Source organism: Xiphophorus maculatus, chromosome 9 (genome assembly GCF_002775205.1).
Source record: "Xiphophorus maculatus strain JP 163 A chromosome 9, X_maculatus-5.0-male, whole genome shotgun sequence".
Classification (NCBI taxonomy): domain Eukaryota; kingdom Metazoa; phylum Chordata; class Actinopteri; order Cyprinodontiformes; family Poeciliidae; genus Xiphophorus; species Xiphophorus maculatus.
In genome coordinates this window covers 497,171-785,528 of record NC_036451.1, presented here as the reverse complement: position 1 = coordinate 785,528, position 288,358 = coordinate 497,171, and the positions used below count along the sequence as shown (strand labels likewise).

At 40.7% G+C, this 288,358-nt stretch overlaps 6 protein-coding genes and 2 long non-coding RNA genes across 21 annotated transcripts in view; 4 read left to right on the top strand and 4 right to left on the bottom strand.

Annotated features, from left to right (window-relative positions):
- Positions 1 to 103,512, bottom strand: part of LOC106700241 (epidermal growth factor receptor substrate 15-like 1) — a 146,219-nt gene extending 42,707 nt beyond the window's left edge. For 6 of the 7 annotated variants that reach the window (XM_023339361.1, XM_023339360.1, XM_023339359.1 and 3 more), the window contains exons 1-22: positions 103,456 to 103,512; positions 98,988 to 99,029; positions 98,455 to 98,544; positions 95,881 to 95,928; positions 88,530 to 88,625; positions 87,439 to 87,507; positions 83,537 to 83,662; positions 73,422 to 73,481; positions 72,547 to 72,789; positions 53,553 to 53,710; positions 50,104 to 50,260; positions 44,757 to 44,819; positions 43,196 to 43,281; positions 29,487 to 29,559; positions 29,166 to 29,327; positions 23,159 to 23,356; positions 22,175 to 22,354; positions 15,169 to 15,274; positions 14,907 to 14,957; positions 5,578 to 5,714; positions 5,391 to 5,454; positions 2,665 to 2,810 (exon numbers count right to left, since the gene is read on the bottom strand). In XM_023339361.1, coding sequence (XP_023195129.1) covers positions 2,665 to 2,810; positions 5,391 to 5,454; positions 5,578 to 5,714; positions 14,907 to 14,957; positions 15,169 to 15,274; positions 22,175 to 22,354; positions 23,159 to 23,356; positions 29,166 to 29,327; positions 29,487 to 29,559; positions 43,196 to 43,281; positions 44,757 to 44,819; positions 50,104 to 50,260; positions 53,553 to 53,710; positions 72,547 to 72,789; positions 73,422 to 73,481; positions 83,537 to 83,662; positions 87,439 to 87,507; positions 88,530 to 88,625; positions 95,881 to 95,928; positions 98,455 to 98,544; positions 98,988 to 99,029; positions 103,456 to 103,482 — 2,382 coding nt within the window. In that variant the 5' untranslated portion in view covers positions 103,483 to 103,512. Of the gene's footprint in view, positions 1 to 2,664; positions 2,811 to 5,390; positions 5,455 to 5,577; positions 5,715 to 14,906; positions 14,958 to 15,168; positions 15,275 to 22,174; positions 22,355 to 23,158; positions 23,357 to 29,165; positions 29,328 to 29,486; positions 29,560 to 43,195; positions 43,282 to 44,756; positions 44,820 to 50,103; positions 50,261 to 53,552; positions 53,711 to 72,546; positions 72,790 to 73,421; positions 73,726 to 73,804; positions 77,561 to 83,536; positions 83,663 to 87,438; positions 87,508 to 88,529; positions 88,626 to 95,880; positions 95,929 to 98,454; positions 98,545 to 98,987; positions 99,030 to 103,455 lie in introns of those variants that run through there. The other variant, XM_023339365.1, reaches the window with a different exon arrangement.
- Positions 103,513 to 108,315: 4,803 nt separating this feature from the next.
- On the top strand, positions 108,316 to 131,715 carry kdm4a (lysine demethylase 4A). 2 transcript variants are annotated; one of them, XM_005815190.2, is made up of 22 exons: positions 109,142 to 109,874; positions 111,156 to 111,318; positions 111,947 to 112,122; positions 112,222 to 112,336; positions 112,447 to 112,640; positions 113,205 to 113,254; positions 117,327 to 117,430; positions 117,929 to 118,066; positions 119,801 to 120,033; positions 120,692 to 120,843; positions 121,783 to 122,135; positions 122,498 to 122,594; positions 122,682 to 122,866; positions 123,643 to 123,847; positions 123,953 to 124,029; positions 125,045 to 125,100; positions 126,878 to 126,986; positions 127,260 to 127,448; positions 127,579 to 127,749; positions 127,987 to 128,106; positions 128,732 to 128,824; positions 128,928 to 131,715. In XM_005815190.2, exons 2-22 carry the CDS (start codon positions 111,181 to 111,183, stop codon positions 129,066 to 129,068), a joined length of 3,096 nt encoding a protein of 1,031 aa, XP_005815247.1. In that variant the 5' UTR covers positions 109,142 to 109,874; positions 111,156 to 111,180; the 3' UTR covers positions 129,069 to 131,715. The 2 variants fall into 2 exon arrangements, with proteins under 2 accessions (XP_023195201.1, XP_005815247.1); XM_023339433.1 differs by lacking the exons at positions 117,327 to 117,430; positions 117,929 to 118,066; positions 119,801 to 120,033; ... (11 more) ...; positions 128,732 to 128,824; positions 128,928 to 131,715 and adding an exon at positions 114,062 to 116,031 and having other exon boundaries at positions 108,316 to 109,874.
- A 14,269-nt stretch (positions 131,716 to 145,984) lies between these two features.
- rad54l (RAD54 like) lies at positions 145,985 to 164,413 on the top strand. The gene is made up of 18 exons (XM_023339141.1): positions 145,985 to 146,156; positions 146,241 to 146,324; positions 147,195 to 147,302; positions 147,372 to 147,432; positions 147,521 to 147,656; positions 147,818 to 147,887; positions 148,549 to 148,837; positions 149,204 to 149,328; positions 149,411 to 149,561; positions 149,633 to 149,759; positions 149,832 to 149,906; positions 151,973 to 152,103; positions 152,373 to 152,483; positions 153,891 to 154,014; positions 154,096 to 154,174; positions 154,253 to 154,432; positions 154,609 to 154,772; positions 163,931 to 164,413. Exons 1-18 carry the CDS (start codon positions 146,154 to 146,156, stop codon positions 164,130 to 164,132), a joined length of 2,220 nt encoding a protein of 739 aa, XP_023194909.1. The 5' UTR covers positions 145,985 to 146,153; the 3' UTR covers positions 164,133 to 164,413.
- Positions 164,414 to 167,250: 2,837 nt separating this feature from the next.
- On the top strand, positions 167,251 to 181,197 carry lrrc41 (leucine rich repeat containing 41). 4 transcript variants are annotated; one of them, XM_023339626.1, is made up of 11 exons: positions 167,516 to 167,609; positions 167,978 to 168,064; positions 173,565 to 173,592; positions 174,397 to 174,455; positions 174,540 to 175,323; positions 176,631 to 176,867; positions 177,086 to 177,250; positions 178,276 to 178,374; positions 178,535 to 178,660; positions 179,827 to 179,899; positions 180,573 to 181,197. In XM_023339626.1, exons 2-11 carry the CDS (start codon positions 168,035 to 168,037, stop codon positions 180,790 to 180,792), a joined length of 1,821 nt encoding a protein of 606 aa, XP_023195394.1. In that variant the 5' UTR covers positions 167,516 to 167,609; positions 167,978 to 168,034; the 3' UTR covers positions 180,793 to 181,197. The 4 variants fall into 4 exon arrangements, with proteins under 4 accessions (XP_023195391.1, XP_023195390.1, XP_023195394.1 ...); XM_023339624.1 differs by having other exon boundaries at positions 173,565 to 173,649; XM_023339623.1 differs by lacking the exon at positions 173,565 to 173,592 and having other exon boundaries at positions 167,251 to 167,609; positions 180,645 to 181,197.
- LOC102226457 (rho GTPase-activating protein 39-like) lies at positions 181,159 to 274,099 on the bottom strand. 4 transcript variants are annotated; one of them, XM_023339618.1, is made up of 11 exons: positions 273,975 to 274,099; positions 248,174 to 248,590; positions 211,238 to 212,510; positions 209,747 to 209,911; positions 209,039 to 209,224; positions 205,201 to 205,414; positions 196,609 to 196,682; positions 196,190 to 196,389; positions 193,126 to 193,217; positions 192,159 to 192,328; positions 181,159 to 185,779 (listed from the first exon to the last, which is right to left on the bottom strand). In XM_023339618.1, exons 1-11 carry the CDS (start codon positions 273,983 to 273,985, stop codon positions 185,585 to 185,587), a joined length of 2,997 nt encoding a protein of 998 aa, XP_023195386.1. In that variant the 5' UTR covers positions 273,986 to 274,099; the 3' UTR covers positions 181,159 to 185,584. The 4 variants fall into 4 exon arrangements, with proteins under 4 accessions (XP_023195386.1, XP_023195388.1, XP_023195387.1 ...); XM_023339620.1 differs by lacking the exon at positions 273,975 to 274,099 and adding an exon at positions 234,803 to 234,866 and having other exon boundaries at positions 248,174 to 248,256; XM_023339619.1 differs by lacking the exons at positions 248,174 to 248,590; positions 273,975 to 274,099 and adding an exon at positions 269,615 to 269,651.
- Positions 215,590 to 217,784, bottom strand: LOC111609709. Its single transcript, XR_002753277.1, has 2 exons — positions 216,541 to 217,784; positions 215,590 to 216,310 (listed from the first exon to the last, which is right to left on the bottom strand). It is a non-coding gene; the product is annotated as an uncharacterized LOC111609709 (long non-coding RNA).
- Positions 223,472 to 224,810, bottom strand: LOC111609710. Its single transcript, XR_002753278.1, has 2 exons — positions 224,423 to 224,810; positions 223,472 to 224,192 (listed from the first exon to the last, which is right to left on the bottom strand). It is a non-coding gene; the product is annotated as an uncharacterized LOC111609710 (long non-coding RNA).
- A 14,036-nt stretch (positions 274,100 to 288,135) lies between the features above and the next one.
- The window catches only part of LOC111609724 (O-acetyl-ADP-ribose deacetylase 1-like), an 852-nt gene continuing 629 nt past the window's right edge, over positions 288,136 to 288,358 (top strand). Inside the window, exon 1 of the mRNA XM_023339770.1 lies at positions 288,136 to 288,336. Coding sequence (XP_023195538.1) covers positions 288,144 to 288,336 — 193 coding nt within the window. The 5' untranslated portion in view covers positions 288,136 to 288,143. The remainder of the gene's footprint in view (positions 288,337 to 288,358) is intronic.

The following is a 288,358-nucleotide window of genomic DNA, read 5'->3' as shown; positions in this document are numbered from 1 at the left end:
ATGGGCAGGCCCCAATTAATGCTACTTTGAACATATAATTAGAGTATATTTTTCTTCTATCTTTTTTTCTCTCTCTCTTTTCAGAGGAAGCATCCAGGCGTTCTTCTGAAAGGCACGTTTAGTCCATCTGATACTCGGGAAGATGACCTGGCAGGCAGTTCTACCCCAGCAGCTACTCAACCCCCCTTGAAGCAAGCAAGGATCACACCAGCGTTCAATGTGTCACAGGAACGTGTAAACAAGCTGGTATTCGATTTTGACTTAACTCTTGACACTACGTTGTAGTGTCCACAGTTGTTTTGCTTGTCTAACATAGTGATTGTGTGATTTTGGAAAACTATCGTTTTTCCCGTTTTGATTTTGAATGATATGTTGCATATGTTGATATGTTGCATTTTTGTCAACATTCCATTGACTGTTAAATGTTCAATGACTAACTTGACTACCCATCGTCCATCTTATTTCTTGATGCACTGTATTGTGCCGTGTTTAATTTTACAAGCAAGGGTGTGCAAAGAAAAAATCAAGAAAAATAAAATGTGATGTAAAAGTCTTACTTTGCTTATTTATTACTAAACTAGAGCACTTCATTGTCATTGCACATGTATGAAGTAATGAAATGCAGTTTGGCATCTAATCAAGTGCAACATGTGCAGATTGTACAGCATGCAGTATTTAGAGATAAAATGCAGTTATTCACAGCTAGGGTAAGGAAAGATGGTTGATAGATATGTGCAGCAGAATAAATAAATTACCCCTAGGGAAATGCATGTATGTGCAGAGCCACTGTAGATAGGGCTATACAGGTGCGAATTGAAGAGGAACACTGTACAAATGTTGGGATGGTACAGTAAGGTATGGATAGAGGGGAAAGAAAGACTGGTCTTTGGGAAGAGTTCAATAAGGTGACCACTGTAGGAAAGAAGTGGTTTCTGAACCTGCTTGTGTTAGTCTGTAAACTGCGTAAATGGTAGAGCCTGGGGAGGAGCAGAAAAGAGTATGGCCCGATGAGAGGAGTCTGAGAAAATCTTACATGCCTGGTGCTGGCATCTCTTCTTGTGGACCTCCTGTGATTGCCTGTCAGCAATTCCCTCTCAGCTTAGTGCTCTTTTAAGGTTCCCACTCAGTTCTCAAAAATTAAATGTTGAACATGGGTCAATACTCATTAAAACCTCAAAGTAATCAAAAAGTAATCAAAAGTAATTAGTTACATTACTTTTTAAAAGTAATCGAAAAAGTTACACTACAATTACATTTTAAACAAGGTAACTTGTAACTGTAACGGAATACATTTTTAAAGTAACTTACCCAACACTGTCTGATAGTTGTACTCCAACACTGCCAATTTAGCCTCAATATGTGAAAGACGCTGTGATCTGGCCTTGTTAATTGAAGACTGATAAGAAATAATGCTGCCCCTTAATACCACTTTAAATGACTCCCAAAAAACTGAGTCAGATACTTCTCCATTGACATTAAACAAGAAAATCTGAAGTCTTGGCTGATATACTCTTGAAATATAGTCTTGAAATGATTTGTTTGTATTGAGGGGTGATACATTTCCAATTAAACAAAGGAGCATCAAGGTTAAAGTGGATCTGTGTTAAAAGAGGGACGTGATCTGAAATTAAGATGCTGTCATACATAATACGTGAAATTAAGTTAGAATCAATTAAAAAGTGACCAATTCTGGTCATGTGTGGGTGAAAAAAATTGTATTTACAATCAAAAGGATGCTGAAACTCCAGATAAACAAAATTTAGTGATTTCATGAAATCATATATAACTGCCACTGATTTCAGAGGAGAAGCAACCTTATTGGAGGACCTATCCAATATGGGATCGAGATAACAATTGAAGTCGCCTCCTGTAATTATATCTTGATTATTGCATTGTGCAACAATGTCAAAAATCTTCCAAAAAAAAAAAAAATCAAAGCAGTCGCAATTTGAATTTAAAAGAGCCACTGGGATGGAATTGATTTCACCAGTGACTCAGACTCCCCTTTGAGTCTGCAGACATGAAGTCAAAAATAACCGGAATGGACTTGCACATAAGAATTGCAACCCCTCTAGCCTCGTTGCTAGCAGCTAAGCTTGCCTGAGCTGTCAATTTCTGAGTTTTGTCTTTCATTGGCATGGTGTAATCAACCAAAACTGCAATATATTGCAATAACAGGTGTCTACTGGTCTTCCAGTCAAAAAATGAAGAACTTTGGTGCAGTAATTAAATGTTAAACAGGGGCAGTGACAGAGCTCTACAAAACAGGTCTACTCCATTACTGCTCAAGAGCGTCCCCTCACCCCAGCGAGTTTTTGTGTGCGTGTGGTTTTGGGAACTGACAGACAGACAAGACACCCCCAGGAATCCTGAGCATCGCACTAAGAATCTGGAAGAGTTAAAGTAATATAATAAGCTTAAAATATTGTTAAAGTACATTAGAAAATTTTTGAAAAACCTTCAATTAATTTGTAATTAATTGTGAGTCAACTATGGACAATTAAATATTTCTATTGATTTCTATTATGTAGGGCTGTGTAATAGCCCTACATAAATTTTATTTGTGACTTCAGGTTAAACCATCTCAAGTTCTTTTTTAATTAACAATATTAACAGCTTGGTCCTACTTGTTCATGGTTAACTAAAAATGGCGTAGTACCATACCTTCTGATAATCTGGAAGCCAGTTGGCCCTTCCTTCAAAGGGGTCTCTGGCTTTTGACATGTGGCTGAAGTCTGCAAAGTCAGTGCAGCTGTTTGTGGCACTGTTGAACGTACTACTCCCAAAGGGGTCCAGTGTTGAGAACAGATCTGAAAATAACATGGTAACAGTGTTCCAGTGAAAGAAACTAAAAAAACAGGTTTCTAAAGATTCAGCAAACACAGATATCTGAAAACTTTTGCTTCAAATTTTGTGAGAACAGTTTGGAGATGGTGCCTTCCTGTTCCAACATGACAGTGCACAAAGCAAGACCTATACATGAATAGGTCAGAATGAATGAGTCAGTTTTATATGACCTTGACTTGACAGAACATCTTTGATTATAAATAAAGCGCAGGTTGTCAACCATGACCACTTATTGTACATCAGTGACAGACTTGACGAAGACTGTGTCGGAAGAATGGTTAAAACTTCTCAAAAAACCCACACTTTTAAATCTTGCAGAAAGTAGTAATTCGGTATATAGTAGAAATGAAATTTGGCCTATGTAGTCTATCGGCTAACTGAAAACATGCTTGTTGATGACATAATCGGCTGGCATCAAAACAGAGCAAGCAGGAAGCAGCATGGCTGAGAGGCAAGGGAAGAGCCTGTTAAAAAGGCAGGGGCAAAAACGTCAATTATCTAGACCTTGTTGGGGTTTAAACTAGGGTTGTCAAAGTGTATGAATGTCAGGACTCTGGGTTTTTGGTTTCGGTTTTGCATCTTATTTATCATTATGTTTTAGTTCACTTTAGGTTAGCCCTTAATGGTCATTTCAGTTTTATTATTTGAGGTTTGTGTGATTAGAATTGTCTTGTTGCTTTCAGTCCTTCATAGTGTTTCTAGTTACATTTATTCCATGGTTACCTTAGGTTATCTTATTATTGTATGTTAAAGTCCGTGTCGAGCTTTAAGTGATTGTAGCTCATTTTCATTTAATCCTCCTAGATACTCCTAGTAGCTATGCTAACTAGACTGAGCATTCACAACAGACTGCACTAGCTGCAGCATAGGGAGGAGCAGCCACATGAGATTGTGACTGTCAACGCTTAAACTCTCCTGTCTCTGATTAGTTGTTTCTAGATAGCAGTGGGAGAAGGCAGAGGAAATAGATTTTTCACAGATTATCTCTCATGTCATACTGTCACAACATATTGACAGTTTTAACAAATATGTAAAAAAATAAATATATCTCTAAAAGTTACATACTGCATTTTTAATTTCACTTAGGAGAGGACGGGTCAGAAGGGACGAGGGTTACAGCTGCTGCTGACTGACTCACCTGTTAAGTGTGGTAAAAGGTACAGGGACAAGTTCAATATATGAATATGTTGGTAATTTCTTTTCTAAATTAATTTAATGTTTGTGAAATAGAGACACGCAGTAGTCTGTAGCTAAGCTAACTATGCTAAATGGTTGATAATCTCACACAGTCTGCCCAATTCTCAGAGAAAAACTGGGTTACAAATTGACACTTTTACCTTTTTCTCTCTGTCTCTATTTTTTGAAAACCTAACTTTATTATTTTTCTTAGCAGCATAGTAACTGTCACAGTCGTTCTTGTCTTCTGACTGCTGCTGAACACTGTCACCGTCAAGCGTTAAGCAGGAATAAACCATTTCATGCAGATCCAGGGGTTTCAAGGCAAATGTGGGCTTTTTGGTCTGGGAGGGGTAACATTTCATTTTTACTGTTAAAAATAATTTTAGAAAACACAATATAATTAATTTTGTAATTGACAGGGCCCTATTTTTTTTCTATGAACAAAATAAATAAATAAATAAATAAATAAATAAATAAATAAATAAATAAATAAATAAATAAATAAATAAATAAATAAATAAATAAAAATTATGGAAGGACCCCTGTTGGTCAGGTGTCCTTGGAATTGTCATAACATTTCCCCCCTATACAGCGCCCCTTGGTTTCCCCTCATGTCTTTGTCTCTCTAATGTATCAGGTTTTCTTTACTCTTAATGTGTCTTCTGTATTAGAAGTATTTTCAGCTCCCCGTTTCCTCCCTTTTGTTTTCCCCAGCAGATCTTCTTAGCTTCCTTGTGCCATCTTCTCCCCACCCCTCAGCTAGTTCCTGTGCCAACTTCTTTCATCTCATCTAGTTAGGTCCATTGTTCCATTTATTACCTCCCAGTATTTAAGCTCCTCCATCTCAGTCACAACTTGCTAGTCCGTCTCGTTACCCTGCTCACCATGTTGCTAGTCACTACCTTTGTTAACCTCGTGTCTCCCGTTTCCTTGTGTTTTGGATTTCCTTGTTCCCCTGGATTTTGGATTTTTGTTAGTTCATTTTCTTCATTAAAAATATCCACATTAACTACGTCTACTGCCTGCTACGATTGGGTCTACTCCTACACACATCAGGATAATGAATAATATAAAAAAACACATTAACATTACGTAATGTAATACGTAATATTACATTAATCTGCATTAAGTGAAAAGATGAACAAGGAGTGTCAGACTTGGCGTGCTTGGTGGCAAATTTTGCTTTAACAAACACCGCAATGAATGTTTGGATAAAACCAAGACACTATGTAGCCTACTTACGGCAACACTCAGATCAGTCATTATCCAAAATCTAGAGCAATGCTCTAATTTGACAGAGAAAGAAGAAACTAGTGTACACAATATTTACAGGTGCAAAGATAACATTTAATGATTAATTGTACCTGATCCTCTAGGTTTCTGGTGGTTTGTAGAAAATGGGTCACCTCCTGCAAAGTGACTCGTTTGCTGCAGACAAAAGAAAAAACAACTGTCAATATAAGCACAGTACGATTCAGAATAAAGTCATTAAGGAAGTATTTTTAACACAAGTCATGGTATTCTGTACAGTAGTCTTAACATTCCAAATACCTTGGAGGGTAAAGTAGCACTTTTACAAAAAGGATCTGTTGTGGAAAAATGATCCATCTTTGTAGTCTTCTTAAAAAAATCTTCAGATGAAGCCTTGAATGGATCCGTTTCTTTAAAAGGATCTCCTTCAAAGGGATCTGAAGGCAAAATATTGGAACATATAATTATGTATTATTCAGGCGTGACCAAAAAAGGTAAAGAACATCCCAATGCTCATGAGATGTCTATGCGCCCAAAGCATAGGCTTGCAACAAAACTATTTAGTGTTATTTCCATTGTCGCCATAGCAGATGTAGTGGTTATAAAACTATTTTAGACAACCAAAAGGGAAAACAAGATCTAGTGATCTGCGATCGATTATTTTGGTCTTTCAAGTTCAGTGCTACAGACAGATACAGTAAAGGGTAGCCTAAGTTTAATAAAGTTTAAAAACAATGTATTTTTCTTTAATGTCACTTTTCCGGGTATGTTTGGTTATAATTCTTGAAAAGTTCAACCTTTTAGATTTTAAGTTATGAGGGTTTAATCATTCGAGTTTCAATTGGTTTTGTCTGATCGGATGTAGGGGAACGCGACGCTTCTGCTCCTCCATTACAACACTGGAGACGAAAGCAGTGACATCGTGTCCGTGTTTTTATTATTCCCCTACAGGTAGAGTTCGTACTACCTATTACAAGCCTTAAAAGTTATTGATTATGCTTGTTTAATGAACAGGGAGCGTTGTGGTGACTGTGATAACTAGCCTAAGAGCTACTATACTCACCTTAGCTTCCTGGTTAGCTGTGTCCTGTGTGTGCTAAGTTTGTTTTACTGTGTTAGCATAACCAGAATGGGTGTAATGTTTACTCAGTATGTGACAGTGTAATGTCTGAAACTGTTTTGAAATATTACCATTACAACACTGGAGACGAAAGCAGTGACATCGTGTCCGTGTTTTTATTATTCCCCTACAGATAGAGTCCTTACTCATAAGGGGCGTAACATTTTGGAGGCACCGCGCTGGGATTGAGTGAGACAAAGATTGACTTCTGCCAGGACCAGACGTCTCCAGCTCTCATTCAGCTCCCCTTAACTTACTTACCCAGGCCGACAACATCTACTGGACAACTGTTTGGCAGTGTGAGTTTCTGCAACCGATGGCAACAGTAATCTGAGGTTAACCTAAAGTGCCAGGAGTGCTGCAACCAAGGTTTAGCAAACAAATTACTGCTACAACAGAACACTGATCAGCTACCACAACGAAGATGGAGTCAACCGAGGTAGAGGCATTACAGTTGGAGATAATCGGACTTTTGTGCACACTGCCTGCAGAAAGCCTAACAGAACTGTGTGATTTTCTCACCATTGCTGGGCCAAAATTTGAACATGTGACAGGAAAGAATAGAACATCGCTCATCTTAATGATTAGTAATCATCTACAGAGTGATGAGTTCCAAAAGTTAGAGGATTTGGGAATGTCAGCATTTCTCTGCTTTAGAGATAAGATAACTGAGCTCCAAGTTGAGGCTACAGATATCCATGTAAAGGAACTTAAAGCAGCACGACACGAACAGCAGAATGAATATGATGAGATACTAGGCACTACATCAACAAAAACCAGACCTTCTCAGTCTCATGTACCATCCCAAATAAAACATACTCACGAGGAGGATGTACATAAAGTTCAGACTGCCATGTCCAGCCTTGGAATTCCAGCTTCAGCTCTACGTCAGACCCCTGCTGTATGGCACAAAGAATTTAAAATATCTGGACAAATTGGAGACCCAGGACAAAAGGATCGCCTCACATTTTCCAGTCTCACACGACAGATTGAGCATGGCCTTCTCAAAGGCTTTCCAGAGACGGAGATTGTTGATGCTGTCATAAGGGCCATTGTCCCGGGGATGCAATTGCGGAGCTACCTAGGGGGAAAAAATGACCTTACTCTCCCCACTCTGAGAAGAATACTGCGCTGCCATTATCAGGAAAAAAGTGCAACAGAATTATATAAACAGCTGTCATCAGAAGCACAAAGCGTTAAAGAGACCCCTCAGAGTTTTCTCATCCGCACTCTAGACCTACGACAGAAGATTCTGTTTGCATCACAAGAGTCAGAGTCAGGCTTACGTTATGATCCAGTGCTAGTGCAGAACATGTTTCTCCATACAGTTATGACTGGTTTGTTGAATGATAACATAAAACGTGACCTTCAGCCATCTCTAGAACAAGCTGGTGTTTCTGATGAACTGTTATTTGAAAAGTTAAATATTGCATGTGCCTATGAAAGTGAGAGGCAGGACAAGAAAAAAATGCATGCACCACAGCGATCTGTGACTGTCCACTCTGCTCAGTCTGACTACACCACCACTGAGAAGAAGGACAAAATAAGCCAGTCGAGTCACAGTAAGAGTCAAACAGATATTCTCTCAGAACTGCAGGAGATGAAAGCAAACATGACCCTGCTTAAAGATCTGAAAGCTGAAGTGTCTTCTATTAAAGAGTCTATGCAGCAGCCCTCTTATCTGCAGAGGCAGCACCCAAGCCCGGTATCAGAACCAGATTGCATACCAGCACAATCAGCACCAGCTTACCACAACTCATCACAGACACACAAGCCTGCAATACATCATGGTTACCATCAAGCTACTCCAGTGCAATACAGCTACTTGCAACCCCATCCAACATATCACAATTATTTACCACCACCCTCAGGACAACATGATCATCTTCCACCCAATCAGAGATATGGAAATCAACGCCCCCTCTCCACAACTTCACCACGGCCTAGGAGGAGGTGCTACGCCTGCCAGCAGGAAAATTTGGAGGACTGCATTCATTGCTTCAGGTGTGGCAGCAGTGAACACTTCTCAGCTGGCTGCAGGATGAGGAGATCAGGCCAATTCAGAGGGAGTGCTTTAAACGAGCAAGGGTTACCCCAGCGGGGCAGGGAGTGACCACGTCATCAGCAGTGCCCCAACTCTGTGCACACTGTGGTGCAAGCGGGTTAAAGGTGAGACTGAGACAATGTTCATCTTGTAAAAGTGTGTTATACTGTTCCGAGAGATGTCAACATGAACATTGGACTGTACATAAAAATCAATGCTCGACAGCTTCCTGTAGTACTGTCCAAGCCACACCACGAAAGAAAACCCAAGTTAAATTTGCTCCACTAGTTGGACAAAAATATTTGGTTGACTGCTATATCCAAGGTCAGCAAACTAGGGCATTGTGGGACTCTGGCTCACAAGTGACTGTAGTCAGTGAACAATGGAAAGCAGAACATCTGCCACATGTGACTTTGAGAGGCATTGCTGAGATCATTGAAAACAGTGATACTTTGAATCTCATTGCAGCCAATGGCCAAAACATGCCGTACTTGGGATGGATAGAAGTCACATTCAAGCTAGCTGCAGATGGAGTCCCAACAACAGAGGTTGTTGTCCCTTCACTAGTAATTAAAGGCAACAGTCTTGCTCGCCCTATTATAGGTTCAAATGTCATTGGCCTGATAGTGGATACAGAGCTGCAGCAAAGCAAAGACACCAATAAACAGCAGTTAATCAAAGCTGTCCACGCAGCTTTTTCTGACTTTGAAATGGATGATGCTGAAGTGTTTGTGGCTAGAGTTGCTGCTGAACAGCAATTTTTGGAATATAATGTCAAGACCACCAGAGGACAAGTACATGTCCCAAAACACACATCAGTAAAAGTAGAGTGCCGTGTTAATGCAACCCTCTTACAGGAGACAACTCTGATCTTCGAACCCAGTGTCAACCCACAGTGGTCGGAAGGCCTAGAGTTCACTGACACCCTCTTAAAACTGGAGAAAGGTACAAAATCAGTTGTGATCGTGGATGTGCAAAACCCAACAGACCATGACATAATACTCTCTGGAAGGACTGTTATTGGGACAGCACAGCCAGTCCAAGCAGTTTACCCGACGACAATCTTTGAACAGCCCTGCTCCACGTCCCCATCAACAGTTGCTAATGTAGAGGTGAGGAAACAACAAACCACTGATTGTGACTGGGACCCCCCAGTTAATTTGGATCATCTCAGTCCCCCTGAAAGAGATCTGGTTAAACAGATGTTGAGAGAGGAGTCAGGCTCCTTTTCCTGTTCCGATGATGATATTGGATGCATCGAGAACCTGCAACTGTCCATCTCACTGAAAGACACAGAACCTGTGGCCAAAGCTTACCTCTCAGTTCCAAAACTATTATACCAAGAAATGAAGACCTATCTACATGATGTGATCACACAAGGTTGGGTGCGCAAATCGAATTCCCCCTATTCTTCTCCAGTGGTGTGTGTCCGAAAAAAAGATGGAAGCTTACGCCTTTGTATCGACTACCGTGAGTTGAACCATAAGACTGTACCAGACCGCCAGCCCATTCCCAGAGTACAGGACATTATGGATGGCCTGGGGGGCAACTCATGGTTTTCGCTGTTAGATCAAGGTAAAGCTTACCATCAGGGGTTTATGGCGGAACACAGTCAGCCCCTCACTGCTTTTGTGACCCCTTGGGGTTTATATGAATGGATTCGTATACCATTTGGTTTAATGAACGCACCAGCTGCCTTCCAGCGGTGCATGGAAGAATGTCTCGAGGGACTCAGGGATGAAATTTGCATTCCATACCTTGATGACATCCTTGTTTTCAGTAAGTCATTCGAAAGCCATGTTGAACATGTCAGAACTGTGCTTAGAGGATTGAGAATGTATGGCATCAAGTTGAAGCCAGCCAAATGTGAAATGTTTCGGCATGAGGTTCGCTATCTTGGGCGGGTCATTTCATCAGAGGGCAGTAAAATCGACTCTGCTGATACCATTGCTGTCAGGGCCCTGAAAGACAAACGGCCAGCCACTGTGGGAAAACTGAGAGCCATTATGGGCCTTCTGAGCTATTATCGTCAGTATATTCGAGACTTTTCTCAAATAGCTGCCCCTCTTTATGATCTCATGAGAGCTCCTGCAGATTCAAATCAAAGTGACACACATGTTACAAGACAGAGACAGAATAAAAGAAAAACGGGGACTCCCTCCAACTTTCCCATTGTGTGGTCAGAAAACCACCAGCACTTGCTTGAGGAACTGTTGGATCACCTGGTGGAGCCACCAATCCTTGCCTTTCCTGATTTTAGTAAACCCTTTGTACTACACACAGATGCTTCCAATCTGGGTCTGGGGGCAGTTTTGTATCAGGAACAGGAAGGAAAAATGCATGTAATAGCATATGCCTCGCGAACACTCACCAAATCTGAAAAAAACTACCATTTCCACTCTGGAAAATTGGAATTTCTTGCCTTAAAATGGGCTGTCTGTGAAAAATTTAGAGACTATTTGATTGGCTCATCATGCACTGTATATACAGATAATAATCCGCTCACTTATGTCTTGTCTACAGCGAAGTTGAATGCAACCAGGTGTTGGTGGGTGGCTGAATTAGCGGATTTTCACCTTACCATTCGATACCGACCAGGGAAAGAAAACATCGATGCAGACTGTCTGTCAAGGCTGCCAGTGGATATTAACACCATGATGGAACACTGTACTGAGGAAATGTCATCCCGTTCAGTTCAAGCAGTTGTACAGTCAGTTGAGGACCCAAGTTCCCATGCGGTGTGGTCCATGGCACTCTCTGCTCAATGTAAAGAAATCAGCACTTCACACCAGTCGCTTCTTTCATTGGAAGAGATTTGTCGAGCTCAGAGGGAAGATAAAAATATTGGCCCTGTGATTGAATATTGTCAGTTAAATAAAAAACCTGACAGAAAACAGCTAAAATCACTCAGCAAAGAGAGTAAAAGACTACTACACGAATGGGAAAAACTGATTTTGGATGATGACAGCATCCTGCGTCGAAAGACAGCCAAACGGATACAACTTGTTTTGCCTGAAAAGTACAAAGCAACCGTTATGAAGGAACTACATGATGGCATGGGACATCAAGGGGTTGATCGAACCACTTCATTGGTGAGAGAACGTTTCTTCTGGCCATACATGCAACATGACATTCAGCACTATGTGGCTCAGAGATGCACATGTATAAAACAGAAGAAACCAAGCCGAGAGGTCAGGGCGCCTCTTACTAATATTGTCACAACCCAGCCTTTTGAGTTGGTTTCTCTCGATTTCTTGCATGTTGACAAGTCAGCTGGCGGATATGAGTACATATTGGTCATAATTGATCATTTCTCAAGATTCGCCCAGGCTTACGCCACAACACCTAAGTCAGCAAAAACTGTGGCTGATAAACTTTTTAATGATTATGCATTGAAATTTGGATTCCCCCTACGTATTCATCACGATCAAGGTGGTGAATTCGAAAACCAGCTTATGTCACAACTAAAAAGAACCTCTGGAGTTTTGGGCTCGCGGACAACACCGTACCATCCTGAAGGCAACGGTCAAGTCGAACGTTTCAACCGTACACTCATACAAATGCTGAGGACCCTTACAGAGAAAGAGAAGTCCAACTGGAAAGAGTCACTGAACAGATTGATTTTTGCATACAATTGCACAAAATGTGAAGTCACTGGTTTTTCCCCCTTCTTTCTTCTGTTTGGAAGGACTCCAAGACTGCCGATTGATGTACTCTTCCGCTTGACACCAGAAACAGGTACACCTGATCACAGAGAGTACATGCGAAAATGGCGAGAAGGGATGCAACAAGCTTATGAGATAACACGGAACAATGCAAGAAAATCAGCTGAAAGAGGCAAAAGAAACCATGATTGCAAAATAAAGAGCTCAGAGCTGGAACCTGGAGACTGTGTCCTGGTTAGGAATTTGACCCCGAGAGGCGGGACTGGTAAACTCCGCAGTCATTGGGAGGACATCATCCACAAGGTTGTGCGGCGAGTAAATAAGGATGCTCCTGTATATGAGGTGGTACCTGAACAAGGAAAGGGGAGAGATAGTAGGATACTACACCGCAACCTCTTACTTCCCTGTGACCACCTACCTCTGGAAGTTCCCCTAAAAGTTGCCAGATCACGGAAAAAAGGTTCGACACAAACAAGTGACAGTGAACATAATAGTCAACAAAAGGACATCAGTGGTGAGGATTCAGAGGATGAATGGTTTTACTACCCATGCCCTGAGCCACACAACCGAACAGGTCCCACTGCTGAGGAGCACACTGATGTGTCGGCAGACCCTGAGCCCACATCAGCAAGGGGAGGGACAAGGCCAGAAGAGGACCGAGAGACAGTGTTAAATCTGGAGGAAGATCAAGCGATGCCTGACCTGCTCATGGAAGATGGAGCGCCTGAACAACTGGAAAATTGTGGAGACAACCCTCTACCACCATCCATGTCACCTCCTTCATGTGAGAACCACGGTGGAGATGAGCGAGTACAAGATAGGCCTAGGAGAGAACGACGACCACCACGGCGATTTACCTATGATGAACTGGGTTGTCCATCTTGTTACAGTTTGGGACTTCCACCAAGGTCCACATATTGGCTTGACCCAGTGCACTATTGTGGACCCTTTCAAGCAAGGTCTATGTGGCCGGAGCCAGTTCAGGTGTCCACCTACGATCCTGTATTTGTGTATTGCTGATCCACCTTTTTCTTTTGGACTTAGTATTGGCATTTAAAGACTTTGATTAGGTCATGTGCCTGTGTATGGACCAAGTAATCTCTTTATGGTTTTATGGATTATATTTGTCATCTTACTCCTTTCCTTATTGGATGTCGAGGACGACATTTCTGTTGAAGGGGAGTGTGTAGTGGTTATAAAACTATTTTAGACAACCAAAAGGGAAAACAAGATCTAGTGATCTGCGATCGATTATTTTGGTCTTTCAAGTTCAGTGCTACAGACAGATACAGTAAAGGGTAGCCTAAGTTTAATAAAGTTTAAAAACAATGTATTTTTCTTTAATGTCACTTTTCCGGGTATGTTTGGTTATAATTCTTGAAAAGTTCAACCTTTTAGATTTTAAGTTATGAGGGTTTAATCATTCGAGTTTCGATTGGTTTTGTCTGATCGGATGTAGGGGAACGCGACGCTTCTGCTCCTCCATTACAACACTGGAGACGAAAGCAGTGACATCGTGTCCGTGTTTTTATTATTCCCCTACAGGTAGAGTTCGTACTACCTATTACAAGCCTTAAAAGTTATTGATTATGCTTGTTTAATGAACAGGGAGCGTTGTGGTGACTGTGATAACTAGCCTAAGAGCTACTATACTCACCTTAGCTTCCTGGTTAGCTGCGTCCTGTGTGTGCTAAGTTTGTTTTACTGTGTTAGCATAACCAGAATGGGTGTAATGTTTACTCAGTATGTGACAGTGTAATGTCTGAAACTGTTTTGAAATATTACCATTACAACACTGGAGACGAAAGCAGTGACATCGTGTCCGTGTTTTTATTATTCCCCTACAGATAGAGTCCTTACTCATAAGGGGCGTAACACAGACAGGATATCCACTGTTGGTGAAATGTCATTGTTAACACCGTTTCTCCTAAGGTCAGCCACACACAGTTGATGTATTTAGGCACACTGTAGCAACAACAATATGAACTGTAACAAGAATGCATTGTTAACTATTCAACAAGAACATTTTCAATATCCGTTGTGCAGTCCTGCAGTCTGTTGTGCAGTGTGGATTGGACAAAACCACACTGAAATACCTTAGTGTTCTAATCCCCAAAGACGTAACCGAAACAGCTAAGTGCAATTATGAAAATCTTCTGACTAAAATGGGAATAGACATACAGCAATGGACTGTCATCACTTTTGTGAGCTTAATACAAACAACTGATTCTGTGAAAATAAACTTATTACCGAGCTTTATGTTCTTGTTATAAGCTTTCTCTTTTTTTGTTTACAAAAAAATAATAAAGGGAGGGATCAATGATTTCCAGATTGTTAGAGTGGTGTGAAGTTTAGCTAGGAAATCATCAATTATGTTAGGATTCATCTATGTCTATTCATAAAATCTGATGAATCCAATCCACTGGGTAGATTAAAGGGATCTCTTTGAGGACATTAAAGTTTGGATGACATTAAACTTTCTCCTTTTAAATTCTGACAAGACTGAAGTTGTTTTTGGACCCGAACGTCTGAAAAAAAACCTGCTTAATCAATCACTTCATCTGTATGGCATCAGATTGGCCTACAGACTGCAGGTCTGCAGGCCAATAATAAATAAATAAAAACTGCAGCTTTACTGATGGTTCCTAGAATTTTTGACATAATTTAAAGGCAAAAAACTTTGGATGTAGATCAAAGTCAAGTGTAATCCATGCCAAAGTTTTTTTCCGACTGACAATAGTGACTGCACTGAAGTTATCTGACTTGATTAGTTTCTAAAATAAAAGTCGTTAAAAAGTACCTGTAGATGTAGATGATGCCTTTCCAAATGGGTCACTTTCAAATGGGTCACCTAAAATAGAAAAAACATGTACAGTAAGAGAAAACATAAGGTGAGAAGGGAAGAATAAAATCTATTAGCAACAAAAAAAGGGACAAAATTCTGTATGGAAATAAGAAAACCCAAGAAATGGGACAGTAAAAGAAATTAGTGCAGGGAAGCTGCCTTCTCTATAAGACAAGATAATAAGAGGGAGAGGGGAAACAGTAAAGGATGCAACAACCTTTGAATGGGTCTGTTTTAAATGGGTCTTCAGAGTTGAAAAGGTCCGACTGAAGGTCTTGAGGCCGATTGTAGAACACTGATGGCTTAACTTTGAATATATCTTCCTGTGATATGAGAAAAGATTTTTCAGATTGTGTAAATGACCAGAGGCATAAACACCAAAGACTATCAGTAGAGTTCTTCAACTTTACTAAACATGTGGTATGGCTGGCTTACAACGTGGTTACACCATCTACTCTTGATTAAACTCATTTTATGCTTTTCATTTACATCTGAATGACAGATTTTTCAAGGAACAATGGATATGTATTTTGGCATGCTATATTCCAATAAACAAGATAATTAACTTCTATTAGTATGATTTAAAGATATGTCCATTTATTTTGACCTTGTATCACAGCTTTTTCATGTTCTTTGTGTATGAAATGTTGAAAAATGTACTGAAATAATAACAAAGGCTAATAAAAATAAATTAAATTAAAATGAATAAAAATGAACAATTAAATTTCATATAGTTTCATAATAAAAATTAACAATTCTATTAAAATTAATAATGACTTAAGCCAGCTTTCTTTCTCCCTCATTGGATTCAGTGAGTCTATAAATTGTTTGTATAATCCTTATAACTTGATCCAGCTTGTGTTATTACCGTAATATCTACATATCTGAAATTAAAATAATCAAACAGTCTTTCAATAGTCCAGGGAACCAAAAACAGAATAAACTCAGTACAAAACAATAAAAAAAAAAGAAAGTTAAAAAAAAAAAAAGGTCCGGCGGGCGGACCCCTCAGAAGAGGTCCGGAGGGCGACAATGGAGCAGTCTGGGCCTTCACACATACGACTGGGGGCCGCAGGGACTCGGTAGAGGGCTTGAGGGGAGGCGGAGGCGGGGACTCAGAGGGAGCGCTGGTGAGCGACGAGAAGTCTCTGGGGGGTGACAAGGAGTCGGCAGAGGGCGACGAGGGGACACTGGGAGTTGATGAAGTACCACAGGGAAAGGGCGACGGGGAACCACAGGGAGGTTTGGAGCACCCACTTACAGGTGAGGGCCTTGCCCCCAGCCATGCTGCCTGTCGACCAAGTGCCAGCCTGGCTGCCTGGAATCCCATGACCATGGGGACTATGGCTGGAGGCGAGGAGACAGCGGCGGCTGGATGCAGGATGGCAGCGTGAGGTTAAGAATCAGCAGCGATGGCAAAAGGCAAAGAGGCTGCAGCAGCTGCAGCTGAAGGTAGTGCTGGTCTTGGAGACGGCGGAGAGAACGCTGCAGCGGTGACGAGGGGAGCCGCAGCAGCGGCGAGACGCGTAAAGTCCGCTGCGGTGGCAAGTCTGCTGCAGTGACTGGAGGTGTGGCAGGCGCAGGAGACGTGACCGGAGCTCCGGCTAGAGGTGGTGCTGGTCCCAGAGATGATGGAGAGGCTGGAGCTGGGGTGGCGGAGCGGAAGCATGGGAAATCCGGTTTTGGAGGCAGAGGTTCTCCAGCCATGACAGCTAAAGCTGTCTGGCGTTCCCACTCTGCCTCCTACTACACCAACCCCAGTGACGGGAGATGGGCGGACCAGTCCTCCAACACATACAGGAGCCTGATGGCTATGCTGAGGCGTCTGATGGCAAAGTATGGTTCAGCCACCATCTCCACATAGTCTTTTATGGTGTATAGTAGTTTATTCCAGCGTACAGGGTCCATGATGTTCTGATACTTTAGCGTAAATCACTGTTACTTGTAGTCAGGTCCTTCTGTCATGATGTGTGGTAGAGAGGTGGTGAGGCAGACGCAGAGGACCCAGATTGGAGTGAATAAACGATGATTTAATGTGAAAATGCAAATCCAAAGTGTAGAATCCAGGCAGCACAGATGAGCAGACATAAACAGCTCAGAGCTGGTAGCAACTGGCAAATTGACAAGCCAAGCTGCGACAAGACGGTTAGACAGACAGATATGACAAGGACCCAACAAAGAACATGGAACACAGGTGACATTAAATACAGAGACAATAATCAGGGAAGGAGAAACAGTTGCAAACAATCAAGGGGTAGAGAGGACAACACGGAGACTCAGTTAACTGAAAACGACACACAAAAACCTAACTTAACACAGGGAAAAAACCAAATCCTTATACTATTTACTCGTTTGCACAGTTTGGAAAGCAGTTAAACATTTTTCGAACAAAGTTTTTGATTTATAAATATCTAAACTAATTTGACTTTTGGTAGATAAAGTGCTTCGCTCAATTTGGGGAAAAGAGATAAACCAGCCTTCACAGAACATTCATCCATCCATCCATTTTCTGTACACCAGTCAGGAGGTGCTGGTGCCTATCTCCAGCTAACATTCCAGGCAAGATGCAGGGTACACCCTGGACAAGTCACCAGTCTGTAGCAGGGCAACACAGAGACAGATAAAGGACAGACAAGCATATACACACTCACACCTAGGGGCCTTCACAGAACAATGGTGAGAATTTTTGAATGAACATAATAGGACCTTTTTATTGTTTGTGTTTTACAAGCATCTTTGTAAAACACCTTTAGCTTGACAAACAAATGTCAGGGTTTGGGAGCTCAGTCCTGCGGAGCTTCTATCGCTGTGTGGTGAAGAGCATTCTCTGCACCCGCATCACTGTTTGGCACTTCATCTGCACTGCTGTTGAGTGGATGAGTCTGCAGAGGATGGTTAAAGCTGTGGGGAGCAGCCTTCTCACTACCTCGGACCTCTACACAGGGGTAAGCACTCGGCATCATGAAGGGTTCCACCCATCCTGCACACAGACTGTTTCAGTATCTCTTCTGACCGACAGCTGAGAAGCATCCAGAGCAAAACCTCTAAGAAACAGCTTCTACCCTGCAGCCATCAAACTGATGCACTTAACTCAGTTTTATCTCACTTTTTAACTTTATTCATTTACAGGTGCTGGTCATAAAATGTGAATATCATGAAAAAGTTTATTTAAATCAGTAATTTCATTCAAAAAGTGAAATTTGTATAGGGAAGCCTAGGCGCAAATTCAAACTGGAAGACTCTTTCTAGCCCCACCTACATCATCCAACCGGTGCATCCCGCTCATCACTGTCGACCAATCAACGCTGGTCCAAGATACGTCATGTCCAATCACTGTCCAAGTCCCAGCTGATAAGCACCTCTATCCATGGCGTCTTCCGCTTTCCAGTAGAGTTCAACCCACCACCGCTCCTTCACCTCCTCTCGCCCTGCCCTTCGGCCGCATTCTTCACCAACCTCCTCCACCAGTGCCGGGTCCCGGGGGGATGATGTTCCTATCAGCAGCTGGAATGCTCATCTGAGCCTATCGCAAATTTTGCAATAATCGATGTCCTCAGCCGGGGCCCGAGCGCCAAAGACTTAATTCATGCATGTTAATAAACTTTTCTAATCGTCTTCCTTTTCTCTGTCTGGGTCTCTCCAGATTGAATTATATTCATTCATTACATTTTCCTCACCTACACGCTGTGCAGCTATGAGGGTGGTGACTAAGGCCTGCTAGGTCAATCACCAGTAACCTTACTCCCTTTCAGATTACATATACCAGTCTATGGTCAATAAAGTCGTCTCTGCCATTCATGTCTTCAGTGAACATTCTAGTAGTCACAGGTAATCATACTCTTTTAGATTACCTACACTAGTGAACCCTTCTCTGCCATTCACTACTTGAGTGGACAATCGATATTTAGATCAGACCCCAGGGATTCTTTCGGGTGCCACATGTTGCACGCCCCACCTCACCTGTTCGGACACCACAATGTCATTGTCGTAGATATCCTCTTGCCTCTCATGAGAGGAGAGTTAATACCTAATCCAGCTGCAGCCCACTACCGAGTTCATGAAGAAACTTTTAGTTGGATTTAGATGAGGAGATTCACCTAGGATTAACGACCTTCATCCGAGTGACACAACTCGCTTCATTCAACAGGCTAATTTACTAGCAGTAGGAGTGAAATTAGCTCCCACGGATCACACTCATTCACGGTCGCTCTCCTTTTTTTTCACCAAATGTTCTTCGAATTTGCCCAGGTTAAAATTTAGTGACTTGGTTTACGAGTCACAGAGGTGTTGTATTAACTACATTATTTATTGGCTAAGGCAACCTATAAAAACCAGAATCGAGCATTATAGTTATTTTACGACCATATTTGAGGAGACACATTAATTAAATGTCCACCACATCTTTTAGATTATACTTTATGTTAGATATTTTATTAGTAGGCAACGTTACGTGAGGGTCAGTACAGCTTAATTCAGTAGCAGAAATAATAAAATAAGAAAAATCAATCATCTTATCTAACCTATCTTTCCCCAACGCTGACACAAAGAACTAAAAGAAAATTTTGAGAGTCGGCGTATGGAATTTCGAATCCCAGATATGGTAAAGAATGTGTCCCAGCAGGAGGAGGAAACTGATCAATGAAGGCAGGCGTCCCTGCAGGTCTGATGAGCTTCCGCCTCAGTGTAGATGTTGAGGTTACACAGGCCTTGGGTGCTGGCAGGAAGAGTGGCGAGTTAGAACTGCAGTTCCTCTTTTTTGCCTTTGTCCTTTGTCTTTGGGGTCTTAATCCAGATGATGAGAGAAGTGCAATTTGGTGCCACAGGTTGCAGAGCTGAGAGGTTGAATCCCTTTCGCAGTCTTCAGTCCACCTGTGGCCCCGGCTCTTCTTCAGCTGCAGAGTTCTTTGTCCATCTTGATCTTGGCTCAAAGCTGCCTAGAGGAAACAACAAAAGGTTCCCCTCTTGCATCAGTTTTTGTAGGAGTTTCCACCCTGTGAATGTGTTTGCATTGGCTAGCACGATTGCCATGCTTCTTCATTGGCCGTCCATTGATGGTTTTAGATCCATTTTTGCTTTGGAGACATTATGTCATGTCTGTGTTCTTGTCTGGGCATGCTCACAGGTCACACTCCATCCCTCAGCCTGCACATTCAGGCCTTTTCTCAGCAGTCTAAGTTCCTCGTCCATCTGTTTCCTGTTCAGTGTGGTTCCTCTTTTGTGCTGGGCCATGAATCTCATGCTCCAGTCAGTCACCTTTGCTCTACTTTCAGTTCTCCTTTATTCCTACTGTCTTTCGCCTACTATTTACCTCCAACTGAGTGCAGTTACACATTTTAAATCATCTCAAGCTCATTGTCAAAATCACATAGCCAGTTTTAGCATTAAAACAATATTAATACAAGTATCTTGCATTGGGTCTTACTCAATTACTCCAATTACTCAGTCTTTAGACTTCATTCCTTAAAACTTTCTGCAGCTTAGTGTAATGGATTCTGCTTTTTCCTCTATCTCTTTTAGCCTCTTTAATTTGCTAACAGCTTCAGCTTACATAACCATGTTTATGTGTGACTGCCGCCAGTAATACATATGCAGACTGAAACTGATTAAACTACCCTTTAGGGAGGGTACAGATTATAAAGAAGAATAAAGCTAAACACACGCTACAATCTTTGCCTCACTTGGCATCAACCCTAAGTGTGGCCCAGTGCTGGATGGTGAATGTAACTTTATATCTGTTCCATTTGTATGACATGTATGGCTTGTAATATTTGATCATTTTTCGGCATTAAGGCCTGTTTTTATATAGAACCAAATCACGTTATTTCTCAAAGTAATTTACACTGAGGGGTTCTGGTCGGGTCAGAAACTGGTTAACGGACCTGGGAGGTGTAAAATAGAAATGGAATAAAAGCAAAGCTTGCATGACACAAAACATAAAAACACAACCTCATTGATCTTATTGAAGTATGATTCTACTGTTGGGTCTAGATGTTACTGTACATCATAAACTTTAAAGGTTGGTTAGTTGTGATTAGTAATCATCCATCTGATTAGTCTAATCGTGATTAGTTGTGATTAGTAATCACATTACTTGTGATTACTAATGACTATAACTCATTAGTTGCAAGTTATAATCATCAACATTAAAAGAAATAAACAATTGAAATATATCAGTCTGTGTGTAATGAATAAAAAAACAAGTTTCACTTCTTGACAAGAATTGCTAACATAAATCAACTTTTTCATGATATTCTACTTTTATGACCAGCACCTGGTCATAAAAGGTACATAGATTATATATTTGTACTATATGTGCAAACATACTGTATATATTATACTTTATATCTGTTCTCTGTTATTTATTTATCCATTATCTGACACACTTATCTCTGGCGGGTTTGTGTGGGGTGCTGGGTGCCAACAGGCAGGAGGCAGAGTATACCCTAGTAGTCCATCAGAAGGAAACACAGAGAACGAAAAGACAAACAATCATGCACGCACACTCACACCATTCACACCTAATTTAGAGAGATCAATCAACCTGGCAGTCATGTTTTGGACTGTGGGAGGAAGCCAGAGCCAGAGTACACGGAGAGAACCCATGTAAACATATGGAGAACTTGCAAACCCCATGCAGAAAAACCTTGGGCTGGGATTCAAACCCAGGACCTTCTTGCTGCAAAGCAACTATGCTACCAACTGCATCACTGTGCAGACCTATTTAGTTATATTTATTTATTAAGCTTCTTATAGTGGGACCTGAGTCCAAATTTAATACCACTAACAAGTAAAAGTGAGCTGTTATGACAATAGAAAAATCCTTCAATCCTTGAAAACAACAGTGCATTTTTAAATGCCACTGATAGACAAGCTATGGAACACAGCTTTACCAGTGTATTGATGTCATCCATTTCACAACATTACATTAAGAAAGATCCTAAGTTCAAGGAAGTCTTTCAAATACATTTTAACAATTTTCAATAGCCATATTTCTGTCAGTGTACAGAAATATGGATGAATTAGAAAAGTATAACTACGAGAAAAAAAGAAAAAAGATATTTTATCCAACATTTAAAAACACCTTATGAGATAAAGACCTGATGAAAATGAATGAGAGAATAAGGAATCCTAGTCAGAAATTATTACATCTTAAATTTTTGTAATACATAATTTTATCAAAATAGGAACATGTGATCTACAATGGGATGTATAAATTTCCTAACCTGTCTACCCTTCCCTGCAGCTGAAAAGCCTCCACTCTCTTTGTCATTGAAGCCTTCGCTCATGTCGGCCAGGTTTGTCATACTGCCTCCATTGGTACCATTTAAGGTGCTGCTGTACTGCTCAATTCCTTTAGACATCTCCTGCTGACAGTCCTGAATCTGGGATAACTTGCCGCGAGCCTGCAGAATACAAAAACACATGTTCATACAAAACCTTCTCTTTCTTTCACACCCATGTTTTCTGAATGGCTTTCTTTGTGTAGCCAAGAAAAGGAAATGTTTTCAGGTGTTCAACCGTCCATAAATTACTAAATGTGAAAATTTAAGTAGCTCAAAAAAATACAAAAGAATAAGTGTAGCATCTCTTTTCAATGATCTTCTTACTTTTTTTTTATAACCAATACAATAAAACTTATCTATGCAATAAAATTATTTTCATCACCCAGGTATGCATTATGTTCACAGTTATTTTTTTTCCATTTTTGGGACCTTTAGTTACTGAAAATTGTAATAGAGCTATGGCTGGTGTTACAATTCAAGCTGTGTTGGAAGCCTCTGAAGGTCTCTCTGATCGGACAATCAGCCATTGTTTGCCTGGTCAGACAAACAATGGCCATTGTTTGTCTGATCGGCCATTGTTTTTTTCTTTCAAAAAAAACAATGGCAGGCAGGGGGTCTAAAATACCCCCTACCTGCGGGGGGTATTTTAGACATTTCAGCCTCATAAAACTGATACATTAATATCTTATTAATACGTGTTTAGCATTTTTTAGCCATTGTAGTGGCGGGTGCGTTGCTCCAATTTAGCCACTTCATACTTTCACCCGCATTTGGCCAGTGGCAGGTACTAATTTCCACCCCTGATTGGTAGTGGTGCCCATTGTGTGTGAGAAAAATATGACAGGAAACAGAGGACACCACAGAGCCCATGTTAGTAGTAATAAAAATAATTAATCAAAATAGAAAATGAAGAATGACCCCTACTTGGTTGATTTCATCCTGAGTCGACTTCAGAGAAATGATGATGGTTTCCAGTTGAATCTTGCCAGCAGCCAGGCTCTGTTCCAGCTGTCTCTCCTCCTGGTGTAGATGGTCCAAATCAGCCTTTGCTCGGCTAAGTTCTTCCTCCTGGTTTTGCAAATCTGACTCCTGGGAATGGATCTGCCTCTGAAGAGTTGAGATCTATAGCAAAAAGAAGAATTTATAAGAAATGACATAAGTGCTTGCAGAGTGTATGTTTTATACTGGAAGTATTTTTTTTCCATATGTAGTGTACAATGAAAGTATTATTATTATTATTATTATTATTATTATTATTATTATTATTATTATTATTATTAATGATAAAATAATGACAATAATACATTTCCAAAAATATCAATAATTTAGTTACTGTTACCAACAAATACATTGTTGCCATAAATTAGTAGCAGTCAACTAAACTACTAAAATATTGTGTACATGTTTATTAAAATTGTCACCATGTTGTGACGATATATGAGACAGATAATCTGTGAAAAAAAATCAAACTCCTCTGCCTCCTCCCAATGCTACTATCGCCGTCTGACGAAATGCACCGCAGCCGGTCGAAGACAGCCAATCAATGTCAAGAAGACTGTCTTAGTTCAGTCAATTAAGATCAGATACACACTGATTAATGTGCAAATGACAGAGTGACAACTGACCATTTCAGAATAACCGTTTATCTGATGTCATTGGTGACCATACTAACTAGCACGGACTTATAAATATTTCTCTACTGAAATTGACCATAAAGCTGTTTACTATAGCTTCACAGCTTTAGTTTCAGACTAACTAGTTTCAAAAGATAGCTCAAGAGTTTCAAAAGTTCTGATACTATTTCAGAAATACTATAAAAAATTTACATTTTCTAAATTATTTCTGGAAATATTAAGCAGTGTAATAATTTTGTGCTCCACACTTGAGCTGTTTGCTTGACAGTTTGATATGATTGCTTTACTTGCTGCATTTTTATTACAAATGTGCGCAAATCTTTGTCTGTATTCTGCTGATGTCGAGAAAACACAATTTCGCAACTGTAGTATTTCCATTAAATAACAAATGAAATCAGAATTACACATGAACAAACTTGTTCATGCCATAAGTCATTAACAATAGTGGCAGTGACAGACATAAAGAGCTACATGACACATATTCATAATTCAGCCATAGAACTCATCTTCTATTAGTTTTTCGAAATTGCTGTGTTTTCACTGGGCAAATTTATTAGCATAATTTCAATTTACTTAATTTTACGGTTAATGGAAATGAACTACTGTTGGTTATCAATGTAAATTGATGCTGCCATTTTTTGTTAATTTGACTAAACATGGTAAAAACTGAGATTCCTCAATTCTTATTGTGAACATTCATTAAAGGGTCAGTATTTTGTAAAATCTACTTTACATCATGTTATGATATTATTTCCTCATTATAAACATACATGGAGTGTTGGCTTGATTCTTTTCATGCATGTTTAATCTCCCGTGACAACCATTCAGCTGTCCAAAATGCCAAGGTTAACCTAGCAGTGCATTTGAGATGCAGCTCCTCCTCAAGGCTGCAGTTTCCAAGCTTCAGAGCTTTTGCATTACAGAGCACCCTACCACTTAGGACTACAACAGGAACGCAGTCCATCACACCAAAAAGTGCAACGAATTGATCAGAAAGTAGTAAATTACCCTCAGGACTGGCAACGCAGCATTAAACTCAGGCTTACATCACTTCGTAGAACAATCTTTAAACCAATATTACAAAAAAATACAGGAAATGTCAGTCTTTTATACATGCTCAGACATTTGTCACCCTCAAATGTGGTGACACGTTTGCTAAACATAAAAAGCTTAATTGTTAGTTTCAGGGGGTGACTTTCTGCTCTCCTCAGTGTTGAATGTTCACAATAAGCATTGAGGAATGCCTTAAAATGACCAACTGAGCAACTGGTCTAGTGTAGATACTATGTCTATTATTGTTCACATCCTCAGATCTAATAAATCCATCACTACGGTGAATCTTGATCACATGACCTATCGGCCATAAGGCTCAGGGCAACTGGGGGTCCACAACCATAACGACTGCCTTTTGCAGAAGAGTTCAGGAGGGTTTGTTTGCCATTTTTGTCTTGTCTGTAAGCCAGGAAGGTGTTCTTTGATTAACCTTGCCCAGAAATAATCAGCAAGAATCTGAGAGTGCCACAAACGTCTTCGACTGAGGTTTTCTATCTCTAGGTAGACCACCTGGGGTAGGGGTCCCTCAGGTTCCACAGTCAGACCACAGATCTGCAGGCGTTCCTTTTCTGGCGATGAGGGCCACAAGGAAAGCATTTGCATCCAGGTTATTTATGAGATCCAAATTTATTTATGGGAATCATTTTCATAGTCAGACACTTGAAAATGATTCCCTAGCGTTTCTCATGCCATCTATCTTCACAATCATGGGCCTGAAACAGTATACACCAGTGGAGGAAAAAGCTGGTTTATATAACCTAAGCTGAGCGGCAGGAAGATCGGCTATTTAGGAATCGAGGGTTGAGGACAGGTGCACTGGTATTTGCCTATCGCTTCTCTTCCATGCAGTATCCAATAAGATCTCCACAGCTGTGCAAAGACCCATTCAGGGCCTGGATGATGAAGATGGATGCCATACTTCTGGATGAGAAGACGGGTGAAGAGGCAAGGAGGGTCCAGGCTATATGATGCAGTGTCGATCCATCAAGACCTTCTAGACGTCATAATCAACCTTCTACTCTGATAAGGACAACTGAGGTGTCCATTTCAGGTGCCAAGGTGAGTAAGCTTTGGGATGAAACCAATTTAGTCTCAGAAAGCACATGACACTCCTCTCAAAATGACTCCTGTTGAGCTCGCCTAAGGACGGAAGGTTCAGCAACTTTATATTCCTCAGTGCTAGGTGGAGAAGTTGAGAGCGCTTTTCCACAAAGTTCTTTAACAGTAACATCCTGCCATGTCTTGTACTGCATTCCATCCTGACAGGTAAGTGTTAAGGTGATAGCTGTTCCACAGGATGTGAACAGTCTTTCAAAGCTCAGATTCCTCTTTAAAGGGTTCAGAGTTTGGTTTTTCTGGCCATGTGTTGGGACTGCGGAGCAGAAAGGGGGGTCCATTAGACCATCAGTTTGGCACTTTGAGTTCTGCCACAGTCTTCCTCCATGTCAGGTCATCCGCTGGATTCAGAGTCTACATTGTGCAAGGTACAGTTTTATGTCAAAACTCAGCTATCCTGGCTCCTACAAAGATTTTATAGCAGCAGGGCTGCGAGTTCAACCAGTTGAAGACAGTTCAACCACAGATCTGTCCTTTTGATAGCTGAGGTGAGTTCTTTCTTCAGGATACTGGCCAGTTGTGCTGCCACCATAGATCCACAGAGCTCTAGGCGAGGGATAGAGAGGGTCAGTTTTGGAGCTACATGGGAGCGAGCTAGGATGAAGGTGAGATGAACCTGACCGCCACAATCTTCAGTCCTTGTACAAGCTATGGACGCTTTCCCTAATGCACCTGCGAAGACTGGCACTTCATGGATGTCCCCTTCTAAGTTGGCATTAGTAGGAGCATAAGCACGTGGGAAGGTAAGCTAAGGTAGAAACTGAAGTTCTGCCTCCCAATCAGTCCAAGCTTGAAGGAGCGTGGATCGGAGGTTTGAGTCAGCTCAACCATGCCTCTTATTGCACAAGTGCCTAAGGAGGCATTTGGCCCGAGTAGTAAAAGGTAACAGATAATGTAAAGGGTCATACTGTGATGCAAAAATTCTATATATATTTTGGAGAGTTGGCATCTCATAGGACACAGATCTGTGTTTGTAGCTTAAGAAATTTGTATTCCAATCCCAACTGAGCCCAAGTGTTGTCTCGGAGGAGTTGGATTTGTCTTCTGCCAGCCGTAGAGCCAGACTTTGTGATCTAGCTTCAGGAGGCAAATGGCTTACAATCCTTGGGTTGTAAGTCATTTGGCATAACTTGAACCTGCTAATTTCAGCAATTCTGTCAGTCAGTCTACAAGGATTTTGGCTTCTCTAGGCAAGCTAACACTGTGTAGGCAGTTGTCCACATAGAAACAGTTCTCAATGGTTCTGTCACAATGCTGTAGAGTAAATGTTGCGCAGCAGGGGCTTGAGGTTGTCCCAAAGGGCAGGACTTGCCACTCAAAGATTTTAGGAGGTTCATCCACCTTTAAATCCCACCGAAGGAACTTCAATAGGGGGCAATTTTCAGGGAGAAGTACTTGATGGAACATCCCTTTGATATCTTCACTGACAGCCATAGGATATTCATGAAACCTGACCAGGACTTCCAGTAAGGGGGCTCCAAGAGTAGGGCCAGGCAGCAGAAACTGATTCATGGACTGTCCAAGGTGAGAGGTGAAGTGAGAGCAGTTGAAAACTAGACAATTCTTCCCATTATGACTGACGAGATGATGGGGAATGTACCAGATCTCCTTTGATGACGTGCTTGGTGTCACTTCCTTTGCAGCTCCCGATTGAATCAACTTCTACATTTCTGCTCTGCAAGGATCTGCCTGATAGGAATCCGTTAATGGGTGACTCGCTGTGCTTTGTAGCATGGTCATGACAGATTCCTTTGATGCATTCAATGGCGATATATGTGCATGGCAGAGAATAGATGTGGCATACCTTATAACCCTATCCACCATTATGCGAACTGTTTTAGTTATGAGCAGAGGCACAGCTTGCAGATCCTGCTTTGACCAGGTCACATTCTTTTCAGGTGTGCAAAAAGAAACACATCTGTAACTATTTAAGCTACATGCTTAAATAAGTCATCCGATTGGGAGGATGTGTACAAGCATAGGGCAAGCTGCGTTGGCTAGCCCATGAAAAGATTGATCCCTGAAGGGTCCACCGAAGCTGGGTGTGGACAGCTGCTGAGCTCCCAGTTGGGCTGGTTCTATGGGGCATTATTGGCTGTGCCAATAATGAGCAACTTCACGTTCAAAAAGGTGCAGTCTGCGACTCATTAAATTTGCAAGCAACTTTAGAAAAAACAAGCCCAAAACTGCTTATAATAATCGGACATGGCGACAGCAACTCATAATAGTTCCTGTTTTTCCAGCAACAAAATGCGCTGTCCTCCCTCCATTGTTTACATTTCTGTCACGGAGCTACGTTGTAACGCGTTACTGACATCACTGGTTCTGAGGGTCCTTTCACATTATGTAGGACTGTTACAGTCTGTTTGAAGGTATGGGCATCTTCCCTTTTGCAGGTTCATTCCTTGCTCCCTCTTCCCTTCTCCCTCCCAGGTTGGCTGTTGAACCCTTGGCTCCATGACTCATGACGAAGCCAATCAGATAAGCAATACAGGTGGTGCCAGGCTGTTTGACCTGATGTCGACGGAAGTTAGCTCTTTGTTCTGGAGGAGCTTGCTTGCCTCCTGTTTAGAGCAGGCAACATGGGGCCACAGTTCAGTCTGATTTCTCCCTCAAGTCCTAATGTTTGTAACAGACCAAATAGTGACTGCACCAGGAGAGAGAACCTTTGGAAGGCTACTATATCACCTTGCCTTATTTCTGGACTGTCTAGGACAGGAGTGTCCAAAGTCAGTCCTCGAGGGCCGGCATGTTTTTAGTGAAATAGAGGCCCAATTTCAAAGTGTTAAATTACAAAGTTTAAATTTTTATATATAGCAATTTTATAACAACTTGATTGTGCTATACAATGGCACTATGTGACACATACATTTGTATTTAAAAGCCCCTTTAAATGCAAATTTAAAGGGGAATTAAATCAGTACGCAAAGATGCATATATGTGATTCAAATTCAAATTTCTCATGTTGCTTCCTTTGGAAAAATAATTGCCCATCCTTGTTAATGTCCTCCAGGCAAGTGTTACTGTATATTTTTGATATGTAGCAAATGAAAACATTATTACTTTGCAGCACATGTTCATATCTTAACTATAAAATCACATTTACAAATTTGTTCTTCTTTCCTCACCAATTGAGATTCTTCCTTGCACTTCTGGCGTACTTCATTCAACATATCGTCCAATTTATGCTTTTGCTGTTCCATCTCCTCCAAACGGTCCTGAGCATCTTGCTTCTGCGCCTCCAGTTCCTGCAGATTGGTTGTCTCTCTGTCCATGTCATTCTGCATCTCCTGATAGATCGTTAGTTAAAACAAAAAAATTATAAAACCAGTCACAGCCCCTGCAACCTTTACATGTAAATGTATCCATGAACTCCTAGCTTTTCATATTATAGTAGCCTAATAATTTTTAAAAATTTGAAATGTAGAACACTGTGAAAATGTCCTCACCTGCACCTCAGCACTCTTTTGTCTGATAGCTTCTTCCATCTCCCTAATATCCTGATCCAGAGTGTACTTCTCCCTGAGACACAAACACAATAAAATCATTTGCCACATGTAAATGAATCAGCATAGTAATGACACAAAAATTAACAAATCAAACATCAATTATGACATGCATAAAGAACTAGACGCAATTTGTAGCACATTTGGATGGCATAGGTTGCATACTTTACTAATAAGCTGGTGTGTCAAAAGAATTTCAACTAATTTCAGTTCAATTCAAAAATACCTAATTTGTCCCAAAGGGAAATTAAGTCCTTAACCCTCACCCCCTAAATCACCAAAAACGCCTGAAAGGGTATACCCAAATTAAACCAGCTGCTGTTCTTGAACAATTTATACTACATGCAAAGCTTGGTCTCTTTACACTGGAAGTACCAGAGAAAGGTAATTTAACATTTCTACCTTTGGACCCCAGAGATGGGTCGATTGACCTGAAGGATTTTATCTATCAGGTGCTTTTGTTCTGTAAATAAGGCCATTACCTTATCAGTACCCTGTTAATGGCCTCAACGCATCTCACAGTTGCACAATTGTTCCTTAGACTTAGACTTAGACTTAGACTGACTTTGTTGTCATTTTCAATGCACAGGGTGTATACAGAACGAAATTTCGTTGCATACGGCTCAGGACAATGTTTGAGGTTCCAATGTTGTGAGTAAAATAAAATACAGTATAAAATATGAATATAAATCTAAACATAAAATATAAAGTGCAGGACTGAAAGTAAAATAGAAGTTATTTAGCTCTGTACATGTGCAAGGTATAAAGTGGAGACCAGTTTTTGAGTGCAGTCCAGTTAAGAGTTCAGCAGTCTGATGGCAAGTGGGAAAAAGCTGTTTCGGAACCAGGTGGACCTGCACCGGATGCTGCGGAACCTCTTTCCAGAGGGCAGCAGGGAGAACAGTCCATGGTGGGGGTGTGAGGGGTCACTGATGATGTTTCGGCCTCAGGACACTCATCCTGCATCGATGGTTGACCTGACACTTCGCCCTTTTGCCTGAGCTGTGTGTGGAAGGTTGTTGCCGAAGCAGTTTCTCCTTGTGTGCCTTCTTCTCACTCACATGAGAGTTACCCAACTCTTTTGCAAGCTCAACCAGGAAGTCCACCCGTCTCTCCTGCACCCCAATGCATGCCTGATAAAGCACATGTGCATTCAGTGCTGCCATGTCAATCATGTTTGCCAGGTTTGCTGACCAGCTGTCACATAGTGATGGAACCTTGGTCACCCCCCGCAAGATAATGACTGAAATAAATGCCATTAGTTCTTGTGAACTAAATAGGTGAAGCAGTCACCTATTTATCCTCCACAGCACAAAAGGCTGCATGCAAATTTGCATGTGCAAAGTCTCCCAGATCTCTTTTGCTTACATTTTTTGCATGATTTTCTTGAGGTGGATCAACACAATTAATTTGGTTAGTTTATTTCTAAACTGTCATTTTAAACCCACTTAGCTTTATTTAAAAGAAAAACATTACTAATTTCTTTTAGAAAAACCTTTGCATATTTCTTGAAACAGATTGTATGTTTTGCAAACTCTATGTACATTTGGCAAAATGACCTGGATAATGCAGCACAACATCATGGATCAGCTGCAAAAGGTCACATCTCTCCAAAAACACTTCATGTATGCTTCAAAACTAAACTGAAGAGCATTACCTACAGGAGATCTGATCTCCTGTAGGTATCATAGATACCCACCCCCAACATGGACTATTCACACTCCTACCTTCTGGCCTGACGGTCAATGGCCACATTTACAATTGAAGAAGGGATGCTAATTTGAGCCATCAGAGTTGTCAGTTTGGACTCAGGGTCTTTTGACCCTGTTTCGGTACGTCAGGGGAGAGGTCGAAAACCCTGGTACTCCCAGTGATGACAAGCAAAATTTTCTATTTTTGCAGTCAAAAATACTTTAACTGTAAGCAGCTTGTAGCTATCACATTTGTAACACAAAAGAAATTGAAAAATTTTGCTTCCCTCAGATTTTTCATTTTTATTTCTTGTAAATGAACATTGAGTGTTGAATGTATGAACTGGAAAATACAATAAATCTGTAGAATAAAGTATTCTGCTCATGAATTTCAAGACTGATCAAAATAGCACAAAAAAGAAATGTCATTTTGGACATGTTTATTTTTGAGGATGTACAGGTGTTGTCCAAGTGTGTCACTTGGAGTCTCCATTTAGAGTCTCCAAATGACACACTTGGACAACACCTGATATACAAATTTCCGATGACTGTAACTCCTCAGTGCTTCAACATACAGTCATCAATGAGGGCTTTAATGAAAGATAATGACCAGAGGAGTCCTCTGGTAGACATAACATTACTGATAGTGGAAATTACTAATGATTACATAAATAAAATACCATATCTGGGGGGGAGGAGGGGTTAGCGTACAATCAGACCTCCTTGCCCGTGCAATACGCTGTCTGTCCGAATATAGAAATCACAAGAAGTAATGAAGGTGAGAAGGACCAAACAGAGGAAGAGGACAGAGTTGGCCGTAGTGTGACAGAATGGACATTAGAAATAATTACACCCCCTCCCTTTTTCTTACTTTATTTAAAGACTGTTGACTATATTCATAAGCTGCACTTCTTCTTGAACTGAGAGATGCATTAAACTGCAGTTACAGCAGTTCGCCACCAGTTGGCATATAGAGCACGGTGAGCACTCCTGACTCAGCGAGCCAACGGCAACTTAGCGCAGTAACGGCTGGTCAGCGGAGGCGCTCACTGTTGCTCTTGTTTGTTAACAGGTCAACTAGCACTGCTATTTATATGAATTGTCTCTTAAAGGGGAAGTGAGCTAGAGTAAAGTAACGAGATATTTGTGTGTAAGTTTTGAATGAGTATTTGTTTGACCTACAGTATATTGTAAATATTTATTGACTCAGCGAGCCAACGGCAATTTAGAGCAGTAACGGCTGGTCAGCGGAGGCGCTCACTGTCGCTCTTGTTTAACAGCGTTCATCGAATAAAAGAACCTGTGAAAACCACACTGAGTAATCATTAAGTGTGCAACAAAAATTGGTGGCCCGTACGGGGATCAGCCGTGCTTCAGTAAAGAGAGAGAGAGACTGTGGCACACCAGCAATGGAGTTGGAGCAACTGCAGGACCAGCTAAGTGAGGCCCTGATGCAGTTGAAAGTGGACCAGCTACAAGAGATGTGTTTATATGGAAAAGTCTCAGCAAAAAATCAGACCAGAAAGCACAAGCTGATCAGACTAATAGATGCAGCTGTAAATACAACTATAGAGAGTGAGGAAGAGGATGTGGCTTGTGAATTCCTCAGCAGATTAATATCAAAAGCTAAAGAAGTGAGCAAATATGAGATGTCAGAGATGGTTGACGATGCTGTGAATCAGGATAATGCTGCTCTTATAGGTTTGCAAGAAAAATATGCAGCATTACAGCTAAGTTTTCAGGCTGCAACAAAGAAATTACAGGGAGAAATGGCAAAATTGGAAAACAAAGTGAAAAAACAGGAAACATCACCACTTCCAACACAACCTGCCAACCCCTTTGCAGCACATCCACCAGAAGTTACAGTAAGAAGACAGTTTAAAATTAATGGCCAAATTGGAGAAAGAGGTCAGAGAGACAAACTGTCCTATTCAAACCTGATCCATCAGATTGAAATGGGCCTAAAAAGAAATCACAGTGAAGTGGAGATCATAGAGGCTGTAGTCAGAGCTATTAGCCCAGGTTTACCCCTCCATGATATGCTAGAGATCAAAACAGACTTTACTATTGCACAGTTGCGTACAATATTAAAGGGACATTACAAGGAAGACAGCTCCACTGACCTGTACCATCGTCTAATTAACATTACACAGGATAGTAATGAGTTTCCACAAAATTTATTGTTTAAAGTAATAGAGTTAAAAGAAAGATTGCTCGCTGCATCTAGAGAACCTGGTTCAGAAGAGGATTATGGTCCAGAACTGATTTAAAAGAAGTTTCTGAGAGCAATAGGAACAGGACTTATTAATGATAATGTTAAATACCAGCTCAAGAACTTCCTGGATGATCTGACAGTTACAGATGATGTACTTAGAGTAAAGACTAATCAGGCAGCCAGCATTGAATGGGAAAGGCAACAGAAATTCAGAAGGAATAATAAAGATCTGAAAGTTAGGGAGATTAGAGGAGAAACACAGGCAGTTCCCAAAACAACAGTTGGACCAATTTGGGAGCAAGAACAGCCATCTTCCACCAGGAAAAAAAATAAAACTGGAAAAGTGCAATTACCTGCCTCTCACACAGAAACCGAGCTCCTAGACGCCATCAGACAACTTAAAAGTTAGATGCAAGACATCAGGAGACTGGTTAATGACTCTCATTTACCTGTTTCCAAATCAAGACCAAGTTGGATATGTGGCTGTAAACATTGCCAGGACAACAATAGAGGAGAGTTTTGTGACCACTGCTTCAAATGAGGATAAGGTGGGTATCTATCACGTGGGTGTAGATTTGTTAAAAACACATCAGAAAGGCCCGGAGAGGCAGATATGTCTGTGAGCAGTGTGACATCTGTGCCAGCAACAGGAGATGTTAAAAAGGAAAATGACCAAACAGGAAATGGACACCAGCCTACCACAGACATCACACACCATTCAGAACCTAAATGGAGTGAGACACGCAGCACCTGAGTTGAATGAGAGTGTTAGTATCAACCTCCTCTCTCCATCACAAAGAGACAAACTGCTCAACTTGATTGGAAAGAAGTGTACCATTATCTGCCAGCTGGATGGAGTGGAAACCAGAGCTCTATGGGATACTGGATCACAGGTCTGCCTCATGAGTGAAAAATGGAGAAAGCAGAATCTCCCCATGTTACTATCAGAAGTCTCACTGAAATTATTGGACCTGGAATAGTGGATGGAAGAGCAGGCTGGGTTGAGGTCAAATTTAAATGACCATCTGCGAGTCAAAGACAGCTAGAGCCCTGGGTGCCAGTTCTAGTTGCTGAAGAGGATGCGGTGGGAGAAGAACCTATCATTGGTTACAATGTGATTGAGTACCTATTAAAAATGGGTCTAGATCCTCCCCCCATCATTACAGAAGTTGTTAGTACAGCATTTTCTATTGAAAGTAAGAAGGCAGAGGTATTTCTAAAAGTCATGAGAAATACAAATGAGGAACAGGGCATAAGTACTGTTAAAGCATCGAGAGAAAACTTCATCATCCCAGCTGGCCAGATGAAGATGGTGAAGTGAAGTACACGAGCTGGTCCACTTGCAGGTCAGCAAGGAGTCCTATATGAACCTCTGTCACAGTCACAGCTACCAGAAGGACTAAGGGTTAAAGAAGGAATAGTGTGCCTACAACAGGGTTCCTGGTCCTGCTTCAGAATCTCAGTGAACAATGATACTGCTCATGACATTGTCTTACCCTCCAAAAGTAAAGTAGGTCAAATCCAAGCAGTAAAAGCAACATATGTGGCACCAACAGAATCAACAAAAATAAATGAAATAGAGACACCAAATTTCAATTGTAAAAAGGGAACTTTAACAGGATCAGAGAGCAAAGGGGAAAAAAAGAAAACCAAAGCAGGGCTGAAAGTGAAGATTGTTGGGATCCACCAGTTCCCATCAGCCACCTTTCCCCAACACAACAGCAGTTTGGGAAAGGTGGACATTAGGGAGGAAGTGGAGGAGATTGATTCTTTTCACAGATTAACTGTCTCATAACAAACTGGCAAGACATGGTGTCAACTTTAATAAATATGGAGAAAACACATTTCTTATTAAAGTGCTATACTGCAGCTTGAATAAAATGCAAATACATAGCATTTTTTAGAAGTCTGGATTGTTTCATGTATACTTTGCATGTTGCCTAATACTGTTTCTGGTGGGGAGAGACATTTCAGTATCTAAAACTAATAGAAAAAAAATTAAGCAACCTACATGCATACGGTATATGGACTGTTGGATGTAAAATTCATGACCAGTAAATATTGTACTGGTATCAGTATTGGACCAAAGAAAGCAAAGCTTTAAAATTGTGACACGTTTGATGGGTCAGATAGACTCAAAAAATTGTAACAGCAGCTGCACAGGAGGGGCCCAATTTAATTTTTTTTTTCATGGTGTCCAAGATTCCTGGCGGTACCCCTGGGATGGGGAGTGGTGTTTTATAACTTTATTTACCCAGCCTGGCTTGTAGACTTCTCCAGCTTTCTTGTTTCTGTTAACATTCACAACACCTGCATTTCTTTCTGAGCCCAACCATAATCCATGGAGATCCTAGTGATTTTGATATCTTCTCCAGGTGGAAAGACTCCAGAGGAAGTCACTCATTATGTCAATATGACTTTGATGTTCTATTTTCCGCAATACCGGTAACTTATCAGGCTGTTAAGTGAGCTGAAAGTCGTTGTGTTCCATGGAAACTGTTGAATAAATAATGAATGGTTATTTATAAAAACCATTAATTAATAATAATTAATTACCTTCATGTTTTTCGAAGCAAGAAGATGTTTTCTCCTTGCAAACCCCCAGTTCTATATGCACACAGTTAACAGAAGCATATAACTTTTGAGAAAGTATTGGACAGAGAATTAACAAATCCTGATTGTGACGTCCTTAGTTTTGAAACAAAATTTCATTCCAAAGCATAAAATTCTTTAAATGTTCGCTTAATAAAATTTGCCAATTTCCACGGGTCTGCAATCATCCACAGCAACTCCAAAGGCTATCAACTGAGGGATTGACACTAACCTATCAATTGACTGATGATTTAGTAAGTTAAGATAAAAATGCTCCATTTAATGATCTTAATACAATTTAACATAAGTTATAAAGGAGAATTCCAGCATTTCCAGCTCCAAGTGAACCTGACAAAATAAGGCCTGTAATCGTTAACACCATAGTCACACATGGCAGTTCAAAAAAACCAAAAACATATAAATTGTATTTCTTAAGATGTACAACAGTGGCAATTGGCTTGTGTCACATGAGTGATATCGCAACAGTGTATATCAAAAAGGAAGCTGATGATTTACTAGTACTAGTACAATAAATCATTGATGATTTACTAATCATCAATGATTAGTAAATCGATTAGTAAATTGAGTCAGAACAGAAGGAGGATAGAGTTTAGGCAGTCTCTGGTCTATGAAACATCTGCTACAAATACGATTTGAAGATATATCACAATTTTCAAACAAATTTTCTTCAGCAACATATTCTAAACTGGACAAATACTTCTCTGAATGATACCTGTTTGACTATGAAGGTACGTGTTTTGGTTTTTTCTAGCTGTTAGTTGATATGCTAGGATAGCAATAGTAATTTGTTAGCTGGCTAACATTACGTAGCCTATCTGTTTGGAAATAGAACATATTTAGGCTCTAATCTTAATCAGATTCTTATAGTATAGACTGGGGTTGCCACCTGTCACGTACAATACAGAATGGTTTTTAATTTGACAATTGTTGTTTTCCTGTGCTGCTGGAGCATCCCGCAGTTTTGGTTGCCTAGAGGCAAACATCACACACTGGCTACTCCTGAGAAGTCAAAGTCAGGTTGTGGTGCGCATCCTGTATTTCGATTTCTGAAAGGTGGCAACTCCAGTAAAGAATATAAATAATTTTTACAACCACCCTTCTGCTGGTAGCTACAAAATTCTGAGTAAGATAAAAGTCACTAATGTTAATGAAATATTTCCCCAAACACAGTTGAGGGAGAGAGCTCAGTGAGGTGAGTGACCCACCTCACCTCAATTTTTCACCCACGTGAAAAATTGCAGCTAAGCCTGAGTGGTTAGTACTTCATTAGTGCAGGTTCGTGGCATTAAAATTTTCTTTTGTGCTGCTTTGTTTTCTGAGATATAAAAAATTATTTTTTAGATCATCCAGAGGTCACCATTCTCCCATGTTGCTCCAAAACAAACCAGAGAGGGATACTTTTTTAGTGCTCTGCTAGTGCAGGTTTGTGCCATCAAAATTTTTGTTTCACCCTGTGACTGAACCTACAATGGACAGAGGAATAAGACCATCCCAGATATGGTAGGTTGTTAGGTAGGCTACTGTTGAGAAAGATGGACACAACAAAACAAAAAGAGAAATTATGAATCACATCAGAACATGTAAAATATTTGACAGATAGCGCTTAAATCAATATTTAAAATGCTTTTCTTAACAACAGTGTTGAAAGATGTCAGTGATTTTACATTAATATAGAAAGTGAAACTTTTAACATTATAGCACTAACAGGCAGCAGTGTATATTTTACCTAACTGTGGCTAAAGCTCCTGCTAGCTGGCTTACTCTCTGATCGGAGGCTGTTTCTTTTATACACAGTTAGAGAATGGTGAATTGACAATGACTGATAACGATATCACGGCTAACTAACACATAAATACTGTTATTAATCTAACCTTTCTTTGTATCCTTAAAGCAACTTCAAGGCTTGTTCAATATTCCGGGGGACATAGCGAGGAGCCCCGGCGCGCCGTGGATTACCATCACAACAGGGAGGAAGCGACGGCGGCGTAGAGAGAGAAGGCAGAAGCGGGGCTGCAGGGCCAGCTAGGCTACGGAGGCAACCACACAAACCACCGCTCCCCAGCCTGTTTCTCTCGAACGCTAGATCCCTTGAAAACAAGATGGATGAACTGAGACTACAGGCTGCATCTCACAGCGCAGTGAAGGACAGCTGTATTCTTCTGATCACGGAGACCTGGCTGCATCCAGACGTAGCGGACTCTGCCATTGAGCTAGCAGGCTACACAGTACAGCGCCGCGACAGAACGAAGGACTCTGGTAAGAGCAGAGGAGGAGGCTCTGTGTGTACCTGAACAACACCTGGTTACTAACACAGCGACTGTCATCAGCCATTGCTCCCCAGACCTGGAGTATGTGACTGTTAGATGCAGACCAATATACCTCCACAGAGAGTTCACCGTAGTCATGGTAACCGCTGTTTACATCCCACCGGATGCTAATGCTAAAACAGCTATTGGACTTTTGCATGGCAGCATTAGCCATCTGCAGAGCATCTATCCAGATGCTGTGCACATCATAGCGGGGGACTTCAACCATGCAGACTTGAAGACAGCGCTCCCCAAATTCCACCAGCATGTAAAGTGTGCTACAAGAGAGGCTAACACTCTGGACAAAGTCTACTCCAACATCAAGCTAGGCTACAGGGCTAGTCCACTTCCTCACCTGGGTCAGTCACATTTAATTCCTGCTTATGCCCCCCTCAGGAAAACTGCTCCAACCATCACCAAAACCATCAAATCCTGGCCCCAGGATGCGACACAGCAGCTGCAGGACTGTTTCGACAGGACAAACTGGGATGTTTTTGAACGCCAGGACCTGGAGGTTTTTACGGACAGTGTACTGTGCTATATCAAGAACTGTATTGACACTGTAGCTGTGGATAAACGCATCCGGGTCTTCCCAAACCAGAAACCCTGGATGACTCAGGAGGTCCAGCGACTGCTAAAGACCAGGAATGCCACCTTCAGGTCTGGGGACAGGACCGTCTACAGTACAGCCCGAGCTAACTTGAAGAGTGGCATCAGAATGGCTAAGTCTGACTACAGGAGGAGGATAGAGGGCTACCTTGACAGCAACAACAGCAGGCAGGTGTGGCAGGGAATCCAGCATCTCACCAACTACAGGACCAACCTCGCAGCTGCGGAAGGCGACGCCACGCTGGCAGAGGAGCTGGACCTCTTCTTTGCCCGCTTTGAGGTGAAGCCAACAGAGGCAGCCACACTACACCAAGCGACCCACAACACCACACCCCTCGTTGTAGAGGAGCACGAGGTGAGGCGCACACTGCGGGCTGTCAACCAAGGAAGGCTGCTGGACCTGATGGCGTCTCTGGACGTGTCCTGAAAGACTGCGCCGATCAGCTGGCTGGAGTCTTCACCAGGATCTTCAACCAGTCCCTAGCCCTGTCTACAGTCCCATCCTGCCTGAAATCTTCCACCATAGTCCCCATACCCAAGAAACCTCACATCTCCTGCCTCAACAACTACCGGCCAGTGGCACTAACCCCTGTGGTGACGAAGTGTTTTGAAAAACTGGTCCGGGGTCACATCACAGCACTTCTCCCTCCTGGCTTTGACCACCACCAGTTCGCCTACAGAGCCAACAGATCCACAGAGGACGCTGTGATCACGTAGCTGATTTCCGTTTCCTGGGGGTTGTTGTTGCGCAACACCCCCCCCCCTTTCTGTCTCTACTCTCTCACTCTCGTACTTCCTCTTCTGAGAGGGGAGATGTGCTACCAGCTCTCCTTCTAACGGGTTAATTGAGTTTCCTAAATCTGCTGGGATTTACCCTGTCCAGAACTGAAGTAAACTCTGTTTAAGCTGGTTTCGAGAAATGATTCACCTGATTTTTGACGGCCTACATCCAGGTGTCCCACCCTTCTTCCCCCTGTGAATTAGCCAGACTGAGCAGCCTACAGCCAACTAGTTTCACAGAGCACACCTGTTAACGGTCGCTCGTTCTCTATTTTACAACTTGCATTTGTTATTGAACCAGGTAGGTTTTAGTGACTGGGCGAGTCCCAAGGATGATGTTTTACATTTGGGCTACCAGCAACCTAAAAACATTTTCCACTTTTTTCTCTCCAGAATCAAACATCATAGCTATTTTACAACCATCAAAGAACTTTAAGGTGACTCATTAACTGAATGTCCACAACATCTTTTAGATTTTCTTTATGCTAAATATTTTATTAGTAAGGCATTTTTGCAAGGGTCAGTACAGCTTAATTCAGTAGCAGAAATAATCAAATAAGTAAAATCAGTCATCTAGTCTATCTTTCCCTACTGCTGACACTGAGAACTAAAAAAGGGAACCTTTGAGAGAGACGGACGGAGTTTGGCATTTCGAACCCCAGACCTGGCCTGATGATGAAGAAGGTGCTGCAGCAGGAGGAAGATGTTGATCGATGAAGGCAGGAATCTCTGTAGGTCTGATGAGCTTCTTCTCCGCATGGATGGTGAGGTCACAGAGGACTTGGTGCTGGCAGGAAAAAAGGCACCAGTTCTTCTTCTTTGCCTTTGTCTTTGTCTTCATCTTTGTCTTTGGGGTCTGAACCCAGCCGATGAGAGAAGTGCGATTCGAAGCCACAGGTTGTGGGGCTGACGGGTTGGTCCCCATGAGCAGGACAGTCTTCGGCTCTGTGGCCCCGGCTCTTCTTCAGCTGCAGAGTTCTTTGTCCATCTTGATCTTGGCTCAAAGCTGCCCGGAGGATCCAACCAAAGGTTCCTCTTTTGCACCCACCTTTTATAGGGTTTATCCACCTTTTGGTGCGTTTGCATTGGCTAGTACTGTTGCTGTGCTTGTTTAATTGGCTGACTGCTTAGACAGATGATCTCATATCCATCACTGTCTTACAGACATTTCCTGATGTCTGTGCTAATGTCTCAGGGTTGCTCAACCTCCTGTGTCCCTTGCCTGCACAACCTTTTCTCTGAAACGTTTACGTTGTTCAATCTGTTTCCAAATAAGGCGCTGATTATCTCTGCTCTCCTGTTAGTTCCCCTTTCTCCCTTAACCTTTCACCTTTCACCTACCATCTACCTCCAACATATCAGTGATGTTTAATTGCAGTTACACCTTTTTACACCATTTCAAGTTCAATGTCAAAATCACATTTATATTACATTTATTTTCTTTAGCTTCTCTGATTTAGCATTCATTTATGATTTTATAACCATAACTTATTAGTTACTCTTATTATGATCTTAATGTGAGTTATTACAGATGTTTTTCTGAAAAGAAACCAAGAATAATCCATGATTCTAATTATTTGATACAAAGTTACAGTTACTTGTTTTTCTTGTAAGTGTTCTCACAAATGTAACTGTAAGTATTATTACAAGTAAACCAATATTAACCAAAACTTACTTCCTCTTTTTCCAGGAAACCTGCTTTTCCTGTTTAATGACTCTCTCTGACTGACTGATTTCTTATGATTAGATAGAAAAAAGTAGAATTAAAGCAAAGTTTGCATGAGACAAAAACAACACACACAACCAGATTTATTTTTATTGACACCTAAGTCTACTGTTGGGCCTAGATGTCACTTGAGTGATTCATTTTAAAGATAACTTTATTTATTATTACTGTTAAACTTAAATCTCCAGCATGGGGAAGTGGGATGAGCTCGGATTTTCTTGACAGGGTCCACATTGAGCAGGGCCTCACATGGAACATGAACACCTTCGAGCTGATAAAAAAGGCCCAGCAAAGACTGAACTTCCTGAGGGTTCTCAGGAGGAACAACATCAAGGAGAAGCTGCTGGTGTCCTTCTACAAGTGCTCCATAGAGAGCATACTGACCTACTGTATCTGCGTCTGGTATAACAGCAGCACTACGGCTCAAAGGAAAGCTCTCCAAAGGGTTGTGAATACAGCCCAAAAAATCATTGGCTGCCCTCTCCCCTCACTGGAGGACCTGCACAGCGACTGCTGTCTAAGAAAAGCACAACACATCACAAAGGACACTTCTCACCCCGGACCTTCTCTGTTCACACTGCTGCCTTCAGGCAGAAGATACAGAGCAACCAGAACAAGAACCAACCGTCTCAGAGACAGTTTCTACCCGATAGCAATAACAAAACTAAATGCAATCAAAAACAACCATTAATCATCATAAATGATGTATGTGAGAATGTGGCTGTTCTTATTTATTGGGGTTTTTTGGGGGGGGGGGTTTGCCAGTTGTTTGTTGATTCTTGCGTTGTGTGTGAATTGTGAGACAGTTATTTTTTGTTTTTGGGCATGTGCACCGACTGATGGCACCTTTTGAATTTCGTTGTTCTTGTGACAATGACAATAAAGATTTATCTTATCTTATCTACAAAGAGTATCCGTGAATTTTTCAGTCAGGTTTCCCTACACAAAATCACACCATAGGTACAGATACACTGAATGGGTTAGAACAGACGTTGTCTGACGTAATTGTGAAAAGGGCCTATGATTTGCTAATTGAATTAGGAAATGCACATTTGAACCATGAACTAAAAAACATAAGCTCCACACTGATTAGAAAAGGAATGGAAAAAAAAGAATCAAAACTCTGACTTTTGGTATAATTTTGATTTGCAGTTATTATTTATTTTTTATTTCCTTTATTTGACCAGGTAAACCCCTTTGAGATCTAGATCTCATTTTCAAGAGGGACCTGAACAAAAGTCTGCAATACACAGCAACCTGGTTACAAAATAAAACTAATTAATACATATGCCTTAGTGTAAAACAATAGAAAACAATTTAAAAGCAGTGAAACTGTTTAATAGAATCTCGTTGCCTGTTTTTAAGAACAGCTCAAAATAAATCCAATGAAATCAGTTCTGACAACTTGAGTTCAGACTGGAGCTGATTTCAGGCTGAAGGAGCATCACACTGACTGCTTGCTTCCCCTTTTCAGTTCGAACACGTGGAACTTGCAAAAGAAAAATGTTATTTGAGCGTAAAGAATGGGAATTAACAGATCTATGCAAGAGAGAGCTTAAGTATGCTGGAGCCAAGCAGAGTAGAGATTTATAAATCAGGATCATCAGGTGATTATTTCTCCATACGCTTAAAGGAGGCCATTCAGCTTTTGCATACAACTCACAATGATGTATAAAACATCTGCTTATTATTGTGCCAACAGTACCACTTACCTGTGCAACTGGGCTATCTCCTGACTAATATCATCAAGCTCCTTGATGCCACTGAACTCCCCTGAACCCACTGAACTAGAGCTGTCCTGTCAACACAGAAAAATAAAAGAAAGGGGTAAGAACCTTTGGAAAGTGAACTTTGATCATAAAAGAAAACCAAAGGATTAAGAGGCAGTAAACGATATAGGGACTGAGGGACAGAAACAGAGATAAAGAATGAATATTAATGCAGCAGGAAACAAGCAGTACATATCTTTTTAGTAATAAATAGTCACGTAGGGGAGGAACCACATTTGTCCCACCAATGAATTTCACCGCATTTGCAAAAAATATTAGATTTTGAAATCTTCATATCGAGTCCTTTTTTTAGAAGGTGCAACACAGTGTCCTGGCATTTCAAGCAATGTGAGCAATTTCCTAAAACATAGCCAGCCATCCTCAGTATTGTTTTTTCTTGCCCCAGCCCAAGATGCATCTCTTTGTGCATCTCTGGGGAACTTGGTCAATTACTAATGGGTTACCAATTGACCGACCACTGATCATAATCGTCTGATTTCTGTGAAAAAGTATATGATCAGTAATTGCAAATTACTGTCTTTTGTTGCCGATCACAAAAACAGATCACCTCATACTTTGCAGCCTGCTTTTCCTTGACACTGCGCAAGCGGGTGGCAGCAAATTCTTAGCAATGCTGTGTGGAACTTTAACACTCTGAGAGTGATGGAAAGTTTGCATATTGCAACGGAAAAATACCTCAGGGTGAAGAACATCAAAATGGGGGGGCTGGTTGACCTTTGATTAATTTCAATCAATTCGATCAATTTCCCTATGGGATTAATAAAGTTCAACCTAACCTAACCATTACCTCTAGAAACATTTCTTTATATCTTTTAAATGATGGCAGCACAAACAAAACCTTTTGCTGCACAAACAGAGCACAAACGTTTTGACACCAATTGTGTCTGTTTTGAAGAAGTTGGGGGGGTCAACTTCACTCAGGTAAAAAAATGCAGCTAAATAGCCTATGTTAATGTGATTATAATTTGACAGGTAAAAATAGAACATGACTGATTTTTTTAAATTAATTTTTTATGCTGTCGGTCAAAATGACGGAGAACAAAAAAGTCTAGCGTGACCTCTGATATACGTATATATATATATGTATGTGTGTGTGTGTGTGTGTATGTCATATACACACACACAGCCCAAATTTAGATAGAGCTATCTATGAAAGAAGTAACTGCAAGGGGACCTTTAAGGATGACAGACTTGGATCTCATTATCAAAAAAAGGAAAAATGGTCAAAGTATCAGTGGAAACATGCTTATTTTAAGGAAAATGCTATAATTCCAATTATATTAATTACTGCAAAGGGTATACTTTTTTTCTCTTTTTTTAACCATTTTTATAACAAAATGTATATGTACATTTTTTAAAGTAATTCTTGCTTGAATTTTGAATCAAAATTTTGAATCTAAATAATAAGTTTGTGCTTAAGTGTATACATAGTTATGAAACAAAGAAGCAAAAAATACAGGAGAGCCAAACAGACTAAACTCACCCTTCTCATTTCTGACAGAGCAACCATCTCTGATCCTACTGGAGTCATATATCCGGACATTGTCTGGAGCCAAAAAAGAGAGGGAGAGAGAAAAAAAAAGATATTGTTACCGACATACTAAACAAAAACAAGGAGTTTCATACATAAAAATGTTATTGCCCCAAAGACATTGTTTCTAGAAGACATCTTTATTAGAAATTAATCTCTCATGTCCATGAGAATCTTGGGTTAAATTTAGATTGTTATTGTGATCATAGACAATGGCAAATGGATTTAGAATGGCATATTGAGGACCACACTTTGGCATCAGTCTTAAAAAAATACCAACATGCATATACTGATATGCAATGTGCACAGAGACACTCAACTAAAAATACTGCAAAGGCTCCACATTATGCCAACACTGAGGGGGGTAGGTTAGAGTTGGGTTCTTCGACCTGTAATAAATGTAATTTGGAGCTTGTAGTGTGCACGCATATGTTTTGAAAATGTGTAAAGTTTTGTTGTGATGTACAGGGTGAGGTAACCTCTGATTGGTTGTGGTGTAGAATTATAACCCTTTCACTACATTTTGGCAGCTAAAGTGGACAGTACTTGTAACACACCAAAAACCAAACCATGATAGGAATAAGAACACATGGTGCAAGGAAGGCCATCTGGCCATTCTGGATATTACAACATACCCCAACAATTGACTGACTGGTATAAGAAGCTTTTGAGAATTCTCCTACTGTAAAATTGAACTTACACCCTATAGCATATAAAGATATGGAAACCACTCATAAACAGACTTAATAGGCCCATAGGCCTAGATAAACGAGCCAAACAGCACAGTATACTCAATTAATTATTCTAAGTAGATTAAAAAGTTTCTAAGGAAACCCAGCATGACTTGCAGCATTCACCCCTGTTAGTCAATGCAGCTGGCGTGGATTGCTGTATCCCCTTGGTATGATACCAAGCATGCATGTAGTGATTATAGTTATTAATGCTATAACTAACAAATGTGTATGCATTTGTTGTGAGAATCTCAAATATATCTTATTAAAACAAGACTGTAAGAGCCAAATATGTGTATTTTGGGGTTTATGGTCACTAGATGGGGTTGTGGCCTCAAGTATATGAGCCAAGGGGCAACAGGTAATAGACAGGTGTTGAGCCCGTAAGGGCATACAAGTTTTTGACCACTGTGGCAGAGTCAATGCTGTTGCCGTGTATCATGGAATAACTGGATTTGTTCACAAATGGTTTCATCTGAATAGGATAAATTCTGAATTTGCACTCCAAAGAAGATCTTTGGGATTGACTTTACATAGTACAAGTACTAGTCTGGGGCAGCAAAGGACCAGATGGACACACGATCAGTCAGATCACTGACTCCTCGATCACTGACTCGAGCAGTCAGTCATAGAGGAGGACCGGATCGTGGCAGCTAGGGAGGCAAGCTAGAGTACCATGGCTCTTTGCAGGTCATTGTAAATTGGATCATGGAATATCAATAGGCGTCCAACGAGTATGTGTAGTGCTACACCATTGAAGGCCATTTTTGTGTGTGTGTGCATGAATTAAAACCAATGCATTGGTAATTGCACTCCTCACACCCCGGTCACAATTTGTTCCAACGGCTGCCATCTGGCTACATATACAGGAGTATTAAAGCAAAGACAAACAGACTAAAGAACAGTTTATACCCAGTAGCCATAAGGACATTAAGAGTACCATTTATCACCCAATTTTATTGGCTGATGTTAATATTATTATTATTATTTAGTGAATATTTTGATAACTTGACAGCTAAAATCAAAGGTAGTCATTGTATGCGAGCAGATTTTTGCTCTTCAGCAGGGAGCTGGGAGGGTCATGCTGCAACGTGCCTATTGCTGTGTTGCAGGTGATTTAGTACTGACGTAACGCAATGCGGATGGGGGTCATGAAATAAATGCAGCCCGTTTACATTTCGTAGCTTCAAAATGCTTAAAGTCTGTGCCTTGCACAGTTGTTTCAACCGTTCTAATAAAGAGAAAGTTAAACATTATTTTCATGTTCCGAAGGTAGTTGGTCATAAGAGAGTTCATTTTGTAAAAAATTACTGAAAAAAGAAGAGAAAAGTGGATCAGCAATCTATGGCCAAAAACATTCAGAAACCAACAATGCCAGAGTTTGCAGTGAGCACTTTCTAACAGGTAAGGATCGCATTGTTTAAATTGTATTTTCAAATATTTTATTGGACAGGATTTACTTGGAAAGACAAGCATTCATATGTAAGGTAAAATATATTATTTTTACTCCCAAGCTTTATTGTCCCCAGAAAAGGTTTGAGTGCTAATGTTTTTAGCAGCTAGCTTAGTGCTGACATTGGCATTTTACATCTTACTTTACGATTTTTTAAGTTGTCTAAGCGCAGCAGGTGATGTAGATTCCCAAGACTGGGTCTCTACCGTTAACCTGGGCTGTGACTATTTCTCCACTCTCTCTGGCCACGAACCATGTTTTCAATGAGGTTTCTGGAGATTGCTGCAAATGGTTGACTAACATTATAGAAATGCAGTATGCCTCAACATTAACAAAAAACTCTAGCATGAATTTGGGTTTACAGAAGCTAAATAAATTATTTACAAGTAGAGTCAAGCACTTAGTAATAACATGGGTTAACTTGTAGTTTGATTTAGCGATATGTTGACATAGACTAACTACTTAAAGTAGCACAACTCACTAGTGACCTGGCAGAAACAAGTCGATAGTAATGTAATGCTTCTTTTGATCCTAAATGGTTGACCCAACCTTAAACACAATAATTGTATGCATGCAGGCTTTTCAAAGCTGTCATCTGGCTCGTCATACAATATGAGGTCTGCAGCACCAGATAGATAGTTATGTTGATCGGGTAAATCCTCAAGATTATATAACAAATATTTTTTACCAAGACATTATGGCTCACATCCTAAATATACGCGTATTCTTTCGAGATACCTTGTCTGTGCCAGCTCATTAAGGGCAGGGTTACCCATACTCACTATCATCCATTTCGCCGTGTTTTGAAACAGAGAAAATCCACTTCCTGACCTCCATCTGAATTTTGCACGTCATCCGCGTCACGTGTCTGAAATGCAGCAATTGATAAGTAGGCTATGCTCATGTCCCCTTAAAACGAGGAGCAGTGTGTATTGTATGTAATCATATGGTTCCACCCCATTAAATCTGTAACAAGAAGTGAAATAGACAGTGAGGTTTGCAAATGGCAAGATTGTTTAGTAGCTCCTGTCAGATGGACCTCTTCAGGTGAGAGATGATGATATGTGATCTGAGTTTTTATTTTAAAAAGTAGGCACACAGGGTGTGTGGCTTAAGTACACCAGATGTGCACCATGAGATGAGTATCTTGACACACGAGGCTGAAGTCTTACATGTTTCAATCCAGGAGGAAGAGAAGCAGTTTGTTTGCCCCCACAATTTGGGGTCAGCAAGGACACTGGAAATTAAGTCAATGTATATTTCTAAACTTGTTCAAGTGTGCTTATTTGTTCAAAAATTCTTAACTAAATGTATGCATTTTTTTCATTTATTTGAGGATGCTGTGGTTTTAAAGTGGCAATAAAAGTAATAGTGAAAAAACGCAATTACATATGCAACGCAATATTTTCCGTATTTGACCAGTAAATTTTTTTTTTTTAAATCGATGGAAAAATCTGAGGCTTGTCTGTCATTTTGACAAATTACAATTCACACCCCTGACTATTGGTGGAGACATGCGGGACACTTTAAATTTTACACAGAGAGTACATTGCGAAGGTAACTAAATCAATCAATAAGAAAACATCCTTTCTGAATATCATCTCTGACATGGACACTGAACTAAATCCATCTTGCTGACTCGAAGCTGACAGCACGCTGAAGAGTTATGGGCAGGCAAATTTTGGCTGAAATGGCACGTTTAGCAAACCTACAGTAGATACAAAACAGAAAAAAGTAAGGAGAATGCTGTTGTGTTATTATTATTTTAATGGGTGAGAAGACCTTGTTAAAAACAATAAAGTAATTACTTAATTAGATTGTTGTGAGTGCAGTGCGCTGCACAAGTAAATGCACACATGGCTCCACCCTGCTCTGCTCAAGCTGTGGAGACAAAATCCTTTCTATCAGTCAGATTTGAACTTGACTTATGCTGAGTTTAAACAAAAAACAAAAGGGTGCTGGAAGATGTTTAACAAAAACTGGGAGAAGTTGCGCTGCTTACTCAAATGGTGCTCTAAAAATGAAAGCAGTATAATCTTAATTAAAATAATATGGCTATATGTTTATTTCAAGCTCAACTCTCTAATTAAAATTAATCAGTTGGGTTGCATCGGGCTCAGGCATAATGTCTATGGACTCGGTCCGGATCAGGCTGGATTTTTTTTAGGTAAAATCTAAATTATAGCCCAGATTTCTGCTTTAGCTTCGGGAGGAAGTTGTAAGGCTGCATGTTCACACCCCAAGAGGTGAAGCGCTCATAACTTTAGTGGAGTTGATTCATTTCATTGTTCTGCCAGTGGTTTTCATTACTGCAGAGAAATGATATGTTATCTGCTTGATCAATATGTGATGAGATCTGGATTGTCTGTTCAACTTGTTGAATATTAACTGCATAAAAATTAAATGCAACAGACAAATAAAAAATTGACGGATAAAAACAGAATATGATGGAATAGTTTTATTTTTAACGCAGTCAAATTGACAGACAACAAAAAAGTCTAGGGCGACCTCTGTTATATGTATGCAGTACGAATGTTTTCCATTTGACACTGTTAAATCCTCAAAATGTCCATCAATCCATTGTTCACCCTTGTCCCTAGTGGGGTCAGGAGGTGCTGGTGCCTATTTCCAGCTAACACTCCAGGCGAGAGGTGGGGTCACCCTGGACAGGTCACCAGTCTGTCGCAGGGCAACACAGAGACAGGCGGGACACACAACCATGCACACACACTCACACCTAGGGAGAATTTAGAGAGACCAATTAACCTGACAGTCATGTTTTTTTTTTTTGTGGGAGGAAGCCGGAGTACCCGAAGAGAACCCACGCATGCACACTTCATGCAGAAAGACCCCGGGCCGGGAATTGAACCCGGGACCTTCTTCCTGCAAGGCGACAGTGCTACCAACTGCTCCACTGTGCAGCCCTCCTCAAAATATACCAAATGTATGTATCCTATTACTGACCTTTATTGGTTTTAACACAAATCTTTTCATACTCTTGTTGAAGTTGACATTTACAATATTTGGTACTAAAAATTGCACATTTTAAGGTAGATTTTTGAAGATAAATTTCGTTAAAATAGAATCAGATGAAAAGTTTGTGTTATTTACTTACAGGTATGGGAGTTCCTCTCTCTGACGGAGGTATCATGTCAACAGTGAGGACTTGGGGTGGGTCAATACCCTTCCCTACTTTCTGATGGATGAGGTGCATCGCAAGGGCAAACTGCTCCCTGTTCAGTTTGCCTATCTGTCTTGTATCTGCCAAAGACCTGCAGAGCAGAAGAATACCGAGCTAACAAAATTACATTTATTTTACTGCTGAATTGCTGTGCATACCAACAGAAAATAACAAGGATCACCCAAGAGATTCTAGTTACTTCAGGTGCAATTTGTGTCATTGTGAAAGTTTGTGTCAGAATATAAAACTATGTAAAAAAGTGTAATAATGTTTTTAAATGTCATCCCAATACTGTTACAAAAACGCTAAAAACAAGAGAGTACTTTAATTTACTTTCTATCTCTACTCCCTGTAGGCTTTTGAACATGTCATGTGTGGTTATCAAAGGTTAATAGATACAATTTCAGTCTTATACACAGGGAGAAGCAGGAGGACATCAATGGGTGGGGCTTCAGTGATGTCCTGAACTATCACACCAATGTGGGTAGCAGTACTCCCTGATGACAAATTTAAAAAATCTGTTGCAGATCAAATGTTTCATCCAATTTAGTTTTGGAATAGTCAAGGGCTGAGGAGTCAAATTCCAAAGTATTCCTGTTTTCCTCTTTAGAGATTAACAAAGGTCATTCAGGGTGATGTGGTGATGCAGAGGTTAAGCAAAACCCACATAAAGAGGCCTTAGTCCTCAACGTGGCTGTCGCAGGTTAGATTCCCATCCAGGTGACCTTTTCCACATGCCTTCCCTCTCTCTCATTACCTACTTTGCTGTTCTAGCACTTTGAAATAAAGGCCACTAGAGCAAAAAAAAAAAATAAAATAAAATAAAATAAATGTAACCCCCTGGGTTATATGTTATTGTTGTTTTGAAAAATAAATTTAATGTATGCAACTTAATATCTTAAAATAAAATATAATAATTTCCAAGTCTTTTGGTAGGAGTTTGAAATGAGCACGAGTTCATTAAAAAAAAAATAAACAGCTGAAGTAAAAAGTCTATTAAAATATTGTGTTCTGTCACTTTAAGAACGAACAATATTGTATATTTTTTATGTAAAGTACAGCTCAACACAAGGTGTGAAGGACTAGAGTGCTGAGTACAGTGAACCCTCGCTATTTCGCGGTTCACCTTTCGCGATCTCGCTGCTTTGCGGATTTGCATCATGCCTTGTGTTCTGCATTCTGATTGGCTAAACAGTCTCTCCGCTTCTTTTCTACCTGTGTGCCAACAACGTTGCGGTTTAATATGTACACATACGTAAAACAGCTTGCCAAATTTAACATAATCGATGGTGGCATGTCGGTTTATAAGAATCTTTTTGCCCAGAAGAAAAAAGAGCGACAACAACTACCGATAACTATGTTCTTCTCTCGAAAAAACACACCTGCACCGCGGGCTTTAGAAAAAAATAAAAACACACTACAGAGTGGAGTCAGGCTGCAGCGGCTCAGTCAGAAGAGCAGTGAAATACACGTGAGTCACTATTGGTCCTACTGTACTTTGTTTTTGTTTTTATTTTCAAAATCATTTTTAATTTTCAATGTGTTATGGAGTATTTTATTGTATAATAATTGTAAAAAAAATAATGGTTTCTACTTGGCGGGTTTCGCCTATTGCAAAACCCGCCAAGGTTTCGTGACATTTTGGAATGTAACCCCCGCGAAAAACAAGGGTTCACTGTACTGTATATGTTTTTTGGGTTTTTCTGTCTAAGGTCAGTTGCTATTGGGTGATTACACTTTTCCTGAATTCTGATTGACTGGGGGGCGGGGCTAACGGGAGTACCGGGAGAGAAGAGGAGAGACCACGAGGAGACTCCGTGGAGTTTGCTGGAACTTTGGTGAGCCGTTATGGTGGAAAACCGGATAAACTGTGCAACAACTTAGCTGTGCACTAGCGCCAAGGGACAGCTGACGGACCGAGGAAGAAGCGGGCGGTGAGCTGGATATTGGAGGTCGGCATAGGAGACTGTGGAGAGGGAGAGACCAGCTGCGCCTGGACTGGGCTGCTGTTTGGATTTGGCTGCGGTTTCCTCCACCTTTACCGAGAAAGGCGTGAATTAACTGACTGTTATCTGGAGAGATGAGTCATCAGGACCTTATATAAACATGTCACTGTGGATTAAGGACCAGTGGTGAGTGGCATCAGTATCAGGCCTGCAACGGGGGTTTATTGACTATATTGTCGGCTTTCAATGGTTTTATTTTTTGGTGGGCCCACTAATTGAAAACTGTTTCTTATTTTCTGTGTACGTGTATTGCGTTAAGACTAAAGGACTCTTTTGTGTTCGGGACTGTTCAAAATAGTTTAATTTAGAATTCCATAAGCATTTAAAAGAAAGGAAAAGTCCCTATTTATAAACCAGGTGGCTGACATTTGTCCCTAGTGGGGTCAGGAGGTGCTGGTGCCTATAAAAACTTGAAACTATAGTTAATACAATTAGCAGTACTAACTGTTAACTATAGTCACTGATTACAAGACTACTGTATTAACTACTGTAGTCTTGTAGTCAACACCTGTAATCAGCAAGTCTTTCCAATTAATGTTACTCCGACTGAGCATTTTTAGCTTAATTTGAAATGTTGCATAATAAGCAGAGTGATATTCTTTAATTTCTCTTTGTAGTAAAGGATTTTTGAATTGAGTGCTGCAGTAACCCCTTTTCCTGGCGTACTTTTCCTACCGCATTTTCTGAATCCTATTAATTTTCCATAAATTTGCATGGATTCAGCACTCTTTTGTAGGATATGCTCTTTGTGGAGGGTGCCAGTGGCTGTCTTCTGGATATCTGTCAAGTCTGCTGTCTTCCTTATGATTGTGTAGCCTGCTAAGACCACTTAGAGGCTCAAGGACCCTTTGCATGTGTTTTCAATTAATCTTAATAGAATAATCCTAATACTACCTAATGGGTGTTATAGCATGGGTTTGAATATTTAATTTTTTAATAATATTCACATTTCGTAAGACACCAAATTTAGGACTTTCTGTATCTGTAAACTATATCAAAACTACAACAAATTCAGGCTTAATATTTTTCATTCAAAATAATCTATAGAATAATTTCTGAAATGAGTGACAAAAAAATAATGAACTTTTTCATAATATTCTTCTTTTGGAGGTGGGGGGGGGCTGTATGGTAGTTGTAGTTGTTACTACAACTTTGACCAAATTGTTAGGAAAAAAACTGAGAATCTAAAAACATATGACTTAAAGTCCCAACTAGCAATCAAAATTTTATCTACTTACACGTGGACAGGTTTTCAGGTTTTAAGATAACGTTTAAAAAACAAAGTTATTTGACACAGTGGAATTTCTTGGTAGAGAGGACTGGACTGCCAGTGTCTATTACATTTTCAAACACACAATAGTGGCAACCTATCCTTACCATATATGTGCAAGGATGTTCTGAGAAAGTCCAGATTGAATGAAGATATCCTTTACTTCCTGTCCACTGACAAAGCCATCCAGATCTGCGTCCGTCTTCAGAAAGATGTCATCATAGCGACCACGTTCTGACAATGGCACCACCCAATTCAGTGAATGCTAAAACATGAAAACATGCATGTAACTTCATATTTTGTGATCTTTTGAACTTCTAATTGTCAGTCAGTCTAATACTCTGTTTTGTTTTGTTTCTACATACACAGTTGTGTAACTAAAGTTCACAACTGTGTCACAACTATTTAGAAAAATCTAGTATTTCAAATAGTATTTCAAAATAAAATAACCTGAAGGGGCATTATTATAACTGTTCCCTTCAATTGTTATAAAAATGCTATATATATATGTAAAATATCACTTAAAAGAAATTTGACACCTTAAAATTTAAAAACTCGTGCTTCTTTTGAAACCCCCACGTACAGGAAGTCATCACAACACTGCTCCTCTGTTAACCCTTTAACAACAATTTTACCAGCATTTCACTAAAAGTAGCTCTTATAATCATCTTGTTGTAATGATCCAGCTCCAAGGAGGAGATGTGTCTTGAAGGTGGAGCCTGGTCCACCCAGGTGTTTTGAACAGTTGAATAGCTGCCACATGAGATTAAAAGATATCTTAAACATGCATGAAAGAATCAAGGTAACACACCAGGTACAGCCCTGCTCAAAATTATTGGCACCCCTTCATGTTTTGCATAACTGAGTGTTCAGAAATAAATGGAAATGTTCAAAATGTTTATCAGCAGGATCTATCAGTCAGAAGTCCAAAGCAATTCAAAGTAATTAATTTAATTTGCAACATAGATATTTTAATTCCAAAGGACAAAACAGAAAACCAGCATGTGGACTAATATTGATACCCCTCCTTAATATTTGGTTGCACACTCTTTGGCAGCAATGACAGCCTCCAGATGTTTCTTATATCCATCTATAAGCTTCTTCCAATTCTCAGGTGACATTTTCTCCCACACTTCCTTTGCCGTATGCTCAAGCTCTTGTACATTCTCAGGGTTCCTTTCTCCAATGGCAGATTTCAGCTCCACCCAAAGATTTCCAATTGGATTGAGATCAGGACTCATTGCTGGCCATTTTAAAACAGTCCATTTTTTCCCTTTCAAGCACCATGCCTGCATACTTTTGGAGGTGTCCTTTGGGTCGTTATCTTGCTGGAGGACCCAGGATCTTCACCTCCAACCAAGTCTCCTTACACTGGGCAAGACATTTCGCTCTAGAATTGCTTGATAATCTTCTGATTTCATGATGCCTGTGATATTATCAAGGCCTCCAGTACCAGATGCCGCAAAGCAGCCCCACAGCATTATGGATCCTCCACCATGCTTGACTGTTGGTATGGTGTTCTTTACCTTAAAGACTTCATTGCACCATCTGTAAACATACTATTTGTGTGATTTACCAAAAAGCTCCACTGTTGTTTCATTTGTCCATAAAACATTGTCCCAGAAGGCTTGAGGTTTGTCCAGGTTCTCTTTTGCAAAGTCCAGTCGTTCTTTTTTACATCTTTTCTTCAGCAATGCGGTCTTTCTTGGCCTCCACCCATAAAGTGGATGTTTAGTGTGCGGTACTTGTTGAAACAATTCCACCAGGCTGCTCCAGGTTGGTCTCTAGGGGCCTCATGCATAAAGCAGCATTCACACAAAAAATGTGCAGCGTCATATTTTACACACAAGTCAGCATGTATGAAAATTAACTCTGTATCAAAGTTTGTGTAAATCTAGAGATCATATTGATCTGCTGGGAAATGTTGATGATGGTTTATTAGTGTTTAGATTAATTCAGACTGATCATCCTGGAGCTCTGAGCAGAACTTAAAGAACAAGCCATGTGGTACCGGTCCAGCTGCAATCATCTTTCAGTCGAGCCAGGCCCAGACAGGCCCGTCTTATGGACAGAAAGCATCTCTATTCTGTAAATGTACATCTTATGCACATGATTCCACTATTTAGAATAAACGTCCATTTAGAATAAATGTCAACTCAAAGACTCTCTGACACGCTGTCTGTCTTTAAATCCCGGCAGAACACTCTGCTGGTCAAACAGGCATTTGCACGATCTCTTTATTTTTTTAATTTGGATTTTTTTTTCTTTAAAAAGTATTATTTTTATTTTTGTGAGGTGACCTTATGTATCCTGAAAGCACCTTTTAAATAAAATATATAATTATCATTATTATAAATACTTATACTGCTACAAACAAGGACGTCTCCATGGTTATTGCTTCACCTGGTGACAGACTTCTAGGTATTTATATTAATTATGTATTTATGGGTGGTAACAGGGCGGACCAGCAGCTGAGCTCTATTTCATGCAAATTGGGATTTAGAAAGGAAAGGTGCGCTGCCACGTGCGTGTGCACGGCTTTATGCATCCGAAGTTTTTTGTGCGGCGCACTTTTCTAAATTTTTCCATATGCCAAGTTTTAGTGTGAAAACTGCGCAATGTTTTATGTATGAGGCATATGAGGCAAAGTCAGTCTTTAGATGTTTGACGTGGTGTTTTTTTCCACAATTCGCACCAACCGTCAAAGACTTCTGTCATCGATTTTCTCTTCCCCCCACGTCCAGAGTTGTTCTCGACAGTCTGGAAAACTTGTTAATAAATTTACAGGGACACCAAGGCTTTAGAGATGGCTTTATACTCTTTGGAGGTTTTGTGCTTGCAAATAACAGCATTTGTGGTGTCATAATAAGCATAACATAATAAGCCCTTGAATTTGTCTGACATTACTTTTAGTCAGGCCTTCCAGGTCCATCATTTCCCGGATGATCCGTTCTGCTGTCTCTTTGTAAATGTCAAGTTAATATATTACCTATGAATTACATCGAGCTTCGCGTTGCTCTCCAGAAAACTGCAAACATTGAGACTAATATGAACAGCGTAATAAACGTGAAAACAGCCACAAACAAACATGTTGTAAAGTTGCACAACTAAAAGCCATTATAATTATTAATATTAAGATAAGTGTCACAAATCTGTGCAGCCATCTGAGTGGTGGAGCTGCAGGAGGAGCTCTGTGCTGACAGCAAACATAGGGCCATAACAGAACCCTACGTTCTGTTAGGGTTCTGTCCTAACAGAACCCTAACCCTATAGGTTGAAAGGTTCATGTCAACCTTTCAACATGAAGAAAGGTTTATGGGGGGTGGGTGACTCTAAATCCTATTTTGAGTTTTCCAGACAATAGTGGAACACACGCAAATTACTGAAGCTTTTCTTTTTTGTACTGTTGTAACCATTAAAAAATCTCCCCTTCAGTTCAACCTTATAAGGGGAGACACATTGTTGATGTTAACATTATAAAATAACTTACAACTAAGTATTGGCAAAGATCAATGTAATTTTCACAGGAGGCAAAGCGTTGTTGTTAGCAGCTGCTGAAAGTAACTTAAAAAGTAACTTTTTATGAAACTTAGTTACTTTCCAAATAAAGTAATCAGTAATCTAACCAAGTTACTTTTTCAAGAAGTAATCAGTAATCCGATTAAAGTTACTTTTTCAAAGTAACTGTGCCACCACTGGCTATGTCATATGGGTGGAGGCAGTTCATCACTGCAGTTCATCACTGCAATGACCATTGACATGCAATGTTTACCATGTCAATGGTAAACATTGACACAGTAAACATTAATATTCTTCTGAACACTATGGAAAAGTTAAAAATGAAGTTATTTCTCAGTGGTCCAATTCCATCACCTCAATGGGGAGACGAAAAACAGTCCAGGCTGGACATGATAAACAAACGGCTGATTAAAAGCTGCTCTGCCAGCTCAGTGACCTTCATTGATAAACTCTGGATCTACTGGCAGCGCTTTCACCTTTTTGGAAGAGGCGGACGCAATCTTAATAAACATGGGATAAAGCTACTCACTGCAAATCTTTTTCATTTTATCAACAAGGACAGCAACGTGATCATCGCTTCAGAAGAACAGGCTCAAGGATTTCTGACTAGGATGGAACCCTCTGCATATCAGGAGCAAACTATTCCAAAACAAGCTGATACAACATCGACTGCAGACAGAAAGACTGGTTCCCTTCCTCCTTCCCCCCTCCCTCTCTGCTCCCCCACTCATTCACAAGATACACATGAAGAAATGTCTTCTGGACCGGAGTTTCTTAAATTTACAGATGGAATGAATCAACAGGTTTTACTTGGGATGTCTCTCCTTAGCGCTCACGTAGCAGACCTCACTTCATTTAAGCCACCTGACTCTAACTTCCCAGAGGATCCATCACTCTGCATTTCTGAGGTCTGAGGCCGGGGTCCAGATTTTATCTTTACACCCGTCTTACTCCAGAATGTGTCTGGCCCCCCAGCACTGCAGAACAGGACATTACCTGTCCGTATCACTACAAGAAAATTTACAACAAACAGAAACATAAAATACAGCTGTTTAAATTCAAACATCAGACTGATCCCTTGCCTAAAGGAACCTCAGACTGAAGAACTCTTGGCCTCCAAGTCACTTAAACTAGCTCTTTTAAATACAAGATCTCTCTGTGCTAAAGCTCTATTAATTAATGATTTCATCACTGAGCATAATATCGATGTTATGTTTCTGACAGAAACATGGCTGAATGACAATAATGAACTGATCGTACTAATTGAATCTGCGCCTCCTAACTACAATTTCTTCAGTGAGAATAGAAAACACAAAAAAGGAGGAGAAGTGGCTTCAATATTTAAGAATACCATAAATTGTAGTAAAATCTCTTTGGGTCACTTCACCTCTATGAGTATCTTGGAACTGAGGTTAAAGGCCACAAACGAACTTTGACAGTAACTCTATACAAAACTCCAACTTTTGTTGAAAATTTCTTTACTGACTTGAATGAGCTTCTATCTCTTATATGTATTGATTATGATTGTTTAATAATTGTCGGCGATTTCAACATTCATGTTCACAACCCCCAAGACAGAGGGGCAAAAAAGTTTGCTAATATTTTAGAGACTTTTGGTCTAACACAACATGTCAAACAAGCAACACACACTCAAGGACACACACTGGACCTGGTTATCAGTAAGGGTGTGACGATTTCCAATGTCTCTGTAACTGATGTTGCCCTGTCGGATCACTTCGCTGTTATCTTTGAAAGTTCTTTATCTTTTAACCCACTTGGACAAACAGCAACCATCACAAAACGTTCTCTCACTGAAAACACAGCAGAAACTTTTAATCAAATCTACTCTTCTTCCTCACCCTTAAGCTGTAATGATGTAGATAAGTTGGTAAATGATTTTTAGTCTAAAGTTTCAGATATTATTGATTCCATTGCCCCAATTAAAATGAAGGTTGTGTCTGGTAGGAAGAAATCTGCATGGAGAAATGCACAAACAGTTAGATCTGTAAGACAACTCTGCCGTAGGGCAGAACAAAAATGGTGTAAAACTCAACTCCACGTTCATTATGACATCTATAAAGAAAGACTACTTAACTATCATTTAACACTAAAACATGCAAGAGAGGCTCTCTTTGCAGATGTCATAGACAAAAACATTAACAATGCTCGAGCTTTATTTGCAACAGTTGACAGAATCACAAACCCTCCTGTGACGTTACCACCTGGACTTCAATCTAATACCGCCTGCAACCAGTTTTCCAGCTTCTTTTCAGAGAAAATTCAAAAAATCAGAGGTAGGCCTGTCACGATAGCAAATTTTGCTGAGCGATTAATTGTCTCAAAAAATTATTGCGATAAACGATAATATTGTCTAAAGACCTTTTTACACTGATTTAATGGAAATGACGTAATAATGCATGTGATTTCCTGCCAAAGATAGATGCACTTTATTTTCAAAAGAATATTTAACACTGGAGCTGATAAACAAAATAAACAAAACAACCAAAAACAAAATGGATTCTCAGTCTCCATTAACAAAAAATGTACTTGATAAAAACTAAACAACATAAAGCCAAAGTGGAAATAAATACTGCATTCAACCAAAAGAGTGCAGATTATGAAGTCTGTATATTATGTTGCCCTTCAGTAATAATCAGATTTAAATAGAGAAGATGGGCACATTGACTACCTGATGCAATAGTTCACACTACATGATTTTTGCTCCTATTTTTCCCCTTATGACAATCTTAGAAAGTTGGTCTTTCTAAGATTGTGTGGTGTGTTACGGTAGATCGTCGTTGCCACTCCGATCTAAATCAGGGATTTTCCCCGACTGGGATCTTTAACGCAGCCTGTTGAATGTGACAGGTAGCCAATCAGAAAGCGAGGATTGTCCTCAGTGTTTTCTGAGGGGAAATTACAGAGGGGAATCCCAAACAGCTAACAGGGCGCAACCCGAAGTCCAGCCGACGTGGAAACAACATTAATGTTTATTCAACATGCAAAGAATATAGAAATGACAAGGGAAGGAGTTGGAGCGAAATTGCTACCGCAGTTGATAAACCCGGTAACTTTTCAGCTGTTCTTCGTTAACATGACTAAATAGGTTATAATGATTTTCATTCAGTCAGGACTGACACTAGCCACATGCATTGCAGGTAGATTGTAGTAAAGCATTGATTAATGCTGGTTTTAAAATTAGTTCACTGGACTTGTAGCCATTATTTTGTGCCCATTGTTGGACACCACACGGCAGGAACGAACCTGATCGAACAGTTATACCTAGGATTTCTGTCGGCTAATGTGTGATCTGTCAGGTTTTGAACATGGGCCGACAATCAGCTGACAGCTCTAAGATCCTGTGGTGTGCGCTGGGCTTTACACTAAGGAAATTAGGAAGGGAGGGTCAGTGGAGAGCACCGGAGTTGAGCTTTTTTTCATTCAGTGTCATTAACAGAAAGAGAAAAAGGCCGGAAGAGACGATAAAGCTGATATTTGAAATGACGTCGATAATTTTAATTTATCGTACGATTAATCGATTTATCGTTTATCGCGACAGGCCTAATCAGAGGATTAATCTGTACATCCACTATAAAGCCAGTACCAATGCTGTGCCCAAACAAAACAAATACAGGAAAAATTACCCAATTCCAACTACTTAATTATAAAACCCTACAGGAAATTATAAGTCAACTAAGCTGTCTGGATGTTTCCTGCTGTCTGGATGTTTTACCCACACATTTCTTTAAGAAAGTCCTGCCTGTTATATCTGCTGATCTGGTCCAAATAGTAAACTCATCGCTCTCATCAGGCGTTTTCCCCCAGGCTTTGAAAATAGCAGTAATCAAACCACTTATAAAAAAGAACAATCTGGACAAATCACTAATGGAGAATTACAGGCCGATCTCCAATCTCCCATTCATCAACAAAGTTATTGAAAAAGCTGTTTAAACAATTAAATAGCTTCCTAACAATAACCAACCGCTTTGACTCCTTCCAGTCTGGTTTTCATGCTCAACACAGCACAGAGACCGCCCTCGTAAAAGTGTTCAATGATATCCATATAAATGCGGACTGTGGGAGAACCACAGTGCTGGTTCTGTTGGACCTCAGTGCAGCGTTTGACACTGTTGACCATGACATATTACTGAATCGACTGGAGAGTTGGGTCGGACTCTCTGGTCCAGTGCTTAACTGGTTTGAATCCTACATAAAGAACAGGGATTTCTTTGTTTCAATTGAAAACTTCTCATCAAAGAGGTCAAAGGTCACATGTGGGGTACCCCAAGGTTCAATCCTATGACCCCTTTTATTCAATATTTATATGCTCCCACTAGCTCAGGTTATAACAGGACATAATATTAGCTACCATAACTATGCAGATGACACACAGCTCTACATTACGACGTCACCAGGTGACTCAGAGCCCATCCAATCACTGAACAGATGCTTAGAACAGATAAATGTGTGGATGTGCCAAATTTTTCTCCAGATGAACAGAAACAAAACTGAAGTTATTATTTTTGGACCTAAAGAGGAATGATCTAGAGTCAATGCACAGTTTCAGTTATTACAACTAAAAACCAGCGATCAGGCCCGAAACCTGGGAGTAGTGATGGACTCTGACCTGAACCTCCAGAGCCACATAAAGTCAGTTACAAAGTTGGCCTTCTATCACCTGAAGAACATTTCCAGGATTAAAGGACTAATGTCTCAGCCAGATCTAGAGAAACTCATCCATGTGTTCATCTTCAGTCGTATTGATTATTGCAACAGCGTCTTCACAGGTCTGTCCAACAAATCAATCAAACAGCTGCAGCTGATCCAGAACGCTGCTGCTTGCGTTCTCACTAAAACCAGGAAGATAGAGCACATAACACCAGTTTTAAAGTCCCTCCACTGGCTCCCTGTAGCTCAAAGAATAGACTTTAAAATACTGTTGTTAGTTTATAAATCACTGAACAGCTTAGCACCACAATACATTAAAGATCTGCTGTTGTTGTATCAACCTTCCAGACCTCTCAGGTCTTCCGGTTCTGGTTCTGCTCTGCATCCCCAGAACCAGAACCAAACGAGGAGAAGAAACATTCAGCATCTATGCACCACAAATTTGGAACAAACTTCCAGAAAACTGTAAAACAGCTGAAACACTGACTTCTTTTAAATCTCGACTAAAAACCCACTTGTTTAGAATTGTATTTGAAATGTAATCAATTACAAATTTAATGATGGAACTTGACTTAACGCTGTGTTTTGATTGTTGATTCTATCTTGCATTGTGTTTGTAATGATGTAAAGCAGTTTGAAATGCCTTGCTGCTAAAATGTGCTATACAAATAAAATTTGACTTGATTTTGATTACGTTTTTCTATGTTTTACTCAATGTTCATCTTTTAAAATGTTCTTTATCATTTGCTGTTTTTTATCAAACAAAAGGTATTTGCAGTAAAACATTGTTTAACTTGATGAATTTTCTTCAGTAAGTATTCAATAATATGTACTTAAACTTCATTGGTGCCAATAATGGTAAGCAAGACTGTCTGTTTTTAATTAGGGAATAACATTAGAACATAAATAGATTTTTACATTATTAGGGTATAATGTGATAAAAGCAGCATATTTGAATTCTATCATTATCAGTCTTTATAAAACTAAGACTTACGATGCAGCCAGCTTTAACAAAGAACATCTAGACAGAGTATCATATGGATATTAATGTGGTTATGCCTGCTGCAAAGTGGTGCAGTTTCCTGGAATACTCTTTACCATTACCGTCCAGGATGACACAGTTTGTTTTCGTGTCACCTGGTATCTGTTGTGTTCAATATCTGAACAGTCTATAAGCTATGATTCTGGGCTACAGCCAGGGGTGGAAATAAAAGATTTTTTTCCACCAGCCCCAGTGGAAAAAAACTTTTACCAGCCACTCAGACATTTCACCAGCCACTGTTTTTTTTTCCCTTTCAATTACAAACCCCACCACTACAAGCAAATTACATAAAATATATGATTTATTCTCGATTGATTTGATATATTTTTTGGTAAATTATGACAGCCTCGGGCCACTCCATATACAGTATGTGCATCAGTCTGTAGTCCCGTCAGCCACTCCTACCCTGGACAGAAGTTCAAACTGAATGCAGTGTTTTCTTTTACTGTTCAAATTGTCAACCTGCCATAGTGGCGGGTGATTTCTCCAATTTACACGCTACTTTATACTTTTACCCGCATTTGGCCAGTGGCGGGTGCTAATTTCCACCCCTGGTTACAGCATACCTAAACTACCCGAACCAACTTCACCATCATGTCCAAAAGGACCATATAAAAAACATGGACAACAGTTGTTGCAGAAAAGTGTTCGCCCCCTTCTTGATTTCTGATTTTTTTGCACATTTGTCACACTTAAGTCTTCCAGAACATCAAATCAATTTAAATATTAGTCACAGACAACACAAGTAAACACAAAATGCAGTTTTTCAATCCACAAGGCCCTATGTAAAAAAGTGATTGCATATGGAGCTAAAACAGTCTCATAATTCACAAATGCACAACACAAGATTCACAACTGCATGAGATTCATAAATGCACAGAACAGGATCCACAGATGTATTTTTGATGCAAACACAAATATATCTTGATTTACAAGCTGCGTCTGGCCTGTTGGTAGCGCTGCATTTATCTGTGAATTTTGAGATTCCCCTGACGTCTCAATCCACAAGTGTAACCCTAACCCTTTTTTTAACTAGTAAACTATTATCAACTAATGAGATAGCTTCCTTGTTTCAGTCAATAATATGAATGGACTCCTCCTTGGGGTAATTTGTGTTATAATTGCAGGTGTAGAGCATTTACTACACTCTTCTCAGAATTTTCTCAAAACTTCTGTGCCAATGGCTTTCTCCAGTGTAACAATGTCTTCCTGATAGTCGATGCTGTCAGTCTGGCTGTGGCCAGGTAACGCTCTGGTTCTTTGTAGAAATAGAAAGATATATGTCAGGCTTAAGACTTATTTTAAATGTTGTACTAATGTTAAAAATTTTTACTTATGTTTAGTATGACTAAAAAAAAACATTTCAGATTGACACACCCCTGAACTACCAATATATTGTATATTTCCAGGGGGTAGGGGGGACATGCTCCTCCATGGGCTGCCACCTTATCGTGGTGGAGGGGTTTGAGTGCTCCAATGATCCTAGGAGCTATGCTGTCTGGGGCTTCATGCCCCTGGTAGGGTCACCCAAGGCAGACAGGTCCTAGGTGAGGGACCAGACAAAGAGCAGCCTGAAGACCCCAATGATGAAGGAAAACCTTGGACTTGGTGTTCCCTCGCCCGGACGCGGGTCACCGGGGCCCCACTCTGGAGCCAGGCCTGGAGGGGGGGCACGATGGCGAGCGTCTGGTGGCCGGGCTTTAACCCATGGAGCCCGGCCGGGCTCAGCCCGAAGAGGAAACATGGGCCCCCCCTCCCATGGGCCCACCACCCGTGGGAGGGGCCAAAGGGGTCGGGTGCAGTGTGGGATGGTGGCAGCAGAGGGAGGGGACCCTGGCGGTCCGATCCTCGGTTGCAGAAACTGGCTCTTGGGACGTGGAATGTCACCTCTCTGGTGGGGAAGGAGCCGGAGCTAGTGCGTGAGGTCGAGAGGTTCCGGCTAGAAATAATCGGTCTCACCTCGACGCACGGCTCTGGTTCTGGAACCAGTCTCCTTGAGAGGGGCTGGACATACTTCCACTCTGGAGTTGCCCAAGGTGAGAGGCGTCGGGCAGGAGTGGGCATACTTGTTGCTCCCCATCTCGGCGCCTGTACGTTGGGGTTTACCCCGGTGAACGAGAGGGTAGCATCCCTCCGCCTACGGGTGGGGGGACGGGTTCTGACTGTCGTTTGTGCTTACGGGCCGAACGACAGTTCAGATTACCCACCCTTTTTGGAGTCCTTAGAGGGGGTACTGGAGAGTGCTCCTCCTGGGGACTCCCTTGTTCTGCTGGGGGACTTCAACACTCACGTGGGCAATGACAGTGAGACCTGGAGGGGCGTGGTTGGGAGGAACGGCCCGCCCGACCTGAACTCGAGCGGTGTTCTGTTGCTGGACTTCTGTGCTCGCCATGGATTGTCCATAACGAACACCATGTTCAAGCATAAGGGTGTCCATATGTGCACTTGGCACCAGGACACCCTAGGCCGCAGTTCGATGATCGACTTTGTCATCGTTTCATCGGATCTGCGGCCGTATGTCTTGGACACTCGGGTGAAAAGAGGTGCGGAGCTGTCCACTGACCACTACCTGGTGGTGAGTTGGCTCCGGTGGTGGGGGCGAAAGCCGGTCAGACCTGGCAGGCCCAAACGTGTTGTGAGGGTCTGCTGGGAACGTCTGGCGGAATCCCCTGTGAGACGGAGCTTTAACTCCCATCTCCGGCAAAACTTCGAACACGTCCCGGGGGAGGTGGGGGACATGGAGTCTGAGTGGACCGTGTTCCGTGCCTCCATTGTCGAGGCGGCCGATCGGAGCTGTGGCCGCAAGGTTGTCGGTGCCTGTCGCGGCGGCAACCCTCGAACCCGCTGGTGGACACCTTCGGTGAGGGATGCCGTCAGGCTGAAGAAGGAGTCCTATCGGGCCTTTTTGGCCTGTGGGACTCCGGAAGCAGCTGATGGGTACCAGCGGGCGAAGCGGCATGCGGCTCGGGCGGTTGCTGAGGCAAAAACTCGGGCGTGGGAGGAGTTTGGAGAGGCCATGGAGAAAGACTTCCGTACGGCTTCGAGGCGATTCTGGTCCACCATCCGGTGTCTCAGGGGGGGGAAGCGGTGCAGCACCAACACTGTTTATAGTGGGGATGGTGTGCTGCTGACCTCTACTCGGGACGTTGTGGGCCGGTGGGCAGAGTACTTCGAAGACCTCCTCAATCCCACCAACATGCCTTCCACTGAGGAAGCGGAGCCTGGGGACTCTGGGTTGGGCTCTCCAATCTCTGGGGACGAGGTCGCCGAGGTGATTAAAAAGCTCCTCGGTGGCAAGGCCCCGGGGGTGGATGAGATCCGCCCGGAGTTCCTTAAGGCTCTGGATGTTGTAGGGTTGTGTTGGTTGACGCGACTCTGCAATATCGCATGGACATCGGGGGCAGTTCCCCTGGATTGGCAGACTGGGGTGGTGGTCCCCCTGTTCAAAAAGGGGGACCGGAGGGTGTGCTCCAATTATAGAGGGGTCACACTCTTAAGCCTCCCTGGCAAGGTCTATTCAGGGGTCCTGGAGAGGAGGGTCCGTCGGATAGTCGAACCTCGGATTCAGGAAGAGCAGTGTGGTTTTCGTCCTGGTCATGGAACACTGGACCAGCTCTACACCCTCGGCAGGGTCGTGGAGGGTGCATGGGAGTTCGCCCAACCAGTCTACATGTGTTTTGTGGACTTGGAGAAGGCGTTCGACCGTGTCCCTCGGGGAGCCCTGTGGGGGGTTCTCCGGGAGTATGGGGTACCGGGCCCTTTGATACGGGCTGTCAGGTCCCTGTATGACCGGTGTCAGAGTCTGGTCCGCATTGCCGGCAGTAAGTCGGGCTCGTTTCCGGTGAGAGTTGGACTCCGCCAGGGCTGCCCTTTGTCACCGATTCTGTTCATCACTTTCATGGACAGAATTTCTAGGCGCAGCCAAGGTGTTGAGGGGATCCGATTTGGTGGCCTTAGGATCTCATCTCTGCTTTTCGCAGACGATGTGGTCCTTTTGGCTTCATCAGATCGTGATCTGCAGCTCTCGCTGGAGCGGTTCGCAGCCGAGTGTGAAGCGGCCGGGATGGGGATCAGTGTCTCCAAATCCGAGGCCATGGTCTTGAGCCGGAAAAGGGTAGAGTGCCTTCTCCGGGTCAGGGGGGGTGTCCTGCCCCAAGTGGAGGAGTTTAAGTATCTCGGGATCTTGTTCACGAATGGGGGAAGAAGGGAGCGGGAGATCGACAGGCGGATTGGCGCAGCGTCTGCTGTCAAGCGGGCGCTGTACCGGTCCGTCGTGGTGAAGAGAGAGCTGAGCCAAAAAGCGAAGCTCTCGATTTACCGGTCGATCTACGTTCCCACCCTCATCTATGGTCATGAGCTTTGGGTCATGACCGAAAGAACGAGATCGCGGATACAAGCGACCGAAATGGGTTTTCTCCGTAGGGTGGCTGGGCTCTCCCTTAGAGATAGGGTGAGAAGCTCAGTCATCCGGGAGGGACTCAGAGTAGAGCCGCTGCTCCCTCACATCGAGAGGAGCCAGTTGAGGTGGCTTGGGCATCTGGTCAGGATGCCTCCTGGACGCCTCCCTGGTGAGGTGTTCCGGGCACGTCCCACCGGGAGGAGGCCCCGGGGAAGACCCAGGACACGCTGGAGAGACTATGTCTCTCGGCTGGCCTGGGAACGCCTCGGGATTCCCCCGGAAGAGCTAGAAGAAGTGGCCGGGGAGAGGGAAGTCTGGGCCTCCCTTCTGAAGCTGCTACCCCCGCGACCCGACCTCGGATAAGCGGAAGAAGATGGATGGATGGATGGATGGATGGAGGGGGGACATGTTTTGGCAGATAATACGTTCAGCCTTGCAGGATAATAATCACTTTCTGAAAATGTGAGTTACATTATTTATTACATTGCTATAGTGATCGATCATTTAAGGACCAGGGCTTTATAACAATTCACAATATATATTATCTTGGGGACAAGAACAGTTTCCGAGCCAATAATTGCACAAAAGATTGAGCTGCTACCTCGGTTTGGGGAAACAAATCCTGGCTGTTAAACAGTTACTTTAATCACAAGAAATTCAACTATATGGAAAGATACTAACTTGACACTATTAGCATGCAGAAGCGCTAGCATAACTCACTCAGAACGCTAGCTTGTATTGATAGTTGAAAAATTAAACCAACTAACATTAATAATCATAACATGTGGACAAGTGGCTAAATATGTTAAAACACATACTTCGTTTACTGCTCCTCTGTCACTGCTAGGAACCAGGCTGAGTTCTAAATTTACTTCGACATGGCTACAGTGCTGTTGGAATGTGTTAATGTGATTGGCTTGTACATAAGTTACCCCAATGTGGGGTTCATTCATATGATTGGATGAAACAAGGAAGCTATCTGATTGGTTGCTGATCATTTACTGGTTAAAAAAATGGCATTTGTGGATTGAGACATTAGGGGAGTCTCAAAATTCACATATAACATGCCCTTAATAAAATTGGTGCAAAAATCTCAGTCTGGTTTTCAATTGTGTCACAGCACTTAAAAGTTTTAAATGAACTTTTAACTGTTGATGAGGGTAAATCAGCAGTTCTTTTGCTTTTAGATCTGTCTGCTGCTTTTGACACTGTGGATCACAGCATTCTTTTGACACATCTGGAGTCATTTGTCGGTATTCGAGGTACAGCATCAACTTGGTTCCAGCGTTTCTTTCAAACAGGAATTTTTCTGCATTCATCCTCCTCTGTTGTATGGGGTTTCCCAGGGGTCAATATTAGTGCCTTTTCTTGCGCCGGTTCCTTTTGTCTTGTATCTGCTGCCTTTGGGTTGTATTTTTAAAAAGCACCAGGTATCATTTCATTGTTTTGCAGATGACATTCAAATCTATCTACCTGTAACTACAAATGACAGCCAGTCTGCTGTACATATGCTACAGTATTGTCTTCAGGACGTACAGGCATGGTAAGAGCAAATTTTCTGAACCTAAATAAGGAAAAAAACTGAGATTTTGGTGTGTAGTCAATGCAATCCCCTGCTTGGACATGACAGTGTTGTTGGTACCCTGTCTTCCTTTTGTTGTCCATTCATGAAAAATCTGGGTGTGATTGTTGATCCTATGTTTAAATTTGTGATGAGGACCCTTGCTAAGATAAAATCTTCCTCTGCCTGTCTTTGAGGGGGCTATCCATGTATTCATTACATCATGCTTAGATTATTGTAACTCTTTGTACTTAGGGTTGGACCAGAGTTCCCTGCAGCGACTGCAGAGCGTACAAAATGCTGCAGCCTGTCTGCTGACTAAAACAAGGAGGCGTAAATCTATTATTATTATATATTATACTAATATTATTAAATATATCCCTGTTGCTTTTAGAATAAAATTTAAGGTTTTACTGATTATTTTTAAGTGCTTAAACTCTATGGGCCTTTCTTACTTAAGTGAGCTCTTGCAGCCCTACACCCCATCCAGAGCCCTGAAGACTGAATTACAACAATTCTGCAAAGATGAGTATCCCAAAATTCTTCCATAATGCTCATTGCAAGTTGGTGCAAAATGCTTGACTGCAGTTTTTGCTGCTGAAGATGGCAACACCAGTTATATAGTTTAGGAGGAATCACTTTTCACACAGAGCTATATACTGTATTTCTCCTTAATAATACCACTTCCCTCCCTCCACAATTAAAAAAGATCAGCGAGAAAACAGCTTTCAAAGTTTCAGAAGAATTGTTCCCATGAAGAACAACCTGAAGGTGTTACCAAAAGTTGTTACATTACTTTACAATAACCTCACCCACCAGCATCGACTGTCAATTAGCATTGGGACTTATGGCTCTTTGAAGTGAAATGATCCAGGAGATTTGGTTTCCTTCTAACACCTGTTCAAAATATACATTTGTGAAAGTTTACATTTTTCTAAGAACAAGCTACTTTATCCCCAAAATATTATTTATGCGGGAAATTCACAAAACAGTAGAATAATCTATTTTAAGCTAAATTAATGTATACTCAACAGGTCTAAAATACACCCCAAGTATGTTCTTATTTTCTGAGGGATTCCTCCAGAAAACTTGCTAAGCCCAGTGGGAGGGGTGCTAGAGCAGTCCACCTGTGGTTCCCTCTATTTTTATGTAAACCTTTTTTATAGCTGACAGAAAATTTAACTAGGTAATGATGTCTTATTGGAAGACATTAACAATACTTAAACAATTAAATTAAAAGTGATGTGTTGACAATGTTAATGAGCTAAGAGTTTACCTCAAACTTTCAACCTATTGGACAAAAGCAATGACAAAAGTGAGTGAATAACCAATAAAGCCCAGTATGTTGATCCGAGTTGCAAAGCACTAAAACCACTTTTGTTGTGTGTTGTTTTGTATCTTTGATCAGGCAATTACTCTAAGTTTTTAGATCAAATCTCAGATTTTTTTTTATTATTTAGTGTAAGAGCGGAAATACTTTTTATGGAGTTGTTTTTTACTGAGGAAATCTGGCGCCATTATAGGTCAATTTAACTTAACCTCCCAACTTTCCCTTGCATGCAAAAACGAAGTTGGACTAAAGAATGTCTGGGAAATAAACTGTTTAGATAGATAAGAATAACAATTGGCTTATTTGGCACTTCTGAAACGAAGTAGATGTGAAGTCAAAAAGGTCTGAATACTCCCAGAAAAAACCCAATACACATTCAATACAAAGGCAGCCAAGAGTCCTACGTAAAACACACGCAAGACACGAGTAATATTATTGGTCAAAACTTGCCAACTCACAGCAGTGAGAATGAGAATGTATAAAAACAGGCTGACTCCAAGAATAGAGGGAGATTTTGGGGGATTTTTTGGAACCAAGATGTTTACTGACAAAGTTGTAAGATGATCTGTGGAAGAGTGTAATAAATCTCCACCCGCCGTGGCCTGCAGCAAAAGGACTCGTCTCTGAGTATTATTTCTTATCTATAAAATATAATTAAGAGTTTAAGACCTTTCTTAAACCTATATTAGTAGTAAATAATGACATGATAATTATAGTGGGGTACTTTAGAGTTCATGTTGACACAGTCTAAATGAAGCCTTTAATATCTATCTTAGACTCAGTTGACATGATGCCATGGCAAGATCACTCTGCCCCCATGAGGAAGTAGAGCAGAGCTCTTACAACCACCATTAAAAAACCCCAATAAAAATGTAAACAGTGACATGTATAAAATTTTGATGAATTATGCTCAACTTTGCATAAACATTACCTCATATGTTGCAGAAATCTAAGAATCTAATGTTTCCGGTGTCTAATGTGCATTTCTTCAAATACAAATTCAATCTACTCAAATAAGAGTAGCAATAATAATATTACTCAAGTAAAAGAAAAAAAATACAGTGCAGTAAAACTACTCTTATAAGTACCGGTACCTTTTTCGCAAAAAGTTGCTTAAGTAAATGTAACCATTACTACCCACTTTTGAACATAGATATACAAAATTGATAGCCTATTTTTGTTAACAAGTTTGACATGATAAATTGACATTAGCTAATGATCATTTAGCTATCATTACCTGCAACCAACAGCATTAATGAACTATAAACGGTTGTTTTGGGGGAAAACCTGTGCAAAGTTCTTTGCCTTTTACTGTTTTTTGCTGCCATGATTCTAACACACCTGAACAGCTCTGCACAGCAGCATGACTCCGTCGCTGCTGCACAGGTGTAAAACCGGAGCGAGCATCTGAGGGCGCTTTTTTCCATAAAAAGCTGATCTATTCAGTCTAATTCTATGCTGCGGGCGGTGCACCACCACTGCAAAATAAAAGCCCCACACCTTCAGAATTACGTTTTTTTTTGTTGTTCTTATTTGTTAAAACAATGTAAAGTGTGTGATATACATATACATAAATAGACCCTACATGTGTGCACTTTTACTAACCATAATCAGGGTTTGAAATGAATTTAAATGACATAAAACATTAAATGTTACTTTATTTTGAAAAACTAACACCCGGCATGACACTGCCTGTCTAGCTGCGCCAAGGGTTGTGCAGCTAGAGTTGATTATTATGCCAGTTATACACTCACCAGCCACTTTATTAGGTACATTTTGCTAGTACCGAGTTGGACCCCCTGTCGCTTTCAGAACTGCCTTAATCCTTCGTGGTATAATGCTCTGCTCACATATCAACAGCTATTGTTATTTTTATTTTATTTGAAATTATTTAATTGTGAATACAGTAAATAAATACAATTTGTAGAAATGGGTGGATATTTTTTATATCTCATGGTGCAGAAAAGGGTTTTTCTTTCTGTAATTTGCAGTGTTTGAACAAATATTAATTCTCCCTCCTCTTTCCCAGTTATTATTTATTTTACATTACATTTAGCATTCCTAATTGCACTTTCTGATCCATTTGACAGAAGGTTTGTTGCAGTTAATTTTTGGAAGTTTGACCAAATTAGTTCCACAGGCAATACACCTCCACAAACAACTCAGTGGCATTTTTACTTAAGTTTTACAGAGCTTACTTAATTTACTTAAGTTTTCTGTTGTATAGCTTTATACAACAGAAAACTGACAGATTTCAATAGCATGATGGAGGCATAATTGGATTTGTTGTACGGCACCTTTTACAGACAGAATCTCCAATTTGTACTTAAAAATGTAGAGTAATAAATAATAAAATACCATCTGCTTGCTTTTATTCTATAATGGGCTTAATTTAGTTCTGCCTGCTGCTCTCATTTACAATCTTCACTGAAAGACATAATGCAACAGAATATGGTTCTTCTATATATAATGCACAGAAGTTTTTGTTTCTCTTTGTTCAGTCAAGTATGTCACAAAAGTTAATGTACATTTACTTGCTATGGTGCCTAGTATTAGTACATTAGTGTGAGAGAGTTTATTACCAGTCCTGACTTGAGAGTGTGTTTGGGTGACAGGCTGCCGGTGCTGTTGAGTGATGTCATGCTGCCATGGGAGGGTGTGGAATGTAGTGAGTCTTTTAGTGGTGGGGGGCTGGCTGGTAGTCCAGGAACAGGACCTTGCACTGAGCAGAGGCTCTTCTTCCTCTTTGATGGAGGGATGAGGGCAGAGGGAAGGAGCGCGGGAATCGCCTCCTTCTCTAAGGCCCGATACACAAGGTGCATGGCCTGAAAGAACATAATCTTCTTTAACAGTTGCATAAAGAGTTTTCTGAAACAGACATCAAAAAATGCTTCAAGTCTACACATAGGCCCAAGTATCAAAAAACCTTTATGGCTGTCAAAATGTCTGTATATAAGAGCACATACACTTCGACTACCTTAACTGGGATTAAAAACTTTGATACTTTTCGCTAAAGCTTATTGTTAGAGTAGCTCGTGTTATCCTGAGCTGGCTCTGTAGTCATTGTGTCACAGATATGACTGCTGGAGGACATACTGACCATTTTTACTCACTCTGCCTTTTCCCCCTTCTAAAAGTTCTGAAGAAACATGAAACTTATCAATTTTATGTATGCCGTTTTTATATCAAACAGATCTCAAAGGGCACAATCACACACTGATGATAGCAAGCTACTCCATAGTAGCCACAGCTGCCCTGTCACAATCTGACAGAAGCCATTTTGTGCCATTGGCCCTTCTGACCACCAGAAAGGGAAGGTGGGACCAAGGACACAATGGCAGGAGAACAGAAATCGAACCAGCAACTCACTGATTGAGGGACAAACTCCTACCATCGTTGCCGCCATTGTTCCTATCATAATTACTGTTTGCAAGTTAAGGACATCAATAAAACTCACCACTGCAAATTCGTCCTTGTCCAGATGGCCGTCTTTATCAATGTCACTCAAATCCCAAACCTAATGATGTGAAATAAACAGGAGGAGAGTCAATGAGGTCCGGGATTAAAATTTGTTGAAAGCAAAACTGTAAAAAGAAAAAGAAGAAAAAAGAGAGACTTAGTGTCATGTTGGGTTCATGTCTTTCAGGGTTAGGAACACAATGAGGAGAACAGGAAATCAGATGAAGTTTATTTAAACAATGATGAAATATGAGATTGTGTGATTCTTGTCCTGTGGACGGGAAGCCGGGGTCTTCTGAACTCTGAAGACAGTGGGAGAGAGATGGTGAAATTGATGGCAAGTTGGACAAGTTGAATTATGAGGAACTGGAATGATCTTACTTGATGAAGTGGTTAGTTTCTACCAGGGGGAGAAGTACTGTGGCCTCTGGGGTTGTGGTCACTTTGCAGGGGGTTCTTGAGATAATCCAAGTTTCAGTGTGATCTTGACGGAGAGTTCTTTGGAGGCAGATGGAAGAGGCTTGTGGTGAAGGACAGACAGGTAAGTACTTGTGAGGAGAAGTGAGGAGTGGTCCCGATAGCCAGCCGAGAAACCAGGAACTGTCAATGATTCTACATCTGACCTGAGGTGGAGAGGGACTCAGGCAACCAGTGGGTAAGATCTACGGCGTCACGAGGGGAAACCAGAAAGCCAGGAACTCAAGTTACACAGTGGGTTGAATCCAAAGTACCACGAGGAAACACCTGGGCGAAATTCAACAGGAAATTATCGCTCAAGATAATCTTAACTCAGAGAGCAGACTCAGGGAGGCTCAGAGTACTATAACTGGCAAACACTCAGGTGTCAAAGTGCTGGCAGCCTGCTCCTCATATACTCCTAGATAACAAGGTGATTGATCACAGGTGAGCTGAATCCGGACAGGAGGCACACCCTCCAGGTAAGTGCAGCCTCTAGGCACCATCTAGTGGATGACGAGGGAAACAGCAGGCAAACAGAAAATCCCCACAAAGAGCCAAAACCCCAGTTCCCAACACTTAGAGGTGAGCAATCAGAATTGTGACAGCTTAATCAAGAAATATTCAGTCAGGTGACCAAAGCTCAGAGAAGAAACAGAGGATTATTGGATGAGTCATTCAGCTTCTCCCTATGTATGATTTAAAATTAAAACATTATCCACCAACTCTTAATAACCACAAATGGTATGTTCAAAAGCCTAGAGGAAGTCCTTCCTGTTTTGCCACAAAACAGGAAGTGACAATGACTCCTGTCTGGTAGGTCAGATTTTGGCAAAACTTCATAAGACTTGCCATTGGACTCGTACTGAACTGGACTATAGGCAATTTAAAAGATTTGCCAAATGCATCGCCAACTGGAGGTGTGCAGGATTGGTGTCAAAGTATCAACAATGGCAATGGGGTGACAGAGCTTTCACTGAGCTGCGGGCGAAAGGTGGGGGGAAGTGGTAACTTCTGACCTCCTCCATGTGACCTTGGGTCCTAGCTCCATACCATTTAGGTGTTGCACCTCCTGGATCCCTAATAGTAAAATCAACTGCCATTTGTGGATGTTGGAAGTCTGAACTACTAGATTTTCCAGTGTTAGTTTAAACTGTTGGTATCGAAACATCCATGTTTCCCACAGTCTTTTCATGTAACCTGCTGGCTAGGGTTAACAGAGTTGCAGCATTCCAACAGTTCCTTATTCTCTTCCCATGCCATTGATGTCTTATTCCAGTAGCCAATTTGCTACTGGAATAGTTCCTCAACATCTTATGCAGGCCTTATCTGTGGCATCTGATATTTATTACACATATCTTAATATCTGAACTTATATGTTTTGATTTCTTCCTGTGTATGGATTACTTAGGTAATCCAAGTATGGATTACCATACTTGTTGTTTTTCTTCCCACTTGCGAATATCAGGATGCAGAATAGGGACATTTGTTGAGTATCAGTAACGTTCAGGAAAGTTCTGGCCTTTAGGATTCAGGTCACATTTGAAATTATCGGATACATATCGAATATTCAAGTGGTCTGGGTTGCATTCGAAAAAAATCTGACTTGTATTTTTCAGACTATCATGAAAAGGTCAGGTACATGTCGCATTATGTCAAAAAAATTGTAATTGGGTCACTTCAGGCCGCAGTGTGAACACAACCTTTGTGTTCACAGTGTGGAGGCTTGGACTAACATAACAAAGGCTACTGTCAGTAACACACTAGGCCGCCAGGGACTCAAATCCTGCAGTGCCAGACATGTTCCCCTGCTTAAGCTGGTACACATCTGGGCCTGTCTGAAGTTTGCTAGATGGCTTTTGGGTGTTCCAAAAGAGTATTGCGAAAATGCCATATGGTCAGATGAAACCAAAGTCGAACTTTTTGGTGGAAACACAACTTGTCGTGTTTAGAGGACAGTGCTGAGTTGCATCCAAAGAACACAATTACTGTGAAGCATGGGGATGGCAACATCATGCTTTGGGGCTGTTTCGCTGCAAAGGACAACTGATTTGTGTACATGAAAGATTGAATGGGGCCATGTATAGTGAGATTTTTAGTGCAAACCTCCTTCCAACAGCAAGTGCATTGAAGATTAAATGTGGCTGGGTCTTTCAGCATGACAATGATCCCAAGCACACTGCCCTTGCAACAAAGTAGTGGCTTAGTAAGAAGCATTTCAAGGTCCCAAAGTGGCCAAGCCAGTCTCCAGATCGCAAGCCCATATGAAATGCTCTAGGGGAGATCTGCATGGAGGAATGGGCTAAAATACCAGCTACAGTGTGTGCCAAACTTATGAAGACTTACAGAAAATGTTTGGCCTCTGTTGGGTTCTGCTGCGTGAGTGTTTGTGTGTACGTGTGAGACCTTCTGTTCTCTTTAGGATCTTTGTTGCAGAGAGAGGAGTTGCTGCTGCCTGCTGTAGACAATTGGCTCATCAGCAGGGTGCTGGATTTTGGCTTGTGCCGTCTGCGCCAGGAGCACTCGCCAGCCTCCAAGTGGCCTTCTTCACTCCCTTCCTATACCCAAACACCCCTGGTCTCATGTGGCCCTTGATTTTGGTTTGAGCGTTCCAGTCTCTAAGGGATTTTCACCATCTTCACCATTGTAGTGTGCTTTTCTAAGGCCCGTCACCTGGTTCCACTCCAGAAGTTGCCATCCTCCTTTGAGACAGCTGAACTCCTCCTGAAACACGTCTTTCGCCTTCATGGCATTCCATGTGAAGTCCTCTCAGACAGGGGTCCCCAGTTCATCTCCAATTTATGGAAGGAATTTTGCAATGCCCTTAGTGTCAGTGTGGCCCTGAGTTTTCATCCTCAAACCAATGGCCAAACCGAGAGGATGAACCAAGAGCTTGAAACTACATTGCGTTGCCTGTGTGTTTCTAACAGTCCTCCTGGAGCTCACAACTTCTGTGAGTGGAATACGCCCACAATGCTCATGTCTCCTCAGCAACTGGCTTCTCCCCTTTTGAAGCCTCATTGGGGTATCATCCACCATTGTTTCCAGCTGATGAAAAAGAATTGTCTGTCACCTGTTCGTCATTTCATCTGCAAATGTAGGCACACGTGGAAGAACGTCTCTGCCGCTCTAGACAGCACTTCTGTTCAGAATTGCCATCTGGCTGACCACAAAGGGGTTCCTGCACCCCTGTATCAACCTGGACAAAAGGTTTGGCTTTCCACCAGTGACATTGACCTCAAAGCATCTTCTAACAAGCTTTCGCCTAAGTTTATTGGTCCTTTTAAAATTCAATCTGTCCTCAGCCCTATCTCTGTTTGCCTTAGCCCCAACCTGATGGCCTGCAGATTCACCCTGTCTTCCATGTCTCTTTGCTCAAACCTGTTGCTACCAGTCCCTTATGTCCCCCTTCCAAACCTCCTCCACCAACATTGGATATCGACGGACATTCGGATTAGCTGGTCAAGAAGATTTTTAACGTACCTGTCAGGCCAGGGGCTTCCAATATTTAGTGAACTGGGAGGAATACGGTCCCAAGGAACGTATTGGTCGGCTTACGTACATGGTCCCATCTTGGTCGGCTTGACCGTCAGGTGGCAGCTGTGGGGGGGTGGGGAGGTGTTGGTGGTGCTGCGTGAGTGTTTGTGTGTATGTGTGAGACCTCCTGTTCCCTTTAGGATCTTTGCTGCAGAGAGCGGCGCTGTTGCTGCCAGCTGTAGACAATTGGCTCATCAGCAGGTTCCTGGATATAAAGAAGGGTTGGAGAAGCTTTTGACGCCTGATCATTTATCTATTCTGGTAGTCGCAAGCCCTCTGAGCTCTAAGTTTCTCTCTGTGTTTACCAAAGCTATTTTACCTGTGTCTTCAGGTGGCTGTCCACTTACCTGAGAGCATTCTCATTCTCCAACCACAGTGACACCTGCCTGCCTGCTCTTCCACAAAAAGATCCTGCAAGCAACTCCTGGTTCAAAACGTCTTCAAGTCAAACTCTCAGGACTATTGAAACCGAGAATGATTTCACCAGCAGAATCCAACATCTCTCCAACCTCTTGCGGTTCTCACCCCAGAACTGTAAGATAACTTTTGATTTGACCTTTAAAAGGATTCTCATCTTCACCCTGCCAATATTTGCCCAGTGTTCTCTCCAGGCCCTGCTCAATCTAGATCTCCCCACGCCCCCAAAGGCTTCTGTGCTGAACATTTTTTTATACATATTGTAAATAAACTATATTTACATTATCATTCTGGTGTCTGCTGTGTGATTCTGCATGTGAATTAAAGAACTCCCAATGAACATGGCACTGTCATTACCATCAAAGGATATATAACAAAGTCCTGAGATGAACTTCTGTTATTGACCAAGTACTTATTTTCCACCATAATGTTTGAATAAATTCTTAAAAATTCAGAAAAGGTGATTTTCTAGATATGTTTTCTCATTTTGTCTCTCATAGTTGAGGCCTATCTATGATGTCAATTACAGGCCTCTCTCAGCTTTTTAACAGAGATGTCATAATGTGGTGTGGTGGTGGACCCAGAGGCAGCAGGCAGTAGATGTAGAAATAAATGGATGTTTTAATGAAGAAAATTAACCAACAAAATATCCAAAATCCAAGAGTACAAGAAAATCCAAAAACAAAACAAACTGGAAACACAAGGGAACAACAGGTAATCCAGGAAGGGAAGCATAGGTGGTGACAAGATGGACTGGCAAGTTGTGACTGGGATAGACGAGCTTAAATACTGGGAGGTAGTAAATGGAACAATGGCCTAACTAGATGAGAAGAGTGATTGCAGGTGTGAGTAATTGACACAGGAGCTGGCTGAGGGGCGGGGAGAAGGTGGCACAGGGAAACGACGGAGATCTGCTGGGAACACAAAAGGGAGAAAATGGGGAACTGAAAAATACTAATACAAAAGACACTAACACCTAACTAGAATTACTAAAGAAAGACTAACCAAACCTAAAGAGACCAAATAAGAATTAGTAGCACTACGGGGAAAGCTAGTAGGACTAAAGAAATAACCTAACTAGAATTACTAAAGGAAGATATACATAGACCCGGACATGGACGAATAACTGATCCAGGGGTGATGAAATTAAGAAATAAACATTACTAGAAACACTGCACGGAGCCTGAAATAAGAAATAACTAGAAGGATAAAATAGAATTAAGCTAAAGTCATAAAAGAAGGCTTAACATGGACTCTAACAAAAAAGGACAGAACTTAAGGTAACTAAAGAATAAACCTAGAAACACATGTAACCTGTAATTAGTAAAGGACTTTAATTTTTGCGGGCCCACTTCCTGTATTGCCCCAAACTCTGCTAGCTTATTTAAAGTCCCGCCTCCAGCGCGCAGTGAAAGATCCTCACCAGTTTCCACTGTGATTGTGGCTTGCTGTTGGTGTCTTCCTCAGGAATTCCTCCAAAAATCTTTAAACCTATTGATTCGATTGCTGGGTGAGTTTGTTATTTGATAACAATATTACTTTTACATTTGGAACTTCTGCTTGATTGCTCATTGGAGCGTTGTTTTATTAGAATCATTGACGCTGTTTACCTGGACCGTCACCGGGATTCTGTCAGTGCTGATTGTGGCTCAGTATGCCCCACTCTCTTCTAGAAGGTAACTTGTTGCTGAATTTTGTGTGTGTTCTGACACATTTACATTGATGCTGAGGCACTGAAGTTTAAAATTAAATTGATCAGAACAGAATGTAGCTACACTTAAGTTTGATATTGCACAGTATATTTATTTATTTTCCTTCCCTCACTCTGCTTGAGTATTTGACAATTAAATTATTTTATTTTTCTTGATTGATATTTTGGAAGTGCACTTTAACTTTAGCACTTTAACTTTGAAATATGATATTTTTTTGTTTTGTTTTATTTAAATTATGGTTAATTTAACTTGATTGAAATGTTTGTCTAATTATTGCATTTGCATTTAGTATGCATAAACTAGATGTTTAAATTTAATAATTATTTCCTTTTGTATTATATTTGTACATAATTGTTTTTTGATAAAATACTTGATGGATTTTCTGACCTTTTTAGGTCAGGTTTTTTTTCCCCCCTGTCGGATCAGATCCTCATCTGGATCGAAAGATGGCGAGCTAGGAATGGACTATGGACTTTATGATTTGGAAATCAATTTATTCTGAGTCAATTTTCATGTGTCTCATTGTGTTGCTGTAATTGTATGTTTTTTATTCAAATCACTTAATATACGCTGCTCAAAAAAATAAAGGGAACACTTAAACAACACAATATAACTCCAAGTAAATCAAACTTCTGTGAAATCAAACTGTCCACTTAGGAAGCAACACTGATTGACAATCAATTTCACCTGCTGTTGTGCAAATGGAATAGACAACAGGTGGAAATTATTGGCAATTAGCAAGACACACTCAATAATGGAGTGGTTCTGCAGTCGTCCACTTCTCAGTACCTATGCTGTCTGGCTGATGTTTTGGTCAGTTTTGAATGTTGGTGGTGCTTTCACACTCGTGGTAGCATGAGACGGACTCCACAACCCACACAAGTGGCTCAGGTAGTGCAGCTCATCCAGGATGGCACATCAATGCGAGCTGTGGCAAGAAAGTTTGCTGTGTCTGTCAGCGTAGTGTCCAGAGGCTGGAGGCGCTACCAGGAGACAGGCCAGTACACGAGGAGGCCGTAGGAGGGCAACAATCCAGCAGCAGGACCGCTACCTCCGCCTTTGTGCAAGAAGGAACAGGAGGAGCACTGCCAGAGCCCTGCAAAATGACCTCCAGCAGGCCACAAATGTGCATGTGTCTGCACAAACGGTTAGAAACCGACTCCATGAGGATGGTATGAGGGCCCGACGTCCACAGATGGGGGTTGTGCTCACAGCCCAATACCGTGCAGGACGCTTGGCATTTGCCAGAGAACACCAGGATTGGCAAATTCGCCACTGGCGCCTTGTGCTCTTCACAGACGAAAGCAGGTTCACACTGAGCACATGTGACAGAGCCTGGAGACGCCATGGAGAGCGGACTGCTGCCTGCAACATCCTTCAGCATGACCGGTTTGGCAGTGGGTCAGTAATGGTGTGGGGTGGCATTTCTTTGGAGGGCCGCACAGCCCTCTATGTGCTCGCCAGAGGTAGCCTGACTGCCATTAGGTACCGAGATGAGATCCTCAGACCCCTTGTGAGACCATATGCTGGTGCGGTTGGCCCTGGGTTCCTCCTAATGCAGGACAATGCTAGACCTCATGTGGCTGGAGTGTGTCAGCAGTTCCTGCAAGATGAAGGCATTGAAGCTATGGACTGGCCAGCCCGTTCCCCAGACCTGAATCCGATTGAGCACATCTGGGACATCATGTCTCGCTCCATCCACCAATGGTGCAATGTTGCACCACAGACTGTCCAGGAGTTGGCGGATGCTTTAGTCCAGGTCTGGGAGGAGATCCCTCAGGAGACCATCCGCCACCTCATCAGGAGCATGCCTACGCATTGTAGGGAGGTCATACAGGCACGTGGAGGCCACACACAATACTGAGCCTCATTTTGACTTGTTTTAAGGACATTACATTAAAGTTGGATCAGCGTGTAGTGTTATTTCACTTTTTGTGTGTGGCTCCAAATCCAGGCCTCCATTGGTTAATAAATTTGATTTCCATTGATGATTTTTGTGTGATTTTGTTGTCAGCACATTCAACTTTGTACAGAACAAAGTATTCAATGAGAATATTTCTTTCATTCAGATCTAGGATGTGTTATTTGTGTGTTCCCTTTATTTTTTTGAGCAGTGTATATTCACCAAAACTAAAAGCACTGCCTTCTGTTTTTTTCACATCTCAGGCTCCTTAGAGGACACTCTTCTGATGCTGCTTTTGTAGCCACAGTTAGCTGCTTAGCCCATAACTGTTACACACAATAAAGGACTGAAAATAAGGAAAGCAATAAGAGAATTCTTATTTCACTAAATACCTAAAATAATAATATCAAAAGGACCAGGAAGGGCTAAACTAAAGTGAACTAAAACATGAAGCTAAATAAAATGAGAAGCAGAACAAACCCAAAAAACACAGAGTCCTGACAAGAAAACTTGCACAATTGGTGGCTAACTAATTATTTTTTCCCCACTGTACATCAACAGCAAAATAAGGTAATTTTTATTTTTAGCCTTTAATGTCATTAATACATTAAAGACAAATGCTTTCAATGCTTAGCTGGGAAACCACTGCACAGAAAATTACATAGAAGGTGTGATGGCCAAACCCATGGCCTCATTCTTAAGTCCGTAAGACTTAAGAGTGCACAATTTGTTTATTTAATTTGGGGTGTTTAGTTTAGCCTAACTAACCCTAACCCTATCCCTAACCCTGTAATTTTTTGTTGGTGATTGTATTCTGTTTAGTTACCCCTGTTGTGTCTTCATGGTCTGATCAGCCAGTATATATACCCCTGTGTCTCATTTCTTTGTTAGGTCAGTTGTTTTGCAACCAGTTTGTTTGCATGTTTGCCTGAGTTCAGTGTTGGAAGGATTTTATAGTTATCATTTATTTGGTTTACCTTTATTTTATAATATCATCCATTTTATTTACCTTTGCATTTACATTTTAATGATGTGCTTTGAGTGTTTTGAAGTGTTTGCAGAAACTCTGGAAGCAGCCTGCTGAGCAGTGAAAAAGGAGGATACCATGAATGAGACATTCCGGCGTTGATTGCCCAGTGGAACTGCAAACCTATACTCTTATCTTATGAAATATGCTTTTGATGATTGTATGAATGAGTTGTGTTCATGTGAGTGTGAAGCTGTTTTCTGCTCCCCCTCCCTTCAGGGCTGCACACTGTCATGTATCTAGAGTGTTCCTAATTCTAAAAGCAGGGTAAGACTCAGTTGAAGCTTCAGAGCATAGGCTGAAATCTGTAACTGGGTTTCAGCTGTGTTCTCCCTGCAGGTAAAACTTAAGTTCTGACTCTTGTCTCTTCTTTGTGTCTGTGTTCAGGTAATTTAAACCTAACATTCAGTTTTGTTTCTTTGACCTCTTATGAGCTCAGTTATCTTTTTCTCATATATGTTTTGTTAAAATAAAAAACAGATATTTTTCTAATATATCTGTATATTTCCTGACTCCTCCTGTTTTCAATTCAGTCCATCAGGGTCACAGTGTGAGACTTTTTGTTAAAGGAACATAAAATGACAATTGTGTATACTTTTCAGTGGAAATGCTGCTTGTGGTTTTACCAAAATCAAGTTAAAGCCTCTGTTTCTCTCCTTCAGTCAACTAAAGATCAGGGATCATAGACAGCTCCGTGACAAAGGACCACAAGACAGAAGCTAGGCCTTGTTGGAAAGGAGACAGAAGCTAAAAACCTCTAAATATCTTCGCTACAATATGCATTTCCAACAACACATCTCAACTTCCCCATCTTGACAGACTTATGTCAAAATGGAGAAAACAAAGTCACTCTGTGAACATGCCGACACAATTTTTGTCCCATCGTTACATCGAGAACCGATTTTGATGCTTCCGTTGTAGTATAGAGAGTCATTAAGCTTCTGCTTACACGCCCCAAAGGATGGGCTTCCACCTTGATTGTGACTTTTAAACATGTCTTTCAATAGAATGGACACTCCAAATAGATTAGAACTAAGGCTATTCAGAATTGCCATATATACCTTGCCAAGGACATCTAGAGGTAGCTTGGAATTGATGAGGACTGGTCTGACCTTGTCTCCTGACAGAAGGCCATTGATGGGGACAAGACTTTCAAAAATCCCATCAAATGTATTCTTCTCCTCAGGCTAAAGGGGTAAGAACACCATATTTCAGACAATCAACTGGTTACATATATTTATATATCAAGGTGAAACCAGCTACACCAAATAAAGACATATAACTCACCATTTTCTCACTTTCTGAAGTTAAATCAGAGAAAACTTTTCTTGTTTTTGGCCAGTGAGTTTAATAAGTTAATTTTTTTTGTGTCTGGAAAATGTGCTGTTTCAAAAACCTTCTGGTTGTAATGTCACAAATCAGCAAGCACTGCGCCTCACGTAGCAACCCAAGCAAAGCCCAGCTAGCTGGTGATGGGCCAGCGTATCAGTATTTCCTAACCCTGGTCCTCAAGACACACTTCCCTACACATTTTAGGTGCTCCATGCTTCAGCCCAGCTGATTTCAATTGATGGCAGGTTAACAGGCAATTGCTGAACTGCAATAGGTTGAATCCGGTGTATTAAAGCAGGGAAACATCTAAAATATGCAGGGCAGTGTCCCTTGAGGACCAGGGTTGGAAATCACTGACCTATAGCAACACAAGCGGAATTCCAGCACGCTGTATCATGGCTGCTGGAAAAGGAAGTATTTTGGTCCAAAATGTGCAGAATGACCCCAGAACAAAAACCAAAGACCTTGTGAATATGCTGGCTGAAGCTGGTAAGACATTGTCATTATCCATATTGAAATGTGTCTTATCTCCAAAGAGGCAAGAAAGAAGCCTTTAGTTCAAAAGCCAGATTACAATTTATATATGCACACAGGGACAAAGTGTGCATGTTCAAAAATGAACATGTCTTCATTTTTGAAGAAATGTTCTCTGTCTATGAAACTACAGTGGAACTGTTTAGCCATAATGACCATTGTTACATTTGGAGGAAAAACAGGGATGCTTGTACCATCCTGACTATGAGGGAAAGGACGAACTGCTACACCTCAAAAAACAGATGACATCATGAGAAAATAGTATTATGTAGAACTATTAAAGTAACATCTAAAGACATCAGTCATAAAGGCATAGGCTTGAGCACAGATTTTATCTTCAAAATGGAAAATGATCTTAAATATATAGTCAAAGTGGCTTAAAGACAAGAAAGTCAATTTTCTGGCATGGCCTTAGTGATGGCCAAGCCAACACAAAGGCATAGCCATAATTATGCCATAATAATGCCATAATTATGACAAGAATAGGGTATTGTCATAACACCCCAAGATGACATTGTGGGAAAAAAGCTTTATATCACAACGGCCTGGGTAGAACTGAAAAGGTGCATGTAAGTGAGGTGGTCTACAAACCTAAAGTTCTATCGGAAGGAAAGAGCCAAAACTCCAGCAAACTTGTGAGAAGTTTGTGGAAGGTAACACAAAATGTTTGACTGAAGACATACTATTTCAAAGACAATCATTTGAAGAAAGTTACAAAAAATTCTCCAAAAATGTTCTTGCTAAGTTCTGTGGTGTCATTTTTGTTTTACTAATGAATCTGAAATAAAAAGTTTGGTTGGTTTTAACTTCAGACAGTGACAAAAATGTCAATGTTTTTATTTGGGGTATGCAAACTAGTGGATTCATGTGTGCACATATGGACATAGATATACACAAATAAATATATACATATATATATATATTTATATATATTGCTGGGTTTCAGACACGGATGACGCACGACATTTAGATGGAGGCCAGGAAAGGGATTTCTCCTGTTCAAAACAAATCCAAATTGATCACAATGAGTAGCTAATGTCCTAAAGAGACCAAAACAGACGAGGCATCTAAAAAAAATATGTGTATATTTAGGATATGATCTGTAATATCTCGGTAAAAAAAGACTTCTCTTATAATCTTGAGGATTTACCTGGTGTTGCAGCGACTCGCATAACTAACTATCTGGAGCTGCAGAGTTAATATTATACAATGAGCCAGAAGAAAGCTTTCAAAAGCCTGGAAAATACAATCATTTAGTCTCAAATTGGGTCAAATTTAGGAGCAAAAGAATCATTAAATGCCTGTCGACTTTTTTCTGCCAGGTGAGTAGTGAATTGTGCTATTTTAAGTAATTTGTCTATGATAACAATGATATCGCTAACAATGAACTAACCCATGTTATTTCTATGACCTTGGATCTCCTGGTAAATAATTTATTTAGCTTCTGTAAACTCAAATTCATGCTGGAGTTGTACGTTAATGTTGAGTCGTTGCTGGATTCAGGACCAATGTAGGTCAACCATTCACACCGATCTAAAGAAACCTCATGTTTGTGGCCGGACACAAACCATGTGGGAGAATAGTCACAGCTCACTGTGACTGTATGGCTGGGTAGGTTATATTTAATTTATTTAGCTTTTTTTTTCTAGTATTAAAGTCCCACATTACATTTTCTGTCCGTGACTCGGCACTGAGTTAGCTGCTAATAACATTAGCACTCTGAGGACAACCAAGCTAAGGCATAAAAATAATATATTTTACCTTACATATGAATGCTTGGCTTTCTAAGTAACTGTCCAATAAAATTGTCTGAAAATACAATTTAAACAATGCGATCGTTACTTGTTAGAAAGTGGCGGTGCAAACAATGGCGTTGTTAGTTTCTGCACCTCCTGTTTTTAGCTGTAGATTGTTGATCCACTTTTCTCCGCTTTTTCGGCAGTTTTTGAAAATTAACTCCCTTGTGACCAACTACCTTCGAAACACGAAAATAACGTTTATCTTGCTCTCTATTAGAACGATTGTTCTAAATGTTGTTGATCCAACATTTTGATGAATCAACAACATCAAAATAACATTTTGATGCTGGATCAACAGAAATAAATGGGCTGCATTTACTCGCAGCCCTCCATCTGCATTGGGTGACGTCGGTGCTACATCGTCCGAAACCCAGTAATATATGTATATATATATCTATGTATATATCAAACGGAATATTTGACCGTTTTCTTTTTAAATGACGGAAACATTTTAAGCCCGTTCTTCATTTTATAATTCACAACATTGACTGGTGCACATGGGCAGGCATTATAGACTTTACGTAAAGAGTACATCGCAGAGGCAACTGAAATCAATCTTTTCTGAATATCATTTCACTAAATGCGTCTTTCTGACTGGGAACTGTCAGCGTGCTGAAGGGTTATGGACTGGACTCTTTGGAGCATGCGGTTAGGACTTTGGTTCCAAACTTTGGTTGAAAATGGTGCCTTTAATTCCAGACTCCAGTACATATAGAACTGTTAAAACTGTTTGTCAAAACTGCAGGTGAGTTAGGTTTAATTCTTGGAAGTGGAGGAGCCAAATCTGCATTAGTTCTGCAGAGCACTGCGTATGTTACGGTCAAATTAACTTCTGCACCTTTATTTATTTCCTCAAGATAAACTGTGGGCTCCTTTGTTAAAACTATAAATTGATTATCTCAACATTGCATTCTCTTTAGTTTTCTCTGTTCTGTATGCAATAGGGTCTGGAATTAAACGTGAAATTTTAACCAAAGTTTGGAATGCACTTCCTAACCGGATGCTCCAAAGAGTCCAGTCCATAACTCTTCAACACACTGTCAGCTCCCGGCCAGAAAGACGCGTTTAGTTTAGTGTCCATGAGATGATATTCAGAAAGGATTTTTTTAATTGATTGATTTTGCTATGAAATCTTTGAGTAAAGTCTATAATGTCTGCCCATGTTCACCAATCACGGGTGTTAATTATAACCTGTCAAAATGACAGATGGGCTTCAAATTTTCCCGTTGTTTAAAAAGAAAACCAGCCAAATACGGAAAATATTCCGTTAATGCGACTATGTTGATGTCTTTACATACCTTAACAGCCCACAGCAATTCACAAGACAAAGAGGATGTGCTGCTCAAAGAGGGACTGCTGGTATCCTTCTGTAATCAAACACATGTCAACAGGCTTCGCATGTACTGTAAATAGTCTTTGTCTTTAATGCACAAGTACACATTCAGATTATACAACAACAAAAGAATACTACTCATGTGCACATTCCTTGGTATGCAATTTTTCTTTAATTTTAATTTTCTTTTATTTTAATTTTCATTTATTTTCATGTGTAAAAGAATGAACAAACACGAGGGCAACAGACAATCCCATTACGATTTACACCTTACTGTTTAAGCCTTCCTGAATACAAAAACCTGGAAAACTGAGAGTCTTCTGACATGTTTGGTTTGAGCAATAAAACATTTTTTGAAAACATCCATACAGTGGGGGGTTTTAGTATGGGCTTCATAGGCAGTTGCCCAGGGTGACATCAGAAAGGTCTGGGGCACCCAAGAACTAGAAAATAAAATATATATTATCTATCAACTGTCCGCTGAACAGGTTTGCTACTACTTGTATACATGTATAGTGAAGTAAGTTTCTCTAAGTTGCTGTTGACTACTAGGAGACTGCATTACCTTTTTTATGCTGCAAAAAAATTTTATAATTACTTTTAAATGGTTGGACTGCAGCAGAAAAGGGGCTTGCCCAGGGCACTATTCCAGCAAGAACCCATAACTGTGACCATATTTACATTTCAAGCTTCCAAAATTAGACATAGTGATTAATCATGATTAATCACAGTGTCAGAGTGTGGTTAATCTGATTTTGTAACCGACTGACCGCATTAGTTTTAAGACAATAATTGATTGTGCTGGCACATCTTGAGCTTTAATAAATAACTTTTTATTAGTGAAATAAAACAGGGTTGTTTCTGTAGATTTGACCCTGTCTTTTCATGCAGAGGTGGGTCGATATGTCAGGTATTTTTTCTTATTTATCTCCTTTTGCACCTTGTGGAAGACCATTAAATTTCTTAACATCTAAACCTTCCAATTGAAACAAGGCTGAAGACTTAGTCATAACAAAAGAATGAAAAATAGTATGCTATGAAGATCATTTCACTTACAAACTGTGGAGGAGGGACTGTTTGGTTGATGTTAGAAACACTGACTTCCTGACCACTCTGCGCACAGGCCACCAAACGGAGAGCAACATAAAATCCCTGAATGAGAAAAAAAAATAGTATCAGATGCAACCTAATAATGATATTGCCAAAAGACTAACAAATTGCACATTTCTTACTGAAATGTGCATTTGAATAAGAAACACATTGTCAGGATCTGGGTTTCTGAAAGTGTCTCTCCCCATTGGCTCTCTGCTGAGAGCGGGCTGGAACAGAGCTGCGCACCTGCAGCTCGTTTGGATCATCAGCCAGAGAGGATTTAAGGAGCTCCCAGACCTCACCTCTCTGCCGGATGATTACTCCCTCACGGTATAAGCCTGACCCCCAAACCCGTAATCCCACCAGCAGCTCATAACCTCACCTGCCTGCCCGTTCCAGCCCACAGTTCATTCCTGTTGGAGACACTTACCTTGGACCCCCGATTGGTTGCCAGGATACATCCAGCTCCTTTCCTCCTCCCGTTGAGAAGCCTTCCAGGAGACACAAGCTAATTTCTCCTACTGTCCTATCAAACATTCTGCCCACCTCTTGCACAGTCATTGACCCATCTCTCCGCTTGAAGATGAACCCCAGACCTGATCCAAAGGATCACCTGCAGACACCTGTAATTTTATTTTGTAAATAAATTCTTAACTTACTGTTGCTTCCCGGGTCTGATTCTGCATGTGGGTCAGAAGCCTACCCTCGAACATGACAGAATCATCTGGCCAACAGTCTGACCCAGCAGGATCTCGTCCAGATCCGTTAGCAGTCCTAGCCAGACACAAAGACCTCCTAAACTCTCTCTCTCTAACCACCAGATTCATTCAAACCAGCGATTGGATCATTTGGCAGAGCTTTTCCAGGATATTGATCATAAACTTTCTGCTCTAGGTCCACCTCCTCGCCCAGCCAGCGAAGCAGCTAGTGCACCGGTCGGCGCAGCAGCCAGTGCAGCGCCCGTCCCGGTACAAGTTACATCTCGTTTTAGAGACGCTGTCTCTCCCATGCCTTAACCTTTCTTGGGTGAGATCACCAGATGTGGGGGTTTCCTTCTCCAGTGTTCATTAGTCTGTTCTCATTCACCCCAATCTTTCCTGATGACCCCTCCTCCATTTCCTACATTGTTAGATTACTTCAAGGAAGAGCATTAAGGTGGGCTGAAGCCAAATACACACAACAGACATGTTTGTAGAGTTCATTCATTGATTTTATTTCCGACTTCAAACAGACCTTTGGATATGCTGAGTCAGGTTCTGCGATCACCAAGAAGTTACGGAGTCTTAAACAAGGAAATCAATCAGTAGATGATTTTGCTATTGACTTTCGCACTTTAGCGGCCTCTTCTGGCTGGAATGATGAGGCTCTTAAAGGTGCTTTCCTCCAAGCTTTAAACAAACCATTAAAGGATGAATTGGCCTATCTTGATGAGCCTGAGACATTGGATTTCTCAGGCTGTTAAGATTGACAACAGAGTCCGAGAATGGTCCCACTCTAAGAGATGGCCCCTCCCTGTTACTGCACCAATTTTTTCTCCCATTCCACCCTCTTTTAACAGTAGGTTAGATCTATCCACAGAGGAACCCAGGCAAATTGACTGAGCAAGGTCATCACCTGAAGAACGGCAGCACCATATGAAGACTGGAGCTTGTTTATAGTGTGGCCAGTTGGGTCACTTTGTGGTTTTCTGTCCTCTGCAATTAAAAGGCAGAGCCCACCAGTAGGCTTTGGAGTACTGGTTGGTGGAGTTAAGAAATTTGATTCCCGTGTTACAATCTCTTGTGCTCTTGTTGACAATCAGACCCATTTTCAGACCTACGCCCTGGTTGACTCAGGGTGTGAACAAAACCTCCTTGACGAGAACCTGGGAAATCAACTTCAGATTCCTGTTATCCCCCTCCCAGCCCCAATCCTGGTGTCAGCTCTTAATGGAAATTCATTGCCCAGGATTACAGGATCATAAAACAAGACCCATTAATCTTTTGGTTTCTGGTAACCATTAGGAGTCTTTTTTGTGTTTCCTTCCCCTCAGACTCCAGTTGTCCTCGGCTTCCCTCGGCTGTCTCTTCATAACCCTTATATCAATTGGCGAGAGAATAGGGTGGAGTCGTGGAACTCTAGCTGTCTTGCTTCCTGCCCTCAGTCTGCTTTGGGCCCCTCACGGCCACCGTGCCCCGAGGAGCAGGTTAGCCCCTCAGCTCTCTCAAAGGTACCTTCTAAATATCATGATCTGCACAGAGTCTTCAGTAGATCTCAAGCCTTATCATTACCACCACACAGACCCTACGCCTGTGCCATCGACCTCCTACCTAGCGCTCCCCTCCCCTCCAGCCACCTTTACAACTTAGCCGGATCTGAAAGTATGGAGAGTATGGATAAATATGTTAATGAAAGAAATCATTTGTCTGGTCCTCGGAGGCTGACAAAGCCTTTAATGAACTTAAGAGGTTTTCCACTGCTCCTATTCTCATTCAGCCAGATCCAGCCAGATCCATCCAGACAATTCATTCTGGAGGTTGACGCCTCAGATACTGGTGTTGGGGCTGTCCTCTCTCAAAGTACCCTCCAGACAACAAGCTCCATCCTTGTGCCTTTTTTTCCCATCATTTATCTCAAGCTGAGAGAAATTATGATATGGGGGACAAGGAACTCTTAGCTATCAAATTAGCTTTAGAAGAGTGGCAACATTGGTTAGAGGGGGTCAAACATCCCTTCATTGTCTGGACTGACCACAAGAATCTGGCCTACCTGCGTGAGGCCAAACCCCTCAACCCAAGAGTCACGTTGGTCACTTTTTTCCTCTCGTTTCAACTTCATCATTTCGTATAGACCTGGTTCCAAAAATGCTAAACCTGATGCTCTCTCTAGACAGTTCTCCCCAGACCATGACGAAACCATCGCTAACATTATCCCTCAGTCTTGTGTAGTTGGGGCCTTCTGTTGGGACATCCAAAGGGAGATTCAAGAAGCCCAAATACTAGAACCAGACCCAGGGTTGGGACCTCCTAATAGAATCTACGTTCCCCCCGCAGTCAGATCAAGACTCCTCCAATGGGCTCACACTGCTAAATTCTCCTGTCATCCTGGAGTCAATCGCATGCTTGCACTAATCTGTCGTTCCTACTGGTGGCCCAACCTTTATGCCAACGTTAAAAATTATGTACTTGCTTGTCCAGTCTGTGCCAGAAGTAAGGCACTACTGGATTGCCCCCCAGTATGCTGATTGCATACTGGGGGGCAATCAGCCCCCCAGTATGCTGCTCCAACCTCTCGCCATTCCAGGATGCCCCAGGTCTCACATAGCCCTCGACTTTGTCACTGGTTTGCCATTTTCTAAGGGTTTCATTACCATCCTCACTATAACCGACAGTTTTTCAAAGTCTTGTCACCTCATCCCAATACAAAAACTCCCCTCCTCGCAAGAGACTGCTCAGCTCCTCATTAAACATGTTTTTCATCTCCATGAAACCCCCCTTGAAATCCTGTCTGACCGAGGTCCCCAGTTTGTTTCCAAGGTCTGGAAGGAGTTTGGGAGGGCGTTGGGGGCCAGAGTGGTGCTTAGTTCTGGTTTTCACCCACAAACAAATGGCCAAACTGAGCAGCTGAATCAGGAACTTGAGACCTCTCTCCATTGTGTGCACCTGTAACCCCACCTCTGGAGTTCACAGCTACCCTGGATTGAATATGCTCACACTGTCAGCTACTGGGTTATCAAACATTCTGCCCCTCTCACACAGTCATTGACCCGTCTCTCTGCTTCCAGATGAACCCCAGACCCGATCCAAAGGATGACCTGCAGACACCTGTAATTGTATTTTGTAAATAAATTCTTAACTTACTGTTGCTTCCCGGGTCTGATTCTGCATGTGGGTCAGAAGCTTACCCTCAAACATGACATACATATTAGATATAGTTGAAAAAAAGATAAACATTTATTTTTGCTTCTTACCACTTCATATTTTCATATTAAGATGTTTGATAGTAATTTATCTTTATCTATCTACTGTGTGTGTATATATACTTTTTTGGTAACACTTTATTTGACAGGGTGTGAATAAGACTGACATGACACTGTCATAAACATAACACCTGTCATGAACATGAGTAAGTCTTCATGAATATTTATGACTGTTGTCATAAAATGTCATTCGGTAAATAATGACATTTTAATGCAAAGTTGATATTATTCAAAATGTCTTTGTTATGACAATTTGACATTAACCAAGAAATTGTGATCTGTTATAAATTTGTTATAAAAGTTTTACCGATTAAATTTTAAAAATTATGTAGCTTAATCTGGTAATATTATATTGCCCTGCCATTTTGTTTAGTCTTAAATTTCCAATTGATCTAATTGATCTGAAGTTTTACAGCAAGATGTCTACAAAGCACTTATGCACTTTGCATTCGAAACATTATTTAAGGCTATTTAAAGTAGTGCAATACACCATGTCCACCAGCGAGAGGCAGCAGTGCACAAACAGGTGTGCAGTGTGTTGGTGAAGAAGAAATCTTCCATCTTGGGGGCCAACCTAACACAAGCTATAACGGCCAGACCTCCTGTTTAAAAAGAAGTCGAAATTTGACACCTAATACATATGAGGTATGTGTCTTATTAACTTTACATTTTCTTTGAGACAAAAACATTGACTATGTTCTCTTTCTTTGTAATGTTAGCTATGAGCAATTCAAGCCAATCCTACCTTTCTGTAAGTTAATGTCAGCTAAGTTTATTAAACTCCATTACTGTAAGATTAGCCCTTAATATTAAACATATTTTAAAGGCAGGCAAATAGGTTGCCTGCCTTTAAAGAAGACCCATTTTAGCCTAAGGACACATGGTGGGGAGTGGGATGAACAAAGGTGGCTAATGAAGACATGCTACAGGTGTGGAGGGTGCTAATGAGGACCAGCCACCAGAGAAAGAAGTCCTTGTTTGAGTAAAGAGGAAGAAGCAGATTAAATATACCCCAAGAAAATTAGGTAAGTCATTTTTGTGTTATTATTTTCTTCAGGTGAAGGGGGGCAGGTAAGTGGGGAAGGGGAAGCAGGAATCAACATCCACCAATTAAGTTAACAAGTTACATTTTAGACAACTAATTGTTGTCAAATATAAAACTGATGTTCAATCTATTTATTATTTATTAATAAAATTCTTAAGTCATAAGCCAGAGTATCTGGTTGGAAATAATTTCAAATGCTCATTAAGTGAAAAGATACACTCATGTACCTAAAACCATACATTAAATGATGCATTCTGAATAACAACAGGCTGCATGAACTTCTGCCAAACTAATATTTGATCATAATAATTTTGTTGCGCTCCAGTCTTTATGCTACTTGTATTAAGAAATAATTGTATTGCACTTTATAACAACCAGTCAAGTTAACTACTGTAGACATTTGTCTGCCAGTCTAGCATTTTGACAGTGTGCAGCAAGGGACATTTTTGGAATGGTATTTAAATAAATGCTGAATTAAGATCACATTACATTTTTTGTTTATTTGTTTTTGTTCCTTTTTTGAAGTGACCTCAGTGGATTGAGTCATCATCCACTATGAGAATGTCCAGAAGAGATTCACCAAGTTTGAATTCATGAAAAGGCTTTCACCATGATTAACTATTGCAAGAACAGTTAAAATTTCTGAGCATTTCCTTCAAAGTGCTTGTAACGGATAGTGAACTATCTAAAATAAATTGCCCAAATAATTTATATTTGTAGACTATTTTTTTTTTTTTTTGTAACCCCTCCAGGGGGTCTTTTTGTGGGCTCTAGTGTCCCTTTTCATGAAGTAGGCTGACAGGAAAGGGGGAGGGAGAGGGGGGAAGACATGCGGTAAATGTCGCCGGGTCCGGGAGTCGAACCCGCGACAGCCGCGTCGAGGACTTGAGGCCTCCAAATGTGGGTCGCGCTAACCCCTACGCCACCACGGCACGCCCCATTTGTAGACTATTTAAAGTAAATTAAGAATTTTCTAAATTAAGTATGACGCAGATTGTTTATGGATGTTTGTCTGTTTTGATTAGCATTTTTTTTTTTTTTGTTGTTGTTTAATGGTATTTACACTTTGTAATGTTTTGGGTTTTTTTTTTGTTGTACCTCTTGGGCTGCCGTAACTAATGAGGGCAGGCCCTTTAAAGGCTGGTAGAATCGTTGTGTCAATCAATGACTTGAACTGTCAAGCTGAATAGCATGAAGAAATCAACACTTAGTGTTCCCCAGTGAAAGCAGCGAGGTACGTTTTGTTTTGTTGTTTGTATTGTAAGTTTATGTTTGTATTCTAATATTTGTATATGTTTTAGTTTTCACGGTGACTGTGGTGACTGGTGATTCTGAATCAGTAGAAGAAAAATAAAAAACGCTAAATTCACCCGTCGAGACTGGCTGGTTAATTCAACTGCTGGGGAGCTGCTACGGTGCTGCTTCCAGGAAATGAAGACAATAAGAAGATCTCCCTGTTTTCAGAGCGTTACAGGAGGGCTATAACAAAGGAGATGGCTGACACAATCGAAGCAAAACATATTAGGAGTGTTGAAAGAATCTATTTTCTTAAGTTAAAGAATAATGTAATTCTGTTTGTCTTTCATCAGTATTTCAGATACAATATACTGAACAGAAGTTAAACATTGTTTGAAGAACAAATAATCCTTTGTTTTATTCCAATGTACAAAGGGTTCGTTCGACAACTATGATGGTAGTTATACGTAGTCCAGTGTTTTCCACTTCACTTGAGGTAAGACTTAATGACAACTAATAACATCTTTATAACTGTTGCTACTTGTTTTACTTTACTTGAGGTAAGACACTGTAATAACTGGTGCTGCTTGTTCCACTTGATGTAAGAGGAATTATTAATGACTCTGTTATTAAATCATTTGACAGTGTAATAAAGCTTATTGAAATCTTTATTGTTGGTCCTACCTGTTGCACTTTATTTCAGGTAGGGGGAAATATTAATTACTGTTTTGTTAAAGCTTTTGACAGTGTAATAACACTTAATGACATTATTATGACTACTATTATGGCGTATGATGATTCTTGGTTAATTTCAAGTTGTCATAACAGACATTTTTGTCTAGATTAATGTCAAGTTGTCATAAACACATTTTGAATAATGTCAACTTTGTATTAAAAATGTCATGATTTACTGAATGACACTTTATATGACAACAGTCATAAATATTCATGAAGACTTACTCATGTTCATGACAGACGCTATGTAATGTTTATGGCGGTGTCATGTCAGTCTTATTCACACCCTGTCAAATAAAGTGTTACCATTTTTTTTTTAAAGTACAGACTTCCTTCCTCACCTGTTTGTCCAAATAGCCTTTTCCTTCAGGATCAGCCAAATCCCAAATCTGTAAGACAAAAAACACAAAATAAAACAAGAAATTAACTGAATTGGTTACTTCACTGCCTCTCTGTCCTGAGGGGCAGATGGAAAAGTGTCCTCCTTACCACACACCTTGTGACACTTTATATGTGTATATATGACTTAGGGGTCTCCGACCACAATGTCATTTCCATGGCGTTGACATCATCATGCAGTCTATGCAAGCAAGCATAAGCTTAATATAGGTTTTCGAAATCTAAGCAAAACGAACACAGAACTTTGGGCAGAGGACATTCAACTTTCCATGCACTCTCCAAACATAACTCGCCTCCAAATCATAGTGCAGCAAATAGAGTGGCTGCTCCCTCCGTATCTAGGCCTAGATACGCCACTGGATAAAAGACAGAGGGAGCAGCCGCTCTATTTGCTGCACTATGATTTGGAGGCGAGTTATGTTTTTTCGTAGTTAACGTTTTTAACTGAATAAACATAACCACATATAGTAAACATATATAATAATGACCTTTACATATAGTAATAAACATTTCCACATATCACCTCCGATGTCCACCGGACTCTCAGTTGCCATGTCAACTGTCTGGGATTCCCTCCATTCTTAAGTCACCGCCTTTTCTTTTTGTTTCGTCTTTTATCGCTTAAAATTAGTCCACAAACTATCACTGTTGCTTCTTCATGGTCATCCATGTTTGTTTATTCTAAATTCATGTATGGTATTTTGGGGGCTTTACTGGATTTTCTTCTAGAATCGGGATGTTCGTGAGTGGAATCGGTTCATGTGTGGTGTGTTGCTCCTGCTGTGTGGCTGGACACACGGACCGATCCAATCTGTTGTACATTCATCAGTTCTCTGGTCACAGAGGTTTGGAAAATCGGCCAACAATTCTTAAATCGTACCGTGTGAACCAGACTTAGAACTCATAAGCTGTACTACTCTCGTCTTGACCACTGCCCTAATGCTCTCTGACTCTGGTTGCTATGGTAACGTTTACACATCCCTTCAAATTAAGATTCAGATGCGCAACAAAAACGAACATTTTATTTTCATGAAAATTTTAACTCACGACAACGACAAATTAATGGGAGTGCTTCGCTTGTTTCTCTGCAACGAGACGGTCCCACCTGGGAGTGATGAGAAACAATGACACCTGAAGTGTTGCTTATGCTCAGGGTGCTTGGTCTCCTCGTGGCGAAGCAGTTTGAAGCTTCATTCCTTCATTAGCGAACCGGTCGCCGCATATCATGCAGAGCTTGGAATGTGGGAATCACCTACTGGGATAAATCCATTCTCCTGTCTCTTCTCTGGGTCTTTTCACCTTCGCAAAGAAACTTTCCAAAGACATCTGTTCTGTTTCTTACTCATTTTGCTGCTTGTGGCTCAATGTTGGCGCGCAAGACGGAACCGAGAGAATCCGGTTAAAGGATTTTGAAAATAAAAGATCCTCCAGACTCAGACAACACATAAAACATAAATATTTAATTATTTCTTGCGTGGCCCGGTACCAATTGGTCCACAGACCGGTACCGGTCCGCGGCCCGGGGGTTGGGGACCACTGATCTAGGAGTATTTGAGCAGGCTGTCAGCACTTTGACGCCTAAGTGTTAGCCAGTAATGGTACTCTGTGCCCCTCTGAGTTTGCTCCCTGTGTGTTTCTGACATTACTTCTAGTAATATATTCCTGTTGCCTCTCCTTCAGGTGTTTCCTAGTGATGCCAGAGTTCCTGGCTTTCTGGATTTTCCCCTTGTGACGCCGTGGATTGTTACCCACTAGTTGCCCGAGTCCCTCCCTCGCCTCTGCAAATGAACCATAAGCAGTTCCTGGATTCTCACCTGGCAGTCGGATTGCTCCTTGTTCCTCCTCACCTGAACTTACCTGTACTCCCTCCATCGCAGCCTTTGCCATCCACCTCCAACAAACTCACCGTCTGAACTTCATCGGAACCTGGATCATCTCAAAGACCCCTACAGGAGACCATTGCCCAGGAGACAACAGTACTTTCCCCCCCTGGTGGAAAATCTTCATCAGCTCAAATAAGATCAATCCAATCTTCTCTAAAGCTCAACTGTCTGACATACCTCGAACTCACCATCTCTCCCTCACTGCTCTTCAGAGTAGAAACGACCCCGGCTTCCTTCCACAGGATAAAGAACTACACATTCTCACATTTTCATCATTGTAACAAAAAACTTTATTTATCTGATTTCCTGTTCTCCTGAGCATGTTCTGTATGTGGACAAAGAAACCTGAACCCATCATGACAGGCTTAGTTAGTCTCCAGACCTGCACCCAATAAATAATCTTTGGAGGGAGCTGAAAACCCATATTGCCCAGTGATAGACCCAAAATCTGAAGGCACAGAACTCTTCGGGCATAAAACTGTTCTGGGATGGAGTCCGGTATGCTGCTCTGTCTCAGCAGGTTCAGCATTACGTGTCTGATGTTTAAAGGCTCTTATGAATAGGTGTTAATTACACTGCTGCGCTTCTGATGTGTGTTCCCCTTAACTGCTGTTACAACGTAACATAGCTTACCTTCCCCAATGTACTGTCAGGTAGTCCAGACTTTTTGAGAAACAGCGCTGCTTCTGTTGGTCCTACTCTGCCAGTGTTTTCAGGATCCACCTTAAAAAATATCCACAGAAATTTTAGTCAGTCATGTAATGGTGTATTCACACCAAACGCATTTTGTGCGTTTGGTTTACATTGAAAGTCTATGTGGAGGCGAGTTGAGGGACAATGGTGCGTTTCTAGTATCTAGAACGGCACGATTTGAAGCATTTTGAGCAATTGACACATCAAGTGCGTCCAACAAATGGGTGATTTTGACGCATCTGATGTGCTCTCGACACGCCTCCACATAGACTTTGAACCAGATGCACCTGATGCATGAAACGCTTATGTGTACAGGAAAATGTCAAGTGCCTGCGTCAAACTGCAGACATTGAAGTGTCGGCTGCGTTTTTGACGCGCATAACGTATTTGATGTGAACGCACCATTAGCTATGTTCTTTTATTTCTCAGAAGTAGTAAAAAGGTTAGTCACATTAGTGGGGTCATCATCTTACCTGTCTGTAGAAGTTCTCATAAACAGGATTCCCACTCACCACCTATCGCAAAATGTTTTGACAATCAATAACAACATTTGTGATGTTAAAGCTGAATAGGCTAATACTGTGCATACATACACACATGCAAACACTTACATTTACATATATCAGTGATGTGCGGTGAGGTTCATAGCTGGTGTGGCACTGTCTTAATCATAATCATATTTACAAATATAGAGCCCCTGCATGTTATTGTTTACATAAGGAAAATTGCGCATGCGGACAAAGCTGGAGGGCAAAAAGACTATTCTTTTACATGTCATCCATAGCCGCACTGCCGCAGCAGAATAATTTCGTTAATTCAATCGAACTTGGATATGTAGGTATTATTAATTTCGTGCTGTGCTCCACAGCAAAGGGAAAAACCGTTAAAGTACAACTCGAAACCACGTCTTTCTCGCCCTCTGAATCAGCGCAGCTATGCGAAAATGCAAAAATTCAGAGATTCTCAAGAAAAAATAATCACAGCTGGTTAAGCTAAATGAAAAATAGGTACTTTATAGTACAAACCACAGAGTGAAAATGGCAATATAAATTATTTTATCATTGGGGCCTGCCAGCATTACATAGGAAAAGCATAGGAGAAGCCTTGCAAAGCAAGGCATTTCAATGCTTACAATGGTGACGTATAAAGCGAAAAATGAGTGAAATTTCCAACTGCCAAAATGCAGAGTGTAGCTGACACCAACTGCCGCTCCGTTAGAGTGAGAAATGGAGTAGATTTTTGACCCCCAAAATAATTTTGAAATCGCCTTCACATCTACAAATATCACTCTATTGGTATGAAAGTCGGTCATGATATCGCACTGAATGCCTGCTCCCATACAATGTTTTCAAAATTTCTCTAGGGCTGATGGTTTTCTGTCAAGGTGCTTCAGAGTGAAATCATGTGACAGGGTTAAGGGTCCCAGCCATTCATTTTCAGCCTTTTCTCAAAAATTTCAGAGTTCAGCGCACACCATCTTTCTCTCATCGCTGCTATTACTGTGAGTGAGGTACAGATATGAATCGTGGTACTATCGGAGATGAGAAATAGCTCTCTCATACGCTTCTCTCATACAAATTCGAAACCGGATTCAAAACACGGTTTTGAATACGTCTCACAGTTCCTGAATGGGAAGGAGTTGTTTGGACTGTTTTTTTCAGAAAAACTGACTTGGTTTCTCACAAAGATATAATTCTTTCTCCACCTGTCTGTCTCACACACATGATAGTTGGCTGAGGATTAATAACTATAGCAACAACACAGAAAGGCAGAGCTGCTGGTTTGGACTACAAAGACACCATCTCTGTAGTTCTAACCATGACAGAACACTTAGTTAATACAGAGGGCAGAGCAGAATGTCAGCACTACAAATATGGTGGAACTCTCAATTACTACAGAAGGAGGCTGAGCAGGATGTTAGAACTACGGACATGGCAGAATGTTTTGGGCATTATATAACCGGTTTAACCCTACCACTGTTACTCATAGGATTATTGATGCTAATTGTTAGCATCAGAGCGCTGGGTTCCAACCGACAGGCACACCCCGTTTAAATTTCTTAAGAAATTTTCTAGTTAGATATTATTTTTCCATGATGGCAGGTGAGGCTCTGCCTCCCCTGACCACATGTCACTGACATATACTGTATATTAGCAATTCAAACAATTAATCAAATTATGGTTGTTGATTAATGGTTTATTAGATTCAAATTAGTTTGAATCGATTAATAATACCTTTTAGTGTTGCAGTTTGGCCGTGGAGCCAGTTTATAGAGAAACTAAGATGGTGTAGGGACTCCAGAATAGGAAAGAAAAAAGGTTCAAACAGAGTGTGGTGTGGGATGCAAAACGGGATGCATTTTGACTAGTGGTGCACCAATTGGAGTTTTCTAGCCGATCTTTTAAAAAGCTTAACCTGCCATTTCCAATTTTAGCCGATACCAATTTTTTTGGTCTAAAATGTTGCTTAATATTGCAAGAAATTTGTTGAGTTGACAACAGTTGGATAACAATTGTTAATTGTAAACGTGCAGAAATAACTTGGGCCGGTCTGTCAGTCAAACCTTTCTCACCGGAGAGCAAAAGAGGACAGTGGTTGATTCTTAGACCTTTGCCAAACTAGATAAGATCGGCTCCACATGTAAAAATCGGGCAAAAAGAAATATTCAATCAGAGTCGAATGGAGGTTGCATCAAAATAAACAATCCCGAGTTACTGAATCCAAACTTCCTGAGAGAACAGCTAGTGGAATGCTGGTTCTGATTGGTTGTTTCTGACTGAGCGGAGTAATTCTGCAGAATACAGGGAAGAGGCAACAATGTTTTTTTCAGAGATTATCTATCTTATTTTATTACATAGCAAAAGTTTTAATACATATGTAAAATATTTTGTTTGTTTAAATTGCGTGCTACAGCTTTAAGCAGGTTCGATGTGAGAGTTCACTGCGGGTGGAGCAGAAGCGAAGCTCCGTCTGTGAAATATCACGACCAGTAGCGCTTAGCGGCGGTCCAACAGAGGGAGCAGAACCAGCATCTACTGCTAAAAGTATCGGGTTATTTTGTTTAGCTTTCAGACCACTATGGTCTTCCGGGTGAGAGTTGGTAGTTGTGCGCTGCTTTACCTGCTATTTGATCGCTCCAGATCGCTACATTGAGCCTCGATGTAGCCAAACTCCGTCAAGTGTTGGTTTTTTTTTCAACGTCATATTAGATGTGTCGTGTTGATGCATTTTGACGTGCGTCACCCCCGAGGTATTTCTTCGGCAGAACACGCAAACTTCCCCATTCACTCTCAGAGCGTTATAGTTCCTCACCACATCGCTTAGGATTTGTTGCTGCACACTTGTGCAGTGTGAAGGAAAGAGGATATCAGCTGCAAATTCAGGCTGCAAAGTGAGATCAGCAACAAGAGACCGTGATCGGCGATCACCGATAATACACTTTTTCACGGAAAGCGGCCGATTATGATCAGTGGCCGATCGATCGGCACACCTCTACTACAAAGCTTAAGCTCATGGACGCTGTTCTTCCATGGACAGTTGACTGTTGTTCTGACAGTCATAAAGGAGTCAAATAAGTTTAAAGATCTATCCCTCTTTTCTTAAATAAAATGTTATACTAATGCCATGTCATCATTCTTAACCTTTTGTACACACATTTGAGAAATATGCTAATGTAAGATCATTTTGAATGACATATACCCATAATACCCATCATCTGCCAATAAAATAGTGTGTTTAACACCAGTGAAGAAACTTTTAGTGGTATGTTATGATGTAGACCTCTTAGACTAAAAAATTTACATAAATTCTCAGCTTTCATTAAATATAAAATCAACCCAAATGTGCATGTGGATCCACATTCAGATGATGGTTGAATCAACTTTGATTCAATGTAAAATCAACACAAATATGCTTGCAAACTGGCGTACAAATGATGGTTGAATCAACATTGATATAATGTCGGTTATGGTTGAAACCCTAACATTGATTCACCATGTAAGTCACCGACCACTTTCAATTTCATTTCAATGTCAGGCTTCAACATAGATTCAATGTCTCTGCCTGACATTGTTTCACTCATATTGTGTTATCTGGGTGATCATTGCAGCTTAGGAATCAAAGACAATGTCATCTTTGGCATCACTTACAGGCTTTATTTACTTATTTGGAGGACATATGGTTTATGCTAATCTACTGTAATAGTATCACAAGCACAAAATCAATTCAAAATAACTTGGATATTCTTAATTTAGCATTCAAACCACATTAATTGATTCAGATATGATGTCTATGTACATGGATTATGTGGCCATATTCCACATTCTTCTTTTTACACTTGTTTCTTCTTTGTTTATATAGCCACAAAGTGCAGCTGCAACGCAACTAGCAAGTTTAACCGAGTCACACTTCACTTTATCAAGATGAGACATTAGTTCAATCCTACCACTGTTAATGCATATGTTTAAGATGCATCAGCATAATAGAGATGAAATGAAGCATCGTGTACAGCACACATTCAACTCTCATCAGTATCACATTTAACCCTTCCTGGTATGTTACTCCATCCTTTTAACCTAGCATCTGAGCAACACTAGCTTTAGGAGTCAGCAGTACAACTGTGTTAGCCTTTAAGCTTGGGACAGGCTTGGTGTCTATGGTGACACTTTTTCTTACATGAGAAGCTATCATCTTTTTTGAAAACACCATGTGTATTTACATCAACAGTAGAGCCTAGTGTCAGTGGATGCTAATCAATCCGCTAACAAACGCTAAAGGAACAGGCCTAGTTCCACTATCTATCTGCATTATAAGAAAGCCGCCTCGTATTTTCTGTAAACTCCACTTATGCTAATATTTATTGATGGACGATACGGTCTGACTCTACCGCTATGCAGTGCTTTCTCTTGAGGCAGATGATGGGGGAAATTGCAGCGTCGTTACCTGGGTGAGAGATGCGAGAGTTGCCATCTTCCCTGCTACTGCTGTGAACCGCTCTCCCCTCTGAAGCCCAGTGACACGCCTCCTACTGGAACCACCAGTCCAGTCATTAGTGAGCAGAGAATTAGGTCCAGACTGACTATCTGTGCTACCTCCTCATTCATAGATAGATAGATAGATAGATAGATAGATAGATAGATAGATAGATAGATAGATAGATAGATAGATAGATAGATAGATAGATAGATAGATAGATAGATAGATAGATAGATAGATAGATAGATAGATAGATAGATAGATAGATAGATAGATAGATAGATAGATAGATAGATAGATAGATAGATAGATAGATAGATAGATAGCGGGTTGTGTTGATGTTAATTATCATCAGATAACATTCTTTGAGTGACGAGACCGAAACTTTTATGCTCAGCATATCATTGTAACAATTTATATACACGTAAAAACCACAAAAATATCACTTCCTTCATCTGACTATCCTATTTGTTTAAAATGAAAAGCTATCGTAGTTGTATGCACTACTCTTTTTATTAGAATAGCCTACCTTTAAAATAAACATTTTAAATACAGAGGTGTTTGTAAGAATGAAACAGCATCAGACAGGGGAAACACGTTTTTATTGAAATTAAATTAAATAGACATCTACACAGATCACTGCAAAGTATTTTTGCACATTAATACGTTGTATGACAGTCTTTTTCAAATGCAGCGCAGCCACAATGTGTCCACCGAACTGCGCAGGTCACTGTGCTCCTGAAATGATAGGATATGGTTAATATACACTAATATTACATCGCTATTACACAGCTTCAATATTCCACGCTACCAACATGCTATATTTAGCACACTAAGTAATAAATCTAGTGTTTTGCGTTTTTGTTTTTTTTATTGGGGACGACTGTTAAACAAGATATGAGAGCAACAAGGAGCATCTCCATTAATTAACAGCAGTTATACTGAATTCTCTTTGGTCTTCTTCATAATAAATATTTAGAACCTGACACAAATATATTATTCCACCTTCGCTCACTTCTAGCACACAATTACAGCAGCACTATTCTCCAAGTGCTGATAGCTTACTCAAACTAACAAATATTTGATGTATTTCAAACAAGTTTTTAAAAACAAGCTATCTGTAGGACAGAAAAAAAATCCTGCATACATAACCAAGAACAAAAACAATTAGCTTACCACTCCTTTTCTGCTTGAAAAGGAGTGGTAAGAACACTTATAGCTTATCTCAATTTAATGACTTACTTACAATACCCTAATTATCAAAAATTAGTAATTACAACTATGTTATAATATTCACGTTCCTGTTCAATATACTGTGCTAAAGAGCCAACAAATAAAGTATATTACATAGACAAAATGGTTACAAACTACAGTAACTCATAAGACAAGAAAATCTATGGATACATAGTAACAGTAATAACAACAATTTCAATAACAATTGGATATACACCAACAGAATAATTACCAATTCCTTGCCAATGCTGTAAGGTACTCTGTTATATTTAATATCTACAAAAATATTTGTAAATTGGTAAATAAACATTTAAACAGAAAATACGTTTTATAAAGATCAACAAACAGAATGCATATTTAAATGATTTTGGATTTGAAAATATCAAATCATAATTTTCTCCAGCATTATATTGAAAAATAAAGAGCAACTGTTTCCAAATTCACAGGAATTGTTGTTGATGATGAGATGAATAAGATTTGGAGGTAAATTAATTTGTTGTTATTATTTGTTATGGAGGGAGAACGGATTATTTCTGGGAGCTAAAATATATGGTCCCCCCTAATAAATCTGGCAAATAATGAGCAAGAGTTTCCAAAATCACAGGATTTGTTGTTGATGAAGAGAGGAATAAGCACAGTTACATAGTTTGCGAAAAAATAATTAGCCAGAAATTTCTCTTATCCAGTAATCTGTCATATTTAACATTGGAAGGGGATTTTCCAGAAAGCCTAACTCTCATCTTTTCAGGAAGTCTAATCTTTGTGCCCTGCTATCAGCCAGATTCCACCCTATTATATTAGCAATGAAGAATTATAAATTCACACAATGTGTTGGAAAACTGTGTTTGGTTACTGACTTTGTTTTTGTCAGGCTTAAGTGACAAAAGTTGGGAAAAATGATTCTCTTGGCCATTAAAAACAACACAAAACTGTGTTGGAAGACCTCGTTTATTTCTTTCTTTTACGATTTTGTTAGGCTGCCGATTAAACTGAATGTTACAACCTTGACATGATCATATGAGTTGTTTTACTGAGAAATCGATCAGAAAATGAACGGATCCTCTCTGTCTGCAGTGCGCACTCCCGACACAGAATGAACAGAATTTCGCACAAGACCGGCATTAAAGTCTGTTTTTATAAATAACCATATCACATTATTTCTCAAGGTAATTTACACTGAGGAGTTCTGGTCAGTTCCTTAAACTGGTAAACACACGTGGCTGGTGCACAAAGACGAAATAAATGAACTCCAACAACTTTGATTCAGGCATGGTCATCTACTTGAGGAGACGTGGATTCACGGTGGGACCGGGGTCTGCAAACAAATTATATATATGGCTCTGTATATTACATATAATATACATTATTACATATAATATTATATTATATATAATAGACCATACATATATTATATATGGTCTATTATATATATAATATATATGGTATATTATATATATATAATTATATATATTATATATATTAAATATATATAATTATATTATATATAATATACCATTCACTCTGTATATATAATATACAGAGTGAATGGTATAAAAAATCCCATTAGAAGAAGCTAGATCATTTCAAAGTTTATATGAGAACAGGTTGGTATTAGTTTCTTGCAGGAAACACATTTGTCAAATAAAGAGCATGAGAAAATAAAGAAAATGTGTTATACAAAAAAATATTACAGACATAAACATAATCTTACAGATCTGGAGAAAACAGAGGGGTAGCCATTCTCATATCAAACAATATCAGGTTTGATTTTATTGCAGAACATAAAGATAAAGAAGGCAGATTTGTGTTGTTGAAGGTAAAGCTGGAAAGAGGAAGAGGTCACTCTATGTAATGTCTATGTAATGTCTATGGTATTACTACCCCGTGGTAGTAATATAGATTTCTTTAAGGAGGTATTTAGGCTTGTGACCACAGAAGCAATTGGCACATGTACTGTATATGTGCAGGTGATTTTAATTTCCTAAACCCAAAAATGGATATAACTAGTAGAGAGCAAAGTAGAATTCACTTGGAAAAGCAATATTTGTAAGAATTGGGACGCACAGATATATGGAGATATTTCCATAAACATGATCGTGAATTTACTTTTTACTCAACTAGGCATAACATACTAGAATTGATTTTTTTTATGGTCAAAAGGAACCTTCACAGAGTGAGAGATTGTATAATAGGACAAAGAGATATTTCTGATCACTCTGATTTAACTATGAAAATTAATTTAGCTAGAAGCCCTAAAAAGACCTTATGGAGGCTTAACACAAGCTTATTAAGTAGTACTGCATTCCAAACGGAAAAGGCAGAGGAGCTTAAAATATACTTAAAATTTAATTAGAATGGAACAGTTAGCCCTGCAATTCTACAGGATGCGGCTAAAGCATATATTACAGTTAAAATAATAGCAAAATGTGCTAATTTGAAGAAGATTAGAGAAAAAAACAACAACTAACAAACATGCAGAAAAATTTAAAAAGATTGGAGCAGCTGCATTCGATTAGCAAAAGCCCCTCCTTACTGGAACAAACAAGGCCTATAAAACAGGAGACTAAAAATTTTAAGTGAGGAAATAACAAAAAGAAACTTAAATATATGAAACAAAGGTATTATGAGGCAGGGCCTAAAGCTTCCCCGCCAAAGCTAACCCGCCATCATGGCAAGATGCATTTATATCGGTCATACCAACGGTGGGGAAGGACAAAACGGATCCTAGAGGGTATAGACCAATTAGAGTATTAAATATAGACTACAAACTATATGCTGAAATATTAGCTAAGAGATTAAGTATCCTGATAGACGAGGACCAGACAGGTTTCATTGGTAATAGACAAACGCATGATAGTATAAGAAGGACCATTCATACAGTATTATTGATCAAATAATTAAAGAAAAAATCAAGTGCAGCCCTTCTCAGCTTAGATGCCAAAAAGACATATGATACTATAGGGTGGGAGTTTTTGTTATATGAGGACCTGGACAGGTGAAGCCTGCTTCCCTTTGACCTCAGCAGCAGAATCCGAGTCAGAAGATAAATGTTCTTCAAGACTATTGTACGTATTTGCAGGACGCCCAGTAGAGGTTCCAGCAAAACAATTTAGGGAGTGGGGTAAACCTTTTTCAAGATTTATATGGAGCAATAAAATAATAGACAATGTTTTGAGGTTCCAAATGTTGTGAAGTTACTCCAGAATAAAATAAAATACAGTATAAAATATGAATATAAATATGAATATAAAATATAAAGTGCAGGACTGACAGTAAAATTCTGTTTCTCAAGATGTGTTCTTCAGTTCAAAGAAGAACTGAAGAACACCACACACACACACACACACACACACACACACACACACACGCACACACACACACACACACACACACACATACACATACACTATATACCTGTTAAAGAAGGCTGGTTCAGTTTTGGAGACAACTGTGGAGATTATTATGCAAAGAAGGATTCTTCATAGGTGTCATGATTCATGTTCTGTCCTGTCCATGCTGTGCTTAAACACTCCTTCAGCTCAGCTGCCAAGTCTGATTGCTTACCTGTTCCACCTGGTCCCCTCCCTACTTAAACACCTCTCAGCCTCTGCCTCCTTGCCAGATTATCGACAACCACGAGCCAGTAGAGATCCAACGTTTCCTTCCAAGCCTTCAGTGTTTCTTTGACCCTTTTTTGTCCACGGATTGACCTCCACTGCCAAGCCCTTCACGGATCCCGTCTGTTCTGGATTTCTGGACCCTGACCCAAGCTTTGCCTCATGACCACCGAGTGTTGCCTGCCCCTCAAGCTAAGTTTGCTCTCTCTGTCCTCCTGTGTATGACCTCTGCCTGATTACCGTCTAAGTCCCTGGGTGTTACCTCTTGGATCTCCTTGTGGAGAATTCCTTTACTTCCACAGTAGCCTGTTCTACCTGGTTTCTCAGCTCCACCTGTCCACTGCACTACAGGTTAGTTAAGCTGAACATTTCTAAGTTACCCCTCCTTTATCAGTGTATCACCAGCCTTCTCCCCTCTCTTCTCAGTGCTGTTTGACAACCTCATCCTGAGCAGCAACCACTGTCTGAAAATGTTATTAAACTTGTTTTTTCCTTTTCCAACTCCTGTGTGTGGTTGAATTTCCGGGTCCCCACTGAGTGTCCTGATACATGGATCAAGAAAATTATGGACAACCCTGATCATCCTCTTCACGAGCCTGTCTTGGGAAAGCAGAGCATCTTCAGTCAGAGGCTTCTTCAGATTCAGTGCAGTACAGACTGCTGCAGAAGATCTTTCCTGCCATCACAATCTTGAATAACATTTCAAAGAATCTAAATGAGTTGCAACAAAATAAAATTTCTCTTTGGGATTTATAAAGTATTTTTGAGTTCGAATTAGATTTGAAGGCTGCACAGTGGTGCAGTTGGGAGCACTGTTGTCTTGCAGCAAGAAGGTCCTGGGTTCGATTCCTGGCCTGGGGTCTTTTTGCATGAAGTTCTCATCTTCTCCCTGTGCATGCTGGGTTCTCTCTGGGTACCCTGGCTTCCTCCCACAGTCCCACAGTTAAGTTAATTGGTTTCTCCCTGTGTGTGCATGGTTGTTTGTCCTGTCTCTGTGTTGCCCTGTGACAGACTGGCGACCTGTCCAGGTGTACCCCGCCTCTCACCTAGAACGTTAGCTGGAGATGGACACCAGCATCCCTCCTGACCCCACTAACAAAGGTGTTGGAAGATGGATGAATTGGGTTTGAATCACATAAATTACTTTGTGTATAAATTTCTTAAGCTGGGACCAGATTTCGTACCACGAAAATATGACAATAAAAAAAAATTGGTGAAATGAAGCCGCAGTTATTTTGAGGTGAAGAATAATAGGTGTCTTCCATTGCATTGCCTTGCATTTCTATGGCAGGCCCAATAACAATACATCAGTGTTAACTGAATGTTGATTGGTCTACCAATACGAGGCGTTTGATTGGCTGATAGAACTAAGGAAAACCCTCCCTTTTGAATGCGATGTAAACAAACACTGACTGAGCATGCGTCACGGGAATAATGGAGGACTGTCTGTGGTAACCGAAATAATCTGATCTGTTTGCACTCCGTCTCTCGCGCTTTGAGGATAAATCTTCTTCTCTCCACCTCAGCGTGTGTAAGGTAAAGTCTGTCACTGGAAAACACACTTACTGATTGCAAGACGGAGTTTACTTCGAGTTTTAAGAAGAAAGTGAGCGTCAGCAAACGAGCCATGTTTGCTACTTGTTTAGCTGAAAGTGGAGGAAGCTGTCAGATCCCCGAGAGACCGCCGCACACTCAGCTCATTCACTGCATCACTGACAGCGCAGATGTTTGCAGCTGGGATCATGTGGAAAATGGACGCAGTTAAAGCTATTTCTTGGTTAGCGTGTCAGAGGGCAGCAGTAAGGAACAGATGGCCATCCATCCACTTAGCTGAGACATTCCCCAGTTCTGCGGTTCGAGAGCATATCCTTTCCACATTGTTCACGCTTCCTAGCCTTTATGTCAGTGTGATCACTTCAGAATGTCTAGTACAGAGGGGTCAAACTCCAGTCCTCAAGGGCCACTGCCCTGCAACTTTTAGATGTGCCTCTGCTGCACCACCTGAATAGAATAATTAGGTCATTAAGAGTCTGGAGAACTGATCTACACAAGGAGGAGGTCATTAAGCCATTTCATTCCAGTGTTTTGTACCTGTGGCACATCTAAAAACTGCAGGACAGCGGCCCTTGAGAAGTGGAGTTTGACACCCCTGTGCTAAAACAACATACTGTCCAAGAAACTGTGGAATATAAAATGATCAGAGATGGAATCCTCTCTCTTTTTTTAACTGATAGGTGAGCTCCCATTGCTTGGAAGTTTCCACCAATCAGGATTGGAAGTTGTGAATGTTTTCCCTCATGAGAGCAATCTTAACCCCTTTAGAGTGGTGGAATCCATATTACTGTATGACCTTTCCCTGGCTGAGCTTTAGCAATTGCATCAGTCTGTGCTCTTGACACATACTTGAAGGTTTCAGAGCAGCAAACTTTACACCGTTAGGTGCTCACAGTTGCTGCTGATCAGGTGAAGAAAGCATTTGATTAACAGATCACTCTTCCTGTGGACATCTTACAGATGAACTTTGTTTTTTTTCCTTACCCTGCACTTTCAGATAATTTTTTAGTTTAGGTTACACATCTCCTGACAGGAGTTAATATATATTTTCCTATTCATTAATGCACCTGCACTGCTCATTTTGTTTGATCATATAAAATCTACTAATATATTTTGAACACCCAGAAAGTAGCAGAGCATTGAGGTTTACACAAACTGGAAATGGAAAGTGTTTTTGAGTAGATCTTTTAGAAAGAGTGGATGGAGATCTATAATTTGTGCAATCAGTTAACAGCTCTGTGTGTTTGCATTTTCCATTAACAGTACATGTTTTACGTGGAATGCCAAGATGACTACGGACACTCCAGACCAAACTCCTAATTTCAGGGTAATGACATTCACCCCCTCCAAAGAAGAGTTCAAGGACTTTGTTCGGTATGTTGCCTTCATGGAGTCACAAGGAGCTCACAGAGCTGGAATTGCCAAAGTAAGAAGATCATTTTATTCACATGGATCTTTTTGTTTTTATGATTCAGTGTGAGATGGAATTTCAACCTTTGTTGTGTGTCATGGTGCTGAATGTATAATTTTGCTAATGTAACATTTTATGAGGAAATAATCTGTGTACTTTCCATGAGAAGAGCAACATTGGAAGTATAACAACTTGACTGAGTCTCCTCTGAACAGATCAACTTTGTGCAGCTCAAGACTAAGACCTTTGAACATGATGATGTTAAGAACTTAATGAAAGTTTTTTTCGTGTTCATCAGAGGCTAAATATTTCTCAGTAGCTGTATCTATAACTGGCAGATGACTCATTAGTCTGATTTACGTGGCTTTCATTTGGCCGAAAAAAATCTTTGCTAGAAATATAAACCATTAGATGTAAAAATTTATCAATACATACAGTTTTCATGTAATCTGATAATAAAGTATTAAAAACTCTTCAAGCTGAATCTGAAATTTATCTTGAAATGTTTGTTGATATAATTATACAAAACAATGTAACACAATCTTGGCTCTAAATCTTCCTAGCAGACTCTAGTAGATTGTAAAAAGTTATATCTGCGTTACTCTTCTCTGAAATGTATCATCTTTGATTGCTTTACTTGCAGATCATTCCACCTAAAGGCTGGAAACCAAGACATACATATGATGACATCGATGATCTGCTGATTCCTGCTCCAATACAGCAGGTGGTCACTGGCCAGTCAGGATTGTTCACGCAGTACAACATCCAGAAGAAACCAATGACTGTCGTTGAGTTTCAGAAGACCTCCAATTTGGCCAAGTCTGTTTGCGTAGTAGTTTACCTTTATTTACTTTTAACACTGTGTTTATTAGATTCATTATGGTGTTACTGATAATCTCCAAATATGTGAACCTTTAGGTTTTGCAGTCCCAGATATGTGGATTTTGATGAGCTGGAAAGGAAGTTTTGGAAGAACCTGACCTTTAACCCCCCACTGTATGGAGCTGATGTCAGTGGAACACTGTTTGATCCAGTGAGTGGGGACTAGAAAAAACACGCTGAGCCTTTACATATCCATGATTGTTTTTTTATGGGTCATGTTTTTTTGTTGCTCACTGTTTCCTATGAATCCTTCTGTTGCAGGATGTGTCTGAATGGAACATGGCCAATCTTAACACAATCCTGGACACTGTGGAGAGTGAGAGTGCAGTGAAGATAAAAGGACTTACCACCCCTTGCCTTTATTTTGGGATGTGGAAGAGTGCTTTTCCTTGGCACACAGAGGACATGAATCTTTACAGCATTTGCTACCTGCACTACGGCGAGCCCAAGTCATGGTAAATAGAAAGGTTTACCTTACAACATTCAGTTCATTTTATGAATGCAGCACCAATTAATAACAACTCTCATCTCAAGGCATTTTACAGAAGAAAAGTCAATTCAATCATACATGGATTCCATTTGAACCTAATTATCAATTGGAATCTATGTATGCTCCCAATTGATCATACATTCATTGCCTGAATGTTTCAGGGAAGTTTATTGTTGTGCTAATAATAATAATTAAAACATTATCCGTTTGCATAATGTCCGTCATCCACTATGAACTAGACTTGATGGTACTGTCTCTTGATCTTTAATTTATTAAAGAATGTGACCGTAAAACTGACAAACATTGAGTACATCTGCACATCCACACTAGATATATTTGCTATTGTGCAAAGTATTGAATGTTTTAACTTCCCACTAACTATTTTATGAAGTTTTATGGGGTTTTTTATTCTTATTTGAAAAGAATGTGTTTAACAGCCAGTCATATTAGTCACCTTCTTTCCACAGATTTTTACTTTGTTCTCCAAAATCATACTGTGAGTAACTGTCTCAGTTTTGTTCATTTGCAGGTATGTTGTCCCACCAGAGCATGGCAGAAGACTGGAGCGGCTTGCTAAAGGTAAGAAGAAAGTCTGCATATGTGTTTTCATCCTTCGGTCTTTTTCATTGCATGACCTTCCACCATAATGCAACTTCTCTCTGAATGAATGATCCTACTGTGACAACTCTGGTTGATCTAGTTTTAGTTTTTCTTATAAAAATACCAACAGGCATATTTTTCAAAATTTAAATCATAACAGGGATAAATGTTCATCTGACTATTAGAGGCAAGCTGCATGATTTTACCACTGATTGTTAGTTGTGAAAGTCTGCAAGTGCATGATTGGAACTGACCTGACCTGACCTGACCTGACCTGACCCGACCCGAAACAACCACCAACCCAACTGGCAATACGTGAGCTGACAGCCAATGAAAACAAGAGCTGAGACACAATGTCAGCTTGTTTTTTTTTTCACTTTATTTGTAAATATATTATACATCATTCTCAATATAAACACAAATCAATAGACAATACAAACTATTAACTAACTAATTACAATTATAGAGTGATAATAAAGTAGCAAGAAAACAAAAAAGGCAAAAACATTTGAAAACATGAGACTGAAATACAGAAACTAATGAAATAAACCACATATGTCAGATTGAACATAAAGGTAAAAATCATTTTACAGAACAAAAATGTGTAATTTGGAAAATAAAATCTTATAGTTGGGGGTTTAAGTTAAAGAACTGACATTACCATATTAAATCAGATTTTTAAATAGAATGTTTGCTTACTCATCAAAGATCCTAAGATTTTATTTGAACAATTCAGTGTAAACTTTAACATCATTTCTGAACTGTAAGCCACTACTTTTTTTTCAGATGCCTTGAACACTGCAATGTGGCTAATATATTGGTTTTTACCAACGGGTTTGGAAATAGCTGGACTGCTGCATGATGAAGAAGACGGCAAGAGCTGAAGCATGAATTTGCCTAGAGACAAAAGTGATGTTGAGACGAAAGGATGTTCGATTCCGATACAGAAGTAGAGGACTTTAAAACTAAATGAATCTATTTATCTGGTTATGTCAATATTTATAAAAGGCACTGCTATCTTGCCAGGTCTCTTTTGAAAATAAATTGTAGAACTCAATGAGGTTATCACTCTCACCTTATGAGTTTAATCCATTCAGGTGGGTTTAGTTGGCCTGATGGATCCAGGAGCTTGCTATCCCTCAACAGATCTAGCTGTTAATGATTTGACAATCTGTGATGACTGGGAAAGTCATGCAGTGTGTCCCCAGGTTTTGGATGATGTTACAGTGCAAAAAAGAGATGAATTTATTGTGGTGTTTGTTCAGCAGCAGCATTAATGAGATGACTGAACCAATGACTAGTATGTAACGGTTAAGGGTTGGATGCTCAGACATCTCGATAGCCAATGAAGACTGAACTGTGTCTGTGTGTAATGTTTAATTTAAGGAAATAGAATAAGAACAGATAAATTGTAATGAGCACTGCTGTCAGTGTAGATGTAATATCACAGCATTTGAAAACTATAGGAGTCAATGAACTAACAAGTGTAACGGGTCCTACTGATGTGTTTGTGAACATCATTCAGCCAGAATGTATGATTGAACCATTTATTCTGGGGAGAAGATTAAAAACAAATGAATCTTCTCATCACCTCTCTCCCTGCACTTCAGTCCCTCAGCAGCGCAGAACAATTCTGTCTACTAACATTTCCTTAAAACGCAGCAAAAGTCAACGAACAAAAAAATAAATAAATCTCACAAAAACCGCAACAATTTAAAGACAGGAGGAAAATGCCACCTGTTGGTCACAATGACACATAATACAGTGGGACAGAGTTAAATAAATAAATGGAAATAAAATGTATAATTGAAAATAAAACGCATACCTGGGGAGAGGATTAAAAACAAATGAATCTTCTCGTCACCTGCACTCCAGTCCTAAACATGAAAATAAAAAACGAGCTGCGCTGGACCGGTCTTGTGCGAAAATCTGTTCCACTGTGAAATTCTGTTCCCCTTGTGTAGGGAGCGAGCACTGCAGCCAGAGAGGCCGATCTGACCATTTTCACGGCGCTTCTGGTCAATTTCTTGGTAAAACAACTCATATAATTGTGTCAAGGTTGCAACTTTCAGTTTAATCGGCAGCTGATGTTTAAAAAAGAAGCCATAACAAAATCCTAACATAAATAAATAAACAAGGTCTTGTGTGGAGGTCTTCTTACACCGTTTTGTGTTATTTTATACGCCAAGAGAATCCGTCTTTTTCCAACTTTTGTCACTTAAGCCTGACAAATAAAAGTTAGTCACCAAACACAGTTTTCCAACACTTATCGTATTTATAACTTTTTATTCCTGATGAAAACTGGCTGAAGAAGCGCACCAAAAATTAAGAGTGTAGACTTTCTGGTAAATCCCGTTCTAGTGTAAAATCTGACAGATTACTGGATTAAGGAAATTTCTAGTATACTACATGCTATCACACATAACAATCTGTGAGAATTTGGAAACAGTTGCTCTTTATTTCCCAAAGTTATTGGGGAAGGAGAGGAGCGAATGGATATTTCTATCATGAGGTGCAGGGTGTGGTGGTGAGTCAGACGCTGTAGACCCAGGTATGGAGTAAAAATGGTGGTTTTAATGCACAAAGCTACAAACAAAAATCCAAAACAGTCCAAAAACCGAGGCAGCACTGCTGAGCGGAATCCAGGGCTCAACGCAGGTAGCAACAAGGCACACGAATGGGCTAGACGACAGACTGTAGAACATCAGACACCAAATGAGACGAGGACCCAACCAAGACACAGACACACAGGTGACACTAAATACACAAGAGGTAATCAGGGAACAAGAAACACCTGGGAACTAATCAAATGGAGACAGGACAACACGGAGACACAGATACACAGGAAACTCAAAATAAACACACAGAAAAACACAGATCACGACAATTTCAGCTGCTTAAAATAATCTGTTCCCCCTCCATAAAATGGGAACAAATTAATTTACCTGCAAGTCTTTAACAGTGTTTATTCCTTTTATCATCAGCAATAAATCCTGCAAGTTTAAAAACGTTTGCTCAATTTTTGCTAAAGTTATGAGGGGGAGACCATATATTTTAGCCAGCTGAAATAATCTGTTCACCCCCATAACATGGGAACAAATTAATTTACTACCAAGTCTTTAACTGTTAATATTCCTGTCTTCGTCAACAATGAATCCTGTGACTTTAGTAACATTTGCTTTTTATATTCCAAAGTTATGAGGGGGAACCACACATACTGTATATGCTATTTTAGCTGCCTGAAATAATCTGTTCCCCCTCTACAACATAGGAACAAATTAATTTGCCAGCAAGTCTTTAACTGTGTTGATTCTTCTCATCATCAACAATAAATCCTGTTGTGTTCCTGTATCCTGATGTTCCTGTTTGTAAAATTTGCTGTTTATTTACCAGAGTTACGAGGGGGGAACCAAATATTTTAACCACCTGAAATAATTAGTTGTGTTACCACCCCCACGCCACTAGAGGCAGTATCAGGCCTGAAAAGATGCAACTATGGAGCAGATTTAGAAGTTCACAGAAAGCTACAGAATTTGTCAAAAACTGTGAGCTGCGCTGAAGTAAATAAAAGAGAGAAGTTCAAAAATATACTGAGAGTGAAAATCCTCCCTAAAGGTGAAGGTATATCACAGATTCCAAAAGAAAATGAAAACGGGAGGCCGCGGATAATATAGGAAATAGCGCCCCCGTCACTTCCGGAGTGCAATGGTCCCATTTCCAAGTAAGGTATGAGACTGACAGTGGTCCGTCCCCTCCCCTTTCTGTTTGCTGCAGCGAGGCAGAATGCAGCAAGGCAAAAATAACAAAACAGCAAATAAAAAAATAACTCAATGAGATAAAATTCACAAATACTCAATAGAACATGAATTAGAAATCATAATAAAGTCTGTTACACAAGCATGACTTAATGTAACAAAAAATAAAAAAAATTACGGCCATAGCTTCAGCAGCACAGCATATTTCACCTGAGAAAGTTCCTGTTCAAAGACAAGTATTCAAATGGATAGCTTTAGCTTTATTGAAATATCTGAGTTTTTTCTTTCTCTTCCAGGTTTCTTTCCTGGGAATGCTCAGAGCTGTGAAGCCTTCTTGCGGCACAAGATGACTTTAATTTCACCCTCAATCCTCAAAAAATATGGTATACCATATGAGAAGGTAACCACGTTATGAGAAAGTAATCCATATTTTAATCTCCACAGAGATGATAACATGTTTGTTCACAAGTCATAAACTTTCAGCTTGCTGAATACAAGGGGCGTGGCTTACATTAAGCATGGCTTATATTACTTTCAATAAGATTTTACTGCTTTCGTTTTTAAACCTCCATTTAAGTAAGCAGTATCTTCTCCCGCTTTTTAGCTTTTGCTTAATGTCTTTCAGCTCCATCTTGTCAGTTGTTGTAGCTGCAGGGCGAGTCAAGTACAAATCATGTGGGCTCCAATTCAAAAATACTTTATTGATCCCAAAAGGAAATTAAATAGTCTTATAACTTGTTTAATTAAAGAGTTATTGTTGATGCTGATGACTGTGGTCTCTGCAGTCTCCGTTACAACGAAGCCTCTAACTGAAGAGTGATAATCATGTTTTAGTGACTACATAAGAAAAGTCAGGTGGAACATGAATCCATCTTCTTTTTTTCCCCTGCTATGTTAGGTCACTCAGGAAGCTGGGCAGTTCATTGTGACTTTTCCATTTGCTTATCATGCTGGTTTCAACCACGGTTTCAATTGTGCTGAGTCCACCAACTTTGCTACACAGCGATGGATTGATTATGGAAAACAAGCTAAATTGGTATGTTATCTACAGTCTCTTCTACACAAGTAAAGCAGGTCAAAATGAAATGTCTAACTTGCAAGTATTGAGGTCATGGCACTTCCTAGAGATACAAAGGAGTAAATCAAAGGAGCATACCAAAAGGACTAGTAAAAGACAAGTTAACCAGTTGTCATAAATATTGTTTATTAATTGTATATACAATATAATTTAAGTCAGACATTTATGCATCTGAGCCTTTAACTGACACAATAGCAATGGGTATTCTGCTTTTAACATACTAGAGTAAATAATGTACCTTTATTTGCACAAGCCATCTTTTAACAAAAAACTTAGATCTGATGAAGCTCATTATTGTGTTTTTTTTTTTTTAAATTTGCTGCTTAATAGTGTGTCGGGTCTGTGGACAGTTCAGTCCATCAAACGTACAGTGTCTCTAAGAAGCCTACTATGCTGAGGAAGTCATGTAAATGTAGTTCCACAAAGTTTGTTATTATAACAGAGGCTATATTGTCTTCATGGTTTCATCTATGTTTCCAATGTCAACCTCTATATTGTTGGTACCTTCACACAGGGACACTGGTGGGGCCATGCTGTATTATACAAAATGGATTTTTTCATATGTTTTGCATGTCACTGATAACAGATTGGATTCTCATACAGCATCTGCTTTTCCATGACCACTTAATGAGAATTAGTTTAAGCACAGCCAACATTACTCCTCCTTGTTAATACTTTATACAGAATCTAAGGTACTCATGTAGTAGAAAGTTGTGCATGTCCAACATTGTTTTTAGTCCAAATGGCTGACTTTGATACAGTCCTCCAAATTTGCTTTCACAGTTTCCACATTAATAAACTCAAATAACTAAACCTATTTTGTTTTTTTAAGTTTAGATCCCAGTTATGTTGCTATGTTGCACGAGTCAGTTGAAAAGTCAATGTTGATGGGAAAGCCTTTGCTGACTGTAGTAAATCACAGAGAGACTGTCACATAACTAACTTCAAAGCAGGCATAAAACCACTATGGGAGTAAAACTGGACATTTGGAGCATAAAAAAAGGATTATCCAATCAAAGCGGGATGAGGATGGAGTCGGATGTCTGACTTGGCCTATCAGATCCCACAACAGCTAAGCCCATCTGTAATCTGAATGTATTGTTACATTAGTCATTGACCAGTCAACTGAAAGAGTTAAAACCCTGATCAAATTTTGAACTTGGAGGTTAAAACTCACACACAAGTGATGGAAATTGAGAGTTTTATATGTAGATTTTTGCTTTGTGTTTGTAAAAAACCTTAAATATGTGTAACTTGTGTAATTATTATTTTTTCAATATTTTTCACAGACAAAGGTTCTTATCTACGATTGTACAAAGATAAAATTCTCAGGCATTTTATGCTACAAGATTACAAAACTCAACTCACAGCAAATTTGTGAGTGTAATTTGTGCCCATACACCAAACCCACACCCTTGGCCCCCAAGGTGGCAAGGCAAACACCCCTGCACCACTAAATTATATACGAATGTGGAAACTTGGAAAAGATTTAATTTCAAGACCAAAATGACCAATTTCAGCAATACAGACTACTCTAAACCTCTTACTAAAGCACTAACCTTAACAAGAACCCGTCTTGTCTTTACAGTCTTACATTCGTGAGAACACACACTACATCTAACAATGGCAGAGACCTCAAGTGGCTAGTTTTAGCTGTTGAAGCTACGAAATGTTTCATGTTGGTTTCTGCAGTGTTCTTGCCGTCAAGATATGGTGAAGATATCTATGGATGCATTTGTACGCAAGTTTCAGCCTGACCGTTACAAACTGTGGAAAGCAGGGAAAGATGACACTCCCATTGACCACGTGAAACCAACTCCAGAGGCTTCTGAGTTTCTCAAAAAAGAAAAGGCCAGCCCCTGTAAGAAGGTTTCCAGTGAAGCATCGTCTGAGGAGCCAACGTCTCCTGCACAGAAGGACAAAAGGTCTTGATTTATTCTACTGTCTCTCTTCAATATTCTCTGACTATTTTATTACAGATGGGAATGTTAACAAGTCTTTCCTAATTGTTATGAAATATGAAAAAGTCAAACATTTTCAAAAGTTAAACAATTGACATATCTGATCATATCACAAGACATTGAGCCACTTTTGCACACTGCCTCCACTTGTATGTCAAAAGGATGAACCTATGTTCAAATCATTCAAAATACTTTGCAGCCTAAGTAAGGAGGCCCAGACTTCCCTCTCCCCAGCCACCTGTTCCAGCTCCTCCAAGGGAATCCCAGGCCGGCCAAGAAACATAGTCCTGGGTCTTCCTGAGAAGACCCAGGACTATGTGGACTATGTGGACTTCCCCGTGGCCTCCTGCCGGTGGGACGTGCCTGGAACACCTCACTAGGGAGGCGTCCAGGACGCATCTTGACCAGTTGCCCGAGCCACTTGAATAAAGACCACTACAGTGGTCTAACTAAATGAACAAATAAGTTTGTCAACCCCTAGACAAAGGGTAAAAATCTCTGAGCATTGCTTTTGAATCTGTCTGTAATACTTGATTTAATTTTCTCAGCTGGCATCGTCTTAAACCTTTTATGAAATTAAAAACTGTCCTTAACGTGTCCTTAACATTTTTAAATGATTCAGCTCAGATCTTCAAAGTGGGAAAAAACGTCCGCTTGAACCTGTCCAGACCTCTGAAGGAGACAATTGTGATGTAAGAGTCAAGGAGGCGGTGGAGCCTGAGAGTCCCAAGCTATCAATGAAGAGTTCTCCCAACAAAGTCCCAGCTCCCTCAGGTAAGGTGCCAAACTCTTCAATTTACTCTTGCCTTTCTGCTACTTTTTTGCCTTTTAAGTCTAGCCTCTTTTCACCTGGTTGTCAAATTCTTAGATAAAATCAAAAGAAAAAACTTTCACATTGTTTGGATCCTACATTCATTCTAATAGGTAGAATTAGAAATATTGACACCACTGGTTGATATAAAAATACTTGCATGCTATCCTGCTTTGAACCTAGTGCTTAATACATTCTCCGAAGTTTAATTCATTCAAGTTTAGCATTCTTGTCCAAGACACCTTAAAAGTAGTTTTGGATTTACTCCCCCTAAACTTTCTTCACATTTTCCCCATAATAACCACAGGCTTGAGTGGCAGACCAACTCTAGTTGGTGCATCATCTACCACCATTAGTGTGTGAGTGTGTGTGAATAACTCAATGTAGTGTACGGCACTTTGGGTTCCTCTGGACTTGATAAAATGCGATACAAGTACAGGTCACATACTATTTAATACAGGGGTCTCAAACTCCAGTCCTCGACGGCCGCAGTCCTACAGTTTTTAGATGTGCCACAGGTACAAAACACTGGAATGAAATGGCTTAATTACTTCCTCTTTGTGTAGATCAGTTCTCCCAGCCTTGCTAATGACCTAATTATTCTATTCAGGTGTGGTGCAGCAGAGGCACATCTAAAAGTTGCAGGACTGCGGCCCTCGAGGACTGGAGTTTGAGACCCCTGATTTAATATATGCCGAGCTGCCACATAAATTCCCAGTGAAGGAAGAGCATTTTTAAATTTTTTGTGTCCTTGATGTTGAAGTTATTTCTAGAGACAATGAATCAAAATATGTCATTTATGTGTATTCTGAACTGCATCTTTATCATTAACTTATAATTTGGAAATCATTTAACTAAATCAGTGTACAGAGTTGTAATAAAGTGTTTCATTTTCAACACAGCACAACCCAAGTCAGAACGTCAGTTGGAGAAGCACATGAAACCACCACCTAAATGCATTTCTAAAGCCAACAAGAAAACTTCAAACAGACTAATTTCTGCAAGAAAGGACAAGAGCGGTGGACGGGCTGCAGACATGAGTCCTCTGCTGCCAGTAGAAGGAAATGCAGAGGGCAGTGTGGAGCCTCGGGTGGAAACCAGTAACATCCCTGTGCACAAGCTGTTTCAGAGAACACTCAGCCCTGCTGACGTCCTGCATGTTCATAGCTATGCCAAAGGAGACTATGGAGAAGAAATCATGGTGCAGGAGGAAGAACAGGCCATACGCAGTGATAAGAAAGAAGACACCAAACATGTGAGTAGTGTTGGCATCTGTGATTCTACCTGAATCCAGATAATTCAAGTATTTTAACCTGTTGTAGTGCTTTAGTTTCTGATAAATGTATTATCTTAATATACTTCTACATCAACAATATATAGCAACAATATTTGTTGTTAAATACTCAGTTGGTATTGCATGTATTGAGATGTGACCAAACACAAGTTAACATGTTTTTTAAGATGTGCAAAATTCATACCCCCTAAATCTTTATTATGGACAGTTTTAATCATTTCTTTTCCTTGATCTTCTGTAATAATACATGCTCATACTGTTTACCTTTTAGCAGAACATGTGACTTTTCGTTCTAATTCTGCTGGTGTTCTCTGTACCTCCAGCAAGTGGCAGAAGTGTTGCCTCCTGATGCAGAGCTGGAAAGTAATCCAGATCAGCTGCCACGGCCCCCACACATCAAAGATAACAGCAGTGAAAAAGGTCTGTCCTGACATTAAGTTTTCCTTTAATCTTTCTTGTTCACATGTATATTGAAATGTAATGAATGCATTTGTTTTTCTGCCATAGACGTCTTAGAGGAGCTTCCCCCAGTGGAGGCAGGTACTTTTGAAGGGGACAACTGGGCCAAACCTCTGACCCATTTGTGGCAGAGTAGCCCTCCCAATCTGAAGAAAGAAAGGGAGTACAACCAGCGCATGGGCTCTAAGCCTCCATACTGCTCCATCTGTATGCTCTTCCAAACATATCAACAGGTATTCCTCTCAATCAGAGAGAACACAACACCTGAACGGTTTTCTGACTCTGACATGAAGCATTTCTTTTTCTTTCCATAACAAAATAAGAATGTCAGACTTTATTTTTCTGATTGCTCTCAGCATTGCAATAACTGCATTAAGACATTTCTTTTGAAATGTTTCCATTCTGGGGATATGAAATATTGTAATTTCCAGACTATTGAGTGTACCTGAATGTAATCTGCACTTCTTCACAAGTGCAACCTGCATATACAGGCCACGCTTGTCTGCAGGGGTCTATGTTGGAATATGAGAGATTTACAGTTTTTTTTTGTTTTTTTTTTTACTTTTAAAGTAGCACATACCAGTAGCATATCATATTACCAGTAGCATATCATAAATGCTTTTCTGTTTTCAGAAAAGTCCCTGTAACACGGCTGCTTAAAAAACTGGTAGCTTACCTGGCAGCTTAGCAGGCAGATATTGCGCTAGACTTTTTCATTGTTCTTCATTTTGACAGATGCGGTCAAAAAAATCACAATCTATTTTTATCCATTTTTAAAATTATAATAATGTCATTCAATTGTATTTCATTGAATAGAGAATCAAATGTGTCATGGTTTTGATGTTTATTTGGAGGATCAATCCGCACTCTGCTACTGCACTGAAGGCTAGAAGTTACAAGTGCCACTTTAGCCAAAGTTTTGAAATTGGGAAACTTTTCTCCAATTGAAGCAGTCAGAAGTTGGAAAGAAAAATGGCTGTCTTTCTTTCCTTACTGTGTCTGTCCACAGGCAGAGTGTGCCAGAAGCGTGGACAGTCATGTCGCTGGTGCAGGTGGGAGGATGCAGACCAAGCCTCTTATCCCAGAAATGTGTTTCACCATCACCACAGAAGAAGACGCAGAGAGTGAAGAACAACCCATTGCACATTATTTAGAGGAAGATGGAACCAGCCTCCTCATCAGCTGCTCACAGTGCAGTGTTTGGGTTCACGCCAGTCAGTACACCAGCATGCTTTACATCTACACAGCATAACTTTGTAACTTTATAATCCCTACTTTCCTGTGTGGTTGCTGTGTGTTTTTGTGTGTGCATCATTTAGGCTGCTACGGTGTGAACCCAGCCAGTGTGAGCACCGAGTGGAAATGTGCACGATGTAAGGCCAATGCTATGAATGAGGTTGGTATTAAAATGAATTACAGTTGGTTCTTCCTGAAAGTAACCTTGTGAGAGGTGTTATAACACAAATTCAGCATGGGAATGCTTCTTTAATTCTTTTGTTTTTTTGTGCTATGAAAAAGTATCGATTCCCTTAAAATATCTTTCCGTTTTTGCCTTTTGTTACACTTAAACATTTTAGGTCACCCAACAAATTTTAACAACAGACAAAGATGCACTGTATAAATACAAAAATCTGTTTTTAATGGTGATTTTTTTTTCATTACAGTAAATAGAATCTATTTGACAACATGAAGGGGGCTGTAAGCAATTGCGTTTTGACAGTCAAATTGATTTGGATAAAAAATTTTCCCTTGTTAAGGAAATCATCATAGAATTTTTTACACATTTTTATCTTATACCTAATTTTGTTTTATCTTAATTATTTATGTGTCATGGTTTTGTAAAATCTGTAATAAGAAGCACTGTATATGTACAGTCTGAATAAAAAGTTGTAGTTTTTGAGCAATATAATTTTATTTCATTTTGTTTTTCATTTTATTCACTCAATAATAATTATGAATAGTTCATGTAACCCCTAAAATAAGTCATCAATGAAAAGGATGAGAAAAATATGAACTTGTAATATCTGACCTTATTCACATAAAAAGAAAATTAGTTAGCACAGAAGACTATTACAGACATATTTCAACAAAACATACAGACAAAAAATAAACAAAAAATACACAACACAAAAAATGTCATATTTCTTCATCATAATGGTTTTCAAATTTCTTTTAAATGCAAAAGAAATTTCGATTGTTGTATGTCACATCAAGATTGCCAAGATAATATATTAGTAGACCTTGTCTGTGCCATGTGAACATTTTTCTGAGTAAATAATGCCTCAAAGTTTTCATCTCCAGAACGTGTTCTTAAAAACAATGCCAGCAGAGAAAGAATAAGTTTACTGCTTCCAAACAAAAGTGACATTTTTTGTGACTGGACCCTTTGATGAGACTTCTTCTTTTTGCAGAGTTGCTGTCTGTGTTTGCTAAGAGGTGGAGCCCTACATAAAACCACCAATGATAAGTAAGTTCCAGGGTTATCTAGAACAGTGGTCCCCAACCTTTTTTGTACCGCGGACCGGTCGAGACTTCGCATATTTGCTGCTGACCGAGAGGGGGGAGGGGGACGCGTCGAGACGACCGACACCGATGCTGTTGCTGCTGTTTCTAACTCATTCTGCTGCTTGTGAGCTCAATGTTGGCGCACAAGACGTAACCGACAGAATCCGGTTCAAGGATTTTCAAAATAAAAGATCCTCCAGACTCAACACATAAAATGGAAGTATTTAATTATTTCTTGCGGCCTGGTACGCAGGGGTTGGGGACCACTGATCTAGAACACAGTGCTTTTCAAAGTGTGGGGCGTGCCTCCCCTAGGGGGTGCCAGAATTCTTTAGGGGAGGCACAACATGAGGGGGTGGCGGAAAATAAACCAGAAAATGTAAATGTGAACATTTAGCTAACTTCACCTAATCTATGCCAGAGGCAAAATGAATAGATTTTTAACACCTAAAGCTACAGTGAGTTGGAATACAAAGTCTGGACCAGGCAAAACAACAAATAATATGACCAAATTATTTCAAGTTGGGATTTTCATGGGCTGGATGTGAAGATATTCTACCACCACAGTATTGTCTACAAAGCCCTGGGAGGACTTTTACACCAATGTTTCACACTCATGTTTCACATATGACCTGTGTATGGTGAGGCGTACCCAAGCTGTATGTGAAACATAGTCTGGAGTCTTCCACAGGGTTAGTGAAAGCTCTAAAAGGGCAGCCAAGAGCCATCCGGATCCGATTCCTGAACCACCTTGAGAAGGTAAAGAGGATCAACCTTGTGGTGAGAATGCAGACAGCTCTTACTTTGGGCATTGGATTGGATAGACATTACATCACCCAAATACCCCCTAATCCCTACTCATAACCCCACAAAGTACTGGTTCCACAGCCAGGACAAAAGCCACTTTGCTCCTCTTGGATGTGAGGTTTGACGGTCAGTCGGAGCCTGAACTCGGACAGGAGTTCATGATGTGAACACCATAGAACATAGAAAAGTCCACATTGTGAACTTTTCTATGTTCACAATGTGTTCACCTGACCTAGCCACTGGTGAACTTTAGAAACAGTGTATAGTATGTAAAATTAACTTTTTTGAAGTTTTGTATCATGTTGCAATGTTTTACACTCATCAAAAAATACCTGGAATGTTGTTAGATTCTTTCTGGCATTTTTGAGGGACCCTTGAATCTCCCCTGGCAGCCATTCAGGAGTGCCTAAACACTTGCTACCACAAAGCACCTCCTTTTTCCACGAAGCTCCTCCTTGGATCTGCATTGTCGAGCCGAACTTCTCACTCACAGAGCATCCCTTCCAATCACTCCCCCACTCAGCTCCTCCAGACTAGCGACAACAGCAATTAGCAAACACTTGGTGGAACTGTGCTTCTGCTGATCATAGGAACTACTTATGATCAGCAGTTCATAAGTAACTGCTGATTAGAAGAGCTGTTAGAAGAGTTGGACTCTTCTAACAATTCTTAGAAGAGTCCAACTCTTCTAAGAATTGTTGTAAACAGCTTCATGGATTACGTGCTGAGACAGTGTGTCGGAAAAAGTAGGAGCTTCTTAAAGAGACAGAGGCCCGATTTCATTTTATAACAACTGAAGGTAACATGGAACCTTTTTATTGCATAATCTAGCCACTATGTGCCTGGAAAATACATAATACTGCCCTTTTAAGTATGTTGGTTAATGCACCAGTTGGAATAAATAACATCAGAAAGTGTTGTGTGTTTTGTAGGTGGGTACATGTGTTGTGTGCTGTGGCAGTAATGGAGGCGCGCTTTGTCAACATTGCTGAAAGAAGTCCTGTGGATCTGAGTGGAATCCCTCTACAGAGATTTAAACTGGTGAGTTCACATGGTGTCACCACGAGCTGCAAGTATTAAGTAAAGGGAAAAACCTTGTATTAAAGCCAGAATACAACCTTGTATATTTAACAGGCTAGCAGGTGTGAAAAACAGTGAACTTTAGTAGTGAGGATTTGTCATTCAGACATGTTTTCAGCTCTGTGACTCAGTAAAGACAAACAATTGACAACGGGAACAAGACAGGATATTTCCTGTTCTGTAGCTATTTTTAACGGCTTGCTGAGCCCAGGCTGCTGTTTTTCCATTTCACAGAAATGTTACTACTGCAAGAAACGCGTGAAAAAGGCATCTGGCTGCTGTGTGCAATGCTCTCATGGCCGCTGTCCCACTGCATACCACCCTACCTGCGCCCAGGCTGCTGGGGTACTGATGCAGCCAGATGATTGGCCCTTTGTGGTCCATGTGACCTGCTGTCGGCACAAAGGTCCTGCTCAGATTGAGGTAAACTGCTGCACAGGATCTTTTCTCTCTTCAATATGAGTTTAGTTTTTATCTATTTATAGTTTAGAATGGACCCTACTCAGTATGATGCATACATTAATGATGCTATTTGTGGCTTTTTCTGCTGCAGCGCAATAAGGCAGCAATGCATGAGCTTACTGTGGGTCAGAAAGTCATCTGTAAGCACAAGAATGGCCGTTACTATCAGTGTGATGTAGTCCAGCTCTCAAAAGAGACCTTTTATGAAGTCAACTTTGATGACGGCTCCTTCAGTGATAACCTGTTCCCAGAGGACATTGTGGTACGTTTTATTTGTCTTTGCATTAAAAACATCTAGAGTAGTAAGCAGAGATGTAAAGGGCATTGTTCATTTTACCTGAATTAACATAAGATTGTCTTGAGATTTAAAAACTAGAAACTAGACAGAACAGTTTTTTGGATTAGCCTAAATGTAGCTTTAGGCTAAAGGTATGCTGAATAGCTCACTTGAAATTGTTAAAGGTGACTGATCAGTCCGTGTGTGTGTTTCTTTGCTCAGAATCAAGACTGCGCTCAACTTGGCCCCCCTCCGCAGGGTGAAGTGGTTCAGGTGCGCTGGACAGATGGACTGGTCTACGGGGCCAAGTTTGTGGCAGCTCATGTTATTCAAATGTACTTGGTAAGTATTTTTCTGTTTCTTTCTGCAATTGGTGTCAAAATAATCTTTGACTTTATGTTCTTATTAGTAAGAACTGCATAATTTATTATCTATTTAGGGAGACGATTCCATATATAAGGGACACAGAAAGTAATTACTACTTTTGTTTTTAGATTTAGACTTATCTTTTGGAACACTGAGTAAGCAAAACTGATCACCTGAGAAATCTATATGGTTTAAATCTAACACATCTCTCTGAAATTATTAAGATTTGATTCCATTCAGTGACTTAATGACCAATAAGATTTTAAAATCTATCCTTTTCCAAACAGGGATCCAAAGTAATATGAGATTGATAGAGTATACTGATATTGAACAAAAGTAGTTTGAAAACTGAGCCTGGAGGAACCCCAAAGAACTTTTTCACTTAGATGAATAATTGCCAAATGACACATAGACATGAACTTATAATAGCATTATAGTTGAGGTCCAGTGGATGCTAAAATTATTCATTTGGAGTGTTTTGTGGTAAAAAAAGAAATCATCTTTGATTATTATTAACTACATATGAGATTTTGGTTGATTAACTAATTCATTATTTGCGTGCGTGTTACATGTTAATATGTGCTGTTGTTCCAAACCGCAGGTGGAATTTGAAGATGGCTCACAGCTAACAGCCAAGAGAGATGATGTCTACACTCTGGACGAAGAACTTCCTAAGAGAGTCAAATCCAGACTGGTTAGTTCAAATTCACCTTTATTTAACAAACCAATGTTGTAGCATATAATTACACAATGCTGTTATTAAATAGTCCATGTAACCCTTATTATTCTCTCGGCAGTCTAAGGCATCAGATATGAGGTTTGATGGAATTTTTGAAGACAATGAGATTATCCAAGAATCCAAGAGACAAAGAGTGATCAACTCCCGGTACAGAGGCGACTACATTGAGCCTGTGATTTACAGAGCCATCATGGAGTAGACCCTCACACCTGGTCAGCCCGTCTTACACACCAGCAGCACCGTTGGACTGAAGTGTTTTAATGCACCTTAACTTTGCAGCTACTTTCAGACAATGTAGCAGCAGCTGGCTTCTTCAGGATCTGCATGGACTGCTGCCTGTTTCAACGCTTTGTTTTCTTTGCTGGACTGTGAGGTCAAACAATGTTTTGTTCTGATGATATTTTTGCAGAGGACTCCTTACAATAATGTTAATGGGCCACAAGCTCTAGCATTACTTCAAGGATACATAACAAATAGCACTGAGTGAAGTAAGATGTTTGAAAACTGGGTTAGTGCTGGAATGTAAAGTCAGTGGTTGTGCTGATATAGTCTTAAAAAAACAAAGCTTCATTAAATTGACCCCAGCTGAGCATTTTCCATCCAACATCAACTTGTTCCTAATTTATTTCAGATTTTGCTTTTAGTGGCCATTAAAAGGTTTCAGAGAGGAGAACACACACATCCCCCAAATATTATTCTAAACCTCTACTTCACATTCAGCCCTTTAGTTTTTATTCTGTTGAAAATGGTAGAAAACAGAAGAGAGTTGAATCCCTCAACATTTTTAACATTTAAAAAGTAATTTCTGTCCAATGACTTGTGAACATTATGTGTAACTGCAAAAATTGTTAAACCTTGAAATAATCTGTTTCCAGGTTGAACAGAAATCCTGTCATTCTAAGCAAACTTTCTTTATTCATGTACAGTGTGTGACAATCAGTGAGGTTCAGACCTTTGGAGAAATAATTGGATATTTACCAGAAACTTCTGGAGTTGCTGCTTTTCACAGACAACAGACCAGAATCCCACATTCTGCCACATTAGCCACTCAAAGTTGTTTCACACCAACACCCATAGATCAGTAGACACTCCTGACTACTGATCTGTTTTCCACATGGACAGTTGGACATGTGAACTAGAAACCTCCTCTCTATAGAGGTGGATTTAAAAATCCAAATCCCAAATATCTGGCCACTAGTTTTTTTTCTAAACATAAAACAATACGAACATTTTTTATTTCATAGATTTTAAAGATTTCAAAACAATATGACATTTATCAATTATACAGATGACTTTCATTCTCTGTTTACTAGTCTCTGCTTGATGGGTGGAGCTTAGTGGACTTGTCTGTCTCTGCCTCCAGGGAGGAGGTCATTACCCATTAATGACTTGGCCTTCATTACACCAGACTGCCTGTCTATTGAAGGTTCTACAGGATTGTGGAAATCTGTATCATAAAAGAACAAACTAAAAACTTCCTTTCTAAGACTTTCTTCCAGTTCTCTGATTTTCAGTCCTGTTCCTCATGACCCACTGTCCTCCATATTTTACATGAGTATTTGCTCCAACACACTTAAATCAAATGATTTCATTTCCTCCTCAGCTACTGTCCAGTTTGTTAATCAGACATTTATTTGTGCATGCAAGTAAGCACCATGCAGGAGGAGGCTTGAAAACCTCTGATCTATTGCACATTATCCTTTGAAAACAGAAGGAAGACAGCTGCTTTAAAACAGTTACAGAGAAGCCTGGCTTTACCCTGACTGCAGACCAGGAGCTTAAATGGTTTGGAAACTTCCATTTGTAATATTTATGAGTTTTCTTAATCTTAACACTCTCACATCTTCAGTCTTGCGGTAGAAATATCGCAAGACTGAATATTTTCATGGTATATATATATTGCATTTTAAAATCTATCAACATATTTCAGAATTAAAGAACATATAGGGACTCTTCTGGATAAATGAAGTAAGGCTTTATTAAAATAATAATACTAAAAAATTAACCAGCAATGAAAAAATATTTTTTTAAATCTCTGGGATATTTTTCTTGGATTTTGATGCAAGTTTTTAGGTTTCATGTAAGTGTTGCAACAATCATTTCTTTAGGCATGTACAATGTTCCGCTGGATGCTGTGGAGTAACAGGTTAAACTCTTTAAAAGTAGCACAGCCATTTGTTCCCTAATGTCCCGTTTTATTAACTACATTCCCTCCTTGGGTGAAGTTCATAACTCTTTATTGCTCATTGCATCGTGGTGCGCTGAGAAACTAGCATCTGCTTCATAAACAGTAATTCTGTTGAGTTTGTTTGATTATTTGACTTCTGCAGTTAATTAAGTCTCTGCTGCTTTTCATGTGTTTCTATTGCCTGCCTGTCCTACTCTTTCACTCTGTGCATTGGACTGCTGAGTCCAGTTTGTGGGGCATTTGAACATCAAGGTGCTACTGTTAGCTTATACAGAAAAAGATGGCGTTCGTTGTACATTTCTAAAAGTTTTGCTGGCTTGTTCGTGTCCGGCTCCACCCAACTCTTTGGTCCCATTGCTTTGGTAGAACAAGATGGCCGTCAGACATCATCATTATCAAGCAGGTTTTCTAGCTGGTCATTGGTCATGTAGGGATCATTTCATTTTTTCTTTAGTCTAAGTTGTGCACTGATCTTGTATTCTATTTTACTGTGCTGTTTGTAAAACGTTCAGTGTATTTTTTCACAAAAGCCTGTGTAATGTAAATGTCATGTAGTCTATTTTAAAATCTTACTGAGCCAGCAGGGAGAGCAGTTACTTTTCATATTGTTATGCAGACATTTTGTAACATTTGTTTAATTAAAGAAATGTACTCTCAGTTCATTCATTCAGTTCTCCTTGTTTCAAGGAGGGTTCTTCATTATGTCAAAACTAAAGAGCCCTCCATGATCCATGATGTCCATGATTAGGAATGCGTCGGACTGAAAACACACTGTGGAATATATGGAAATACCTCATTATTGCTTTCCTTATTTCCAGCAGTAATTGGAACATCTTCCAGCTCAAATATTTACATGTGTACTCTTTAATTAAAGTGTTTAAAATAACTAAGTTTGTGAGCTACAGAACCTGACTTAATCTGCGTTCGAAGATTCACTTTATGACCTAAATTACAGAAAAGTATAACAATAAGTATTGCAAAAGGCATTAGACAGAAACAACCCATTATTTTTTTATAATGGTAAGTCAAAATGTTCATTTGTGCAATGTGGTTGTTGAGACATCACTCCACTTAGCTCAACTGTTAAAATAAGAATCTTGGATGAACAAAAAAAAGCACCTCAGACTATTTTAACAAGTCTAAATTTGAAATCTTTTTAAGTTTTCCAGAAAAATATGTATTTGTTTAATTAAGGAAGATGCTGAATCAGCTGGCTTACAGTGGTTATGGAAAGTATTCAAATCCATTTACATTTTTCACTCTTTGTTTCTTTGCAGCGATTTGCTTAAATCAAAAAGGTCATATTATTACTCATGAATGTACACTCAGCATCTAATCTTGACAGAAAAAAGAAAAACTGACATAACATATGGCCATAAGTATTCATACACTCATATTTAACTCGCATGCTGTCCATTACTTCCAATCCTCCTCGAGATTTTGCTCCTTCTAAGGAGTCCAGATGTGTTTAATTAAACTGATTGGACTTGATTAGGAAAGGCACATGTAAGACCTCACAGCTCACAGTGCAGGTCAGAGCAAACGAGAATCATGAGGTGGAAGGAACTGCCCAGTGAGCTCTGAAAGACACAATTCTATGCCTTGTTCCTAAGATTCTTAAGAGCACAGTGGCTGTCATTATCCTTCAATGGAAGAAGCTTGGGATGAGAAGAACGCTTCCTAAATCTGACCGTACAGCTAAAGAGCCTTAGTGAGAGAGGCAAAGAAGAAGGCAAAGATCACTGTGGCTGAGCTCCAGAGATGCAGTAGAGAGATGGGAGAAAGTTCCACAAAGTCAACTATCACCGCAGCCCTCCACCAGTCAGGGCTTTATGGCAGAGTGGCCCAATGGGAGAATCTCCTCAGTGCAAGACACATCAAAAGCTCTTATAGTGTTTGCCAAAAAACACATGAAAGACTCCCAGACTTTGAGAAATAAGACTCTCTGGTTGGATGAGATGAAGATTGAACTTTCTGGCGTTAATTCTAACCAGTATGTGTGGAGTAAACAAGGCACTGCTCATCACCTGCCCAATACAATCCCAACAGTGAAACATGGTGGTGGCAGCATCATGCTATGGGATGCTTTTCCGCTGCAGGGACAGGACGACTGGTTGCAACTGAAGGAAAGATGAATACGACCAAGTACAGAGATATCCTGAAAGAAAACCTCTTCCAGATTGCTGAGGACCTCAGACTTGGCCGAAGGTTCACCTTCCAACAAGACAATGACCCAAAGCATACAGCCAAAATAACAAAGGAGTGGCTTCAGAACAACTCTGAGACCATTTTTGACTGGCCCAGCCAGAGCCCTGACCTAAATCCAACTAAACATCTTCGGAGAGACCTGAAAATGGCTCCACCAACGTTCACCATCCAACCGGAGGGAGCTGGAGAGGAACTGCAAGGAAGAATGGCAGAGGATTCCCAAATCCAGGTGTGAAAAGCTTGTGGCATTGTTCCCAAGGAGACTCAAGACTGTACTAGCTCAAAGGGTGCTTCTACTAAATAAGTCTAAGAGCAAAGGGTCTGAATACTTATGACTGTGTGATATGTCAGTTTGTTTGTTTTTTTAATACATTTGTAAAAAAAAAAAGTTCTAAATTTTTGTTGTTTTTTTCTGTCAAAATGGGATGCTGAGAAATAATATGAACTTTTTTGATGTAGCAAATGGCTGCAATGAAAAGTGAAAAATTTAAAGGGGTCTGAATACAGGGTGGGCCATAAGTTTCCATACATAGGAGAATGTAAAATGTATATTTCAGGTACCCAAGAAGACGTTTGACAAAAGAGCAAAGAATTGAAATGATACTAATGGCTGGATCAGGAAGCAGTCACATGGTTGCACGAAACTTTAACAGAAATCATGGAACGAGCTTCACACACACCACACTGTGGCAAAACTTATTTGTAAATTTCAGAAAACTGGAAATGTTGCAGATCAACCACAAAGTGGTCCAAGACATGCAGAGTCTCACACAAATAAAAACGGTTGTCCAATATAAAATGTTTATTTTTTTCTATGTATGGAAACTTATGGCACACTGTACATACTCAAGCAACGACAAGTCCCAGGTAGGAAAAGGTTAATTGTTACATTCAGATTCAGCTTTATACGATATAGTGACATGACAACAAGATTACAATGGTAGGTATATAGATATTGACACAGTTCATTATCAATTAAGGTTGATAAATTAAGTTCAAGTCAATCTTAATTAACTTGATCTTGATTAATTCTACTGAGAAATGCAGAGAGAATAATGCAATCTGTGTGTGTGTGGGTGCGTGTCCAGGGGTGTTACGCCCCCTTAGGTCTAGGGGTCCAGGGGCGGCAACATAAAATGTGTCCAGAGATAAAAGTGGAATGAAAGAATGATTTATTACAAAAGATGGTTTTCACAAAACACAATACAACTTAAGCCAATTAAACAAAAGTAAAGAACCAACAAACGCAGAAAACACTGAGTGCAAATTAAATAAGATGTGCAAACACATCAGTCTAAAGTAACTCAAAACAACCAAAAAGAAAGAACAAAGGGGAGCACCAAAAACCTCCCAAACACAAGCCTCTAGCTTGTTCAAAGTTTATCTAAGGCAGATTCACTACTTAACAAAAGAAACAAGAACAAAATTGCTCAAACTGTCCACAAACAGTCACAAAACACAGAAGGTGGGGGTCAGCTGTACACAACCTCTTCCTGCTAGCTGCCCCACTGGAGGAATGAACTCGGACGTCTTTTATATGATGCAGGTGGGTCTCATCAACGTCTGATTGGCTTTGCTGCTCCAATGGGGTGGCTGCTCTCCTGCAGCTTCTAGGCAGCCAATCAGAAAGCTGTGCCCGCACAGCTGATCCTGCATAATAGAAAAAGAAAGAGCCTGCACAGCCTCAAGAGGCCAGGGGCCGTAACACTCCCCCCCTTAAATTACAAAACCAGGTTTTGTAAATGCTGAATGTTACACAAAACAAAAGAATACTCACATCCTGGACAGGCCATCTGCAAGAACATTTTCTGCCCCTTTCTTATGCCGAATATTTAGGTGGTATTCTTGCAACAGTAATGCCCACCGCATAAGGCGCTGGTTGTGGTTATACATGCGAGAAAGAAAAACTAGTGGATTATGATCTGTGAATACATCAATCGGTAAACTACTGGAACCAAGGTAGACATGAAAGTGCTGAAGAGCCAACAATAGAGCCAAGGTTTCTTTTTGCAATGGTGGAATAGTTCAGTTGATGTTTGTTGAACTTGCGAGAGAAATAGCAAACAGGATGATCTAAACCCTGCAAATCTTCCTGAATTAGCACTGCACCAGCCCCAACAGCGCTGGCATCCACCTCCAGCTTGAAAGGTCGGGTCAGATCAGGTGCAGCTAGTACTAGTGTGTGACAAAGAAGAAACTTAGCACTTTCAAAAGCATTCTGGCATTTCTCTGACCAAACAAAATCAGTCTTTGGGCTGAGTAGATTGGTTAATGGTTGAACTACTGAGGAGAAATTTCTGCAAAAGTTCCAGTAATAGCCAACCATGCCCAGAAATCTACGTAGTTCACGGCGTGTTTTGGGTGTGGGATAATCATTAATTGCTACAACTTTAGCGTTGAGGGGACAGACTTGGCCTTGCCCCACCTCTCTGCCTAAATATGTCACTGTGGCCTTGCCAAATTCACACTTAGCAAGGTTAAGGGTCAAGGAAGCTTGGGCCAAACTGTGAAATACTTGATATAGTGTTTGCAAATGTTCCTGCCAGGTTTCAGTATACACCACCAAGTCATCTAAATACGCACTGCAGTTGGAGATGCCACGCAGTACTGTATTTATCAGTCTCTGAAAAGTAGCTGGAGCGTTACACATACCAAATGCCATAACAGTGTATTGCAAAAAGTCATCTGGGGTCACAAAAGCTGAAATGTTGGAAGCCCTTTCAGTCAAAGGGACTTGCCAATAACCCTTAAGAAGGTCCAACTTTGTAACGTATTTTGCAGCTCCAATATTGTCCACACAGTCTTCAATCCTGGGGAGAGGATAGGCATCAGGTACAGTGACAGAATTTACCTTACGAAAGTCAGTGATAAAGCGTGGTGAACCATCTGATTTGGTTTCTAACAAGCAAGGTGAGCTCCAGGGACTTTGACTAGGTTTGGCTAAACCATGTTCCATCAGATATTCAGTTTCCTGTTTCATTAAGGAACGTTTTGTGGGATTAGCACGATAAGGATGCTGTTTGATTGGTTTTGCATTTTGAACATCTATGTCATGTTCTAGAACAGTTGTACGTGTTGGTACATCATTAAATAAACATTGGTATTCATTAATGAGGACCATTACATCCTTTTGATGTTCAGGGGATAAGTGGTCAAGCTGGCTCCGCAGGGATTTTAGCATCTCTGAATTTCAGCATTGTTTACCTCACCTATTTCTAGTTGAGTTGTGACCGCCACTGGAGCACACCCCCCACTAGGTTCTGGTGCAGGTCGAGAGTGGTATAATTTAAGCATGTTCACATGGCAGACACGGGTTTTGCGCCGCCGATTAGGGGTACCAATGACATAATCATTCTCCCCTATTTTCTCTAGAATTTCATAAGGGCCATCAAATTTGGCAGACAAAGCTGAGCCAGGAACAGGCAGGAGTGCAATAACCTGATCTCCTACATGAAAAACTCTTTTGACAGATGTTTTATCATAGTGGCGTTTCATTTTTCTTTGAGAGTCAGCTAGATGCTTCTTAGCAAGAGCATTAGCTTGACACAGGCGCTCACGAAAGGCTTGCACATACTTAGTCACACTTGTCTTGGAACATTCTTCAGGAACTAAAAAAGTTTCTTTTAAGGCTCTTAAAGGGCCACGGGGTGTGTGTCCAAATACTAACTCCGCTGGACTGAAGCCAAGGGATTCTTGAACAGCCTCTCTAGCAGCAAACAATACAAATGGAACCCCCTCATCCCAACTTTTACCAGCTTTCAGACAGTACTTGCGTAGCATCGACTTTAAGGTCTGATGCCATCGTTCTAAAGCACCTTGGGACTCTGGGTGGTAAGCAGAGGAAACAACGTGCTTAATGTTTAGGGTTTTAGCTACTTGTTTGAACAACTTTGATTGAAAATTTGTTCCTTGATCTGTTTGTAGGGTTTTAGGCAAACCAAACACAGAGAAGAACTTTGTCAGAGCTTTAATCACAGCTTTGGCTGTAATCTTATTCAAAGGGATGGCTTCAGGGAATCGCGTTGCAGCACACATAATTGTGATCAGATATTGATTTCCACACTTTGTTCTGGGTAAAGGTCCAACACAGTCTACTATGACATGGTCAAATGGTTGGTCTATCACTGGAATAGGACACAATGGAGCAGGTGGTATTACCTGGTTTGGTTTACCAGCAATTTGGCACACATGACAACTACGACAGAAATTTGAAATGTCACGTTTCATACCAGGCCAGAAAAAGTGCTTTAACAGAAGTTGGTATGTTTTGGTAATGCCTAAGTGACCAGACCACTGGCTTTCATGAGCCAGAGATAGAATTTTCTGTCTATAGGCGGTTGGTATAACAATCTGTTTAACCTTACTCCAATCTGAGCTTCCTGCACCTGATGAAGACCACTGACGCATTAAAACACCTTGTTCCACAAAGTAAGCTTGTTTCTCTTTATTGGCTTGCTCAGCACTTGCCACATTCTTGAAACATCTTTGTAATGTTTCATCAGCTTCTTGAGCAGATGACAAGTGTCGTCTGGTCAGGGGGATGGATGCTGTCTCCAAGAGTGGACAAGGCTCCTCCAGCTCCACCAAATCTGGAAGTAACATCATGTTGTTACTTTTGGTTTGTGCATCACCCTCACTAGAAAATGGAGACATTAGAACAGAATCAGAAATGGAAATATCCCGATCCTTGCGTGCTTGTGCACGGGTGACCACACAGGCTGGGTACAACTCAGGGTCTGAAGAGTCTGGGGTTGTCTGATCTAAGGGATTGTCTAAAACCTCCAGACTGGGAAGTACTAAACCTCCAGCAATGTCATTTCCCATTAGCATAGCCACCCCATCTATGGGTAACTCTGGGCAGACAGCAACAGGGAAAAAGCCAGTGACAAGTTTGGATTTTATGTAAACTCTGTGGACTGGTCTTGGAGTGTAGCCCATCTCTATCCCCCTCAGAACAGAGTTATAACCACAGGCACTCTCATGTGTGAAAGGTAAAACATTTGCGAGAATGACTGACTGGGAACCTCCAGTATCTCTCAGGATACGTACTGGCTTCAAATCAGAGGGATCAGCCGTCAATGAGATTAAGCCATCGAAAATGAATGGTACAAAACAGGGATCAGGTAATTTGTCACCACAACCAACGCTCTTATTACGGGGTTCTTTTTTCACAAAACCAACACCTTTAGTTTGTTTAGAATTTGACTGTGTTTTGCGTTTTAAAGCTAAACAATCAGCGATGACATGTCCAGGTTTGTGACAATAAAAACATTCTCGGCTTTCTTTTGGAACCGTGGTCTTAACCATCTGAGACTGTGGTACAGAGCTAGTAGGTGACTTTTCATTAAAAGTGAAGGATGACTTATGGGTAAGAGCATACTCATCAGCCAGAACAGCAGCAGATGCCAAAGTAGTCACCTTCTGTTCATTTAGGTACACCACCACCCGATCTGGAATGCACTTCTTGAAGTCTTCTAGCAATATTAGCTCACGTAATGTCTCATAGTTATTTACCCTGGATGCAGTACACCACTTATCAAAGAGAATGGATTTCTCTCTGGCAAACTCAACATGCGTTTGTCCAGTAGTTTTCTTCTGCTGTCGAAACTTCTGTCTATAAGCTTCTGGGACCAACTCATAGGCTTGTAAGACAGCAGCTTTAACCAGATCATAGTCTAAACTATCTTTTAAAGGGAGCGCTGCCAACACCTCTTGAGCTTTACCAGAAAACTTACATTGTAACAAGAGTGGCCAGGTTTCCCTAGGCCATTGCAAAGCACCCGCAATGCGTTCAAATGCTGCAAAGTATGTGTCCACCTCAGATTCTCTAAAAGCAGGTACTAAAGAAATACACTTACTGATGTCAAATGGCATAGCAGACATGGAGGTGGAACCGGGTGTGACAGAGGCAGAGGGCGCTCGAGTCTGGGCCTCCAGCTCAAGTTTGCGCAGCTTTATAGCTTTATCAGCCTCTATTTCCAGTCTCCTGACCTCAAGCTCCAGCTGAGCTTTTCTGTCCTGGGCTTTTTCCTCAGCCTCCATTTGGAGACGTGCCAACCGCACCTTCAAACGAGCTCCATCTCGTCCTTCTGAACTCACAGAAGACAGTGGATCATAGCGAGGGAGTGTGCGAGGTGTCTTTCCCCGGTCACTCACTGCTGCTTCCGCACTAGGACCATCTTTGAAGTCCTCCACAGACAGGGTCTCTCGGCTTGGCACCGCAGCAGCCTCAGGCAGATCAGGCTCTTTGATCACCCCAATTTCCACCAACTTATCCACTATCAGAGCCTTTAGGTCACCTTTAAGGACCTGTTTTGGGACCTGCAGCTGAAAGTACTCCACAATTTGCAGCAATTCATTCTTGCAGCAGCTATCAATAAGCTCAAGAGAGGGATCGGCTAAAAAGTGCTCCAGACTGAATGTACCTGACATAGTTGCTGGATACAGACAACCAAAAATGTTCCTCTTCTAACTCTGAACAGAGGGATCCTCTTAACGAGGATCCCGGACGAGCCCCCACTTATGTTACGCCCCCTTAGGTCTAGGGGTCCAGGGGCGGCAACATAAAATGTGTCCAGAGATAAAAGTGGAATGAAAGAATGATTTATTACAAAAGATGGTTTTCACAAAACACAATACAACTTAAGCCAATTAAACAAAAGTAAAGAACCAACAAACGCAGAAAACACTGAGTGCAAATTAAATAAGATGTGCAAACACATCAGTCTAAAGTAACTCAAAACAACCAAAAAGAAAGAACAAAGGGGAGCACCAAAAACCTCCCAAACACAAGCCTCTAGCTTGTTCAAAGTTTATCTAAGGCAGATTCACTACTTAACAAAAGAAACAAGAACAAAATTGCTCAAACTGTCCACAAACAGTCACAAAACACAGAAGGTGGGGGTCAGCTGTACACAACCTCTTCCTGCTAGCTGCCCCACTGGAGGAATGAACTCGGACGTCTTTTATATGATGCAGGTGGGTCTCATCAACGTCTGATTGGCTTTGCTGCTCCAATGGGGTGGCTGCTCTCCTGCAGCTTCTAGGCAGCCAATCAGAAAGCTGTGCCCGCACAGCTGATCCTGCATAATAGAAAAAAAAAGAGCCTGCACAGCCTCAAGAGGCCAGGGGCCGTAACAAGGGGATATTTATGCTTTAGCCCAGTGACCATGCTGTCTTTGTGGTCGGCAGTGATGTCGGTAACGCGTTACTGTTAGTCGGGCCACTTTTTTCAGTAACAAGTAATCTAATGCGTTGCTATTTCAAATCCAGAAGTCAGACTACAGTTACTTATCGAAATCACTTTGCGTTACTATTTTCTTTTGGAATTTAATTTTATTTCCTCTACGGGTCTTGTCGAGTGATCGCCGTTTCTATGCGACAGTATCCGCAGCGACAGAAACGTAAACAATGGAGGGAGATGCGCATTTTGTTGGTGGAAAAACTGGAACTATTTTGAGTTTCTGTCGCCAAGTCCGATTATTATAAGCGGCTTTGGGCTTTTTTTTTTTTTTTAAGTCGCTCGCAAATTTAATGAGTCGCGGGTTGCGCCTTTTTGGGCTCGTTTTTGAACGTGAAGTTAGACTTAGACTTAGACTTAGACTGACTTTATTGTCATTTTGCATGCACAGGGTGTATACAGAACGAAATTTCGTTGCATACGGCTCAGGACAATGTTTTGAGCTTTCAATGTTGTGAGGTTACTCCAGAATAAAATACAGTATAAAATATGAATATAAATATAAATATAGAATATAAAGTGCAGTAATGACAGTAAAATATAAGTTATTTAGCTCTGTACATGTGCAAGGTATAAAGTGGAGACCAGATTTTAAGTGCAGTCCAGTTAAGAGTTCAGCAGTCTGATGGCAAGTGGGAAAAAGCTGTTTCGGAACCTGGTGGACCTGCACCGGATGCTGCGGAACCTCTTTCCAGAGGGCAGCAGGGAGAACAGTCCATGGTGGGGGTGTGAGGGGTCACTGATGATGCTTCGGCCTCGGGACACGCAGCGCTGGGATGAAATGTCCTGAATGGAGGGAAGGGGGGCCCCAATGATCCTTTCTGCTGTCCGCACCACTCTCCTCACGTTCTTCCAGTCGGAGGCGCTGCAGCCTCCACACCACACAGAGAGGCAGCTGGTCAGAATGTTCTCTATGGTGCTTCTGTAGAACGTCTTGAGGATGGGCGGGGGCAGGTGTGCTCTTCTCATCCTCCACAGGAAATACAAACGTTTCTGTGCCCTCTTGACCAGAGACGTGGTGTTCACAGTCCAGGTGAGGTCGTTTGTGATGTGCACCCCCAGGAATTTGGTGCTGTTGACCACCTCCACAGCCGAGCTGTTGATGAGCAGTGGAGCGTGGCTGGGCCGGTTCTTCCTGAAGTCGACGATCATCTCCTTCGTCTTGTCAACGTTCAGGATCAGACTGTTGTCTCTGCACCAGTCCACCAGCTGCTCCACCTCCTCTCTGTAGTCCAGGTCGTTGTCGTCTCTGATGAGGCCCACCACCGTTGTGTCGTCCGCGAAATTCACGATGTGGTTGGTGGCGAATCTGGGGGCGCAGTCGTGTGTCATCAGAGTGAACAGCAGAGGGCTCAGGACGCAGCCCTGAGGGGAGCCTGTGCTGAGGGTGATGACATCGGAGGTGTGTTGTCCGATCCGGACTGACTGAGGTCTGTCGGTGAGGAAGTCTAGCAGCCAGTTGCACAGGGGGGTGCTGAAGCCCAGGTGTTCCAGTTTTCCTGCCAGATGCTGTGGGATGATTGTGTTGAACGCTGAGCTGAAGTCCAGGAACAACATCCGCACATGAGTGTTCTTCTCCTCCAGGTGAGCCAGGCTCAGGTGTAGGGCGGAGGAGATAGCGTCCTCAGTGGAGCGGTTTCGGCGGTAGGCAAACTGGAACGGGTCGAATGTGGGGGGGAGTCTGGAGACGATGTGTTCTTTTACCAGCCTTTCAAAGCACTTCATCATGATGGGAGTCAGTGCCACAGGCCGGTAATCGTTGAAAGAGGTGACTTGAGGTTTCTTCGGCACCAGAATGATGGAGGCAGTTTTTAGACAGGCTGGCACTGTGGCTTGGTCCAGTGAGGTGTTAAAAATGTCTGTTAGGACACCAGCCAGCTGACCTGCGCATTCCCTGAACACCCGCCCAGGTATGTTGTCGGGACCTGGGGCCTTCCGTGGGTTGACTCTTTTCAGAGTCTTCAACACATCGGCTGTGTCCAGGCAGAGTGCCTCCTCTTCCTGGTGGGGAACAGTTTTCTTTGCCGGAGTACTGTTCAGTGCCTCGAACCTCCCAAAGAAGTTATTGAGTCCATTTAGAAGGTCAGCATCAACTTCACCCACTGGGGGGGAGGATGGATTGCTCATTTCCAAGCCCAAATGAGCAAATGAGTTGCTCATTTGGGCTTGGAAATAAGCAGAGACTCATAATAAATCCCAGAATTGGTTCCTTCATTAAGGTAGTTTTAGTCAGGCTCTCCCTGTCCATCATTTCCCGGATGATCCGCCCCGCTGTGTCTTTGTTGATGTCAAGTTAATATATTACCCCTGAATGACGTCGAGCTTCGCAGTAAACTGCAAACATCGAGACTAATTTGAACAGTGCAATAAACGTGAAAACAGCCACGAATGAACGAGTCCGTAAAGTTGTGCAACTAAACGCAATTATAATTATTAATATTAAGATAAGTGTCACAAATCTGTGCAGCCATCCGAGTTGTGGAGCTGCAGGAGGAGCTCTGACACCAAACGCAGGGCCGTAACGCAGAACCTGGAGGCTGAGACAAAAACACACATGAATTACTCACGTTTTTTTTTTTGTACTGTAACCATTAAAACATTTCCCCTTCAGTTCAACCTTATAAGTGGAAACACATTGTTGATGTTAACATTATAAAATAACTTACAATTAAATATTGGCAAAGATCAATGTAATTTTCACAGCGTTGTTGTTAGCAGCTGCTGAAAGTAACTAAAAGTTACTCTTAATGTAACTTAGTTACTTTCCAAATCAAGTAGTCAGTAATCTAACTGAGTTACTTTTTCAAGGAGTAATCAGTAATCCGATTAAAGTTACTTTTTCAAAGTAACTATGCCATCAGTAAAACCTCAAAGATGAAGAAATTAAATTGACCAAACATGCTCCTCCACTCAAAAATGGGAAAAAAAATGAACCTTTTCTTCATTCTATTTTGGCCACAAAATGTGAAAACAACTCATATTTCAATTTCACATTTTGTATCATAAAACAAAAATCAAATGGCTACTTGGTCTTTAATTCCAGTTTTAAATGAGAACACTCATGTATCAGAAGTTGCACAAATTAACAAAACTGATCCGTGCAGACGTTGCAAATTTTACTACTGTAAAATCATAAATAATATTTTAATGTAATATAATATGCTGCCATCATTTTGAAAGCGATGGATGGAATCTTAGGTAAGCATTTAAAAAAAGTATATTTTTCACTAGAAAACATTGAACAATCATGCAGTAGAATTAATTTTCTTTGTTTTTTATTAAAAATACTTGTTGTCTAATACAAAGTTAGAACAAGAGATAGAATACAGAATGTGTAACAATGTTTGCTAAGGGATAAGCTTCTACAGTTCAGTAAAATAAATAAAAAGTGGAAATTATGATCAATTCAGATGTGATTAAAGCTTTCTGTTTTTCCTCTCACAAATGGCAGATAAAGGCCATTTGATTTCCTCAACAAAAATTTTAATAAAAAGTGAATAGTGAAAATTGACATTTGTGAAGATGAAAGTTGCTGAATTATATAATTAGATTAATTGCCATTTTTTGTTTATATTTCCATGAAAGCCAAAAAATGCTATGCTAGCACAGGCCTTGGTGAAAGTTTTGTCTCAATATTACGAATTATAAAGTTGTTACATTCTTCCCAAAATTTCCTTGTAATATAATCCCAAAATAAATAATCCCAACTTCAGGTTTGTGTAACCAATTAAAGGAGACACATCGCATTTAGTTATTTATCAAAACTTTCTGATGAAATGTCCAAACCTTTCAATAGTGAATTAGGGCCACGTTTTTCCAGTAGAAAAAAACCAAAAGTAAAGAAACAATATCTTGTTGAAACGAGAGCATACAACCTGTGTGGAAAAACAAGCGTTACCAGCAGTAGTGTCAGATACAGTTAACAAGAATTTATCTTCATCAACAGCATTATATCTAAAGAGTTCACATATTTAAGAAGTTATAGCAACAAAAACAATATTATGCTTTTTAGAACACATTTGTGAAACTCAAAGTCCCTGGCACTTTTTAAACTTTGAAGGAGGAAATTGAATCCCTTAAACTTAAAAAGATGTCATGTATAAAATATTCCATATAGAAATGGTGCTTTTAGATATATTTCCAATTCACTTTGAATGAATTATTTAGATCTATAAAATCAAGAAATTGTTCCGCATGCCCGTTCTTCCATAAGGAATTGAATATTTGATCAAGAGTGTGATTGCCTAAATGTTGGGAGAGCGCAAGGCCATGATTCCCCCTCTGCTTTAGATAACAATGTCTGTCATCTTAAACTGAAGCTATAACTCAAGGAGATTTTTTAGTTTTAGCAACTCTTTAAACGAGGTTGTTCAACATCTTATGAATGACAGAGGGAAAATTCTGGACTTTGAAGAATTCCAGCATAAATACCATTTTCAATGCAGTAAAAAAAAAATTCAAGCAATAATTAAAGGTCTCCCTCAGGCTTTGATTAACACAATACAAGCTTCATTATTTTATACAGCCTTCCATGATTTTACCCTCTGTTTATCCAGAGCCACATTTTTATAGACAAAAATGGCAACAATAAATTTTTAAGAACAATCATTATCCAAAGGACTTTCTCTCCCCCCTCGAAAAGAAGAAATATACTTCAAGAATTTTCTTTTATTGTATGCAAAAAGAATTAGATGCAATTGACCCCCAATTGATTTTGGGGGTCAATTCCCCTGAAAAGAAAATAAGTTCATTTTAAAATATTAAATAATATTTATCTATGCAAAGAATTCTTAAGACTAATTTGATATTGAGGCAAATGATTGTACCTTGTGTCAATCTGATGTAGAAACTTTGTAACATTTATTCTTGTACTTATGGATCTAAATTTTGGGAGGATCTTCATAATTGGTTGCTGACCAACAATTTAAATATTATAACTTTAACTTACAACAATATTAAATTTGGTATTTATACTTTGGACACAAATTTGGAATTTATAATGAATAACCTGATCATTATGGCCAAATATTACCTACACAAATGTACATTTTTGAAAATTACCCCCAACCTAAAAGAAATTTCACTTCTGTTCAACTCTGTGAAAATGATGCTGCTCTTCTCTGTAATAATATGTCCTGTTTGTTTTTGACATTTATCCATTTAACAATTTAGACACAGTACAATAATTCAAGCTGTTCAGTTTATTGCGCTTTATGCTTATTTTATTTTCTAATTTTAATCACCTATTGTGTTATACAGCTTTCATGTCATTCTGTAACCCCTTTGTTTCTTTTCTTCTCTTAGTATATTCTTTGACTGCTAGTCACTCAAGATACTTGAACAAGAAATATGCATGCTTGTAAGATTTGACTGTTTCTACAATATAAAAAGAATCTTTAAAAGTTCTCTCACTCCTGACCCGTAGGTGGCGGTAAAACAAAAATTTTATAAAGCTTGAGCCATCACGCTCACCGTACTGGTTGTGTGTTCAACATTTCGCGCGAGTTTAGATATAAATTAGAGGAAAGTTACTGTTGGCGTAAACTGTAGGGATTTTCGGCTTTAAAAGGCTGACATTAGCATCTCAGTGGAAGCGCTGTGTTTAATCATGTAAGGTTTCAAACATTCACTTAGAGGAAACAGCAAAAATGGTAAACGGGTCAAAGTTTTTTCTTACTGCGTTATTTAGCGTGTTAGGCTTTAGACTAATTCGTTTCTCTGTTTGTCTGTGGCAGAGGAGGAGCCTGGCTCCCAGTGAGCTGGCTAAACGCAAACCAGCCGGTGAGGCCTGCGGAGACGGGGGGAACACAGGAAACACCGTAAGCGCAGCTCTCTGGATGGTTACTTTATCTCTCTTTCTCAGCCTATCGCCACCTCCTCACCATCACTTCAGTAAAGGGACATGTCACTGCTTTGTAAGGGTCTGAATCAATCATGGTTCAAAATCAAAAACAGTTTTTTAGAAAAACAAAATCGTAAATATAAAAGGTAAGGTTAATTTGTATGTTCAAGCTTTAAAAATGCATCAGATATGAAAGTGTATTTCAGTGAATTCTCGTAGAATTCAGTTTAATTCCATTTAGGTTCGACCAGGCTAAGTGTTTTTGATTTGAATTGAGTTCGTTGATGTTTCAGAGCAGTTAAATAAATGTTTGAGTGGTGAATCAGAAACTGATTTGTATTTAGACCTCACTTTCCTTCATTTGTATCTCTTCACTGTGAACTCGGTGGATCTCTTAAACACTCCATCATGACAGATGTTTAAACCCAGGACGGTCTGAAAGTTTCACTGACCATATGTTTTCTGTGATAACAACAATTACAACAGTTTATTTGGCTGCATCACTGCCTCCAGTCTATCTCATCATTTAAACACTGACCTCTGCATATAGTTCCCAGCCCTCCATAAGACGTTTAGAGAATGGATAGATAAGGCATCTTTCTTTCTGGCTGGCCAGGCTGGGCCTTTCCCCTTTTTTAACTCTTTGAAGAATTTGATTTAACATACAACAACATTTAATTTGCCTTTGGGATCAATAAAGTATTTTTGAATTTGAATTGAAGAGATCAAAGTTGCACTGATGATTGAGTTCTGCATAAACTCCTGCTGCTTGCTTTCATACAAGACTAAACATAGGTTTGTGGAGCTGACCAAAAGTGTTACTGATTGTTTGAATTTCTCTTTTTAGGAGAAGAGAAGGAAAGTGGATGGGATGAGGGAGAGTCACATTTCTCCCTACAGGAAGCCTCTGACACAACTTAACAACTGGCCTGGATGCATGGAAGCTGACAGACATGTGAGCATGGTTGAAAATCCCAACGTCCCTGAAAACATTTCCCTCTCTTACTAAAACTCTTGTCTGCAGGAGTCATTTATCCGAAGCATTCTCTCCAAGCCTTTTAAAATTCCCATTCCCAATTACACAGGTGAGTTTTACCAGAAGTGCGACTTCTCTTTAATGTCCAGTGATGGAGAATGACTTTACCATCTGTTTCCTTTTGGAATTCCTGACAGGTTCACTAGGAAGCAAAGCACTTGGCCTAAAACATGCAGGAGTAAGGAAATCGCTCCATGATCCATTTGCAGAAGATGCTTTGGTTCTTTATGAGCCGCCGACTCTGAGTGCTCATGATCTGATCAAAGCTGACAAGTAAGTTCCAGAAACATTGAATCCCTCTTTCTGCTGAAATGCAGCTTGACAAGAAAAGCCCAAAATAATACAGATCTGATGGATGGTTTCATGCACAGTGGGAACCAACTGCTGCCAAACTACAACTGACAGAATAAACAAAATGACTTGTTTTTTTGCAGGGAAAAGCTTCCAGTTCATGTTGTTGTGGATCCAGTATTGGGAAAAGTTCTTAGACCGCATCAGAGAGAGGTAATGGAAAACAAAATGATGTAATTTTTGTCACATCTACGTCAGTGAGAACAGATTCTGGCACTTCACATGAAGTATGTCTAAGCCTCTACATGGATAGTAATCCTTGGTCAGTGCTTCTTTGTTTTTGTTTGTCTCCTCAAACCCTCAGTCAGTCACAGAAGATGGTCGTTCACACTGAGGCAGGTTCTGATGGAGGTGTCTTTCTGTTATAGCAATTCCTCATACTATCATCTCATGCAGTATTTTGCTATAATTGCTATAAAGTTAAAGACTTTCAGTCTACTGTTCACTGTCACTACATGCTCATCCAGGGGGAGTGAATCCTGCAAGTCAATGAGTTGATGCAATCTGCTGGGTTTTCTTGGATAGAAAACATTTTTTATCAGTTGCCATAATAAACTGAATCTGAGTTCAGTATTATCACTAAGAGCACATTATTGACATTAAATTTATCTACATGATCTGAGTGCCTTGAGACATTTGTTGTAACTCGGCAATTGAATTAAATTATTAGCAGTAGCTTCAGAAGTAGTTCAACTCGATTAAAATCTGAGCAAAACAATGAGTTGTTGGAAATTACCATAAGGATAATAAGGATATCTTATTAAATAGCATTTCTCTGAGTCATATAGATGATGTCTTTCTTTGATGTGTTTAGGGAGTGAAGTTCCTTTGGGACTGTGTGACTGGCAGACGCATCCCTGGATCCTACGGCTGCATCATGGCTGATGAGATGGGGCTGGGAAAGACTTTGCAGTGTATCACTCTCATGTGGACCTTGCTACGCCAGAGCCTTAATGCCAAGCCAGAGATAAACAAGGCCATTGTGGTTTCACCTTCTAGTCTGGTTCGAAACTGGTATAATGAAGTAGGAAAGTGGCTTGGAGGTCGCATTTCACCAGTGGCAATCGATGGGGGCTCAAAGGAGGATATTGATAAGCAGCTCGGTAGGTCATGTTTTCTAGTGTCACCAAGAATCTACAGTAAACCTTCTGAAGACAATGTAGTCCTTAAACCAGCACTGTAAGCATGAAGAAAACTGCCGTGTTTGTATGAATATATGTAAATAAGAAACCTGTTGGTTTCTGTTTTTCTTCTTTCATTGTGAATATTCACAAAAACATTATGTGAATATATTTTTCACATATTCATAAAGGAAACCTTGACATAGGTTTCCTTTATGTCAAGGAAAACCTATAAGTTGTTGATGTTAATAATATTTTCTCGTAAAATTTACCCTTTAATCATGTTGTTGTTCATTTCTGCAAACACTGCTATGTGCTTCACTTCAGTATAATTTCTGTTTTCTCTAGTGAACTTCATCTCTCAGCATGGTTTGAAAGTAGCAACACCCATCCTGATCATTTCTTATGAGACATTTCGACTTCATGCTGATGTCCTGCACAGGGGCAAAGTTGGACTCGTGATCTGTGACGAGGTGTTGTGCATTATACACTTCAATCCAGAGATAAAGATGAATTCTGAAAGCCGAGTGTTACATTTTTCTTCTCTGCTCTTAGGGGCATCGACTGAAGAATGCTGACAACCAGACTTACCAAGCTCTGCATTCTATGAATGCCCAGCGGAGAGTTCTGATATCAGGCACTCCAATCCAGAACGACCTGCTGGAGTATTTCAGTCTGGTCCATTTTGTGAATGCTGGAATCCTTGGTAAGCCGCATCACCTACAGAGCATCTGAACACAACAAACGTATTTCCCATATGCATTTTTGTAATGGCAGGTACTGCCCAGGAGTTTAAGAAGCGATTTGAGCTTCCCATTCTGAAGGGTAGAGATGCAGACGCTAGTAACAGAGACAGAGAGGAAGGAGAAGAAAAACTCAAGGAACTCATCAGCATTGTCAACAGGTGAGCTCCACAGCCTTTGTGTTCCTTAGTTCTGTTTTCCTCTCTAAGACTGAGCATGTTCTGCTTCAACAGGTGTTTGATTAGAAGAACATCGGATATCCTGTCAAAGTATCTTCCTGTGAAAATTGAGCAAGTTGTGTGCTGCAAGTAAGTTGACTTGTTTCATTTCTGCCTCAGTTATTTGTCATTGGGTATTTAAAAGAATCTTGGCTTGTAAGTCTGTGGCTTGTCAGGATATTACACTTTCATTGTAGATTTTCTTCTCATGTTTGTAATGGCAGACAGCACTGAGTGTTAGTGCTACCACTTGACCTATTGACCCTGAGTCCAAAAAGCCAACTTGGGGCTTTTAAATTCTTCCCCTGAAGGCCAACAATTGCTTCATCATATTTATTATCTCAGCTTTTTTATTTTAATGTTCCCAAGCCCAACACTGTTCATACACCTGGCATACATTTATTTAACCAGTGAGTGTTTGTGATAGGAATTAAGACAGGCTTCTTTTAAAATACAGATAGATTGAAAGAAAGATTTTCTCTCTGGGAAATTGTCTTCTCTCTCCTACAAAGCATTCTTGGATATACACTGCCTGGCCAAAAAAAAAGTCGCCACCAAAAAATGGTCACACTCTCTAATATTTTGTTGGACCGCCTTTAGCTTTGATTACAGCCCGCATTCGCTGTGGCATTGTTTCAATAAGCTTCTGCAGTGTCACAAGATTTATTTCCATCCAGTGTTGCATTAATCTTTCACCAAGATCTTGTATTGATGATGGGAGAGTCTGACCACTGCGCAAAGCCTTCTCCAGCACATCCCAAAGATTCTCAATGGGGTTAAGGTCTGGACTCTGTGGTGGCCAATCCATGTGTGAAAAAGATGTCTCATGCTCCCTGAACCACTCTTTCACAATGTGAGCCCCATGAATCCTGGCATTGTCATCTTGGAATATGCCTGTTCCATTTGGGAAGACAAAATCCATTGATGGAATAACCTGGTCATTCAGTATATTCAGGTAGTCAGCTGACCTCATTCTTTGGGCACACAATGTTGCTGAACCTAGACCTGACCAACTGCAGTAACCCCAGATCATAGCACTGCCCCCACAGGCTTGTACAGTAGGCACTAGGCATGATGGGTGCATCACTTCACCTGCCTCTCTTCTTACCCTGATGTGCCCATCACTCTGGAAAAGGGTAAATCTGGACTCATCAGACCACATGACCCTCTTCCATTCCTCCAGAGTCCAATCTTTATGCTCCCTAGCAAACTGAAGCCTTTTTTTCTGGTTAGCCTTACTGATTAGAGGTTTTCTTACGGCTACACAGCTGTTCAATCCCAACCCCTTGAGTTCCCTTCGCATTGTGCGTGAGGAAATGCTTTTGCGTTCACAATTAAACATACTCCTGAGTTCTGCTGTTGTTTTTCTTCGATTTGATTTGACCAAACGTTTAAGTAATCGCCGATCACGATCATTCAGGATTTTTTTCCGACCACATTTCTTCCTGGAAGACGATGGTTCCCCACCATCCTTCCAGTTTTTAATGATGCGTTGGACAGTTCTTAACCCAATTCTAGTAGTTTCTGCAATCTCCTTAGATGTTTTCTCTGCTTGATGCATGCCAATGATTTGACCCTTTTTAAACAGACTGACGTCTTTTCCACGACCACAGGATGTGTCTTTTGCCATGGTTGTTTAAGAAATGAGGAGTTACTCATTGCATCAGCTGGGGTTAAATAACTTGTTGCCAGCTGAAAGATAATCACCTATGCAGTACTTATCCAATAGGAGGCTTGTACCTATTTGCTTAGTTAAATCCAGGTGGCGACTTTTTTTTTGGCCAGGCAGTGTATATAAAACACTTAAAAATAAATAATACAACATTAACTTCTTTGTTAATCATGTTTCCTCTGGTATTTTTATGATTTATCTATTGGGATGGGTTTCAAACCTTTGAGTTTTGAAGTCCTCCTTTCCATCACCCTAATCTTTAGTGCTCTCCACAGATTCACCAAGACATGTAAACCTGGATTTTGACTGGGCCTCTATAATACATTAGTATTACTTTAGGTCAGATTAAAAAAATACTTTAAAGTTAAATCTGCCGTACGTATGAAACATTTTGGGCTTAGCTGTTATGTTTGTGATATTCCTTGCTCTATGATGATTTTTTTTATTAAATGCTAAATAGAACCCTGATTCCTCTGTTGTACAGACTAACTCCGTTGCAGACAGAACTGTACATGCGCTTTTTGAAGCAGGCCAAACCCACAGAGACATTGCGAGAAGGCAGAATCAATGTCTCCTCACTGTCTTCTATCACATCTCTCAAGAAGCTGTGTAATCGTAAGTGCAACAGTGTGACCTGTTCAGAAAACATGATCCACTTAGTTTGTTTTAAACGTAACAGAAATACAGCTTCAGATGCTAGCTTCTTACCAATCAGCATTATAAATTAGGATTTTACAGCTAATATGTCATTATGTGACTAATTATGCAGCCTTAAGATTGCACTTATAATGTACAAGTTATAGACAATTATGTGAGCGATTTTATTGCAGCTGTAGTTAGTTTGCATAGTAAACACACTGATCACTGTCCTGATCCTGTACCAGACCCAGCTCTCATTTATGATAAGTGTGTTGAAGAAGAGGAGGGCTTCGAGGGCGCGCTCCATCTGTTTCCTCCTGGTTATTCCACTAAAGTACTCGAACCTCAGCTGTCTGGTAAGAAAACATTTCAGTGGACTCCTGAAGACATGTTGAATGATGAGTCGTCATGGCTTGGTCTGCTCTTTATACTGGAAAAGCTTGTCCATCTGCCTCTGATTTTCAGCCATTGTATAGTAACGTCAATTCAATTAAAAAATACTTTATTCATCCCAAAGGGAAATTAAATAAGTCTTGTAATCCCCAGTAGGGATGCACAATATATATCAGCATCAGCAGCGGTATTGACGGTTAGTCATTTTCTAACGTGTCAGTCCAATGAGTAAAACTGGGCCGATGGTAACAACCCATGTTTGTTTCCATCTTATTTCTGGAGGGGAGGAGGTTGGTCATGTGGTAGTTGTTTGTTCATATGACAGTGATGCAGCGTTGGATTATGGGGTGTTTCACAGAAACAGAGAAGCAATGAAGGCAGTGTGGTCACTTTTATAGTGTCAAAAGTGTTGGAAAAAAGAATTTATATGATATTGGTTTTAACACCACTACTAATGTTGGATATTAATATTGACCCAAATTTTCATATTGCTGTATCCTTAATTCCCAAACGTAACATGCTATGAAGCTGCAAAAGTTTAACATAAAGAAATATGATGTTACTGAGCACCAAGTATAGATACATTATGTTTCATTTGCTTAAACAAATTACAAAGTAATCAAAAAGCAATACTGAAGCAACATCTAAACAACATCAACATCAGCTGCCATTCTTCACTGGAACTTTTTAGTTCCAGTGAAGAATGGCAGCTAATTTAGCTACAAATGCAAAGTTGAGTTAATAACTACAGTAAGTTGCTGTATTTAAACAAAATGATTTTCTCTGGTTACTTTGTGTGCATGTACATTCTCTGTGCTCTGAGCCTGATCTGAAACCAAGACTGGGTGGATCAGACTGAAGATGAAGCCAATATCAGCAATGCTACCCTATGTTGCCAAAAGTATTTGCTCACCTCCTTTGACTCACATAAGGGTTTAAGTGACATTCCATCCCTAACCCATATGGTTCAATATGACCTTGGTTCACCCTCAGCAAAATTTGTTATCGTGAAAGGCCTAATTAGAACACCTGATTCCGATAATTTGGATGGGTGAACAAATATTTATACTTAAGAAAAATGAAATGAAAGAACTTCCTCCTTCCACTTGTTTGAGAGGTCAACTTGTCAGACTGCATTAACCCCTTAACTGAGGTTAAATGGACCCATCGGCTTTCGTGTAAATGTTTTTGGGGTGGCATAGTGACTCTTTTAGAGCTCTTGCATCACTTCCCATTTCCAACAGCAGTAATAGTCTTAAAAAGCTTTTAGTGACCTTTGACTGAAAACATAATACAGTTTTGGACATTTCTCAGTCTTTTGCACCATATATGTTTTGACCTTGATATACTCACCATGTCTTCTGTTCCAGGTAAAATGGTGACTCTCGACTACATTTTGGCTGTGACGAGATCTACAACTGGTGACAAAGTGGTGCTGGTCTCCAACTATACTCAAACACTGGACCTCTTTGAAAAGTTGTGCAGATTTAGAAGGTGATTAAAAGACCAAATGTTTGGCAGCTGGATCTGATTAAATGGGTTTCAGTAAACAGTGTTGCCTTGCGGCTGTTTCAGGTACCTCTATGTTAGACTGGATGGCACAATGTCTATCAAGAAAAGGGCTAAGATCGTGGAAAAATTCAACAGTCCCCAAGTGAGCTTGAAAGACAGTTTTGGATAACAGTTAAAGCTGTGAAGCAACCATGAACACTGTGTTCTTTGTGTTTGACAGAACCCTGAATTTATTTTCATGCTGAGCAGCAAGGCGGGTGGATGTGGCCTCAATCTGATTGGTGCCAATCGCTTGGTAATGTTTGATCCAGACTGGAACCCAGCCAATGATGAGCAGGCAATGGCTCGAGTGTGGAGAGATGGCCAGAAGAAGACCTGTTACATCTACAGACTGATCTCTGTCAGACATACACTCTAACTATATTAGCAGTAACTCTTACTATAACATTTTTATTTAATTGCTCTATTTTTTTCTCTTGTAATCTAACTCTCCAGTGTGACAAGTTAATGAGCTGTCATAAATGTGGCAGAACGTAGATGTTGTGAGATGTTTGATATGTGTGTGTTTTCTGACAGACTGGAACCATTGAGGAGAAGATCCTGCAGAGACAAGCCCATAAAAAAGCCCTGAGCAGCTGTGTGGTGGATGAGGAGCAGGATGTGGAGCGTCATTTTTCTCTAGGCCAACTTAGAGAACTCTTCACACTCAATGAAGAAACTGCCAGTGATACACATGACAAGTAAGGAGAAATCATGTTGAATAGTTTACCTGTTGGTTGTCAGCAAATGCTGCCAAATTGCCAGTTAGGAGAAGAGAAAAGTTTTCCCAGCCGACATGGTGTGTTTCAGTTGAAGCTTTATGTTACAACAACTATGGTTTCGTTTGAACACGACTTGAACAGCATGTATGGAAGCTGATCATATGAAAAAGAGAAGTGATACGTTGTAAAGAAAACGAGTTTGTTCCAGGCACATTCTCCAGAAAGCAGCCCTCTAGACAAATGGTGCCCAGGTCCAGTTCTTGAGAGCTACCATACTCAACCTTTAGGTGCATTACTGCTCCAAAACACTTGAATCAAATGGCTGAATTCCCTCATCAGCAGTCAGTCACCTCTGCAGAGGCAGGTAATGAGCAGTTCATTTGATTCAGGTGTGCTGGGCATCTTGGCTAGACCTGGGCACTCTTGTGTGTGCCCTCTGTCTATAAGCCATCTTGTGATGCTCCACCTGTTGATTTGATGGACATGGTTAAAAAATGTTTAGTTTTTTTAAAATAATGATTTAACATTCAATAGATTTTTTTTCATTAATTTTAATTAATAGTTCCGTAAAAGATGACTATAGAATCTACATCAACCAGCTGAACATGTAGCTTTTATTTCTGCACTAACAAAACAAAAATATGACTGTGGTCCCAATAACGATGAATAAACACCTACATTAAATGAAGCACCTGGTGGACCTAAACTGTCCACCAGCTTGGTCATAATAAAATGTCTCAAGGGGGTTGCTGCTGTGGCTGTTGTCTTGAAAGTTTTTCTCCGGACAGACAACTTCTGTCTGTCTTGATGTTATTCTGAAGACTAAATCCGTGCTCTGCAGCAACACTGGAGACTGGAATAAGTGCCACTTTAGCCAAAGTTTTAAAGTCAAGAAACATTTCTCTAGCTGAATTGATCAGAAGTCAGCAAAGCTTTCTGAATGAGGGGTTTTCAAATCCCACAAGCAGTCGCTTTAGCGGGAGGAAATCCTGCAGTACCAGTGGTTCAGTTGCACCGGTTTGTGATCCGTAGTGGTCACAGACACGTTCCAGAGTCTCCTGTCCATATTTCTTCAACTTGCTCTCAGCTCCCAGATAATGAGATGCATTCAGCATGGTGTCTGGATCTGAGATGATGCTCAGATGGAAATCTTTTTTTGATTTAATTAGACACCTCTTTGATGTATTCCGTGCGTAAAGCTGCAAATGTTTGCGCGTCTCCACAAATAAGTGTGCCATCTTGTGAAACCTCGTTGAATTTTTTCTCCACCTCACTTGACCCATTCATTAAGAGTTCTAGACTGGCCACAGTCATGCTCACAACAGGTGAGATGTTCACATCTTCTGTTGGGAAGTTGAGGTTCATGCGGTTCACCATGACTAAAATGCAGTGACGTGCGGTGAGGTTCATAGCTGGTGAGGCACTGACTTAATCATATTCAGATGTACAAATATAGACCCCCTGCATGTTATTGTTTACATAAGGAAATTTCGCGCATGTGGACAACGCTGGAGGGCAAAAAGACTATTTCCGTTCACTCAATCAAACTTGGACATGTAGATATTATTCATTTCGTGCTGTGCTCCACAGCGAAGGGAAAAACCGTTAAAAGTACAACTCAAAACCACGTCTTTTGTCGCTCTCGGTATCAGCGCAGCTACGCGCAGACTCGTTGCCATAGCAACTGACAACAACGCCACAATAAAAAACACTCAAATATTTCCCACGCAAAAAGCAGAACATTCAGTCTGTTGCAGTAGTATTGTTTTAGTATTATTTTGCGATTATTAATTAATTGCTGTGGTAAGAGGAGAAAACTATAAATATATCGCTGCACTTGACCTTGTTGTATGGCTAGCTGCATGGCTAGCTCGCTTACAGTATCTTACTCTGCAGTTGTGGAGTCACAATGTCTGGGATCATGAGCGCCCCCTGCCATGAGGCAGGAGAACTGCCTGCCTCACCTCGTTTCTGATCGCTCTTCAGCACATGAAACACGTTACGCACACAATTGGTGACAAAAAAAAAAACACTGTACATTATATACATAAGCTAAATTATGGAAAATCAGCTCATACATTAAATGTTTTTTAGCCATTTTATTGGCGACGTACAGACAGGAGGAACATGCTCTCAGAATGGCAGCCAGTGCAGTTAGCGAGAGGTTGCGCAATCCCAGGTGAGGCTCAGCTCGCTGCTGCCTCACCAGCTTCGCTTCCGAGCGTTTGAATGGGAAAATGCAGAAATTCAGCGATTTTGAGGAAAAATAATCTGAACTTTTTTAAATTAAATGAAAAATAGGTATAGTACAAACCACTGGGTGAAAATAGCAATATAAATGATTTTATCATTATTATTTTTCCATGATTACAGGTGAGGCAGAGCCTCACCTGCCTCCCCTGACCGCACGTCACTGCTAAAATGTCAGTCAGCAAGTGAGTTAGAGCAGGGAACGTGTATGTTTGAAGACGCTTTGTGATGCCCTTAGCTACCAGCAGATTTTCCCATCTTCCTCCTCTCTCATCTCTGACATCAGAGCCGTATGCACATATGCCTTTCACTGTCCTCTCCAGCGATAGCCAGCATGTAGCTAGTGGTTCAGCAGGTCATGTTCCTCCATTTCTTTTTGAAGTTCATTTGATCTGCGCATTTGTATGGGAGAATTCTTGTAGTACATATGTTAACAACATGTTGTTAACAGTAGTGACACATGCACTAACATGACACACAGATGTGGAGGTTGTTGTTGCTGCACCCCCCCCTTCTCTCTCTACTTCTCCTTCTGAGAGGGTGAGATGTGCTACCAGCTCTCCGTCTAACGGGTGAATTGGGTGTTGAGATGGTCCACCGTGTTTTTTTTATTAACCCTCCTGTTATGTTTTACAGTTTAAATTTTTTTTTTAAATAGTTGGAAGTATTTTTTTGCATGAAACTTTTTCTATTTGTCTTAATAGGCACACTCTACATATAAGTTGAAAATGTATTCATTTTACACATTTGCAACCCCCCCCCTTTTTACATAGATACTGTTTGGGTCAATTTGACCCGGCAGTCAAGTTGAAAGGTAAAAAAGATTTTTAAAAAATGTCCAATTCTATATGTTTCCTTGTGGCTATGAACCATATTTTACCACAAACGCAACACACCACACACACTCACACGCTCACTTTCTCTCTATCCTCTTTACTTCACTAGGAAACTGCGAGAAAGCAGGTGTTCATACAACTTTTGACCGGAACATTTTCTGTTCCTGTGGACAAACTCCAAACACTGAGTGGACACTCGGCAGAAGTGGAGGAAAAAATTAATAATCTCTGCATGACTCATTGTCTTGATTTTAATCAGCGGGTCAATTTGACCCTGGACATTATGTGTGTCTCTAGTTCAATTATAAAGATCACCCATTTAAAAAAAAATCAAAATGTAATATAAAAAATTTTACAAAAGATGAATTTCAAGGAAATTATTGTTTTTTTGTGTCTAGGTTTTTGTCAGTGGACATAAAAAATGTAAATTTAATATTTTATGTCCAAATGAGTAAATGAGTAGGTTGTCATCAATGATCCTTAATTTCTGAGAAATAATAAAACATCATTGCACAAATATTGATTAAAATGGTTAGTATTGGAGTTAATAATTAGATACAAAAATGTTTTGGAGGAATTTTTTGGTTTCTGATACTACTGCATGATTAAACACTCCCTGGGTCAAATTGACCCACGAACATTATTGCTGTACCTCAGAAACAAACATAACAGGAGGGTTAAAAGATGTAAAATAGACAGGAAATGTAAAAATATTACTGGGTAATTATATGTTACAGGAAAACATCTCCAGTGAAACGCTATTTCTAATCTTAAAAACAGCAAATCAAAAAATACAATTAAAATGAATATTAAATATTTGCACTTCTGTTTAATCCAAATTAAGTCAGTGGCTCCATCAGGCCCCCCAGGGCTTCAGGAGCCCATAATGCTAATATTTTAACACAAACCACAGATACATAAATGTAACATTTGTTTATTGAGATGATCAATGCTGCTAAATTTGATTTAATGGTTTCAGCATACATAACTTAAAAGATTTTAAATAGTTTAACATTTAAATGTAAGATTTAAAGGAGCTGGTAAGTTTGCATTGCAAAAGTTCAAAGAGCAGTATTCATAGTTAGATTGTTTCGTTACCATAGCTACAATCTGATGGTATGAGTTTAATCTTTGAGTTTGAGCTCTGTTTGTTCATACAAATGAGTAAACTGCGATTATAACTTATTGCTTTTTAGGTTGGCCAATTAAACTACTCCCCATCTCCCATCCATCCATCTTCTTCCGCTTATCCGAGGTCGGGTCGCGGGGGTAGCAGCTTCAGAAGGGAGGCCCAGACTTCCCTTTCCCCGGCCACCCCCGGCCCATCTCCCATATTTCACTAAATTTAACACATAAGCTGTGCTGATGCTTTTAGCAGCAAAAGGGTCCCCTATGCATAAGCTATAAACCTATCTTCTATAAACATATCTTTTAGGAATAAATCTGCTCTGCCAGTGAAACGCTCAGAGCAATAGAGACGCTTGCAATCTGACTGTAAAAAAAGAAAAAAGTGTTTTTTTGGGGGGGGTTTTATTATTATTTTCCTAAAAACATAAACAAGGAAGGCTTAGCCTGGCCTATAATACACTGGGGGAAACCCTGAACATCATAGCTATTTTACAATCATCGAAGAACTTTGAGGAGACACATTAATTGAATGTCCACAACATCTTTTAGATTTTATTAGTAAGGCAATTTTTCAAGAGTCAGTACAGCTTAATTCAGTAGCAGAAATAAGTAAAATCAGTCATCTTATCTAACCTATCTTTCCATAATGCTGACACTGAGAACTGAGAACTTGCTTTAAAGCAAGCGAGACCAACTTCCTATCTGCCATCCAACACAGAATCACGTTGGTTAGGTCAAGAGAGCCATAGATGAAAGTTTCCAAGGAAAAAATAGCACTTCCTGTTGTGAGGGGGCGGGGCTTAGATGACGTCATAATATGATGACGTAGGATCGACGGGCATCCCACCAGGATCACTCATGCCAAGTTTGGTGCAGAAGCTATCAACCGTTCACAGCAAAATATGAGACTTCCTGTTGTCAGGGGGCGTGGCCTAAGTGATGTCATCATTTGACCATTGGATATTATTGAATTTCGGGACCCCAGCAGTGGCCTGATGATGAAGAAGGTGTTCCATTAGGAGGAAGCTCAGAGCACTGATCAACAAAGGCAGGTGTATCTGTAGGTCTGATGAGCTTTTGTCTCTGTATGGATGGTGAGGTCACACAGGACTTGGGTGCTGGCAGGAAGAGCACTAGTTTAGAGCGGCAGGTCTCTGGTCTTAGGGCAATTTTCTTGTGCACATGGCGGTCCTCAGCTTCTTGTCTTGCTGCTCTTGAGCAATCTTCACCTTGTTTCAAGATCTTTCTGGTCCGTTGTGATGTAGACGAGCTGATCTCACGGAGGGAAGGCACCAGTCTTTCTTCTTTGCCTTTATATTCATCTTTGCCTTGGCCTTCATCTTGGTCTTTGCGGTCTGAACCCAGCTGATGAGAGAAACTCGATTTGAAGCCACATGTTGCGGGGCTGACGGTTTGGTCCCCATGCACAGGACAGTCTTTGGTTCTGTGGTCCCGGCTCTTCAGCTGCAGAATTCTTTGTCCATCTCAATCTTGGCTCGCGGCTGCCTGGAGGATCCAACTAGGCCTGTCACGATAACAAATTTTGCTGAGCTATTAATTGTCTCAAAAATTATTGCGATAAATAATATTGTTTGTAGACCTTTTATACACTGATTTTATGGAAATTATGTAATAATGCATGCAATTTCCTGCCAAAGATAGATACACTTTATTTTCAAAAGAACACTAAACACTGGAACTGATAAACAAAATAAACAAAAATAAAATGGATTCTCAGTCTCCATTAACAAAAAATGCACTTGAATAAAAACTAAACGACATAAAGCCAAAGTGGAAATAAATACTGCATTCAACCAAAAGAGTGCAGATTATGAAGTCTGTATATTATGTTGCCCTTCGGTAATAATTAGATTTAAATAGAGAAGATGGACACATCCACTATCTGATGCAATAGTTCACACTACATGATTTTTTGCCCCGATTTTCCCCTTACGACAATCTTAGAACGTTGGCCGTTCTCTCAGATTGTCGCTTGCGATTTCGTAACCGATCATCCTGTAGTTTATGGTGTGTTAGGGTAGATCGTTGTGGCCACTTGATCTAAATCAGGGGTTTTCCCTGACTGGGAGAGTTAAGGCAGCCTGTTGAATGTAACAGGTAGCCAATCAGAAAGCGCAGATTCCCCTCAGTGCTATCTGAGGGGAAATTATAGAGGGGAATCCCAAACAGCTGACATTGAAGATGATACGTGGAAACAACATTAATGTTTATTCAACATTTTGTGCAAAGAATATAGAAATGACAAGAGGAGGAATTGGAGTGAAATTGCTGACAGTTGATAAACCCGGTAACATTCCAGCTGTTCTTCTTTAACGTGACATAAATAGGTTCTAATGATTTTCATTCAGTCAGGACTGACACTAGCCACATGCATTGCAGGTAGATTGTAGTAAAGCATTGATTAATGCTGGTTTTAAAATTAGTTCACTGAACTTGTAGCCATTATTTTGTGCCCATTGTTGGACACCACACGGCAGGACCGAACCCCATCGAACAGTTATACCTAGGATTTCTGTCTACTAGTTTGCGGTCTCAGGTTTTGAAAATGGGCCGACAATCGGCCGACAGATCTAAGATCGTGTAGTGTGCGCTGGGCTTTACACTAAGGAAATGAAGAAGGGAGAGGTCAGTGGAGAGACCCGGAGTTGAGCGTTTTTTCATTCAGTGTCATCAACAGAAAGAGAAAAACGAAGAAACGATAAAGCTGATAATTAAATGAGGTTGATTGTTTTAATTTATTGTGTGATTAATTGATTTATTGTTTATTGCGAGAGGCTTAGATCCAACCAAAGGTTCCTCCTTTGCACTCACCTTTTATAGGGGCTTCCACCTTATGGATGTTCATTGGCTGTCTGCTTGGATAGATGATCTCATATCCATCATTATCTTAGAGACGTTATGACCTGATGTCTGTTTTCATGTCTTGGTGTTGCTCAAAGGTCACCTACATCCTTTACCTGCACAATCTTTTTCTTTCAACAGTTGAAGTTGTTCAATCTGTTTCCAAATCAGCAAACTCTGAGGCGTTGGTCATCTCTCCTCTTCTTAGTTCCTCTTTTTCTTAACCTTTCACCTACCATTTACCTCCAACATAACATCAGTGATCTTTAATTAGTTGCACCTTTTACACCTTGTCTGCTCTAAGCTGCTTTTTATATTGACAGCATGTCATATTTTATTCTTATTTTATCTTGTCCACATTGCTACTCAGTGGTGGTTGTTGTGTGTCTTGTCTCTATGCTGCTGTAACTGCGAAATAATTTCCCTGCTGGGATGAATAAAGTCATTCTATTCTATTTTACATAATTTCAAGTTCAATGTCAAAATCACATCTCTAACCTCTTTAGCTTCTCTGACTTAGCATTCATTTATAATATTGTGGCCATAACTTATTATTTACTATTATTATAATAGTAATGTGAGTTATTACAGGAGTTCTTCTGAAAATAAACCAGAAATAGTAAAACAATATTAAAAGTATTTTACTTTGGGTCTTATCCAATTACTAAAAATGTTCTTTAAAACTTTTATGCATTAAATAAGAAGTAGTCTCAATTATTTTTATAAATCTGCAAGCTGGAAGCTTACTTCCTCTTTTGTCAGGAAGCCTGCTGTTCCTGTTTCATGGCTTGGCAACAACACAACCTAATTGATTTTATTGAAGTGTGAATCTATTATTGAGACTAGGTGTTTCTTTGCGTGATTAATTTTAAAAGTAACTTCATGTATTGTTGCTGTTAAACTAAAATCTCCAGCATGGGGAAATGGAATGATCTCGGGTTTTCTTGACAAAGTATCACTAGCAGCCAGTTCTGTCCTGTGCGCACTACAATGAATGTTTACAAGAATGGGGCAGTCTTTCTGGCGCAGCAACTGTGCAACTCCGGCCTTACAGCCCACCATCACATTCATGACATCACTTCCAAGTCCAACAACACAAACCATAGCAGGGTTTCCCCCAGAAAGCTTGGTAAGCCCGGCGCCGAGGCGGTCCACTGGCAGCCCACCATGTTTTTGTATTAAAAGATGTTAAGTTGACAGGAAATGTAAAATATTACTGGGTAATTATGTTACTGGGAGACATTGCTGACAATACTTAAGCCCACAACTATAGAATCTTAAAAACAAGAAATAAAAAACATACAATTAAAATAAATATCAATAATTTGCACTTCTTAAAAATCCAAATTAAGTCATCAGTTAGTGGATCTAAAACCATGATGTAGCCTAATGCTGATCACATTTACAACCAGGCCAAGGCATAAATGGACTAAGAATATCACTGCAGTTAAATTTGATTTAATGGTTTCAGCATAGAAAAAAAAATATTGTTTAACATTTAAATTTAAGATTTTGAGGTGCTGACAAGTTTACTTTGTAAAAGTTCAAAGAATTATCTTGATTGTTTTGTTACCATAGCTACAATCTGATGCCGTCAGTTTAATCTTTGAGTTTTATCTGTTCACAAATGCATCTTAGTAAACTACAATTATATTTGAATGCTCTGCCAATTAAACTAGGCTCCCTCCCTCAGATTTCACTAGATCCATGGTAAAATGCTGTTAGTGGTGCTGATGTACTTCGTAGCAAGAGGGGCCCCTAAATTAAATTCAAGACCTCATACAACCTTGGACCAACCCTGCATGATGAGCTAAATCTATTGCACTACCAATCTCTGCTGTTGTATGTAGAGGGACAAAGGGGAGATTAAATTTATGTGACTTTAGTAGCTCTTCAATTTCATATCTGTTGAGTTTTTAATAAACGCCACAGAAATGTTTTAATTCCCCAAGCTTTATGGGACGCATTGTTCTGATGTATGCGAGTATGCTACAAAATGTCTTTCTGTCCTGCTGTCAGAATTTGAATCTAATGGATTGACTTCCTTTGTGGTGATGTTAGGTTTCACTGCTGTCGCTGTGTAAATGGCAGAGAAGTTCGATTGCCTCCAGAAGGTGCCGACTGTACCAGTGACCTTTCCCAGTGGAACCACTGCTTTGACAAGAAGGGACTGAGGGACCAAGTGCTGAAAGCCTCCTGGGACAGTGCTGTCTCCTTTGTCTTTCATCAACGCTCTCATGAGGATCAGAAGGGTGTTGTATGAAACAGGAATCGAACTGAGTGCTTTAAATTTTCTGTAGATACTTTTATTTATTTGGACTTAAGTTTTGAATTCTGATTTTCCATCTTGTGTTTAATACACAAGAGGGATTGTAGGGGCTGGGGGGGGGGTTGTTGGTGTGATGGTGTCATCCAGTTTTTGTTTCTTTATTTAGCAAAAACTTATTTTATGCAAATATTTTCCATCTATAATAACTGAAACGTATGCTTTAAAATGTGCAGACATTCCAGTGTCTTCAAATAAACTTATTCATAAAACCCAAATCTGTAGTATCTTGCACCACATTTGCTTGATTTATATATTCAATTTCTTATTGAATATATCAGAAATTAGATTACTATGCTAACATATTGTAAATTACAGTAAACTCAGACTGTACTCAATGTTAACAATTAACTAAACTGTAATGTTTAAGGACTTCAGCATTTAAATCTTGGTTTTACTTTCACTCTGGGCATAAACAAAATAATCTGCAAACCTTAATTTAAATAATTAACATTAGACAAATGAATGTGCTTTGCAAAATACTTTTCCTTAACACTTAATTTCTTTGCAATTACTTGTCACACTGAATAAAACACATAACATAGCTTCACAAACTTCTGCATGTGTGGGAGAAACCAATCTGTTCAGTTAGTGAAACAGATTCTTATTAATGAAAAAAAACAACTGTTTATAAATCACATTATGACTCTTTGTCTAACAGCCACACAGTTTTACTACATGTTGAGAAAACGTTTGAGTGTTTGGTTGACCCCTAACCTGACCTTATTTAACAACGAGGCAGAGGAGGGGCAGCGCAGGGGGATGAAGGAGTCGGAGGGAAGAGGAGGGCAGCGGTCATTCATGCCTACCCCCACAGATAGAATGGGGCGGGGACGGACAACTGGCTCTAACCACTAGACCAGGGCTGGGCAACTCCAGGCCTCGAGGGCCGGTCTCCTGCAACTTTTAGATGCATCTCTACTTCAACACACCTGAGTCAAATAATGAGGTCGTTAGCAGGACTCTGGAGAACTTGACTGCACTTAGGAGGTGATTCAGCTGTTGGATTCAAGTGTGTTGGACCAGGGAAAGATCTAAGAGTTGCAGGACACCGGCCCTCAAGGACCAGGATTACCCACCCCTGCACTAGACAAATTCTGGTCCTCCAGGGCCAGTTACTGGCCTGCTGGCTTTGTGTGTTTGAGGAAGCGGGTGAGCGGGGTGGTCAGTCCTTGATAAGTTTGGAGCATGATGATCAAAATGGAATAAATCGATAATTGTGACAGGACAAGGAAGTGGTTTGGAGTTGATTGATACATGAGTCGGACAGATGAGATTCCTCAAGTTAACCCAGTGCAGCCCTCTACAACCACTAGTTTGCAATATTTCATAATAATAAAACTTGTTTATTATTTTTAACTCTTGCGTGCAAAAAACTGATTGAAAATTTATTTATTCACTGCATGTTTATGTCTGTTAAAGCTGAGATGGAGCTGCACATGAGAACGGCCCTTTAAACCATTCAGACAACCAGCAGAACAGAGACACAATCAAAACTGTCAGATGACTGATTACCCGTGATAATAACTCAGAAATAGTCCAGATAGTTTGGATGTATTTTTATTTCTTTCCTATTTACGGAAAGTTTATGTTTATATCATAGCTTTGTTGTGCCTTTCTACACTAAAAAACATAAAGATATAAAACGTCAGATATTTCACAATGACATATTAACATTCATGGAAAAACCTTACATAACCTTGTATTAAAGCAGAAAGTATGGCGGCCACTGGCTTACAGGATTCAATTATGCCACATGAGCGAATCAGTAGATTACTGCTAGAGAAGGCAAAAGAAAAAAAATCCCATATCCCCTGGAGGGCTCTGTAGAGGTGTATCTGTTAAAAAGATTGTTGAAAACAAAAGATGGTAAAAGTTGAAAGTACATCTGTACTGATAGAATAAAAAAAAAACTTCCAGAGAGGGTTAAGATGGGGTTCATAAGCTTTCCAGTTAGGCCCTGCATCCCTTCCCCACTTGGGTGTTTGAAGAGTCAAAGATATTTACACATTGCAGCAGTGTGTAAAGGACAGCAACAATGTGGGGTTGGTCATATATGAAGAGTGTGGTGACAATGTTTAAGATAAATGCAAATATGGGGGACAGCATAGAGCAACCTTTGGGAGGTGTGAAGTTAGAAAGAAGGCCTTTAAAGTGGAGCAAGTGAAGACAGTTAACATCAGGTATGATGAATCTGTAAAGAGAGTTCAAGGATAGACTGGAGGAACAAGAAGGGAGATAAATGTTCAACAAAACTCAACATCCCATCTAGAACCAAAAGTGAGAACTGAACCTGCAATTACAGTGGAGAAGATCTTGTTGTTCATTGCCTATATGATTAGTTGTAATTTACTGATTAAATAAAATACAAACAGACAATAGTCTAATAGTAAAAGGAGCAGAGAAATTCTTTGGTATAAAAGACATTTCATGGGAACATTTTAAATGACTGGGTGGACATGGAAAACGGGGAAATCAGGAAAGAAGATGCTGATTATTTTACAGTGGAATGCTCGAAGTTTAATTACAAATGGACAAGAATTTAAAGGACTCATTAAAAGTCTAAACAAGAAACCAGATGTAATATGTATTTGGGAAACTTGGCTCAAACCAACTTTAGATTTTGTTCTTTAAGGATGTCCTGGTGTATGCAGAGACAGAAGTGGGGTTCAGGGAAAGGAATGTGTAACATTTGAACTTGTTTAGAAAATAGCAAAGACTTTGTGCTACTCTCATTTTATGATGTAATTACATTAGTTGTGTTACCAACCCCACGCCACTAGAGGCAGTAGTAGACCCGAAAAGATGCGATTAAGGAGCAGATTTAGAAGTACACAGAAAGCTACAGAATTTAACTGTAAGCTACACTGAAGAAAATAAAAGAGACAAGTTTAAATACATGCTGAGAGTGGAACTCCTTTCTAAAGGTGAAGATGTGTTACAGATTTCAAAAGAAAATAAAAACGGGAGACCGCGGATAACATAGGAAATAGCGCCCCCTTCACTTCCGGAGTGAAATGGTCCCATTTCCAAATAAGGTACGAGACTGACAGTAGTCCGTCCCCGCGCCTTTCTGTTTGCTGCAGCGAGGTGTACTTGGGTGTACTTGGGGAGGGACCACCTCTTCAAGATGGCCGCCGTATTTCCTGCACCCCGGCAGCCAATACGGGGTCCACTATTATGTCGTAAGAGCGAGCCACTGATGCACCTTTCTCCCTTTCTACAGCACCAGCAGACGAAGCCTGGAAGACAGTAATGTGATGGAGGTCCTGGATGTTTGGCGCTAATCATTATCGATGGCAGGCACAAGAGGAAAGATAAAGCTGAGGAAGTCAGCAGATACCAGTTTACAAAAACATTGTTTTCAGGCCATCAGGACACATTTTACCGCGTTGGGAACCGAAGCTGTTCTTGGTAAGACAAAGAGCTACTAAACTGAGTTAAACCTCTCAAAAAGTTAGCATCACGTCCAGCAGATTAGGTCATTATTCTGAACTTATGAGCTGTTATTTAGAAAATGGTTTGTAATTTGTGAAACTTTCACTCAATTTGTGAAAAGAAGAGGAATCGTGTCTGATTTTAAGAATAAAACTTCTAAATTGTGTCTATAGCTCACACAGCAAACCGCCATGTTGGAGAAGTTGTATTCGCTGTATGTAGTCATCTGGTTTCAACTGTGTATTCATAATTTATGTTGCAGCCCTCATCCATAGGTACAGACAAATGTTAGTCTTTTAGAATGGCGTAATGTGTGATCTGATGTGATATCTGTTAAAATCTAGACCTCCCAACACCGCTCCTTAAGGATCTACTGCCTCATCTGACAGCATGTCAACTGGATGAGGTCCAGCCAGCCCTCAATAAGAGAGGTATGGACCCTGTTTCTGCTGTCTGTAGTTCTTGTTCAGTATTCATTATCGATCACAAGATAAGTCAAAGTAGAGCATAAATCCAGAGCAAATTACCAATATTGATTATAATACATAACATCTGCCACAATCAAATAGAGAGCAGGAAGAAAAATACAAGAAGCACTGGACTAGAAGTACTTTCACTGAAAATAAAAGCAAAGTCAGCGTAACATCTACAAATAAAGCAACTTAGTCAGAATTGGCCCAAGGCATAAGCAAACTAAGTGGCTGCTTAGGGCCCCAGGGACAATAGGGGACCCCCTAAATGTAACTGATTTCTTTTAAGTAATAATTTCTATGTGATTATAGTAACAAACATAGAATTTCATTGTAAAGTTAGGATTTTTTTTACAATAAATAATTTGATCACGTAGAAATCATTGTTTATTCTGGGAAAAAATCAAAAATAAATTGTTCTTGGGGCACCCTGGTGGCCGCAGTAGGTCCTGCTTCACCGGTAATATGAGCTCTCTTCAATGTGCAGTGCACATCCAAATCTCCAAGATAAGTTAGCTAAACACTGTCACAAAATAAGACTTATTATTCAGGGACAAAGAAAACAAAGAGGAAGAAGAGAAAAAAAAGCCAAGATCAAGGTATGTTTACAGGTCTCTTGATAATGTAATGTTTACCAAAAAGATTTGTGAAGCTGCTTATGGAAAATTAGCGTCATAGCGACCGTGTACAGTCTGGTTCAAAAGCCAAATATTGATGCTAGTGTCTTTGTTTTTGTGTGAAGCTGAGTTTTAACTTTAACTGTCTTCATTCTCGTGGTTGGCCCTCATGGTTTCAAAACGGTGTGTTTGATAACATTGATGACAATAATTAAAACTTCTCAATGTTTGACATTATCTAGAAAAATGTTTTTACATCAGGCGATATGGCAATATATCAATGAGCTACTCTAAGCTGTAGTTGGTGTTATGGAATTGTATTATTAAGGAATGAGAATCTGTTTCAAAAAGTAGAGAAAGATTAATCTTTGTCTTTAAGTTTCTTTATTCGAAGACCCGTCTCACTGAGTGCAGTCAGGAGAAGAGCCCTGAACAACACACATCACATCGTTATATAGTCACAGCAAGGCAAAGACCCACCCAAAGTCTGATCTTATCTCTATTGCCAGATGGACCACAGAGACAATCCCACCTCATGAACCATCCCTGACCTCTTGGAGGGGACAATTTTATGGCAGGAAAGAGAGCCGATAATAATTTCAGGACAAACTTCTCATTTTTCTTTGTCAGTTACTCATGGATGCAGGATACAAACTACATTCTGCACATGTCAGTCCTTTAAGACAATTGCCAGATCAAGCATTTAACCCAAGATGTCTTCAGGTCTCTTATACTATCACAGCTGTTGAAGCATCTAAACATTATCTGGAAACTTCTTTAATGGAAAAACACATGTTGCAGAAATTGCAAAACACAGCAGATATAATCAGTAAATAAATGGTAATAAGTATCATCAGTTCCATCAAAGATAAAAGAAGGATAAAAATGAAGTTTTCTATTACATTGGCAATGTGTTGTTTGCTGCTGATCATGATGTATCTAAAGCAAATATTAATTTTACATGTACTTATAAATTTTGAGAATTTTACATCTACTTATAAATTATGAGAAGCTTCTCCAGGAGCACTGCCAAAATTATTTGACGGCACAAAATCAGGCCAGTACCGGTCCCCATTCTTAGACGAGAAAGACTCACCTGGTGTAAATGCAATTTTTAGCTACTGGAATCACACCTAAGAGAAATGAATTCAATCAAAGTATGTCATAAATATGTGTGTATGTATTCCATCTTAAGTAGGGGTGCATCGATTGCAGTTTTCTTGGTGATCGTCAATTGGGGATCTTTAAATCTTTGCTGAGGTAAATAAGATTTGGGATAAGATTGGCTTCATGTGTAAGTATCAGCCAACCACCAATCTCTCAAAATTCAGAAAATTGGTGCAGATACATCGACTGGCCAATAAATGTATCCTATATCTATATGATTCATGCATATAGGATATAATGTAAACAGCACTGTGACAGAGATGCAACAAGTTTATAGGAGGTGTGCGAATAATCTAATCTAGGGCTGAAGCGATTCCTCGAATGATTCACGTACCTCAATTATTTAAATTCCTTGAGGAAAATGTATCTGCCTCAAAACTTCATTAAATTATGTTTTATCATTTAACGCACTGTGTTCCGGCCGTTGTTGCAGCAAAATCTGTGACCCATCATTTTTTGTGACCGCAGGGGGCGATAGCGCGATTATTCTGGCCAGAATAATCTGTGACCAGTGTGATTTTAGCTATTTGAGGATTAAATATTATTATAAATACACCCAGATTGTAGTGATGAGGTGGTAGAACTCTGAAAAATAGTTGTTTTAAACTCTGACAATATTTACTGACCTGTACAGTAAGGTCACAGATTATTCTGGCCAGAATAATCTGTGACCAGTGTGATCCATTTCTTAATAGCTTACCAATTTATTAAATGGCCACAGTTGGTTTACATATTTTAACGACAGCACATAGGGATTCAATGCGATGGTCAGTGTTCCGCCTCAAATACAAAGTAATACATTATATTTTCTCCGTCAATGCGATGGTAATATAGGAGCAATGAATCTTATAATCAATCAATCAATCAAATTTTATTTGTATAGCACATTTCAGCAGCAAGGCATTTCAAAGTGCTTTACATCATATCAAACACAGAAACACAATGTAACATAGAATCAACAATCAAAACACGACATTAAGTCAAGTTCCATCAATAAATTTGCAATTGATTACATTTCAAATACAATTCTAATGGGTTTTTAGTCGAGAGTTAAAGGAAGTCAGTATTTCAGCTGTTTTACAGTTTTCTGGAAGTTTGTTCCAAATTTGGAACAAACTTCAAATTTGAAAATAGATGCTGAATGTTTCTTCTCCTCGTTTGGTTCTGGTTCTGGGGATGCAGAGCAGAACCAGAACCAGAACCTGAGAGGTCTGGAAGGTTGATAAAATAACAGCAGATCTTTAATGTATTGTGGTGCTAAGCCTTTCAGTGATTTATAAATTAACAACAGTATTTTAAAGTCTATTCTTTGAGCTACAGGGAGCCAGTGGAGGGACTTTAAAACTGGTGTTATGTGCTCTATCTTCCTGGTTTTAGTGAGAACGCAAGCAGCAGCGTTCTGGATCAGCTGCAGCTGTTTGATTGATTTGTTGGACAGACCTGTGAAGACGCTGTTGCAATAATCAATACGACTGAAGATGAACGCATGGATGAGTTTCTCTAGATCTGGCTGAGACATTAGTCCTTTAATCCTGGAAATGTTCTTCAGGTGATAGAAGGCCAACTTTGTAACTGACTTTATGTGGCTCTGGAGGTTCAGGTCAGAGTCCATCACTACTCCCAGGTTTCGGGCCTGATCGCTGGTTTGTAGTTGTAATAACTGAATCCCAGCTGTCTCAGTATTTACCCAGTATTCGCACCTTGTTGCCCCCTGCAGTCACAGAAATTGATGGATTTTTCTGTAACACCTGTTCATTACTTATGTTGGGCGACGCTCTCACGTCTCCCTATTAGTTGTTGCTAAGTACTAGCAGCATAACATCCAATTTTCAAGTTCAGTCTAGGGACATTTTATTAATTGATGATAATGTCCGGGTTTTTGTCGTTTTCGGGGGATCAGTAAGTATCCTTAAATTGACTGGCGCGATGCCTGGAGTACGACAGCCTTTCTCCTCCTGGAGCTGCTGTGTGGTCAGAGCAAACAGCAGGGAAGAACGCTGCAGGTGTATTTATACAGGTGAACGCATAGACTGAACACTGCAGGTATTCTATCAGATTATCATACGCTGTCAGAATAGCATACATACAGTTAGTACGCATGCCTGTGCATTAAGAAGTCTGACCGTCAGAGGAGCTCAGTTCATACGCGACAAGTTGTGGCGAAAATAAGTCATTAAATTGTTTTCAATGATGACTAGATAGATATACATGCATTGTCGTGGTTTCAAACTTATTTAACAGGTTCTAGCTGCAGCTGCAGTCAGCTGCAACGCATGCCCATGTAAAACTCATTAACCTACTTAACCGCTAAGTCAGGATGTCATACAGCTGTTAATAGCAAAGTGTATGACGATCTACAGTACTTCATGATTCTATGTTTGTGTATACTTGTCTGATAGATATAGAATAGAATAGAATTACTTTATTCATCCCAGCAGGGAAATATAAAAAACTGATATAGCCATCAGTTTGTGCTAAACGTATGACGATCTGACAGAACACGGGCGGCTGCGCTGTAGTTGATGCCTAACGTAACTGTAGCTTTATGGACGTACCGGAAAATAATATTCATGTCATCCCGGTCTCAACAAATGGGTGGCGGAGTGCATCGTGGCGGTACATACAGTGAGGAAAGTAAGAATTTGAACACCCTGTGACTTTGCAAGTTCTCCCACTTAGAAATCATGGAGGGGTTTGAAATTTTCAATCTTAGGTGCTTGTCCAATGTGAGAGACATAATCTAAAAAATAAAATCTGGAAATTGCAATGTATGATTTTTAAAAAATATGATTTATTTGTATGTTACTGCTGCAAATAAATATTTGAACACCTGCCAATCAGCAAAATTTCTGGCATTCAAAGACCTATCAGTCAACCTCGAAATAGTCCACCTCCACTCCACTTGTTGTTCTAAATTAGAAGCTGTTAGCTGCATAAAGACTCATGTCCACCCCACATCATCAGTAAGACTCCAACTACTAACATGGCTAAGACCAAAGACACCAGAGACAAAATTGTAGACCTCCACAAGGCTGGGCAGGGCTACAGGACAATTGCCAAGCAGCTTGGTGAAAAAATATTAATTGTTGGAGCAATTATTAGAAAATGGAAGAAGCAAAACATGACTGTCAATCTCCCTCGGAGTGGAGCGCCATGCAAGATCTCACCTCATGGCGCATCAATGATCCTTAGAAAGTGGAGGATGACTGGGGCCATGTATTGTGAGATTTTGGGGAACAACCACCTTGCCCTCAGTTAGGGCATTGAAGATGGGCAGTGGCTGTGTCTTCCAACATGACAATGACACACAGCAAGGATAACCAAGAAGTGGCTCCATAAGAAGCATGTCAAGGTTCCGGAGTGGCCTCGCCAGTGTCCAGACCTAAACCCGATAGAAAATTTTTCGAGGAGCTCAAACTCCGTGTTTCTCAGCGACAGCCCAGAAACCTGGCTGATCTAGAGAAGATCTGTGTGGAGGAACGGGCCGGCATCCCTGCTGCAGTGAAAACCTGGTGAAAAACTACAGGAAATGATTGACCTCTGTCATTGCGAACAAAGCCTACAGTACTAAATATTATCATTGATTTTCACAGGTGTTCAAATACTTATTTTCAGCAGTAACGCAAATAAATTATTTAAAAAATCATACATTGTGATTTCTGGGTTTTATTTTTCAGATTGTCTCTCACAGTGGACATGCAGCTGGTAGGTGTCGCATTCTGTCGCTAGCATGGATACAAAAGCTAGAAATGTCTGGGCAAGGTGAGAGTTCATCTATTAAACTGACTAAAGATGAAAACATAAACTAAAAGCTGGAGTATACACATTTTTATAAGCATATTTGTGAGCCTGCCTCTTTATTATTAAATTGAATATAATTTCAGATTTTTGTATAAATTTTCCTCTGGTTGACTTAGAAAGTGAGCTATTACAGGTTAGTTTTCTAAACTACAGAAAAGTAACTGTTAGGGATGCTCAAATATGAAAAATTTGACTGATATTTAAATCTGATAGTAACACTTCTGTTATGTTAGATTTACCAATATTTTATAATTTTTTTTAATCTGATTACTTGAATAGTTGATAGAGTACTCGGTTACTAAAATATTTGTTTACAACAGCCCTGATCTAATAATCTGACTGCTGATTGCAGCCAGTCCACATTATTAGCAGAAACAGAGGGCCCCAAAACCAAATTTTGCTTAGGGCCCCATGGAGGCTTGGGCCGGCCCTGAACTTACTTAATAACTTCACACACCAATTACTAAGCAGTACATTGCCATGGTTGTCTTTAGTCATAGACTGAAACATAAAACAACATATTTCTGCTCTCATAGACCTAACCTCGAAAAAATAGTTTGAAAAGCAAAAGTAACATTATCAGTTGGGATTTTCAGACATTATTGCTTAGCTTCCCCTTATCACAGGATGTCTAATTACTATTATGTTATAAATATTCTAATATGGTTCATTCTCACATTTAAACTGATTATATGTTTCCTAATTCAGGGTTATCCACGTATTCTGGATGGGTAGAAATCCTCCGGGACCTGGTTGGTCTGAGCCGTGTAAGTGTGCCACCCTCTTGCAAATTTCAACGTTGTAAATGTGGATCTCACCAGATGTACTTCCTGTCTTTTGTTACTTTTCAGGCATTGGACTTCAGGACAGAAGCAGAAGCTAAGCATGAAGTCATGTTGAGGCTTTTCACAAGTGTTTTCTACGGACTGAGCAACAACTATGTGTTAAAAAACAGCACAAATTTAAAATCCAATTCATTCTTGAGTTCTGCAGCCAAAAGTATTCATCATTTTATACTCATTCCATGTATGCATCAGGCTCTGCAAGCTTTAACGACCAATCAGCAACCTCTTCTAGTGCTGTTAGAAAAGCATATAAGAACTATTCAGGTCAGTCACTTACTGTTAACAGTGAGGAAAACACAAGCTGTGCTGTATGTCCTGCATCGCCTGCTAGACCATGGGATCACTACAAACCTCGTTGTTAGTATAGATTCTGCCCTGGACCTTGCATGGCTCCTGCATGGACGTGGGTCACAGTACGTCAACATGGAGCTGAAAAAACTGTTCTCCTTCCCTCATGTTTTACAAACCTCACCAGCCAGCTCCAGTCCAGATGTTGAATCCACAGCTTCAGGCAATCAGAGTGATGATGTCATTCCCTGCAAACGAGTCAAGTTATATTCTGAGTCTGTGGAGAAGGAGGAAGGCCCATTTGGTGTACCGAACTTTACTTTGGACCCTCAGATTCTCTGTCATACTTTTAGTCCTTGTGATGGTCCCTCAGCAGGAGCATGCACATTTGGACAGATTACCCATTTGGAGATCAGAACCTGTGGTCCTGATTCTCTCAAGGTCCTGAGTTTTTCCTTGCCCACGTTTTTTTGCCTTCAGTCATTAAGTCTTCACAGCAAATGTAAGTTTACCTGAAATCTGCCAATATAGCTGGGGCTGTTACAAAACCTTCTGCTCTTTGTGCTAAATTCACAGAAACAATGTAAAGGCAAAATATTTCTTCCTGTTCTGTTTGAGGTGTACAAATACATCATATTTTACTCTCTCATTATTTCCTAAAGAAAAACAACTGAAAGAGAGAAGCTGTGTGTGACAAACTGGTTCCATTGTTGCTGTTTCCACAGTTCAGTTGGGCAGTTCGCTTTCATAAGTCAAAAACATCTATGACAACTGAGTTGTTTTGCCAATCTTTCCACATAGGAAATTCAACTAAATGTCAGATGTGCTCAGAAAAAATCCGAGCGCTGTGTCAAACTTTAAAGGCCTCAGTTTGCTTGTTAAGTTCTTAGTAGGACAACTGGAAACATACTGAATGAGTGTGGATTGGCTCAGTTCGTGTTCAAGAGGAAGTGTCTTCTCTTCAGGAAAACTGCAGGAAACTTGCACCTACATTGTCAGGTTTTTGGTGGGGCTGTTGCCTTGTAGCAGGAAGATCCTGGGTTTGAATCCTGGCCTCGGGGTGTTTCTGCATGCAGTTTGTTGGTAGCAGTGATAGGTTTTCTCTGGGTTCCCAGCTTCTTCCCACAGTCCAAATACACAACTTTAAGTAAATTGTGCGTTGTGTCTGAGTTGACCTGTGAAGGACCGGCGACCTGTCCAGGGTGTATCAGGCTTCTGGCCCTGGGACCACCACAGAAGAGTAACCTCCATACCTCACCCTCATTGGTTGTAACATCACTGTTGAGGGCTGATGAGTTAGTTTGGCCGCTTCAGGGTTTTTACAACCTGTTAAAACATGGGATGTACTTCATGGATCTCTTTTTCAGCCTTGCTTCATTGTTAACTAATAATGACTGTATGGAAGGTGTTGTGTGTCCCAGCATTTAATGTGATATTTACTGTCCTTAAATCAGTTTGGTTCTATTCCAGAAAATCAAACAAGGATTTAATGGGAAAGAAATGATTTCCTCCCCGTCCCTTTAGTGGCAGACGATGATTTCACTCTTCTGATATGAATCACTTGACCATAAAACCAAATAACCACCTTGATGGAAACAATTCTTCCTTATGTCAGTGACCTATTTAAACCAAACCGATATTTTCTAGTTTACATTGATGATACGTTTATTGAATAAAAACTCAAAAATGTTTAGATGTTTCAAGCTGAAGCAAATTATATTTAACCTGTGACCTTTGATGGAAATGAGAATCTTTATTCTGCCTCTCCACCAGAGAATAAACAGTAGGTGAAATGTTTGTGTTGTGCAGCCATCTTCAGGGAGTTGGATGTGTTGGAGTTTGCTGGAGCGCTGCAGCAGCTTTCTGACAGCGGCTGCAGCAGCCTCATCCAGCTCAGCCTTGGCCTCCTGCCTCATGTTGGACTCATGAAGACCCTGCTGAATGCAAGCCCCAGGCTGACGTCCCTATGTGTCGAGTTTCAGACGGCAATATGGGGACTGCAGTTTAATCTGGACCATGCTGGGACTGCTGAGCCCAACACATCAGGTGCAGTAAGCACAATTCAAAATGTGTGGCTCCTGCTAAATGTTGAGCAGGGAGGCTTTAAATTTCATGCATATGTGGAGCAGTGGTTCTTGTTTTATCCTAAATGACACCTAAAAATACTTAATAGATCTTTTTGCTAAAAAGTAGAACCTTTTCCAGTTTAATGATTTATTTAGGGATGAGCCTAATCTTGGTTCTTCCCAACTTATTTTCTGCAGAACTTCTTCTGGAGAAGTTAACCGTGAAAATAATTCAGCTCCAAACAGATCTACACTTCTTGACGTCAGTGCTTAGACGGAGCCCACATCTCGCCTCACTTCATATAGCAGGGATGAGACTACCCACTGGCTGCAGTCAAAGCCAGCTCCTCAGCACTCTCTCAGGTAAGGACACTTTACTTGCTGGAGATGCTCTGCTTGTTGCTGTTGATTGGGATTGGAAATGGAAAGAAGCCAGTTGCATATCACTGATTAGGACATTTGTCATGGTTTGTGGGTAAAGATTCTTATTTTTATTGAAAAATCATGAAGACCCACACCCTGTCCATTCTCAACAGAAACAGGTAGGGTAGTGAACATGCATACAATGATCCGTATAAATATGATGCAAATAAAATGTAACATAAGATTATGTAACATTAACATTATAGGATTGATAATCTAAAGATTGTTTGGACTGCCACAGTAGTTGAGGAGGAGAACCTTATTATGTGAAGTGTTTTCTGCTGACTTTAATTTGGAATAGAGCAACAGATCGGATACAGACCTGATGGTTTCAGTGGCAAATGTGCCAAGACGTGGAGTTCTTTCTGAAAGATCTTCCACATCTTCACTCAGGGATAGTCCTCATGGTATAATCTCATTGGTTTCACAAGTTATCATTATTTAACTCCTTTTTTAAGCTAGTTTGGGTTGATTAGCTGGTTGACTTGCTCCTAGTATCATCTTGCCAGGTCAACAATATTTAATACCATCCAGAAAATAACAAAAAAACCAGTTGTCTTTATTATCAGTGTGAAATTGTATCTTGTTTTTCCATTGATTGTTTATAAATCCTTTTATGTATGTTTACTGCTTCCTCCTGCTTTTTGTACAGTTAAGACCAAAATTAGAATTAGGTTTAAAGTAATCTTTTAATCATAGCCACGTTTCTCTAGAGAAATGTCAATGTTTGGAGTGACCCAGCCAGAGTCCTGACTGATGGATTTGTGCAGGGAACTAAAAATTAGGGTGATGGTAAGGAGGCCATGCAGTGTCAAAGACATAGAGCTCATCCTCAAAGATATATTATCAAAGTACCAGAGAATGTGCAAAAAGGTGCAATACAGCAATCAAACAATTGTAAGGGTTTGATTGCTGTAATGCCAATAAAGCAGTTTGTTCTCATATCATTTGTGTTTGCCTTTCAGAATCCAATCACAGTTTAAAAGCTCTGACGTTTGAGGATATAAAATTGTGTGACTGTCTGCCTGACATCCTGAAACTGCTGAGAGGCTGCATGTTGGAAGGTAAGCCAAGGAGAAAACAGAAGTAATGGCTTCCATCATTCAGTGTCTGCTGAGGAGTTTCTGGCTGTGTCCTGCTTGACATGCAGCATAAACTAGGAGCAATCAATCAAATGTGAATCTCATCCCAGAGAAACCCTACTCCTGCTTGTCCTTCACTTAGAGCTAAGCTTCAATGACTGTCGTCTTCTGGAGAGGTGTATCAACCCAGAAAAAAGTCTTGTAGAACTGGTGGCTGCGTTGAAGATGCCTTCACTTCACTCTCTGAGTCTAGCACAGAATCGGCTCGGTAAGCAATCTTCATGATTTTTTTGTAAGTAGGATGTAGTTCAGACTTGTAGTTATGACATTTTCAGAAATTATTTGCGCCGTTGCCAATATGTTCTAACCAAAAAGATAAAGAAGGAAACAAAAGAATGATTTTGAAAATATTGACATGAAATACAGGGTCTCCTCCAGAAAACTTGCTAAGCCCAGTGGTCGGGGCGTTGAGGCGGTCCACTGTGTCTTTGTATTAAAAGATGTAAAATAGACAGGAAATGTAAAAATATTACTGGGTAATTATATGTTACAGGAAAACATCTCCAGTGAAACGCTATTTAAACCTACAACTAATCTTAAAAACAGCAAATCAAAAAATACAATTAAAATGAATATTAAATATTTTCACTTCTGTTTAATCCAAATTAAGTCAGTGGCTCCATCAGGTCCCCCAGGACTTCAGGGGCCCATAATGCTAATATTTTAACACAAACCACAGATGCATAAATGTAATATTTGTTTATTGAGATGATCAATGCTGCTAAATTTGATTTAATGGTTTCAGCATACATAACTTAAAAGATTTTAAATAGTTTAACATTTAAATGTAAGATTTAAAGGAGCTGGTAAGTTTACTTTGTAAAAGTTCAAAGAACAGTATTCATAGTTAGATTGTTTCGTTACCATAGCTACAATCTACAATGAGTTTAATCTTTGAGTCTGAGTTCTGTTTGTTCATACAAATGAGTAAACTGCGATTTTAATTTATTGCTTTTTAGGTTGGCCAATTAAACTACTCCCCATCTCCCATATTTCACTAAATTTAACACATAAGCTGTGCTGATACTTTTAGCAGCAAAAGGGTCCCCTATGCATAAGCTATAAACCTATCTTCTATAAACATATCTTTTAGGAATAAATCTGCTCTGCCAGTGAAACGCTCAGAGCAATAGAGACGCTTGCAATCTGACTGTAAAAAAAGAAAAAAGTGTTGTTTTTTTTAAATTATTATTTTCCTAAAAACATAAACAAGAAAGGTTTAGCCTGGTGGTTTGACTAGTAATGCATGGCGGGCTGCCAGGCCTATAATACACTGGGGGAAACCCTGAAATAGTAGCAGCATTTATTAATTCAGCTAATTGTTGCTGTTGAACTTGCTACTAAATGATCCACTTTTCCTTCTTGTGCCAACAGCTAAGAATGTGTGTGTGCTGGCAGAACTGTTCTCAGAGGAGTCACAGAGCTCACTGAAGCAACTAGACCTCAGGTGAGAACAGTCTGACCTAAAACAGAACTGCTTATTTTCTTCTTTTAAAGTCGGTGGATTTTACTCTCTTTTTGTCACCTCTATCTTAAACGTTTTACATTATGTTTCACTTATGTGTTGGTAGCATGTTTCTAGCATAATGAGAAGAGAGCTCTGCTGTTCCTGTGGCAGGAAGTAAACAACATTTGATTAGCTACTAAAAGCTGTCATCAAAAACTATCATAAAGGATACTATGTTGAGGTCTAAATGACAGAGCAGAGAACATCTACTCCAGACACATTTAACTTAAGCAAGATTACTCAACTTATTTTTCAAAATTCATGTACATTTTAAATTTAAATCACTCCAACTTTGAAAAGATTTCAAAAATATTAAACTAGCTAAAACCCAAACCAAGGTGCATTCATGGTTCCATGTACCCTTAAATCTCGATACACAAACTGCTATGCTCTAAAAAGTATTGTTCATGAATATTATATTTAAGATTTAAAATGTTACAGCAATAAATTCTAAATTTGTTTAGTTTTTAGTTTTTTTTTACTTCAAAAGCCACCAGACATTATCTGGTTGACAGACTGGTTACATTAAACCAGACATTGATTGACCTTCGACTGGTTCTGTATTTCTGCCTTTTAATTGTATTACAGAATAGTGTCTCTTTTTCTTAAACAGGTCCAATTTCATTCAGCCTGCTGATCTGCTGGAGTTTGCTAAGAGACTGATGATTCATCCCCCTCCACACAGACTGACCCTTGACCTGAGGAAGAACCCAGGAGACAGAGACCCTGAGACATGGAACATGGCACTGAAGAGGCTTCAATCCTCCAGCTTTTTACTGGTTGAGGGATGGAAATCCACAGACACAATGGTGGACCACATCAGCAATATGTAAAAGAAAATCTGGAGGATGAAATGTTGTTGAATGTTATTAATTATGTCTAGCATCAGTAGCAATGTAAAACTAATGATGCTAATGCTAATGATGCTAACCCATTTCCTTTATCCAAAGCTTTGGATGGCTCTGACCTGAAACTATACACAGAAAATGGGAACACCTTACGTAAATTCTTTGAAATTAGTTTGATTTGTCTTTGGCAGTGGAGAGACGAGTGGACCCTGTCCCTCATTTACCATGGGAGATGGGAACCAGTTCCCCTGTGAACCCAAAGTAGCCATAAACAGCAGATAATTTTCTATCATTTCATTTGTTTTTTTGCATCCAAGTGCTGAAGGAGGAAAAAAGATGATTCCATATCAGTTTGTCATTTGAATGTTTATTAAACATTACACCTCCAGAGATGTCTCTGATATGGTGTGTGCTTGTGTGTGACTGCGGACATTAACGTACAATTGGGAGACTGACAATAAGGTGGTATGGCCATGTTAGACAATAAGCATTGACACAACTACCAATTCATCGTAAGTACAAACCAAGTAGGAAAAAAAGGATCCAAAATATGGATTAATAAGACTGCTGTTTTTTTGGGGGGGGGGGGTTACGTTTGTTTAAAGCTATCGCTTCAATTATGATTTTACCTTGTTTTCTTTGTCACATTGTAATAAATTTCAGCTTAGGACAAGGGTGACCCTATGAACATGCTAATCAGTTTAGTCTACAACCAGACCATCTGCCGCATTAAAAAAACACAAACACCAAACATTCACACTGCCACATCACAACAGCTCAGCCATCTCTGAAGCTCCCACAGGCAAAATGTCTTCATAGACAGAACACAGGCTTACCAAAGCAACAAAAATATCCCAGAATTGTTTAGCAATATAACAAATTACATTGGAGCCTGATGGGCCAAACATAAATCAAGCTGACCATCTTGTTTGAAGAAGTCAGTCAGCATTACAGTCACACCTCTGGTCATGTGGGTGTCATTGACATTACGGACAGCATCTGAAATGTCCACAGCACAAACCCAAAGGAAGGTTTTATCCAAAACTGTTTAGTGTGGATATCTACATACTACTGGACGGCTGACATGGCATGGATTTAGATTGGGTCTTTAGTCCTCAATCAATGTGAGGAGCATTTAGCAGAGATAGTGCCCCTGTGTCTACCCATTGTTACAGCCTACACACTATGGAGTCACATATAAAGTCTGTATCTGAATGAGTAAGCTGTGTGCAAAACACACAAAGCTGATAACAGAAGTAATCTTAAGGGGTGAATATGGCTGCAACCATCTGGCCTTTCATTTCAGGTAGCCGTTAAAATTCTCTCCTTCAATAAGAAATTTAGTGCAGTAATTTATGCAATGAGAATCGTTGAACGGCATGTAGCCAGTTCTAAATTTTTTTTACATCAAGTTTAGTGTTAACTTGATATAAGGAAGATTATACATAGCAAATTACAGACAACTGGATTTTTATAATTGAGAAACTACTTGGGCTAGTACAATGCACACTGTTTTTGTCTTCAGGGACTCACTTTAAGTAAATGTTTGAAGGGATAAATAGCTTGACTGTTTCATCATATGCCTGATCATTAAATCATCAGCTTAATGATGACTTAATGATCAGTCGACTGTGTGTTTGCTCATAGTCGGCCAATAACGGCAATGTGTATGCACCCTGCATGTTGAGAATTACACAGACCTACACACACACACCCAATACCCAACATACACACTTACAGTAAGTCTACAATACAGCATGTCAAAGGCATTAGAAAAATCTGAAATAAATATAAATAAATTATTTATAAAAGAATCAGTTAAAAACAAACTCTGTTAAACATAGAAAATATTTCAAACAAATACACCAATGTTTACTCAAAGACTGAATGGATGTATAAGATGTCTTCTAAGCAAAGACAAATGAACACATGCACACACTGATTAATCACTAGTGAGCTGAAAGGCCTGTCTGGGCTGAGTGGCTCTGTTGTCTCAGTTCCTGCTAAAGCAGCTGTGAAGTCCCAAAGTGGCCAATAGCATTCAAGGAGGGGTTTACTGGCAGTGATATCATTGATCCTCCCTGGATCTGTAGTTCACAGCTTCTGGGGAGCTGATCGTTGGTCAAAGTCCATTTTGGCAGAGTCAATAGATGTGAAGATTTCATTCTGATAACCCAACACTGTAGAACACAAGACTGTGAGAGCAACTTGCATCCTACATCTATGTGTTATGGAGTCAAAGTGAAAGCCATTAGCACTTGATCAGCACCACACAGATGGAGTGAAAGACTTCAGTGGTTAGTTTGGGGGAAACCACAGACACAGTCCATTCAAACGTTGTCCGTCTATTATAAAACGTGCAGAAAAACCCAGGGCACCACACATGCTGCTTTTGCTCTAGCAGGTCTCACCGATGATGATAGCTCTGCTAAATTTGAGGACATAATTTCCTGGTCTGCTTAGTAACAACAACGATTAACTGAATCAGGAGGACAAAACTAGAAGCTGCTCAGCTATAGGCAGATCAGAGCTCTTTGCTTGGTCCTGCTGGTCAGACCACATGGCCAATTAATCAGTCACAACCAGCGGCTTGGTCTGGGGAGAGGAGCAATTCAAATATTATTTTTTTAAAAACTCTGGAAATTAAACTCATGGCAAATCCGATGCTGTGCAAATGTTACAGATCAAAGACATTATTATACACTCACTGGCCACTTTATTAGGTACACTTTGCTAGTACCGGGTTTGACCTCCCTTTCCCTCTAGAACTGCCTTAATCCGTCATGGTATAGATTCAACAAGGTACTAGAAACATTCCTCAGAGAGTCTGGTCCATGTTGACATGATAGCATCCTGCAGTTGCTGCAGATTTGTCAGCTGCACATCCATGATGCGAATCTCCCATTCCATCACATCCCAAAGGTTCTCTGTTGGATTGAGATCTGGTGACTATGGAGGCCATTTGAGTTCAGTGAACTCTTTGTCGTGTTCGAGAAACCAGTCTGAGACGATTCACACTTTATGACATGGTGCTGGAAGTAGCCATCAGAAGATGGTACTAGTAGGCCCGAAGTGTGCCAGGACCATTGCACCACCACCACCAGCCTGAACCGTTGATACATTCAGGATGGATCCATGCTTTCATCTTGTCGACACCAAATTCTGACCCTACCATATATCAGACCAGACAACGTTTTTCCAATCTTCTATTGTCCAATTTTGGTGGACAAAATGGGACAACAGTGTCCAATTGTAGCCTCGGTTTCCTGTTCTTAGCTGAACGGAGTGGCACCTGGTGTGGTCTTCTGCTGCTGTAGCCCATCTGCCTCAAGGTTTGGCATGTTGTGTGTTCAGAGAAGCTCTTCTGTATACCTCAGTTGTGGTTATTTGAGTTACTTTTGCTGTTCTATCAGCTCAAATCAGTCTGGCCATTCTCCTCTGACCTCTGGCATCAACAAGGCATTTGGCCCACAGAACTGCCGCTCACTGGATATTTTCTCTTTTTCGGCCCATTCTCTATAAACCCTAGAAATGTTTGTGCATAAAAATCCCAGTATATCAGCGGTTTCTGACATACTCAGAGCAGCCTGTCTGGCACCAACAACCATGTCACGTTCAAAGTCACTTATCATGGCTTTGAACATTAAGTGACTTAACGATCTGCATGTTGACTTGGCCATGTCTACATGCCTAAATGCATTGAGTTGCTGATCTGTGATTGGTTGATATGACAATTGCTTTAACGAGCAGTTGGACAGGTGTACCTAATAAAGTGGCCTGTGAGTGTAGAGCATTCATACCTGCTGGAATCAAGCTTTTGAATCACTTCATGCCATTTAAAGGAATTGAACTCAAGTCTTTAAGCTGCCCCTAAACAGCAAAACTGCAGGGTGAGGAGAGCCTGTCTTCATAAACCTTGGATCATTATGAAAATTCTCCAAACCCAGAGGAGAGTAAACTTCATTGCCCTGTAATCAAACAGGGCTCCATCTTCTTCAGGATGATGCTCCTCTGTGACTATGAAACCATGGTTTTACCTGATTTTCTGTTCATCTTCAGTCAAGATCACAAATGGACAAATGAAGAAATGTATTCCATTACAGAGTTCTTAGCTCCTAATAAGTTTAGTGGGAGTCATAACGATAACAAACAGATAGAGCCAAACCATGTCGATAAAGCTGTTTCTCCCGTGAAGTGTGAGACATTAGTGGAATGTCTGATAAACATGCACTAGTTCTTTAACTTTACTGAAGAACACTCCTCTAATCAGATGGCATTACTGCAGACTTGTAAGACTTGTATGGAAATGTGCAATTGACAGTGAATGTCTACTTAAGCCAGGCAACAGAAAGTGAAAATAACTTCATACAAAACTTACAATTAACCAGAGGTCTGCAGATCTGAAAGAGAAATTCGTGTAATGATGAGATCCCTGCAGAAATCTTCAAGCTGAATGTTTATAGTGTAATAATGGATGTGAAGGCACACACAGTACTGTTAGGTTCAGCAAACCCCAACCAAACATTGTTGGTTTATATGCAATATTACAGCTGGACCAAATCCACAGAAATTGAAACAGCTGATACAACTCAAAATGTAAAGCAGCCAAACTCAAATCAAGGCAGTTTTTGTCGTCAAAAGTAAACATGAACTTGCCAAGTATTCACCAGCAGCAACGATTTGAATGTATGGTGTCCATGTGCTGTGGGAGTGTGCAGGGAGCAGGTTAAAGGGAGCACAGGAGAGGCTGTAGGTCACTGAACAGCTGTAGGGGGCGCTATAAGATCCCATCCATGAAGCTGGTGTCTAGTCGCTGGATGAGCACCCGAATGAAGGACATTTCCTTACGGGTGTTCTCAAAGATCACCCTGGGATCATCTGACTGGCAACGTAGACAGTTAGGAGCCATGACCATGGCCAGGTTGTTCACATCCATCTTGGTAATGGCTACATTGGCAGGTTGGGCAAAAACCTAAACAGAAAACACAATTTTGTGTCATTTGTGTTTTTTCAATCAATCAATCAATCAAATTTTATTTGTATAGCACATTTCAGCAGCAAGGCATTTCAAAGTGCTTTACATCATTACAAACACAGAATCACAATGCAACATAGAATCAATTATTAAGTCAAGTTCCATCAATAAATTTGTAATTGATTACATTTCAAATACAATTCTAAACAGGTGGGTTTTTAGTCAAGATTTAAAAGAAGTCAGTGTTTCAGCTGTTTTACAGTTTTCTGGAAGTTTGTTCCAAATTTGTGGTGCATAGATGCTGAAAGCTGCTTCTCCTCGTTTGGTTCTGGTTCTGGGGATGCAGAGCAGAACCAGAACCAGAACCTGAGAGGTCTGGAAGGTTGATAAAATAACAGCAGATCTTTAATGTATTGTGGTGCTAAGCCTTTCAGTGATTTATAAATTAACAACAGTATTTTAAAGTCTATTCTTTGAGCTACAGGGAGCCAGTGGAGGGACTTTAAAACTGGTGTTATGTGCTCTATCTTCCTGGTTTTAGTGAGAACGCAAGCAGCAGCGTTCTGGATCAGCTGCAGCTGTTTGATTGATTTGTTGGACAGACCTGTGAAGACGCTGTTGCAATAATCAATACGACTGAAGATGAACGCATGGATGAGTTTCTCTAGATCTTGCTGAGACATTAGTCCTTTAATCCTGGAAATGTTCTTCAGGTGATAGAAGGCCAACTTTGTAACTGACTTTATGTGGCTCTGGAGGTTCAGGTCAGAGTCCATCACTACTCCCAGGTTTCGGGCCTGATCGCTGGTTTTTAGTTGTAATAACTGAAGCTGTGCATTGACTCTAGATCATTCCTCTTTAGGTCCAAAAATAATAACTTCAGTTTTGTTTCTGTTCAGCTGGAGAAAAATTTGGCACATCCACACATTTATCCGTTCTAAGCATCTGTTCAGTGATTGGATGGGCTCTGAGTCACCTGGTGACATCGTAATGTAGAGCTGTGTGTCATCTGCATAGTTATGGTAGCTAATATTATGTCCTGTTATAACCTGAGCTAGTGGGAGCATATAAATATTGAATAAAAGGGGTCCTAGGATTGAACCTTGGGGTACCCCACATGTGACCTTTGACCTCTTTGATGAGAAGTTTTCAATTGAAACAAATAAATCCCTGTTCTTTATGTAGGATTCAAACCAGTTAAGCACTGGACCAGAGAGTCCGACCCAACTCTCCAGTCGATTCAGTAATATGTCATGGTCAACAGTGTCAAAAGCTGCACTGAGGTCCAACAGAACCAGCACTGTGGTTCTCCCACAGTCCGCATTTATATGGATATCATTGAACACTTTTACGAGGGCGGTCTCTGTGCTGTGTTGAGCATGAAAACCAGACTGGAAGGAGTCAAAGCGGTTGGTTATTGTTAGGAAGCTATTTAATTGTTTAAACAGCTTTTTCAATAACTTTGTTGATGAATGGGAGGTTGGAGATCGGCCTGTAATTCTCCATTAGTGATTTGTCCAGATTGTTCTTTTTTATAAGTGGTTTGATTACTGCTATTTTCAAAGCCTGGGGGAAAACGCCTGATGAGAGCGATGAGTTTACTATTTGGACCAGATCAGCAGATATAACAGGCAGGACTTTCTTAAAGAAATGTGTGGGTAAAACATCCAGACAGCAGGAAACATCCAGACAGCTTAGTTGACTTATAATTTCCTGTAGGGTTTTTAATTAAGTAGTTGGAATTGGGTAATTTTTCCTGTATTTGTTTTGTTTGGGCACAGCATTGGTACTGACTTTATAGTGGATGTACAGATTAATCCTCTGATTTTTTGAATTTTCTCTGAAAAGAAGCTGGAAAACTGGTTGCAGGCGGCATTAGATTGAAGTCCAGGTGGTAACGTCACAGGAGGGTTTGTGATTCTGTCAACTGTTGCAAATAAAGCTCGAGCATTGTTAATGTTTTTGTTTATGACATCTGCAAAGAAAGCCTCTCTTGCATGTTTTAGTGTTAAATGATAGTTACGTAGTCTTTCTTTATAGATGTCACAATGACCAAAAGATACATTTTACAGCCAGTGGACTGCAGGGATTTACAGTGTTGATGCTGTTGTCTGGACACATGGCACTCTTCCCCAGGTGAATGAGCTAGGGAGGACTGAGCTAAACAGCTGTTAGTGGACCAGACACAGAGCTATAGAAGTACTTACCAGATCACAGTCTGACCAGAGGTACGTGTCATTCATTGTTTCATTTACAAAGCTGAAGGTAGCAGCAGCAGCAGCCGCAAAACACCAGCTCCTACGGTCAACTCTGTCCTCTTCATCCATTTGGTCCTTGTCATCTTCATCACCTCTTTTGATTTCTACGTTCTGATCGATTTCGATGTGCTCCGGTTCAAATTGAAAAGGCTTAATAACGTTAAGCCTGTTTGGCTGGACAGAGCTAGCACAGTTGGACCTATAAACATCATTTACCTGAATTCATTGCAGCGTGAACAACATGGCGATGTTCGTGTGACAATATTTTATTAAAATGCCTAAAAACAAAACGACCTACAGTATTGTTACGGTATTGTTTTTACATATAAAATAAATATTTCTCAAATAAAGTCTATTGTTACAACTCAAGAAATCCCAAGAGCCAGCTTCTGCAACCGAGGATCGGACCGCCAGGGTCCCCTCCCTTGGCCGCCACCCATCACACAATGCACCCGACCCCTTAGGCCCCTCTCACGGGTGGTGGGCCCATGGGAGGGGAGGCCCATGTTTCCGCTCCATGGGTAAAAGCCCGGCCACAAGGCACTCGCCATCGTGCCCCCCCTCCAGGCCTGGCTGCAGAGTGGGGCCCCGGTGACCCGCGTCCAGGCGAGGGAACACGAAGTCCAATGGTGCTGTTAATCATTGGGGTCTACGGGCTGCGCTTTGTCTGGTCCCTCACCTAGGACCTCTCTGCCTTGGGTGACCCTACCAGGGGCATGAAGCCCCAGACGGCATAGCTCCTAGGATCATTGGGGCACTGAAACCCCTCCACCACGATAAGGTGGCAGCCCAAGGAGAAGCCACTCTGGAGTTGCCCAAGGTGAGAGGCGTCGGGCAGGAGTGGGCATACTTGTTGCTCCCCATCTCAGCGCCTGTACATTGGGGTTTACCCTGGTGAACGAGAGGGTAGCCTCCCTCCGCCTACGGGTGGGGGGGACGGGTCCTGACTGTTGTTTGTGCTTACGGGCTGAACGACCGTTCAGATTACCCACCCTTTTTGGAGTCCTTAGAGGGGGTACTGGAGAGTACTCCTCCTGGGGACTCCCTTGTTCTGCTGGGGGACTTCAACGCTCACGTGGGCAATGACAGTGAGACATGGAGGGGCGTGGTTGGGAGGAACAGCGACCCCTGATCTGAACTCGAGTGGTGTTCTGTTGTTGGACTTCTGGGCTCGTCATGGATTGTCCATAACGAACACCATGTTTAGGCATAAAGGTGTCCATATGTGCACTTGGCACCAGGACACCCTAGGCCGCAGTTCGATGATCGACTTTGTCATCATTTCATCGGATCTGCGGCCGTATGTCTTGGACACTCGGGTGAAGAGAGGTGCGGAGCTGTCCACTGACCACTACCTGGTGGTGAGTTGGCTCCGGTGGTGGCGGAGGAAGCTGGTCAGACCTGGCAGGCCCAAACGTGTTGTGAGGGTCTGCTGGGAACGTCTGGCAGAATCCCCTGTGAGACGGAGCTTTAACTCCCATCTCTGGCAAAACTTCAAACATGTCCCGGGGGAGGTGGGGGACATGGAGTCTGAGTGGACTGTGTTCCGTGCCTCCATTGTCGAGGCGGCTGATCGGAGCTGTGGCCGCAAGGTTGTCGGTGCCTGTCACGGCGGCAACCCTCGAACCCGTTGGTGGACACCTTCGGTGAGGGATGCCGTCAGGCTGAAGAAGGAGTCCTATCGGGCCTTTTTGGCCTGTGGGACCCCGGAAGCAGCTGATGGGTACTTGTGGGCGAAGCGGCATGCGGTTCAGGTGGTTGCTGAGGCAAAAACTCGGGCGTGGGAGGACTTTGGAGAGGCCATGGAGAAAGACTTCCATACGGCTTCGAGGCGATTCTGGTCCACCATCCGGCATCTCGGGGGGGGAGTGGGGGGCGGGGGGGGGGGGGGGGGGGGGGGGGGGAAGCAGTACGGCACCAACACTGTTTATAGTGGGGATGGTGTGCTGCTGACCTCAACTCGGGACGTTGTGGGCCGGTGGACAGAATACTTTGAAGACCTCCTCAATACCACCAACATGCCTTCCATTGAGGAAGCTGAGCCTGGGGACTCTGGGTTGGGCTCTCCAATCTCTGGGGACGAGGTCGCCGAGGTGATTAAAAAGCTCCTTGGTGGCAGGGCCCCGGGGGTGGATGAGATCCGCCCGGAGTTTCTTAAGGCTCTGGATGTTGTATGGTTGTGTTGGCTGACGCGACTCTGCAATATCGCATGGACATCGGGGGCAGTTCCCCTGGATTGGCAGACTGGGGTGGTGGTCCCCCTGTTCGAAAAGGGGGACCGGAGGGTGTGCTCCAATTATAGAGGAGGACACTCTTAAGCCTCCCTGGCAAGGTCTATTCAGGGGTCCTGGAGAAGAGAGTCCATCGGATAGTCAAACCTCGGATTCAGGAAGAGCAGTGTGGTTTTCGTCCTGGTCATGGAACACTGGACCAGCTCTACACCCTCGGCAGGGTCCTGGAGGGTGCATGGTAGTTCGCCCAACCAGTCTACATGTGTTTTGTGGACTTGGAGAAGGCGTTCGACCGTGTCACTCTTGGAGCCCTGTGGGGGGTTCTCCAGGAGTATGATGTGCCGGGCCCTTTGATACGGGCTGTCAGGTCCCTGTATGACCGGTGTCAGAGTCTGGCCCGCATTGCCGGCAGTTTCCGGTGAGAGTTGGACTCCGCCAGGGCTGCCCTTTGTCACCGATTCTGTCCGTCACTATCATGGACAGATTTTCTAGGCGCAGCCAAGGTGTTGAGGGGATCCGATTTGGTGGCCTTAGGATCTCATCGCTGCTTTTTGCAGACAATGTGGTCCTTCTGGCTTCATCAGGTCATGATCTGCAGCTCTCGCTGCCCCAAGTGGAGGAGTTCAAGTATCTCGGGATCTTGTTCACGAATGAGGGAAGAAGAGAGCGGGAGATCGACAGGCGGATTGGTGCAGTGTCTGCCGTCAAGCGGGCGCTGTACCGGTTCGTCGTGGTGAAGAGAGAGCTGAGCCAAAAAGCGAAGCTCTCGATTTACCGGTCGATCTACGTTCCCACCCTCATCTATGGTCATGAGCTTTGGGTCATGACCGAAAGAACGAGATCGCGGATACAAGCGGTTGAAATGGGTTTTCTCCGTAGGGCAGGGGTGTCAAACTCCAGTCCTCGAGGGCCACTGTCCTGCAACTTTTAGATGTGCCTCTGCTGCACCACACCTGAATAGAATAATTAGGTCATTAGCAAGGCTGGGAGAACTGATCTACACAAGGAGGAGGTAATTAAGACATTTCATTTCACTGTTTTGTAGCTGTGGCACATCTAAAAACTGCAGGACTGCGGCCCTCGAGGCCTGGAGTTTGACACCTGTGCCGTAGGGTGTCTGGGCTCTCCCTTAGAGATAGGGTGAGAAGCTCAGTCATCCGGGAGGGACTGAGAGTAGAGCCGCTGCTCCTTCACATCGAGAGGAGCCAGTTGAGGTGGCTCGGGCATCTGGTCAGGATGCCTCCTGGACGCCTCCCTGAAGGCCCCGGGGAAGACCCAGGACACGCTGGAGGGACTATGTCTCTTGGCTGGCCTGGGAACGCCTTGGGATTCCCCCGGAAGAGCTGGAAGAAGTGGCCGGGGAGAGGGAAGTCTGTTCCTCCCTTCTGAAGCTGCTACCCCCGCGACCCGACCCCGGATAAGCGGAAGAAGATGGATGGATGGATGGATGTTACAACTAATCATGGATCCCCTTAAGTCTGCTGAGGTATGAGGAGTTTCAGCATGTTTGTCTGCCTTTAAAAAAGAAAAAAAATGTGGCAGAATAACTGGACAACACCATTCCTTACTCCTGGAGAAATAGGATTGCTCTAGACATTGTTGGAGATAAGTTTTTTGATAACAGGTTATACTGAATATAGATGTTGTGACTTTGCAAAAATAATTTTCGAGAGGAAGACAAGAACTCCCTTAATCAGGTATAGCTGGGATGAATTTATTACCATGCACCATTATATACTGTATATGAGTAAAAGTAAAAGGAACCAGTTGTTCATCAATTGCCTCAGTGTGAAATGGTTGAAATATTTCAGCTCCAACTGAATCAGAAAATGATCAGGTGATTGATACAACAGCACATCTTCATGGCACTGTGAGTGAGTCTGTTACCTGTAGGAAGCGAATGAGGTAGCAGAGTACCAGCTTGTTGATGTGTGGCAGGCCCAAAACCACATTGACAGCAGCCTCTGGGTTGTCATAGCTACTAATGCACTCCTCGTAGAACTCGTGAGGGATCAGCGGCTCCTCCAGTTCCCGGTACCAGAGTTTCAACAGAGAAGCTGGGATTGAACCCGACAACACAGAGCAACAGGTTAGAACATTTAAACAATACCCTGATGATCTTCAGATCCCCAGATCCATCTTTCAGTCCCTCCTCCTTAATATCTACATGCTTAACTGACTCAGGTTAATAAACAAGATAAGTTACCATAATTATACAGGTGATACAAAGTCACCAAGTGACTGGCCCCTTTCAAGTGTTGAGCAGAACAAATCCAATTCATGACACATCATCTCTTAATCTATAAAAATGAGTTAGAGAAATGTATGGAGTTATAGTTGAGGTCAAAAATATTACTCTCCCCTCCCCTTAAATTTTAAGTACTGTTCAAAAATTCCCCAAGTGCTGTTAAACAGAACAATGTTTTTAATACAGCTTTTCCAAACATCATAGTTTTACGCTAGATGCTTTACTTTGCACAGAAACTGAATTATTTCACAAAAACTACCAGGGCCACTAAAACATCTTCTTTGCACAGGTTTTGCCTGTTTAAATCCTCACAGACTTTGCTTGAGGTCTCTATGTTAAAAGGAAAAAAATACTTTTCACTTTCACCACTGACTTGCTCAGGACAAGAACTTGATGCAAAGTCCCCAAATCCATGCTTTGTAACTCAGTTCTAATCAACTGACTTTACTAAGCTATGTTTAGGATTAAAACTGTGTAACTGGATCTGAAAGAGAGTTGGACTTAATTTTGCCACCAGATGCATGTTACTGAGCTATTACAAAGAATACATGGAACAATTTTTATCTCTATGATAGAAACATTAGAAAAACATAGTATCCTGTTCACCTGGGATGTGTGGATCTTCCAGTCCTGTGGGAATTTTCCATTGATCAACTTGCAGCTTTAGAGCATTAACTTCATCTATGTCCCCTGGAACCCTAGAGATCAAAGGCAAAGGCAGGAATCATCAGATAAAGCTTCTGCATGTTGGTGTGTAAGCTAAAGCCTAGTTCACATGACACAATTACAATTTTTTTTTTGCCCTGGTTTCCCTAACTGGGAGCGAAAACGCAACCTGTTGAATATTGAATGTGACAGGTAGCCAATTAGAAAACGCAGTGACGTAAGCACTGAAGGGAATCCAGTGGACATCAGAGATGATATGTGGAAACTATCATGTGCTTAATAAACATGGATGTTTATTCAGATAAAAATGTTAACTACGAAAAAACATAACTCGCCTCCAAATCATAGTGCAGCAAATAGAGCGGCTGCTCCCTCCGTCTTTTATCAAACGCCTTTTCTTTTTGTTTCGTCTTTTATCGCTTAAAATGAGTCCATCTTCTTATTTTTAAACTATGTAGAGATTACGATGAGGAAAAATCTAGGGAAAGTTACAGAGTGGTTTTAGGTTTGTGAAGTTCCTTAATTAAATAGAAAATCTTTTAAAAAAGGTGTAAAAAAAAGGGGGAAATTTTGAACTGTTACACATGTGGGCCTGTGACCTGTTTTGGATAAATTTATTTTGACAAATACTGCACAGAGATTTCTAAAATGATAATGATTACATAAATTCTACTTTGATATCAAAATTTAATTTAAAGCAGAATCATCTGATTGCAGGGTTTTTACTCAAGATTTTACAGGTAACATTGAAAACAAACAGGGTGACATCTGCTGTTTTGAAACTTTAGAAATTTTGCTTTATATATAACTGCTTCAAATTTACTTGGTATAATAAAAATTGGATACTAAAATGTTGGTACATTTTTTCTTACTTTTCAGGTTATCTTTTAGAATGGAGATAAAAACAGGACAGATTTACTTGGAGCACACGACACATTTTATTAATTCTTATGGCATTTTCATTTAAAGTGATCACTTTAAAGTGTTTAAAATAAGGTTACAGGATGGGTAAAATAAATATGATTGGATGTCTGATTTAAATCAGAAATTATGGAACAGCTGCAGATTGATTTAAGTTCATTATATTGGCTACAAAATATTCTTGTCTTGGAGACAACTTATGATTCCAATCTAAATTGAAATACTATGTTGAGATTCTAATTAATTTGATAATTTTACTTCAATGTGGGAATGAATATAATGGAAGAGGAGCAATCAGAATTCAGCCTTGGTTTGAAGTAGATGGAATTTATTGATTTTTTTTTATTAAGAGACTGTCTCATCCAGTTTGGAAATTTGTTTTTACTAACAAACTAACTTACTAACTGAAGTAATTGGTGCTTTCTGAGTGCCTTGGTGTACAGGAACAAATTGGACATGATGAAATTTTATAACTAGTATTGTGGATGTGATATTAATTGATTATGTTTATCTCAAACACAAACAGATTGGAAAACAATTGGATCACAGCATATCTTCTATATATTCTTAATTGAGTTGAAGTGACACATAAATCCAGGTCTACCTAACCCAGTGGTTCCTAAAGATTTTCTGGGCCCTCCTATGGATTACAATAAAATCTCTCCCTCCCTCCCCCAGCAAAAAAAAATTAATCAACTGGCACACACATCGTTCAACCAGACATAAACCTATACACATATTTTGTTTTCAAACTCCACTGAAGTTTGATTCACACACCAGGTTGCAACAAATCACACTACAAACCATCTTTACAGTGAAACACTTTTGTATAATTTTTTTTTTTCATTCATCCATATCGCTTCCTGGTCCAAAGTTATGACCTGTGAGGGAACCAGCGACAGCACTGTGATGAGAGGACTGTCTCTGGAACCGGCCCGGACCGGGCAGGGTATCAGGCGGTTCCGAATGGCAGCCGGTGGCGCATTTGTGGTGTTTGGCCGCAGTCAGTCCATGCCAGCAACCATGCTCAGCAAACCTGTGGAGAAGCAATGCACTGACACTTTGGTCACCTTCCTCATTAGGTTGACCTGCCAGGTGAACGATTCTACCAACGTGACCGACTCTCGAGGTGAGCTGCTGAAGACGGCTGATGAGGCTGGACATGTGGCTCTATGCTGAGCTCAAGCTGCAGTAGTTCAACAAGCTGCTGATGACCAAGGAGCAGCCACCCAAGCTAACATCTTCAACAGCTGCACCAGCCTGGAGATTCTGTGTTTTCTGTTGATCATGTTGCAGTCTCGGGCGGTCCTGGCCCACTTCAAGCTGCTGCAGTGTAGCATCGCAGCATTCATGACTTGTGGCAACACCAAGATCCTATGGGGGGTTACTGGAGATGTACTGATGTATGGAGGAGGACAAGATTCCTGGTGACAGCTGGAAGGAACGGTCCACTAGATAGCTTAGAACACACATGGACATATTTAATGACTGCTATTTATCCCAAAAGAGGGAATGTTGAGAATAAATAATTCTGTGTTTTCCTTCTCGCTCTATATTGTTGCTGAGCTAAAGCTAAAAGAAACGACAGGTTAGGAAACGCCCTCATAGCTAAGATTACAGCATACTAGGAGCTAGGTAACACCCTCTTTGGGGCGTAACCTAGATAGAGGCTAAAAAGGAGATCACAAACTCTTCTGGGATGCCATTTTGACTGTTAGCTCTTAAAGGTAGCAGGTCATAATGGGCGAGCTGTATTTTGGTATTAATAAATGGAATTCATGAATTCAACTCACTGACTCTTCTGTAACCTCATACATCAAGAACTCAGCATAGAGAACAGTTAATTCTCCACACAACCCAGAAAAGGAATTAGAACGAACTTACAATCATGCTTCCAAATATTACCAGAGAAGTATGATGAGGTAACCAAACCAAAAAGCACCCATATACTGTATATTTTAAGAAACAGAGTTCTTGTCATATGACTTATAGCTAACTGAAACGCTATCTAACTCTTCCATATTCCAGCTTCTGCCAATTTTCTTACTTGAACTCATTTTGCTTCCTTCTATATGTCCCTCACCTGAAAATGCCCTCTGTTTGGTCTCCATTGAGACCCAGAACCTCTTCAGAGAGACGGGCCTGGACCCAGGGCAGCTGGCGGTCTGGATATCGCTCCTTCTGAAGCACCATTACTTCCTCTAATGAAGAGCCAAACATGGATGGACTAAATATGGCATTCCTGGCGTGCTGGATTTCCTCAAGAGAGGGCTTCTGGAGCCCCTGATGAGACACACAGAAACATTTATGGAACACACAGGGCTACCAAAACCTGATAGTCATATATCAGTACAGTACTCCAATGCATTAGATGGATTGAGTATGGTATGTCTTCCCTGTTTGTGAATTGTCACAATCTTACAAACTTTTGCATCTTCTGGGTTTTTTTTGCTCTGCACGTTTCCCCAGCTCAGTTGTTTTAGATCTGTGGTTAATCTTTACCTTTTTGGCTCCAGTCAAAGCAGCTTTCATCAGTTTCCTGTAGCAGTATTTGGCGTAGCTGCTAATGGCAACTCCTTGAAAACAAAAAGACAAAGTTTCAGCAATTAAAATTGTTCCTGTTTGAGTCCATGCTGATGGATTCTTTCAACATAAACAGATTTTCTTCTATCACTTTTTTTCTTTTCTCATTCTTTTCATTAATTCAGGAGCTACAGTCACACCAGTGTGGCAACAACACAGACCTTAGTGTCTTGTTTTTCCCACTTAACTGATGAGAAAAGATCAGTCCTCATTTGCATACATGTCCTGTGTTGCATATCAGGTCTTATCTCCTCTCAGAACATGTCCGAACCTTCTGGACTCTGACTGCTCAGTTTGTCTCCTGAGGGACCTGACATGCAACACAAGACATATTTATGAGAACAAGATCTTAAACATGTTACCTAAAATAAAGGTTTAAACAAAAATTGTTTTTTTTTGTAGATATGTTTATTAATTTTTTGTTTAATAACAACAACACAACACAGAACAAAAGCTCAGCAGTGCAGTTGTAGAGGAATATAATTATATTAATAGTTAAAAATTATGTTTGTTGGTTGGATTCGCACTAAGATATGTTTTAACCTAAAAGAAATGTATTGTGTCAAATGGATTGGGATTATGTAAGAGCGGAAATACTCTTTATGGAGTTGTTTTGCACTGAGGAAATTGCGCGCCATAGAAGGTCAAGTTGACCTAGCTCCCAGCTTCCCCTGGCGTGCGAAGCCGAAGTGAGACGGAAAGAATGTCTGGGAAATAAACAGTTTGGATAGATAAGAATAATAATTGACTTGTTTTGCACCTTTGAAATGGAGCAGATGTTGGAGGCCAATAGGTCTGAATATTTCCAAGGAACTTCCAATACACATCCAGTGTAAGACGGAGCCAAATGAACTACGTAAATGGAGGAAAGCAACGCCATTGGTCGAGGCTTTCCAATACACACCAATAGAGCTCGGACCCTATAAAAAACTAATACCAGAAATAGAAGTCAAAAGATTTTGGGACTACTGTAACGATGTGTATGTGATGTTTAGTTCCGCAGATGTGCATTAAAATCTCTTCTCGTTTTGACTATGAGCAGATGGAGTTCCGAGTCTTATTTAACCTTTATTAATATACTCTATGAGTTTAGGCACCTTTAAATTCCTCAATACAATCCAGAGTCAAAAGGGAAGATAAGATAGGGGGCATACATACTTCCATCATCATTCACATCTAAACATTTATAAATGTTCAAGACAGGATGGTAGACATGTGTCCTTCAGCATAGTCCAAGAAGGGCTTCCAAATGCGTCCAAAAATGTCAGTCTTAGAGTGGACATGGCATGTTAGAAAGTCGAGAGGGATATATTCCAAAATAAGCCTCTTCCATCCAATAATAGTAGGAGAATTATTAGAGATCCATTGTAACAAAATATTCTTTCGAGCACAGAAAATTATGACATTATATAACTTACTCTTGTTTTGATTTTTAATATGTTTATTTGGTAGACCAAGGAGAAGAGACACTGGATCGAGATCAATATTAGTTTTGATAATTTTCCTAGTCTCAACCAGAATAGATTCCCAGTACATCTGGATCTTGGGGCATGACCAAAGACAGTGTGTGAGGCTGCCTTCATGTATTTTGCATTTAGGGCACAGTGAAGAGGACCCCGGTTTAAACTTAGATACCTGGTTTGGGGCCAAGTGAGCTCTATGTAGTAATTTAAGTTGCAACGCCCAGGAGCGATTACAAATAGTAATTTTTCTGGCAGAGTTCCAAATACTGCTCCACATTTCATCAGTAATCTCGATATTCAGCTCTCCTCCCCAGGCCTGGGCCAGAGTTGATAAATGACACTTATGACATTTTAATATTTTGTAGCACATACTGAGTGACACTTCATGAGTTCCGAAAAACAGTTTTTCAGTGCCCGAAACATCCGTGTCCCTGAGTAGAGTTGTTTCTTTTTTAATAAAGTCTCTTAGCTGGAAGAAACGGAAGAGGTTATTTTTCCCTACTCCAAAGGCTTCCATAACTTCATTAAAAGACATTAGGATCCCTTCCTTAAAAAGACAGCCCAAAGAGGAAACACCCTTAGCCACCCATTCCCCAAAACCTGCATCTAACACACCCGGAAGAAAGTCAGGGTTCTGGACAAAGGGTGTAAATGGGGATGTTTTCCCAGTTCTTCCCTCGATATGTTGAACCGCCCTCCAGGCCTTGACTGTATTCACAGTGATTGGATTGTTACAGCAATTCTTTATTGTTTTCATATTTTTAAGAAAAAGCAGGCTTTTAAGAGGACAATCACATAACGAGGCTTCTATATCCAGCCACACTGTGGATGAGTTTCCAAATATCCACTCTCAGGCATATAATATCAGAGAACTCAATTGATATTTTTTTTAGATCTGGAAGATCTAAGCCTCCCATGTTTCTTGGCAGCTGTAGTGTTGACATTTTTATGAATGCCCTTCTTTTGGCCCAGATAAAGGAACCAAACCAACTCTTTAATTTTTGGATCCACCTCTGAGTAAACAAAATAGGAACCATCCTAATTGGGTACAACAAACGAGGGAGAATGTTCATCTTAAGAAGCGAAATTCTGCCCAGCCAAGATATGGGAAGACAATTCCAGCGTTCAAGGTCTAGCTTAATTTTTTCAAATAATGGGACAAAGTTTGTTTTCAACATCTGATCGAAGACAGGTGTGACAAATATGCCAAGATATTTAAATCCTGCAGGGGACAACTTAAAAGGGGAATTAGGGATATAAAGTTGTCTACCCAAGGGCATGGCCTCGGATTTGGAGAAGTTTATTTTGTATCCCGAGAATGAGCCATAATGGTTAATAATTGCAATGACTCTGTCGACTGAAGTGGTAGGTCTAGAGAGAAACAACAGAACATCGTCAGCATATAAAGAAATTTTATGCGTCCCCCGATTAGTGCGGACACCGAATACAGTGGGGTCACTACGAATTGCTTCGGCCATCGGTTCAATTGCAAGAGTGAATAAAAGAGGCGAAAGGGGGCAGCCCTGCATGTTTCCCCTTCCCACCTCAAAGTTTCTAGACCTAACCCCATTTGTAATAACTGAAGCTAAAGGACAACTGTAGAGGCCTTTAATCCAGCTGATAAAGTTGGGGCCCAGTCCAAATTGATGCAAGGTATGAAACAGATATGACCATTCCACACGGTCGAATGCCTTCTCTGCGTCTAAGGAGACTACGAGACCATCCATCGCCCGCTGTTGACACAGCTGAATCACATTCAAAAGACGTCTGAGGTTATTGCAGGAATTACGACCCTTGATAAAACCCGTTTGGTCTATCCCTATCAGAAGGGGTAGAATGTTTTCCAAGCGTGTTGCTAGAATTTTGGACAGTATTTTTAAATCTACATTAAGTAATGAGATGGGTCTATAGGAGCCACAATTTTCTGGGGGTTTTGATTTCTTAAGAATTAAGGATATATTTGCTTCCCGGAGGGAAGGGGGGAGGACACCGGTACCAAATGAGTCATTCAGCATGGATAGATAGGGCTTTGACAACAGATCCATAAATGTTTTATAGAATTCCGAAGTGAGCCCATCCGGGCCAGGTGCTTTCCCTCCCTGTAGGGATCTGATGGCTCTTTCCACCTCTGCCAAAATTGTTGTTTTTAATGTTGATGTTAAAGCGAAACACAAGTACCTTGGGAGCCCAGCAACACTACTGAAAGCTGACTGCTTTAACAGATGGATTCAACTAGAAGTTAACTAGAAGTGTTTGTCAGTGTGACTTTCTACAAAGTCAACTTCAACACATTAGGTTCATAGCTTGAAATGCATGAATATCAAGTGTTGCCTCTTAGCTATTCTTCTGTGTTACTATTACCCTTATTAGCAGATTATTATTATTTTACTATCACTATCATCATTGTTTTTCTGGATTTTAGTCTTTGTTATACACTGCCTGGCCAAAAAAAAAAGTCGCCACCTGGATATAACTAAGCAAATAGGTACAAGCCTCCTATTGGATAAGTACTGCATAGGCGATTATCTTTCAGCTGGCAACAAGTTATTTAACCCCAGCTGATGCAATGAGTAACTCCTCATTTCTTATACAACCATGGCAAAAGACACATCCTGTGGTCGTGGAAAAGACGTCAGTCTGTTTAAAAAGGGTCAAATCATTGGCATGCATCAAGCAGAGAAAACATCTAAGGAGATTGCAGAAACTACTAGAATTGGGTTAAGAACTGTCCAACGCATCATTAAAAACTGGAAGGATGGTGGGGAACCATTGTCTTCCAGGAAGAAATGTGGTCGGAAAAAAATCCTGAATGATCGTGATCGGCGATTACTTAAACGTTTGGTCAAATCAAATCGAAGAAAAACAACAGCAGAACTCAGGAGTATGTTTAATTGTGAACGCAAAAGCATTTCCACACGCACAATGCGAAGGGAACTCAAGGGGTTGGGATTGAACAGCTGTGTAGCTGTAAGAAAACCTCTAATCAGTAAGGCTAACCAGGAAAAAAGGCTTCAGTTTGCTAGGGAGCATAAAGATTGGACTCTGGAGGAATGGAAGAGGGTCATGTGGTCTGATGAGTCCAGATTTATCCTTTTCCAGAGTGATGGGCACATTAGGGTAAGAAGAGAGGCAGGTGAAGTGATGCACCCATCATGCCTAGTGCCTACTGTACAAGCCTGTGGGGGCAGTGCTATGATCTGGGGTTGCTGCAGTTGGTCAGGTCTAGGTTCAGCAACATTGTGTGCCCAAAGAATGAGGTCAGCTGACTACCTGAATATATTGAATGACCAGGTTATTCCATCAATGGATTTTGTCTTCCCAAATGGAACGGGCATATTCCAAGATGACAATGCCAGGATTCATCGGGCTCACATTGTGAAAGAGTGGTTCAGGAAGCATGAGACATCTTTTTCACACATGGATTGGCCACCACAGAGTCCAGACCTTAACCCCATTGAGAATCTTTGGGATGTGCTGGAGAAGGCTTTGAGCAGTGGTCAGACTCTCCCATCATCAATACAAGATCTTGTTGAAAGATTAATGCAACACTGGATGGAAATAAATCTTGTGACACTGCAGAAGCTTATTGAAACAATGCCACAGCGAATGAGGGCTGTAATCAAAGCTAAAGGCGGTCCAACAAAATATTAGAGAGTGTGACCATTTTTTGGCGGCGACTTTTTTTTTGGCCAGGCAGTGTATAACACAAATTATGAAGAATTTATAGGGTGTATATCGGCAAAGAGTTTGTAATATTCTGATGCTGTATGTCCAGTTGTTATTTACAATTATTACTATCATTATGAATACCATAACAGGGTTTTAACCCTCTATGGCATGACTTTTTATTTTTGTGGGGAAGAAATATTTTCCTGCATTCTTTGGGAGCTTGGTGGTCCCTAATTACATGTCAATCATAAAATCGGACTCTGACACCTCCTGGAACCAGATTTGGGTTTGTTGCCTCAGGGTAACATTGGTCTAGAACACCAAGATTGTCTACACTGATTATGAGAAATGAAATACAAATCAAACAAAAACTATATTCATAAAAGAACTATTTTTTGGACAAAAATATGTCAAAAATCATGCCCCCCAAAAAATAAAATAAAGGAGCAATGTGAGGTACAGCTATGTGGTTTGTTGCCTGAGGGCAACGCCATGCCATAGAGGGTTAATGACAAATTTCTGATAATTACTGAGTCGGTAAGTAATATATTTCATTAAATTGAGAAAAGAGGTAGTATTAAATAAGTGTTCACTTCTTCCTACTCCATTTCTGTTGGGAACTGGGGTTTTGGGGACTGTTGTCTGCTGCTTTCTTTTAGTTGCCCACCAGATAGAGCCTGGATACCACATGTACCTTGTCGTGAAAACTGCCATAGGGGTGTGAGATCTTTCCAGGTACACGCAGAAAACAGAGCATAAAGGCCTGAGAAAAATAAAGCAATCTTGCAGTTTGATTTAAGTATAATTAAAGATACATAAATATACATGTGCATATTTAAACACTGAATGATTTTCTGAAATGTATTTTTGTATTTTAATCTGTAATGCTTATAAAAACATGATGATTATGACTGATAATTATGTACGTGATTTACAGTCATGGTTGATAATTAACAAATGAGATTTATAGGAACATGTTGATTTGAAAACATACTTAAAGTTATGAGGAATGTAAATGATAAATGATAGCATGATTGTGTTAATGATTTATAATGAATTAACAGAAATGTGTTGATTTAAAGTAATGGGTGAGGTCCTGTTCTCAGGCTGTGTCGCAATAGGCAAGCTGAGCAGAACGAAGGCATAGGGGATTTTTAAGGAAGTCTGCCAGATGGCCTTGGAAAAGGGGAAGTTCACATGATGTGTAGCGCTGTGAGTCACGCAAGGGCTGATGGTTGGGAAAGGTTGGGACTTTCCACAGACTTATCGAACGTTTAAGAAGTCACGTATACCATCTCCCCCATACACAACAATGGGCTGAGATGGTATAAAAGACAGCAGAAAGAGGAAGAAACCGTTCTTAGTCCGCGGCGGCGAGTCAACAAGAGGACGCAGAGGAAACATCAGCAGAGGACCGCACACTGGAGTCATGGGGAAGTTGAGACTTCGTGCCGCCAAGAAGGGACAAGATCCATCAGCCCCCAGCCCCGGCTCCTGATTCTACTGCCAACTCTGCCTCAACCCAACGATCTCAAACCAACCGCAATGGACTTGGAAAAAAGACAAAGATCCCGGGAGGGATGAAGGATTGGATGTTCGAAGGACAAGGACCAATTCAGCTTTGCTTCTATTCTAAAGAGGATTTTACTACACAAAGACAAAGATTCTGAACCAAGGAATTAAAGACTTCTGTTGCCAAGATCAACTGCCATCTGGGTAGGAGTTGAACTGCTCCCCAAAAGCCTCTCTCAGTTTACTAGCGACACAGGTCAGGGAAGGGAGTTAGGATGAAATGTTTGGTTTATATTGATTTTATCATTTTAAATTAGAAATGTAATCTCTAATAATTAATCTGTATGTCGCTCATCCCTGCTAAAGCTTGCTTAATAAAAATATCTTAAAAATTTTGTAGAAGTTGGTGGACATTGAAATTAATTGAGTCATTGGTTATTTAGTTTCTCCAATTAAAGTAAAATTAGTGTACATGATTCCAGTAATGTGGTGGCTTCGGACTTTCCTTCAGTGAGTGTAAAAATAACGACCCTGGGACTTGAATCTAAGTCACTAAATCTAATCTAGCCATTTCCAAGTGCAGGTTATTTAAGAGAGGGGGCTACCGTTGACAGAAGTGGTTATTGGGACTATGCAGCTGTGAGGGCTACTCAGTTGACTGTTCCTTAACTGTAGAGGGTCGTAACTTCTGGATCGAAGGTAGTTAGAGCTAGATGAGCCTCTCTCGCCACCAGTTTAAACAGATTATCTCTCATAGACCTCCTGTAGGGTAAGACCCAGGTCTTAGAGATATTCCGGACCTGTTAGACAGAGAACGGGTCAGTAGTCAGCTCTGAGGAGTTGTGAAGAGTGGGCGGGACTGACTATTGCTAGAGTAACAAACAACCTGGAAGGAGGGCCTGACTCCTGCACCTTCACACACCTGTAACTTGTTTGCTGCCATCAGTGTTGAGTATAGGAGGAGCAATCTGCCAGCACTTCAGCGCCTGAGTGTTAACTTATCTGGGTACCTTGAGCCACTCTGAGCTCGTCTCTGAGATCACCTAGCAAATCTCTAGTTAAAGACTTTCTTTGTTCTGTTTCTAGAAATTCCTCTGTGGTGCCTTGGACCATTCCGTTAGTGTTGCCCAAGAACCCAACCTCCTCAAGCAAACTCTCACTGAAGGATCTTCTGGTTTTCTTCATCCATTGCTGGCAATGAACTGCTCCTCTTCATCCACTGCCTGTGAGTCTACCTGTCCACCCTCCAACGCAACCCAAAACCTTCTGTCAGCTCTCAGCTCCCTCTCCAGGACCAACCTAACCCCAGTCACCACAGTATTTCCCCCCTGGTGGATTCTTCATCAATCCAGTAAGCTACTCAGTCTGTCATCAGATTCCCACTACGCTGTACATATCTCACCTCTGCTTTCGTCTCTCCCTAGTGTCCCGGGAAGCCTGGTTCACTGACCAGTAGTCAAAAACCCCTCTTTCTGTCATTTCTATCACTTGTATAATAAATCACCTTCATCTGATTTCCAAGTTTCCCTGGTGTGTTTCTGCATGTGGGTCAGGCATCTAACCTCCAACATGACAACTTCAACAGAAAATGCAAGCTAATTATTTTATTCTTAGTTATGTATGCACATGTTTTCTCTTGTCTTACTGATAACTTGTTTTTGTTTGATTAGGAAACCTGTTTGAAATAAAAAAAATAAATGAAACAAAGTTAAGACATCTTCTGACCAGTCATAACAATTAAACATAGAACAATTTAAATCGGAGGCTGGAGAAATGAGCAAAATGACAAAAATGACCAAGTAAAAATGTAAGTACACTGAAAGGATGCATGAAATGTGGTGCTTAATGTCTATACCCACTCATTTACCTTTAGTGTCATTAAGTGGGTCCATGTGCCTGTAGATATAACCCTCCAAGTAGGTGTGGAAACGGGGGGTGGGAGGAAAGAAAGCTAGGCAGATGGCCATCAACTCCCAGCCACGCTCCAGGCTATCATACCGGAAGTTCTCTGTAGTTTGACGGCACAACTGGATGTAGAGCTCATCACGGAGACCCTGGTTACTCCACCCCCGCACCACCACCTGAAAGAGAAAGCCAGGAAACTGTCTAGTTAAAGACAGGCTCTTATCTTTATTCAACTTATTTCTAGGAGTTGTGCTAAAAGACTTATTGTGGGTGTAACTTCCAGGAATGTTACCTACAGACTCTTCTCAAAGACACAACTGTGGCAGAGTTTGGTGTGATATCAGTCCAGCAAGCTAAGTTTTCAATCAGACGATATTAAATTACACTGCTAATGTCTGACAGTCCAATGTGTTTATTTAACTGCAAACACTGGTGGTCCATGTGACATACAGTACATGTCCAACAATGTAGCTTCTATGAAAAAGAAGATCGGCAGTCAAGGAAGACTCCATGTTTTGCTTGAGAGCCATGTACCCTAAAACAGACATCTGGGAAACTGCACTCTTCAAGTTAGTTCTTAAAAAAAAAAAAGAACAAGTGACTATAGTCTATTTTAACATGCTGTAGTTTGTATGTCTATTTGAAACAGTTAGCTTTTAACATATTCTCATTCTCTAGGCCACTATTCTGTGTTTAACACTCTCTCTCCCAAACAACTCAATTTAAGGAGCACTAACAGACGTCAGTAAGTCTCTAATCGGATAACCTTTTTCAGTAACGAGTATTGCTATTTCAAATCCAGTAAAAAGATTAAAGTTACTCATCCAAATCACTGTGTGTTACTGTTTTTTCCATTTTCTCAATTAATTTAATCTTATTTCCTCTATGCATCTTGGAGAGTGACCTCCGTTTCTATGCAACAATTCAATCACGTTATCAGCAGCAGTGATAGCACGTCTTGACAGAAACGCAAACGATGGAGGGAGGAGAGAAAGATGCATTTTGTTGCTGGAAAAACAGGAAGTATTTTGAGGTTATATCTGCAAAAGATGACAATACGAAGGTTCAATGTATCCTCTGAACTGGCAAGAAAGTTCTGTCTCGCTTCAAAAATAGCACATCAATTCTGTAGAAACTAGAGTCGCAGCACACGACAATCAAACTGAAAGAGCAAGCGCCACCAGGTGATTCAAAGACGAGAGCTGTAACAGGAGCAGGGCCGGCCCAAGCCTCCATGGGGCCCTAAGAAAGTTTTGGTTTTGAGGCCCTCTGTGTTTGCTAATATGTGAATTGCTGCAATCAACAATAAGATGATTAGATCATTCACACACCTGCTATAAACTCATTGCATCTCTGACAGTGTTGTTTATATTATAAATGCATATATCATCTAGTGGTAATAAACACAGCAACCTCCCCCAAAAAACCCAAAAAACTAGCATGCATTTGACGTAAAATGGAATACATACACACATATCTATGATATACTTGGATTAAATTAATTTCTCAATCCCAATAGCTAAACATTTAATTTATACCAGGTGAGTCTCTCTTGTTTAAGAATGTGGATGTGGGCTGATTTTGTGCCATCAAATAATTTTTGCAGTTCTCCTGCAGTTTTATACCAACTTATAGGTTAATATATAAATAATCTTTGTTTTAGCCACAAACAACATATCGCCAACTACAACTTGGAGTAGCTCATTGATATATTAATGGAGTAGCCATACCCTGTAAAACCTTAGAAGGTGGTTTAACTTGAAAATGAAAGTCCACCTGCTGCCTTGAAAATGCCATTTAAGTCAACAAGAAAATTGTACTTGTTTTAACTCAGAAATTAAAGTTCATGAAGTTGATTTTAACAACATTTTTTAACAAGAAGTTGTGTAAACATTCTTTTGTAAGTTTATTAATCTTGAATTGTAAATTCTAACTTATTTCTGCAGTTTAAACCAAATAATACTTTCACAATATGCAAGGAAAAAACTACCCCCACCTAGTTAAAGGATGCATCTATTATTTCCACTCACAATATCAAGTTAAAATAACTATTTATTTTACTTTAGAATAATTGAAATTTTTGTTTCAAATTGCATGAACAAAATTTCTGATCTAATAATAAATTTTATTAATCATCACAATCAATTCTGCTCCAAAACATATTAAATATGAACAGGACTTTAAACTCACATTTAGGTTCAAAATCTAAAACTCGCTAAATTTATTTGACTTAAACAGTGAAAAATAGTAGACAACTAAATGTGGCTCAAATGTTTTACAGTGTGTAGCCTGATGTAAAACTATTTTGCTAGGCAATGTCAAACATTGAGAAGTTTTAATTATTGGTATCAAACATTATGAAGCCTAAAAAACCTGAGAAATAAATAGGGCCAACCACAAGAATCAACTTGTTTAAAGTTAAACTCAGCTTCATACAAATACAAAAGTGCTAGCATAAATGTTTGGCTATTAAACTGAACCATTCAAGGTCACTATCAGTTACCTAATTTTCTGTTAGCAGCTCCACAAACCTTTCTGATAAGCATTACATTACCAAAACACATGCAAACATACCTATATCCTGGCTTTTTTCCTCTTCTTCCTCTTTCTTTTCTCTCTCCCTGAACAACAAGTCCTGTTTTACTACATTAATTTGCAAACTTATATTAAACCGGTGCTTTGGAGGTTTGGATGAACACTGCATATTGCAGCTCATATTACTGGTGAAGCGTGACCTATTAGGGTGCTCCCAAGAGTAATTTTTTTTTTTGCCCATATAAACAATATATTTTACCTTATCAAATATACAATGAATTTGTGTGTTTTTATTAATATAATCACATAGAAATCATTAGTAAAAAAAATAAAAGAAATCAGTTCCACTCAGGGGCCACGCTGGTGGCCACGGGACCCTAAGCATCCGCTTAGTTTGCATCGCTTTGGGTCAGTATTGGACATGAGGGCCCCCGCCACCCAAATACAAAAACTAAACCTCGGTGCAAAACCAGTAAGTGATTTAGAGTTTAAAAAGTCAGTCAGACATTATGTAGTAGAAGGAATGCTGCCCTTCAACATGGTTTTCTCACTTTCATTTCTTGCCAAAGTAAACCAAATCCCCACTACTGTAAATGCCAGGCTGCCTCACAGAGGAGTATGCAGAAAAGCATTTATGTTTAACAAAGTGAAATACTTTTGCTGTAAAAAACGATAAAAGCATAAGTTTAATGAAGTCAAGAAAGATACCATTTTTTATATCAAGCAATTAATTGTTTATGATACTGAACTCAAGAAGTACTTTTATTTTTTGATAAAAATATGTATTTATGTTTAATGCAGTCAAGAAAGACTTATTTTCATAACCATTTTGTTGAGTGTTTGTTTGAGCACCTGGTGAGAAAACCAGCTTGGGCTCAATCTAACTTAGTTACTTTTTCAAGGTAACTATGCCATCACTGGCACTAATTGTACGTACAGTGCAGATTTTACTACCAGATCAGAGCTTATCAAGTTCGAGGTTTACTGTGCTTGCCCACAAATGTTCGAGTCATTTTAGTCGATTTTTAGCAATGTATGATTCAAACATTGTATTTGTATACCTATGTTATTTACATTTGAAGCCTTTTCCAAAACTACAACAGGGTGTTTTATATCATGCCAAATACATCATGGAAAACTAAAGCCCCCTCAAATGTGAAATTGAAGTAGGAATAGGAAGAAACCAGTACAGATAGAAACAGCTGACTTTCGTGTCTCAGCTCTCTAAACTCCTGACAGACCAGAGATGTAAACTGAATACAGACCTCCAGAGCCAGTGAAAAAGGGTCCGCTTTGGAGCGACGGTCTCCCATGAAGGTCTGTATGAGCTTAAAGATGTCCACAGCCTCCTTCTTTACGCCTCGGTCTGTAGTCACAATCATTGGCTTCTTTATGGGCTCACTGCTCCAAGCTAGCATGTTGGCAATGGAAACCTTTCTCCGAAACAAACCCTACAGTAGGAAGACAGTGAACAGACATGAATCAGTCTATTCTATCACACAACATGTTACAGTAAAAAGTCAATAATAACAATGGACTGACAATGGACGTCAGTCAAATAGTTTATCAGTAGAGGCCATTACATCTCATAGGCATGTGGTGTAGCTCACTTACATGCAAACATGCATCACTATCTGACTTCCATTTTGGCTCCGTGTATTTATCAGACACCTTACCATCTGTATAGCACAATGCTATTTTTCATTTGGGTATAAGAACAATAAAGTTTGAATTGGTTGCACTCTATCCACATAAAATATGTTCTGTAAACTGGTCTAGTTTGTATTGCATAGACATATTGCCATGGATATGTAATCATTGATATGATTGTTTTCCGATAACCTGTCCACAACACATGCAGATATCTGAACTCTAAAGAAAAAACATACAGTGGGCCAAGAAGACTGAGAAGTAAAATGTTAGGATTACTACCAGAACACAAATTCAGGAGTTTGGTTTCTTTTATGAAGTACCTGTGTATGTTTGTTGAAATGCTTGGATGCCCAGTTTTCAATGTCAGTCTCTGAGGAGGGCTTTCTCAAGCTAAATTCTGTGAATATGCCACAACTTGCACTTGGCATCATATTCCTGGCATTTCGACTGGCTTCAAACTGGGCACAGGCTCCAAGATCCTCCGACTGTTGGGAACAAAAGACAAAGACATAAAGCATCGACCCCTTAATACAGAGCTGCTGCAACAAAATAAGAGATGTGGCAGAAGGTTTGTTTATTAGACAAAGACAACTTTAATGTAAATACACATATTCTAATGCAAAACGGAAGACACCCATTGTTTTCAGTAATGTTCAACAAAAAGTGATAGGAAATTAAAGGAGCAGATGCAATAACTTCAATATCCCTACAGCATTATAAACGGTAGACAATCAGCAATCCTGGACAGATACGATCACTGTAATCTGGATCACAAAATAGAAACAATAAAAATATTTATTAATTTACCACTTATTTTTACAAAGGCCATGTTGGCAGCATTTGTTTCTCTCTGCAGAGGTAAGGAGGCAATGAAATTGGAAGTTAGCTCCTTTTTTAATTAAATATTTCCACAAAAGTTGGCTCATTTTATCAAAACTCTGTAAAATAGTGATATTTACTGTGAGACCAGTGAGAAATGTTCGGCATTATGAATCTTTAACTCCACAATCCATCAAAAGAGTTCTAACTCCCTTCCTGGACTGTTTTTCTGGGGAGATTTCAACCCGCTTTTTCTGACCTGGCCCTGGTTTCTGTGACAAAACACAAGGGGGACAGAAACTTCCCCAAAATCTATCCACTTAGTGGAAAGATTTCTGAAGTGGAAACAAACAGTACCCTTAACCTGAACTCAAAGCACACACAAAACAAAAAATAACAGTGAATAAAGACAAATATGAGATGCGATGAATTCATCCAGTTTCTGCACCAACTGTGAGCATTGGTGGTAACCTTTGCTCTCTAAAATTTGAGAAGTGTATAAAACTTGTGTCATTAAGAGCAATAACTGATAACTTATCTTGGGTCCTCATCATAAATAAATATCAACTTTAAAGTCAAGTAGCTTTAACTGAAATGAAATCATTGCTAGTGTTTTTATAACTTTCAACAGAGACCAGTTTGTGAAAGAGACCACAAGGTTTTCTTCTACTAATATGGCTTGGAGATCATGAAGATCAACATGCTTTCAAAGAGGAAAAAGACTCTAAAATACTTCCTCTGAACTAATAATAACTTATGTCTTCCTACTTCGGAGTTGTAGTTGACCAAGAGTCTTTAGCTTTAATTTATTACTTGTTTGTTTCCATTGCAAGTCTTTTAAAATCAATAATGTTCCACCAAATAAAAAACACGAAGGTTCCTCAGAATGTTATAAGTGTCCCAAAGTTTTTGAACTACCACAAAAATAAGATTCAAACAACAAAATTAACGGTAGTATTTCTCCATTCTCTTAGCAGTGAAAGCTGCTGTACCTGGGAAGGGTGCAGGTATGGCTCAGGGGAAGCCAGGTTGGTCTGGACAGAGAGGCTCTTCTCCAGCAGTGCCTGAGGGAACCCCAAACGGTCAAAGGTACTGCGTTTCCAGTGGTGGCCATCACCCTGGGCTAGTGCCTCATCCTCACTGAACGCCCTTACCACAGGTCCTGGTAGTGGCAGAGGCACTGCCCCATCGCTTTCATATCCGTCTTTGGAGCTGCTGCATTGGGTTACTCCTCCTCCCTGACCAGAGTCCCAACTGCTCCTCTGTTTCATGACCTGCTGGGCTTCCCATGCTAGCCTGGCCTGGGCCAGCATGACCTCTGATCCTGTGCCTGGGAGTTCCTCTTTCCCGCAGCATCCCAGCTCCTGGGGGAGGGATGGCTTGCGACTCTTGCGTTTACGATTGCCACTGGGGGAGAAACCACCTGGCCCAGCTGTAGAGGAGGAGGACAGTGAGTGAGTCTGACTAGATGTCCAGGAAATGGAGTCTTCAAAAATAAACCTTTGAGATCCTTCTCCTCCCTCTCCACGAAAGTCCAAAAGTTGGCGGGGATCTCTAATCAGAGACTGGCTATGCTGCAGAGTATAGGACCCTCCAAATGATCCACCAAAGCCTCCATTAGTACCATAACGCTGTAGACGGTCAGCAGTCTTGAAGCGTGGACTGGAACATGACTGTTCCACGTACACCAGCTGCTTGACGTATTCCTTTCCTACAGGACTGTACTCCAGGCTCTGAGCTTTTTCTGGACATTTTTGCCTAGTCAGAACCAGTTGACCATAGGATGACTGGCTCTGCTTGGGGGAGTGGTAGAAGGGAGCTGGAGACTTCCGGGATGGTGATTTATTTGTACCATAAAGGGAAGATGAGTCTGAGAGGTTCATGTCAATAGGTGGCTCTTCATAGATGGGTGGTGGCTTAAAATCAGATGGAGGTTCCTCATACAGGGGGGGCTCAAAGGCGTAGCGGGGTGATGGAGGCTGGGACTCGGTGGAGGGGCGGCGGTGGGTTCCACTGCTGCCTAGCTCAGCCCGCTTCAGATATGGAGACTGACGACGGTCAGAGTAGAGAACAGGTGAACCATTTGGTTCTGAGGGGGGGTTTCCGCCAGATGAATGGCGGTTTCGCAAGGTGTTGCCTCCTCCAGGAGTTGGGGATTCACAGAGTGAGTAGCCATTTCCTTGATGAGCCAAAAAGCTGGGCTCCCTGTCTGTCACCTTGATGAGCATCCGCTCCTTTGTACCAGTATTCCAGCGGAAAGAAGTCCTGAATAGATATGGAAAAAAGCAGTTATACATTACAATTAAGTTCAAGAAAGTCCTAATGTCAGTATTTATAAAGCGTTTTACAATATTCAGTCTAAGTAAAAGGATGAGTGATATTAAGCAAACCAAAGGCAATAACATATTTTGTAAAACTGCAAGAACACAAAATTTTAAGTGCTGGATAAATTTATAGCAGCAGATAATGCGACCATGTGTTTCCAGTGATTTACCAAGATCCTTTACAAAAAATGTCCTCCCCTCTTAAAAGGAAAGGAGGTCTAATGTGTTCTCAATTTCTACAGTGTAGACCTTCAATATAACTAGACTTGCCATCAATTCTGCCTCTTCTAAATCCTTGAGGAAAATTGGTTAAAAAGACCCACAAGTCCATTCTCTATCAGCCCATTTGCACTGCAAGGCTGGGTCAGGATTTTCTGTATAAGTGCTCTGAACCTGGTCCCACCCTGCCGTCTGTCCCAAGGACTATGCTTTATACTCTGGATACAAAAGTGTGGATGAAAGTGACACCTGACAACAGGCATGTGGCAACTGGGCCAAAAATAACCACAGTGGTGGGGACCCCAGATCCTCTTGCTATTTTTGAAAGGCCCCAGAATACTTGCAATATTCATATTGCCAAGGAATGTTTGGAGTTTATTCACTGTTTCAGGAATTGGATGACTTGGTAGTACTATGAATTATGGTCTGGGAAACAGTGATGGCATAGTTACTTTGAAAAAGTAACTTTAATCGGATTACTGATTATTCCTTGAAAAAGTAACTAGTTAGAATACTGATTACTTGATTTGGAAAGTAAATAAGTTACATTAAAAGTAACTTTTTAAATTACTTTCAGCAGCTGTTGACAACAACTCTCTGCCACCTGTGAAAATTACATTGAGCTTTGCCAAAATTTAATTGCAAGTTATTGTATGATCAACTATGTGTCACTACTTATAAGGTTGAACTGAAGGGAATATTGTTTAGTGGTATGTGGCAAGCGCACAAGAAACCATTACAAAAAGTAATGGTTTCTGTTATATTACTATTACTATTATTATTATTTTCTTTTTCTATTTTGATATTGAATTAATTGATATGTTTTTTATGTATATTTCTAATTTCAAGATTTGGCATCTATTGTAATTAACTTTATTGCAGTAGCAAAAAGCTACCAGTAGGAGGCAGTGTGCTCTCGTATTCGCTCCAGAGTCTGTATAATTGACAACCAGCTTCAGAACAGATTCCAGGAGGATTTGAGAAGTACGGAGTTGTTTCTGCCTCGTTACTTCAACCTGTTCTATCCTGTTTGCAGGAAAAATCAGAGTCTGTTACACTGACACCAGTCCTGGTATGTGTAACAGGTTCTTGGGGGCTCGTCCGAGATCAGCACCACCCACTGGTCGGGAGCTGATCCAGATATAGATGGAACCAGGAGCGAGCGGTTTCTGCTGCAACTTGGAGTGCGAGAGACTGAGTTGACCGGGATCGGTGGTTGGACTTTGAGATTGAGTGTGAGAAGGGAAGAGAGGAACTATGTTGGACATTGGAAGAAAAGGCCTCGTGTGGGACATTAGGAAGAGTCTTCTCAAACTGACTGCAAGTGAAATATTTCAGATTGCCAAACATGTTGGTCCTGTGCCGGACAAAGATCTGTCTGTGATGATGATCCTGAGGGCTGCCTGTAATACATTAATGCATTCATGTACAACAAACCTCTCCTTGAGTCAGAGGACAGAGGGATGGTTGAATTATTGGTCTTAAAGGACACTATTGACAAAGTGGTCTAAGTATGTAAAGTAATGTTGGCAGAAAAGGTTTCTGATGTTGATGTTAATCCCATTATTGAACCATATAATACAACAGCTTTTACTAAATCCTCTAACACAATACAGGGTGGTGTTAGTGAATTGTGGCCAACCTTCTATCATACATTACTCAGACAAAATATATGTAGCGCAAACAAACATTGATGTCACTGCATATGACAACACTAATACAACTACAGTTAATTCAACAGCACCCCCGCCAAGTGATGGCCTGCAAAGAATTCTGTTAAGTTACACAGATCTGGGCAAAAAAACTGATGCAGTGTGTTGACCTTTGGTTGCAAAACCAGCTTCACCACAGCTTGCAGCTACCAGAGTTGGGGCATCCCAAGACTTTAAAGAGGAAAGAGGGCCAAATCGCAACCACAACAAGCAATACGAACAGTTTGTCCCCAACAGAGAACTTTCATTTCTCCCCCGGAGAGAATTTAAGATTGAAGGTGGCCAGACTGGTGATCATTCATCTGACATGTCCTACAGTAATGTGTGTTGACAAATTGATAACTTTGCTGACTCTGACATTGTCCAGATAATTAAACCAGGTAGCTTCAAAGACATGTTGATAAACAAAGATGATATGAAAGTTACAGAGCTGGAGAGATTTCTACAATCTCATCTGAGGGAGAAAAATAGCACTGAACTGTTTCAAGAGTTAATCTGCACCAAACAGCATGACAATGAGACTCCATAACAGTTTCTTTACAGAGTAATTGGACTAGAACAGTGAATAATGTTCATTTCTAACCTCTCTGACAGTACTAAGTACAGCAAGGCAACAGTTCAAGATGTATTCTTACACACTGTTTATCAGGGGCTTGGGCATAAACATAATGACATTGGAAGGGAGCTGAAATCCCACTTGGCTGAACCTGACGTCAAAGATAAGACGATCCTAAGGCATGTAATGAGGAAAACAAGTGAGGAAAATGAGAGACGACAAAGATTAGGACCTGTGGCCCGTCAGAATCACAGTTTGACACTGACACACCACTAGAACAACATACAACACACCAGAGGAGCAAGTCAGTTGTTGACACTGACATCATCAACCAGCTAACCTCAAGTATTGATACTCTCACTCACATGGTGGATTCTATGAAACAAGGTGCAAGAGCACAACAGTTTGAGCAAGCCTGTCAGTGTTAACAGGAGAATGTGTAGCACCGGTATCACACGGCTAACTGCGCTACTGGACCAGTTCTAGGCTCTAAGGAGTGGGGAAGCAAGAATAACAACACCAGAGACCGCTGCTTTAAATGCAAAAAGCCGGCAATTTACTGAATGCAAAACACACATGAAACACAATACACAAAACCCCCCTAAAAAAAGAAGAAAAAGAAAAATGTATCACTTCTTTTTACTCACTAGTTCACCTAGCTTATTTCAGTAAAACTAATCTAATTTAGTTAGACCAGTCTCTTTTTCCTAGGTTATTTTAGTCAAACTAATTTAAGTTAGTTAGACCAGTCTCCTTTTCTTAGGTTGCACCTATTTTAGGATTCCTATTTTTTCTCTGAGTTAACTCGCTTTTTTTTTTCTTTCACAGGTAAGGAAATACCTTCAAACAAATCAAAGTGGACCACAATTATTCAATTCACATTCAGAGACATAACATATGAAAAGCCAAGTATGCCACTTTAAACTCGAGTTCAAGTCCAAATGTGAATTCAGGTTCTCAGTTCAATGAAAAGCTTCAGTTTTGATTCAGTCCAGAAAAATAATGATAATTTCACCAGTTCTTAAATCAGTTCTTAATCCTGTTCAGTTCGGTTTGAACCAGTTCCTGAAGTTCCTACCGCTCCGGCAGCAAATTATCATACGCAGGAGAGTCCCTCCCTGATATGATGGAGAAGATGAATTGAAGGTCTAGGTCTGGCTCGCCATCTTGAATCCCGTCTGTGAATGTGGACGTCGCACACGGCAGACCAATCTTCGCTCCGACCGAGCTTCCAACCGAACAAAAAAACCTGACCTGTGTAACAGGCCACAAACACGACAAAACTCTTTTTAAATCCTTAAATTATACAAATAAATTCTTCTTCATAAACTCAACATATTAACTGGATAACCGTTTATACATTAACCTGATCACAGTTTATAACGGAGTATTTCTTTCAAACAGCTACGTCTTAAGCGTTAGCTTTCTGCCAAAAGGAAAAGTACAATACGGTGAATATGTAAGAAAATAAACACAAAACTCACCAAAACCGATGTAACTCAGTTCTCATAAAATCCCAGTCAGTTTCCGACCAGGTAAATTATGTCTTCTTAACTATAATATTAACTTTTTTTTTCCGTTAATCAATCAACTGCTCTTTTCCTCCGATTCCTCCTCTGCTCTCTCCCTCTGGTTTGTGCACCGCAGCGTCACCCAGGCGTCGCGTCTGTGACGCTGGTTCCTTAAAGGGGCAGCGACGTTATTCTCTGTTCAGACTTTTAATCCGCTATTTATTCTTATTTATGTCAGATTTTAACATGGGCAAGTATTTATTCCTATTTATTCAGATTTTAACTGAGCAGCTATTTATTCCTTTTTATTCAGATTTTAACTGAGCAGCTATTTATTCCTATTTGTCAGATTTTAACGTGGGTTACATCCTCCCCTCTTTACCTAATGCACGTCCCTGTGCATTTTGAACTTCATACTGTCATAACTCCAGGGATTCTTAGAGAGCTAGGTTCTTCAAGAGAGTCTGTAAATACATCACTCAAGGTTTGAAATAAAGACTGAACTATTGTAATCAACGGGTTTCCTAGTTCAGGATAAGTCAGTCTTTTAGTCGCTTTTCTGTCTCTGATAGGTCTCCCCGAACAGTCACTTTCATTTTGGTTGTCTGTTTGACCCAGATCACTTGTGTTTTCTTTGCTCTCCTGAGCAGGTTGAGTAGAAGGATGGATATTATCCGGATCTTTCTCAGGTAGGTTCCCAATTTCCTCTTCAGCAATTGAGTCTCTCTCTTCAGGATCAGGCGAGTCTCTCTCTTCAGGATCAGGTGAGTCTCTCTCTTCAGGATCAGGTGAGTCTCTCTCTTCAGTTTCTACTGGAGAATTATCAGGGGAAGCTTCAGCTACGTCTGAAAGATTTTGCTCAACAGTAGCCAAGTCAGGTTCTGGTTCGATCCTTCCAGGTAAGTATTCCATAGGTCCGGAGGTCAGGTTGAAACCTATTGTGTCCACTTTTAGGTTTCTTTGATAGTGATATTCCTCAGAATCAGATTGGGATTCATCCTCATCAGCTCCATCTGATGTGTTATCTTTAGAATATTGTCGAGTTCTTGGTCGCCTTACTGCCTTTGGCGGGTTAATTTCGCTTTCGACCGGGGTCACAGTAAGGAAACCGCATGGCAGCAGGAGGTCACGATGAAGAGTTCTTTGTGGACCATCTCTTGTCTCAGGTTTCACAACATACACTGGGACGTCTCCGGACTGTCTCAGGACAACATACACGTCGGACTCCCACCTGTCAGCTAACTTGTGCTTGCCTCTGAGACGGACATTTCGGACCAGGACTCTGTCGCCTGCTATCAAGGTGGAGTCAACGACATGCTTGTCAAACCTTGCTTTGTTGTGATCGGCTGTCTTTTTAGCATTCTCAGTTGCTACTCTGTAACTGTCTTCAAGTTGAGATTTCAGGTTGCGGACATACTGCGAGTGAGAGCCTGGCTGATGATTGACTGGTAGGCCAAAGGCTAGGTCAACTGGCAATCTCGGCTGAAGCCCAAACATTAACTCGTAAGGGGTAAAGCCGGTTGTCTCGTTCTTAGTACAATTATAAGCATGTACTAACGGCTTGACATATTCTCGCCAGTGACTCTTCTTCTGGTTTTCAAGGGTTCCCAACATGTTGAGCAGGGTCCTGTTGAAGCGTTCTACAGGATTCCCTCTCGGATGGTAGGGTGTGGTTCTTATCTTTTTGGTGCCGATGAGCTCACACAGTTCTTTTATTGTTCGGGAATCAAAGTCGGGACCTTGGTCACTGTGGAGTCTTTCAGGAATGCCATAATGGACGAAAAAGTGGTCCCACAAAGTCTTGGCCACTGTCCTGGCTTTCTGATTCGGGGTGGGGACTGCCACTGCATATTTCGTAAAATGGTCGGTGATGACCAGAATGTCTTTTGTGTTACTTGAGTCCGGCTCCACACTGAGAAAATCCATGCACACGAGTTCGAGTGGTCTCGTGGCCACGATGTTGATGAGTGGTGCAGCTTTCTCGGGCATGGTCTTACGTCGTATGCAACGGTTGCAGGTTCTGACTTTATTTTCCACCTCAGTTGACATTTTGGGCCAATAGAACCGCTTCCTGACAAGATCTAGCGTGCGCTCTGTGCCCATATGGCCCATGTTGTCGTGGAGGCTCTCGAGGACTACGAATTTCAGGGCTTCTGGGAGTACAAGCTGGTAGTGAGTCTGAGCACCCTCTTGTCGCCTGCGATACAAAACACCATTTGAAACCTCCAGTTTGTTCCACTCCCTCAATAAGAGACCAAGCTCAGGAAGTTCTTTCCTCAAGGATGGAGGGGGTTTCTCTCCGGACTCCACTTGCCTGAGGACTTCACCAATGAAGGGATCAGCATTTTGTTTGTCTCTTAGTTCAGCTGGTGATAATGGGGGGATGACAGGTAAGCCACCAAGCTGATCCTCCTCTTCAAAGCTTTGAGGGAGAGCCTTTGGATGGTGGGCAAGTGACACAACCAAGGTGGTGCTGGGTGATGTTTCCCCAGGGTGATTGTTGATTACTTCATGGACCAAGTGCTTCTCACAGATGGCTTTGATGGTGCTTTCATTCAAATGTGCATAATCAGCCTCTGACAAGTGTCTTTTTGTGAATTGTTGTATCCTCTCCAACTCTTTTTGTGACGATGTGTCATCAGGTGCTTTGCCATGAGGACGTCTGGACAGCCCGTCTGCGTCCTGATTCTGCTTACCAGCTCTATACTGTAGCTGGAAATCGAACGTCGACAGAGCGGCCAACCATCTGTAGCTCGTGGCGTCGAGCTTAGCTGAGGTAAGAATGTACGTTAATGGATTGCTATCTGTGACAGCAAGGAATGTGGCTCCGTACAGGTAATCCTGGAATTTCTCTGTTACTGCCCACTTAAGGGCAAGAAATTCTAATTTGTGAGCAGGATACCTGGACTCACACTTTGACAGACCTCGGCTTGCATAAGCAATGACGCGCTTCTGTCCCTGTCGCTCCTGGTAGAGAGCGGCACCGAGGCCCGAAGTGCTTGCATCTGTATGTAAAATGTAAGAGAGCTTGGGGTCAGCAAATCCGAGGATGGGTGCGGTTGTCAGTTTTTCAATTATGGTGTCGAACGCTGTTTGGCAAGCGAGCGTCCATCTGTCACCAAAGCCGTCCTTTGGATTGAAATACTTCTCAGGGTTCACTGTGGTTTTTGCGTGCTTCCTTAGCGGTGGATAGCCAGCAGTGAGCTCGTTGAGTGGCTTCACAATCTTTGAGTAGTCTTTAATGAAACGTCGGTAGTAACCACAGAAACCCAGGAAGGTTCTTAGCTCCTTCAAGTTGTTTGGTTTTGGCCAGGTTTTTAATGCCGCTACTTTGTCAGGGTCGGTCTCAATGCCCTTTTCAGACACAATGTGGCCGAGGTATCTTACAGAAGTTCGGTAGAACTTGCATTTCTTTGGTGACAGTTTCAAACCAAACTCTTTCAATCGGTTGAGCACGCACATCAACCTTTCCTCGTGCTCCTCCAATGTAGAGGAGAAGATGATGAGGTCGTCCAGAAAAACTAGGGCTTGCTTCAAGTTCAACCCTCCCATACAACGCTCCATAAGCCTCTGGAACGTGCTAGGGGCGTTGGTTATTCCCTGAGGCATCCTGTTGAATTCAAAGAATCCTAGAGGGCAGACGAATGCGGTTTTGTGTTTGTCTGCTTCCTCCATCTCTATTTGATAGAAGCCTGATTTGAGATCGAGAACCGAGAACCACCTGGACCCGGTCAACGCTGAGAAGGATTCTTCCAGATTAGGTAAGGCATATGAATCCTTTACCGTTTGTGCGTTTAATTTTCTATAATCTATGCAGAGTCTGACATCGCCATCTTTTTTCCTGACAACTACGATTGGCGAGGAGAAAGGCGATTCTGATTCACGGATGACTTCTGCATCGAGGAGTTGCTGGAGATGGGTACGCACAGCCTCTATGTCCTGCGGATGTATAGGTCTTGGCCTATGTTTGAATGGTGTCTCGTCACTGAGAGTTATATGGTGTTTGATTCTGTCAGTGCGGCCAAAGTCAAGCTCATGCCTTGCAAACACCTCTGGCATGGAGCTCAATTTCTCTGTTATCCTCTCTTTCCACTCGTTGGGTACAGGAGAATCAGTAAGGTCAAAGTCGAGATTTGGTTTTTGGTCAGGTTTTGTAGGAGAGTCTGAGCCAGGGGTCTTGACAGGTTGAACACTCTCAACAACATCTATCTCTGCTATCACAGCCCTTGGGGACATGGTGATGTCATGCTGTGACTCGTTTTTGAGCGTGACTGGGATGCAGCGTGATGGCTTTGGTGGTAGACTCACCAGACTATCTGCCACCAGGATGCCGCCAGGCAGGGACGATGACTTTGGTGACTCTACCATCACCCACTTTCCAACGTCAGATGTCCTGCAGCTCACTGATCCTTGAAGGACTTTGGTCTGTCCAGCTGAAATGGTCTCGAGGTCTCTACCATGAAGTCTCACCTTCCCCAGGTTGGAATCAACAGACAGTTTTTTCCGGATTTCAAGGGTCTTTAAGACGACTTTGTAGCCATAAGGAAGAGACTGAAAGTTTTGAGGTGCAATCTCTGCATACTTCTCATAGAGAACATCCAAGGTATTTGTGCCTATAAGCACTGATGACAACGTGGAGCGCATGTCAGGTACAACCAAGACCAGTGTAGGTACCTCGATGTCGACTCCAAGCAAGCTCTTTGGGAATCTGATGGTGGCCTCAACATAGCCAAGGTAAGGGACGCTTTGACCGTTGGCTCCTTCCACTTCTAGCAGGTCGTTCAAAGAATTGAGAGGCAAGTGAGACAGGTTCTCTAGATAGAAGGAGTTGGGAATTGTTGATACTTGGGAGCCTGAATCCAACAAGCAGCTACAGTCTTTGTCAGCTATGGTCACTTGTGCGGTGCACTTGGCTCCAATCAGACCTTTTGGCAAAGTTACTGACTGTCTTTGTGTGTGAGAGTACACATGGGCTCTGTGCAACTTCTTTTTGGGACATTTTGCCTGTGTTCCAGTCCCCGTTTGTCCCACAACCGGAACTGGGAGTAGTTTAAAGGATCAGGCTTTGAAGTGCCATGTTGTCTGTCCCATGCTAACTGCTTTTCTTTTAGCTGCTTCCTCTTCTCAGCCACCAGAGATGGGTTTGGCTCGCTTTCACACTGAGGCTTAATATGCCCATCCTCTCCACATCTAAAGCAATACCAGGGCCTTGGTCTATTGCTTGTGCTGATGCTTGCATCTCGGCTGTGGGGCTGCAACCTTTGAGATGTGTGAGTGATAGCTGGGGAATGTGTGCCAGCTGTCTGGGGAGCTAGTGGTCTGGCAGCAGATTTAGCTTTTCTATTGTCTTTCTGCGTGATGCGTGTGAGCTGGGACTGTAGGTCAGCTATTTGTTTCTTTAAGTCTTGGATTTCAGACCTGTGATCAGGAGCTGGCTGAGATGAGCCGCAGTCCTCTTCACTCTGCACATAAATGCCTTGATAATGAGAAGACACTCTTGGTTTTGAAACGTTGAAGTGCTGTTTCATGCGTGAAGCTTTGGAAGAACGTTTGTCTTCTGCTGTACGGAGTAACAGGAGAAGTTCAGCAAAGGTAGGTGGATTCTGCTTCTTTTGTTCTAGCTGGAGTTCAGCTATCAAGATGTTATCCCAACAGCCTCTGACAAACTGCCTGAGAAGATGCCGATCAAGGTCGCTTGCAGTTACACCTCCCCTTCTGAGGGTGGTGCTCAGCATGACCTGTAGCCGTTGTAGGTAAGCTGAGGGTTTCTCACCATTATCCTGCATTGTGTTGAGATACTTGGCAAAGAGGTCATCTCCATCCTCAACTGTGCCAAAAGCAGAGTCCAAGATCTCTAAATACGCACTAAGGGGAGAATCAGGTGTCAGGTGCTTCACGATGTCAATAGGAGGTGATAAGAGACTTTCAAGAAGCTTTCGCGACTTGTAAAGATCAGACTGTGTCATATCTTTAAGGAGAAGTTCCACACTGGAGCACCATGTCTCATAATCTACTTCACTGTTGGGACGTGGGACATGCCCAGAGAAGGGTCTGAGTCTCAAGGAAGTGTGCACCTGCAGAGCAGAGTCTTCATTTCTCACTATGTGCTCAACAATTACTTTTTGTATATCAGATGGATTGACGTCAGAGAGTTTCAGAGCGGGTTGTGCCTTTTCTTTAGATGGTGTCGATGGTGGGGACCAATGATGTTGAACGTGCTGCTGCGGGGCCATACTGGGCAGGAGGCCTACATGTGCAGCATATTCAGGGGCATCTTCATCTTAGGACTCTGAGTGATCTAGATCAACAGTCTCACTAATGAGGGAGAGCTCTTCTCTGAGGACAGCTGCAAAGTCTTTACCAGTCTGTTTTGCAATGTCCTTTAACTCGGAAAGGTAAGTCTGTGTAGCTGTTTTGCTAACTACAGGTGTGTAAACATTAGCTAAGGCTCTGATGTAGTAGGTGACATCAGTCCTAGTCTTACTGTTAAGCCTGTATGGCAATGAAGGTAAGAGAGATTGCATAGCTACACTATACGTATACTCTACAATAATCTGCTTGGCTGACTCTGGTTCAGTGAGGTCTACTGGAATTACCCTTTGAATGGAACCATATTGTTTCAGGAAGTCGCTTAGTTCGTCATCAGTTTCTGTGTCAGTTATACCGCTAACTATGACTGAGTTAGGGATTTTTACACTACTGGTTTGAACGACATCCATTTTTTATTCTTTTTACACTAAGAACAATATTATACGGTCTCTGGTTTCTAGTTTAAATGCTTTAAGCCACTCCTGGCTGGCTCGCCAAGTTGTAGCACCGGTATCACACGGCTAACTGCGCTACTGGACCAGTTCTAGGCTCTAAGGAGTGGGGAAGCAAAAATAACAACACCAGAGACCGCTGCTTTAAATGCAAAAAGCCGGCAATTTACTGAATGCAAAACACACATGAAACACAATACACAAAACCCCCCTAAAAAAAGAAGAAAAAGAAAAATGTATCACTTCTTTTTACTCACTAGTTCACCTAGCTTATTTCAGTAAAACTAATCTAATTTAGTTAGACCAGTCTCTTTTTCCTAGGTTATTTTAGTCAAACTAATTTAAGTTAGTTAGACCAGTCTCCTTTTCTTAGGTTGCACCTATTTTAGGATTCCTATTTTTTCTCTGAGTTAACTCGCTTTTTTTTTTCTTTCACAGGTAAGGAAATACCTTCAAACAAATCAAAGTGGACCACAATTATTCAATTCACATTCAGAGACATAACATATGAAAAGCCAAGTATGCCACTTTAAACTCGAGTTCAAGTCCAAATGTGAATTCAGGTTCTCAGTTCAATGAAAAGCTTCAGTTTTGATTCAGTCCAGAAAAATAATGATAATTTCACCAGTTCTTAAATCAGTTCTTAATCCTGTTCAGTTCGGTTTGAACCAGTTCCTGAAGTTCCTACCGCTCCGGCAGCAAATTATCATACGCAGGAGAGTCCCTCCCTGATATGATGGAGAAGATGAATTGAAGGTCTAGGTCTGGCTCGCCATCTTGAATCCCGTCTGTGAATGTGGACGTCGCACACGGCAGACCAATCTTCGCTCCGACCGAGCTTCCAACCGAACAAAAAAACCTGACCTGTGTAACAGGCCACAAACACGACAAAACTCTTTTTAAATCCTTAAATTATACAAATAAATTCTTCTTCATAAACTCAACATATTAACTGGATAACCGTTTATACATTAACCTGATCACAGTTTATAACGGAGTATTTCTTTCAAACAGCTACGTCTTAAGCGTTAGCTTTCTGCCAAAAGGAAAAGTACAATACGGTGAATATGTAAGAAAATAAACACAAAACTCACCAAAACCGATGTAACTCAGTTCTCATAAAATCCCAGTCAGTTTCCGACCAGGTAAATTATGTCTTCTTAACTATAATATTAACTTTTTTTTTCCGTTAATCAATCAACTGCTCTTTTCCTCCGATTCCTCCTCTGCTCTCTCCCTCTGGTTTGTGCACCGCAGCGTCACCCAGGCGTCGCGTCTGTGACGCTGGTTCCTTAAAGGGGCAGCGACGTTATTCTCTGTTCAGACTTTTAATCCGCTATTTATTCTTATTTATGTCAGATTTTAACATGGGCAAGTATTTATTCCTATTTATTCAGATTTTAACTGAGCAGCTATTTATTCCTTTTTATTCAGATTTTAACTGAGCAGCTATTTATTCCTATTTGTCAGATTTTAACGTGGGTTACAAATGGGTCAGGCGAGGTTCAAACAGCTGTCCCACCAGTGTTGAAAATGGCTTATCAAATTCTAATCATTGCTTCTTTTGTGGTGTGGAGGGTCACAGAGCTGTTGGCTGCCTCAAAAGGCTGCTGCAGCAGGAAATCTGCAGCCAGCCACTGGAGAGGGGCAACCAGTGACCAGGGTCCAACCCCAACCAAAGACAACATCAAGTCAACAAGATACCTCTGTCTCCACATCTGGGGTGACAAAGAGACCATCTCATAGAAAAGAAAATAGTACTGATTTGTCACAGCACTCACTAATCAAGAAAAATGAACAGGTTGCGTGGCTGATTGGGAGGAAAAATCTGATCCTATGCTACCTTAATAGACTTGCCGTTAATGCATTACTAGACACAGGGGCCCAAGTCAGTATGATTGAGCACACCTGGAAAAACAAACATTTGCCAAATATTGACATACGACCTCTCTCTGAACTACTGAACAATGAAGATGAAAGTGAATTACAAGTATATGCTGTCAATGGGGACCTGATTCCATTTGATGGATAGGTTGCCATAACTGTAAGTCTGCCTGGAATTGAAGACCCCAATCTGCTGATTAGTGTGCCTTTTCTGGTGAGCAGTCTGCCCATTGAAAGACCCCTACTTGGTCTCAATATGGTGGAGGAACTGATCCTGGGAGAACAAAACAAGCTCATTCCAACACTCATAACTTTACTCTGTGGGGCCATCTCAATCTCAAAAGACAAAGCTGAGGGAATAGTGAACTGCATATCCACCACAAAACCCAGCATACAACAGGGGTGCCTCAAGGTTTGAAGACAAGACATCATCATTCCAGCAGGGCTTGAGCCCCTGCCCTTTTTATCCTTGATGTCCCTAGTGCCCTTTTTGAGTATTTTTTTATTATTTTGTTTTTATTATTTTTATTTTTAATCTGTATGTCAGAAGGCCTGTTTGTGCCCCTCAGCAATAATATTTAGCTAAATATAATAATTTAGTAAAAATAAACTAGTCTGGCTGCCCTCAGTCTAATAAGTTTCTCTGACTCCATGATGTTCAGACTCCGGGTCCTGTCATGTTCTGTGTATTTATTTCGAGTTTCGGTGTTTCTGAGTTTCCATGTTGTCCTGTCTTCCCCTTGATGGTCCCCAGGTGTTTCTCGTCCCCGTAATTACCTCCTGTGTATTTAGTGTCTCCTGTGTGCCTGTGTCTTTGTCGGGTCCTCGTCTCATTGTGGCGTGTAGTCTCTGTCATCTGTGTGCCCAATCCGTCGTCTTATCCTTTGTGTAACTGGTTGCTACCGGCGTCGAGCCCTGGCTTCCGCTCGGCCGTGCTGCCCGGTATTCAGGACATTATTGGACTGTGTAATTCTTGATATTCATTATTAAAACCATCATTTCTCACTACATCCTGGGTCTACAGCGTCTGCCTCACCACCTACACCCGCACCTTATGACAGGTCCATGGTGAGGAAGGGGCGGATCTGTGTCCTCTTAACTATCAAATTATAGGCAAGAATATTTTTTCATTTGTGAATGAAAACGTAGGTCTGATGTTGATGTTAGAAAAACTGTTTCTATTTATATTTTTATAATCGTCCTTGCAATAACGGGACAAAACCCGCCTCGCCCCTAAACACAGAAATGCTTCGGCTGCAGAGAAAACTTCTGACTTTAACTTCATCATTCTGCTAAATGCCCAGTTCACTACAGGCAGTCTGAGTAGGTCCACTGACAGATATAAAGAATATCTATCTTTATATCAGACATCCTGATATAAGACATGGTACCGACTGTCACCGCAAGTCGCAATGCAGATCAAAGCCCCGGTACCACCTGGTACCATCTGCTGATTGTTCGCTCTGCTTCTCCTTAACGTTTCTACGAGGTGGGTTAAAGCCGCTGCTGATGGGACCTGGGCTGGAAGTGAGCGGCTGTAAATAGAAGTTATTGCAAAACCTCAAGTGTTAAAGGAAGATTCGGCCCAGAGCATTTAGAGTTCACAAAATAAACGTCAGAGAAAATATTGTAGCAATAATTAGAACCGCAGCATAAAGCCAAACATGCCACAATGAAATGAATCAAACTGACAGGGGCCACCGGGGGATTAAAGGCAGATTCCAGAGATGCGCATCACAGCAGCTGTTCCTCCAAGGTCGGCCCAAGGTAATATGGGGCCTTAGACAGAACTCCTCTTCCTACTAAGAACCTCAACATCACTAACATGTTTAGATATAGATAAGGTGAATCTGTGAGAGGGAGACCAGGTTTATTGGCAGAGTTTAAAATCAATCACTGATTATTGGTTGTTTGCTGTGATGTATTTACAAACCCAATTTAAACACAAAGTTTATACCATATTGTAGCCATGGTAACACAACAATCAAACTATCAAGATGATTCTTTAAACTTTTACAAAGTAAACGTCCTAATTAAATCCTAAATGTACTATTTATTTTTCTCAGCTGAATGCATTAAATAAAATTTAATAACATTGTCATTCTCTATAAATGAATGCTACAGGTTTAGATCTATGGTCTGTGTTACAATTAAACCATTTCTAGGGGCCCCTGAGTGTCTGGAAGCCCCTGAATGTCTGGAGGCCCCTGAATGGCCCCTACCAGCAGCTACTGAGTTTTCTTTGATATTCCAGTCTTATAATTCTAGGTCTCGGAGGTGCTAACATCAAACTATTATATAGAGTTAACCCCTTTGAGTTTTTGATCTATAACTCAGTCTGCAGCCAGGTTGTTCTAGAGGTTAAATAGATATTATTAGGGCTTAATTAGTAAAATGGCAGCAAATTTGCTTATTTCATAACTTTATAACCAGCGACCTTCTCTCCTCTGGTCTGTTTGCATTGGGTCGACAGACTGGGATGTGCTCTGTGGGCCTCATGGGGAGGACATCGACAACATGTCTGACTGCATCACGGACTACATCAGATTCTGTGAGGACACTGTCATGCCAGCCCGGACCGTGCGCTGCTTCTCCAACAACAAACCCTGGATTACCAGTGACCTGAAGGCACTTCTAAACAAAAAGAAGATGGCTTTCAGGTCTGGAGATAAGGAGGAGCAGAGGAGAGTCCAGCGTGAACTCAAAGAGACACTGAGGACATGCAAGGACAACTACAGGAGGAAGCTTGAGTCCAAACTCGAGCAGAACAGTGCGAAAGTTGTGTGGAAAGGAATGAAGCACATCGCTGGGATGAAAGGGAAGGACATACAGACATCTGGGAGCCTGGAGAGAGCAAACCAGTTTAACCAGTTTTTCAACAGGTTTAGCTCACCTCCTGCTACTCCCCTACCACCACCATTCCCCCACACATCCACACTGCCCCAAGTTGTTCAATCCACCTACCGGCATTCTCCTGCACACCACCTCTCCTTCAGCCCCCCATCCCCCCCCTCCTCCCCGCTGCAGACAACAACACCTACCCCCAGCTAACGGTGACTACAGGCCAGGTTAAGAGACAGTTGGAACGATTATACCAGGGGAAGGCTGCAGGACCTGATGTCATTACAACACAGATCCTGAAGACCTGCTCCGGCCAGCTGTCCCCTGTACTGGCACACATGTACAACCTGAGCTTGAGGCTGGAGAGAGTCCCGCTGTGGTGGAAGACATCACATGTGGTTCCTGTTCCCAAGAAGCCAAGGCCATCCGACCCAGAGGACTACAGACCAGTTGCTCTCACATCTCATGTGATGAAGGTCATGGAGAGACTGGTCCTGGCCCAGCTGAGGCCTAGGATGAGGATGTTTCTAGACCCCCTGTAATTTGCCTACCTGCCCCACTTAGGAGAGGACTATGCCGTCATCTTCCTGCTGCAACGAGCACTGTCGCACCTGGATGGTGGAGGAGACACTGTGAGAATCACATTCTTTGATTTCTCCAGTGCCTTCAACACCATCCAGCCTCTGCTACTGGGTGAGAAGCTGCGGAGGATGGGTGTCAACAACTCAGTGATCTCCTGGGTGACTGACTACTTGACAGGCAGGCCACAGTTTATCTGTCTGGGCAGTGTCCTGTCTGATGTGGAATTCCTACGTCAGTGACGTAGGAACTCCACAGAGAACTGTGCTTTCTCCCTTTCTCTTCACCCTGTACACCACTGATTTCCAGTACAACTCTGAGTCATGTCACCTACAGAAGTTTTCTGATGACTCAGCGGTTGTCGGGTGTATAGGGGATAGAGGGGGAGGGGGAGTACAGGACACTGGTGGACAGCTTTGTGAAGTGGTATGAGCAGAATCACCTGAGGCTCAACATTAGTAAGACCAGAGAGATGGTGATTGACTTCAGAAGGAAGAAGACATCTTCACGGCCACTGAAGATCAAAGGGGAAGTGGTGGAGGAGGTGGAGGATTACAAATACCTGGGAGTTGTAATCAGCAACAGACTGGACTGGGCATCTAACACTGACGCTGTGTGCAAGAAGGGGATGAGCAGACTCCATTTTTTAAGGAAGCTGAGATCCTTCAATGTGTGCAGCAAGATGTTGGAGACCTTTTATCACAGTGTTGTTGCCGGTGCCATCTTCTTTGCTGCTGTGTGTTGGGGAAGCAGCATCAGAGCCAGTGACTCTAATAGACTGGACAAAATCATCAGGAAAGCTGGCTCTGTACTGGGACTAAGGCTGGAGTTCCTGGAAACTGCGGTGGAGAGGAGGACACTGAAGAAGGTTCTGTCTATTATGGACAATAAACAGCACCCTCTCCACCACATAGTGGTCAGACAGCGGAGCACCTTCTCACATAGACTGCTCCAGCTCCGCTGTCGTAGGGACAGATACAGGAAATCCTTCCTGCCACATGCCATCTCACTGTACAATAAAAGCTAAATCATTGTTCTGCACTAATCAGTCCAATTTTGCACAACTGCACTGTGGCACACTTGCTGTACATATATTTACAGATACATATCTGCTAAGATGATATTTCTGTTCAGAGAGCATAAACCGGTGTACCCAAACCACTGCTAAAAGAAGTCAAAGAGTACATCCAAGATTTCCTGGCACAAGGGTGGATAATAAAATCTAAGTCCCCATATTCAGCTCCAGTCCTGTGTGTGAGAAAAAAGGATGGGACACTGCGACTGTGCATCAACTATCGTCTGTTAAACCAAAAGACTGTCCCTGATCATCATCCTATGCTTAGGATACAAGATTTGATGGATACCTTTGGTGGAAATTGTATGTCCACTATTTTGGATCAGAGGAAAGCGTACTATCAGGGCTTTGTTGAACCAACATCCAGACATCTCACTGCATTTGTGACACCATGGGGGCTTTATGAATGGGTCCAGATCCCATTTGGTCTATTCAATGTCCCTTTCAGAGGAGTATGGAGGAGACACTTGGTTCTTTAAGGGACGAGTGTTGTCTGCCATATCTCGATGACGTCTTCTGTTATGCAAAATCCTTTGAAGAACATGTTGAGGGAGTTCGCAAGGTCCTGCAGGCACTACAACGACATGGTGTAAAACTATGACCAGAAAAATTTGAACTTTTCAAACAAGAAGTCCGCTATGTGGGGAGGCGTGTTTCTGCTGAATGTGTGCGAATCGACCCAAAAGATCTGGAAGCAGTGTCATCCCTAAAATATAAAGCACCGCAGACTGTGGGTGATGTTCGATGACTCCTGGGCTTCCTGAGCTATTACCGGTCTTACATACAGCACTTCTCCTGTATAACAAGACCTCTCTATGAACTGCTATAAACAAAATCTGGAAGCTCAGTGGTTCCAGTAGGGAGAGTGAAGTCCAAGGGACCACAACTGCCCTCCAACACACCTGTGGAGTGGTCAAAAGAACATCAAGAAACATTATAGCGACTTGTGAATGTGCTCATGACCCCACCTGTGTTAGGATACCTGGACTTCAACTTACCTTTTGTACTACACACTGATGCATCTGAAAGGGGGCTTGGAACCATTCTCTACCAACAACAAGAAGGAAAGTTGAGGGTCATAAGTTATGGCTCAAGGACAAGGACAAGGACACTGACTTCAGGTAAGAGAAACTATAACCTCCACAGTAGGAAGCTTGAGTTTCTGGCTTTGAAATGGGCAGTGTGTGATAAGTTTAGAGACTATCTCTACTACGCTCCACACTTCACAATTTATACAGACAATAATACCCTCACATATGTCATGAGTATGGGTGGGTGGGAGAACTGTCTGATTTCCGGTTTGATAAATATCGACCGGGAAAAGCCAATGTTGATGCTGATACATTAACCCGCATCCCACTGCATATGGAGAAGTATATGACATCCTGCACTGAGGAGCTGTCACGTGTGGCTGTTTGTATAACATGGGAAGGAAATAAAGCTGCTCAGAGGAGGGATGTTACCTGGGCGGCGGCACTTAATGTTTCTTCACTTGACACTTCTCCACAGTCAAATGTCCTGCCAACACTGAGTCATGATGAACTCATTAAATCACAGAGAGATGACCCGATTATCTGAGAAGTTGTAAAGCTGAAGGAAGAGAATGAAATTCCAACAGAAGAGCAAAGGAAAACTGCTGGCATAAATAGGAAGGAAGCTACTACATAAGTGGAAAGAGCTGCATCTGGAAAATGGGTTGCTCTACAGGCGAGTTGGGGAAAGACAGCAGTTAGTCCTGCCCATAAAGTACAAGTTTCTTGTTCTGAAACATCTCCATGATGATATGGGTCACGTTGGCACTGAGAGGGTCCTCAATCTGGCAAGGCAAAGGTTCTACTGGCCCTATATGAAAAGAGAGATTGAGGAATATGGCCCCATAAGTATCTATGTATTAAGCAAAAAAAGCCTGTCAGTCACACTCATGCACCAATGGGAAGCATTACAACCAGTTCCCCTCTGGAATTTGTGTGTATCGACTACCTTCACCTTGAAGCCAGCTGAGGAGGTTATCAGTACATCCTGGTGGTAGTCGATTATTTCACACAGTATGCAAAAGCATACGCAACAAGAAACAAGTCTGGGCAGACTGCAGCAGAGCGCATATTCAATGACTTTGTCCCACGATTTGGGTTCCTTTCTAAAGTACACCATGATCAGCAACGTGAGTTTGAAAAGGAGCTGTTTCGCACTCTGCGCCAGCTGTCAGACATTGGCAACTCCCGAACATCACCATACCACCCTCAAGGTAACCCTGCTGAGCGGTTTCACCGTACATTGCTCCAAATGTTAAGGACTCTGTCACAAAAGGAGATGGAGCATTGGAAGGACCATCTCCCGCAAATTGTAGATGTGTACAATTGTACGAGACATGAGTCCACTGGTTTCTCACCTTATTATTTGATATTCGGCCACCACCCACGGCTGCCAATTGATCTCTTATTTGGGCTGTTTATAGAAACTGATCCAGTAACACCCAGGGGATATGTACAAAAATGGTCAAAACGGATGTCCCAGGCTTACCTCATCGCTCAAGAAAACAGCAAGCAGTCAAGTGCTAGAGGGAAGTCATATTACGATCAGAAGATGAAAGGGGCAGTACTCCAACTTAGAGACCGTGTACTGGTGAGGAACCTTGGAGAGCGGGGGGGACCTGGAAAAGTTAGGTCATATTGGGAGAAGATTATTTATGTTGTTAAAGAACAAGTATCTGAGAATCCTGTGTACATGGTTAATCCTGAGGGTGGAGATGAAAACAAAACAAGAACCCTCTATCGAAACCTGTGACTTCCTTTAAGTGACCTACCTGTAGAAACACTTCAGGATGCCTCAAAATCAGTGGTCATCAGGAAATCGCACAAAAAAGTTCAGAAGCTAGTGATCTGAGGAGACTGGATGTGGAGTGTGATGACACTGACAACTCAGAATATGACCAGAGCTGTGGTTACTAGCTGAGAATGCCTCTTCACCAGTCTAATCAGAGAGGATTAGGGAAGGAACAGTGGCATGTCATGACTGACCAGCCATTCAATCCAGTTTGTGATCCTGACAGGAGAGAAATGGAACACGAACATCTGCCAAACAGCTGACCGCAGCCAAACAGCTGTGGTTTCATTGCTAACGCCACAGAATTTATTATTATTTTTTTCACTCAAGTTCGGCTAAAACCTGCTTATTTGTAGCTGTTCGGGCTGTACTTGGTCTGGACATGGTGAGGAGGAAAAAAACAACTGGGAAAAAAAACTTATTTAAGAATTGGGTGAGATTCATCCAGCTGGGAAAGCAAGATTTCACCACTAACAGTGGTACTCTAACACAGCAATCTACAGTGCGCACTTCTGCGAGGAAGCTTACAGTGAAAGCAGCCCGAATGAATAGTAGATGGGATCCAGAAGAAATGACAAAATCAGGCTGAAATCCACTGCAGTAACACTAGAACACAGCAGAGGCAGCGAGGGGAAGAACGACGCTGATGGGGAGCAGAGACAAAGCCAGAGTCAAAGCTTTGACCTGGAAGAGCATCGCTGGAATAAGAGTTGATAAATTTTCCAGAGGTATGAATATTTTTCTGCCTATTTGTATGCATGCTTATTTATGTTTCATATCCTAGTAGATATACTCACTAAAAAGATCTGTAAATGTAAAGATTTCCAAAATTAAATTCTCCCAGAAGTTGGCATTTCCATGTCTGTGTTCATGTTGTTTTACATTCCAATATCAGCTCTTCTACAATTTAAATAATTTTTGTTTACTATGCTGTCAATAGTTCTAGCTTCTGGCTCACCTGTGAGCCTTCAATCTTAAACATGTAGCCAATTTAATGCTTGAGATTGGTCACCTCCTCCAGGTCTTATTCCATGTTTTTAGCTGCACAGTGCGAAAAGTTCTCCTCCATCTACGTCATTAGCAGTTGTAGCTAGGGGTGCTATTTTTAGGTGGAGCAGAAGGCAGCCTAGGTAGAGGCAGTACTAGCAACTTTTATTTTGAAATATGGGCCTTTTTTCACTGAAAATGTGAATTTCAGAAATGCTATGATATAAAGGCTTCAACATGTGTTTAAAGTGAAAGATGCACTTTTAGGATTTTAAATGACAGTTAAGTGTTTTGTTTCTGAATTTTCACATTTTGGAGAGAAGTTTTTTTGTGTGTTTAATCTAGAAATGTGTGCAGCACTTGCTGTTTGATAATACCAGAGAACAAATTCACTCAATTTATTGTTTTATTGTAATATTCATTCATATAACAATAACTAACAAAGTGACCAGTTGGCTATTAATTCCTAATAATCAGGTGGTTCCCCTTGGATAAATTTTGATCAAAAGTGTACAATCTACGTACTTTGCCCTAATTTCGACAACTACTATATTATATTCTAATTCTTTAATTTTTTTCTGCTCTTAATTAGAAAGAACCTTTTATGTTCAAAAAGATTTCTGCATGATCTAAAAATATATCAAATGTTTTTCTCAGACTTTAAAACTCTGAAAGATATTATCTTGACAAAATTTTGTATTAGAATGGATCAAAACTAAAGGACAGAATCTGAATATCAATCTGACTGGGGTGCTGGGGCCAGAAGAGAGGTCAAGATTCCTCCATTGTGATGTAAAACACTCACTGACATGTCAGAACTTTGGCACCAACACAAGCAGGTCACTTTCTGTCAGTACCACAAAATGTGGTACTGACAGAAACATGCAGACCATTGAAGGCCATAGATACTCGTATTCATTTTACTAGTGATATTTTACTTTAGATGCAAGTTTGAGTTTACATAGTAGTTTGTTTGTCTTGTGTCTGTGTTTAGGGAGAGAGAGTTTTTTTCAAGGATGTTCACTGGCTTGTATTCGGCCTACAGATTGTATCTAATCCCAGCTGTCATGCTGAGCAAAGGAGGCTGTCTGTCCTGAGCTTCAGCCTCAGCGGAGCCGTGACACAAACAATACAAAATATCATTATCGTATAACATTCTCAAATAATGCATAACAGTCATCAAATTTACTAAGACAAAAGAAAATACTTAAAAAGCAAAACAGTAAGAGATTTAAGTCTACTGGAATATTAGCCTTTAGTCAAACAGAACCGAGTTTCATCAGACCTTCTCAATAAATGAGTCTGTCTGCTCCACTTCTCCAACACCACTACAGGGCAGGAGGGTCACTCTGGATGGGGAACAACAGATGAACAGGGTGAAAAAGAGAAGTGTGAAATTGATTGCTGCTTTATTCATCCTGCAATTCTAAATACTCTCACAGGCAAATCCTCTTGTTTAGGCCTCAATAGTGGCACTGTGTGAGGGTGTGTGAGTTGCACATGTTATTATGCCCACATTAGAGTGAAAGAGAAAAAAACTAGGGCAGGATAAGGTTTCACTGAGCTCTGCTATCAACTTTTGTTTCATTTGTTTTTCTGTTTCTTGTTTTTTTCCTAACCATGTCCATTTTATTTCAACATTTTACCACAACAGTAAAGGCCAGAAATGAGCCATTCAGGGTGGCAGCACATTGGAGTAACTCTGTACTTCCATTCAATTTTTTCTTTTTCAAGAAAAAAATTCTTGAAAAAGAATTTCCTGCCGTTTTGGAGGAAAATGGCTTATTTGACAATCACTTCTTCCTGTTTAGAATACTGTCAAGTTAGAATGATTTTTGGCAATATTTTTCATACTTTTATATTATGATGCGTAATCATCACATGCAACAGCTGTGAGGATTTGGGTTTTTGTCTGTGTTGATTTGAGTTCTCTGTGTATTTAGAGTTTTCTGTGTTTCTGAGTCTCTGTGTTGTCCTGTCTGCTCCTTGTTTGTTCCTAGGTGTGTCTCGTTCTGTGATTACCCTCTGTGTATTTAACCTCACCTGTGTCCTTTGTTCCTCGTCGGGTCCTAGTCAGTTGTATGTGTTTTTCAGTCCGTCGTCTGCTGTCCTTCGTATAACCCAGTGTTTCTCAATTCCAGTCCTCAGGCCCCCCTTCTTCTTCTTCTTTTTGTTTTATGGCGGTTGGCAAACAACTTTCAGGTGCATTACCGCCACCTTCTGGACTGGAGTATGAACCAGATGTCTAATCCCTATAATCTCCCTATTAGACCTGTTTTTCTAAGAAACCTAAACACAGAATTAAAAACCACATCTCCAGATCTCAGGCCCCCCTGCCCTGCATGTTTCAGGTGTTCCCCTTTTGCCACACACCTGGATTGAATCTGTGGGTGATTAACAGGCTTCTGCAGTACTTGATGACTGCAGAAGAGGTCATGCAATCATTTGGATAAGCTGTTCTGAAACAGAGACACATCTAAAACCTTCAGAGCAGGAGGCCTGAGGACTGGAATTGAGAAGCACTGGTATAACCTGTTGCTACCAGTGCTGAGCCTTTGTATTCTGCTCTGCTGTGCTGCCAGGATTTTGGACTGTTTTTGGATTGAGCTTCATTTTCATCATTAAATCATTGCTTCATTCATTCTACCTGGGTTGTTCAGTGTATTCCTCACCACTACTCACCACACTTCATGACAACAGCGTAGTTTGCAACAGGGAGCGATAAACATTGGAGAAGCTGAAATTATACCACAGCTGATGCCAGAAATTCCAGAGGAGCTGAAAAGGAGGCATCATGAATGCAGAGCAGGAGCAAAGAGGAAAGATAGGAGGAGGAAATTCAAACCATCTCTACCGTCTATCGTAATGGGCAACATGAGATCATTAGCTAACAAGATGGATGAACTTCAAGCCCTGACAAGGACTCAGCAAGAGTATAATAATTTTTTTACTCAGACATAGCTTCAGGATTGTATCCCCAACTCTAACATCTCTCTGCCAGGTTTCCTGACTACACCGCGTTCCAAGTTATTATGCAAGAGATATTTTCAAATGATGGTCAGTATAATTTTCAAGTCATGAACTATTACAGTATAAATCAAATCTCAATCAAAAACATCTTAACAGACCGAGTTCCATGTTAACATAGGACCCCTTCTTTGATATCACAGCATAATTCTTGCATCCATTGAACTTGTGAGTTTGTGGAAAGTTTCTGCTTGAATTTCTTTGCAGGATGTCAGAATACCTTCCCAGAGCTGCTGTTTTGATATAAACTGCATTCCACCCTCAGATCTTCTGCTTGAGGAAACTCCAAAGGTTCTCAATAGGGTTGAGGTCAGAGGTCAGAGGAGGATGGTGACCACACCATGAGTTTCTCCCCTTTTATGCCCATAGCAGCCAATGACACAGTGGTATTCCTTGCAGCATGAGATGGTGCATTATCATGCATGAAGATGATTTTGCTACTGAAGGTACGGCTCTTCTTTTTGAACCATAAAAGAAAGTGATCAGTCAGAAAGTCCATATACTTTGCTAAGGTCATTTTCACAACTTCAGGGACTCTGAAGGGGTCGACCAGCTCTTTCCCCATGATTCCCAATCTGCTACTGCATCCATCTGGACCATCCAGGGTTGCACAGCAGTCATTAGTGAACAAGTCTGTTTGAAAATGTATCTTCATGTACGGCTGGGCCCACTGCCACCGCTTCTGCTTGTGAGCTCTGGTTAGTGGTGGCCCAATAGTAGGTTCATGCACTGCAAGCCTCTGGAGGATCCTCCACCTTGAGGTTCCAGAGGCACCAGCAGCTTTAAATAACTTTTTGCTACTTTGTAAGGGCATTTTAACAGCTGCTCTCTTAATCTGATGAATTTGTCTAACAGAAACCTTCCTCATTATGCCTTTAACTGTACAAACCTATCTTTGTTCTGATCAGCCACAAATCTCTTCACAGTACGATAACGCTTCAGTTTTCGTTAAAAATCTAATGTTTTCATATCTTGTCATACGGCACTACACTATCTGATGATTTTCGTCAGCAGAGATCCTCTCTTTCCCATATTGCTTGAAACCTGTGGCCTGCTTAATAATGTGGAACATCCTTCTACTTCCTTTAATTGAGCTCACCAGACAAACTTATCAACCCAGCTATCTGAAATTAATTATAGTGATTCAAAGAGCCCTGACACACAATACCATCTATAAATTTAAAAGCACGACAAAAAAATTAATCTTTATGAGACTTAAATCCAATTTGCATAATTTGGAACACTGTGTATATGAGCAGACAGAGTTTGAAAAAGCAGCAGGAAAAGGAAGGGAGGTGGATTAGCAGTGCTTTGAATAACAGATGGTGTATTTCAGGACATTCTAAATCAAATTCAAAAATACATTATTAATCCCAAAGGATAATTAAATGTTTTTGTAGCTCATTAATTCAGATTCTTCAAAGAGTTATTGAAGATAGTGATGGCTGTTGTTAATTTAGCACTTCATGTTACTGTGAAGCGTCGTGTCTGCAGGTCAGACATTGAACTCTTGAGATCAAGTTTCCATTCATATGATTCACCAGTGTTATTTTAGCAGTTATTTACAATCCACCCTCAGCTGTTGCCAATAATGCATGTGATGTCATTAGTTCAGTTGATGCTAGAATACAGACACAACACCTCAATTCTTGTGTGGCATTATCTGGTGATTTTAATCAAACCTCGCTCTCTTCAACACTGTCGTGTTTCACCAGTTTGTCAGCTGCTCCACTTGAGAAAACAAAACTTTGGATTTGTTTTACCCTAATGTCAAAGATGCATATGTCTCCAAACCAAGACCTCCTCTGGGGAAATCGGATCATAATCTTGTTTTTTCTCCACTATAAATACAAATCCCTTGTGAAGAAAGCTGCCTGTCAGGAAGATGACTGTCAGGAAGTGGTCACAGGAAGGAGAGGAAAACCTCCTGGGTTGTTTTGAAGCAAATGATTAAATTACTCTCTGCCAGCCACATGGAGATTCAAGGATTCAAAGATTTTCATTGTCATACAATTTCACAATTGCTTGTTTGTCTTATGAAATTGGAACTCAGATCCCAGATCAAGAAGTCAGTCACTGCCCTCCCTAAGCATTGCTATGTCCTGACATAGCAACCCCAATAATGGAGTACTATATACTGTATGTGTGTAAATTAATTAATTGAGTTTTTTTTTAAGTAAGATGTAGCTGAATTAGATGCAGCTTGAGTTCATCAGTCTGACGGCTGAAGGGAAGAAACTATTTCTCAGCCTGGTGGTCTTGCTCCAGATGCTCCTCAGCCTCCTGCCTGAGGGCAGCGGCTGGAACAGTCTGTGTGCAGGATGGGTGGAGTCCTTCATGATGAAGAGCGCCTCCTCCTGCATTGTAGAGGTCCATGGTGGAGGGAAGGCTGCTCCCCACAGTCCTCTGTGCAGCCTTACCCTCCCTCTGCAGAGCCGTCCTCTCAGCAGCAGTGCAGCTGCCGTGCCACCCGGTGATGCAGCTGTAGAGTATCCTGTGACCAGGTGAGGTCACTGAATACACACACACCCAGGTACCTGCAGCTTGAGACCACAGCTACTCCTCCAATGTACAGGGGATGAAGAGAATCCTTGTCCCTTCTGAAATCCACCACCATCTCCTTAGTCTTTTTCATGTTGATGCAGAGGTTATTTTCTCTGCACCAGGTGTTCCACCTCCTCTCTGTATTTGGACTCATCACTGTTCATGATGTGTCCCAGTACTGCTGTGCTTTGCAAGACCGCTAGGGTGCCTTTCAGAGCAGTCATATGTCAGCAGAGTGAAGAGGAGGGGGTTCAGCAGACCACCCTGCTGCGAGCCAGGACTGAGGGTGATGGAGAAGAAGAGGATAGGATTGTGGATCCAGTCTGAGGTCTGTTGGTCAGGAAGTCCAGAATCCAGTTCAGGGTTTCCCCCAGAAAACTTGCTAAGTCCGGTGGTGGTTCCACTAGCAGTCCACTGGGATTTTTTTTATTAAAAGATGTTAATTTGACAGGAATTGTAAAAATATTAGTGAGTAATTATGTTACTGGAAGACATTGCTGTCAATTAATTCTTAAGAGTCTTAAAAACAATAAATCCAAAATAATGCTATTAAAATAAACATCAATTATTTGCACTTCTTTTAAATCCAAATTAAGTCATCAGTCAGTGAATCTAAAATCATGAAGTGCTGTGGATCACATTTAGAATGAAGCAGCTGCTTAAGGCCCTGCAGGCCTTCAGGTGACTCATAAATGCTAATATTTTATCACAGACCAATGTAAATTTAACATTTTTTTTTATTGAAAATATCAGTGCTGGTAAATTTGATTTTATGGTTTCATCATACAAGTAAATATAATTGCTTAACATTTAAATGTAAGATTTTAAGGAGTTGGCTAGTTTACTTTGGAGAAGTTCAAAGAATAATCTTCATAGTCAGATTATTGTTGCAGATACAATCTGATGCTGTGAGTTTAATCTATGAGTCTGAGCTCTGTTCACATACAGGTGCTGGTCAAAAAATTAGAAAATCATGAAAAAGTTTATTTAAATCAGTAATTCCATCCAAAAAGTAAAAATATTATATTCATATAGACTGATATATTTCAAATGTTTGTATTGGACAACTAATTAAAACTCCAAATTCAGTATCTCATAAAATTAAAATATTGTGAAAAGGTTCAATATTGAAGACCCTTTGTCCCATACACTTATCAGCTAAATATCTCAAAACACCTGCAAAGGCCTTTAAATGGTCCATCCAGTTCTGTAAGCTAAACCATAATGGGGACAACTACTGACCTGATAGTGGTCCAAAAGATGACCTCTGACACCTTGAACAAGAGGGCAAGACACAGATGTTATTGCTAAAGGGGCTGGCTGTACAGAGCTCTGAGTCCAAGCACATTCATAGAGAAGTGAAGGGAAGGAAAAGATGTGGTAGGAAAAAAATTGACAATCGGGATAAAGCACCCTGGTGGGGATTTTGAAATAAAACCTATTTAAAAATGTGGGGGAGATTCGCAGAGTGGACTGCAGCTGGACTCAGTGCTTTAAGAACCACCACACACAGATATACAGTATGCAAGTCATGGGTTTCAGCTGTCGCATTCCTTGCGTCAAACCACTCCTGAGCAAGAGACAATGTCAGTAGCATCTCAAATGGGCTGAAGAGCAAAAGGACTGGGCTGCTGCTGAGTGATCTAAAGTGATGTTCTCTGATGAAGGTAAATTTTACATTTCCTTTGGAAATCAAGGACTCAGAGTCTGGAGAAAGAGAGAACAGGCACAGAATTGCTTGAGGTCAAGTGTAAAGTTTCCACAGTCAGTGATGGTTTAGGTGACATGTCATCTTCTGGTGTTGGTCCACCATGTTTTCTGAGGTCCAAGGTAAACACAGTCATCTACTAGGGAGCTTTAGAGCACTCCTTGCTTCCTGCTGCTCAACAACTTTATGGAGATGCAGATTTAATTTTCAAACATTACTTAGCACCCACACACAGTGCCAGAGTTACCAGCACCCAGTTTAAGGATCATGCCATCCCTGTTCTAATCCACAGCAAACTCTCCTGACGATACACCAGACTCCTGACGAAGATGCGATACACCAGACTCAACAATTCAGAAGAGCTGAAGGTCACTATCAGAGCAACCTAGACTCTCATAACACCTGAGCAGTGCCACAGACTGATTAGCTCCATGTCACGCCGCATTGCTGCAGTAATCCAGACAAAAGGAGCCCAAATAAGTATTAAGTGCTATACTGTACATGCTCATACTTTTCATGTTCATATTTTTCAATTGGCCTACATTTCTAAAAATCCTTTTTTGTATTGGTCTTAAGTAATATTCTCATTTTCTGAGATACTGAATTTGAGCTTTCATTAGTTGTCAGTTATAATCATCAATATTAAAAGAAAAAAATATTTGAAATATATCAGTCTGTGTGTAACAAATGAACATAATATACAAGTTTCACTTTTTGAATTGAATTACTGATTTAAATAAACTTTTTCATAATATAATTTTTTTTGACCAGCACCTGTACATCTCAGTAAACTACAATTATCACTGACTGCTTTTAAGGTAGGCCAATTAAACTACCCTCTTCTCCCAGAATTTACTAAATCTATTTTGAAATGCTGTTAGAGGTGTTGATGTTCTTAGCAGGGAGAGGGGCCCCTAAATCAAGTTCTGCTCAAGGGGTCATACAACCTTGGACCGGCCCTGCATGATGAGCTAAATCTGCTGCACTGCACATCTCTGCTGGATACAGACGGAAAAATGGGAGATTTAATTTATGTAGCTTCAGTATCACTTCCATTTTATGTCTATTGGGTTTTCAATAACCGCTATAGATTTAAAAAAAAAAAAAGATTTTCAAACATTATTAGGTCAGAGCAACTCTTCGCTGTGAAGGCCTCTTGTAATCGCAAACATTTCTTCTTATTTTTCTGCAAAAAGAAGCAGCTTTTTGGAGGCTTTAACATATTCAAAACTCACCAACTTACATGTCTAATCAGAAGAAGTTGTAAACATAGAAACATTATAAAGTTGTATATAATTGACAAGTCAAAATTGCTAACGGGCTGCACAGTGGCGCAGTTGGTAGCACTGTTGCCTTGCACCAAGAAGGTCTTGGGTTCGATTCCCGGCAGGGGTCTTTCTGCATGGAGTTTGCATGTTCTCCCTGTGCATGCGTGGGTTCTCTCCGGGTACTCCGGTTTCCTCCCACAGTCCAAAAACATGACTGTTAGGTTAATTGGTGACACCCAGATAGACACCCTCAACCCTCCCGACCCCATTAGGGACAAAGGGTTAACAGAAAATTCACAGAAATGGACAAAATTGCTAACATTCGAGGTTGTGTCTTGGGGACAGCCTTCATGTTCACCTTGGTGAAGAAGAGATTGTGAAGACCATCAAGGTTTGGAGAGAAGAATTGCAACCCTGGTGAGGCCAAACTCTGAATTTCAGAATTTGGATTTACTCTCAAATCTGCTGCTTCACGCTGGGTTTTTTTTTCTTTTTGTTGGATCAAAGGACCTTCACAGTTTTTGTCAAGAACATGTTCAAGATTTTTTTAATTAGGTTTTTGTGGCTACATCTGCCCATTGGGGAAAAAAAAAAAATATTTTTTGTATAGATATATTTATTCAGAATGTACAACCATCCCAAATCTACATACAGTGCACAATAGTACATAATTCTTTTTGATTCACAAAACAAACTGATAGGGAATTGATACTTTTTAACATTTATTTACTGATGTATCTGCCGGTTTTCTACTTATGCAAGAAGTGATTTTCAGTTAAAGATGTTTCCAGATAATATGCAGATGCTTTTGCAGGTGTCTACGAAAATAGGTAACATCCTGTGTAAACCGAAGCTGTCTTAACGAGTTACCATACAGTTGATGCATTTTCCTTTACTTGCCTGTGCTGTTGAATTATCACTATGACGACACGCCTATGCTTAGAAGTTAATAAATATTGAAGGGCTGCAGGCCCCTGTTGGAGCTGGCTGGTTGGAGTTAGCTCGTCTGACGCAGCTAAGTCTGACAAGCCTCTCCCCTTTTGCAAAAGACAAGTTTTTGTGTCCTTGAGATTCTTTAAAAGTTTATTTGAAGAATAAACCTAACACAACCTACAAAAATAAAACCCACCAACTCTCTCCAGAGCAAAATTACAGTAAAATTACATTTAGCATTACACATGATATATCTCGAAAGGTCAGAAATAAGAGAAAAAATAATACAGTAACAATATTAAAATAATTGAAACAAGACCATAAAGATCAATACAAATCAGTCTCTTAGATCTAATCTGGTGAGAATGTCCAGGAAAGGAGTCCATATCTGGTCAAACTCTGCCAATGTCCCATGTATTGAATGGAAAAAAAATTCAGTAGTGCGGTATGACAACAGTTCATTAATCCAATGTTTCTGGTTTGGAGGCTCCATAGATTTCCAGTTTTTAAGTATACACTTTTTTCCTGCAGATGATGCTAACAGAACAAAGTATTTCCTGCAAGAATTTAATTTCAAAAACATAAAATCTCCAAGTATCCAAACCCTGGGACCAGAATCTAAAGAAACCCCACAAACTGCTGATGTTATCTGAATGATATTATTCCAGTAGGTTTGCAAGTGTACACAACTCTAAAGCATATGAAGAAGATCCCCAACAGACAGTCTTACATCTCTGGTATTTGTCAGTGATACCGGCATTAAGTTTACTCAAAATATAAGGGAGAAAATATGTGCATATTAAATTGAATTTACCTGTTTTGTTGATATTAATATTGTTTGAGATGAATTTCGTAATCTGCTCCAGCTGTTGTCATCATATTTGCATCTTAAGTCCGATTCCCATTTTGATTTTTTTGAGTACTTTTCATTAGCTGCTGAATAGTCAAGAATAATTTTGTAAACACAAGAAAGAAGTCCTTTTGTAGTTGTATGTTTGGAATCTAACAAACATGTTTCAAGCAGGGTTTCCTCTGGTCTATTTGAAAATATCTCTAATGTTTCCAATCCAGTGTCTGATCTGCAAATATTTTAAATGATTGTGATTATGCAAGTCATAAAATTCCGATAATTGACTGAAGCTGGCAAAGACATTATTGGTATAAAGATCGCAGACTGATCTAATGCCTTTTCTGGTCCAAGTTTGTAATCTGCCATCTGCTACAGGCAGGGGAATGTTGGGGTTATCTTCAAGTGGTGTATTAACCAACAATCGTATGTTTAGGTTTAAAAGAGCATGTACAAAAGCCATGCATTGTAGGTAGCTAAAATTGATGTAATTGTAGAGAGTTGCTTTTTTGAACCCAAGAAAGGAAAAATTGCTAATGACACGGACTTTAATTCTTGTTGTTCTATCGCAGGGGTCTCAAACTCCAGTCTTTGAGAGCCGCAGTCCTACAGTTTTTTGGCTTAATTACCTCCTGCTTGTGTAGATCAGTTCTCCCAGCCTTGCTAATGACCTAATTATTCTTTTCAGGTGTGGTGCAGCAGAGGCACATCTAAAAGTTGCAGGACTGCGGCCCTCGAGGACTGGAGTTTGAGACTCCTGTTCTATCGAGACCCACCTCACATCGTTGCCATTTGAATAAATCCACATCCAGAGAATATGAATCTGACAAGCTAAATAATATATTCTGAAATTTGGAAGGTTTAATCTGCCCTAGCATAGGGAGCCTGTAGAGTAAGAAGCGTAACTCTTGGAACCTTCACCATAAAAATAGACATATTGCTTTATCCAAATCTTTAAAAAATGTCATTGGAACTTTTAAGGGGACACATTGAAATAAGTAAATAAATTTAGGTAATATAGACATTTTAATTGAGTTAACTTTGCCAACCAAAGATAGTGGGAGATCTATCCATCGTTCCAGCTCTGCTTTAGTTTCATTAATTAATGACGTGTAATTCTTTTGGTAAATTTGGTCATACAAGGAACAAATTTTGATGCCACGGTATGTAAAACCATCATTGCACCATTTGAAAGAGCCCAGCAGTAATTGTGTCTCCTGCTCTGTCATATTAAGTGGAAACGCTTCACTCTTGGAATAATTGATTTTGTAGTCCGAAACTGCACTCTATGACCCAAGATGGAAAAGATTTAGATGGCTGAGATCCAAATACTAACAGATCGTCTGCGTACACCACAAGTTTATGTTCGTCTGTTCCCACTTTCATACCTGTAATAGATAAGTCAGAACGGATAGCAGCCACTAATGGCTCTATCACAATGGAAGATAGGCTAGGAGAACTTGGGCAGCCCTGTCTGCAGCCTCGAGAGAGGTTGAATGCCTCCCATCCTGGACCCCTACCGCCAGAACAGGACCACAGAGGATGCAGTCTCCACAGCACTGAACTAAGTTCGCTCACAATTAGACAATAAAAACGCTTTCGCTAGGATACTGTTCACAGATTTCAGTTCAGCATTCAACACAGTTATCCCCTCAAAACTCTTCACAAAACTCGTAGACTTAGGAATCAGACGCCTCATGTGCAACTGGTTACTGGACGTCCTGACTAGTCGACCCCAACATGTCCGGCTGGATAACCACTGCTCATCTACCATCAACATAAACATCACGGTACCACAAGGCTGTGTGATGAGTCCTTTCCTTTATTCCCTACTCACCCATGACTGCAAACCTGTCCAAGGTTCCAATACCATCATTACATTTGCAGATGACACCACAATGATTGGTCTCATCAAAAACAATGATGAGACAACTTGGTCAACTACAGGGAGGAGGTGGATGGTCTGGCTGAGTGGTGCTTAACCAACAACCTGAAAAAACCATGGAGCTCATTGTAGACTTTAGGAGGACCGCTGACCCACATTCACCCATTTACATCAAGGGAACAGTGGTGGAGAGTGTGAACAGCTTCAAGTTCATGGGTGTCCACATCTTCAAGGATCTCACCTGGACGACCAGCTGCTCCAAGCTGGTCAAGAAGGCTCACCAGCACCTCTTCTTTCTGAGGACTCTGAGGAAGAACCGACTATCCTCAGACATCCTGGTGAACTTTTACCACTGCACCATTGAGAACATCCTGACCAACCGCATCCCAGTTTATTACTGGAGCTGCTCTGCCTCGGACCGGAAGGTGCTGCAGAGGTGGTGACAGTCACCCAGCGCATCATCAGAGCACCACTTCCTGCCATAGAGAACATCTACAGGAAGCGGTGTCTAAAACGGGCTGGGAAAATCATGAAAGACTCCAGTCACCCAGCACACAGACTCTTCACTTTTCTGCCCTCTGGGAGGCGCTATAGGAGCCTACGGACTAGGGCCATCAGGTACTGGAACAGTTTCTTTCCCACAGCTGTCACACTCTTGACCTCCTGACACCTAAATAACAACGATGGCTGTATTCTCATATACACACGTGTTGACATGGACTGATATACCACTTATTTACCTGCACTTTTAGCTGTTAGTCACCTCTGTATATACTATATAGATAATCTACTCCTGTTCATGGTCTGTACACTCATAGCCTGTATATACGTATGCTTACAGTTTTAGCATATTTTTTTAAAAAAGAAAAAACTTCAATGTACATTTGTAATACATTTTTATTTTCTTGATAAGAAAATAAAAATGTTATTTTTATTTTATTATTTTTACTTCTGGATCGATGCAAACTGCATTTTGTTGCTTTGTACTTGTGATATATGCAATGACAATAAAGTTGAATTCTATTCTATTCTAGTCTATCTTGTTTACTATGCTGTAGAGCCAGAGATCAGAATGTTGTGGATGGGTCGGGGGAATATTGAAGAATTATGCCGGGAGATCTGGTAGAAGCTACAGGTGTTATCTGGCCCTACATACTGTCCATGCAGGGCTGGATTCAGGTTGTATCACTTTGTTTCCATGGTCAGGATCAGGTCGTTATGCAGTATGTATAGTTCTCCTTGACTCTAATTGTCTATTCTTGTCCAATCAGTTAAAAATAAATAAAAATAAATAAAATGATAGACTTGAACTGGCTGGTGCTTCCATCTTGTGTTTAATGTATTACGAGTGGAATATCCATTTACAGGACAATGTGACCCCAGTACCTAACATCCACCAGTAACTGCACACAGCAACAGCTGACAGGACATAAAGATTAGATACTGAGGGCAAAGGATAGAGCTGACAGGATGCCGAGGAAGACGGTAACTCACTGAGGAGGGAAACATTTTCAAGGAAAAGGAACTTTAACTGTTCATAAAGCTCAATCTAATGTGAAGTGAACAGAGTTCAGCTTCAGCTTGTAACTTATGAAAACATCAAAAATCATTCATCCTAGGCATTGCTTTGCTTCTTGAGAATTGTAGCTGGCATATACTCCTTCAGTGATGGAAGTTAATTTATTTACATCAGGTGGATCAGATTTTGCATGGCTTCCAGTGGAGTCAGTACTGGCTCAGTGGCAGGACTGTTGGTAGATGTGATCTTCATGCCTCAGAGGTATTAAAGGAGCCGATAATGTAAAAGAATTCAAAAGCTCTGAATAAGAGATTAAGACTTACGTGCAAAGCACAGAGAATGCATATAACGTTGAAAAAGTCAGATCACATAACAGATCACACTGTTATGTGATCTGATTGTTAACCTGATCAGCAGTATGCACAAGTGTCCCAGACAAAACTCTGCAGCCCCATAACTGTGAATTTGCCCATAGGTTTCTTTATTACAAACATGAAAACGTGCATATAAAGAACAGTAACATCTAATAGATGGGGCTGTTTGAGAGTGTGCGTGTGTGTGAGACAGAGAGACGTGCTGTGTAAAAAACAGTTTGCCAATATCTCTATTGTGTCTTTGTGCAATGGCAATAAAATAAGTATAAGTCTAGGTTTGGCCCAAATGATTCAAGAAGTTGATGCTGGCTCTATGAATGATGTTACAACATTCAGGGCTGCATGGCTTTAAAATGCCAATATGATAGTATAAGAAGCAGAACCCAGAGCACTGAAGAACAGCAGCCTGGTGTTTCTGTTCGAGTCTGTGAGGAAAACCAGGAAGAATGAGATGAGCAGAGTCTCACAGAGAAACAAGGGAGAAGGGCTCGTCTGAGTTACAGATATTGTATTGTTTCCTATTTAGCAGAGTTCCTAACACACAGCCTTACCTCTCTACCTCATCTTTGCTGCTCTGCTTTTCACAAAGCTCTTGGTCCAGGGAGGAGGAAGTGCTTCCTTCTCGGCTGACCCCACTGTTACGTCCTGGGCTGTTGTCCGCAGATCCTCTCCCTTCTCCTCCAGCAGTAGAGCGGGGATTAATGGCATCTGTATGCTGCTTCAGGGTCTGAAGCTTGGCTAATGGGATGATGTCACATCCTTGAGGCCTGTGCCACACTGTTCGCTGGGTGGAGGCATTGTAGTAGTAGAAGCGAGAAGTGTTGGGGTCATATAGTTCCCACCATTGATTTTCACCAGTACGCTTGATGCAAACTCCCTGTGGGGGGTCCCACACACACTCGCCTGTCAGTAGATTGGCATACATGCGCTCCCTGGTGCGGGGTTCAATGATCTCCACCCACTCCAACCTGCAGAAGGAGAATTCATGAAGAATTCTTAGCAGACAAAACAAAAGTGTCATCTCCATCTAAAACAGATTTTTGTTGAGGAAACAAGACTTTATCTAATTTTGCTGCCATTTGAACCTTAAATAAATTTGATTTCAGAGCTTTATCAAAAACTTGCTTCCAAATGTGAAAACTCTGACATTTTGTACAGAACCCTTTCAACCCTCAAGTTTTTCATTTGGGAATGATCAGAAGCAAAACAAAACACTAACCACCAGGCAAAACAGTGATGTTTCATATCACATTCAATTTGAGAGCCATGGCTACAACATGGCTCTCAAATTGACATGGCTCCCCTGAACACAACATACATGAATTAATTATTAATAATATCAATGTTCATAAATCTTCTCCATGTCGACCCACTAACTGCGAAGTCATGAAACTTTGCAGTAAACAGACAAAATACTCATCAAATTAAAGCTTGGACTTCATGGATTCCAACTGCATGTCATTACGCTTTACACCAAAGTTTTAGGAGGACATAACCCAACATAAATCTCTACCACAAACTTGACTTACAAATTTTTTCTTACTTTTGCATTTTGTTCTCAAGAAAATATATTTGTATCTGGTAGACAACAGTATTTTCTAAAATAAGTAATAGTCCATAAATAAGCATTTAATCTTCCATTCTCAGTCATCAGCAATGCCATTTGTGCTGACTGTGATTGGCTGATAGTGCAACAGTTGGTGAGTATGGCCTCATTCTATTAGCCCTAATAATTAAGAAGTAGAAGTAAGTGCAGGTGACACAATGCATGATCTGAAACAGGAATATCATGCCTTGTGGGTCCCATTGTGGTTGGTAAAAAACTGGAGATGGCCTAGGTCAACATAGCAGATACTTTTGGTCACTAGTTTTGTTTGTTGCTGCTCTGAAAAAAAATCTAAATTTCTTTATTTTAGATTTATTGAACACCAGTAAGGCTGCACAGTGGCGTAGTTGGTAGAGCTGTTGCCTTACAGCAAGAAGGTCTTGGGTTCGATTCCCGGCCCCTTAGTCTTTCTGCATGGAGTTTGCATCTTCTCCCTGTGCATGGTGGGTTCTCTCCGGGTACCCCGGCTTCCTCCCACAGTCCAAAAACATGACTGTCAAGTTAATTGGTCTCTCTAAATTCTCCCTAGGTGTGAGTGTGTGTGTGCATGGTTGTGTCCTGTCTGTCTCTGTTTTGCCCTGTGACAGACTGGCGACCTGTCCAAGCTGTACCCCATCTCTCACCCGAAACATTCGCTGGAGATAGTCACCAGCACCCCTCTGACCCCACTAGGGACAAGGGTGTAAGAAAATGGATGAACACCAGTAATGATTTACAAATGAAATATGCTGTAAATGAGAAGATACAAATCACAATTTGGACCAAATTTGTCCAAATTGTTCTTCCTGAAGACCTCACCTGTTTATTGAAGCCTCAGTTTTTACTTTATTCATTTTTTTTTCCTCCATCACTTTATGAAGTAAAATCTTCAGAGATCATGATAGCATACTGTATATATCATACTATAATTTGATAGAGGCTTGGAGCTTCATTAGAATCATCCTCAAAGAAATAATCAACCTAAAAGTGTTTCTTATAAGGCAAACCTGAATATTTCTATTTGTGCTATATACCATCTTCACTAACAAATCTACTGATATTCAGCCATTTTAACAAATCTCACAAGTGTTCCCTTTACCAAGACACCGTAAGGGTGATTTCACACTTGCTGGTCCGGTAGACTCAGTTCAACTGATGACCAAAATTGCAACATTACACTTTCAGCTGCTGCGGTTTGCTTTCACACTACACTGTCAAAAAAACCTGTTCACCTCCTCACCTTTGGGGGAGCAGCACCAAGAACTACTGAAGAAACAAAATCATCTTAAGAAGGCACTTAGTGCAACTTCCTTCTTTACAAAATGCAAAAAAAATGGAGTAACGTGAGATTTTAATTGGAGGATTTCTCTTTTTTTGTTGTGCGTTTGTTTCAAGTCCACCTCGCTGCAGCAAACAGAAAGGGTCAGGATGGACCACTGTCAGTCTCATACCTTATTTAGAAATGGGACCAATGCACACACCGGAAGTGAAGGAGGCGCTATTTCCTACAGTATCTGCGGTCCCCCATTTTAATTTTCTTTTGAAATCTGTGATATATCTTCACTTTTAGGAAGGATTTTCACTCTCAGCATGTATTTGAACTTCTCTCTTTTATTTACTTAAGTGTAGCTCACAGTTTTTAACAAATTCTGTAGCTTTCTGTGAACTTCTAAATCTGCTCCTTAGTTGCATCTTTTCGGGCCTGATACTGCCTCTAGTGGCGTGGGGGTGGTAACACAACTAATATAATTATATTATTAAATCAGAATACCACAAAGTCTTTATTATTTATTATTAATTCTGGCATTACTGGAACCGTAAAATATAAACTCCCTCACAAAAGAACATACCTTTTCATTTGCTTAAGGATGTAGAACTAAGTAAATGAGATTAAAAAAAAAACTGAAAGTGACTCCACTTGATGGCCAACCTGTTGAAACTGTGGCAAATTTTAAATTCACTGTGTCGTTCCTGGACAGTCAGCTCAACTTTGCTGAAAACACTGTGTCTTTAAGAACTGTTCTCAGAGACTCTATCTTTTAAGAAGACCTAGTGATCTTGGGGTTACCCAACTAGAGCTTGTGTACAACCTCTAGTTAGGTAGAGGTTGTTGAGTTAAAATGTTAAAACTTAACAGTTTTAACTCAACTCAAGTTAAAATAACATTTTAACTCAAGTTTTAACTTTTCATCTCCTCAGCTGGTTTGGTCACATGAGATATAGACTAACAGACAATCTTTTAAGAAAACTTTCGATGGCAGGTATAACAGCAGGTAAATAGTAGTGAAACCAAAAACAACTCTGTCTCAACTGTTTGCTTGAAGAACATGAAAGATGGCAAGAAATATTTTAGTAGAGAGCATCCATCCTCTTTATTCATCAGTTTTAACCTCTGAGCTCATGAAGGTGTTATTCTGTTCCTCTGGTAACTAAGAAAATCTATTAGAAGTCATTTATTGGCAGTGCAATTATTATTCTTAACCAGTCTAAATGATAACATTTACTGTACTTATAGATTGCTAAGTGTTTTGCTCTATTCACAAATTGTTGATGATGTGATTCTATGAATGTGATTTATTTTATCGTTTTAGAGTCGAAGGAAAATTACCACGTTGATAGACTAAATAGTTTCATCTTGTGTTTTCCTATATATAAGACTCAACCAACAAAAAGTCTCAGAATAATATGCATGGCACTGTAAAAACAAAAATGTGAATTTTTGCTTGTATCTGTTTAACAACCCTGGTTGTAACGACATGGGTTGTTATTCTTCTGTACCTAATTCATTTGTTTGTTATTGACTTTTGATCAATTAAATTTCTTATGTATACATTGTAAACAATATTTTTATTGTTTTTCATCTCCTTATTCCTTTTGTTACGCCACTAGAGGCAGTATCAGGCCCGGAAAGATGCAACTATGGAGCAGATTTAGAAGTACACAGAAAGCTACAGAATTTGTTAAAAAATGTGAGCTACGCTTAAGTAAATAGAAGAGAGAAGTTCAAATACATGCTGAGAGTGAAAATCCTTCCTAAAGGTGAAGATATATCACAGATTTCAAAAGAAAATAAAAACGCGAATAATGTAGGAAATAGCGCCCCTTCACTTCCGGAGTGTGCAATGGTCCCATTTCCAAATAAGGTATGAGACTGACAGTGGTCCGTCCCGACCCCTTTCTGTTTGCTGCAGCGTGGTCCTTCTCGTTTGTTTTGGTTGTATTTACCCAGAATGCCTTGCGCTGTAGTCCACTTCCTGTTTTTTGAGCGGAAGGCCATTTGCATCCACATGTTCATTCAAACAGTGCAAGGGTTCACGTAAATTGAATCAAGAACCTAGGTCTGTGGACGGACCAGAGTTCACTTTTTTGGTCTGCATCAGCGTTTGATTTCGTATTCACGCCTTCCCAAACAAACCAGACTTTCTAGACAAAAACTAGAGTTCAATTAAAGCGGACTAAACAGGACTGGTGCAAATGCATGTAAATACATTTAAGAGTACTTAAATAGACATTTTGGTTGCAAAAATGTACTTTTTTTCACAGGCATGCAGTTTTTTGTATTCAATCTGTTCCTTTTGTGGTCTGTTGAACCATGAAACAGGCTTACATTAAATAAATGTAGAGTTCAGCCTGTTTACATTCTTCTCTGCATACGAGCTGCACACAGCTGGTTTAAAAAGCAGACAATGATTTTCACATCCTCCTTTACAACACGACTCAGTGTTTGTTATAATCTCAGAGTCGCTTACAAGCAGATTGGATGGTTGGATAGTGAAGATAACTGGTATTGATACATCAATATACACAACAGTTTTTACTGCAGAGTAATTTGTGAACATCATTCCTAGTGACCCCTGTGCTAACCCTCAGTTAGCACGAGGGTTGTCTACACACCACAACCCTCTGGAAGCTGCAGGGAAATTAGGACGTTCCTGTCCCATCTGATTTACTTTTGGTTGCTCCCACTTGTTTGCATTAGACACATATTTCCCCTTTAGGATGCAAGCAGCCCATGGTGCTTTGAAACCCTCTTTTCAACCCTCATTCGCACTCAGGAATGCATACACATTTATACACCAATACACAGATGGGTAGGCAGTTCGGGGTTAAATGCCTTGCCCGGGGGCACATTGACATGCGGCAGGAGGAAGCCGGAATAAAACCTACAACCCTCCAATTACAAGATGACTACTCTACCCAATGAACCACATTCACCCCACAAATCAGACAGATTCCTGTCTCCAAAGACAAGCATCTTCATTCTTATTGCGAACATGCCAGATTAGCAGAGATCTAAATACAAGAACTGATTCCTATTGGACAACGAATGATTACCGCTGTGGCTCAGACGCTTAATTCACTGAGTGAGATGTCATGATCCACTCTGACTTTAGCCGATCACCGTGGTGTCGTCTGCGAACTTGATGATGGCGTTAGAGCCATGGACAGGTCTGCAGTCGTAGGTGAAGAGGGAGTATAGGAAGGGACTCATCACACAGCCTTGTGGCACTCCGGTGTTTATGATGATGGTGGATGGGAAGTGGTTGTCCAGCCGGACATGTTGAGGTCGACTGGTCAGGAAGTCGAGCAACCAGTTACACATGAGTGAACTGATGCCGAGGTCTGTGAGTTTGGTAATGAGTAGTGATGGGATGACAGTGTTGATTGCTGAACTAAAATCTAAGAACAGCAGTCTGGCGTAAGTGTTCTTACTGTCCAGGTGAGAAAGGACAGAGTGCAGCGCTATAGAGACTGCATCCTCTGTGCTCCTGTTCTGCCTGTATGCAAATTGGTAGGGGTCTAGTGTGGGGGGGAGACAGGATCTGAGGTGTGCTAGAACCAGCCGTTCCAAGCACTTGGTAATGATGGGGGTAAGGGCTACAGGGCGGTAGTCATTGAGTCTGGTTGGGTTGGGATTCTTTGGGATTGGGACGATGGAGGTAGACTTGAAGCAGGTCGGTACTACAGCGCGGGCCAGGGACAGGTTGAAGATGTCCGTCAGCACTCCTCCCAGCTCCCCAGAGCACGTTCTGAGGACACGTCCAGGTATGCCATCAGGACCCTCGCGGGTCCTGATGGCCTTGTGGGATCTAATCCTTGTGGGATTTAATCCTGCTCAGAGCCGCTCCTATGTCAGTGGGGAGGAAAGTCAGTGGGTGTTGGCCTGGGGTGGTAGCTGCTTTGGTTGCAGTTGTGGTATTCCCTCTCTCAAAACGAGCATAGAAGTTGTTAAGTTCGTTGAGGAAGGAGACATCAGTAGAAGCGGGGGTGGTATTGGGGTTCTTGTAGTCTGTGAGAATCTAAAGGCCTTGCAACATACGTCGGGGGTTGGAGTTAGAAAAATGATCCTCCACCTTCCTTTTGTAGTGGTGTTTGGCCTTCTTGATTCCCTTCTTCAGCTCAGCCCTGGCTGCACTGTAAGTGCATGAAGTGGAAATGGGGTGCTGCCAGAAAAAGGGTAAGCAGTTCCCTATCAAAGGTGCTATAATTTTTTTCGGCATCCTGGAGTTTCCTGCTAAAAAAAGTGAGGGGTTGCCATCCATCCATCCATCCATCTTCTTTCGCTTATCCGGGGTCGGGTTGCAGGGGTAGCAGCTTCAGAAGGGAGGCCCAGACTTCCCTCTACCTGGCCACTTCTTCCAGCTCTTCCGGGGGAATCCCAAGGCGTTCCCAGGCCAGCCGAGAGACATAGTCCCTCCAGCATGTCCTGGGTCTTTCCCGGGGCCTCCTCCTGGTGGGCCGTGCCTGGAACACCTCACCAGGGAGGCGTCCAGGGGGCATCCTGACCAGATGCCCGAGCCACCTCAACTGGCTCCTCTCGATGTGAAGGAGCAGCGCCTCTACTCTGAGTCTCAGTCTGAGACTGAGCTTCTCACCCTATCTCTAAGGGAGAGCCCAGACACCCTGAGGAGAAAACCCATTTCGGCCGCTTGTATCCGTGACCTTGTTCTTTCGGTCATGACCCAAAGCTCATGATCATGGATGAGGGTGGGAACGTAGATTGACCGGTAAATCGAGAGCTTCGCTTTTTGGCTCAGCTCTCTCTTCACCACGACGGTAGAGTGCCCGCTTGATGGCAGACGCTGCGCCAATCCGCCTGTAGATCTCCCGCTCTCTTCTTCCCTCATTCGTGAACAAGATCCCGAGATACTTGAACTCCTCCACTTGGGGCAGAACATCCCCCCTGACCCGGAGAAGGCACTGTACCCTTTTCCGGCTCAAGACCATGGCGTCAGATTTGGAGGCACTGATCACCATCCCAGCCGCTTCACACTTGGCTGCGAACCGCTCCAGCGAACTGCCCCGACTACATAATCAGAGGCATCAGTTGTTAGAGCCACAGGAGCCACTGGAGATGGATGGGCCAAAAGCGCAGCATTAGCCAAGGCCTTTTTGGCATCATTGAATGCATGCACCCTCTCGGGGGTCCACTCTATCTGCTGGTCCCCTTTTTGCCTCTAAGTGCTTCATACAAGGGGTGCACAAGGTGAGCTGCCCGTGGGATGAAACAGTTATAAAAGTTTACCATCCCCAAAAACTCCTGGAGGGGCTTCACTGAAGGAGGGAGGGGAAAAACAAAAACTGCTTCAACCTTTGCAGGTAGGGGAACCGCCCCTTGAGAAAGACACTTTGTGTCCCAGGAACTCAACAGCAGGCAGACCAAACTGGCATTTAGCTGGATTCACGATCAGGCCATGTTTACTGAGTCTAAAACAGCTGATGAAGGTGCACCATGTGTTCTTCCACAGAGGGACTAGTCACCAATATGTCATCCAAATAGACGAACAAAAACGGCAGAACCTGCAGGACCGAATCCATAAGCCACTGGAAGGTCTGCGCTGTGCCTTTAATACTGAAGGGCATCCGTAAAAACTCATAAAAACCAAAAGGCATTTTGGTCTTTATGACCAAATTCCATACTGCGGTTTTGGGTACATCCATGGGATGCACTGGAACCTGATGGTAACCTTGCACCAAGTCCACCTTAGAGAAAACGGTGGCTCTAGCCAGGCGGGCAGAAAAGTCCTGAATGTGAGGAATTGGGTACCTGTCATTACTGGTTGCATTGTTAAGGCGCCGAAAATCCCCACAGGGTCGCCAAACCCCGTCTGCTTTGGGAACCATGTGCAACGGAGATGCCCATGGACTTTTGGAGCGCTGTACAAAGCCAAGATGCTCCATGTCTGCAAACTCCTCTTTCGCTAATTTAGCGGTGTCTAGGTGGCACGCTCGCGCAAAAACCGGTGGACCGACCGTAGGTATGTAATGTTCAACCCCATGCTTTGCCACGGTAGCAGAAAATGTGGAAACCGTTAAAGATGGGAACTCTGCTAACAAACACTGATACTCATCACCTGTGGCAAGCATGTTGTCGAGGGGTCGATGGTCGGGACCGCCAAGTTTACAGGAGAATGTATCAAAAGACACAGCATCTATTAAGCAGCTATTAGCAACATGTACTGTACTAATAACCTAAAAGCACACAAAAAATCTGCACCCAAAATAGGTAAAGACACAGAAGCTATTACAAAGTCCCACTGAAACTGACGTCTGTTGAAACACAGTCACCAAAACAGGCATCAACAGGCTCCGACTCTCCTTGAGTCACACCTGGTAGAAGTGCATTCATACTACAGTGCCTGGAAGCCAACAAAATCCGGTCCGCTTCTTCAGCCAGGGAGTGATAATCTTTTGTCCGGATCAGCGGGAAGCTGGCCAGCGCGGTGCGAACAGGTGGAGGAAGCTGGTGCAGAAACAGATGTGTAAAAAGGAAGGAAACATCTCCCAAGCCAAGTAATGCCAGCATGTTCTCCATCAGCTCGGAGGGCTTGCGATCCCCCAAGCCATTCAGAGAGAGCAAGCGATCAGCCTGCTCCACATCAGACAGTTGGTAGAGCCGAAGCAGATTCTCCTTGAGCAGCTGTACTTGTTAGCGGTTGGTGGGTTCCTCAGCAGACCCATCAGACGGCAGAGACGGAATCCAACGCAGCAACTACATGGAAGTACTTGGTCTCATCTGTGGTTATCCCACGGAGATGGAACTGGGCTTCCACATCCTGGAACCATGGTCCTGGATCGTGCTGCCAGAACTCTGGAAGCTTGATAATGGCAGCAAAAACAGAAGTGGAGGTTTGAGTAACGGCTGCCTGGCAAGAAACTGGGTCCAAACCACAGCTGGCGGCAGCATCTGGTGAGTTCTCCTAAAAAACATGTTCAGATGTTCGCAGGGGCGCAACTACATACTTTCTGTATGCGAACATGTAATTGATGCCCCTGAAAATGGATTTCTCTAACAAACAAGAAATGCTTTTCTTGTTTGTTAGAGAAATCCATCTTATGTTTGTGGTCATAAAATGGTTCTGTCATTTCCAAAACAGCAAATAATGCATGAATTCCCATAGATTACAAAAGCGAAAGTTGATTACTTGTGGCAACAAGATATTTGCCATCACAAAAAATCATTTTCAAAGTCACGATGGTGTAAGATCTGTGTTTGAGCTCCTGGATTGCTTTCAGTAGCTGTACAGGCAGAGTGGTAAAATACAATTAAAGTGTCTGGAATCAGACAACTCTCAAGCTAATAAAGAAAAAAGGAGAATAAAGTTTTCCCCATTTATGTCTGTTCCAGAACCAGGTGGAGGAGATTAATATGTCTCATATTTTACTGTCATGACACAGTGACAGTTGTAGCAAATATTCAAAAACTAGGAGCGCACCGATTTATCAACCAGCCAATTTATCGGTGCCGATTTCCCTAATTTTGGGAGATCAGTGATCGGCCGATTTTTACATGTGTAGCCGATATTATCTAGCTTGTGTTGAGGAAAAATGATTATTTTTAGTGCTTAATACAGTTAATCTTACGGCATGTGTAAAAGGTAATTGAACATTCTTATTTTGAACAAATTTCTTAATTTTGAACAGGTTTGTGTTAAGGATTTAAAAAGGAACCAAATGCAGATCAAAAGAGATCTCTCAATGGGTCTCCTGCTGTGTTGTCAGAGCACAGGAGGCCATAAAATTAGCATCTTCTCCAGGGCACTATCACTTGAGCCTGGAGGAGAGAAGCCTGTTTGGTTCACAGAAGATCAAAAGTCTTCCAGAACCAACATCTGGGATGGTGTAAAACTGAATACAACATAGAACGTTGAAACCACTAACATTTAATTTCTAAGACATTTTTCTAAGTATTAATAGCATGTTTTATTGAAGATTGTATTATCTCATTTTAGAACTACTAATCTAGTAAATGATGAATGTATTTGAAAATTGTACTATCTGTGACTATATCAGAATCAAATGGAAATTGTTTGAATGAAAATGTTTTGTTTAGTATTAGAAAATTGCTCAGGATTTATGCTAAAGGGGGTCTTGTGAAGATAACCTTTCCTTGAACCAAAATTACTGGATTTAAGTTTCTCCTGAGAATTTATGTAAGGAGAGATAACGGGAGAGACTTCGGATTTCACAGGTATCTGTGAAATCTTATCTCATGTTTTTCTTTGCTCAAATGACCGTAGAATCCAGGAGGCCAGGACGCAGCTGTTGGCTCTTTTGTTGAAAAACAGAGAGCAAATGGCCTTTGATCTTTGGCGTAAATTAGGGGGAGTTCTAAGTTTCTCTGAGTGTCCAAGGTAGCTTCCAGTTGGTCAAGCAAGAGGTACGCCTTAATTGAATATATTAAAAAGGAAAGACACACCTTCAGTATAAGAGTTCATGCACAGGAGTAAAAATTCAGAGAGCTGCCACTATTTTGCTTTTTTGCATCAGCTCTCTCCAAAGACGCGTCTTTGTTCAGTTTTTTTTTGTTTGTCTTTGTCTGTCTCAGGTAAAGAATGCATATCTCTGTTCCTCTGCAGCTTTGTTGTTGATTCATACGTTGCTTCGTATGGGATTAAACTCTGTAACTCTGTGACGTTAACACGCATTGTTGTTTTTCCTTGTGGCCGCACGTCGTCCGCTGAGAGGACCCGGGAGTTTGAGGAAGAGAGAGAGCCAAACTTTTTTCCAAAGTTAATTTATAAATTATTCTTCCTTAACACTTGGCAAAGGTTCTGTCCTCTTTTGCTCTCCGACGAGAAAGGTTTGACTGACAGACCGGCCCACAAAGTTATGTCTGGACATTTATAATCAACAATAGTTACCCAACTGTTGTCAACTCACCAACTTTCTTGCTATATTAAGCAACATTTTAGACCAAAAAAATTGGTATCTGCTAAAATCGGAATCGGCAGGCTAAGCTTTTTAAAAGATTGGTAATTGGCGATCGGCTAGAAAACTGCAGTCGGTACAACCCTACAAAAAATGTAAGAATGTATGATAGATGCCACAAACAGAAAATGGAGATTTCACTCTACACAAAACATTATTATTTGCTCCTAATAATTTTTCGTCCCCAACTCTTCGTCAGCCTGCACCAGGGCTGGTGCTGCTGTGGTCTCTGCAGAGCTTCCCAGATCTGCTGAGACAATGAGGACCTCTCATCAACCACACTAAAAATAGCAGCAGCTGCAGAGGGCTCACACACAAATGGCAGCCTCCCTCTAGCAGCACAGGGAACCAGATTCCTGAAGTGTGAGCATTGCATCTAAATGTCTGTTAATAAGGATAAAACCCTTTTACAACCATACTGATGCAAAATCTACTTCAGCTAAATTGTTTTAATTCGTCCAGTGGGATTTACTGTCATGTTCTGTGTTTTTCTGTGTATTTATTTAGAGTTTTCTGTGTCCCCGAGTCTTCGTGTTGTCCTGTCCTCCCTTTGATTACTCCCAGGTTTTTCTCATTCCCTGATTACCCCCTGTGTATTTAGTGTCACCTGTGTGTCTTTGTCGGGTCCTCGTCTAATGTGCTCTCAGTCCTTCATGTTGTCCTCTCGTAAAAGCAGTTGCTACTGGCGTTGAGCCCTGGCTTCCGCTCAGTCGTGCTGCCTGTGTTTTTGTACTGTTTTGACTTCATTCCTTATTAAAAACCATCAGTTCTCACTGCATCCTGGGTCTGCTGCGTCTGCCTCACCACCCTCAGCCCCGCACCGTTACATGACATTTACACTGGAATGCAACCAAATTCAGGAATCTTAACCACACAAGAAGGCCTACTTGGACTTCTGTGTATCTGCATGTTCTGAGTAAATATTAAATTATAATTATCACCTCAGTTAACTTTGTTTTACAGCTCACAGCCTCGGAGGAAAAAGGCTGAAACAGTTGACATTACAGAAATTAAATACACTGTGCACAATTATTAGGCAAATTTTAGTTTTGACCATATTTGCATATTTTTGAATTCTGTATAAACGTGAATGCTTATTGAATATCAGCTGATGTGTATTTGTTTAATGAAGGAGGGTGGGACATATGGAGATCAACACCTTATATCAAGTTGTGCAAAATTATTAGGAAGCTTCTTTTCCTCAGGCAAAATGGGCCAAAAGAGAGATTTAAGGGACTCTGAAAAGTCCAAAATTGTAAAGAGCCTTTCAGAGGGATTCAGCATTTCCTCTGAAATGTCTGGTGAGTCATCTCACCAGACCTGCTCTGGTGAGGTAACTTGACCTCACCAGAGCAGGTCAAGTTACTTTTGACCTGCTATTTCTCATTAGTGGGTTGACAGGACCAAGCTGAGGAATTTGGTTAATGCATCGAATCAGATTCTTGTGTTATTTCTGAATTATGATGTAATACAAATTTGTAATAGAGAAATTATGGCATAAATCCCTGTCTCCCTGGCATAAATTAACTGCTAAAAATTTGAATCAAACGTGAAGCTACCAGGAACCCATTATCTTCCAGAGCTGTCATATTCCACAACTGCAAGGTACCGTAAGGAAGGCTGAAACCCGACCACCACTGAACAAGACACAGAAGTTGAAGCGTCAAAACTGGGTCAAGACAGATCTGAAGACAGATTTTTCAAAGGTTTAATGGACTAATGAGATGAGAGTGGCTTGTGACGAATCAGATAGATGTACCTGTGGATGGATCAGTAATGGGCACAGAGCTCCTCTTCGCATCAGATGCCAGCTAGATAAAGGCCAGGTATTGGTATGTGCTGGTATTATTAAAGATGACATAGTTGGACCTTTTCAGGTTGAAGATGATCTCAAAATCAACTCCTGAACCTACTGCCAGGTTTTAGAAGACACTTTCTTCAAGCAGTGTTACGGAAAAATGTCTGCATTTTTCAGGAAGACCGTGATTTTTATGCAGTACAATGCTCCATCACATGCATCAAACTATTCCACTATGTGACTAGCCAGTAAAGGCCTTAAAGATGAATGAATAATGAAGTGCCCCTCTTCCTCACCAGACCTAAACTCCATTAAAAACCTGTGGGCCCTTATTAAATGGCAGATTTATGGTGAAGGAAAACAGTTCACATCTCTGATCAGTGTCTGGGAGGCTGTGGCTGCTGCTGCACACAAAGTCTTCAACAGATCAAGGAGCTGACAGACTCCATGAATAGAAGGCTTATGACTGTTATTGAAAAGAAAGGTGGCTATATTGGTCACTGAATTTTTTTTAAAATGTCAGAAATGTTTGTCAATTTTGAGTTGTATGTTTATTATTCTCACTTTAATGGATGACAATAAACAAAGGAGATGGGAAAATTTTCTGTTTAAATTAAGTTGTGTAATATATTTGCACACTAAAAGTTGCCCAATAATCATGCACTCTTAGATATTGTCCTAAGAAAGCCAAAATCTCACTTTTACTTTCTGAAATTTTCAGGTTTGAGAGGTTATTAACATTTTGTATTGACCAAGAGCGCTGTAGTTCAACAACAGAATTAATTCTCAAAACTACAACTTGCAGAAGTTGTAGTTTTGAGGATCCATCCAAGGGTGTAAATCCCATCTCATTATTGGGGGGGGGGGGACCATAAACAGGAAAATTTCTTAAGACCAATTTTGTGGGGGTGTGGGGTGTCAGTGTTTTTAAACCACATTCAAGCTGCAGGACCAAAAATTACAAGTAATGCACATCAAACATGTTTTATTCTCAGTAAGCAAATTATTGAGAAATAAAACTAAAATTCAAATGTTGCTTCTATGAGTTTTGTTCAGTCTCACTCTAATCTCTGCTACACCTTTGCAAAAATGTAAGGTTCTAAATAAAAAAGCTTTAATGAGTAACTGTTCTTAATAAAATTCCTCATAAACATTGATTTATTGGAATGGCTCCCAATACAAGTTATGGGCTATTTAAATTATAACTTGTTAAGTTGCTGTATTTTTAAGCCTTTTTTAGTTTTGACGTCCTGGATGAAAAACCAACAGGTACTGTACATAGAAATGAATATCTGGAGAATATTATAACTTAAACGTAACACTTAAAGCACGAGAGTTTATATAGAAAAATATTCAGATTTTATTTTGTGGTTTTAAAGGCTCCCGACTCCACTAGGGACAAGGATGTTAGAAAATGGATGGATGGATGGTTTTAAAGGCTCTACATTGAAGACAGTGAGAAATAAAGGCACAGCTTTAATTTTTTTTCTATCGTTCTCTCTTCTGTTCTCAGCTCCCACCCAGAGCGGGTCCACTTGCTCAACCCCTCCCTCCCATTTCAAACTCTTCTAACTAAAAGTTAAAGAGCTAAATATAAATAAGAAGCTTGCTACCTTGGACAAAAAAAGCTTAAGTCTATGAAAGCAGTGCAGCAGTTTTGTTAATGAGGCAGCGTATCATGGTTCAGCCTAAGTAATAAAATAAACTGCAGTCCAATTTTTATTGTTAATGTGTTTCTTCTTATTGAGCAGCGAAAGTAAATAAAAGGTGTTACATGTTTTTTGCTTTAAGTATTTACTTACTGAAGGGTTTATGTTTGTGCTGCAGAGCCACAGTTAACTCCTCACTTCAGCGGCTCTGACCAGCCTGTGCCTCGGCCCTGCTGTTGCTCCTCCCACACTTTGGATTGAACTATTGTTCTAATAATGGTAGGGGGGACCTAAAAAATTTTTTTTTTTCCTGAGATAAATGGCAGATTTATTTCGTTCTTTGTTTCTTTTGCCTTTTCATATTGACATTAGTTAAATGCAAATGTTTCTTCAATGATTATTTTGGGGGGGACAATTCTAGACTTTTCCAACATTGGGGGGGTCCAGACCCATGGACCCAGACCCTATGGATCCATCACACTCTTAGGTATATATATGTTTTACAAACTTTGTATTTATTCTATAACAATTGTGCACAGTGTAGTTCCTCTAAATGTGCCTTCACCAACTTCTGGTCAGGTTATGCTGGAGTGTCAACCTGGCTGGCTGGTTGACTGACTGCCTGGATGGATGAAATATCTCCACAGCAACAAGCTGGAATTCTTTTCAAAAGATAATTTGGGACTGAATAAACTTCATCCTGTCTCTGTGCAGTTTACCTAAGCACCAAGATGGCATGAAGGGATAGAAGTTACAGTTACTGCTCTGTATCAAGGAAGGTAATCACAGTTTTGGCCAAGGGGCGTAAAGTGGAGCAGGGCAAATCATACAACACTTGAGATTTGCTAGTTTTTCATTCGTGACTTCACTTGTGTAAGCTAATCATGTCATTGTCACATGAGCATCTTGAGTGGCAGGATAGCAAATCAGAGAGATGACCCATCCATCCATCTATCCATGTTGCGCCTGTGCTGGGTCACTTGGTGGGGGTGAAGTGGTGGGGCAGTACTGGTAAACATCCCCAGGGTTGAATAGCAGAGATGTGCAGTACACCCTATCTAAAATATCTCACTATCTTCAACTAAAGTATATATCTTTAAAATTGATGGAAAATATAATGCTATTTTAATACGTGATCTGTAACATTACATTTTTGTAAATGTAATGTGTCTTTTTATGTAAACTCACCCAAAGTACAACAGCTGATGCAGCATGCTGCTGATGCTAATGGGGTTCTCAATAAACACAAACTACAATTCAGCAAGAATTCTGAACCGAAATGCTCAAAAGCATCATAAAAGCCAAACTGTTCTCTGTCCTCAACTCTTCCCAAACATGCTGATTCCATTAAGAGTGAATTGATCTTCATCAAACCTACCATCTACACCAAAACAGCTGCATAAAGTTCTTAAAGGCATCCATGATTAATTGTAATAGTAGACTTTACTTGAGGAATTTTATTTTAGATGTTGAAACAAGAGCGGGAGATCGACAGGCGGATTGGCATAGCGTCTGCTGTACCGGTCTGTCATGGTGAAGAGAGAGCCGAGTTAAAAAGAAAAGCTCTCGATTTACCGATTTATGGTCATGACCGAAAGAACGAGGTCACGGATACAAGCGGCCAAAATGAGTTTTCTCCGTAGGGTGTCTGGGCTCTCCCTTAGAAATAGGGAGAGAAGTTCAGTCATCCGGGAGGGACTCAAGAGTTGAGCCGCTGCTCCTTCACATCGGGAGGAGCCAGTTGAGGTGGCTCGGTCATCTGGTTGGGATGCGTCCTGGACGCTTCCCCGGTGAGGTTTTCCAGGCAAGTCTCACCGGGAAGAGAAGCATAGGAAGACCTATTACACGCTGGAGGGACTGTTTCTTGGCACAGATGCTTCTCCAGAACAGATAAATGAAAAGATTTAAAATTGTTTAACATTTAAATATAAAATTTTGAGGAGCTGGCCAGTTTACTTTATAAAAGTTCATAGAACAATCTTCATAGTTAAGATTGTTTTGTTGCCATAGCTACAATCTGATACCGTGAGTCTTTGAGTTTATCTCGATACATCTCAGGAAACGATAATTATCACTGATTGAGGTGCCCCTAAATCAAATTCTGCTCAAGGTTTCATACAACCTTGAACTGGCCCTGCATAATGAGCTAAATCCGAGTATTTCTCTGCTGGATACAAAGTGACAAACGGGAGATTTAATAAGTGCCGTTTTGGTTGCTGTTGGGTAAATTGTACATATTATGAAATATTTGTTGTTTCATGTGCCTTTATAATGTTCTTGTCTTGTATGCCTTTATTTGTTTCATCTTAGCATAAAGAAGGTTTCTGTGTTGTTGAATTACTTTGATTCCTTTCTCAAAAGGCCTCTGAGGAAGAGCAGAGACAACTGTTTTCAACATGGTTATCGCTCAGCAGAAACCTCTGCATCCTCGACCTGTTAGATAGCTATAAAACTGTTGCCATGAAGAGGTTCAACTTGCTCTGTGTTATCCTGTGTCTGGAACAGAATAATCTAGTGTGTAGATACCATGTGTTTTGTTAGTGACTAGCATTTGTGTTGCAATTATGAGAATGAAGTGTTTTCCCCACCCCTTTGAGACGCTCTCTGTAACAGGGATCCTAACAGCAATAAAAAGGGAGAACAGACACATATGTTTTCAGAACGTAAGAGATGTGTGACTGAAAACATATCTCTGGCTGTTCTCCTCACGAGTACAAAAGAATCTAACTCTGTCTCTCTTGTGTTTGTTTAATCTGTCTCAATAGGTGTTTAAACCTGACAGTTGCCCAAGCTTTATGGGACGAGATTTTCCTGATACAAGTTTTCCGCATACTGCAACTCTGCCTGAAAGCTTTTGATCTGACTTTCATGCATTGTGTTGCTGCAAAAAATTTAATAAAACGTTATACATAGGGCTGCACAGTGGTGCAGTTGGTAGCACTGTTGCCTTGCAGCAAGAAGGTCCTGGGTTCGATTCCCAGCCCGGGGTCTTTCTGCATGGAGTTTGCATGTTCTCCCACTAACGCGTGGGTTCTCTCCAAAAACATGACTGTCAGGTTAATTGGTCTCTCTAAATTCTCCCTAGGTGTGAGTGTGTGTGTGCATGGTTGTTTGTCCTGTATGTCTCTATGACAGACTGGCGACCTGTCCAGGGTGTACCCCGCCTCTCACCCGGAACGTAGCTGGAGATAGACACCAGCAACCCTCCCAACCCCATTAGGGACAAGTGTGAACAGAAAATGGATGGATGGATGGACCTCTGGTAGAGGACCCGAGCTCAGAGGATAAGAACCACCCGCGGTGGGTGAGAAGGGAATTTTTATATATATATATATACACTGCGTACCAGAATTCTATGCAGATCGGTATTTTTGCTCTAACTGGAATAGTTTTCAATTAAAATTCGCAAAACTTGGCATGATATATGGCAATACTGACACATGCGCAGATCTAAAATTTTAAGCTGTTCTGTGCAATGGTAAACAAACGGCAGAAATTGTGACGATATTTCGTCTGGTGCAACGTGCCAACTTTATATGCAAGATGGGATGTGGAGGTGCTTTGAGTCAAGCTGAGAAATCTAAAATTATTCAAAGGCTTCATAATAACATATCTACCTTGGAAATAAGCAAAGAATTGGGCCGTGATCATCGTACCATCAAAAGATTTGCGAATAACCCCTAACTTTTCAACGGACGTTCTGGCAAAGGGAAGATTCGTAAGAAAGCACCTGTTTCGCATCGAGAAATGAGTAGAATCAAGAGAGAAATCTGCCGTAACCCTCTTGGAACCAGCAAAGAGGTTTTTGAAAACAGATGTTCCAGATGTACCCAAATCAACTTGATGGTGTATCCTGAGGAAGGTTGTGGAAAACCAGAAGTTCGCCCACCATTAAAGGATGTTCACAAGAAGAAGAGGATGGAGTGGGCAAGAAATCACATGAAAGTCCATTTTCAAACAGTTTTGTTCACCAGCGACCCTTGATGGACCGATGGATGGAAGAGAGGATGGTATTGCAAGGAGGGTCCACGTCCCCATCGAATCAGGCGTCAGCAAGGAGGGGGTGGTGTGATGATTTGGGCGGCAATCATTGGAAACGAGCTGGTAGGACCATTCAGAGTTGCAGATGGGGTGAAAATGACTGCCGAACTTTACACTGACTTCCTCAAGGAACACCTGGAACTTTGGCACAAGAAGAAATTGTCATTCCGGAAAAATATGGTATTCATGCATGGTATTGCCCCATCCCATGCTGCGAGGCTTACCAACGAATATTTGCAGAATGTTTTTGCGAAGCATGGGAAAATTATGGAATGGCCAGCCTGTTCACCAGATTTGAATCCCATCGAAAATCTGTGGAGCATCCTGAAAAGGAAGCTTTACACCGGTGGGAGGCAGTACTCGTCCAAGGATGACCTCTGGAATGCCGTTCTGACTGCTGCCAACGACATCTCATCAGATGACATCGGAAGTTTAACATCTTTGATGGACCAAAGGCTTTTTTCTCTGATCCACAAAAATGGCAATTACATAAAACACTGATTGTACCAAGAAACCTTTTTGACTATGTTTGCTCTGTATTATTGTTGTTTTCACATTAAATGTTCCTAATCTAATAAATGTTTTGATTTTCCGTCCTCACTTTGCCACATTTGGCACTTTAACACTGATTTACATATAAACATGGCTCACTCACACAGACTAGATATTACCAAAAAGGTTGCCATTTGCATACTATTGCTCCGATCAGCTTGAAATTTTAGATCTACACATGTCTTAGCATTGTCATGTAACATGCCGAGTATCGCAAATTTTTATTGAAAACTATTTGACTTAGAGCAAAAAGACGGATTTGCATATAATTCTGGCACGCAGTGTATATATTCATATAGATATATACAGTACAGACCAAAAGTTTGGACACACTTTCTCATTGAATTCAATGAGAAAGTGTGTCCAAACTTTTGGTCTGAACTGTATATATAATAAAACCAGAATGCTGCGCGACTACGAGGCTAGTGTGAAAGCTCCTTCACGGACTGAACCACCACTCCACTGACGCAGTCTAACCGGTGAGCACATCATTAAACTTTATCAGCGCAGACACGTAGGCAGTGTTGAGATGTAAACACACGTCGCACATAATGCTTTGTTCACAAAGATATACCATTTTCACTGCACGCATAACACACACCTCTAAAAGAACACATATATTAGCAGTTCACATTGAGCTTCGGAAACAGAGCAAACACGGCTTCCGATTCATACCTTGATGAATTCTCCAAAGAATCACGAGTTCTCACAGGGGGTTGACATAAACAGGTGAGCCTGTGTTCAGTTTAGGGTTGTTGTAAACGAATATTTTAGTAATCGAGTAATCTATCGATTATTCTTATGATTGAGTAATTGGATAAAGAAATGTAATTAAATATTGGTAAATCTGGCATAACACCGGTGTTACTATTGCATATCAATATCAGTCCAATTTTTCATTTTTGTGCATCCCTAACAGTTACTTTTATGTAGTTTAGAAAACTAACCTGTAACAATAATAGCTCACTTTCTAAGTTAACCAGAAGAAAAGTGATACAGAGATCTGAAATTATATTCAATTTAATAATAAAAAGGCAGGCTCACAAATATGCTTATAAAAAATGTCTATGATCCAGCTTTTAGTTTATGTAGTAATCTTCAGTCAGTTTAATAGATGAATTCTCACCTTGCCCCATACCTGTCAAGCTTTGGGTGTTATAGGTACTGGGGTTTTTATTTCCGTTTATTCGTAGGTTGGGTTCCTTTTTTCACCCACTCAAGGGTGCCAGAGGCTGCCATCCCGGTTGCTCATCATCCATCTGCTCGGCGGTTCAAGAGGAGCTGACCGCCACTCATTAAACTCCTGAGTGTTAACCTGCAATGGTAGCCAGAGCCACCGAGCATAAGCTTGCTAGAGTCTGTCTGAGTTTTCTCCCGAGTAAACCATCTGTTGCTTATTCACTTTCAGGTGAAGCCCTCGAGACACTGAGTCCCTTAGTCCCTAACCCTAACCCTACCCTAACCCTGTTTTCAATAAATAATCTTTATCTGATCATCTGTCCTCCTGTCGTGTTCTGCATGTGGGCAAAGAAAGTAGAGCCAAACATGACAGAACACTCAGGCCATAATCCTAGCCCAGCAGACGCGATAAGGAAGACTTTATCTGAACAACACTCACTAATACAGTCTCAGGAGTCTGCTCTACAGGAACTGAGCGCTTGCCAAGCCAAAACCAATCAACGCCTGCTCGAATTAACCACTTTCTTGCAAAATTCTGTTCCACAGCCCCCTGCACCCGAACCAGTCGCTGCTCCGGATCCAGATCCATCCCATGTTTTCGGAGATTCGCCCGCCGACTCCTGAAAGGTTTTCTGGAGATCAAAGCAAGTGCAAGGGTTTTGTATTACAGTGTTTCATAATATTTAATCATTCGCCACAAAGTTTTTCACATGATAGCTCAAAGATTGCGTACGTCCTGTCCTTGTTGTCCAGCCGAGCCCTAAGCTGGGCCGAGGCCAGATTTCCCACACCTACCAGTTATAGTTGCTCTTTTGATGAGTTTTTAAAGAAGTTTAAACAAGTTTTCGGTCAGGACCAGGATACAGCCTTTAAGCGCTATCTGTCAAATATTTTACATGTTCTGATGCGATTCATAATTTCTCTTTTTGTTTTGTTGTGTCCATCTTTCTCAACAGTAGCCTACCTAACAACCTACCATATCTGGGATGGTCTTATTCCTCTGTCCATTGTAGGTTCAGTCAATCAGCTGTGGGACATTTGCTGCCTAATGTCAAATTATCATGGGCCTCTTGATTTAAAAGGAGACAAACCAGTACAGAGCCTCCATGCTCCTGCAAGTCACACTTCTTGGATGAACACTCATTACTACAAAAGCAGCTGTGTTATAATTTTATATACAGTAACGTCGGGCCACTTTTTTCAGTAACGAGTAACGTAATGCGTTGCTATTTCAAATCCAGTAGTCAGACTACAGTTACTTATCTAAATCACTTTGCGTTACTGTGCGTTACTATTTTCTTTTGTTATTTAATCGTATTTCCTTTACGCGTCATGTCGAGTGACCGACATCTGTATGCGACAGAAATGTAAACAATGGAGGGAGATGCGCATTTTGTTGGTGGAAAAACTGGAACTATTTTGAGTTTCTGTCGCCAAGTCCGATTATTATAAGCGGCTTTGGGCTTTTTTTTTTTTTTTTTAAGTCGCTCGCAAATTTAATGAGTCGCGGGTTGCGCCTTTTTGGGCTCGTTTTTGAACGTGAAGTTGCTCATTTGGGCTTGGAAATAAGCAGAGACTCATAATAAATCCCAGAATTGGTTCCTTCATTAAGGTAGTTTTAGTCAGGCTCTCCCTGTCCATCATTTCCCGGATGATCCGCCCCGCTGTGTCTTTGTTGATGTCAAGTTAATATATTACCCCTGAATGACGTCGAGCTTCGCAGTAAACTGCAAACATCGAGACTAATTTGAACAGCGCAATAAACGTGAAAACAGCCACGAATAAACATGTCCGTAGTTGCCAATAATTATATTGTTGCCAATAATTATATTGGTAACTTATAACATTATAATTATTAATATTAAGATAAGTGTCACAAATCTGTGCAGCCATCCGAGTTGTGGAGCTGCAGGAGGAGCTCTGACACCAAACGCAGGGCCGTAACGCAGAACCTGGAGGCTGAGACAAAAACACACATGAATTACTCACGTTTTTTTTTTGTACTGTAACCATTAAAACATTTCCCCTTCAGTTCAACCTTATAAGTGGAAACACATTGTTGATGTTAACATTATAAAATAACTTACAATTAAATATTGGCATAGATCAATGTAATTTTCACAGCGTTGTTGTTAGCAGCTGCTGAAAGTAACTAAAAGTTACTCTTAATGTAACTTAGTTACTTTCCAAATCAAGTAGTCAGTAATCTAAGTTGTTTTTTCAAGGAGTAATCAGTAATCCGATTGAAGTTACTTTTTCAAAGTAACTATGCCATCACTGTTATAATATTATATATATATATTTATAATTATAAATGAATCAATGTTGTGTAGAGTTTTGTAAATACTATTGTAAATAGCTTCTCTTGAGTAATCTGTATATGTGCAACTTTTACATTCATGGATCTTTTTGTAAATTTTACACATCTGGCAACAAAGAAAGTGGAGGAGACGAAATGCTAAAATTAAAGCTTCCATTGTGGAACAAAAAAATAAGGTGTGTGGCAATTTCTTGCAAACATCTATGTAATAATTTTACATATATATATATATATATATATATATAACACAACCATAATTATCACAGTTAACAATTTAGGTGATTGATAGAGAAAATGTATTTAGAAAAGGCATATCAATTTTATTTCAACATTATGCACTCAGGGTTTACAACTTAAGAAGACATCCATGTAGTGTCCTTGGCAGGTGCCAGTCTGCAGTGAACCGGTGCAGGACAGAGGCAATGGTAGACTGTAGTGAGTAGTTAGAAACAGAAGTCCCACCATGTGATCCACAGGGCTTTCCCAGCTGAGCACAAACATGACATGCACTTCATTTCCACAGGCACCACAGCAGAATCAAGTGTAACCTGTTAAAGGGGATATAAAAATTTTTTATTCCTATGTTGTCATCAATTTTCTACTTCCAAGTCTACAACAGCAGCAAAAAAAAGTAAAAGAAACTTAATCCTGTAACATGGGATGAGCGTCTTCCTACTTGAGTTTGAATTCTCAGAACATGGTGGAGTAGCGGGTATGTGGCATAACTGTCAAGTTTTGGACTTGAGACTAGGGGTAATGTCGCTACTTAACTGGTGGTGAAACTAGCCTAAGACGTGGGGAGGGGAGGGAGTAATACGGAATATTTACGATCATGGATTGTACGTGACAGGTGGCAACCCCAGTCTGTACTATAAGAATCTGATTAAGATTAGAGCCTAAATATGTTCTATTTCTAAAACAGATAATGTTAGCCAGCTAACAAATTACTATTGCTATCCTAGCATATCAACTAACAGCTAGAAAAAAACAAAACACGTACCTTCATAGTCAAACAGGTATCATTCAGAGAAGTATTTGTCCAGTTTAGAATATGTTGCTGAAGAAAATTTGTTTGCAAATGGTGATATATCTTCAAATCGTATTTGTGGCAGATGCTTTAGAGTCCAGAAACTGGATAAACTCCACACACCGGAACTAAAGCTACACTGCATCGACTCATAACCGCCATTGTCTGACGTCATGTGAAAATGGTCTATTGTTCTTTGTACTTTTACAAACTAAACTTGCCAGCTCCTTAAAGTTTTACATTCAAATGTTAAACAATTAAAAATCTTTTAAGTTATGTATGCTGAAACCATTAAATCAAATTTAGCAGCATTGATCATCTCAATAAACAAATGTTACATTTATGTATCTGTGGTCTGTATTAAAATATTAGCATTATGGGCCCCTGAAGTCCTGGGGGGCCTGATGGAGCCACTGACTTAATTTGGATTAAACAGAAGTGAAAATATTTAATATTCATTTTAATTGTATTTTTTGATTTTGTTGTTTTTAAGACAAATTGTGAGTTTAAACAACATTTCACTGGCAATGTTTTCCCGTAACATTTCCAGTAATATTTTTACATTTCCTACTTAACATTTTTTAATACAAAAACACAGTGGACCACTTTGGCGCCCTGACAGCAAGTTTTCTGGGGGGAACCCTGTATTTATTGAGCTCCATCAGAAAAAATAAGAATTATGACAAACTATTTTATTTACGATTAATTTATAAAACCGACTAGTTTGTGTAAGTAAAATACTAGACATTTCTTAAAGAAAACTGGATTCCGATCCAGAAAAACACAACAGAACCCATAACAAGGATCCAGGTTGCAATAGGCTTTGATCGTGTGAATATACCTGTATAGTTAGCACTTTGTTCCATTGGTGATTTGGTGATCAAAGCAATTTCTGCTCAAACCACCACACTTAATATTAACTTGTACAGAAGGGGAGTTAAATTGTGTGTCAGTAACTTGCTAAGATTATATATATTTCCCCACATAGTTACATAAATGTCAAAAGATCCTTCAAGGTCCAACTGGCTCTCCAGCAAATGTTGTACTGCACCTGAGAGTGATGATTCACACATGAGTGAATCAAGAATGGGACTCGCTGCTCAGCTCTCTGACAAACATGGTTGCATTAGAATAATAGTCCACAGCCCACCTGCAGCAGTGATTTCCATAAGGAAGCAGTCATTTACTAGCCATCAATTCTTAACAGAGAACTGTGATCTTGTGCACTGAGGAAACAGCCATTGTCTAATGATGAGACAGAGATCTGAGCCACCCCCTACTCTTAGGTGTCCATGATGTTTAACATGATTACAAGCCACATGGTAATCCGTTTGTCACCGGTCTGAACCCCCGGAGTATCATGGTTAACTTTACAACATTCCTTCATGATGCTTTATCAATCCTGGTGATACCAATTTTCCACATGTTATGATGACATGACTTCAGTAAAAACAAAAACGCCCCGCTTCTGTGTGTGCAAAAGATCGACAGACAGTACCCAGACACCCACAGAGCAGTTTCAGGCAGCTGCTTTATACCCTGCGCTCCTCCATGGGAGGCGCCTCCCTCCATCATGAGTACGAGGGATGCTGTGAGGAGGACCAAGATAATGGTCCTCCTCGCGTCAGCCCTGGAGGAGCCAGAGGCTCGGTTCAGTCGCTGCTAGCATCAGGTTAGAGAAGCAGGCAGAGCTCGTACCGACAGGTGCCTCGGCATCATTACCCCGCCATCCCACTCGATAAAAGCCCATACCAACAGCAGCCACGCAGCCTGAAGCAATGAAACGGCCCCGAATTAACACATACGGTCGTTTAAAAAAAAAAATAAAAAAAAAATAATAATAATAATAATTCACGACGGAAAGCATCGGATTGGAGATTCAATCAAGAAGATACAGTCAGGGTGCTCGGAGACTGCCGCGAGCCGCGGCGTAGTGGTGCCCAGGCTCGCGATTTTCCCTTTGATTTGCACGCGCGTGGACACACTCACCTCTCTGCCATTTTCCCACCGGCTCCTGAAATTAATCAGCAAGAACATACAAAACGCCCTCCATGTTGGTGAAATTGCGGTAGCCGCAGTCACGGAATCACTTCTCCTAGACTAGTGTCAAGGCAACGGCGGTAAGTACGCAACATCCATTGGTTACTTTCAAAGTAAGAGCTTTTCTAATGACCAATTTTCATAGACATGAGACTAGTGTGTCATAGGAGATTTAACTTTTTTTGTATTTTTATCTTTAGTAAATTCGGTTAACCTATAAAAATCTACAATTTTTACCATTTTAACGTGAATATGAGCAGTAAAATTGTTCGGTCAAACTTATAGTGTAAATGTAGTAATATCCCACCATCTGGATATGGTGGGATATTACTAGAGAATCTATCTGTAGTAATTAAAAATTAAAATGATCGGACGACCATTTTACCTGCTCATCATATACAAGGGCTACAGTCCTCCGACCCTGTAGCGTTGGGGTTGATTGGTTTGATGTTTTTAAATTAATGAGACGAAGCAACCAGATCCCTGCTGTGAAAGTTTTAATAAACGTGATAAAAGTGATGTACTATGCAGATGTCTCATCATACAACATAAATAGATAACTTCTTTATATTATTTATTTAACTTTCATATCTATTAACCGTCTCATTTAATTACTGGACTCTCTCATGTTAAATTTGCCAAAAGAACAACAGATGAATTAGTGTTTTAAATCAAGTTAGAAATACTTAGAAGCAGTGATTACGGGGCAAAAGGGTGGAGGTTAACATCTGGCCAGGCTAACTGGTTCCCATGGAGACCACTGCGAGAGGGAAGGGTTTACATCCCCCGCAAACAATTCCAGCATTGCGAGCAGACAGCGGACACAATTAAATATGACCAGTCTTTAGACTCCCTGATTTGTCCGGCCTCTTCTTTAGATTATGCTTCCTGGAGTGGATCCCTGGGGAGGCTGCTTTCCTAATGATTCCGTTTGGAAACATCGCTTCGTCCAGCCGCAGTGGGGACGGAGAAGCGGACCTGCCTCTGCAAACACTGATCTTAATCTTTGCTGGAAATACTGCAGCCATGGAAGGCTCGTCCGGTACAGTCGGTGGATGGATCCCTTTCTGGCATTGCTCGGATGTTATGCGTTCTGCAGCTATGTTCGCTTGATGGAAATAGTCCAGACATGCTTTTTCCATTTAAAAATATCCTGGGAATAATTGAGCATTATTTACCTTAGCCTGTCTTTTGGGCTGAGTTGCGCTTCATGATTCAAGCTTTTACCACCACCGAGTTGGATGATACTGTGATTCCCTATAGTTTTCAATTGCAGTGCAAGGTCTGCGAAAGAGAAGCAAGCTGAAGCCAAAATGTTTCATTTAAACAGCCTGCTGCGGATTTCCAACCGATCATTTTTGGTCGTCATATTTCTCTTCTCTATGTCCACCACCTTCTTTACTTTATTTATGTGGCCCCAGGAACAGGTTAGTAGTTAACATCTGTCAAAGCTACATGGTCTTATCGGCAGCAAACAGCAGCACTGCATGGTTCAAAAACAGAAACAGAGTGTCTGGAAATAAAGTAAAACTTCGGTTGTGTTGTGCGACTTTACAGTATGGAGAGTTGAAAAGGACAAAATTAAATAAACGAATACACACTTAAATAATTAAATGTAACACGAAATAAATTAAATGTTTAATTATATGTTTAAATGATTTACTTAATTGACAATTTATTAAATACATGATTAAATCATTAACATGCAAACACAACAGCCGATAAATTAAATGTGTATTTAATTATTTAATGGTTCCTGTTTCTGCAGCATCAATTCAACACAATCTGTTTATCTCCACTGGTTTGATTAATTGCCAGCTTCTGCATTCATTGAGAATTCTTGATGAGAATTCATGTTAAGAAAAATAAACTGGATCAAGGCGGCCATGGAAAAAGGTAGAGTTTGAATCTAGTGAACCATTTTTGCGATGATGTGGCCAAATGTCTTGTCATCTTGGAAATAAATACAGACATATAACCACCAAGCAAACTGCTCACCTCCTCCCAGCCAATCAGTGCCTCTGTGGAACTGACCTACTGCTGGAGCTCCATCTTCTTCCCAAACTGCATTATCATCTGAAAATCAAACATGAACCTCTCAAATATCAAAAAATAATCAACTTCCCTTTTTCCCTGGACCATTACTTCCCCATGTGCAATTTCTTAATCCTGTTCTTCATCCCAAATAAGCCTTTTCAAACCGTAATTGTTCCAGAACTGGAGTCTCAGTATGACACAGTGAGATTTTACTGGAATCTTAGAAAATACATATTTTTTTTAGGAAAGAACATCATTTTATTGTGTAGACTGTTCCAAGGAGAGTGAAAGGAAGCATTCTGCACATGTACACTATATTGCCAAAAGTATTTGTTCACCTATCCAAGTGATCAGAATCAGGTGTTCCAATCACTTTCATGGCCACAGGTGTATAAAATGAAGCACCTAGGCATGCAGACTGTTTTTATAAACATTTGTGAAACTATGAGTCGTTCTCAGGAGCTCAGTGAATTCCAGGGAGGAACTGTGATATAATGCCACCTGTGCAACAAATAGAAGTGTTTGGGAACAAGAACAACTCAGCCACAAAGTGGTAGGCCTTGTAAACTGACACTTACGGTACTTGTCCGACTGCATTGTATTAATGTAAGGTTTGGTGGAAGGAGGATTATGGTGTGGAGTTGTTTTTCAGGAGCTGGGCTTAGTTCAGTGAAAGGAACTCTCAATGCTTCAGCATACCAAGACATTTTGGACATTTCTATACTCCCACCTTTGTGGGAACAGTTTGGATCTGGCCTCTTCCTCTTCCACTATGACTATGCACCAGTGCACAAACAAATGTCCAGAAAGACATGGATAGAGAGTCTGGTGTGGATGAACTTGACTGGCCTGCACAGAGTCCTGACCTCAACCCAATAGAAGACCTTTGGGATGAATGTTCTGACATACTGATGTTGGTCACGTCCAACATCAGTACGTGACCTCACAAATGCACTTCTGGAAGAATGGACAAAAATCTCCATAAACTCTCCTAAACTTTGTTGTTCATCCCAGAAGAGTTGAAGATGTTCTAAGCTGCAAAGGGTGGACCAACGTCATATTGAACCATATGGGTTATGAATGGGATGTCAGTTAAACCCTTATGTGAGTCAAGGGAGGTGAGCAAATACTTTTGGCAACATAGTGTAGCTATATTGCCAAAAGCTACACTATATTGTAGTGTAGCATTTTCATAAAATAGGTTTTATGAAAACTTGATACCTCCAACAGCCAATCTTTTTGCTTGCTGTTCTTAATGTGAGATTCTTCCTCTACTGAACAAATGAAGTCTAATTTGAGGTTGATTCTTTTAGAGCAACATTATATTTCATCAATAAATGTACTTCTTTCTACGGATGTCAGTAAGTATGGGATAAAATATACAATAAGCATAAATAGTGAATTAAGTATACATTTCTGATATATTTATTAACACACATATTTGGTCTTTCCAACAGCCAATACATACTACTTCATGGTGCAGGCCCAGGGCTTAATACCTGGACTGTGAACACCACGTCTCTGGTCAAGAGGGCCCAGAAACGTTTATATTTCCTGCGGAGGATGAGAAGAGCACACCTGCCCCCGCCCATCCTCAAGACGTTCTACAGAAGCACCATAGAGAACATTCTGACCAGCTGCCTCTCTGTGTGGTGTGGAGGCTGCAGCGCCTCCGACTGGAAGAACGTGAGGAGAGTGGTGCAGACAGCAGAGAGGATCATCGGGGCCCCCCTTCCCTCCATTCAGGACATTTCATCCCAGCGCTGCATGTCCCAAGGCCGAAACATCGTCAGTGACCCCTCACACCCCCACCATGGACTGTTCAAATATTATGCAAATATTCTTCAAAAAGTGTTTCACATGGTACTGTTTAATAATTTTTTACATATATTTTTTATTAATATGCTGCAAAAGGCAACAAATTGGCTTTCTTTTGGACCAAATTCCTTTGAAGATTCAATTGAAAGTGAAAATTTAATAATGTAAATATGCATGGTTTAATGTACACTAATAAATGTGAATGTTCTTCTAATGCTTTACGATCAGTGAACGGCTGAACAGTTTTTATTCAGAATGGACTTTTTTTTAGACATATTCAGTTATTTATTTCCTGTTGCAGTAATCACCAGTGTTGTATAAAGTACTGAAATCTCAGAGTCAAGTAAAAGTATAAGTACCTCTCCAAAATATGACTTTGGTAAAAGTCCAAGTCACTGACTGAAATGTTACTTGAGTTAAAGTCTTAAAGTATCTGAAACTTCTTGTACTTAAGTATGGAAATTACTGTAAAAATGGATGTACTCAAGTAATGTAATGAAAAGTACAAGTAAAAAGTAAAACAAAGCAAATGCAGTTTGAATGACATTTTTTATATTTTGGTAAACTTGTCAAATACACTTAAAATAATGTACCCAACCAAGTGCAGGCAAAATTAAACCTGCTAATAGATATACCTGCAGGCATCATTTAGTTAAGAAAATTAGGTGCTTTTCCTATAGCACAAGGTTAACTTAACCTGCTTTACAACTGAACCAGCTTCTTAGTAAACCCTCCAGGACAGAAAATACAAAGTTTTTGTAAGCCTTAAGTTTTCCCTTCAAGTAAGGTCAGTGCTGAAAATGAGAAAAATAAATAGTACAGAAAATGCGGCCAACATGAAGAAAAAGAGCTGTTACGATTACTCTACTTCACAAATCAGTGAATCAGTCAATGCTACAGTCAGTAGGTGGTGCACACAACTGGTCATTATGCAAAAGAAAAAAAGAATTGGGAGGGAAATGCAGCTTATTGGCATCTGTAAACCTGGTTTTGAACTTGCATGCCTTTCCTATATTCGTTAAATTTAGTCTAAATTGCTATCGCTATGGCTTCTGTCCCCCCTTGAACAGAGGAGTCTAGGTAGCCTGCTACAGTCAACATTAGGCCTAAGCTAAATACACCACGTGTGGAACTGAAACAATGCCAAACAAAGTTCATTTATACAGGTAACGTTATGCTCAAGATTTCACAATAGTGTCTAGTGACCAAGCTATAGTTACTGAAACAGGAGGATTATAACCATTTCATAAGACGTTACCTCGATGTGTTTCTTCAAGTTGGACGGGGAGTTTTTGTAAGATAGAATTTCCACATCTTCGGGCAGGAATAACATAAACTGCATGCGGTACGACGAATCTTTAACACCCACGAAAGAGTGTATTGTGTTTAAATAAGGCCATGGGCTCTCATCACCAGCTGGTGGTTCCCCTGGAGCCGTGGCCGACGTAGTTGCAGTCGTTGTGGTCTCCGTCTCCTCCTCCATGTGTCTGCTGCTGATTGCGAGACTTGCTTTGTGTTTAATGGGAGAAGCGAAACAGGTGTATCCTATTGGTGGTGATGAACAAGCCCAGGCAAGCAGGCTACCGACTTTGTTCGGTAGCCTGCTTGCTACTTGCTAATCAGTAGGTGGGATCAAAACACTTGCGTTTCTCTCTCTCTCTCTCTCTCTCTTTCTCTCTCTCGCTTTTTTGTAACGAGTAACTAAACCACACATTGAAAATGTATCGGAGTAAAAGTACGCAATTAAGTTCGGAAATATAGTGAAGTAAAAGTGAAAGTCATCAAAAATTTTCATACTCGAGGAAAGTACGAAGTACTCCAAAATATACTTAAGTAAAGTAGTGAAGTATTTTTACTTCATTACTATACAACACTGGTAATCACTACATCTGCAGTTGTGCTTTTATTCTATGCAATCAGCCTATCTTTCTACTGTAATACATGTACACATCCATTTGGCCTTTTGAGGTTAAATGGATGTTGAAATCAAATTTTTGCATACATCAAATAAAGAGACAAACACACTATTTTGTTTTCAAAATCAGAACTTTACATATATTTCCTCAGTATTCTGGAGCATTGCCTGTATGTTATGGGTCAAAACCTTTTGGGCTTCCTTCTACACACTTTTAACAATAGTTTACTGGAGTTCTGGCTCATTCCTCCTGACAGAACTGGAGTAATTCAATTAGGTTTGTAGACTGTCTTCAATCTGCCCACAAATTGTCAATAGGACTGAGATCAGGGCTTTATGAAACATTAACTTTGATGTCCTTAAGTCACTTTGTAAGCACTTTGGCTGGCTACTGAGGGTTATTGTCCATTTGTAACACCCAGACCTTTAACCTACCGGTTGGGGTGCTGTGGTGTCACAGTGGTTAAGCACAACTCACATACAGAGACCCCAGTGCTCAACATGGCCGTCTTAGGTTTGAATCCCAGCCTGGTAACCTTTGCTTCATGTCATCCGTCCCTCTCCCTCAGTTTCTCCCTCTCTCTCATTGCCTACTTTCTTGTCTGAGTACTTTCAAATAAAGGCCACTAGAGCCAAAAATATTAATGATTGATGTCTTTAGGTCAGTGGTGCCCAAAGTCAGTCCTTGAGGATAACCTTTTCAGCATATCAATGTCAAGGTTGTTACTACCACCAGGGAGAGAGAACTAAAAGATGTAGGATGCTGGCACTTGCTCCGCCCGAGACCCCGACCCTCAGTGCTCCGCCCGAGACCCCGACCCTCAGTGTTCCTGAGTCTCCGCCCCTCAGTGTTCCTGAGTCTCCGCCCCTCAGTGTTCCTGAGTCTCAGCCTCTTAGTGCTCGTCGTCGTCGCCGCCTCCGGGTGGCCCTTGAGACCCGTCGTCGCCGCCTCCGGGTGGCCCTTGAGACTCTTCGTCGCGGCCTCCGGGTGGCCCCTGAGACTCTTCGTCGTCGCCTCCAGCGCTGCGGACGGCCGCCGGACCACCTCCGTGGTTCCCGCCTCCAGCGCTGCGGACGGCCGCCGGACCACCTCCGTGGTTCCCGCCTCCTTTGCCTCCGCCCACCCTGTGGGTAGTTTTTTGTTGTTTTGGAATCTATGCCCCCGTCCAGCGCCCCTCCACCCACCCTTGTTGTGTTTTTTGGGCATCTGGTAGCCACCCTTGAGGGGGGGGTACTGTCATGTTCTGTGTTTTCTGTGTGTTTATTTAGAGTTTTCTGTGTCTCTGTGTCTCCGTGTTGTCCTGTCCTCCACTCGATTACTCCCAGGTGTTTCTCGTTCCTTGATTACCCCCTGTGTATTTAACTCCACCTGTGTGTCTGTTCTTTGTCGGGTCCTCGTCTAATGTGCGTTCTGTCTTTCGTGTTGTCCAGTCGTGTTTACGGTTGCTACAGGCGTCGAGCCCTGGCTTCCGCTCGGCCGTGCTGCCCGTTGCTGGACTGTGTTTCTTCTAGATTAAAATCAATCATTCATCTTACCTGGGTCTGCTGCGTCTGCTTCACCACACCCGCACTTCATGACAAATAGTAGTGGAAAAAACAATTTCTGAGTGTTTTTAGAGAGTGGAGATTTGGAAAATATTTCTGGAACATGTTCCTTTCAGGTTATAAAACCACTACGAAGGTTCAGGGGTGATTTTGAAACCAGCAAAGAAATTCAAGAAACATCTTGTTACAGAAGAAGGTAGTGTTTTATCAATTGAATTTCCAAGTTGGATTTACAATGAAATGAAGCTGCATAGCATCTTAGAGAGACCTAATAGGCACCCTTCTGTCAAAATTTAATTGGAGTTTGATGGATGATTGATTGATGACTAATAGCTTTTGATTTCCGGTCACAGGATGCCCCTCCCCCACCTTTCCCACCCATCCCCCCACACAGATCCGTTTTTCCCACGCCTTCAGACCTGTATGAGTTTTAAGAATAATACAATGAAAGTATGAAAAACAATGAAAGTGTTAGATAATTGAGAATAATATACAATATAGTATATTTAAATAGGATGTTGTAGTTACCTCCGGTTTTAAACAGAATATTTTTCCTGAGACACTGCGGAAACGGGCTCTGCGAGGCAGGTTAAAAAAATCCTAGTTGGGTGATTCTCATGACCTTTGGGGTCAAAACACATGTTGTGCAAGGAAACTCTATGTCACCGACATCCTCTGGCAAAGAATCGATAACAATGATGGTCTATATCTCCGGTTTTAAAACGGAATATCTACAAGTAAAGTATGGAAATTATGAGTTTTAAGAATAATACAATGAAAGTATGAAAAACAATAAGTGTTAGATAATTGAGAATAATATACAATATAGTATATTTAAATAGGATGTTGTAGTTACCTCCGGTTTTAAACGGAATATCCTCCTGAGACACTGCGGAAACGGGCTCTGCGAGGCAGGTTAAAAAAAATCCTAGTTGGGTGATTCTGATGACCTTTGGGGTCAAAACACATGTTGTGCAAGGAAACTCTATGTCACCGACATCCTCTGGCAAAGAATCGATAACAATGATGGTCAGTCTCTGGTTTTAAAATGGAATATCTTCCTGATCGGATCTGCTATCAGCTCTTGGAATCTGCATATGTCCCCACTCAGACCCCCCTGCCATGGGTGCTTGTCTGTCTGTGTGTGTGTGTGTGTGTGTGTGTGTGTGTGTGCACCCGTAAGACTGAACACATACCTCTACAGAAAGCCTAGAGTTTTAACTGTTTTACTGCTTTATTTTATGGTAGCACGAATAGCCAGTGTTGACTATGAGTTTATGATTTCCTTCATCACTTAAATTTTAAACTCTAATAGATTTTCTTTTTCTGTAACACTTGCTAGTGTGATACATTTCAGTAAATGTTCCTCATTTGTACACGTACTTCTTAAGAATATGTGACAGACAGTAAACAGGCCTACTCAAATTTAACTTTTATCTTTCCGCAGTTAAAGAATTTGTCTAGACTTTTCCAGAATTTGGCCCGGTATCATTGTAAATGATTTTGTTCAGGTTTTTTTCTTGCTGTTGAATCAATGCTGATCTTCCCACTACTTCATGTTTTCTCCAAAATAGTAAATCTTGGTTTAAATACATTTGAAACTCATAGATTTTTTTTTTTCTGTAACACTTGCTAGTGTAATACATTTCAGGAAATGTTCCTCATTTGTACACGTACTTCTGAACAATATCTGACAGGGACTAAACAGGCCACGGTGAGGTTGCTCATATGTATCTTTCAGCTTTCCCTCCACCCATTATCTTACACACTTTAGTGTGTTCACTAACAAAATATAGTACACCTCTAATTTTTTAAAATTTTCATTATTAAAACTTTTAAATGATCAATGTGAACCATCAGTCTGTATTAAAATAACTAATATAATTCATATTATTTATTTAGATTTGATGTTTTAATGTGTGCCCTTGGATTTATATTGATTTATTGAATGTGTAAATATTTATCAAACTGAATAGCCATTCCGTTTTTTATATAGTATTTTTTTTCTTTTGGTGTTTGTTGCACAAATTTAAATATATGTTGGCTATCAGCCAAAAATTCATTCAGTGAATTTGTGTTTTTTTTCTTAAATACTCCCTCTCACCGAGACTTACTTACATCTTCTGACAACTAGCCCCACTTATAATAACATTGACTAAGTTTGCTATTGGTACACTTTACCTAAAAATTAAAATTAAACATACTCACTACACAACCATGCTCCAAGAGTTGCTCATAACATGGTGAATTGTTTTGTTACCTTTAAAATGATCTGCAGCTTTTGTTCCTTGGTCCTAATGATGCTGTTCACTAATGTTCTCTAACAGACCGTACACCTCTTGTAATTGATAAGCTTATAAATGATCAATGTGAAGCATCAGTATGCGCTAAAGAAGATCATATCAGTCAGATTAAGTAAAATATCATTAAACTCAAAGCAATCAAAATTATATTTCTCTGAAAGGTCTTTTTTTTCAGGGAGTTTAGACTGTATGAAAGGAATCATTGAAATATACTATGAAATATTTAATTTGCAGAATCCCCATAATAAAACTTCAATTGTGAATTGAATGATTACATTGCATCTAGATACAAAAGAATCAACCGTTAATTAGTGATCATACTGACTAAAAAGATCTGATCAAACAAGAAACTTGACAACCTCAAGGGATTTGTCACATTGGAGAACGAACCGTCTGACTTTCTTTAGCCACTAAATTTAACCTTACCAAAGTTTTGCCTTGGAGCAAACAGGTACTGAGTTTGAAGCGGATCAGACGCCTTCAGCCATCTGCTAAAGCTAGACCCCGGCCTTCCTCACTGTAAAATAAAACATTAGACTTAAAAAAAGTTCAAGCGAACATCACTTAATTATCATCGACTTGTTGTTTGTACTCATCTTAAACAAGTGGCAGGGACATTTGGATATATATATATATATAAAAAGCTTTATAAGTTAATCTATTTAAGTTGAGTCCATGTAACAACTAAAATAAAATAAAAAGTGAACTATTTGAAAGAAGTGAGGATTTTGGGTGGTAAAAGTTGAACATTTTAACATGTCCAGACACTTTCTGCTCAAGCAAACCAAAAGGTTTTGAACAGAACAACCATGTCAAATAATGAGACCATGAATCTTTAATCTATGTAACAAATATATTGCTGCTGCTGCTGTAGGCAGAAAATAAAATAAGTTTTACGGAGAATAATATTTTGGATGAGTTTAAGAATATTGTTTGCCAAAATCACACGGTGTAACTACACTTTCTTTTATATGTAGCAGTAATTGAATCTTTTTGAGGCATTTGGTTTGCATAAATTAAAGTAAATACAGCCTATTTTCCTGCTCCCCATACTTAGCTAGTAATTTGCCAGTTAGCTTCCCAGTCTGAACTTCTGGGCAATGTCTTGATTCAGTCAAATTTTCTATCTTGTATCTCCTGAACTCTGATATTTTGCTTGCTGGTCTTCATCGTGCTCTGAATGCAGTATCTGGTTTCTCTTACTTTAACCCGCCCAACTTGCACCTGATTGGCATGTTAGCCTTTTGATTCCCTCCCAGTGAGGCGGTGCTTCACAAAGCAAACTGTTTGTCATACTGTTGATCTGCCTGATGGCTGTTTTAGAAGATATGGTGACTGAGGTTTAGACAGTACTAGCCAGCTCATGCAGCTTGTTTTTACTAGATGGCTGTCCTAAAAGTACATATCTTTAAAATATGAATAAATACGTACAATTCCATTATTATTCGATCCAACGGTTATAGAAGTTTTGTAATAATGCAATTCAGGTATTTTACATTTTCTGGACTAAAGGAGGATTTCAGTTCAACACCTGTGGTTTCTTAATGTAAGTGTTTCTGCTACTGGACAAGAAACAGGGTTAAAAGAGGATTTAGAAAGCAAAATACAAAGATGATAGTTGTTTTTACCGAGAGCAAGGCTGTGACTAGTTATCAGGACAGAACGAGACCTGTAAAACTATTGGGCATCTGCTCCAATAATTTATTAGCCTTTAGGAAATATTTTTGGACACAGCCATCTGCAGGAGCAAGATGAAGCAAGAACATCGCAACATCAGATGTATTTTTTCATCCTTATATCCGTGATTTAAAACTATTTTTAATTTTGTGTCATCTTAAAGATGGAAAGAGTCAATTATTTTTTCACCCATGGAAAAGTGTAATGTGTTTATTATGAGTAGGATTAACCAAGCTGAAGGAAAACAAAGAAAAAGGATAAATAAATATTCATTGATACAGAACCGAATCAGCAAATATGAACTTATGAAACTATTGAAACCTTCAAGAATTTTATGTTGTGTAAGATATTTAAGAAACTAATATTGAATCTGCGCTCATGAATTTCTTTATTTGGTTGTTATCTCTAAAATACGTTTACCTTTTGTTTTGTTGAACACCAGACATCTCATCTCTTTCCCACAGTTTCTTTTCCACTTAGTTCCACTACTGCAGTGGATTTTATAGTCAATGTTTAAAGCCAGCACAGAGTCTGAAGCGATGGAGGAAATTTACGTCAATATGGAACCTGTTGGAAAAACTGCATCTAATCACACAGGTAAGAACAAAGTTACAGAGAAATTTAGTATGTAATGAATTCAATTTTGCTAAGGTTGAGGTTTTTGTTAAGGTTGGAGCAGCTCCAAAGAGAGGCTCTGCCTCCGTGCGGCTGTCTGTTTGGGAATCCTGAATGTTTTACTTTTGGCTGAACTCATTGCCCTCAGTGTTCACAGTGAGTCTTGTTCTAGTCATCTTAAAGATGTAAAAAGACTAGATTTTATGTTTCTGTTATATTAAAAAGGCATTGTTCCCCTTTTGAAACCAAACTGACCAAATAGCAAGGGTTTAAAAAGAATAAAGCTTAGTGACTCAAAGTTTTGCAGAGAAGTGAAACATTACACTAAGACAAAACATTACACATGAGTTTGATTCATTTTCAGCAATGGTTGCATTTGCAGCCATTTAGGTTAGCGTGTCTTTAATATCTTTTCTTTTTTCAAACTATTTACCCAACGATTTATTGTTCAGTGTTACCTCAGTTTAAATTCTACAGGCATAACCAAAATCATGAAACTATTTTATAAGTCTTAAGTGAAAATACAATGTCACTTCTTTTTGCAAACATGGTTGTTAATTTTTTTTACAGCTCATGACATGACAGCAGATTTTTCTGACATCAGCAACATTCTGACCGAGCAGAACAGCAGCAGCGAGTTTCCCTCCATGATCGCTAACTTCACTGAAACGGCTCCACGAGCTGAAGACACTTTAAGGTTGGTCAAAACTTTAAAAAATTTGGATCTCGTTAAAAATTGAATTCTACTCTGAATTCTAGAGTATAACTAATAACTTTCCTTTTTGGTCTAAATGAATATAATGTAAATGAACAACTTTTATTTTAATTTATTAAGTGCTCTATCATTTGCGTGTGCTGAAAAACAACAATGTAAAACAAACTAAACTTTGACTTTTTTCTCCTTAAAGGGAAATTGTGTCCTACAGAACGAACAAGCATCAGTTGTTCCTGTTCATCCAGGGGCTGCGGAAGAAGAGAAGAGCAGATCCACTAGTGATGGATGATTAGGATCTGTGTTCACTGCGATATTATTCACCAACAATAATGTAGCTTATTAGTACGGTGTTACATAAAATCCTAAAGATAAAATGTTCACTTCCAACTGTTGTGACCTGCATCTAATAACACAACAATTTTATCGCCTATACTCTGTGTTTTTCTTTCTTGTTAAAACTCTGACATGATAAACAAATGTTTTTTTTATGTTTGGTTGTTTGTTTGTTCTTTTGTATTTTTGCGGAGAATCGGTTTAGCATGATGCGCTCTGATTGTGTATTAATGTGACTTTTACTATGAAACTTTATGGAGTTCCAGTTGTGTCCGGTAATGGCGGATTAAATTCTATCTTGGTAGAATTATATTTCTACATTTCCAATTATTTACTATCATTTGTAATAAAGTGATGCCAACACCACGGATTCAACAGTGAGAAGTTTGTTCTAGTCATCTTAAAGATGGAAAGAGTCAATGTTGTGCTGATTCTGAGTAACTGAATGATTAACTGAATGACTTTTCATTCATTTCAGAGCTCAATCAGCGAGGTTATTCGTTTTGTGATGGTCCTAGTCTATGAAAGAAAGAAACAAAGAAAGAAAGCAGCAAATGTACATGTTGGTTCCCCTGAAAATACGGATAAATTCAGTCATTGTAGGGTTAAAGTAATTTGAAGAGGGAGAAGCGTATAAACAAGTCAAGTCAATGACGAGTCAATGACTTGATGCATTCTGCATTTTTCACTCGGTTAACTTAACTTTTTGTTTTTTTACTGACTTTAATACATTTAAATTGCTACGTTGTTTGATAAGTAGAATGGAAATTACTTTTTTTTTGTAAATGGTCTTGTAAATTAGCGTTTTAAAAATCAACTGAATTGAATTAAGAAATTTGACCATCGGATTGGACTGAAGAGAAATGATGAGCAATGTTTTTTGGGTTTGGGTTTTATAAAGCAAAGATTGGTATTTTTGTAACATCAAAAGTTCATTTTTGAGGCAAACAGAAAATCCAGCTTATTATAGTTTACTAGGACTAACAACCCCCGGACAAATTCGGAAAAAAATTCTGCAAAGTCGGTGGTGCTTAAAGGAACAATGAGACACAGTCTAGTGTGGGGCCACATGTAGAGGGGATAAGCAAGGCTGTAGTAAGCACTGTTACCAACTTGGTACTTTGTGGTTATAGTTTTCTCCAAGTTGCGCTTAAGAAAGTATGAACATGGGCAAAACTGAGAAACTCTATCAATCAACCAACTGGACATTGAAGTATGTCACCGGAGATTTGTTCTCCTGTCCACGCGATGAATCCTTGGCCCACTGCATCAGTGAAGACTGTCGCATGGGAGCAGGCATAGCGGTGATGTTCAAGAAGAAATTTGGTCGAGTCTCAGAGTTAAAGGAGCAGAGTGAGTCAGACTAGTTACTAAA

Bases quoted from the DNA above. Each gene is read 5' to 3' on its own strand.
- kdm4a (XM_005815190.2), top strand. From the start codon at position 111,181: ATGACTACGGACACTCCAGACCAAACTCCTAATTTCAGGGTAATGACA. The intron at 124,030-125,044 runs GTTGGTATTAAA...TTCTTTTTGCAG, and splicing joins AGGCCAATGCTATGAATGAG to AGTTGCTGTCTGTGTTTGCT. The intron at 127,750-127,986 runs GTACGTTTTATT...TTCTTTGCTCAG, and splicing joins TGTTCCCAGAGGACATTGTG to AATCAAGACTGCGCTCAACT.
- rad54l (XM_023339141.1), top strand. The intron at 147,888-148,548 runs GTAATGGAAAAC...TGATGTGTTTAG, and splicing joins TTAGACCGCATCAGAGAGAG to GGAGTGAAGTTCCTTTGGGA. The intron at 154,175-154,252 runs GTGAGCTTGAAA...TGTGTTTGACAG, and splicing joins AAAAATTCAACAGTCCCCAA to AACCCTGAATTTATTTTCAT.
- lrrc41 (XM_023339622.1), top strand. From the start codon at position 167,492: ATGGCAGGCACAAGAGGAAAGATAAAGCTGAGGAAGTCAGCAGATACC. The intron at 178,375-178,534 runs GTAAGCCAAGGA...TCCTTCACTTAG, and splicing joins GAGAGGCTGCATGTTGGAAG to AGCTAAGCTTCAATGACTGT. The intron at 178,661-179,826 runs GTAAGCAATCTT...TTGTGCCAACAG, and splicing joins TCTAGCACAGAATCGGCTCG to CTAAGAATGTGTGTGTGCTG.
- LOC102226457 (XM_023339618.1), bottom strand. The intron at 205,415-209,038 runs GTCTGTATTCAG...TTTCTCTTTCAG, and splicing joins CTTTTTCACTGGCTCTGGAG to GTGGTGGTGCGGGGGTGGAG. The intron at 185,780-192,158 runs GTAACAGACTCA...TTTTCTGTTTAG, and splicing joins ACCTCATTCGCTTCCTACAG to GTTTTTGCCCAACCTGCCAA.